Below are 278,698 nucleotides of genomic sequence, written 5' to 3' on the forward strand. Positions count from 1 at the left end.
TTCACTGTATATCTGAGAGAAAAGGCCTTTTAATGAACCAAAAGGGAGGAAATGTAGATTTGGTTTAACGCTTGTATTATGTTAAATGGTTCCCCCAAATTACAGGAGAATCCTGTATGTAAGCCACTGAGGGACTCTGCCCCTAGTTGGTTCTGATTGGTAAATAAAGTTTCCGGTAGCCAATGGGTGGGCAGGGAAACAGAGGTGGGACTTTAGAATTCACAAGCAAGGGAACCAGGAGAACAACCAGAATCACCATGCCTACAAAGGAATAAAGATGCAGGCTTGAGAGCTGCAGAAAACAGAGTACCAATCATGTAAGAGCCAGGGAAGAGCGGCTACAGGCCCCCCCCACCACCACCACCACATTAGGTCTAGGGAGCAAAGATAGAATATAGATTTTAGTAAGTAATAACTCAGGAGTATCAGAGGAGAGGTGTTAGCAACATGTAAGTTTGGGAGTGGTCCAGCCATTGGGCTGATTAAGGCATATTTAATATAAGGCTGTGTGTGTGTGTGTGTGTGTGTGTGTGTGTCTTTAATTTGGGAATCCAGAACATTGGGGGAGGGGCAGGGTGTAGTGAGGAACTCAACACTGCCAATGATGCCCAGGGAGATTTAAGCAGCGTTAATTGCCTACTTCAAGTCACTCCCTTGCCTCCTGAGCCTCTTTTCTCCACTGCCAGCCTTTTCTTCTTTCCCTCAAGCTGTGGTCTCTCCATTGTCTCTGGTCTCCACGCTTTCCCGAGCATCACCCAATCATGACTGTGGCTGTTCCCCAAGAACTGTATCCACCACTGCACATAGCTCTGCTTCTCTGGCTTCCGAATGGATATTTTCTCTGGATGTTACTCTAGCAACTCAAATCTGTCTCATTGCTACTGTCCATCATCTGGACATCTGCTTTCCATGAGGAGTAGAGGTTCTCCTCCTAGTAATGAGTCCACAGACTCAGGCAGCTCCCAGGTCTCTTTTCAGGTCCCAAGCAGTCTAGTCCTGACTAACAAGACATCTTATGTCAACTACTCCCAAGACCCCATATTTCCCATGGAAACTACCTGGTCTGTTTCCCACCTCCAGACCCATCTGACACTAGTCAATGGACTAGGTTATGAATGGTGGTTCCACATACTCTGCCTTAAAGTCTTCACCAGATACTGTGCTTCTCTGACCTCAGAGTTCTATCCCGAGGAACTGTCAACAATAGAGAACAGTTAAAAGCTGTCGATATTTTAGAACTTCATCAACAGGTGGCCATTTGAGATGGTTCATCTGCCTATAGATGGTCACTCATTAACAAGAAGAGATGAATGATTGGCATCCCACAGTCCAATGAACACCTAGGGAATTCTACAGAGAGAAAAAGCCAATCTTACAAGCCTGTATACTACCCAACTCTGGTTTCCTCCACAGCTGCACTACAATGACAAACTCAGGAGATACGGAACCTCCAGCAGTTGTCCAGGTTAAGAGTGGCAGAGATGGAGACGTTCATTCCAACATCATGTCCTTGGTTGAGTTATACACTCAATGGTCTGAGGCATCATCACTGAGGAGCCCCAGGCTGTGAGACATAGGATCTGTGTTTATCATTTCTTTCTTTTCCTTTTCTTCTTTCTTTCTTCCTTTCTTTCTTCCTTTCTTTCTTTCTTTCTTTCTTTTTTCTTTTTCTTTTCTTTTCTTTTTTTTTTTTTTTTTTTTTGAGACAGGACTTCTCTGTAAGCTTTGGTTGTCCTAGAACTCCCTCTGTAGACCAGGTTGTCCTGGAACTCAGGGATCTGCCTGCCTCTGCCTCCTGAGTGCTGGGATTAAAAGTGTGCACCACCACTGCTCACCTAGCATTTTTTTTTTTTTTTTTTTTTTTTACCAGTGGCATGTAAATCTAAAATTACCTCAAGACAAAAAAAAAAAAAAAAAAGTTAGGGCTATTATATCAGGGAGGGGCATTTTTGGCAGCAGCCAGGGCTATATCGTCAGACTTTCTCTGTAAAACAATAATAAAGGCCTTGTCTATCAAAATAATAAGTAAATAGCAAAAAGGAGACAGAAGCAGGTGGATCTCTGTAAGTTCAAGGCCAGCTTGGTCTACATATTGACTTCCAGGACAGCCAGGGCTATGTAGTGAGATCCTGTCTCAAATAAACAAACAAGCAAACAAGCAGGCTTGGGTTACATAGAGTTCAATTTACAGCTTACATTTCAATTTACATTGATTCATGAAACAGTGGGGAAAGGGTAAAAGAAACCTGTTTGGCGTGCTGCCTGCAGAACCACCTCTTGGGAGGCTAAGGCAGGAAGATCATGGGTCAAGGCTACTCCAGCTTACATACATTCTGCTTCAGAATGCAGAACACAGAAGGGCTGGAGAGATGGCTCAACAGTTAAGATCACTGACTACTCTTTCGGATATCATGAGTTCAAATCCCAGCAACCACATGGTGGCTCACAACATCCATATTGAGATCTGATGCCCTCTTATGGGGTGTCTGAAGACAACTACAGTGTACTTACAAATAATAAATAAATAAAAACCTCTGAGCCAGAGCAGGCAGGGTCAGAGGGGGAGGGAGAAGGGAAGGGGGAAAACAAACAACAAAACCACAGAATAAAAATCAAGCTAAAAGCAGACAGGACCTCAGCTTTCCCACCTTTTATCATGAGGAAGGCAGCACTCCCAGCCATTTGAGGGAGGACTGCTTGCCTTGTTCTCCTGACCCAGCTGGTCAGCCACATGGTTGAGTCCTGTGAGTTATAGGCCCCTCCTTCTAACCTCAGAGGAGGTGTGGGAAAGAACAGGGAACTCAGAAAGAGGAAGAGAAGGATGGGCCTAAGGAAGGCCTCTAAGACACAGTGTCCAAGCCTAGGGACAGAGTGACCACAAGAAGGAAGTCAAGGAGACTGACCTCTGTCCTGTGGCCATGTCCTGCTCTGCCTTCTCCTTGATGCTCTCTGCACCCCAAGCCTATAGTTATGTGAGTGTTATGGGATGTGTGTGCATGTGCGTGTGCGCTCGTATGTGTGCGTGCGTGCGTGCATGCGTGCGTGCCTGGTGTGTGTGTGTGTGTGTGTGTATGTGTGTGTGTGTGTGTGTGTGTGTGTAGGTCGTTTTTGGCTGGAGCACTACAATTTAGCCCTTAGGAAAAGGACTCTGCTCAAGATGGGGTTTAAACTTACAGGCCAAGACCATCTTCCCAGGCATCTGGCAGGATGCTAGGCACAGACCACGGTGCGTGGGTCATTGTCAGGGACTGGGGTGTGGTTCCATGGTAGAGGCTTGCCTAGCCTACTTAAAACCTGAGTTCAACCCTAACATCAGGAAAAGATGTTTTGTTGTTTTGCATAAAAGTCAAAGGAACAACAGTCAGGTAGGGGACACGCAACAGTGCCCAGCACTTGAGGCAGGAGTATCTGGAGTTCAAGGTTATCCTCAGCTTCAAAGTGAGCTCAAGGCCAGCCTGTGCTATATGAGACCATGTCCCAAAATTCAACTGCTTTTGGTGACTCACACCTTTAATCCTATGAGGCAGACAGAGGCAGGCGAATCTCTATGAATTTGAGGTCTGCCGGCTCTATGTAGTGAGTTCCAGGCCAGCCAAACTACGTAGTCAGAGCCTGTCTCAAAAAACAAAACACAAAATATCATCATCAAGAAAAAAAAAAGGAAAAAAAGGAAAGAGCCTTCTCAGTTACAGAGGCCATAAAACAAAAACAAACACCAAACAAAAAACAAAAAAAACCCAACTAACCACCTGACAGAAAAATGAATCAAAGATGCTAACTCAGCAGTTGTCACCCTCCTTAACGCTGCCACTCTTTAATACAGTTCCTCATGTTGTGGTGACCACCCCCCCAACCATAAAATTATTTTGTTGCTACTTCATAACTGTAATTTTGCTACTGTTATGAATCATAATGTAAATATCTGATATGCAGGATATTTGATATTTGGCCCCTGAAGGGGTCGTGACCCACAGTTTGAGAAACATTGACATCCCTCGTTACTGACTAACAGATCAGTCTTGGTTTCTGAATGTCAACAGACCCTAAGCATATGAAAAGTCTAGTGTTTTTTTATAATGTGAGAGATGCAAAATAAAATGGGTGGTGGGAGCCCCTGCTTCAGGGAGGAAATGCCCCCCAGTCTGTTAGCATATCAAATCCAGGAGCCTTGAATCCTATATGTTCTTGGTAGAAAGGCAAAATGATGTAACCTCTTACAATTTTGTAGACTTTTACTTTGGAGCTTTAACTTATAAAGCTTTACTTTGTGCTCTTTAACTTATAAAGGAATTTGCAATATGGTAGAAAGCCCCCTCCTGGCTCAGAACCATTGTGAATAGGAGGTCAGCCCCCTGAGATTTTAATGTACATTACTTACAGATTGTGCATTTTCTTTCATAGGTCCAATACAACCATCAAAATTAGCAAAGTAACATTGACTAATTACTACCACCCCATTCAGATTCATCCAACTGTTCTAACAATGTTGTTTGTTTATATCTTTATGTTGAGACAGGATCTGACTATGTAGCCCTGGCTGTACTGGAACTCACTATGTAAAACAGGTTGGCCTTGAATTTATAGAGATCCACTTGCCTCTGCCTCCTGAGTGCTGAGATTAAAGGTGTGTACCACCATGCCCAGCTATCATATTCTCATTCTCATTCTCTCTCTCTCTCTCTCTCTCTCTCTCTCTCTCTCTCTCTCTCTCTGTCTCTCATGTGTGTGAGTGGGTATAATACATACCATAGTGCACAAAGGGAGAGAGAACAACTTTTAGGAGTTGGTGCTCTCTTTCAACTCAGGCCATTGAACTCGTGTGACAAGTGGTTTTTCCCTGCTAAGCCATCTTGTGGGCCCTTATTTAGTTTGAGACAGGTTCTCATTCCATAGCCCAGGCTGGCTTCAACTTTGTGAAGATACTCCTGCCTCAGGTTTCCTGGCCTTGGTATTACAGGGGTAAGACACTGCTCTATTACACAAAGATCCAAAACAAACTTCATTTTTTTGTGTGTGCCTACTCTCCTTCAATATTGTAGAACTATTTTTTCTTTCTTCTTTATTTTTCTTTTTATTTTTTAAGACAGGGTTTCTCTGCGCAGACCTGGATCTCACTCTTTAGATCAGGCTGTCCTCAAACTCTCAGAGTTCTGCCTCTGCCTCCTAAGTGCCAGGATTAGTGTGAGCCACAATGGTCCAGCCTTTTACCTCTGTATTGCTGGTAATCAAAACAAAAGCTCCCTGCATGCTCAGCAAGCACTCTGCCATCAACTACCTGCTTAGTCAGCCCTTCAGTCCTTCTTTGACCTCCATGGTCTCAACTTTCTTGAAAACTTCGAGGCAGTTGGTTAATTTGTAGGATAACCCTCATTTAGGGCTTATCTGGTGTTTTCTAAAGATCTGATTCAGGGCACATACCTGTAACCCCAGTACTTTGGAGGTGGAGGCAGCAGGATCAGAAACTCAAGGCTAACCTCAGCTATGTCATAAATTCAAGGACAGCCTGGGCTATAAAAAGCAATGTTATGTCCTCTCCATAGCTTGTTAGGTACAGAGCCATTGGGTTGGAATGATTCTGCTCAGGTGACACTAGAAAGAAAATAAAAATGTACTTCAGACTTTGAAGCTCAGGGTTAGTTACTACAAGACCTGGAGGCTTGTGCCCTGATGACATCAGGAGCTTTCAGGAAGTTCTACTGGAATCCAGAGCTGGGAGAGTTCAAACCCAAGCTGGGTTTGCCTTTGGAAGCTGGATGGAGTTGCTACCAGGAGGATCTGGGGTACATGCTTGTGATACCAGTACTGAGGAGGTAGAGGCACACTCGCCTCAGCTACAGAGTGGCTCTGCTTCAAATCCATCCAAAACAAAACAAAACTGTAGGAGGGAAAGATGACTAAATAATAGGAAGGAAGGACTGTGCATGACAGTGGACTAAGGGCGAGTTCCCACCCTGGAGCTGCATTTGATCTCTGGAGTTACCTGTCCTCAAGTCCCCATCCTTGAGTTTCCTGGGTCCTATGTTTAATTTGGCTGGGATGTTCTCTCTTGCAATGGAGAGTTGGGAACAGCACAGCGACCCTCCCTGGAAGGCACATGGAAGCAGGACCATCTGGTATAGATGACGAGCCACCATCCAGAGTGGTCGAAGATCTCCTTCTTTGGCTGGTGTGACTTGAGGACAACTAAAATGGTGAGTCGATGGGGGTGGGGCGTGGTGCGGTGACTTCACCAAGCAGAGAGGCTAGTGAGTGTGGTGTGGAGGTCAGGGGGGCTAGTGGAGAGGCATGGGACATTTGAGGAGCTGACTGCAGGGACAGGCACAGGGTTGGCAGTGTGGGTATGATGAATCAGCAGATGAGGGCTGTTTTCAGCTAAGGTCCCTGTGTGGACGATGTCAGGGCATCATGTTTCCAGTGAGAGGATCCAAAAAGCCCCCTTGGTGTCTTCTGTGTCTAATGATTTCAAACAGACAGGGTTCCAGTTAGCTCAGGCTGGTCTTGAACTTGTGATGTCTTTGAACGTCTGATCCTCCTGCTTCTACCTATTATGTATTAGAATTACAGGTGTGTGTCATACCAGTTTCTGCGGCTCTGGTCCAGGCTACTTGATTGCTCCACTGACTGCCTGCATTACATCCTCAGCCTAACATGTCTGCTCTTTGAGGCCCTCTGTTACTTTTGGTCCCCAGATTTTGTAGTCGAATGGAGCTGTATGTCTGGTTTTATCCTTCAAGGGACATGCCCATAGACCAGGTGACACCCTCCGGTGTTTCCCCTTAGATGATGGCTCTTTCTGGAGAAGCTCTGGATATCCATAGGCACAGCCCTCAGTCCCAGCCTGCAAACCAACAAAGGATTCATGACACTTACAATGACTTTACACTACTTAATCGGAGTCAAAGACACATATCACGTAACACATATCACAGATGTCACTGTTTTAAACTGTTATCAGCTCATATCCCACCAACCCATCTCTAGAAAGCTTTCATTTTCAGAATAGTGCTCTAGCACTTAACCACTTTGCCGTGCTCCCCATCCAGACCCAGGTAGCCAGGATTCTATTTTGTGTTGACAGATGTGACTACTCTAGGCACCCTGTGTAAATAGAACCATGTGACCTTCGTGTCTGTGACTGGCTTATTGTACTGTATTGATGGCCCTCAAGATTCATGTTGCAGCCGACGTCACAACTTTCCTTTTCAAGCCTCCATATTACGCCACTGCATACACAACATTATGGATCCATTCATCTGTTGATGGGTGGACATTCAGGCTGCTCCCATTTTGTGGCTACTGCAAATAGTTAGGAATATTGTTGCATAAACACTACAAGCCCCTGCTTTAAATCCTGTTTGCTTGAGACAGGGTCTGCCTCCATAGTTCCAGCTACCCTAAACTTTACCACGTAGACCAGTCTGGCTTTGTCAGCCATCCTCCTCTGGCCTCTGGCCTCTGGCTCTGCCTCTTGAGAACTGGGATTATAGCTGTGTGCCTCGACACTTGGCTTGCTTTCTGTCCTTTTAGATATACAACTAACAGTGGGATTTCAGAGATACATGGTGGTACTGCATTTAGCTTTTTGGAGAGTCACCAAACCACCCTAGAACTTGATGGTTTCAAGCCACTGAGATATGGGAATGCATAGCAGTATCAGGAACACCGTTTCTATTGCAATAGATGCTGCATCTTCAGATCAAAATTTCTAGGACCAAAGTAGGGGCTGTAGGAGCCTGTACTCACTGCCTTCCGTTTTGTGACAAAATATGTCACAAAAACAGCCTAAACAGAGAAAGACATCCTTTGGTTCATAGCTTCTGAGGGCACCCGGGGCAATTGTGAGGCAGGACACTATGGTGGCAGGTGCAGATGGTGGAGGTAGTGGCTGGAGGAACAGCCAGGAAGCAGGGCAAGGGAAGAGAGGGGCAAGGGATAGCCCCCAAGGAAATGTACTCACAGTGACCTAGGTCCCTCAGCCAGGCCCCACTTCCTGCAGCTTCCAGAACCTCTCAAACAGCACCCCCACACCCAGTGTGGGGGCACACACCTTTGGTCCCAGCGCTTGGAGGCAGAGATAGGTGGATCTCTGTGAGTCTGAGACCAGCCTAGTCTCCATGATGAGTTTCAGGACAGCCAAGGCTACATAATAGAGATTCTGTCTCAAAAATAACCAAACAATAGTAACAAAACCAAATAACCAAACAATAATAACAAAACCAAACCCAACACCCACAAAACAACAACAAAACCCCACCACCTGCAGAGGGCCAGCCCTTTAAAGGGCCAGTCCTTTTAATGTGTGAGCCCGTATGGAAGGATGCTTCAGATTCAAACTATGAGAGAGCCTAAAGGCGAGCCCAGCACACTGTGAGGAGGGTCATCCGGCATTGGTGTGCTACCTCTCGGGACCAATGACTCAGTGCTGGTGTCTAGAGCCCATGGTGGAGCCCTGCAACTGCTACACACTGGTCGAAAGTCCCCTACCATGGTTACTGTGGGACTCGTTACACTAGCAGCACAGACATCCAAGGTCGCAAGCCTTCAAGGCTCCCAACGACAGCACCATCGGTACTGAATACAGGTTTACCTTTGGGCCTCTTGGTCAGTTCTGGCTTCTTCTCACTGTAATATGCTGATCTGAGTCAAATGAGCTCGGACTTAACTCTTGCTCTGCCACTTCCCAAGTCAGGGTTAAGCCTTGGCGGCTTTAGAAAATTACGTGTATAAGCATGCTTTTCTTGCACCTGTGTCTGTGTACTATGCGGTATGCACTGCCATATCTCCTGCAGCTGAAGTTAATAAACAGCTGTGCACTGAGACTTGAACCCAGGTCCTCTGGAGGAGCAGCCGATGCTTTGGACTGCTGAGCCATCTCCCCAGCCTCGTGGTGGGCTTTTTGTTTGTGGTGTTGAAGACTGAACTCAAAACTTGGAGATTACCAGACAAATGCTCTCCCACCAAGTCGTCCCTCCCCCCCAGTCCAAGCATGGGTTTCTTCACTAGGAAGTAGGGACAGTACAAGTCACTTGACAAGATGAAAGTGTCCTGTTTGTTGGCTGGTGGCTGCTCTTTGGAGGTAGTGCCATATAACTCTTGAAGTTGAGGCCTTTCTCTAAGACGGTCTTGTCCTTAGTCAAACTGGAAGCATCATCATTTGGAGCTGCGGACTTGGACACAGGAAGCCTGCAGTTCATACAGTCATTCCACCAACATTTATGAGGACATAGCACGTACAGGTGCTGAGCTGTACTGAAGGCAAACGGTGTCCTTGTCCTCACATGTCATGATGAATCTTAAGAACTGGCCAGGCGAAAGACTATGGGTGGCAGAGATGAACACCAGTGTGGGGGGGGGGAGGTATTGGGTGGGTGACACTAGAAAAGGTCAGGTCAGTTGCTTTGGGGTGGCAAAGACTGAAGGGTAAAGGTGGCCTGTAATATGAAGGGGTGGTTCTGTATTTCAACAAATTAGGCAACTGTCCCTGTGACCCTCAATGGGGGGGGAATGTGCTAGGTGGGGTGTGTTGCATGGGGACCTGCTTCAGCATTGAGGGTCTGCAAATATGTGTGACGTGGGTGTGGGAGATGCAACTCAGGACACTGGGGCACTGAAAGGCTGGATGGATGGTGCTGTCCAGTGGCAGGAGGGAGGAGCCTGACAGGGAGGCTGGGAGTCAAGGGATCCAGCGCCAAGCTCCGGTGATGGTAGCTGGAGAGGTGAGCACTACAGACCCGGAGCCCTGAGAGCACCCACACCCTGAGGGAGCCTGATCTAGTGCAGGTCTGCGGAGAATCTTGTAGCTGGAAGAGGCAGGCCTTCAATGTCATTTACTTCAACCTCCCACCTCTTCAGATTTTTCCAGAGCCCACCTGAGGGCATCTAACTCTTTTTGGACACCTCAAGGTACGAGAAGCTTACTGCCTTCTAGGGAGCCCACTCCATGGCGGTGCTCGGACCCCTAGGATGGCCTCGAGGCGCCAGGCGCTCCGACCTTGGCCGTGTGCAGCCGTCTGGCCACCGCGGCACCTGGCTGAGGGTGGCGACGCGGCTGGGCAGGCGCTGCTGTCCCCTGCCCCAGTGCTGAGGCGCGCAGAGCGCAGTGGGCTCTGGTGGAGGTCGGGAGAACTGCAGGGCGAAGGCCGCCGGGGGCTCCGCGGGCGGCGGGGGGGAGGCACTTGACACCGGCCCGGGAGAGGAGGGGCAGCTGTCCCTACGACCAGTGCTGGATGCGGGGACCCAGCGCAGAAGCCGCGCCAGGTAGAGGGGCGCCGCAAGGTGGGAAGGCTGCGGCCGGGGGACCACCCGAAGGGTACGGGGCGGCCGGGAGTGCGGCTCCGGCGGGGTGCCGGGCTCGGAGCGCTGCAGCCGGGGCGCGGCGGGGTCCCGAACCCGCTCCTCCCGCCGGGGGCGCTAGGACCGCCCGCGGCTCCGGTCGCTCCCGCCGCGGCGCCCCGGGGCTCCCGGTGTTGCCTCCCGGGCGGCTCCGCAGCGCCGGGGCCGGAGCCAGAGCGGCCACGGGGGGCGAGCGGCGGGCGGAGGCCTGGGCGGCGGGCGGCCGGAGGGAGGGAAGGAGGAAGGCGGAGAGAAGGGGCGGGCGGGGGGGACCCGGCGGAGGAGGCGGAGAGAGGGAGCGCGACAGCGACGGAGGGAGGGAGCGCGGCAGGCAGCGGGCGGGCCGGGAGGCGGCGCGGGCGGCGGCGCGAGCAGAGGACGAGCCGGGACGCGGCGCCGCGGCAGCAGGGCGAGCCGGGCCGCCCGACCCGCCGGGCCACACGGTAACCAGCACGGCCTGCGGCCCCGGAGCTGGGAGGGCGGGCGGGCGGACGGACGGGAGGGCGCAGCAAGGCGGTGGGGAGCGCGACTCGGACCCCGCAACTCGGTGCGCGGCGCGCGGGGCTGCGGGCGCGGACGGCCCGGGCCGAGGGTTTGTTTATGTCCCCGCAGCTCGCCCGCCGCATCTCTCCTGCGCGCCGCCTCCGCCGCGGACGCCCCTCGGCGCCCCCGCCCGGCCCGGGCTCAAGTTCAAGTCCGTACAATGCCGCGGGGGGGCCTCCGCCGGCCTGCGCGCCGCCCGACGCGCGCTGCCGCAGGGCCCCGCCGCCTCCGCCTTCCGGGCTCTGCCCCCGCCCGGGGGCCCGGCCCGGGCCTGCGGCCGTGCGCTGCGGGGTGCGGACCCGACCCGGAATCGGGCGGCGGGAGGGGAGAGGGAGGGGGAGGGGGCGCGGGCGGGCGGCCGGGGAGCGCCGTGGCCACGGCAGAAAATGGCAGCCTGGCACGACCCGGGCCCCGCGCCCCGCCCCGCCCCTCCCCCGGGCCTGGAGGCTCCGCGCGGCGGGGGGACCCTGGAGGCCCCCGGCAGGGCCCAGGGGCGGCCGGGGCCCGCGCCGGGTAGCGCGGCATCGCGATCTTCCCGCGGCCACCTGTGGCTTGGGGGTGCGGGGCGCCGGCGGGCCTGGGAGGGGCGCGCGCGTGGGGAGCGTGCCCGCTCGGGGGGCGCACGCTCCCGCGGAGGCCAGGCGGAACGGCGTGGGGGGCGTCGCGCCCGACTCCTCCCTGCCCCCGCTGCGGGCCGTGGGAGCGGGGCGGCGGTGGCGGCGGCGCCGCAGTGTGGGGGCGGGGCGGGAGTGGGCGAGGATCCCCGGGCCCGGCCGCGGAGGACTAGAAGGTGCGGGGGCGGGAGCAGCAAGGCTGGAAACGACTCCGGTGGGGATGCCGGGGTCGCCCCCTGCAGCAGACTCCCCCTGCACACACTCACACGCACCCCCGCCGGGCCGGTGTAGACGTGTCCTTGAAAGCTTCGCATCTGCACAGTGAAGGACGAGGCCTCGCCGAGGCTGCGGATCGGGGGTCGCAGTCCCCATGTTGCCCACACCTTAGGAGACCCCCGAGCCTCTGAGCGGCGCCGGCCGCGATCCGTGTCCCGCCCTCACCCGGCCTCCCCACTCCACGCCGTCATGCCCTCCCTCGTTGGCGCGGACCGAGCTGGCGTGCGTCCAGGGCCCGCCCCCGGCCTCCCCCAACCCCTCTTCGCGGGGCCCGCAGCCCTATGGCTGCCAAACTTCATTTTGCTTTCCTGGAGCCTGCCTTCTTGGGGGCACCCTCTCCCTTCGCTCCCCACTCAGTTGCTCTCCCCCTGTCTCTGCATCCCCTCCTCTCTTTTCCTGCAAGGCCAGCTGAATAGGTGTGGGCATCCTGGGTGGGAGTAGGTTCCCACTGGGTCTCAGAGCTCCCTTCCCGGGCTCCCAAGGGGAGCCTTCTGTGGCTGCACCTTGACCTAAGATGGCGTCTTGCACCCAGCTGGGCAGTTCTGGCCTGCGTAGGGCTGGGGAGGAAGGGCGGGCTAGGGACTGCATAACTGCCCCCTCTCAAACTAGAGGGGACAGGAGCCTTCGGGGAGGAGTATCTTCGGCCGAGTGACCCAGCTTGCCCCTCGCTGCTGTGCCCAGAGACTGCCATCAGCATCCCCGGGGACAGTTCAGTCTTCATGTTTCACCCTGAGCTGCCAGCGGCTGAACCTCCTCCTGAGCAGGCTGCGCAGGGATTCTGGGATCAGGTGCTCTCCACTGTGCCTCCTCCCTCCCAGGCAGATGTGACAGCTGCAGCCTGGGGAGCTATTCTTGCGTTGCTGGGGTGTTAGGACTGGCCTGTGGGATTTGGGAAGCCCAGCTGCCTGGCAGACCCTCTTTGGGCTATCCTGTGTGCTAGCAGGGGCCATTTGCAGGTAGAGCAGTCACTTGCTCTTGGATAGTTGGGTTGTGGAAGTTCCTGTGGGCTTTGGGGGCAAGCTGACCTGTCCCCTCTACCTCTGGGGTCCATTAAGGCCCTGGTGGAGCTTTTGACAGGTAATTCTGTCAAAGTGTATTTGTGTGTGCATGTCTGTGTGTGTGTGTGTGTGTGTGTGTGTGTGTGTGTGTGACACACACCAGGTAGGGGCCCCAGGCCAACTTGTGTTATAGGTCTGGCACCTGCCTCCTCCCTCCCTGTGGCCCCCTTCTCTAGGCCCTGCTGCCTCTCAGCCCTATCTTTGCACCCTTCCCCCATTAAATCTGCAGCTCTTGATTCCTGGGCTCATGGTGGCCCACACTTTTCCTTGTTACTTGGCCCAGGCTCTCTAGTGTTCTCTGGGAGCCTAACCTGAGGAAAGGTCTATCCCCTTTAGACTCAAGGAATGAACATCCCAAGTGCAAGGTCTGCCTTCCTCAGTGGAGGAGCCTAAGAGAGGCTGCCAATGGCCATCTGTCAGGGTGTCTGCAGGCAGGATTCCTCTGTGGGGTGGGGGTTGGATGCAGCTTGCAGGCCCATTCCAACTTTGAAATTCTACGGCTTTGATTTTCCTGGTGGAATTTCAGACCCAGAATTGGGCTAGAGTGGTCTGTTTTCCCTCCACGGTAGTGGTAATGGAGAAGGTAGGCTGACAGGGGGTGGGCTTTGGCACAGAGGGGAGGGATGATGTGTTGGTCTGTCAGGTCTGACTGCAGAGGATGTAAAACACAGCTTCCATGCGGCCTCTCCACTTAGTGCTCTCCTGAAGGTGCGTGTGAGAAAATGTGTGTGTGTAACTTGCAAGGGTCATCCCCAGTCGAATCTGTTGTAAGTCCCTCGGTCCCTAAGGGTAGCTGACCTTCACTTCCATGCCCTGTCCTCTGTTCTTCTTTCCCACAAGCCAGCAAGGAATAAGATGAGTTGAAGGATCCTTGTCCAGCCTCTCTGGGTGGGAGGAGAAGGTGATCTGCCTTCTGGGGAGTCCTGGGTGTTCTGCTCAACATTTAGTGGGCTCCCTACTCTCTTCCAGAATGTGGCTCTCTCTCTCTTATCCCCTCAGTTGGTGGTTAGTCCAGTGGTTATTGCCTGCTTATAGGTCTCCAGTGGCCACTACTGTTTACTGGGCACCCTGCCCCCTTGACCCCAGACCCAAGTTCTTTCCCAGATTCCCTCAAGATTTCCATTTCAGGGAGCCAGATAGAAAAGGGTCAGCCTTGCCTTTCACATGGGTGGACCCTCTTCTAAGATGTTTCCATGGATGTTCCAGCCCTTAGAAGGGGAGCTGGGGGCTTCTGGAGCATTAGGAGCTGGTCTGGGGGCTCTGTGTGATTGGCTCTGCCTCCCAGGGCCTGAGGCAGAAGGGTTACTGCGGTGCTTTGCCCCCCTCACCGCCCCCCCCTCCAACATTTACTGCTGCCTCCCGGCTGATGATTGAGCAGGTCTGGCTGGTAGAAGTCAGAGCTACAGTGTAGTCCTTGGGGGAGTTGGCCCTAGCTCCATTTTAGAAGCCATCAGCTATCTCAGCAAGGCTGCGTTTCTGCGGGGACTCTGCTGCTCCTGACCAGCATTTTAATAGTAAATTAAAGGTACCAGGCTCCTTCCCATTCCCCTTCTGTCCCCTCCCACCCTTGCTAGGGTCCTGCTCTGTAGTCAAGATTGGCCTTCAACTGATTTTCCAGCCTTTGCCTCCCAAGTGCTGGCATTATAAGGAAGTTTGTGGAAACGTTACGGACTTATTTAGGGTCTTTTGTCTTTTTTCTTTTCTTTTTGAAATCACGGTTACCAAACCTTCCTCAGCCGTCTTCAGCCTCTCTTGTATCTGGGGTGACATGCATCTGGCTTCCTCTGTCCTGTTGATGATAGTGTTTCTCCCTAAGAAATGAGCCAAGTGAGTGTCATTAATACAAGTCTTTCTCTGAGATCCGTGTTGTGTCCGAGCTGCCTCCATTTGGCTAATTGCGTGGGCAAGATGGGGTCCACGCTGTGTGTCTGCATACTTGCGCAGACATGTATGGACACACGGCTTGTTTTATGAGAGCCGGGTTCAGTGCGTTGTAAGCAAGGGTCCTGGAGTTACGAGGGAGCATCTGTTGACTCAGCCTAGCTGTAGAACTTAACTGCTGGCTGCCAGGACATATGGAAGAGCCGGTCACCATCTGAGCCAAGGGGCAGTGGGTGTGTGGGTTGCTGTCCCTGCTGTCTGCATTTTGAAGTTTTGAAAAGCCCCGCCCACGTTCCTGTCTCTTTTATAAAGCCTTGGTTTTATAAGGACGATGCTGACAGTGCTTGGAAATCTTGGCAGTGTGCTTCCGTTCTCACAAATGGGTTTGTCAACAGGTTGTGTGAGCACCTTCAGTCCTGAGTTTGTTCCAGCTTTTTATTCTTACTCTGCCTTGAATTCCGTAGAATTTTCCCCTCATGTTTGCTTCCGCTTGTCTTGAGATTTTATTTGCTAGGCATTTCCTGTGAGCAGGGTCCAGTGCCTGCTTTGAAGAGTACCCAACTAATTAATAATTCAGGGTGCTGGATACGGAGGTCACTGCCAATTGAAAGGTCAGGACAGGCTTCTAGGAGGAAGGGGCAGCACCGAGGGCCTCGGAGTCCAGTAGAGTGGGGGAAGGGCGTCATCTGGGGCAACTGTGGTGTGAGAATGCTCACCCCTGGTGGACGCCTGGGGAGTTGGAGGGGGTCTGGGAGGTGCTGGGGTCTTGGCTAAGGCTTCCCAGTAGTTTAGGGAGAAGGTCCCTGCACTTAGTGACTCCTGTGTGTGCCCATGGAGAAATGACTAAGCCTCCCTGCAGGGGGGTGGAGGGAAAGCGGGGCTAGGCCAGCTGAGCCCAGGTGGTGCAGGATCTTGATTCTTCACAGTCTGTAGACTGGGGCTTAAGAGCTCAGACTTGGGACAGGAAAGCATGGGTTTGGTTGTGTAGCCCCAGGGGGTCTTGGCAACTGGTGGGAGGCGGAGCCAAGGTTCTCTGGTGTTGCTACTGATAGCCACAGCAGTGTGGATTGCAAGCCAGAGAGTCTCTGTTGTTGTTCTGGTCTCTCGGGGGTTGGGGAGGGGGTCTCCACATCCTCTCTTGTCCACACTCCCAGGCAGAGACCCTCCAGCACCCAGAACAGTCTCTCTGGGAGTTAGAAGGGAAAGAGGTGGAATGACAGGTTTTTGCCTCAACAGCTCTGCCTTGCCTTCCCCTCCCTTCTCTGTGCCAGGGAGATGCCTAGATGGCTAGCCCACACCGACAGGTGACAGGTGTGGGTCCTGCTTCACAGGAAGGGGACAGCACATGGCCCTTCCAAGCCTAACTTAGGGCTTTCCTGCTGAATCCTACTATGGTGGGATTGTTTTTCAACATCAACTCTTGCTTTGCACTGCCTGCTATCCTTTTGGGGTCCCCCTCTGAGTCCTAAGGCTTCCTGATCTTATTCAGATACAGGACCAGTTTCCCATTTTCTCTTTCCTGTGGTCATTCTTATTGATCCTGTTCCAAATGTCAAGGTCATTTTAAATTCTGAGCCTGTTAACTGTCCTGTCTGGGTACACAGATGGGATGGACAGGTGGCCATCTTAACAGCAAGTGATGGGACTGAGATCGGAGTCTCCTGCTTCTAGCCCAGCGGTTTGTTTTGATTTGGAGTTTTGAGGCAGTGTCTTACTTAAGCTGAGGCTAGCCCCATATTCATGATACTCTTCCTTTAGCCTGCTGGGATTACAAATGTGAACTTCTGTACCTGGCCCCTGTGCTCTTCTTACCCTGGAGGTGGTCACTGGTGCAGAAGACACTTCCATTCTGAGAAATGACATCAGATACTTAGGCTGGTGACTGTGAAGTTGAGGAGTCACACTTGTGGGCTGAACTGTTGGCTGGATATGGGCTGCTTCATTGAGGTTGTCCGAGTGGCCATGACCCTGAAGCATGCCTTCTCTGTTTCCCAAAAGACTCTGGGAGGTGGCAGACAGTGTAACCTGCCCATGCCAGGCAGAGGCATGAGGCGGCAGAAGCTATGGAGAGGAGGCCTCGTGATGAAATGGGCCTGTGTGGTTAATATAGAGTCTAAGAAGATGAGCTTACAAATAAATGAGGTGCTGAGAGATCTATCCTGATTGGTGAGTGTCCTTGAGGTGCTGTTGGCTCACCCCAAATTGCAACGTGCTTAATGTAATCTCTTGCCTGTTATAGACTAGGCTGGCCTTGAATTCTCTGCTCTCTAAGTGCTGGAGGTATAACTCAATTTTAAAACTGTTTAAAATTACATTGTCTTTGGCGTGTGTGTGTATATTAACACAAATGCACAACAAGCATGCGGAAGTCAAAAGGACACCTGTGGGAGGAGTCTTCCACCATGTGGGTCAAATTTAATTAAAAAAATAAAAAAGTCAAGTGGTGGTGGTGCACACCTTTTATCCAAGGATTCAGGAGGCAGTGGCAGCTGGATCTCTGAATTTTGAGGCCAGCCTGGTTTACAGAATTCCAGACCAGCCAGGGCTACACAGAAAAACGTTGTCTTGGGGGAAAAAAAGAAAGAAGGAAGGAAGGGAGGGAGACAGACAGACAGGTAAGTCTCTTGTGAGTTCAAGGCCAGTCTAGTCCACACAGTGAGTTCCAGGACAGCCAGGACTACATAGTGACAGCATGTCCTAAAGAAAAAAGAATTCCATTTATAGGTTAATAAATGCATATGAAAGATTTCCTCTGAGGACACATGCCAACCTGTCATCAAGAATATAACCTTTTTTCCATGTGTTTTTGTATTCTCTTAAAAACATGACTTTGTTTGTTTGTAGTTACAACAACAACAAAAATAAAGAAATCCCTTAAAGGGGGATGAAGTAGAACCATATTCTATGCAGGAACTCTCTTGTAGTAGAGGGAGAGTCTGGGGGCTGGAGGATGAAGCTGGAGCTTCATCCTCAATAGCTGTGACCAATGGGAATCCAGGCCTCAGAGCAAGGCTGCCTGTGAGGAAAAATAACTAGCAGAAACCAGGCATGGAGCTCAAGACTACACAGCACTCATGAGCCTGACGCAGGAAAACTGCTGAGAGTCTAAGGGCCAGCCTGGGCTACAAGAGTGAGACACTATCTCAAAACAGAAAACTGGACTTTGTGGCGCACACATTCAGGAGGTAGAGGCAGGAGGGTCATGAGTTCAAGGGCACCCTCTGTCTACATAGTGAATGTGAGAGCAGCCTGGGCTGTGTTCTTTGAAAGGAAGGTCCCTAAAAGGAGACCTCAGGCATGGAACAGCTGTCGTGCAGGGTTAAAGGAATCCTAATGTAGGTGGGGCAGGGTGATGGGGGCAAGCACTGGGAACAGATGCTGGGTGAAGTTTTGGGAGAGATCTGCTACCACAGAAAAATCATACATTTGGAAAGCTTGTGGATGTAATTACAGAAACACAGCAGGACAGCCAGAGAGAGAGACTCAGTGGATGCAACACAAGTGGAGTTCAAGCTCCAGGAACTCACATAAAGGTGTGTGTGTGTGTGTGTGTGTGCACGCGAGTGTGCATGGTTGTGCATTCTAGTACTTGGGAAATGGGCAGGAGGATCTCTATGAGTTTGAGGCCAGCCATGTCTGCATAGACTGTTTCAAACAAAATTCCAAATAAATAAATGGTACGACATTAATAAATAGAAAGAAACTGGCTTAAAGACTAGGGCAAGGTGACTAAGTCTATGCAGGAAGAGATCTGGATCTGGGGAAGGGCTGAGAACAGAGGGTCTTGCTTGTACTTAGTTCCCAGGAACACTGGACAAACCTAGGACAGGGGATGGGGGAAAACTCTTTGAAAACCCCCCTGAAAGGCATGACTGCAGGGCTAGTCACCCAAATTGTCCCCTGGGTATTAAAGGTATAACTAAAGATGCAGCTGGGGGTAGAGGGCAGGTCTCTCAGCCCAAGTCTCTACAGAGCACCTAGAGAAGCCGCCCACACTCAAGGGTCAGTTTGCCATCAGAAGACCCTGCTGCAGATGCAGGAGTATCTGTAGAATTTGCCTTGGATGTGGACTCAAGTTGTGTCCAGCTCTGGTCTAGGAGCTCCTAAGGAGGTGGGTGACAACCAAGAGGGGGAATTAAGGAAAGAGATATAAAAATTCCTTTTCCTGGCCACCTTGCTGCCCTGGGAAGCTCAGGGCCAGGGCCAGTTGTTTGACAACAATACCCTGCTCACCTCACCTTCCTCAGTCTTCTCCCTGGCGTCGTCCGTAGATGCCTCTTGGATGCCTGCTGCAGATGGGACTAGAAGGGCTAAGACTGGGAGAAGACAAGAACCCAGCATGGAAGGAAGTCCAGGGCTTGTCCCTCTGCTGATCAGACCCTAGTTCCAGGCTTGTTCGGGAGTCGGACAGCCCCCTACTGGGGTTAGCATCTTCAGCTGCTGAGACTCATTTGCTGCCTGGCCCTAAGTCCTCATCTTAAAGCCACATATAGGAGGCACTCAGGAAGGAAGTGCCCCTTTTTATAAGTGGGGTTCATCATACAAGGGTCTATGAATAAGGGGACCCCTCATGAAGGCCTTGCACTGTGAGAACCTACGAAACAACTATTCTCATCACACTTAAGATGAAGGAAAGAAGGCAGAGGCAGGTGGATTTCTGAGTTCGAGGCTAGCCTGGTCTACAGAGTGAGTTCCAGGACAGCCAGGACTACACAGAGAAGCCCTGTCTCGAAAAACCAAAAAAAAAAAAAAAAAAAAAAAAAAAAAAAAAAAAAAAAAGAAGAAGAAGAAGGAAAGAGAGTCATTTTGGTAACTATATATCAATCTTTATATTGGGGAGCAGGCACACGTGTGGGGACCAGGACAACCTGTGGGATATCTGTTCTCTCTGTCCACCATATGGGTCCTGGACGTCAAACTCAAGTTGTCAGGTTTGGCAACAGAAATTGTCATTTCCTAAGCTACCTCAATGGTCTCTCTGTTATTCCCACTACAAAACCAGGAATTGCCTGTAGAGGCCCCTTCCCCCTTCCTCATTTCTTACGGGTTGTGGTCCTGCTGCCTCCACTGGCTTTGCCCGTAGTCTAGAGCATGGGAGGGTCTAGACCATAGCCACCTTGGCAAATAGCATTGCAATGGCTTCTAATGGTTTTAGCGCCATGAACAGTGTGCTTGTTGCTATCCACTCAGAGGCCTGTGGTTCTCAGCCTGGCTGGTAGTAGCCTGAGGGCCTGCCTGGTACTGGAGACTCATCTTAAAAGCCCAGTGGGGCTGGGCAGTGCCTCTCCATTTTCTCCAGTCAACATCCTCCCAACAGTTTGGCATCTTAATCCCAGGCCCTGATGTGGCAGGGCCAGCGGCTTTTCAGCTTTCTCTGGAGGTCCCTTGCTCCAGATGCATAGTGTTCCTATTCATCTCTGAAAGGCCTCCTGGGTGCCACATGTTGGTTATACAGATGAAACCCAAGGACCCTGCACCTTCAGGTGAGAGATGGGTAATGAACTGCCAGCTGTGGTCAGCTTGAAAAAAAAACAAAAAACAAACCAGGAAGGGGCTCATGTCCTTACTGAGGCTGGATAAGGGAAGCCTAGTCACAAGCAGGGAGTGTCCTGAAGTGATTTCTGACAGAGGGGACGCCTAAGCTGAGTGGAAGGGCATGGAGCAGTTAGCCAGATGGACAAGGGTATATTCAGGCTGATGAAGCTAGAGGCTGTGGAGGCTCTGATGTTACCCACAGACAAGGATGAGAGTTACACTTGGAGTCCTTGGCCCCCAGTGACATCTGAGGAAGGTCATTCTGGGGCACCCAGAAGGAGAAACTCAGAAGCCAGTGTTGAAATGTAGGGGTCAGCTAGGCAGCAGAAGAGGGTCTGCACCAAGGTCTGGGCTCCAAAGGGAGGGAAGAGAGGCAATGGTGACTGCTTCCTGCATGCTCAGGAGAGTCCCTGAGGGCTCTGGGGTGTTGCTTCCTGGGAGACATTGGAGCTGGGCCTGGGCCAGGCTTGCAGAAGGAGGCGAGAGCCTGCGTCAGAAGGCCTAAAGGGGGCGTCCGTGGGATGGGTGAGGAAGGGCTATTGCTTTCATCAGTGCTAGGCGGCCCTGCAGATGTTTCGGGAGGCGGTGACTTCACCAGGCTTGTGCCACAGGCATCAGGCAGTGTTCCTGGAGTTTGGGGATTTGAACTGAAATGTCTGCTTCTTGGTGATTTCCCCCAAAGATGAGCTTTCAGGCCTAGCCCTCTACCCCCAGGCTGCTCCATTTGGGTAAGTATTACTGTCACCTTCTGAGGATGAGAACATCCTTGGACCTGAGTAAAGCTGCTCCCCTCCATCAGGGCCAAGTCTGCCAAAGGAGGAGGGAACAATCTGGGACCGGCCAGATACAAAATTGTTGGAGAGAAAGGGGTCTTTAGTGTTCCATGAGGTAGAATCTAAAGACTACTCCCAAAGTCTTTTTGGGATAAGGACATGAGCCATGTTGGTATTGCTGAACTCAGGCGGAGGCAGTGTGGCAGTGTGCCAAAGCCACCAGATTTGGCACCGGGTAGATGGGGTTTGACCTTGGCTCTGCTACTTCCTTGGCTGGTGTCCTTGAGGGGATCACCCAGCCTCTGCCCACCTTGACGCTGCCATCTGTAGAGTGGATGTAATCTCAGAGGCTCTTATGGCTGTTTGCTTGTTTGCAGGGTGTGTGCTTCTTGCGAGAAGCCTGGCTGTTTTCTTTCACTGTCTATTGAGAGACTCCTTAGGCAGTCAGCTTCACAGGTGTTTGAGGATTTAAATCCAACCATGTGTGTTCTTGGTTTGGCACAGAGCAGGCTTGTCTGCAGATGCCTGCTTCCCCTCCCTGTCTTGTGAGCTGAATGGCATCTCCTGGTCTTTGTAGCTGTGATGGTCTCTGTCAGGTCCCAGTGACGTCCTTGTGCTCAGCTCTTTGCCACCAGCCTGGGTCACCCCAGTACACTTGAGAGGCTACTGAGGGTGAGAGCTGAGGGGATCAGAGAGGGAGTGTAGATGTGAGAGTCACGGGGCTACATGTGAACTTGGGAGTGATGAGGTCAGGACCTGGATGGGCTGCCCTTCTTGCAGAGCCAGACCTCTCGAACCAGCGGGTCCAGGTTCCCGTGGGGCCATTTAGCTGTGTTGTGACCCTTGCTATGCCTGTTGGTAGACATTTGAAGATCCTCTGTGTCCTCGAGGCTTTGGCCAAAGATGGCTTCTCATCCCGGGTGTGTATGCAGATGATGTTGCCCAGAGGGCCTGGGTAAGCCTCGAGCTGTCCCTGGGCAGTAGTGTAGCTGGGTGTGGCTTGCTATGAATCTGCTGCAGAACCTTGCAAGGGCCTTGAGCCTGGACTGGCTCTGGGGAAGCTGAATCCCTGTGAACTCAGGGTGTGGAGGTGTAATCACATGAAACATACAGCATAATTAATCCTGTATGCTCTTAATGATATGCATAATTGTTCTGCATGGTAATTAGGTGTAAATGGTAAGCAGTTCACATAAATGTTTTTGTAATTGGTATTAATTTTGCAGAGGCAAACCAAGTTTATGTGGTTTTTTCCTTCTTGCTCTGTTACTTTTCTAGTGCAGGCAATTCCCAGCTTTTGGAGGGCTCTATTGCAAATGTTTGTTTCTAGGGCAATGTTTTGTATTTTCTTGCAGAACAATGTTGTGAATGGCTATGAGCTTCCCAAGCTGGTCTCCAAATGCCTCTTTGGCCCACACAGTAGGTGAAATGTGCAAACTCCTGTCTGTTTGGAGGTGACGGTGGGTTCCTTGCTCCAGCTGTCCCCCAGGGTCTGCAGCTTCTGGAGGGCAAGTGCTCGTGGGTCACCATGTGTGCCTTCCTCTGTGTGTGTGTGTGTGTGTGTTCCTGTGTCTTTTTCTCATCTGTGACTGTGTTTGTATGACTGTGCATCCATCTGTGTCTGTGTGTGCATGTGTCTGCGCATGTGTCTATATTTGTCTTTTGTGTTTGTGTTATGATCTCTATGTCTGCTTGCCTCTGTATGTGTATCTGTGCTTATAGATATGTCTTTGTGTGTCTGTGTGTGACTCTACATGTATACATCATGTCTCTATGTGGCCCTGTACATGTTTGTCTCTCTCTCTCTCTCTCTCTCTCTCTCTCTCTCTCTCTCTCTCTCTCTCTCTCTCTCTCTCTCTGTGTGTGTGTGTGTGTGTGTGCTTGGTCTCTGTGTGCATTTGTTGATGTGCACACATCTGGGTCTGTGTGACTTACAGATGTTTTTAAGGCTACCCTAGAAGAAAAGCTGTGACCCTGAGTCAGGCTGCAGCAGACACCCAGGAGTGTGAGCTAGCTTACTACACAATCTAGGTGAGCTGGCCTTTTATCCTGAGTCACAGAATAATTTTTAAAAGGAACACCTGCTGAGCATCTACCGCATACCAAGCACTGAGCTAAACACTCAACTCCTGCTCTCATACCTGAGGCAGACTTGTAAGATGATAATTCTCATTCACCTCACTTCACAGATTAGGAAACTAAACCTCACACCTCTAAATGTCAACTCTTTACACCAGTGACTTGGTTTGGGTCATTGTGGGGAGCAGGGAGACAGACCAGGACCCATGGAGAGTTCTAAGAACTTTTCAGTGCTGCTTTGCTCTGAGGAGAAGTTGAGTTCCACCTGTATCTCCTCATCCTGAAGCCCTAGGGACTTCCCAGGTCTGACCTAGGAATGGTCAGCTCGATAGTTATTAGGATGCTTTGTGGAGAAAGAGGGTGACAGTGGGCCTGGGGGAAGCATGGCTGTGGACACTGTGGTAAAGAGGTTGCAGGCAAGCCAGCTTCCCAAGGGGTGGGAGGCTAGAGCCTTCCTGGGATCCTCATGACCCCTTCACCTGGGCATCTGGGGGCAGGAAAACCTGCAAGATCCATGGCAGATGTCAGTTTTGGCTTGCAGATGGTGGACTGGAGCCCCAGCTCCACATGGTCTTTCCATGCCTTGGAGCTTTGCCAAGCGACCCCCTGAATGAGGATTATGGGGGTGTTGCTCTTGTCACTGCAGTACTGTGCTGGGGATGTTGCAGCTGCCAGGGAGTGACTTTGCACAGTCCTCTCTGCCTCAAGGGTCAACTAGAATAGGATGGAGGTCAGCCCCCACTGTGGGCTGTGCTGCCTGGATGGGAAAGAACAAGACACGAACCTTGACCTCATATGTTTGGGAAACTAGACACATCTATATACATGTGTGGTATTGCATGACCACCCACAGATACGATCAGAGCCCCTGGGTAAGTACGTGGTCACAGAGGGATGAAGGAAGGAGATATGTCAGCCTGAAGAATGGGGCGAGAGCTCTCAGGGGGCTCCAGAGGGCACCCCTTTCAGAGAAAAATGGTGTGAACAGACTGCAGAAACAAGGGGGTCAGCTGGGAGAGGTGAGGTTAGAGCCAGCTGTCAGTATAAGATCAGTGTGTGAAAATCATTGGCACCTCACAGTTGGGGGAAGTCGGCTTTATCAAGATAAATTTGCATTTCTGTACAATTCAACCTTCTAAGTGTACAGTGTGATTGCCTTTCAAACCCTCCAGGACTGCATCCATCACCGGAGTCAGTTGTAAACTTCTCACAGACATCAGGTTTTGGTTGGGAGAATCATGTGTGGACATTCTGATGACAGGGTGGGCTGGAGGAAGAGACCAAGCAGGCCTACTGTGTAGTCACCAAGGTTATTGTCCAGTGACACAAGGTTCCTAGAGTAAATGAAAGGATAAGAGACTGGAGGATTGAGTCATGGGATAAGGGGAGACAGTCGTTTCTACATACTGAGAGAAGACAGGAAATAGAGCCAGCTCTAAGGACCTGGTTCTCAAGAGCAGAATTTGACCTGTGCATCCAGATGGGCAGGCAGAAAATGAAGACAGACAGAGCCTTGAAGGTGGGGGTCTGTCCTCCTTAAGAAAAGAACTGGGGGCAGAGTGGAGGTCAATGCAGAAGTCCAGCAGTGAAGGCAGGGCTGCCTCCTCACTGGCCCTGGCTGCAGGACAGAGCTAGGGCAGCAGAGGCCAGGGTGGCAGACCATCCTTGGGCTTGTGAGCTTCTAGAAGCAGGGGCTCTTGTACCCTGTGGCCCAGCTCAACTGTAGTGTTCCCTGCATCAGTGTAGATGCATGCTTGAAGTGGAGGGGGTTAGTTGGCAGGGTTGCCAACAAGCCAAAGACGGCATGAAGGACAAAACCCTCGAGCACATGAGTGGCTGTGTCCATCAGGAGACAAACCACTTGGTATTCTGAACAAGGAAAGTTTAACGTGAAGAACTATTAACTGTAACAGGACTGGGATAATAAGGCTTGGTCAGTCAGAGAAAATGAACTCCAGTGAATTCACAAGGAACAGCTACTACTCCTGTGGTGACTGCCAGAGTACCCAGGGAAGAGGCTGCCTGGGGCTGAGAGCCCGCCCTTGGGGGTGGGGGGTGGCCATTGCTCCCTAGATGGCAGAGGAGTCGCTAGTGTCATGTGGATGAATCTTAGTGGATGTCTGCATTCTGGGCCTTTTGGGTTTAAAGAGGGCATGTTCCTTGAGGTTCACTGCTTAGCTCCCCAAGGAGGTGCTGGGAAGCTTCTGGCTGTTGCTCTCCTGCCCTGCTGGAACAGCTGCCACAACATAAGAGCTGAGTGCCCGGAAGTTTGGTCTCCTTTGAGAGCTTAATGCTAGAAAGCATGTAGGCTGTGAGGTGTGGATGCTGTATGGTACAGGAACCTTCACGCCAGCACACAGACCAGGAAGGACAACCGCCTCCCTGAATCTCTCTAGTGCTGCTGCCTCCTCCTCCCCCTCCTCCCTCCTCTGTCTTCTGTGGTTTTTGAGACAGGATTTCTCCACGTATCCCTGGCTGTCCTACAACTCTATAGATCAGGCTGGCCTTGAACTCACAGAAATCCCACCTCTTTCTGCCTCCCGAGTGTTGGAATTGATTAAAGGTGTGCACCACCACTGCCCAGCTCTCCAGTGTCTTCTACTAAGTTTTACATTGTGCCAGCCAGCAAAGGAGAAATATTTAAAGGGGCCATGCATATTTTTCAGAGACGGTAATGAGGGATACTAGCATCTGGCACAGTTTAGTTGGTACTTTGGCTACACAGCTTTCATGTGCATCTTTCCTATCCTTCTGACCTCCCACACAACAGCAGGACAACTGGGCATCTGCCTGTCCAGAGTTCTAATCCTGGCTGGTCATGGTGGCACAGACCTGTAACCTCAGCATTTGAGAGGTAGAGGCTAGAGATCAAGAATTCAAGATCAGGCTGGAGACATGGCTCAGCAGTTGAGAGCATTTGCTGCTCTTCCCAGAAGACATGAATTCAGTTCCTAGCACCCATGATAGGTGGCTTACCATTGCCCATAACCCAAATTACAGAAAATACACAAAAGTCATGTTTTCTGTGTTTGTTTCACAGGCTACATTTGTGATCTGGTTTCCTCTCGTTCCAAATTCTGTATTAACTCCACTTGAAGCCAGGAGAAGCTCAGTGGATGCCATGTCATTAATGACCCAAGCTTCCACTGTGCCTGAAGGAGCCAGGTCCTCTACTGTCCTCATTTGGGGGCGTGGAAATTCTAGGATACACTGGACAGATTTTTCTAACTTGTAGTCTAGTCTTCCTGGACTCTGTTGTGTACCGGCAATGCTTACTAATAGGACCAGTCACTCCAGACATTGAGGTAAGCCTATGTTTTCAGACAGTTGAGTCAGTGGCCCAGGGGCCCAAAAAAGTCAGGCAGATGTCTCACTTTCTCACATACCTATTTTGAAAGTTCTCTTTCCAGGATTGAGTCTCCAGTGAGTTGAAGGGTATGGGGAGGGGGGCAGGAGCCAGATGAAGGGGTCTGGGGAGAGTGAGTGAAGAGGCTCTGCAGGTGGCAAGTGTGGCCTGTTCTTGAGAGAAACACATTGCTGTGGCCCAGGAACCACCTCCTGAAGAGAGTAGGGGCTGCCAACAAACTCCCCAGGGACCACATGCTGGCTCTCACACATGCATTCATGCTGGGATACCCTGCAGTCCTTGGGAAGCCATGGGAAGCCAGTTTCAGTTGCCATAAGGCATAGCCTGAGGCAGGAGCCTTCAGTGGCCCACACCCAGCAACAGGCATTCCTTTATGAAGTCTGTGGTGGCTCCTGTTGACTCCTGAGAACAATTCCAGCTCTTTCACAGCATCTATTTTGGGCATAAACCTTTTATTCTCTCTGCGTTAGGGGATGTGCCATGGTAACCATTAGCGCAAGCGAAGGAGTCTGTGATCCAGACTCATCCCCTCCCCCGTGGCTGCCGTAGTGGCGGGAGGTGTGGCTTGCTCATGAGTGTGTCTGATGGTGTGCTATGGCTTTCCGGGAGCGTGAGATCCTTTCGTGATGATGCCTGAGTCAGGCTCTGAAGTGGGGACAGGATGGCAGGGCTGTTGGCCTGTCACCAGAGGCTTTTGGGATTTCTGTGGGCAGCTGGTGGGCTGGGTGCAAGTGACACTTCTGAAAGTGGGAGCAAATGGGATGATGATGTCATCTCACCCAAAAATGGAAGCAAGACCTCCCCCTGTCCCTTCTACCCAGCCGCAGCCTTGTGACCCAGAGACACTCTGGTAGGAGGGGAAAACCCTGATGTGCCACGCAACTTTTTGCTTCTACCACCTTGGTGAATGGTGGGTGATGCGGGGGATAAGCCCATTACCCATAGGCGTCACTTTAACCTCTTTCCCAGCTCAAATAGGAAACTCAGCCATGCATCCATTATGCAGGACCTGGGGTCTCTCAGGGCTGCTGGCAGGGGCACGGGGCCTCTGCTGACCCTGCTCTGCTGGGTGCTGCCCTGTTTCCAGGGCTGTGGAGTGCGCCGGACCTGGATCCATGGCTCTTTCCTGAGGTGTCAGAGCTATGATCCTTAGGATCGACCCTTCTTTCTTTAAAGATATGGATGACATGCTTAAGGAGAATGTGCTTCTTAGATTTGTTATAAGGGCTGAATGCAACAGCCAACACAAAAAACATCTCAAAGCACAGTGGCAGGTGCTCAGTAAAGAGCTGAATTAATAAATGAACTCCTCCATTGGACAAACAAATCACTACATTAGAAGGCTGTGGTTAAGCCCTCAGTGGTGGTGGTGGTGGTGGTGGTGGTGACACATACCTTTAACCCCAGCACTCGGGAGGCAGAGGCAGGCGGGTCTCTGTGAGTTTGAGGCCAGCCCAATTTACAGAGCAAGTTCCAGGACAGCCAGGGCTACACAGAGAAAAACCACTCAAACTGAGCCAGGAAAGTAAGACAGGTGGAAATTTTCTGACTTGTTTATGCCCAAAGTGAACATAACTGTAAAAGTCCTGAGCTGATTACAAGAGATTGTGGTGGGGCAGGATGGCCTTTGATCCTTGCTCCTCTAATTACAATCTTGGGCAGTTTGGGAACCTCGCTTTCCTCATCTGGAAAATGGGGATAAAAATAGTACTCTAGATGGTGGGTGGGGTGTGAGCATGAATGAAATGTTGACATCATAAAGTTCTGTTCACAAGCGTGGCATGGTGTGGCGTGGCATAGGAACACACAGCTTCTGTGAGCGACGTCCACTTGTGGCACTCCAGGGATTTTGAGAGAGGAGAGAAATCTGTGGGTGGATGAGTCAGACTCTAATAATTGTGAAGATTTATCGATGTTTTCTCAGTGCCAGGCACTCTAGGAAGCATTTTTAATTCATTACTTTTTCAGTCTCTCCATGGTTCTGTGAGGCAAGTCCTGTTACCCACTCTGTTTTACAGCTGAGGAACCTGAAGCTCAGTTTTGTATCAGGCCAACATGATTCAAAGAAAAAAAGGCGGAGGTTTGAACCAGCCTGGCTCCCTGGAGGACTTCCCAGAGCTTGATACTAGCTCCTGAATCAGGCTGTCAGCCTCCTCAGACTTGCTCACAGTACAGGAAGTTCCCTCAGATCAGGTGCAGCGCCTTGCATCGACAACTGTCACCTTTGATTCCTTTGCTTCATCACTTGGCTCTTTGTCCTGGCTCTACTTGTCCCATGTGACCCCGAGACAGTGGCTGGCAGCTCCTGACTCACCTTTGGTTCCTTTCATCCTTCTGTAGCATCAGTTTTTTTTTTTTAAAAAAAAAAAGGTCCCAGGTAAGGCCTCTGATTGGCTCTGTCAGATCACATGTTCACTGTGGACCAGGGTGGGTACTAGGGCATGAATGTAAGCGCAGTCAACACCTTCAGAAATCCCCAGAATACTGGAGGTGGGAAGGAGGGGCTGCTGGGCTCTGACTTTGGTCCTGTTTGGGTGGAACAGAGATGGAGGCCTGTGGGCGCTGATGGGTTTATTTTGGTTCAGAGTGATACAGGGGCTCTAGCTGAAGTGGGCGCAAGGGAGGAGCAGAGACCTGAGGCATCAGTTCTGAGGTGTTGAGGAGGTGGAGCCTGGAGAAGAAGGTGGAGATGATGTTGGGGATAGTGTATGGTACAAATTTGAGGCCCCAGCAGGAGGCAGGATGAGGGGGGCTGTGGCTGGCATGTGTTCAGCATTGACACCCCCAGTTTGGAAGTAGTGAGAATGAGGTGCTGTCATGGCTGGACCGGGAGGAAATGCATTGGAAGGACTAGACACTCTATGAGGGACAAGGTGCATGCACACTGGGAGGAAGGTAGCTGTCGATGGAACTGTGGGTGCAAAGAGCTGGGCTTGTTTGTTCTCTGGGACTTGATATCACAGAACAGAGGGGAAGAGTAGCTGCATCTCCTCCCGTTTCTGGAGGAGAAATAGAGGCCACACACCACCAATGAATGACCACAGTGGAGTGAAGGCCTTTTCCCCAGTGCTGGTCCCTCCCTGTAAAACTGCACCTTTCCTAACCATCAGAGGGTCTAGGAAGCAGGAGCCTCAGACAGTACAGTGCTTGCTGATCCCTCTGCAGCCTCAGAGGCTGCCACTTCTAGTCCTGTCAGATGTTCCCTCCAGAAATCTTATTTTATATTCCTTCAGCCCCTGCCTCTGCACATAACATTTTTATGATGCCTCTATATAGACATTTTAATTGATTTCCTTTTTAATAGATTTTTGAAAATTCTTTACATCTTATTTGTGTGTGTGTGTGTGCGCGCGCGCGCGCGTGTGCATGTGCGCACTTACATATACCACGGCACGTGGTGTGGTAGGCTTACTAGTGACAATACCCTTCTGATATTCATTCAAAAGTGTCTCTTATGCTTCTGTCCACATATGTAAACGTCTACATCTAACAGGCATAATAAAAAAGGCCATGTTCTCCAGAGAGTGGTGCACCCCTTTAATCTCAGCCCTAGTGAAGCAGAGGCAGGCAGATCTTTGTGAGTTTGAGGCCAGCCTGGTCTATAGAGCGAGTTCTAGGACAGCCAAGACTACACAGAGAAACCTTGTCTCCAGAAAAAAAAAAAAGAAAGAAAGAAAGAAAGAAAAGAAAAGAAAAAAATGAAAAATAAAAAGGCTGTGTTCTAATTTCCTGGATCTATGTATATGTCCCCTCACATGAGCAAAGGGACTTGGCAGATGTGACTAAATGAAGACCTTGAAATGGAGAGATTATCCTGGGATTTCTGAATCCATTATTGTAATCGCAGGATCCTTGGAAATGAGAGGTGAAGGCAGGAGCAGGGTAGCAGGGAAGGGGTGAGGGCGAGACAATAGCCATTACTAGCTTTGGAGATGGAAGGAAGGGACTATGAGCCAAGGAAAGGAGTCAACCTCTAGATACCTAGACATGTGAGAAAGAGGATTCTCCCTAGCACCTGTAGGGAAAGCGTGCAGCCCTGCCAGCACTCTGACCTTACCTTAGGAGAACTGCCGTGACTTCTAATGTACAGAGAGGCCAGGTAAGAAATCTGTTCTTTTAAGCCATGAATTTTGTGTTACAGAAAACAATTGTGCTGTGTGTGTGTGTGTGTGTGTGTGTGTGTGTGTATAAGCACCTTTGTTAAACAGACAATTACATTTTTATGTCAATGTAACTGTTATTCACAGCTGAGCCTAACAAGTTTCCTTTTTGGTTTTTTTCCCTGTAGTTAGTAGTTGCCTTGTGTTTTTGTTGTTGTTGTTTTTGTTTTTTGTTTTTTTTTTTTAAACTGGTCTTCTTTGTGCCTGTTGCTAATTCCTTCTGTAACAGTGTGTTGGAAATTCTTCTGTCCACATTTGGAGGTCTTTACTCTCTTGCCCTGGGTTCACCATTCTCTAGGCACATGGTTGTGGTTGCTGACATTCGTGTGATATTCGTGATGTTCCTCAGTGATCATCCTTGGAACACTATCTATTGGCTGTGACTGTTTTTCTGCCTTCCTCTTGCTCAGTTCATCCCTGTGGTTGTCTTCTAGGACAGGTGACTGAATATCCAAATATAGTCAGTGCCTGGACTCTGGTTGTAGAGTAGGCTAGAAGATGTCCCTGCCACTGGTCTGGTTGAGTGGCGGATGTACAGAGATGGCGGTGCCTGGCAGGCTTGTATCTTGAATCACCTGTCAGGTGGTTACTGCATAGTCTCTCTTCAGCTTCACAGCAAAGAATCCTTTCCCTCTTCTCATGTGCTGGTTCTCCTGTATTGTAGGCTCTTCTCCCAGCTTCCTCTGACTAGAGTGTGAGACCATGTGTGGCTGAAAGTATCTTTATTCTGTTCTCACACTTAAGTGATGGAATGGCAGGGTAAAGAACTCTATCAGAAGAGGTCAGATTTATTTCTTTTCCTCACTCCGACCCCACTCAGTATCTAACTGTGTAGCCTTGACTAGCCTGAAACTTGCTATATAGACCAAGCTGGCCTTGAACTCAAGCAAACCTCCTGTCTCAGCCTCTCAAGAAGCTGGGATGACAGTTATGCACAATCATGTCCATATTTTTTCTTTGTAGCAACCACTTCTATTAAATGATGAATAGTAACTGGGCAGTGGTGGTACATGCCTTTAATCCCAGCACTGGGGAGGCAGAGATGGGTGGATCTCTGAGTTGAGGCCAGCCTAGTCTATAGGTCCCAGGAAAGCTAAGGCTACCCAAAGAGAAACTCTTGTCTTAAAAAACAAAACGATGAGGCAAATATTCTTGGGGCACATTGTCAGATATTTTGGCATGTGCATGTGTGTGTCTGTGCATTCATGTATAACACTGTTTGGCCCATTTGACCAGCAAACTTCTGGTGGTTCTCCTGTCTCTACTTCTGGGACAGAGGTGTGCTGGGATTACAGACATGTGTGTTACTGCCTCTGCCTGGCTTTTGCATAGATTCCTGGGATCTGAAGTCCTTGTTGTGCCTGTGTGGCAAGCACCTCACCTGCAAAGCCACCTCTCCTGCTTACATTGTGGTGTTTCAGTACATCTGTGTAATGGGCCAGTCAGGTCAGGGCATTGGCATAGCCATCACCTCAAACACTGATCAAACACCAAGATTTTTTTTTTTTTTGGGGGGGGGGGGTTAGAAACAGTCAAACTCTTATCAGCTATTTTGAAATTTACAATTAGTTGGTGTTGGCCTTGGTTGCTCTCCTGTGCCACAGAGCATTGAAAGTTATTCCTTCATGGAGCTGGAGAAATGGCTTTGTAGGCAGGGCTGCTTGTTCTTGCAGAGGGCCTGGATTCTGAGGGTGTCGGTTCCTGACACCCATGGGTGCCATGGGATCATTTCTTAGTGATACAACATCTTCCTCTGGCTTCTGAGGGCACCCATACACATGTGGATACATAGTCACCTTCATTCAAATTAAAAATAACTTTTTTTAAAGATTTATTTTATTTATATGAGTACACTATAGCTGTCTTCAAACACACCAGAAGAGGGCATTAGATCCCATTACAGATGGTTGTGAGCCACCGTGTGGTTGCTGGGAATTGAACTCAGGACCTCTGGAAGAGCAGTGAGTGCTCTTCACTGCTGAGCCATCTCTCCAGCCCTAAAAATAACTTTAAAAAAAAGTTATTACTTTATCCAGTGGTGGTGGTGGGGCATGCCTTTAATCCCAGCACTCTGTTGGGAGGCAGAAGCAGGAAGCCTGGTCTACAGAGTGAGTTCAAGGACAGCCAGAGCTACACAGAGAAACCCTTTCTTGGGGAAAAGAAAAAAATTTTTTTTACTTGTATCTAGGTGAACCCCTGTCCCCATTAACCATGTCTTCTCCATCCTTTCACCTCTTTCCTTCCCCCACCCCCATACCTGCTAGTCTGTACCTTATTTCTATGAGACCCACATGTAAAAATCTTTCTTCTCCTCCTCTTCCTCCCCAAGGCAGGGTCTCACTATGTAGCTCTGGCAAGTTTGGAACTTGCTATGTAGACCAGTCTTTAAACTCATAGAGATCCCCCTGTCTCTGCCTTTTAAGTGCCAGGATTAAAGGTGTGCATCACCATGTCTGGCCAGACTTTTACATGCAGATGATGCCATGTGGTATTTGTCCTTCCATGCCTGACTTATGTCTCAGTCTAATGTGCTCCCAGTGCTGCACGCTGCTGCAGACGAGTTTTACTATTTTGTAACTGAACAATACTCAGTTGGGCATACGTCACATCTTCCCTTTACGTGGTCATCTGTTGGCGGTGCCTAGGTTGATCCCTTCTGCAAACAGCACCTCAGGAAATACAGGGATGCAGATGTCTTTGACAGGCTTTGTCTCTTGGATTCCTATAGGTATGGCGGTGGGCTGGCGGCATCCTGGATCTTATGCTAAATCATTTTATTTCCAGTTGGCCACTGAGTTTTGTTTCTACTTCCTCAATGTTTGTATTTGTAGAAGTTCCTTTTTTAAAAAGATGCATTTATTTTTAACAATGTGTATGTGGCTGTGGCCATGGAGGTGTCTGTGTATGTGAGTGTGGATACCCAAGGAAGCCGGAGATGTCAGATGCTCGGATGCTGCGGGTGGTTGTCATCCGGTTGACATGAGTTCTGGGAGTGAACTCTGCCCTTTTTAAGGGCAGTCTGCACTCTTTAACAGCTGTGCCATCCTTCCAGCCCCTGGAAGTGCTTTTCTGTTCTCTTCTTTTTCAGCAACATCACATTCTTGTTTTGTGGCTATAGAAACCATTGACGTGTTTTGCTACAGTTGGTTTGGTTTTATTCTGGTCCCTATCTTACAAGTCAGAGGCTCTCCTAATATCTGTTGGCCCTTGGTTGACCTTTGATTAAGAATTGCAGGAGGCAGAGGCAGGCAGAGCCCTGTAAATTCTAGGCCAGCTTAGTCTATGTAGCAAGCTCCGGGCTAACCAGGGCTACAGTAGTGAGACCCTTTCTCTGAAGGAAGGAAGGATAGAAGGAAGAGAGGATGGAAGGAAGGAACAAAAGAAGGAAGGATGGAAGAAAGGATGGAAGAAAGGATGGAAGAAAGGACAGGGGAGTGGCTGGATATGACGATTCAGACCTGAAATCACTACTCAGGTGATAGAGGCAGAAAAATCTCTAGTTTAAGGCCATCCTGGGCTACACAGAGAGTTTCAGGCTAGCCTGAGCTCTATAATGATATCCTGTCTCAAAAATAAAACAAACAAAACCCCAAAACAAACAACTGAGACCAACTAACCCAGAGAAGTTTATTGTAAGCTCTGGGCCCAAAGACTTGTCAACTTACAGATCCTCACTGGTAATGAACAAGTGATTTTGGTATTAATGTTAGTCTCCTGCTTTTGCTCCAGAGAGCAGGGTCTGGCTGCCACTGTTTCCAGTCCAGAAGGGGCTAAGAACTGACATCATCATTTAAATGAACTTACTTCTGCTGGCTGGGATGTTACCTCTACCTGAACCATTTTGCCCTCTAGAGAATCTTTTGTTGCAGCTTCAGGGGGCGCAGGTGTCTTGGGATGGTTCTTGTTCCAGCCCCTCTGTTTTCACACGTGCTTCCTCTTCAGTTTAGTCCCACAGGTGCCTGGTGCTATGGCAACAAGGATCTGTTAAGAACTACGCATTGAAAATCAGCTTTTACGTGTCTGTCTCTGATTTGACTGTTAAGTTGCTTTCCCAATCTTGAAATTTTGTTGGTAATGTCTTTTCCCTTGTTAAGCCTGTTCTTGTCATTTCACATCTTAAAAAAAAAAAAAAAAAAAAAAAAAGTCTGCTAGGTTGAAGGAGTTTGTAAGGTGTGGAGTTCAGCTGGTACTGCAATCCTCTCTAGGCATGCTGGCACATGCTTGTAATCCCAGCACTTGGGTGGGGGGAGGCAGGAGGATCAGGAATTCAAGTTCTCAGCTGCATAGCAAGTTTGAGGGCAGCCTGGGCTGTGTTAGACCCTCTCAGAAAAGAAAACTATAACAAAATAGGCTGTAGGGGTGCTTCAGTGAGTGGGGCTCTTGGCACGTACAAGGCCTTGAGTTTCATCTCTATCATCACTGAAACCAGGCACATAGGACATATTGGTCAACCCTAGCTTGTGGGAGGTGGAGGCAGGAGGGTCATGAGTTCAAGGATGAGCATTTTCCCCCTGAAGATCAGTGTGTGTGTGTGTGTGTGTGTGTGTGTGTGCGCGCGTGCGCAGTGTCTGTGGAGGTCTGAAGAGGGTGTCATCTCCTGGAGCTAGAGTTAAGGCTGTTTTGAGGCACCTGCTTTGGGTGTTAGGAACCAGGGACCTCTGGAAGAGCATCAAGCACTCTTAACCACTGAGCCATCTTTCCAGCCCAAGGATAAGCACCTTTATGCTGTTGTTGTTATAAACATTATTCAGGGTCAGTATGGACATGAAGAATTATTGAGGAGATAAAAACTGCTGGTGGTGATGGCTGGGCCCATGGTGAGGACTTCTGTGGTGCAGCCTTGGCCTCGGTAAGAAGGATGCTGTAGGTGTTGTGGGCTGCAGGAGTCTGCTGCTAGCTTGGGACAGTGGGTCCCAGAGCCCACTGCTCCCTGTAGCCAGGTTAGCTTGAGAAAAGAGTGTGGCTCTCAAGTTTAAGTGGACAGTACTATGTTCAGGCATGGGGCCTTGGCCACTAAGGAGGGCACTGGTCACACTCTGATGATTTCAGATGATGCTGAGGGCTTTTGCGGTTTCTGGAGAAACACAAAGGGACCTAGGTTTGACCCAGAACCACTGTTTTCTGTGCTGACCTTTCATGAAGCTCACATGTCAGGGACGTGGGTGGCCTGAGACATTTTCTTCCTTTCCCTTCTTTCCTGGGTGACTGCCCTTGTGGTCGGTGCCCTCTGTTCTGCCTTTCCTGACTGCTCCCTCCCTTCCTTCACCAAACTCCAGTACACGTTCCCCTGTGTCTCTCTGGACCATGGAGCAAAGTAATTCCCAGCTTGCTTTGCGCCTGGTCTGTCTCCATTGTGGGGTACTTGAAGATGCCCAGTCTGTTGGCAGGTCTCCTGTTGCTTGTAAGGTTCCAATTGCCTGTCAGGTGGGAGCTGGATGACATCCTGGGGGTCCGCTGACCCTGTGATGACCTTATCTGCTAGCTCTGAGTCCAGCATTCTTTCCCACTGACTGAATCTCTGGACTGACACCCACTTGTCAAGGTTTTGATGCGGGGTGATTGGAAACAACTATGGTCACAAAGGGGAAGCTGGGATTTGGGTGAGATCACTGGCCAATAGCAGGAGAGAAGCCTCTTGGAGTACTGGGTCGGATCAGCTTTCCTCTCAGGCTGTGGGGAGCAGTTTCTGTGGGCTTGGGGATAAGGGGAAATGGCTTCCAAGAGCATTCAGCCCCTCAGAGTTCAGTCATGAGACCTGGCTCACACCTCAGACATGTCCCAACTGTTTGAGCCTTAGCCATAGCAGTAAACTAGGGAAGAGCTTGGAGCTTTCCAAATGAGGTGTGGTGGGTGTCACTGTGTGGGGCCACTCTCTTTGCTGCCGCCACCCTCTCAGGTATTTGGGCAGCCAGCCTTGAACCCAGTACCCAGACAAGATTAATGTCGTTGGGAGTAAGGCGTCTCCTTCCTGGAGCCTCTCTAGATAGAGTGCAGCCCTTAGGCATAGCCTCTCCAGCAGGGCTTGGATTTTAACTTCTCTTTCTCCCGGCTCTGCAGTGCCCCGCCCCCCTCCAGCTTTCTCCTGTCTCTGCCAGTACAGAGCCCAAACTGGGGCACCCACCTCCCAGGCTATCACATCCCTGGGGAAGGGACGGAGCCCATGGGAAACCCAAGCCTAGGCAGTTTCCCGTTCCTGGTTTTCCAGGGAGCCCTGGCAGAGGGGGCTGGGAAGAAAGGCCCAACAGGGAGGGAGCTGGGAAGCAGAACAGGGAACTGGAAGGGGAAGGGTGTGGGTGGGCTCGGATCCAGCCCACCTCCTACTCTGCCACCATTGCCAATCCCCTCCCAGGCAGGCACACACTCAAGGCAGGGGCTTGGCGCTGTCTCTTGGGGTGGTGGTGAGGGGGCAGGAACCGTTGTGTGTCTCCGGAGTGAAGGGGGTTGATTTGTGGCAGTAACACACCCACCCTGAGCTGTGGCCTGAGGCTCAGGCTTTGTTATTTCACTGGCTTGCGGCCCACACCTGGAGGAGGGAGGAAGAAAAGCCCCTAAAATACAGCTGTGTGCGTTTGGTAGTGCTCAAGCCCACCAGTTCTGACGGCATATGAGGCCACAAGAGGGGCTTGGAGAGGGTGGCTTGCATGCCTGTTCAGTGCAACTATGGCCTGGAGCTCATCCCTTGGCACCCAGAGAGTGCAGCAAACCCGGCATCCCAGAACAGCCTGGGTTCGGGCCTCAGCTTTGTCAGTGGGGTGCCGGTCCTGGGCTGGCTGAGCAAAATGACATTCATTTCACTACATCCTGTGGCTGCTGTTCACTTCCTCCTCCACTCGAGGAGCAGTGTGGGGGCGGGGGGGTCGGGTGAGGACAGATTAGAAGGAAAATGTAGCTGGTCTGGGGGCCTCTGGTGGTGGCTGGGGTTTCCCAGGGACTGGCTGGGGTAGGAGGGAGGGTTTCGGAAGTGTTCAGAGGGAAGAAAAGCTGAGAGGGGAGGAGCAGGAGGCCTCTGGAAGTCCCAACAGTGGCGTGCGCTACACCTTTGAGTTTCGGAAAGGGACTGTCATAGCCTCCAGGCTCTTAGAGGAGGTGGAGACTGCCTCAGTTTCTCACACTCTGGGGTGCTGGTGAGACTGGGAGAAGAGAGGTCAGAGGCCAGGCTGGCCCTGGGCTGGAGGGTCTGTGCTGTGCCCTGCTGACCAACTTCTCTTCCCTACAGGCAGAGCCACCTGAAGACCAGCGCTGAGGCAGCACTTTTCCGAGGGCTTAACATCAGGATCTATGTTTAAGTTTTAGCTCTTGCTTACAAAGACCACGATAATTCCTTCTGAAGCCCTCACAGTCAGTCCCGCAGCGTCCTCGAAGCCCCAGCCTGCCTCCTACTGCCCAGCTGCCAGCAATGCCCTCCAGCGGCCCCGGGGACACCAGCAGCTCCTCTCTGGAGCGGGAGGATGATCGAAAGGTGAGCAACCCTCTTGGTTCTTTAGTGGACCCTGTGGCTGGTGACAGGAAAGAAGAGGGGCCTGTCCCCACATAATGACAGCTTAGGGATGCTGACCTGATGTTGTGATGGGTCATGGGTCACATATACTGATTGTTCCTGCCAGACAGTTGCTGGGAAACAGAAGCTTAGTTAAATTCTAAGCTGAGGCAGAACCTGAACCCAGGCACTCTGGTTGCAGGATGGTAGTTACATCCACTGTGGTCTCTGAGGGTCAACTTTGAGGATCAGAAGGCCCAAACTATAGGTCTGTGCAGCTTTGAGGGGTCATCCTTGTAGGGAGGGGGTGTCCAAACGCCTGCATTTCTTTTTGGATCTGCCCTAGACTACCTGTAAGACCTCAGGGATCATTGCACTTCTGTGTTGGAGCTGCTTGGCTCTCCCCTGTATTTAGTAGCGTTCTGGGACGCTGTGGACAGGAGGTGATCAGCCCACACAGATATTCTAGCACGTGGCTTTGTTCAGGTGCTCAGGAGCAGTGACATCATCGACCTTTGGAGACAATGATGGCTCACCCACCCAGGCTCCAAGTGGGAGTCGCTAGGTAACCTTTGATGTGACTCCAGGCCATGGAACCAGTGACTTCTGTATTTTCAGAGTCCTGTGGGAGGTGACCTCTTCACCCTACTACTGACCCCAGGTTGGGATCAAGTCAGTCAAAGGGATTTCATTAGATGAATGGGAATCCCTGAAAGGACCACAAAAAGTCACCTTGTGGCTGTGGCCACAAACTCCAACACTAGACTCTATGTCTCCTCTGTTGGTCTGTCAACTCCACTGTCCTGCCTCTCTCAGTCCCTGGGAGAGGTGTGTGGAGTTTGTTCTCCTGACAAGGGATGTCCATACGGGCAAGAGCCAGCAGCTGGGAGCACTCACATTCATACCCAGTCCTTTCCTGCCTCGTTCAGCCTTAGAGTGTTTCTGTGTTCTCGGTGTCTTCCACTCATGATTCTGTGTCCCGGTGGCAACCCTTGAAACAGCTGAGGTGCAACAGGTGGCCTGCCTTACAGGAGGGGATGCTGAGCTTTGTCAGTGGCGAGCCCAGATGGGGGTCTGCCCTCTTGCCTCCTGGATCTTACCTTACTATAACCACCCACAGTCCTGATGTAGACAAGGATCCCACCCCCAGTATATACACATATACGCAGATGTGCACATGAAAGGTCCAGGAGCCCAACCTACAACCCTGCACAGTGCTGTGTGTGTGCATGTGTAGTCATGTGTACTGACAAGCTGGGAATCCTTGTGTATCCCTGGACAGGGGCCCTTGGATGTTCTTAGTTCTGCCACCCCTCCCCTTTAGACTTGGCCTCATGCAGTCCAAACTGGTCTTAAATGTTCAATGTAGAAAAGGATGACCTTAAAGTTCTGTTCCTGCCTTCCACTTCCTGAGTCCAGGCCAGGCTTGTGCCACCCCAACTGGTTTATAGAGTGTTCAAACCCAACCTAGTGTGTACAAGGCAAACATTCTACTCATGGAGCTACAGCCCCAGCCCTCCAGCCTCTCCCTTGTGATCCATGGGAAATGACTAGATAGTCTAAGTTCCCTGCAGGCCTTCTGAACTCAAAGAGTGCACCGTCCCTGGCCAGAATGGTAGCAATACTTACAGTCTCCTGAATTCTGCAGTGGCCTTGGTGGTGTAGCTAATTCCCTCCTTTCCTTGGGCCTGGCCTTGTTTCTCTGCTAGACCCTGAGTCTCTTCTGCCCTGGCTCCATGTTCTGATGAATGCTGATACACCTTCACATACTCCAGACACCCCCACAGCTGGGACAGACTCCTGTTATTGGACTGTGAACCCCACCCTGCAGAGCAGCAAGTCACGTGATCTCTGTATTGTGATAGTTCACATTGAAGCAGAGGAAGAAACACTATACAAGAAGTCAGAAGTCCCAGGCCCCAGTGCTGGGGCTGCCACTTATGGGAGATGTGACTTCAGGCCATCTGGGCTTGTGTTTGCTCAGCTGGAAAATGGGGATAGTAACTCTAGCCTTGCCTGTCTTACAGGGCGCCTGTGGAAGTCAGATGAGGTCACGGGCAGGGAAGTGCCCTGCAGACAGCAAAGTCTGGTCCAATTATGAGGGATTACGATTGCTATTATTATCTACCCATAGTAACTGCTCTGGCTCTCGTGGCAACAAACACACACCCAGCACTAGATCCTGGGACTGATAGAGTGAGCATATTCACATACTGGCAGGGGCCATTATACCAAAAGATGACAGCAGTCTGGATAGACAAAGGCTAGAGCCTGGCTGGGCCTCCTTTCAAACCATCTCCACCTACAACACATATGCTGGCTCACCTGGCTCCCATGGGCTGGCTCCAGCAGAGCCACCTGGTAAAGGCAGGTAGAAACACTGACAGTTGCCATAATGGTCCTTAAAAGCCAACCTGGGACAGGGGTATTGTGTAGTTGTATATGGGGGACATGGACTTGCTCTACAGCCCAAGAGTCTACAGAGATGACACAGACCTGGCACAATAGAGCCATCTGCTGAGCCTGAGGGAAGGGATGAGGCCCTGCTGGCCCTTTTCATTCAGCAGCCTCACCTGCCTGTCTACACTTCTCCTTGCAGCCTCCGGATACCATTTATGCCCGACCTAGATTTTCAGGCCTTTGTTTTTTGCCTTACCTCTCTTGCTAGCTACTTCCTTGGTCTGTCCCCTCTCTGGGAAAGCCCTCACTGTACTCTCTTGGGTTACAGTTTGCAGACCAGTTGTTCTCAGCTGTGACTCCCAAATCAAGCATTTCAGCATCTCCTGCAAACATACAGGAGTTGCAAGGGGCTTTGCCAGACCTACGGAGTTGAGGGCTCTAGGGTTGGGACCCTGGGTGTCTGTCACTCACAGCCCAGGATGGTGGGGTCTCCATCCCTCTCTTACATGATTCACCAGGGTCTGCAGTAGCATGAAGAAGGAGACATGCCATGGACGGGAGCCAAAGGCATCACACCCCACCAGGGAGCCCAGGGCCAGGCAGATGGGGTGCGGAGTTGGGGTGACAGACAAAAGGGCTGTGCTCGTCTCTGAGAATATACAGAGGGATTTGTGGCAGTGAGCTCTGCACCCTGCCATCCATGAGCTGTGAGGGGCTGCTGCTTGGGGAGGTGGAGAACAGAGGTGGGGGGGAGGTAGTAGTAGGGTATCTCTGTGACCGGGGCTATCTCCATGACCTCCATACTGCCCTTTTCTCTGGCTTCAGAAACTTTGTGGCCAAGGTGCGCTGAGCGTTGTCTGTTTGCTAAGACACTCTATATGAATTACATTAATTCTTAGGATTGCCCCAAAAGGCACTGATATTTTCATGATTTTCTCTTATTAAGGACTGAATGGAAGCTTGGAGATGCTAAGTCACTGGTCTGCAGTCTCCCAGTTTGCTGTTCTGGGGCCTTCAAGGCGAAGAGGGTGGAGCGAGCAGTGGCCTCCATGTCTGCTGCTCTGCAGTGTTGCATGGGTTTCTCCTGCTGCGAGTTCAAGGGTGTTTGTTTAGAATGAAAGTTGGGATCTGTGTAGCTCCTCACGTGAATGTGAAGGCACATCAAGAGAGAGAGAGAGGGAGAGGGAGGGAAGGAGGGAGAGAGAAGGAGAGGAAGGGAAGGAGGGAGAGAGAGATGTTCTTTATTGGAGACACTGCTGTGAGTATCCAACTGCTCTTCATCTCTCCCTGTTTGGATGTACTGTTTCTTCTCTTCCTCCCTCCATCCCTGTATTTCTTCAGACTTCCTTACCTGTCCATGGGCCTTGAACACAGCTTGGTTCCATAAGTCTGCAGGATGAAACATGATCCTGAACTACCAAACAACAGGGTGGGAACTACAAGATGGTAAGGCCATGTCCTGTCACTCAGGCAGGTGGCCCCTTCTGCCTTCCCTGCTGTGGGTAGAGGAGACTGCAGTGGTGCAGCTTTGTGCTGCAGAGCTCAGTGTGTGTGTGTGTGTGTGTGCATGTGCGTGTCTGCGTGCGTGTGTGTGACTGTGTGTGTGTCCATGTGTGCATGGGTCCAAGGCTCAGGCTCTGTCCTCCCTCTTTCAAGTGCAGCCCAGAGACCTAGCAAGTACAGGTTTCCCTTGACACAGAGGCTCTTCCTCTGTGTGACATGCAGCTTAAGGGCATCGTTGGTGAGGTCCCCACCAGCTCCACAGGTCTGCAGGAACACAGCATTGTGGAGGCTCTACCTTACTGCCTTCAGATTTCCTCACATCGCACTTACGGCTGGCTAGGCATCGGAGGAGCCTTTGAAAAACATCCCCCAGTAGACTTTTCCGTTTTTATTTTTAAAAAAATTAAAAAATCGTTTATTTTAAAGTGTGTGTGTGTGTGTGTATTTCTGTGTATGACTAGAGGCTTGGATCCCCTGGAGCTGGAGTTACAGCCCATTGTGAGTTGGCTGATGTGGGTGCTGGGAACAGAACTCGGGTCCTCTGAGAGAGCCAATACACACTTTAGCCACTGAGCCACCTCTCAAATAGAGAAGAGCCAATTTTTTTTTCTTTTCACATGTTAATGACATGAGCATTTCTACTTAGTGGAGTAATTGAATGCTGGGCACCTGAGTCAGGCTTGCGCTGTACACAGCCCACTAGAGCTGACCAGGGCCCGGGATTGGCTTATATCATCTAAACTTCTCTAAAGTTAGATGCTATGGACTGGCAAGTTTAGCCAAGCTCTCAGCAAGACCTCCTTGCCTTGGGGTCAACCAGGCCCTAGATACAGACCTGGATTTGCATCAGGGCTTCCTGCATGACTCAGCTGCAGAGCCAGCACCCTGCCTGCCTGCCTGCCTGCCTGCCTGCCTGCCTGCCTGCCTGCCTTCGATGTTTCGGTGAGATGGTGCATATGAGTGATTGATTAACTTAGGGACCTGCCACATAGTAATTTAGCCTAATTAGTCTAGTTCTGGGTCAGTTGTTTGTGTACCTCCTTGTCTCCATACCTACCTGTCTGCCTGCCCCTCTCTGGGCTGCGAGGGAAGGGAGCCAACGTGGGGTGTGTGGAGTATGGCCTCTATGAGCCCAGCATAGAAAAGAAGCTCCCTTCTCCAGGTCATTCATGGGACAGAAGGGAAGCCAAGCTGAGACCTACTGCGTGCTGTGGTTAGCTCCAGGAGTCTAAGCAGGGGCCACAGCCAGGCCACAGTTACATTGGTTTTTTAAGCATGAAATGATAAGGAAGGACTGGAGCCCAGCCCTAATAGGACGGCAGGTCTCCTAGGGTAAGTGTGGGGAAGCCTGGAATCAGTTGTAGAGGGGACGTGGAGAGCTGAGCTTAGCAAGTGTCCCTTCTGGCCTGGGCCCAGGAGGCCTGGTTGTGCCTGTTGTTTCCTTTGTAGAGCCACGGGACAGTTAAGGTGTCCACCATCACATCTTACTTCACTGTAAGGTATGGCAAGTTAGTCAGACATCTCCTTACACTGCAGTTATGTTCGTAGTAACCTGGGAAGCACCTGCTGCTTTTATCCCCATTCCACAGGTGGGGACCAGAGGAGGCCAGGTGGCTGCAAAGTAGTTTCAACTAAACTAGCTGCTTCTGTAACTCAGGGGACACCCAGACCCATGGTGGGCTGCTGAAGGAGCAGTCAGGAGTGTGCTTGGTGTCCATGGGGCTGGTTGCAAGCAGAACAGTGGCTATTCCACTTGAGAGCTCAAAACTGAGTTTCATTTGTATCCAGAACACAGTAGGTGTTCAGCGGATATTTTTACTGTTGCCTGGCCTAAAAGTCGGGGATGAGATCCAGCCTACTGTGTGTGTGTTTGTCCCAGAAGCTAGCAGCTTGAAAGGCAGGATGGATACACTCACTGGCAGGCAAAACTCTCGGTCTCTCTCGGTCTCTCTGTCTCTCTCTCTCTCTCTCTCTCTCTCTTTTTAATTTAATTTAATTAATTAATTAATTAATTTTTCTAGACAGGGTTTCTCTGTGTAGCCCTGGCAGTCCTGGGACTAGCTCTGTAAACCAGGCTGGCCTCGAACTCAGATCCACCTGCCTTTGTCTCCCAAGTGCTGGGATTAAAGGTGTGCACCACCACTGCCCAGCAGCAAAACTATTTCAAATCCTTTAACATTTATGAAGCGGCTGCTATATACAAGTTTCTAAGATCTGTAGGAGTCCCAAAAGAGACACTAAGGCATGGCTCCTGTCTCCAGAGAAGTGGTGGCCTTTGGCTAGAAGGGACAAATTCTTTCCATCAGTAATTATCCTATGAAACCAGTGGATCTTTGCTGACTACTGTCAATTACTGAAGTGAAGGGTTGATGAGCTTTTGAGGTGACTCTGGAAGTGTCTCTAGCAGTTCTTGATACTCACAGGTCCTCAGCCTCTGTCGTTGCTGTGGAGCAGGAACCACCTCCATAGGGGGATGAGGCGTGTCTGCATGTGAACATGTACATGTAAGAGCTGTGTGTGTTTTCTACAGGTCTGTGATGCCCTGCTAGGGCTCCTGCAGCAGGGTGCTCAGACAGCCCAGGGCAGGGCTTTGCCTCCTGCAGAAGACAATTCTTTCATCAAATTCCATGGCCACAGACAGTTCCTGGGAGGTCAGCCAGCTGGCAAGGGCTGTACTTGCTTATTGTCCTGGGAGGCCTGGGCAAGTAGCTGGCTAGATCTGGCAAGTTCATCTCCTTGACTCAAACACCAACTTGAGGCATCTGTTCAGCAGATTCTGGGTCAGTGGCTTCTGCTCTAAGCACTAGTGGAAGCATGGATGGCTCTCTGTTTCTGGGAAAGGGCTTCAGGCAAATAGCTCTTTTGGGGGGACAAGGACCTATGTCTAGGCCTGGAGAGGCTGGTGTGTGTGAATGTGTTTCTGTGCCAGTGAATGAGGTGCGCTTTCAGTGTGCACTGCTTGAATTTTCACAGTGTGTACCTGCACATGTGTGCATAGAACGTGGCATAGGTGAATATAGAGGCAGGCTACATTCGAAAGACCCACTGGCTGGAAACGAGAAGATGGAGCTGTTGGTTCTGAGGCTCCCTCTCCTGCCTCTGCCTTTTACAAATCTCATAATCTCTCTGAGCTTCAGTTTACCACCTGTGTGATGGGAGAACATGACACCCACTGTGCTTTCTGTCAATCATAAAAATAAAGTGAAAGAGAGCCAGGCATGGTAGTGCATGCCTGTAACCCCAGCACTCGGAGGCAGAGGAAAAAGGACCAGAAGTTCAAGCCTGTCTCAGCTACCTAAGTTCCAGGCCGGCTCAGGCACTTGGGAGCCTGTTTCAAAACCCAACAACAAAAATGAATATATAGAAATGTGTTGTTGATTTTGCTGTATTGTACAAATGTGAGCGATTATTGTTGGCATAGCCCAGCTTGTCAGAAGGCAAAGATGTGTGTGGCTTAAAATAATCCATCCAGTGAGCTGTGCTAAAATGTAGGTCAAATCATAGCCTGAGAATTTTTAGAGAGAGGCTGGTGGGAACCCCCTAATCTAACAGGCCACCGTAGCTGAAGGTGCCCCCAAAGCTGTAAAGACTTCCAGAAAAGGAAAGTGACAATTATGTTTAAGGTCTAGACGATTTGTTTTAGGCTGGGTGTTGCGGCAGGTCCCTGACACTTGGGAGATGCAGCCTGGAAGCTCGTGCACTCATGGATATTCTGAGTTATACAGTGAGGGTCTCCCTCAACGCACAGACGAGAAACAAAACAGGTGTGGTGGCTCATGCCAATTAGCAGCACCTGAGAGGGGAAGGCAGGAAGACTGCTGTATGTTTGAGGCCAGCTTAAGCTACACAATGAGGCTTAGACCAGGCTGGGCCAAACCCATGGTTATCCTGCTTGTGACTGTGGAGACATAGAGATTTATGTAATTCTGTGCCTTGTGCACTGACTATTTGTCCAGGTTTGTAGGTTTGTATGTGTGCCTCATTTGTGTATGTGGACTCCATCCTCTACTGAGTATTTGCTATGTGACAGTCACTCATCTAAGGGTTGTTCCATATCTGTCTCATGCTATCTGTCAGGCTAGGCTTTTTAAATATTATTATTATTGTTGTTGTTGGTTTTTAGAACAGGAACTCAAGTACTCTAGGCTGGCCTAGAACTTCTGATCCTCCTGTCTCTACCTTTCAAGAAGTCCCTATTGGCCAAGCATATTAGTGCATGCCATAATCCTAGCACTGAGAGGCAAGTCTGAGGTCAGCCTGAAGTTCATGGTGAGCCTCTGCCTCCAAAACCAAAAACAACAGCTCTGGTTACTCGATTCAAGGAGCTCATAGCATTACAGGAGTGGGCCGCTCTCAGGACCTATCCATTCAGTCTAGGTAGGGGAAGCAAGCCTTCAGGGAAGGTGGTATAGGCTGGAGGACTCCTGGGCAAACAGCTGCTTTTGCACCTGCTGCCTATGTTGGGGCCTGGAATTGAAAGGAGGAGACACAGGCCGTTCAGCAAGAGCCCAGGGACCTTTGCAAAGAGTAGGAGCTAGGCTTGATCCTGCAGGTCCCTGGGGTTCCCCTCAGAGAGGGTTAAAGCTCTGTGGAATGACATAATCCACCTTGCAATTTGGAAAAGTCGGCTGTCCCAGCATCCGCATAGCTCACCATAGCAACAGCAGCAGCCAGATGTTGGTATCTGTCTGCTTGTGAATGATGGCTGCACATGGAGGGGAGAGAGCTGGGATTTGCTGGAGGCCAGGAGGGGTCCTCTGCTGGCGGGCTGGGAATGCTAGCCCATGTGAAACATTCTAGTCAGACTGTATGGAGGCAGGAAGAAGTAAGCCGTTCCCCAGTGACTGTCACGTGCTGGGTTCCTCTATTGCCTTATTTCTTATGCTACAGCTAGGAGCAAGCATGGTTTCCATTTTATGGATAAGGAAAGCAGGCTGCAGAGAGGCTAAGTTCGAGGTGACTAGTAAACAGCACTGTGTAAGTCCCTGCTCAGCCCAGCCCAGCTCTTTGCAAACCCCCCCACCCCACCCCCACCCCCGTCTGTAATTTCTGCCCCCCTACAGTTCTTGAGGGGCTAATTGAGATTCCTACCCTGACAGATGAGGAGACCAATCTGGGCTCAAATCTGTTCCCACTAAATGTAGTACTCTTTCCAGCTGCTCAGGTTACTACAGCGTGGGTTCTTGCATTTCAGTATTAGAGATGCCCCTTCATTCGGTGCTGCTTGCAGATTTGAGAAGCATAGCCCACATTCCTTTGCTTAAGCTGTCAGCACTGACACTGCATAAAACAGGCCCCTGACAGATGCAAGAATAAACCACTTGATAGACCTTTCTGGAGTCACTGAGGGCATGGCCCAGGCCATCTGCTCACCCAGTGTATTATCCCCTTGCCCAGTAGTATGAACCACAGGTGGGCTCAGAGCAGAAAGCATACCCTCCATTTTAGAATGCTATTTAGGTTTGCTTTCCACAAACCTGTACTGAGCTGCATGGGAAGGTGGAAGCCAAAGCTGGGTATGGATCCAGAAGACTGGGAGGTCTGTTCTGTGCATACCTTGCTTCATGCTGGGTGTGGGGTTCAGGCCTGGTACACAGTTCCCTGCCTGGTACTCTCTAGGTTCTGTGAAGCTGGCTCCTTCCTAGGCTGGGTTAGCCTGAATTGAACCCAGCAGGGACAAAAGTGTGCTGACTGTGTGTAGCATGCCTGGACAGCTTGTATGAGGGAAAACATGTAAGCAGCACATGGGGGGGACCACATGGCATAGGTTTACTGTTAAAGACCCCAGAGGCCTTTCCTGTGGGGTCATGAGAATGAGGGTTTGTCTGTACCAAAAGGTCAAGTGTCTTTGGTTTGATTTGATTTCCTTTTTTTTTTTTTTTTTTTTTTTTTTTTTTGTGATAGCTGAAGATGGTTTTGAACTCTCCGTATAGCCAAGGATCACCTTAAACATATGATCTTCCAAGTGCTGGCATTGCCACACCTGGGTTATGCAGCGCTGGGGATCCAGCCCTCAGTTTCAAGCATACTAGGCAAGTGGTCTACCAATCTGGCCCAAATGGCTTTGGTTTCTGGTTATTGCTGTATGGTAGCCATGGTTAGTTTTTTTGTTTGTTTGTTTGTTTGTTTTTTCCTGATTAAAGACTCAGACTGGCTTTCACTCTTTTATTTTTCAAATGAAGTCTAGAAAGTCAAACAAATCCCCAAAACTGTGATAAATGTAGTTTGCTAAAGAAATAATAGCTCAAATCCCAGAATGTCTGGGTAGTGATGATAGCTCTAGGATCTGTCCTAGGCTCTGAGGTAGAAACAGTGAGCGGAGCAGACAAGGAACCTGGTATTTGTTCACTTGAGAAACTAAAGGCAGGCAGAGCAGCTGTATTCTTACCCTGTCCTATGAATGAGGGAGCTGAGGCTCAGAGGGGAGGATCTCAGGATGAGGACTCGGCCTGCAGACCTGCTGTAGTCATCTCTATGACTGCACACTTTCCCTGATATCTTCCATAAAGACAGTCACAAACTCTGGTAGAATCAAACCAAAAGCAATGTCCTACTCCCAAAGTTGCCATGGCAAAGTAAACACACTCTGAGCTGAATGTCAGATCTGATCTATATGTCCCCACTAGTTTCTTAAAGAGGCATCCTTAGGAGCTTGGGACACAACTCGACAGAACAACAACTAGCTTCTCATGGACATGTGTCCATGGGCTGCCTGTGCAGGGCCCTTCCATGGCCTGTCTCCCTGGAGCCTTCTAGCCTCATCTCTTTTTCAGCCTCTCCCTCCACATTGGAACCTCTGCTTGCTGGTTCCCCCTGGAGATCCTTTATGGCTAGGCTCCTTACATGGTCCTCTTTAGTGCTTCTCCAGCCCATTGTCCTCGTGCCATTGTGCCTTGCCCAGTGGCAGTGTCCTCCAAAGCCATCTGTGACCCCTGGCCAAATCTTCTTGACATCATTGTATCAGGTCTCTTGCCTACTAGCCCTTCCTTCCTCCTCCAGTGCACTGGAGACCTCTTCTGTGCAGAGCTTGGTCTCTTCTGTCTCCTTTGTAAGCTGGACAGTCCCCACCAGTAGGTGCTGAGGTATGGCTCTCTGTCACCTCCACTCACATCTCTTCAGAGGTCTGTTAGAACTTGAGCTGTGATTGTCTGCTTCCTAGACATGCCATGAGTAGAAGGATGGATGGACAGACAGACAAATAGGTCAGTATTGCTCCTACTCTGTATCAGATGCCTGTGACTGGTCACAGTAGGTCTTCATTACATGCCCTACCAATACCTGAAAATCAATGTGGTGAACCACAAACTATTTTGAAGTCACAGAAAATGAAAGTTGAGTGGGATGTGGAGGACCATTGCAAAGCTCCAGGAAACATGGGCACCCTTGCCCCTTCTGTCCATGGTACCAGTGTCTCTGTGGCTTGGCTTCTGCAGTGAGATCCGCAAAGCCATTTTCAGCTGCTAATATCATGTGGGGCTGGGGACCAGCCTGCTGCCCTTGGGCAAGGGCCCTCTCCCCTTCCCCAACATTGTTTCTGCCAGTGGTTAGTCATGTTGGAGCCTGCTGAGTCAAAAGGGACTTGTGGGTGGTTTGTGGCCAGGCTGGAGCAGCGAGGCAGGACTTTCTAGGTTCGCAGCTCTGCCCCAGAAGATAAGCCCCGAGGGCTCAGCCCTGAGCAGGTTTTAATGAGTAAGAGCAAAGCAAACAGAATTTAGTGAGAAGGATCAAGAGGTGCCATGGTCTCCAAGACAATTGTGTGGCATGGTGGCATCAGTGCCAGGGCCACATGGACCAGGCTCTGGGGCAGGAGTGTTTACAGCCTGAATGAAATTCCTGCATTCTGCACAGATACAAGTATTGCATGCATTTTAAACAATGTCACTAAATTGATCATTTTATGATATTTTGTTTTCAATAAAGATTCATTAAATAGCTTGCTGCTTGAATGTCTGTAACTATGGAAGCTTTCCCCCTCCCCCACCTTCACAGAAATAAAATCAATTGTGATCTGGGCATATGGCTCAGTGGTAGACCCTTATGTAGCAAATATGAATCCCTGGGTTCAGTACCTAGCATCCAAACCAGTCTCAGAAATAAGTCCGTTACCAGAGCCTCGTCAGGATCTTTTGTTCCTTCATTTTTTGTTTGTTTGTTTTTTGTTTTTTTGTTTTTTTGTTTTTCAAGACAGAGTTGCTCTGTGTAGCCCTGGCTGTTCTGGCCTGGAACTCACTCCGTAGACCAGGCTGGCCTGGAATTCAGAGATCTGCCTGCCTCTGCCTCCGTAGTGCTGGGCTAACAGGCGTGCGCCACCACTGCCTGGCTGTGTTATGATTTTATAGTTCAGAAAATATGGGAGTTGGAGAGACAGCTCCGTGGGTAAAGTGTTTGCTGCTTACGTATGATGATCCAAGGCCAGATCCCTGCAGCCACATAAAAACTGGGACTTGGCTCATACCTGTAACCTCAGTGCTGGGGAGACAGAAGGAAGACCTCTGGTGCTTGCCAGCCAGTTCAGTGGGAAGACCCTGTCTCAGAACATGAAGGTTAGGGTTGCTGATACAGTTCACTTGGCACAAAGCCTGACCACCTAAGCTCAATTCCCAATACCCCACAGCAGAGCGAATGAACACCTGAGAGTTCTCTGTCACATGTCCACTTGCGCTGCATGTGTGTGCATGCACACACACACACACAAATAATCTATGTAATAATTTTTAAGGGCATTATTTTTATTTGTTTATTTTTGTTTTTCTGAGATGGAGTTTCTCTGTAGCCCTGGCTGACCTGAAATTTGCTTTGTAGGCCAGCATGGCCTCAAATTCAGAGATCCACCTGCTTCTGCCTCTCCAGTGCTGGGACTAAAGGTGTGCGCCACCAGCATACTTGGCTTGAAGAAATTATATTTTTTTAAAGGTGGAGAGCAGTTGAGGAAGACACCTGAGACTGGCTTCATCTCCATATGTGCACATACATGTGCTCTTTGTGTGCTTAAAGCCAAGTGTGGTGGCATGGTCACTCAGAAATGGAAACAGTAGCTCAAGGTTGCCTATGTAGGGAGATTGAGCCTAGTTGGAGCAAAGTGAGATCCTGTCTTAGAAGCCAGGCAGTGGAGGCAGAGGCAGATGGATCTCCTCCAAGTTGAGGTCAGCAGCCTGCTCTACAGAGTGAGTTCCAGGACAGTCAGGGCTACACAGAGAAACACTATCTCAAAAAGAAAAAAAAAAAAAATAAAGAAAACAACCAATAATAATAATAATAATAATAATAATAATAATAATAATAATAATAATATTTAAAGAAGTTGTGTATGGGATGTATACTTTTTTTTTCTTTTCTTTTTTTTTTTCTTTTTTTTTTTTTTTTTTTTTTTTTTTGGTTTTTTGAGACAGAGTTTCTCTGTGTAGTCCAGGCTGTCCTGGAACTCAGAAATCCACCTGCCTCTGCCTCCCAAGTGCTGGGATTAAAGGCGTGCACCACCACTGCCCGGCGGGATTTATACTTTTAATCCTGGAACTCAGAAGGCAGAAACAGATAGTTTCTTTTGAGGCTTAGTCTACATAGCAAGATCAAGGTCATCTAGAGTTATATAGTGAGACGCTATCTTTAAAAAAAAAAAATCAAAACACAGTGAAGTCATCAGAGAGAGTAATACCCCACTCCACAGGAGGTCCTTGGGGTCCCTCTAGGATTTAGCTACCCAACTATTTCATTTGGCAGTGCTTGGGATTGAACCTAGGGTATTATGCATGCTAGGCAGACACCCTGCTACCGAATCTGCACCCTAGCCCTCTGGATGTACTGGGATGGGGTTCAACTTGACCATACAAGAGGGTTGGGGACAGCATGGCACAGCCCTGGAAATGTGAATGTTCTGGAGGTAACACAGGAGGAGGCCCATGCTAGTCCAGATAGCCTGGAACACAGTGCCTTCTCAGGTCAGCTCTGGCTTACAGGGTGTGTCTGTGTCCACAGGAAGGAGAGGAACAGGAGGAGAATCGTGGCAAGGAAGAGCGCCCGGAGCCCAGTGCCACGGCCCGGAAGGTGGGGAGGCCTGGCCGGAAGCGCAAGCACCCACCGGTAAGTGTCCTTTCTCACATGACCATCTGCTGTGCCCAGCAGCGATGTATATCTGCAAGGCCTTGGGGACATGAAGGCCAGCTGTAGGGCTTTGCTACTTCCTCTGTTCTTTGAACCTACCTTTCCTTTCCATATTTTCTCCAGTTTTGAACTAGAGGCCAGGGAACTTGTCTGTGGGTGTGGGAGCTGAAATTTCAACCAGGCTCTAACCCCTGGCTTCCCACTGGGAGGGTACCAAGAAAGCCTGCCACATTCCCCAGCTGGACTAAGAGCCTCTGAGTCTGGCCCCTGCCACAAAGCCATACACTAGCCATGGTCCTCTGCTCCCAGGAGGACCAGAGGTCAGACAGAGCCCGATTCCAGAGAAAGGAAGACATGCAGGCTAAGCTGCAAGAGAGGCCCCAGGTACTGCTGAAGGCCTGCAGGGTGGCTGGCAGTGGTGCAGCTGGCCCACAAGCTCCTGCTCCAGGGAGCCATGCTGCCAGTGCCTGGGGGAGCTCTGGGGTTGCTCAAGATGGAGGGGGGCGGGGTAAGGGTGGTGAAGCTGTGGGCTGCAAGAGCCTGCCTCCCTCGTGCCTAAGGGTGGATAATTATTTCCCAGCACAAGGCCAGCTGGTTCCTTTCTCCTGCCCCACCAGCAGAGAACGGTAAACTCGGAGCAGGAGGAGCAGGAGGAGCAGGAGGATGAAGGGGAGCAGCAGCTCCAGATTGGTAACAGTCCTTCTTCGGGGCAGTGGGACAGCTGGGAGTAGCGATTTTCACACATCCAGTTAGGGAGCTGGCTCTACAGAGGCCAGAGGCTCTGGGGACCTGTGGGGAGCTAATGGGAACCACAGCCAATTCTGCATGACGTAGAGGGAAGGGCGGAAGTTAGGTAATAGCTGGTAAGTAATTTAAGACATCTTAATAATAAAGCACACATGGATATTTTATGGCCTGTAATGAAAAATTCACCTGACAGTGGAAGAATGAAATGAGTTCAGAAGAATTTCCAGTTTGAGGCAGCTGCGCAGGCAGATTCCCCATGCTTCTGTCCCACTCACCCAAGAGCACCTTGAGGGGTGAAGGCGGGTGAGGGAGCAGCTGGCTCCATTTGACTGTAAGCATGTCCTTCCCCCTGAAGCACCTCAGCCTGTAATCTGCAGAGCAAATTTCTGCACTCTAGTCGCCGAGGACCCAGAGCCACCACCTGTAACAAATAAAGAACCAGTGACCCTTTGACTCCAATTTGTCGGTCTGGAATCAAAAGGCAGGCGCAGCACCGAGAGAGGGTGAAAGTCTGGGGTCAGAGGGTATGAGGAAATAACTCGCAGAGTGAGACTGGGCAGGAGGCATTCAATCCCTTGCCTGGATCCGGCTTCGATGCAGAAAGAAAAATACTGTCTTTGAAGACCAGTGGACCTGGTTCAAACACCCCTTTCACAATCCACCACCTCTATGAGCTTGAGTAAGTCACAGCCAGAACCGCAGGCAGGATGTACTCTTTCTTGGGTGCCTGAGCTGAAGTCAGTCCCGAGCAGAGCAAGGGCTCTGCTTGTCCCTGCCTAGCACTGTGGCAATCACAGTTTGACAGGAGAAAGAATGTCATGTTTGGTGCTTCCAAGATATGTGACCTTGTGCAGTTACTGAACCTCTCTGACCACTTCCTCCCTGGTAAAATGGGCTGCCATGAATACCTGCTCTGTATACCTCCTGGGGTGCTTGCAAGCAGCAAAGTGGAGCCCAGATGGGCAGCGCTGGCCAGATAATAAACTTGCATAATTTCAGTGTCCATGGACCAGGCACAGTAATATACTGCTTGGCAGGTCTCTAAGGAATCTTGTATTCTTGCTTTCCCCCTCTCCCCCCACTTGTGTGGTTTGATAGCCCTACTTGCCTCTTCCCTTGGAGCCATACCCCATCAAGTCTTGCTTGAAAATAAAGCCCAGGGCCAGGGGTGTGGTTCAGCAAGCAAAGGTACCTGCACTGATTCATTGCTGTAGCTGGCAGCCTGAATTCAGACCCTAGAACCAATGAAGAGGCAGACTAAGAGGACTGGCTTCACAAAGTTGGTTTGGAATTTTCACACCCCTGCTGTGGTCTGTGCACTGCCCCCATATAATACACACACACACACACACACACACACACAGAAAGAGAGAGACAGATAGACAGACACACAGACACACACATACATGGAAAAGTATATAAGAAACAACACCCAGTTTGGCCCCCTTGATGGTAAGTCCCCCTTGACCTGCTTGTGAAATCAATATGGGTGAAGTATTAAGAAACCAGACGCACATTTGGATGGCAGTGGTCTGCACGCCTCACTACCAGAGGCATGGTTGCTGCTTGTCCGAAGAGAGCTCTGAATCAGTGTCTAGGAGCTTGAGGTTTCTAAGCTGCAATCTAATTTATTTACTTATTTACATACTCACTGAGTGGTCCTCAAACCTAGTTTACCCATCTTCAAGTGCTCAGCCCCTGATCCCCACCCCTAGCCCTGGAAACTCCTCCCCTCCTCCTCCCACCCTTTCTTTTAGTAATGAACATTATTATTCATGTTCATTGTTTTTACAATGATCTGCTTTCTTAGCAAATAGAGAAGTTAGAATCCAGTCCCATAACAGCTTCCTATGCCCTTAGCCCCTACCCCCAAACCCACAACCTAAATCATGGATTTGCTTTTAACTCTGGATAAGTAGAGTTTGTTCCTTCATTGGTTGATTTTTTTGTTGAGACAGACATTTTGAAGCCCAGGCTGTCCTTGAACTCGCCAGAATCCATGCCGGCTCCTTTGCATGTCTGCCAAGTGGAACTTATTTCATTACCTACGATCGATCAAGTACCAAGACCAAGAATAAAAAGGCAAATAGCACAGCTTTTTGTCGCCTACAAAGGCAGGTTCAAAGACTTACCTCAGGCTAGTGAGATGGCTTAGTAGGTAAAAGCCTATCTGTGCGGGATGGAGACTCAGGAATTGTCTTCCAACCTTCATGCCAATGGCATGAGCACAGCACGTTTGTGTGTTACATATACACATATGCACACACAAGCGCGCATGCTCTCACACATACCCTAATAATAATAATTAATTAAAAGACTCACCTCTTGGATCCCCCGCCCCCTACTGTAAATAAAGCCCCTTGCTTTTCTTCTTTCTCCCTGGGAGCCTGGGTCCCCAGAGGTTCTTTTAAGTTAATGTATGAATGCAGGGCGTAGTGTTCCCAGAAAACCATGTGGAAAGCTGAGATCTGGGTGTAGCTCAATTGGCAGAGTGCTGGCCGTGCATGCACCAGGCCCTGGTTTTGAGTCTCAGCACCACATAAACATGCCTATAGGGCCAGGACTTGACATATGGAGGATCAGAAGTTCAGGGTCATCCTTAGCCAGCATCAAGTTCAAGGCTAGCCTTGGCCACATAAGACTCTATCTCAAAAATAAAAAATAAGAGAAAGAAAAAAAATATAACTGAGGGAGAATTTGATACAAATCCCAGAAATCCAGGTATAACTGGGGAGGCTGGAGTGGTCCAAGGACTGGGAGATGAGCCTGCTTCAGAGTACGCATCGGCCTGCATTGCTGGCAGCATTGCAGAGGTGAAAGCCAAGATACTGCCGGCAACAGGAAACAGGAAGCCAGCTGCTGGGCTAGGAGGGGCTTAGGAAAGGAGCTGGCACCTGGGCTACGGCCTGTGGGCTGGCCAGTGCCCATGCTGGGGAGGAGGAGACTGGCATGTAGTATGTGAAATCAGACCTGTGTGAGGCTCACTGGAAAGAGAGGGCCGTTTCCCTGTTCACCAGCTCCTGAAGACCCTGCACTGTGACAAGTGGAGCTGTGTAAGGCTGGTTCCTGAATGGTCACAAGCCCAGGCAGCTCTGCAAGGTCTTTGTCCTTTGTGGGTGGTTCCAGCTGAGGCAGCAGAGGGACAGTTTCTGCTTTGGCCCACAGGGCCCTGGGCTTGGGTGGTAGGGGTGACAGGTCCTGCAAGGTCCACACCCTGTTTGCTGGCTACATGTATATCAGTGGGGATTTATACCCACCAACTTCCTCCAGGGTTATTTTTGCTTGGAGGGAGCATTCTGAGGTCACTCTTGCTAAGAATAACCCAGCAAGGGCGGGAGGAGGAGTGGGTGGGAGCTGGCGCCGAGCTCAGCTGAGCCAGGCTGGGCTCCTTAGTCCATAGCAGCCTCCTGCACTCCAGGAGGGAGTGGGTTCCAGAGGGCAGTGTTGTAGGGCAGAAGGACAGAAGCCAGGGGAAGCCAGGCAGTGCTGGGCTGAGCCTCAGCTGCCTGGGCAGTTTTACGGCTCCCTGGGCTTTGCAGTGTGGCTGACTTTTCCATTCTGAGAGCCATTTGATTCTTTCCCAGCAGAACTAAATCCCCTCCTTGTTTCCAGACCAGACCTGTGCTTTGCAAGTTCTTTAAACGGAGACTTGATGGCTGATCCCCCTTGGTTTTAGGCTCTCTTAGTCTTGGGCTGCTGCTCCTGGCCACACCCCAGCAGTGGCCTTCCCAAAGGTCTGAGGGAGATAGAACAGGATGGGGTACAGGATGGGGTACATGCAGCTCCAGGAATTTAACCCTTCCTGAAGGTTTGCCCTCCTGAGCATGCAAGAAAATTCTGAGGGAGGCCAGAAAATTCTGTGGGGTGGGGGTGCGGGTGCCACCAGGTGTGCACCTTGAGGGTCAAGAAAGCCAGGGAAAATCTACTGGGAAATGTGGGGCTTGCCTGGTCCTTAAAGGAGGGCAGGAACCAAGGGGAAAGTAGTAGGTCCTGCTGAGGCCCTACTGAGGAAGGTGGAAAAGGCATGTTGCATAGGGGTTGAGAGGCCAACCCGGAACCTACCAGCCTGTCGTGTGGACCAACATTCCATTAAAAATGGGTCTTACCTGGAAAAATAATATACAAGAGACCTGAGGGGTTTTACTCTTTGTTTTATGTTATTTTATTATTTTATTTTTGGGATGGGATGTCCTGAAATTCACAATGTAGACCAGGCTAGCCTCAAACTCACAGAGATCTGCCTCCTCTTCCTTCTGAGTATAAAGATTAAAGGCATGTGTGCCACCGTAGGCAGCTTCCTGATAGGCACGCACAATCACGCCTTGTGTTCTTACTCTGTATCCTTTAAGGAATGAGAATAAAGGGAGCATGGGGCAAGAAGCAAGTCCTGGCCTGGCGGGGGCATAGAAAAACAGAGCATTGGTCACTGGTCAAATGAAGGGGTGAAAGGAGAAGCCACAGGCCCCAGCAATGGCTCAAAAGGGACAACGTCAGCTGTTGTCAGAGACCAAACCTGAGGTAGAGTTGACAGAGGGGCTGCTCCTAGCGTTGGGGGTGGAACTCAGTGGTAAAGCACTTGTAATTCACCAATGGCTTCTTTACAGTGAGCCTCCCTTCTGGACTGTGGGCACTGACTTTCCTTTCTCTACCCCAGCGTGCTAGCACTCAGCAAAGGACCTGGCACCCATAAAATCAATAAACTTAATTATCTCAAGCCTCCTGAGGCAATGTGTGGATCTCGTCTGAGGAAGATGGCTTTAAGGCTGGCCTCTGCTCACACACATTCCTCACCAAAGCTCCCAGGGTGACCCAAGTACAGGACCGCCATCTGAAGGACAGTCACCTTCCTGGCTGAGTCTCCCTCACATTACTCCAGCGCGGTGAATGCTGGAATGGGAGCGTGGTAGCTCTGTAAACAGCGTGGCCTGCTGAAGGGGGGGGGGGGGAATGCCACAGTGGACACCACCAGTCCTCCTCTGGATGAGGCTGGACCCAGCAGCTGTCCACATCTGTCATCTATATGGTGAGGGCTGTGGGAGCGAGGCATAGGCTGAGGGTTACTGTTTCAGGGGTGCAGAACTTCTGTGTGGGGTGATGGTCACAGAACATGAATGTAGTCAATGTATATATATTTCAAAATGGTTAAAATGACAAATTTTGTATATACTTTATCATGGATTTGGGGGGTTATTTTGTTTATTTTTATTTTTTGAGACAGGGTCTCCCTACATAGCCCAGACATGGCCTTGAACTTGTAGCAGTCCTCTTATGTCAGTCCGCAAGTGCTGGAATGACAGGTCTTGGTTACCACAGCCAGCTACTGCAGAATTATCTTATTTGTTAGAAGTTTTTTTTTTGTTTTTTGGGTTTTTTTTTTTTTTCTTCAAGACAGGGTTTCTCTGTGTAGCCCTGGCTGTCCTGGAACTCACTCTGTAGACCAGGCTGTTCTCGAACTCAGAAATTCGCCTGCCTCTGCCTCCCAAGTGCTGGGATTAAAGGCGTGCACCACCACTGCCTGGCAGGTTTTTTTTTTTTTTTTTTTTTTTTTTTTTTTTTTTTTTTTTTTTTTTTTGTGCTCTTTAAGGCTAGATGTGGTAGATGTTAGGGCATGTAATAGCATCCATGACCTGTGTCCACTAGCTGCCAGCATGTGACACGTGACACCACACCAATCTCCAGCGGCCATTGTCAAATGTCCTGAGGGGAGCAGTGGTGCTTCTCTGTAGGAACCACCCATGAACTCTGCTCAGAATGTGCTACATGGAGCAGAGGCTGAGGAGGGAGGATGCTGGGTAGCAGGGAAGCAGGGGAGAGTTGTCTAGAGACAGGGATAGGATTGTTCCTGGCAGGGGGCAAAGGTCAGCAAACTCTGAGAACTTCTGGGAGTGCGAGCCACTGTGGATTCTACTGGTCCTGGGGTGAGGTTGGACCCAGCAGCTGTCCACATCTGCCATCTACATGATGAGGGCTTTCAGAGCTGGGCATAGGCTGTCGGCAGAATGATGTGTGGTGGGTGGGGGAGGCAGACAGTGGCAAAGGGACCAGGTTTGACTGAATCCTGGGATGTTAGTGTCAATCTCCAAAGCATCCCTCCTCCTAGTCTTCAGAAGAAAAGGTCTTCACTGCTGCTCTTGCCTCCCTGATGCTGTCTCCTGCAGCTGTGCTCAGTGCCTCCTAAGATGGCCAGCAGTGACCCGTGGAATGTCTGTCTCAGGGCCTTGCTGTCTTCTTCAGAGGCACTGTCAAAGTAAAGCAAACAGAAACAGCTGGTGTGACACTCTGACATGGCCACAGGGCCAGAGCTCCCTCTGGGCTCATGAGCTGGGTGTTTGAACTTTGTCATTAATGGAGCCATTGGGAATATTTATGGAGGGGTGTTGTGGCCCTGCTCGGTGATAGATCCAACTGGCTTAAACCAAGTCCCTGTGTTCCCGGAGTGCAGGAGCTGCTAGGGACAAGGGAGGGGTGGGAACTCAAGGTAGATTCACAGGTCTAGCTGCTCAAAATGCCACCCCCTTCATAAAAGGGATATTTATTTACTTTATGTATATGAGTACCCTGTAGCTCTCTTCAGACACACCAGAAGAGGGCATCAGATCCCATTACAGATGGTTGTGAGCCACCATGTAGTTGCTGGGAATTGAACTCAGGACCTCTGGAAGAGCAGTCTGTGTTCCTAACTGCTGAGCCACCTCTCCAGCCCCTGCACTGCCAGCCCCTGCACTGCCCCTTTTAGTAAGTCCCCACCTCCTCCCCAGAAACTGGAAGGCTTTGGTCCATTGACTGCAGTCTGGATTCCTTCCTCTGGGTAGTTCTGTAGATGGATTTATTCTCCCAGTTGCCCAGGTCCCAAGAGCCCTAGGGAGAGGCTCTGCTTACTTAGCCCAGGGTTCTGGAGAGTAAGGAGAAGCAGGGGTCGGCTGTGGTGTAGGAGTCATGAGTTCACTTGAACCTCAGATCAGTGGCTGACTCAAAGGAAGTGGAGTGGTTCACAGTGTAGAGTGCCTGCCTAGCACAGATGAAGCCAGGGTCTACCCTCAGCATTGTATAAACCGAGTGTGGCAGTGCACACTTGTAATTCCAGCACTCAAGAGGGCAAGTGGTAAGGAGGTAAGGATCAGGAACTTAAGGCTAGCCTGGGCTGCATGAGGCTAGCCTGGATTAGGTGAGACCCAATCTCAAAAACAAAACAAAATAGGAAACAAAGAGTCAAGCAGGAGAGGATAGGGGTGTTAGGAAGAGAGCTTGGTGGGGCGGGCTGAGATATGGTAGCACTTACATAATACACGCACAAAAGGCTCTGGGTTTAATTCCCAGCACCAAAATGGGGAACAGGGGGATGGTGTGGACCAATGGGAAGGGGTGAGCCTTTCCGCCATTGAGCTGGTCCTAGGCTTACAGCTGTGTGGTAGGTTCCCATCCCTCCACCCCCACCTGTGTGTTGGCTGTCACCTCTGGATGCAGTGATGCTGCTGCTGCAGAGGGGGTCCTTCTGGCAAGGCTGGTGGGGAAGCACCTATGCAGTGTGGTGGAAAGACTGTGTGTGGCCACGCAGAGAGCCAGCACTCCTGGCTCCGAGGGCTATGGAGTTGGTATCAACAGGAATCCAGTCCTTGGGTAAGGAGGCTGTGTGATCCTCAGGCAAGAATCGAGCCTCTAGGGTGATCTCAGGCAGCTCTGTAGGAGCAGCAGGTGGCTAAGAGAGAGAGCAACCAAGAGAGATTGCTTCTGTCCAAGTGCAGCCTGCCCACCTCCCTGTTGTTCACGTTGGCTCTGTGGTACCTGGTACCACTGGTCCCTGGAAAGTGTCCACCAGGGCAGTGAGGCATGGCCTTCTCTCATGCATGACTCACCTCAACCTTGCGGAGTTGACAGACTGACACAGGAAGGTGTAAGGTGCAGTTTCTGCCCTGAGGTGGGTCAGGCACATGGCATGGGGGCCGGGGACTAAAGGAAGTGGTCGGTCATCTGTTCGCTTCTCTTTTCTGCATGCAGCTGCCCAGCAGCCTGGCATGGCCTATGGTGGCTTCCTCCGTCCCTCTGGCACTTCCTCTTTGTGCTGCAGCCTCCTGGAACCCCCAGCTGCTGAGGCGCAGCGATGCAGGTCCTCAGCATTTTCTCTTCTCAGATGAAGAGCCCAGAGCATAGACTGCTGGATCAACTAGGCCAGCTGCCGGGCTCCTCAGGAGGTGGTACAGTCAGATCCTGGCTTTGCCACTCTCAGGGGTCCTTACCAAATAGCAGTGAGCTATCTCATCCCAGACATGAAATGGAGGCTGTGAGGTGAGGGTCCAGCAGCTTGTGCCTCTCAGGCTATGTGCTGGTGCTGCAGCCTTTCTGGAGTAAGCTTGTCCCTGGGACTTAGTCCCCTGGGACTGCCCTATGGCTATACTTAGCTATAGGAAACTGGAAGTTATAGGGCTCACTACAGCAGAAAGCAGCTCAGTCCCAGTACCCACGGTTGGTGTGAGCCACAGAGAATCCACTAAGCAGGAGGGAGAGCCGTATGCGCCAGTGCTGAGAGATGCCATTGTATTTGTGAGGGGAGAAGTGAGTTCTAGAACCTTTTGGGTATCATCATAAAACACGATCTTGGATCTCGTTGTGTGTGTGACTATGTGGACAAATGTGTAACTTACATGTGACTGAGAAGTCTAAAAAGGAAACCTAGCCCTTTGATACATGCCTGCTGTCCCAGCGCTTGGCACACAGAGCAGGAAGATCAAGAGTTCAAGGCCAGCCTCAGATGCACAGTTTGTTTGAAGCCAGCCTAGACTATATGAGACCCTGTTTTATTTTGTTTGTTTATTTAATTATGTATATGAATGCTTTGCCAGCATGTATCTATGATCGCCATGTGTAAGCATGGTGCTTGTGGATGTCAGAAGAGGGCACTGGATCCCTGGGACTGGCGTTCTAGTTGTAAGCCACCATGGGGTTGCTAGGAATTGAACCTAGGTCCTCTGCAAGAGCTATTAACCACGAGCCATCTCTCTAGCTTGAGATGGAACAGAAAGTCTAAAAAGATGGAGAATGGTTCCTACTCCTTTAATTCTAGCACTCAGGAGGCAAAGGCAGACCGCCCTGAAGCTCCTGAGTTCCAGGTCAGCCAGGGTCCTATGCTGAGACCCTGCTTAGGGATGAGGGTGGAGGCCGGAAAGAATGTTTATCAAGCTGCTAATGGTTTTCAGGGAGAAGATAACTTGGGGGTATTCATATAGGAGTTTAACCTTTAAAACAAGTATTTTCCTTAAAAAATTTTGTTTACATTTATTTATTTGGTATGTGTGAGAGAGGGAGATTGAGAAAGAGACAAAGAGACTGACAGACAGACACTTTCATGGAGGAGGTCAGAGGACAACTTGCAGGAGCTGGTTGTCTCCTTCCAACCTGTGGGTCCTGGCCATCAGACTTAGGTCACCAGGCTTGGCAGCCAGTACCTTACCTGCTGAGCCGTCTTGCCAGCTTACCTTTGGTTTGTGCAATTCAAATTGTTATGGGGCTGGGGCTTTGGCTTAGTGGTCGAATACCTGCCTAGAAATACAAGGCCCTGGCTATGATTCCCAACCCCACATAAACTGGGTGTGTTGGTACATGACTATTATCCCACACTCAGGAGGTGGAGGTAGGAGATTCAGGAGTTTAAGGTGATCCTTAGCTACATAGCAAGTTTGAGGCTGGCCTGGGCTGTGACTCAGTCACACAAAAGTATATTATGTATGCCTGATTATTTTAAAAGACTTATTTCTGTATGTATATGAGCACTGTGTTTGCATGTATGCCTGCATAACAGAAGAGCGCATCAGACAGAGGAGGGCATCAGATCCCACTACAGATGGTTGTGAGCCACCATGTAGTTGCTGGGAATTGAACTCCGGACCTCTGGAAGATCAGTCAGTGCTCTTAACCACTAAGCCATCTCTCCAGCCCTGTATGTCTGTTTTTTTTTATTATTATTAATAATTAAAATTTATATATTTTTGTTGAGACAGACTCTTAGTATCTTGTCCTGGCTGGCATAGCACTCAAAGAAATCTGTTTGCCTCTGCCACTGTGCCACCACACCTGGCCCATTACTTTTATAATAGAAAAAAGCATCTGGGCAAGGTGACAACATGTCAGTTGTCTGAGGATACTCGGGAAGCAAAGACAGAGGTTCATCTTTATCTGTAAATGAGTTCAAGTCCAGGACCCTGTGAAACAAAGACCAACAAAAGACTCAGGCAAAGTATCTGTTGATTAAGCATAGTCACCTTACCTTTCCAAAAGAAGTGAGCCTTCTTTTTGTTTGTTTGATTTGGTTTTTGAGACAGGGTCTCATGTAGCTAGGTTGGCCTCAAACTCACTATATAGCTAAGAGTGACCCTGAGCTCCTGACCCTTTTGTCTCTCCCTTCCAAATGCTGGGATTCCTGGCACGTGCCACCACGCCTGGCTCAGGTCTCACCTGGGGCTTGCTGAGCTAGTTCTGCCACTTCCTACCCCTGAGCGTTCTGTGATTGTAGGATTACTGTGCTCGCCCTGGAGCCTGGGAAGCTAGCAAACCCTGAGCCAATCAATCACCTCCAGTCTTCTGAGAGGTTCTGACCACTTACTTCCAGATGAGCAAGAACAGAGCTCACTAGAACACACACACACACACACACACACACACACACACACACACACACACACACACACAGAGAGAGAGAGAGAGAGAGAGAGAGAGAGAGAGAGAGAGAGAGAGAGAGAGAGAGACAGACACACGGTGAGGGGACAGAAAGTACAAGCCTAGAGATATTGAAAGGGAACTGGGGTTTCAGGACAATGTGAGAACAACCAGAGTGATTTGGTTTCTACCAGTAGGAGCCTTAGCAAGTTCTGACCTCAGGTACCAGGGGATGAAGCAGCCTCTTGTTTTTCCAGGCAGGCCTATGCCCAGGGCTCTGCACAGGCTGGAAACTGGGGCTTTGGTTAGCCTTGGTCTGAGACCCTATGGGGTCTAAGTTGGGGGACAGAAAGCTATGTATGAGGCTAGATCAGGTCCAGAGAATGCTACTGCTGCTGCTGCTTTTCCTCTTTCTCCTCCTCTTCTTCTTCCTCCTCCTCCTCCCCTCCTCCTCCTCCCCTCCTCTTCCTCCTCCTCTTCCTCTCCCTCCTCTTCCTCTCCCTCCTCCCTTTCCTCTTCCTCTTCCTCCTCCCCTCCTCCTCCTTTTCCTCTTCTTCCTCTCCTCCTCCTCTTTCTCCTTTTCCTCTTCTTTCTCTTCTTCCTCCCCCTCTTCATCTTCCTCTTCTTCCTCCTCCTCTTCATCCTCTTCCTCCTCCTCTTCCTCTTCATCCTCCTTCTAGATCTATTTATTTACTTTATGTATGTGAGTACACTGTGGCTGTCTTCAGACACACCAAAAGAGGACATCAGATCCCATTACAGGTGGTTGTGAGCCACCATGTGATTGGTGGAAATTGAACTCAGGACCTCTGGAAGAGCAGTCAGTGCTCTTAACTGCTGAGCCATCTCTCCAGCCCCAGAGAATGCTTCTTATGGAGGACCATGTTGATGCCTCGCTCACCCATGGTAGCACAAAGGCTATGAGAGCTAAAGTCGGGCCAGCCTCAGGCAGCTGAAGTTGATTGGGTGGCATTTAAATTTCCTGAGGAAGGGTCCAGTTTCAAAGATGGAGCGTGAGGAACATTTGTTTTGTTTTAGTTTCTTGTTATGTTTTTACTTATTATGTTCATCTGTGTATAGGCACGTACACAATGAGTATGTTGGGGGTCAAGGACAGTTTTGCAGAGTGGGTTCTCTTTGGTGTGGGAATTGAACTTAGGTAACCCAGCCTGCATAGCAAGTACCTTGTCCAATGGAACCATCTTGCCAGCCTGGCTTTTAGTTTTTTAAGGCAGGGTTTCATGTAGCCCTGGCTGACCTCAACCTCAATATGTGTCTGAGGATGCCCTTGAACTTCTGATCCTCCAGCTTCTACCTGGTGAGTGCTAGGATTACAGGTGTATACCACTGTCCCTGGTTTACACAGTACTAGGTACTGAACCCAGGGCTTCATGTTTGCTAGACAAGCAGTCTACTAATTGGGCTGCATGCACAGCTGCAGGATTATTTGTTTAGAAGTGGGAAGTCCATGTTCTAGTTGGATGGAATGCAGTGGAGGGTATCCTGGGGTGGTGGGATCAGGCTGGCCCACCTGCTTGATCCCTTAAACCTTCAAAGATCTTGTCCTTATGCTTGTCCTTCATCTTTGCAGGTGGAAAGCAGTGACACCCCCAAGGACCCAGCGGTGACCACCAAGTCTCAGCCCACAGCCCAGGACTCTGGCCCCTCAGATCTGCTACCCAATGGGGACTTGGAGAAGCGGAGTGAACCCCAACCTGAAGAGGGGAGTCCAGCTGCAGGGCAGAAGGGTGGGGCCCCTGCTGAAGGAGAGGGAACTGAGACCCCACCAGAAGCCTCCAGAGCTGTGGAGAACGGCTGCTGTGTGACCAAGGAGGGCCGTGGAGCCTCTGCAGGAGAGGGTGAGTCCCTGCCTCAGGGAATCCTCTTCCTGGGGCCTCTGAGCTCCTAACAGTCACAGACTTCAGTCTATGGCAGGTTTCAGGATGATGGTCTAGAAGCTGCTAGATCAGTACAGCATGTGCACATGTTTACTTGGCCCACCTAATGTGTGAAACAGTTTTTAAAAAAAATTAGTTGCCAGTATTTAAAAATCAAAAAATTTCAAATGAAAATCTGGATTTTTGGCTCTTCATGGGAGGGGCGGGGGTGGAGAAGCTGGCTCTGGTAACAGGCAACAGTAGGTTTGTTTGCGTAATGCCAAGGGACGCTAGACTGAGACAATAGGTGCCCCCTTCTTCTTATGCTGGTTGTGTGCCTCAGTTTCCCTCTACTGCCAGCTAGCCCGCTTACTTTTATACTTGCCCTGCCTTGGCTTAGGAGGACCACAGGGGCCACGTTTACCTATCCCAGTGCAGAGGTCTTGCCTGACACACTGTAGTTTGGTTGACTCCATAGAAAACTTGGTTCTGACAGTGGACACGGAGGGGAGGGCTGGAGGAGGCCCTCTGTGCACGGCCCTGCTCAGACCTCTCCATCTGGGGACTTTATGGCCTAGCCCTGGAATTTTGGAAAGTGGCCCACTTTTCTCTTTCAGGTTAAGCCAGAGCTCTCAGGGCCAAGCAAGCTGTAAACAAGTGAGTAATGAGGACAGCTCGCATTTGTACAGGCTTCACAGTTTACTAGGCGCCTCCTCTGCCATTAGCACATTTGATCCTCCCGGGCCCTGCCAGGTTGCTTTGCATATGTGCATTTTAATTTCAAAAAGTCTTCCTTCCAAGTGTGTATGATGGGATGAGTAAATTGATTAATTGGCGTAACTTATTTTGCATGAATCCAAACCTAATATTTATGCAGAGGAGGGAACATTTCCAGAAAAGAGGTTTCCAAACTTATTTTGAAATATCTTTCACTCATTATTCAGCAAATATTTAAGCACGCTCTGAGGCACTTTGCATTTGTTGTTCTATTTACTCTTCCAAACTGACCTTGCTCAAGAGGTTTGATTGGTCCCCCTTAAGTCCAGAAGAAAGTAGAACTTAGAAAGTGACTTTTACACGGCCTCCAAACCTGGCCTCTGGTTTTCAATCCTTTAACTTTTTGTTCGTGGATTTTTTTTTTTTTAAGGGTCTCCTGGCTGACTTAGAATTCACTGTGTAGACTAGGTTTCAAGCTTAGATATTTGTCTGTCTCTGCTTCCTGGGTGCTGGGATTAAAGTCATGCACTATCAATGCCTAGCTGGGACCTTGAACTTCTGATACTTTTTCCTTAACCTCTTGAGTTCTGGGATTGCAGAACCAGGCACCACAATGCACATTTTATTATCTATGTACGTGTGTGTGGCACTTGATTGTGTGTGTGTGTATGTGTGGCACTTGAATGTGTATGTGTGTATGTGTGTATATGTGTATGTGTGTATGTGTGTGTATTGCACTTGAGTGTGTGTGGCACTTGAGTATGTGTGTGTCTGACACTTGAGTGTGTGTATGTGTGTGTGTCTGGCACTTGAGTGTATGTGTGTATTTGTGTGTCTGGCACTTGAATGTGTGTGTGTAGCACTTGTGTGTGTGCGTGTGTGTATTGCACTTGAGTGTGTGTGGCACTTGAGTATGTGTGTGTGTGGCACTTGGGTGTGTGTATGTGTGACACTTGAGTATGCCACAGCATACATGAAGAGGTTAGAGGGCAACTTAGGATGGGGTTCAAACTTAGACTGTCAGGTCTGGCAGCAAGCAACTTTATCTCCTGAGCCATCCTGTGTGCCCATCCCTGATTTTATGTGGTTCTCAGGCTTGAGCCCAGGGTATTGAACCCAGGACTTCATGTATGCTGGGCAAAGCACTGTACCAACTGAGCTACCTCTCCAACCCAGGACTGGCTAACCTTTGCTCTTGAGCCTGCTCTGGTGTTCTGTACTGTGTGGCTCTTGCTGAGCTGTCTAGGCCTCATAGGAGGTGAGAGAGCTTGAGCAGAGAGAGCAGAGGAAGAGCTAAGCAGAGATACCTCCTTGCAGCTCACAGTGACAGGTATGTGGGAGAGCTCAGTGCCCTTCCTAGCCAGATACTGTGCTCCTTTCACTCTCCTCTGGAGTGCTAGAGTCACACCAAAGCAGGTACCAGGACAGTCCCTCCCACCTGGCAGGATGGAGCCAAAGCTCCCAGGACCTTGCTCTTTGACCTTTACTTCAGGGCTTCCCTGTCTGCAGTTTAGTTCTTAGGCACTCAGTCAGCCAACAAGTGTTCATTAAACATGTTTGGTGTATGCCAGGTCCTGTGCTGGTCTGTGGAAACCATCCTGAACAGAAAACCTGGCTCTTGTCCTCAAAGACCTCACAGTTGGCTAGAGACTGTGTGCTTTCAAATGTGTCCTGAGGGTTAGACAAGTAGCCCTGGGTTAGACCTCCAGCACTGCAGTAACTGCTATGGCGCCCAAATCTCAGATTTGGGAGAAGGACAGAAAGTTGAGGAGTTCAAGGTCAAACTTTGCCTTCCAATTTTTAAGCCATCCTCCTCTCTCCAAAATAACACACACACACACACACACACACACACACACACACACGCACGCACACACGCACTCACATGCATGCGCATGCATGCGCATGCACACACACAAATGACAACAGAGCCAAATGTGCTGTTGTGTCTGAAGGACAATGTTCCTGGGGCAAGGGGACAGCCATGAGCAGCTAAGACTTCAGAACGTAAGCTGGCCCCTAGCTATCCTGTTATAATCAAGAGATGTGTTGAAACCCATCACAGGATTGGTGGAGGAAGAAGATAGTGAGAACAGACTGGTTCCAAGGTGAGAGAAAATAGTGCATCAGGGACCTGATAGAAGCCACCAGACTGGAGTGGAAAGAGCCAGGGGGAAGGATGTGGCAGGCAGTGGGTGGCAGGTAGCCAAACCAGGCTTTCCTGGCTGCCGTCACACGGCTGACCCGACAGGCTGTGATTGGAAAAGATGACTTTCCACCTAGATTCCTCAGTGGTTCAGAAGGTCTGGGAGGTGGGGTGAGAGGTTGGGAAGCTGCTGCAGATGTGGGAGGAAGAGGTCCTGCTCTGACAATTTTTAGGCCAGCAAAACAGATCTGCATAGACAGACCAAATGCCAGAGGTCTAGGAGGTAAAGAAATGTCCAGGAAGAGGTGATAACCTAGGCTGGGGTCTCAGACAAGGTCTGAGCATAGGAGGCACACTCAACTTCCATTTGACCTTGGGGAGGGAGACTCACCCCTTGGTGACCCTAGACATCCAAGAGAGGTAGACAGTAGCCTCCTGGAGGTGCTGGCCTGTGTGTTGGTGGATGGGGTCTGGCCACAGCTCCAGCAGTCAGCTGACAATGAATGCATTTCAGCTGAGGACTTCAGATGAGGAAGAGATAGTTCCCCTCATAAAGCTCTCTTTAGAGAGTCTCATCAATCCTCCCGGAGACCCACTGTGCCTGCCTCCACTGCACAGTGTGCTCTCTTCTGCTGCTCAGGGTCCTCGGCCCAGCTGTGGTCCATAGTACCTGTGACTCCAAGATGCAGAATGTGCAGCTCTTCCTCAGAGATCTTCATGCTTTCTGAGAACTCTCTTCTCTCTCACTTGAGCCTTGGGCCACGTGAGGAAGACCTGATCATCTCTGTTTTTCTTATGGGGAAGAAAGGAGGGCAGCTAGGTGTGGTAGCTCACACGTGTGGTCTCAGAACTTGTTGGATGGAGGCATCAGAAATTCAAGGTCATTCTTGGCTTTGGAGGCCAGACCAGGGTACATAAAACGTGGTAACCGACAGAGGAGTGTGGGTGAGCATCTCGGCAAAGGCTACTCTGCTCACACTGAGCACGAGGACAGATATGGACCAGTAACCATGCTTATAGCAAATCTAGTACCTGCCCTGTCTCCTGGATATTGTCTCATTGTAAAGAGAACGTGAGGTAGTCTTTACTGGATAGTCTCTGGCCAACAGGTTGAGTGATTGAAGCCCCTGATGTCCCCTGTCCCCAGGACCTGAGGTGCCTTAGAGTCTTGTTTCTATCCCCAGAGGCAGACTGGAAGGCATACTAGCCCTAGCCCAGGGACCCTGAGTCTGAGCCAGGAGCATATGGGAGTGAGAGCCCTGGCGTTTTGAGACAGCCAGTTTGTGGTCTGCTGGCAAGACTGGAGAGGGAAAAGTGTGCGTGCGTGCGTGCGTGTGTGCATGTATGTGACTGACAGTGAGAAATCTCATGTAGGCATGAGCAGTCTTTCAGGGAAAAAATTCCAGAAAGAAGCCAGTTGGAAACTTTTTCAAGAGGTCTCCATTTGGGAGACTTGGGGCTGGAAGACTGGCAAAGGAGGCAAGGAATAATGGCGGCAGTGCACTTCAGAGTCAGAAGCCCTGAAATCTAGTTTTAGCTCCGCTCACCGGCCTAGGTTGCCTCTTATAAAATATTCAGCAAACTCAACCGTGTCTTCTTTTCAGGTCAAATTTTCTTATATTCAAATGAATTAAATCACTCCTGGTAAACGCAGTGAAAAGCCACAGTCTAATAGCCTGGGCCAGCTCCTAGCTCTCACTACCCTCCGCTGACTGCTGCATGGTTGCTGCAGCAGCTGTTGCAGCCTCAGCAGGAGCCGCGATCCAGGGCAGGCGCCCCCTCCTGGCAGCCTGGGTCATGGGCTGAGCACCGAGGTCCGAGGGAGGGGCTTGCCTTAGAGTGGGAGGCCCAGGGCAGACTTGGGGGGAAACCCCATGGAAAGTGGGGAGCAGACTTGTGGGAGAGAGAACATGGAGGAAGCAGGGAGGACGTGGCGGGTGAGACGTGCCTTAAAAGGCCAATCACCTACCCTGTACTGGGAGGGCGCACACCCCCCATGGGTGACAGCCACCACGCTCCTCCCACGCACCGCCTCCACGAGGCCCACGCCTGCCTACCACGGGGTCCACAACCCACGGGGTAACCAGCAGGGGCTCTGCCCTCCTCCCTTTCTCCCTCCCCCGCTCCAGCCCCTGTAGATGGAGCTCGGCACACGTGGCTGTACAGAGCGCGCTAGGCAGGTGCAGAGAGGAACCTCAGGTCCTGGCTGGTGACAGTGGGGGAAACGTCCAGGCTAAAGATTCGGAGCCATAAATGCTGCGGGTGGTTTCCGCTCCTGAGCTGGGAGATGTAGCAGGGGCTGTTTTTTTCCGTTTGGGGCTCTTTGTTTTTTGCACCCACCCACCCACCCCAACCCCCCACCCCGTTCACACCAAGCTACATGAGCCAACCTTAGTGTCCTTCCTGCTCTGGGCCCAAGCCCTGTATTTTTCGCAGTCTCAAAGAAAAGAATTCAGGCACCTAGGTGAAGAAAGGCGGCCGAATTTTCCCTACTTTAGGAAAAGCCAAACAGCTAGCTGCCGCGGGGCTGCCTGGGAAAGGAGCCTGGCAAGCATGCAGAAATGGCAAGAAGATGTAGCTGCCCTCGTGTCCGGCCTGTACAAACACAAAGAGTCCTTCCTAAAGATGGCGCTGTGGAGACTGCTGTTCCCAGCCCAGATGTCCTTCCCAGGAACTGGAATCAGTGCCCAGTCCTGGAACTTTGAGAAAAGCCAAAAGAACAGAGAAATGTGTGCATCAGGGAGTTCCTTACAGAAGGGAGGCATGTTGGCACATACCTACTGTATGCCAAGCCCTGTTCATGCATTCATTGTTCACACCAATCCTTAGAACATGTCACTTTGGGTCAGTGAGGAAACAGGAGGGGCTAGGGGGTCACGTGAGGTGGTTAGAATCCAGACTGAGCTGGGTGGTATACACCTTTAATCCCAGCACCTGAGAGAGGCAGATTTCTGTGAGTTTGAGGCTAGCCTTGTCTACAGAGCAAATTCCAAGACAGCCAGGGCTGCATGGAAAAACCCTATCTCCCCCTTACACCCCAAATCTTTATCTTAACCTGAGAAAGAGCTAGGAGTAGAGGACAGCTTCCATGCTGATAATAGGGCCATACCATTTAAAACTGTTTGTAGTGAAGAGACAGACTCAGAGAAGATGGAGCTGGTTCCTGGGGTCTGTTCCCGCTGCCCTGTATTGTCTGTGTACCAGCCCCTTTTCCTACCCCACACAAAAAAGTGAACACACTCTGGCTTCTTCAGTCCAACCCCTGCTTTGCTCCTCCACCCTTCTGCTCCTTGCTCTGAGTGATGGCTGGGGGCAAGCAGCAGATGGTGGCTACTTTGAAGCCCCTTTTGTGTACTTGAGACCAGTGTCCATAGGCCAGAAGCCATGCCCCTGACTTTTTCCCTATTCCTGCGTCCTTGGGCCTGGACTAGGATCTCTCTCTGCTCCAGACCTTGCCTGCGACACAGTATGGCCAGCGTGGATGACATATGAACAAGCAAATACTAGGAGGACCCTGACCGCTTGGAGGCCCCCAGGCTCCTCTGAGCTACCCTTGTGACTCGGTCAACAGTCCTCTTGTTCTTCCCTTTCCACAGGCAAAGAACAGAAGCAGACCAACATCGAATCCATGAAAATGGAGGCAAGTGTTTTCCTCACCCCCAGGGGCTCTGTGGATCCTGACTCTAGAAGAAAGCCACCTCTCTGACGGACTGTGGCGAGTGTGTGTGAGGGGGGCCCGAGGGTGGGTCCCTGCCCCATCTTTGGTTGTCCCTTGTGAGAGGGAGAGGAAGTTGGGGGTGGAGGTTGGAAGTCCCCTAGTGAGGCAGCCAGCTCACCCCCCTCCAGAGATCAAGCACTTCTCACTGCCTTGTTCATGTGTCCTTACCAACTCTGAATCCCTCCTCAGTGGGGTCGACCCCTCTGGCCATATTCTGTTTGGGATGAGTGACCCCTCTCAGTCTCCCCTCCAGGAGGAGCGGACCCCGCAGGGTATCTGTGCCCACCTTAATACGTGTGTGTCTCTCTGTCTAGGGCTCCCGAGGCCGACTGCGGGGTGGCTTGGGCTGGGAGTCCAGCCTCCGTCAGCGGCCCATGCCAAGACTCACCTTCCAGGCAGGGGACCCCTACTACATCAGCAAACGGAAACGGGACGAGTGGTTGGCACGTTGGAAAAGGGAGGTGAGACACCTTCTGTCCTTGGTGCCAAGTGTGGAACTGCCAAACCAAAAGTCAATTCTAGCCACCCTCTGGGACTTTGGTTGGGCCATAGCTGAGACCATTTCCCCCTAGGGTTAACTCCTAGTGTTTCCAGGAAACCGCTACTTGGCAGTTGTCCTTTATCTTGTTTATGGGTGCTAGCATGCTCGAGGTAGTGTGTGCACATAGGTAAGCTCTGTGCATACAGCTCTCTGGCACCTGTGGAAGGAGTTGATGCTCTGATGGGTGAGAAGGATAGAACCGAGGGGAATTGGAGGCTCAGTGAGACCTGCAGTTCATGGGCAAGGTAGGTCTCTTGGAAGAGGTGGCATTTGCATTCTTTGAGTGTCTAGAGAAGCATGGACAGTGAGAGAAATGACTCAGGAGCGGGTGACAGCCGAGGCAACAGGGCGCTTCGGCTGGATTTTAGCGATAGAATCAAAGGCATGTTGATAGCAAGGTCAGAGAACTGCCACAGCCGTGGTGGACACCACCAGGAGTGACCTGGACGCAGGCGAGGATTGTGCTGTTTGCTCTGACTGGCTGGTGGGATGGAGAGGTCAGTTTGGGATGCCAAGCAGCTGGAGGCAGGGCTCAGGGTCTATGGAGCCTACTCAGTAGACGGCAGAGAGGCAGAGTCTCAGAATTTTGTGCCCAGAGATGCCAATGTTTTGGGTCAATGAGAAAGAAAGAGCTGCAGCTGTGGGGTTGAGGTGGTGCCCAGGAGGCCAGGAGAGGTGTGTCTGGGAGAGCTGCTTTCTCTATACAGTAGCCGCACTGGCTGGGGGCTCCACGTTGGTCAAGCTTGAGGGAGCTAGAAGCAACCCAGAGCTGGGAAAGGGAAAGGGAAAGCCACATAAAGGCCTAGGTGGCCATTAGTCCTCTAAGGTCAGCTGTGGGAAGGGAGGGTAGAGGGCACCACTTCTACAGGGAGAGAGAGGAAGCAGGGTCTCGACCTTAGGCTATACAACAGTTTGTGCTTGCTGGTCCTAGAGAAAGTTCCAAACAAGGGGAGGCAGCAAGGTTCTGGCTGCCTTATTTTTTCTAGTTCCTTTGAGATCCAGGAAGGCAGAAATCACCCTTCTGAATGTCAGGAGAAAGGGCAGCCTGGCCAAGGTCTGAGAGGGGCGCCTTTAGCACTGAGACCGTGTAGTACAGCTTCAGAAAGTAGGCTGTTCTATCTTCTGCTGGGACCCTGGGGATCAGAGAGGCTCTGCTTCACCCTTGGTCTATATATATAGTGCCTGTGCTCTTGAGCCCTAAGGCAGAGGTGCTGAGGTAGTGACCTGGGCCTGGTCTCTCCCAAGCATCAATCACATGGAGGCCAGAGCCACAGTAAGAAGGATTTTTCCCACTCCCAGAAAATGAAGATTTTAAAAAAATTAATTTTAGGTTTCTGCTAAAATTTTAAAAGATTTGAGTGGTCAAATTGGCCCCAGGCAGTAAGGGCACTTGTCACTGAGCCTCACACAGGAAAGAAATCTACACACACACACACACACACACAAACACACACACACAGACACACACACATGCTGCACACATATAAACAAACAAATAAGTGTAAGTAACATTTTTTAACATTTAAATTAAGAATATGTAAATGAGGGGATCTTGGGAGGCTGGAGAAGGAAGATACAAGTTTGAAGCCAGCTTGATCTGTATGACATCGCATAGTTCAAGCCCCTTTTTCACTACACAGCAAAACACCCTCCCCCTGAAACAAAAAGAATTTTTTAAAAAGTTAACAATATTGGCCAGATGTGGTGGTGAGTGTTTTTAAAGATGTATTTATTATGTATACAATGTTCTGCCTGCAGGCCAGAAGAGGGCACCAGATCTCACTACAGATGGTTGTGAGCCACCATGTGGTTCAGGGAATTGAACTCAAGACCTCTGGAAGAACAGCCAGCACTTTTAACCTCTGTGCTGTCTCTCCAGCCCTTGGTGCTGCATGTTTTTAATCTCAGAACTCAAGAGGGAAAGGCTGGTTGGTTTCTTTGAGTTCAAGGCCAACTTTATCTATTTAGGGAGTTGAGGCCAGCTAGGGCTACACAGTGAGACCCTGTTCAGAAGAAAAAACTTAGGAATATCTGTTAATATACACAAAAGTGCAATGGGAAATTTATTATATAATCTATGCATAGATCTAACCATATATGTCTATATGCATGTATCTGTCCCCTGCTTCAGCAATTATTTAAAGCTTTTCTAGTGAGTCTGTTAGATCTGGGCATTTGCTTTCCCTTCCCAACCAACACAAAGGCCTCTAGATGTTAACAGAAAAGCTGAAAAAAATGAATTCAGTTAGAGGAGCCTATGACCTATAGTGTGGAGAGCTGGAGACAAAACGTACTTCCTATCAGTAAATGAGCTCTGACTTCCAGTGCAGTTCGGGCTACAGATCCTAAATGGTGGCTACACATCCTTTGACCCTTGAACGGCTGAAAGCCTCCAGGGTGTGTGGGGAGTGGGGCTAGTACTTGATTAGAGTTTAGGTTTCCTAATCTCAAGGAGTTAAACTCTAAATGCCACACCCTGCTAGGGACAGAGAGGGACTAACTAACTGCTGGTGAAACCAGGAGGCTTTCCTGACTGCAGCGCAGAAAGCGATGGGATCAGGCCACTTCCTTTGACTTTTCTTTTTTTTCCTTTTTCTTTAATGTGTCTGACTGTTTTGTCTGCATATATGTCTGTGTATCACACATGTGCGTTGTGCCCACAGAGGTCAGAAGAGAATGTTGTATCCCTTGCAATTAGAATTATGGACAGTATAAGCACCGTGTGGGTGCTAGGAACTAAACCTGGGCCTTCTACAAGAGCAAGTGCTGGTAACTGCTGGCCGCTAGCTATTCAGCCCCAGGCCTGCTTCCCATCCCTAAGACTCACTCTGGCTCTTTAACCTTTGAGCTTTTCTTCTGATACTTCTTCCCTAGGCGGCCTGGTGCTCCTGAAGCTCACACTTCCCTCATTCTTCAACATTCCTCTGTCCCTTAACTAGGGTATCCTCACCTCCTTCTTCCTGATCAACGTAACACATACCTGCATTTTTTTGGCTTTAGGTTTTTTGTCTGTTGTTGTGGGGGTTTTTTTGTTTTGTTTTTTTGGTTTTTTTTTTCCATGTAACTAAGACTCACTTGAACTCCTAATCTTCTGGCCTCTACCTCTAAAGTAGTGAGATCACAGGCGTATGCCTTTGCAACCCACCTTCATTTCTCCAATATACAAATTTACTAGAAAAGCTTTCATAGGTCTAACTACCTGCCCTCCCCACTTCTGACTACACCTCCTGCCCTCTCCACTCCTGATAACCCCCGACCCCCACACTCTCCTGCCTCCTAGGCACCCATCAGCCAGCATCTCCTACCTAGCCTTGGAATGAGGCACCCATGCAAGCTTTAAAACTCCTCCATTCACATTGTTGGTTGTGAAGTCCCCAGGCCTTTTCTGGATGGAAGTGTGAAGCTCAAGGCTGAAGGGCTTGTGTGCCCTACAGGGAGCTTCCACTAGCCCCTACCCTGCATCTGCCTCTGGAAACCTCACCCCAAAAGCTGCTTTCCCAGGGCAAGGGATGTAGCTCAGGGAGAGCACTTGCCTAGCAAGCAAGGCCTTGGCTTCAGTCTCAGCAAATTGAAGCTCCTTTCCCAGCCTAGTTTCCCCTTCCTCCACGCCTGTCATTCACATCTTAGCTATTGGGTAAGAGCTATACTTTTCACCTGTCCTTGATTGTGAAGGTGGCACATGCCTTTAATTCCAGCATTCAGGAGGTCAAGGACGGTGGGTCTCTGAGTTCAAGGCCAGCCCTGGTCTACATAGCAAGTGAGACCTGTCTTTAAAAGTAAATGAATGGACATTTAAATCGCACAAAATGAAATAAAATAGGTGATAAGGGAAACTGGCCATTTTCTTCATCTCTGACTAGGAATTCTTGCTGGAGAGAAGAAGCTGTTGTCCTGGGTTGGCTCTGCTATAAATAAATGACCAAACCATGTTCCAGAACCCACAGCAGCTCCCTCATGCCCTAACTCCCACCCACCTCCAGTCATGTATACAGGGCTGTTTCCCAAGGTTTCAGTCCTGTGACATTCCCCCCCCCCCCCCCAACAATCAGCACAGTGTTAGGACTCCATGGTGGATGGATGGGAGGACTCACTCATTAATCCTTTCTCCCTGACCAGATTCTGAGTCTCCTTAGGGGAGGAGTCCCGCATTCCAGACAGGCTCTAGGATAACTGTTATCTTCCCTGATCCCAGCTTGAAGGATCGGCCCTAGCTCAAGAATCTCTGTACTTATCAGATAATATTGCATAGTGATAGTAACGTCACTAAGGCCTGGCCAGAGAATCCCAGTCTCCAGTCTCCCTCCTGCCCTTAAGACCCTGCCTCCACCCAAGGCTGTCCAACCTGGAATAAAACTGTCAAATTCCTGAAGGGAGTGGGCTTTGTTCCTAGACCTTAAGAGGCACTTTGCAAGTGATATTTCATGGATTACCCCCTCTGGGGTCTTAGACTAAAGCACCAAGCTGAGGCCCTTCCCTGTGGACAGGAAATGGGCTAGGTAAAGCAAGAATCCTAAGCACAGAAGTGTGTGGATTATAGAATGTGCAACCTTTACAGCTCCTTGCCACGTTGGCATGAACAGGAGCTTGGTTGTTGTCCTTATTATTTTGAGATAAGGTTTCTCTATGTAGACCAGGATAGCTTTAAACTCACAGATATCCTCCTGCTTCTGCCTCCCAAGTGCTCAGATCAAAGTTGTATGCCACCCCACCAGGCAGATTGTTAGTGTGTATGTACCTGTGTATGCCGTGGAGTGCATGCAGAGGTCAGAGGGCAGCTTGATGGAGTCTGTCTCTTTGTTTCTTCACTACCCGGGACTTGACTATATCAGGACTAGCTGGCAGATGTTCCAGCTGAGCTGTCTTGCTGGCTCCTGTTTCTCTAGTTTCTGAGTCAGCACTTTGTAAAACAGTCTAGGCTGGTCTCAAACTTTTCCAGTCTTCTTTCTATTTCCCCAGGACTGGGATTTTAGGTATGAACTAACATGTCCAGCTGATTAGATCCGCTTTAAAAGTTACTTTAAATTATGTAAGTATTACACAAACGCATTCTTATTTTAAAAGTCCCTCCCATCCGCCACCCCCACAATTTGAATTCATTATGCTTTAGAGCTGGACATAATGGTGAATGCCTGAGATCCCAGCACTCAGGAGGCAGAGGCAGGAGAAAAATCATAGGTTTGAAGCCAGAATGGGTTGCCTCGTGAGCTCCAGGCTAGCTTGGGCTACAGAATAAGATACTGTCTCAAAAATCACACACACACACACACGTAGATAACAAAATCCTTTTGGAGGCTTTTGATGCTGTCTGCTGTGTACATGTCACAGTTTTCTGTTCATCTGTGGGTCTAAGCCTGCCTCACAGATTTGTGCTTCTATGACTGGAACCATTGTGCAGTTTCATTTTACAGTTTGGTTTTTCACTTACAAAAAGGCTGGCCAGTTTAGCCGCATAATTACTAGAATATTTCCACTGTATGAGTTGCCGTGCTTTTATGTAACCAGACTCTTACTGCTGGCAGTTTATGTTGCAGTAGTTTACTCTTTAGGCATGTTGTGGCAGTACACATCCTTGGTATGTGTGACCGAGGTCGTAGGTAGCCCAGGCTAGTCCAAGCCTGGTGTGTAGTTGAAGATCATACGCTTCAGCCCTTTCTGCCTTTACTTCCTGTTGTATGCCTCCAGATCATTTTCTGTGGTGCTAGGGATTGAAGCAGGGTCTTCGTGCATACTAGGCTTAGCCTGCTTCTTTGTGCTTCTGTTTTTCCTTAAGACATACCCCTAGGAAGAGAAATTCAAGTGAAAGGAGCGTATATTTTGCATTTTACAAAATCTGTCAAATCGCTAGGAAAGAGGGACCCTGGACTCCAGCTTCAGTGCCAGTTAGCCCTGCGTTCTGCTAATGGAGTGGGTGGGACGGGGTGTCTCCTTATGATTCTAATTGTCATTTCCCAGATGATAAGCGAGGCTTGGTTATCTTTTCATGTGTATTGACCATTTGTGCAGCTGATACTGCCTCTGGGAGTTTTAACAAATGTGGTGTCCTTTTTTGCTTTACAACCTGGGGTTGTGACAGACTGCTTCCTGTCTGCCCAGGAGAAACAGCCTGTGAGTGTCCAGAGGGTCACCTCTGGCTGGGCCATACGCCATTTAATAAGCAGTCACCCTCCACGCCCTGAGCAGGGGCCCTTGTGTGAGAAGCTGTGAAAGATGAGGTGGGTAGGTGTGATCTCCTCAGCCATTTGCAGAGGAGACCAATAAAGTTAACAGCAAAGGAGCAGCTGTGGCGTGGGTGCCTCTTGACCCCATGCTCCTCACTCTTGTCTTGCCATAGCCAACCCTTGCTCTTGGGTTGTACCTGGCCACCCTGGAGAGGACAGGGACATTTGCAGCTGAGACATCAAGTAACTTTACCAAAAGGCTGAGTGCTTTTTTTTTTGGTTTTTCGAGACAGGGTTTCTCTGTGTAGCCCTGGCTGTCCTGGAACTCACTTTGTAGACCAGGCTGGCCTCGAACTCAGAAATCCGCCTGCCTCTGCCTCCCAAGTGCTGGGATTAAAGGCGTGCACCACCACCCACCACCGCCTGGCGATCAACCTACTTTTTTACTGAGAGATTTTTCTGCTGAGTGCATTTTAAAGAGGCTCCCATGGAGGCCATAATTAGAAATAACCTCCTAGGTTGGCCTTTGCACCAGGCTGTGGAAATTGTCAAAAAGACCACCATTGTGATAAGAGGATGGGCTGGGGCAGTTTCTGTTGTTTTGGGGGCAGGATTTCAGTTGATCCAGAGTGGCCTTGAAACTTGACTCTTGGAAACACCATGAACTCTAGATCTCTTAAATGCTGGGATTACAGGTGCTAAAGGCCCGGCTTTGGTCTGCATGGGTTTGTTTGTATTGAGTCAGGGTCTCCCACTGTAGCCCAAAGACTGTCCTGGAACTTAGTAGATAACCCACGCTGGTCTCTAACTTAGATCTGACACTGCACATCAGAGAGTTCATTCTTCTGGACACAGGAAGAGCAGTTCTCTGAACAGCCTCCACTTCGTCGGAGTGAGAAAATATGTGAGGGGTCGGAACCACACGTAGGGTGCAGCTGCTGAATACAGCTACGGATGGACTGAGCTTCCTCCACCACGGACCTGAGGCACATCCTGGCATTGGTTTTGTTTGGCTTGATGTGTGGGGCAGAAACCAGGGTCCTGTACCTTCCAGTTCCATAAGAAACATCTTTATCAGGAAAGCCAGATGGTTCAGGGTAAAGACCCTGCCACCATGCCTGACCTGAGTTTGGTCCCTAGAACACATGTAGGTGAAAGGAGAGAGCCAACTCCTGAGGGTATCCTCTGACCTCCACATGTGACCCTGCAGACACACACAGACAGACAGACAGACAGACAGACAGACACACACGGGCACACACCCCCAAAATGTAGAAAGTCTTTGGTCAAAACCAACTCTGTATCTCAGCTTCTTCTTGACACCCTAGCCTGGCTTTCCTTAGGTGCATTTGTCTTCAAAGCTGGTGCCCGACTCAGCAAGGAGACCCTCTAGCTTGCTGCCTTCCCAGATCCTGCTGTCTGGGCTGACCCTCCAGGCCATTCTGTGACTCAGGCTTGCTTCTCCCAGGCCTGCTTCCCTGTGCCCTTGCTCCGCCCTTGACTAGCTGTTTCCTCAGGTCTGCCTGTCTGAAGTTGTAAAATTGGATTAGGATAATGTTGGAATGGAATTCTGGAAGCCTGGTCTTAGCTTCTGCTGCAGAGAGTTGATCAATTCAGTTTCCTGATTTGTAGTGTGATAGAGATAAATTGCCTAATTCCGGAAATTCTAGACATTTATTATCTGGGGGTGGGAAGGGCTGGAATCAGGATCCACCACTCCCTCTGTCACCTATACTACTTGAAACATCAGTGCTAAATTAAATATCTGAGTGGAGCCTCAGAGCTCCCTGTCCTAGAGATGGGTCTATGAAGCATCCTTAGGAGGATCATGAAATAGTCTATAGATTGTTTTCGCTTTCCCTTCTTCATGGCTGTGCCCCTCCCTTCTCTATTGTTTGAGACAGATTCTAAAGGTCCAGAGCTGAATACAGAGGCTTATGACTACAGTCCCAGTTCTCAGGGGACAGGGACAGATGGATCTCTGTGTTCGAGGCCAACCTGGTCTATATAGTAAGTCCCAGGCCCCTCAGGGCTACATAGTCCTGTGACTACAGGGAGACCCTGTCTCAAAAAAACAGAAAGATGTGTAAACTAAAAACACCATGGCACATCAGCACATCCGAAATGTATTTAAGGGGTGGAGAGAGGCTTGGAAGTTAAGAGCCCTGACTGCTCTTGCGAGGAGCTTTCCTCCCTGGCTCCCACTTGTGTAGGTTTGCAAATTATATTCCAGCTCCGAGGGATCTGCCAGCCTCAGCCTCTTCTGGCCTTTACAGGTTCCTGCATTCACCCCAACACACAATTAAAAAATAAAAGTAACTAAACTCTTAAAAGAAGGCTAGAGGGATTGGAGAGATGCCCAGCAAGTAAGAGCACTGGCTGCTCCTTCCAGAAGACCCAGGTCCCAGCACCCGTCCAAATGCAGCTCACAATGTCTGTAACTCTAGTCCCATGGGATCTGGCTGCGGCACCCTGTCTGGCTCCCATGGACACTGCATGAGTGTGGTGCACAGACACACACACAGCAAAAACACTTAGAAGACAGAGACAGAGGGCAGGGGTTGTAGCTCGGATGGTAGAATACTTAGCCATCATGCAAGAGGCCCTGGGGTCTATTCCCAGCACCACACAAACTGAATATGCTCACTTGTAATTCCATCACATAGGAGGGAAGGCAGAGGGACCAAAAGTTCAAGGCCAGCCAGAGCTACACAAGGCTGTGTAAAACACCTGGGAATGGTGATACACATTTACCTGCAATCCCAGCACTCAGGAGACAGAGGCAAAAGAAGTATTGCAAGTTCTAGGTCAGCCTGGTCTACCTTGAGTTCTAGGCCAAGTGAGACTTTCTCAAAAAACAAAACCAAAATAAGCTACCAGGAAAACAAAACAAAGCAAACAAACCCCACATGACTTTTTTGCCCACTGATCAGGGAGGTCCCAGTGATGTCTACTCTTGGGGAGAGCAAGCCCTCCGACTCTACAGTTCCACGGAGAACTCTGTGTTTTAGTAGAAGGAATTAACAAACTTAACTCAGTATTGACTAAAGATGTAGCTTATTGTAGCTTACTTTGGCTCTAGTGGCCAAAGAGACACGTGGCACAGACTGTCCCAGAGACACACACTGTACGGTGGAGGAGGTAGAAGAAGGAGGCTTCCGGCTCTGAGCAAGGCACAGCTGATCTGAGCTATGTAGAGCAGAGAAGACCGCGGCTTGGGGGAGGGGCAGGGGTTGCTTGAGGAAGACATCCTGGAAGAGGCTTCCTTGGAAACATCACCATGCATAAGACAATTGGGAAAAGGAACCACCATGGGCAGAGAGAAGAGAGAGGGAGACCCCAAGCTGCTGACATGTTTGAGACATCGAGAGATATGGTGCAGGCTTAGGGAGGGAATGTGAGGAGAGAGAAAACTTGAGAGGAAGCTGTTGATTAGACCACAAGGATCTTCCTGCCATGGTGAGAAATTTAGGCTCAGTCTCAGCTGTGGGCAGAGAGAACCTGGCGGCAGGCATTTTAACATGATTTAACATGATGTAAGGGGATTCAGAGAGGGGTGAGCAGGAGCACAGGAAGTGAAGGGGGCTCTTCTACGTTTAATCTTTAGTGAGGGTCAGGTAGGGAGGGCAGAACTACCAGCCTGGGCTACAAAATGATACCCTGATACATCAGAATAAGGACATGGTATTTTTTGCTTGGCCTGGGGCAGGCTGTTCTCTCCAGGAGCTGTCATAGACCATGAGTGACCATGGGGAGCAACAAAGATCAATAGACAATCAGAAAAACAGACCCAAAGCAAGGAAAGCAAGACCAAGACAGGGAGAGGCTTCTGGAAGCTGATCACCAACAAGTCAGCTTTCTGAAGAACTTCTAGGCCAGCCAGAGCACTGAGAGCATTTCTTTTTTTGTTTGTTTGGTTTTGCTCATTTTGAGGAGGGTCTGTCTTATGTTGTCAGTTCAGGCCAGCCTTGAACTCATGCTATAGCAGAGGACAACATCCATCTCTTGACCTTCCTGCCCTGGGCTCTAAAGTGCTGGCATTACAGATGTGAGCACCCCCTTCTCAGCTGTCCTGAGCTCTTCGTAACTTCAGTCAGTCACCCTTGCCTTTCAGGTTTCACATCGAAGCTTCAAGGAGTACAGTTTATTGTTTGGTGTCACAGTGCTCTACCTTGCCATATAACTGTCTAGCTAGGTGTGCTGTTTGTCACAGTAGTGTGAGGTGGGACAAATCGCCTGAGCCTGGAAGTTGAGGCCAGCTTGGGCAGGAGTGAGATTCTAACAAAACAACAACATATTGGTGTTTTAAAGAGTACACGTTGCCCGACAGACATCACCTGGGCATCCAGAGACCTGTTCTGAGCCATGGAAGCCAGTCTCTGGGCAGCACCTCAGCAGGCTGAGTATTAGGTGGGACCCCAGGGACTGGGCTTACTAATGTTTGGGAACCACTAGGCCTCTGAAATGAACAGAACTGAACCTAGCTAGCCTGGAGCCCCCAAGGCTGCCTCACTTTCAGGGAGGGGCCTCACTAAGCACTAGGGTCAGCAGGAGCTATTTGTTTAATCTGCCTAGGGCAGATGAATCACTGGGGATGGAGTGACAGCTCAGGTCTTCAAGTGATTGGAAGGCGCCGCTGGGGTTGCAGCTCTCACTTTCTAAGCCTGGGGGTGAAAAGACCGGAAAGGACCCAGGCTTTGATTTAAATTTCCTCTTCCGGATGGAGATGGAGGCCACCCCATTGTTTTTCAGCAATAGCCACGCTAGCCTTCTGGGCTTCTCCCATCTTCTCTGGACCCTGAAACCCATGAGGGTCTGCATGCCTGAATCAGAATGGTGGTCCTTCTGCCTCTTCCAAGGTCCTTCTGCCTCTTCCAAGGACTCCTGGACTCTGGAGAAAGGGGGGAGGGGTAGCATACTGTGTTTGTTCCTCTTGACATACTCTCTCTGCTGGGGGTGATTAGCACCTCTGCAGACTCAGGTTTCTCCTGGGTGACAACATCCACTTGAGCAAACTTATCCTTAGGTACTTTCTGCCCAAGTGTTAGCTGCTTTAGCTTCCTTAGATCCCATCTGTATTGGCAGATAGTGTCTCTAGACTCATTAGACTGGTTAGAAAAGCTAGGTGGTCACTTAGAATCCTGTCATCGCTGTCTGGTGAGGCCTGGGTCTGTGCAGCATAGCCTCCTCCACCCCGGAAGTCTCCTCAGTGTCTCTTGCCCAGGCCCTCAGACTTAGGCATCAGAGGAACAGTGCAGACCTAGCAACCCTGGCATAGCAGCCCAAAATGAGGCTGGTTTGGGGACTGGCTCCAGAGCTGCAGGGAAGTGGGCAGATGTCTGGCCAGGGTTGCATGAGGAAGACATAGCAGGAGCCCACGAGCAGGCCTGGTGCATTGGAGCTTCAAAGTATAGGAATGACTGAGAGGACTCGGAGTTCGGTGGGGCTGGGGAGTGCTTGGGCTAGACACACAGGACGGGCAGAGTCAAGGAGTCAGCAAGAAGGAAGGACTGGCTTTTAGCTAATCCTCCAACCTTTGCATTAGATGCTGCTAATAAAAATTCTCTCAAGGTCAGCAGGCCTAGGCCACTGCCTGAGTCTCTAAGGATTAATGAATATGGCTTACCTTATGCTTCCCACACCTTTCCTTTACCCACTTCCTACCGGGAAGATAATGCCATCGCAGGTGAGCTGCAGATGTGCCCATCCTACCCTAAAGCTTGGAGGTTACATCTATTCCTGGTTTACATCCCTGGAATTCTCCTGCCTTTGCTGGCTCTGGCAGCCTCTGATTCCCCTCTGCACATGTAGGAAGCGTCACTACCACATAATTTACCATCTAATTGCATGCTGTCTTGAGTGAGGGCTGTGGTTTATGTGTGGTGGGTCCTGGACACACAGAGGCTGGGAGGGACAGGAGCACAGGAGCTCATCTCTTCCACCTTCTTTCCCACCCCTCCTCCCAGGGCTTCTCCCCCAGCCTGGCTACTGCAGGTACTCCAGACTCAGCTAGCCTGGTGTACTTTTGTGTTTCAGGCAGGCTCACAATTGACTCCGGGAAATGGATCTGGTTAGTGGGGGCAGGGTGTGTGACATTGGGCCAAATGCTACTCTTAGGAGCTGGGATCAAGGTTCTCTTGTAGGGCCCAGGTTCAGGCTGCCTAGGTAGAATCAATCAGGCTGGTACTCTACAGTTGCCATGGTGACCCTTTCACTTTACCTTTGAAGATGGATTTCTCTTTTAGCTTGAATCATCTGTGCCACCTTTCTGCACTCTCTGGGAAGTAGGCTTCCCAGCCCCCCACCCTCTGTTCTCCACCACAGGGAACAGCTTGTCCATTGCTTTGATTTCAACAGGGGCCTTATCCAAGGTAGCCAGAGGTATGGTGGCCCTCCTGGGACACCTGCATTGAGATTCGGGAGTGCCCCTCTTTTCTAGATCACTTTCTCCTCAGTGGGTGACTCTGACCCTTCTGGTGGGCTCAGTCCTCTTGAGGACTCAGTTACTCACTTGTAAGCAACCCACAGCCTGAGCTCTCTGAAGTCCCCATACTTGGCTGACGTTAGAATTACCTACCGTGGTTTAAAAAGAGCCCCGGCCTCCATCCAAGCCTACTGATCTGAGTTGGCAGGACCTGGTCATCTGTATTTTTAAATCTCCTCAGGTGATCTTGATGGGGTTAAACCCCAGTGAGTGTGGTCCTCTTCTGGCAGGGTCACCTGTGAAGGGGCTAAGGGAAAGGAAAAGATGTACTGCCCAATGTGAGTACTGGGCTCCCAGGAGCCTCTGGAGCCCCTGGCTGCTTAGTAGGTGTTTCCTGGTCCCATTGGTTAAGCCGTCTTGACCCCCACCTCATCCCTTAGGAGAAGCCAGGAGGGAAAGAATGACAGGAAAGGGGAGATGTTGCCATAACAACTAGCTCTAGGCAGAGGCCTCCCTTCCAGGGGCTGGTACTTTACCCCAGCCCCGGTGGTTGCCATGGAGATGAGGTACTGAGGGACAGGGGAATATTTACCCCACTTGAACAGTAGTCAGAAGCTGCCAGAAGGCAGACCATCTCTAGTTGGGAGTCTTGGACCCCTGTCAACTTTGAGTCCCCAGCCCAGCCTTTGCTCTCCTGGTGAATGTCTGACACTTTCTCCTGCTTGGTTGCTCTCTCTGTGGCTGTCTCCTTAGCAACAAGTCCTGCTAACTCTGCGCTGTTGGTTCTGAGGCTATTTTTAGCTTCACTGCCAGCAGCCCAGTCCTGGTCATTTGCTTGCAGCCTCCATATGGGTTGCACAGGAATAGGAAAACGAACATTTCCTGGCAGCTTTGGAGAGCCCTAAACCAGGACCTCCTGGCAACCATTAAAATGTCTGCTCTGGACAGGATCTGCCTGCAGCTGGGATGCAGGGATGGATGTAGACAGAGGAAGCTCCTGAGGCAGTGTTTCATGCAGCTGCAGTGAGGTGCTCTGTCCACAGGAAGCCAAGGAAGATTCTGTGCCTACTCTCTAGGGAGCTATACTCTCATGGAGATGAGTCCAACCCTCTTCCTAAGAGGCAAAGACAGCTGTCTTTGAGATTATACAGTGGAATGGCAGGGAGCAGAAAGGAGTGGGGGATATGGAACAGAACAGTGGGAAGGGGGTCTGAGAAGCCCTATCCAGAACTTTGTGTGATAATGGGATTTCTCTGAATTCTGTGCATGCATCCAAAATGGTGGTTCTTCAACATGTATAAGATGGCTGCAGCTGAGGAACTGCAGCTTAATTCTTTCTTAATTTTAATTAACTTACATACAGCTAGCAACTACTTCCATGGACAGCCCAGGGTTAGAGGAATTTTGTTGGTGGAGAAAGCTGGTAAGCTGACATAAAAGTTAGCCAGGTTTCAGCTGGTGGAAGCTGTAAGGGAAGAGCCCTGGGGGCGGGGCAGCAGGTGGGTTCAGTGTGGAGCTATGAGTTGTTATTGGGGAGACCTCTAAGTTGTGGGGGCCTTGAATGTCATTTGGAATGTTGGCTGCTTTACACTGAGGCTTCTGCGGACGGAGGGGCAAGCTCAGAGCAGATATCCATTCACACTGACCTCATAGCCTTTGGTATGTCTCCGAGTCTGGTGTCTACAATGAATGCAAATAGGTAGAAGGAAGAAAATGTGTGGCTGTACAGGAGCCATAGGTGGTGGTGCCTGTCCTGTGAGTGAAGGTGGCAGTAGACTCCCTCCTTCATTAGGATATTGCATGCTACAGATGCTGAGCTCAGAGCCAAGGTTTGTCACACACTGCTGTGAGTGACCATCACCCCGATCCAGGCAGTACCACTCTTTGCTTAGCCTGAAGGTTCACGTATCTCTGTGCAGCTGGAAAACCAAGTTTGCACAGTTCCTGTATGGTGCTTCAGTGTCCCAGGAAAGCGACGTACAGGAGAAAGGAAGCTTCCCGACTTGTCAGGACACACACTCTTGCCACTTGGAGCATAACGCTTGTCATGACGTTTTATGGCAGTTTACTGGTATGAGACTCACTGAAAAATGTAATAACATGAAGCTTGTCTGAAGAATACCTGAAGGCTGGGTGTAGCAGTACACACCTGCAGGAAGATGAGTTTAAGGGCTAGCCTTGGCTATGTAATGAGTTAGACACCAGTATGGCTTGCCCAAACTAGAGAGCAGGAAATGCTTTTTGAGAGATCTGAGGTGTTGATTGGGCCTGTGGAGATTACAGTGGGCAAGTCTTTTATAGTCCCTTATTTCTGAAAGGTCAGAGGGCAGCAAGAGGAGTCAGGACTTCCTTCCCTTCTCAGGGTGGGAGGGTGCTAGGGATCAAACCAGGGTTTGAGAATGTGGCCTACCATGGAGCTACACCATAGCCCCAAGCTCATGGCCTCTCCTCACAGCTTGGGCGGCCTGAATAGCTGGCCTAAACAAACACCACTATGATAGTGCTGAAAGGTGCATTGCGGCAGTAGTTTCCTGGGGGAGCAGGAAATGGCTCCTTTTTTTATTTTAGGGGAAGTTTGTACTCCTAAGGTTTTTGTTATTTCGCTTTTTGAGCCAGAGTCTCACTCTGGAGCCCAGTCTGGCCTCAAACTTGAGATGACCTACTGGAAGTGACCTCCCATTCTCTGTGCCTCCTGTGGGAGCGGGGGGGGGGGGGGGGGGGGGGGGGGGGGGGGGTTTACAAAGTGCATTATCAGTCCTGGCCGTGGACCCCGTACGTGGAGAAAGCCTTTTCAGTTCCCACCTACTCTAATGGTCTCAGGAAGAGTGAGCTGGAGGGTTCCCCTTCCTAGTTTATCCCTTCACCTTGGTGCACTGTACCTGTTCTAGCTGGTATGTGCCAGCTCACCGGCTGGGAGCCAGGCACCTGGGGTGTTACCTCATTGTCTTTAGGATGTTGGTTTTCCAGGTTGATGTCTTCACCCCTGTTTTGCAGATTAGAAAACAGACATCTTGGGGCTAAGTGGTCTGTGTCAAGGTCATGGCAGTTGATCAGGTCTTCCACAAGTGTTCCTGCCAGATAGCGGCCCCTGCTGGGGCATTCTCCTTCAGTTCTTTGTTCTCATCTTGCAAACTGAGTCCTGGCTAATCTTTGTAAAATACCATTCACCTTGTTTTTCCAGATTGGCTGCCGGGTCACACAATCACACAATCAATCACACAATCACACAATATCTCCGTTCAGTGCTGGACCCCATTCCCACTACTCAGCCATTTAGCTTTAGTCAAAATGGAGAGGGTGGGTGGAGTTCTTTCTTCCTCCCCTTCTACCTGCCTGCCCACCCCAAATCCTGTTCATCTTCTGATCTCTCTTGTCCTGTCTCTCACCCACATCCCTCATTTGATGCAGCCTTCTGCTATCTGCTTGGTGGTTTGGGTCGTTATCCACACAGGAGTTTGCTTTTCAGTGATTCCCCTCCCCCATCTACCCAAGTCTAGTGGAAGCTATCAACTTCCTGAGAGCAGGAATAAGTGTCCATTTCAATATGTGATGCTTCAGTCCTCTGATGGAAGGCCAGGAGTGGTGTGTGTGTGTGTGCCTTGGGGCACTATGCCTTTGCTTAGGAATGGCATGGAATGACCCAGGGTTCACCTGGTGATTCCAGGAGACATCAGCACGTGCCTTCGAGTATGTGTGTCTATTCCGTAATTGTTGAGACAGGGTTTCGTGACGTTCAGGCTGGCCTTGAACTTGTGTTAGTCAAGGGTGATCTTGAATTCCTGATCTCTCTCTCCCACGTTCTAGGATTACAGGTGCACTTCACCGCCACAGGTTTTAACAGAAGCCTTGGCTGTGAATGAAGGCCCTGTTCTTAATGAACAGAAAAAATGAGACAACCAAGCAAGATCCAGAGTGACCTGGGGGACTCGGGGACTGGGTGGGGAAGTTTTCAGAGTCTATTTGTCAATCACACTTTCAAAGCATCCCCCTCCATTCACCTGTAGCGTGGAGATGGGGTTTAACTCCCCCAGCAGTTAATTGTTCTGGGGCGCCCTCAACCCGTGTGGGACACCTTCTGTTCACTCACATCTGTGTTCCAACTTTCCCTAAACTGCGTCTCCGTAAACTCCGAGCCTCCTCTGTAAACTCGCTGTCGCGCTCCCGCTCTCGCTCTTTTTTTTTTTTTTTTTTTCCGCCCTCTGTTCTTGCTTCAGCGAAACTCACTTTCTACAACTTTCTCCCCGCACTCTCAGGCTGTCTGAAGCCAGCGCTCCTGTCCCACCACCGCTGCTCCGGGTCCCCCGCTGCCCGCATGCACCCTGCTTCCCCCAGGGTCCCCATCTTCCCTATACCCCCCTCCCAATCACCAGAGTTGGGGGAAGGGGGCAGAGCCGGCCGTCCGATAGAGCTGGCTGAAGGGGCGGGGCCCTGGGAACGGACTGGCCAGCCTCGCCCCCAGGCCCCCCGCGCCCCTCGGGCCGGGGTGAGGGGCTGGCCCAGCGCCAGCGTAGGAGGCCGGCCCCCTCCCCCCCCGGCCCGCGCGTAGCCAACCAGGAACTCCAGTGGGGCCCACGTGACCTGGAGTTCTAGACAAAGAAAATGTTCCCTCCCTCCCCCCCAGCGCCCCCTCCCCCTCCCTCTGGCCCCCTCCGCCCCCAGCCCCAACGCCCCCTGCCCCTCCCCCCAGACGGGCAGCTATTTACAGAGCTTCGGGCCCGGGCTCACACCTGAGCTGTACTGCAGAGGGGTTGCACCTGGCCTTATGGGTAGGTTCCTGGACAGAGTCCTGGGGATACCGGGGGCGGGGAGGTGGTAGGGGCGGTGGGAGGATCCCCGCAGCCCTCAGTGTTGCAAAAGAGTCAAGTTAAGCCTCCGGCCCAACCGAGTTCCGGGGGTGCTGATTTGGGTCACCCCACTCACTCGAGTTTAGGAGCTTCAAGGCCTCACTCGTCACTGGTCTCAATTGTCACCTGGCATGCTCAGGGGGCAGAAAGATCAGCCGGGACATCGGTTACCGCAGGCTGGGAGCAGACGTCCCGGCTGAAGACAGTAGAAGACTAGAGTTAGGTTGGAAGCAGCCTGGGTTGTCCTGGTGGCTTGATGGGTGCCTGGCAGTTCCTGGTGACCTGTGTGCATTCTTGGGGAACCATGTTGGCCTCAAGGCCCTACCAACTCTAGGCCTCTGGAGACAGTTTCCTCCCATGATACACCCCAATATTGCTGTATCACTAGGCCAGGAGCCAGAAAAGTGGTGAGCTATGGCAGGGAGTAGTGAGACTCTCAGGGTCGTGGATGGTAGCCTGATGTTTTGTGACACTGGGATAGCCCAGAGCCGCGTGGGTTTGGCGGCAGAGCCAATCAGACCTCTGACCTTTGGAATGGGAGTCGCCGAGAGAGGTGCTGCCGGTACAGATGCCTGAGGTGGAACTGGCTGTAGACCGTAGAGTTACCAGCGGCTTTCTTGGGCTGGAGGAACTCTAGGCCAAGTGGCTTCCTTGCGCTATGGGTATTGGGGGATGGTGTTGTGCCCCTCTTGGACCCTGCCCAGTTTCAGGGCTTAGAGACCAGATGCTAGAGCCCCTAGTTAACCCTTCCCTTTCCTATTGTCTGCTTGGGGAGTAGAGGTAGTGAACGTGGGAAGGAGGGTGCTTGGACTGCCAGCCTGACTATTCTAGTGAGCCCCTCCCCCACCGGCCGCGCTGCCCCTTCTTCCCCTTTCCTCTGGCCTCCTGCTGCTAACCCCCTCTGCTGTGCTGGTCCTGGGGGAGGCCCCTTTCCTCCTTTGCCAGCCCAAGCTGTGCTGGGCACATGTTCTGTGCGGGTGGGTTGGGGATGGTAAAGCAGCTATCAGCAGCGGCATCTGACAAACTGGGGAAGTTGTGGGAGAAGAATTTTTACGAACTGTGGTGAAGGGTGAGGAGAAAGACAAAGGAGCTGTGGGGGAATAATAATAAGGGTGGTGGCAGGCACGACTCCCTTAGAGACCTGGCAGCCTGGGAAGGAGCCTTTGCCTACCAGCTACTCCTTGCTGTGGAAATGGTAGCAGGCCCTTTCCTCTGCAAGCTGCATGCCTCGTGCTAGCTGAGGAGCCGCAACACAGGGTCTCTGGGTCATTGGAGGCAGCTGCCTAAGTTGGATCTGGTGTGGTTGTCAGAGAAGTTCTAGAAGGCATGATGTGAGGAGAGAGGCAACATCTGGGCAGGGGTGTATCTCTGTGTAGCATCAGCAGCTGATTCCAGAAGAGGAGGTAGCTTCCAGGAGAAAGGACTCAGAGGAGGTAGCTTCCAGGAGAAAGGACTCATTCCAAAGCCATCCTTGGTGCACCTCTTTGGGGGAGGTGATAGCTTATTGGTGCAAGGAAGGGGAAAGCAAGCCCTGGCCAGGTGAAGGTGGGGCTGGGCAAAGTTGCTGCATTCTTTCCTAGTCTTGAGCTAGCATCCCCAGCCGCATCATTTCATTTGGGATTTGTTGAACCAACAGTAAGCACTTAAAATTACCACCCTCTGTGTTGTAGGGATCACAAGAAGTTGGGTTGTTGCCTTGAGGCAAAACCATGAGGACTGGAGTAAGATGGTACTTGGTTACTCACTCACCTTAAAGTGGACCTTGTGCACAGCTTTGCACACACCTAGCCAGCGTGCATTGACAGCCCCCACCGGCATCCTTGGAATTCTTGATACATATGTTTCAGGTTCTTAATTGGGTCAAGAAAACTGACCAGAAACCTTGCAGTTTAGATATTTAGGTCTGAGCAACTCACAAAGAGACTGGGCCAGTCTGCTGCTCTTGAGTCTCCACCCACGTGAATCTGACTGGTTCTGAAGCTCCCAAATTGCTTTCTGTCTTCTTCTTCTTCTTCTTTTTTTTTTTTTTTTTTAAAGAAGTAGCCCAGGTTGGCCTCCCAATTAACAGTTCTGCCTGTGCTGAGATTATAGGTGTATATACTATACTTGGCTCCAAGTTGTTTTCTGATCACTAAATATTTTTAAAGAGTTACATTTACTTATTTGCACTCCCGGACCCCCATGACATGAATGTTTAGTCTTTAAGAGTGAATTAGCTTTCATAGCTCCAAGTTCTTGGGGAAAGATGTGTGTAGAAAATGAGGTGGAGGAGTGAGCTTTGGTCAAGCACATGTGAGGGTATGCACAAGGCTCCAGGGTCAAAGGTTGGGTCAGATGTAAAGGATACACGCCTTTAGTCCCAGCAATCCAGAGGGAGGCAGACACAGGTCTACTGAGTAAGTTCCAGAACAGCCAGGGCTGCACAGAGAAACCCTTTCCTTGTTCTCTGTCCCCTCTGATATAGTGGAGATTAGTGCAGAGCCTTGAGTTTTGGAAGACATGTGCCCTAGATGGAAGTGAACTGTCTGGTCCCCAGAGCTTGTTATCAAGTGTGTACTTTTAGGGGTCCTTGAGCAGAGACTTGTTTTATTTCTGTTTGCTTTTTTTTTTAAGTCAAGTAACTGACCATCTTGGTCCTCACTGTGTAGACCAGGCTGGCCTCAGACTCACAGAGATCCACCTGCCTTTGCCTCCCAAGTGCTGGGATTAAGGGCATGCACCAGCGTGCTTGGCTTTGAGCAGGTTTTGAGAAGGAATTCGGCTCACGGTCCTTTGTCTCAAGAGTGTGGTAGAGGGAAAGGATGGGACCTTTCAGTCAGAGGGAGATAAGTGAGAGTAGAGTGAGCTTGTTGGCAGAATGGCAGAGGTGGGAACAGCAGTCATAGAGCCTTATGTCACAGGGCCAGAGATGTACTCCAGATCACCTAGAAACTCAGTGGGAAGGATTTGATTGCCAAAAAGAAACGGGAAGGAAAGCCAGAAAAGCTTCCTTCCTTAGGTGGGAAGCAAGACGGGGAGAGTCTGCCTAGGTCCTTGCCTGGACAGTGGTGCACAATTCATGTTTGAGAAGCCAGCCCTTGTGGTATATGCCTGTAATCCTAGAGTGTAAGAAGTAGAGGCAGAGGCAAGAGAGATGGCTCAGTGGTTAGGAGCACTGACTGCTCTTCCAGAGGTCCTGAGTTAATTCCCAGCAACCACATGGTGGCTCACAACCATCTGCAATGGGTTCTGATGCCCTCTTCTGGCTGTGCCTGAAGACAGCGACAGTGTATTCTAACATATAAAATAAATAAATCTTTAAAAAGAAAAAGGAAGTAGGTGCAGGAGGACCGAGAGTTCAGGATCATCCTAAGAAACATAGCAAGTCTGAGACCAGCCTGGGTTATGTGAGATGCTGGGCCAAGAGGGCGGTTTCCTCGGAGGCGGGAAGGAGAGCTGGGTAGCCTCCCAGCTTCAGCTGTTTTTATTTACATGGTGAGCTGCTTGGGTTGATAAGAGTAAAGGTACTGTCTCCAGACACTGGTGGGTTAAGGTTCCTGAGTATCACGGAGCCTTGCTCATTCCTGGAGGAGTCAAGATGACTTCCTGTCCCCATTTCCCCAGGCTGAGAAGAAAGCCAAGGTAATTGCAGTAATGAATGCTGTGGAAGAAAACCAGGCCTCTGGAGAGTCTCAGAAGGTGGAGGAGGCCAGCCCTCCTGCTGTGCAGCAGCCCACGGACCCTGCATCTCCTACTGTGGCCACCACCCCTGAGCCAGTAGGGGCAGATGCTGGGGACAAGAATGCTACCAAAGCAGCCGATGATGAACCCGAGTATGAGGTGAGCAGTTGTTTTCTAGCTGCCTTGACGACTCTCCTGTGCTCTTTGGCTGCCAGACCCTCCTCCCTCCTCCTGCCAGCTCTTACTGGCTACTTCCAGAGTATCAGCTCCTGGCTTGGATTTGTCACCTGATGTTCGTTCTCATGGGGCTTATACTGGCCCTCAGATGCCCAAGGCTAGGGTTGAGCTCTGGTAGATTTCAGGGTGGTCGGCACTTAGGACTGCTGTGTATTAACTTTTGCTCCAGGATGGCCGGGGCTTTGGCATTGGAGAGCTGGTATGGGGGAAACTTCGGGGCTTCTCCTGGTGGCCAGGCCGAATTGTGTCTTGGTGGATGACAGGCCGGAGCCGAGCAGCTGAAGGCACTCGCTGGGTCATGTGGTTCGGAGATGGCAAGTTCTCAGTGGTAAGTTGGGTTTGGGATTAGGAGGTTGGTCAGGGAAGAGAATAAGGGGTCTTGGTCCTGTGGCCTAGATTCTGCTGGGTGCCATCTGGAATAAGGGCAGTAAAAATGCACTCCACTTGCCCCAGGTGTGGGGTCAGTGGAAGAAGCCGTAGCTAGCCATCATTGAGCTGAGCAGAAAGCCTGCTGGCCTATCAGCTGCCAGAGCCCTTCCTATGGAGGTTTCCCACTCTCGCTCCATCTGGGCCCCCAAGGGTTCAATGACTCTTAATGTCCCTCATGCATAACAGTTACAAGGCACGTGGCTTAGCTGTATAGGGGACAACTGGGTATAGTAACCCCTGCTGAAGCTGGAAGATCACAAGTTCAAGACCAACCTTAGCTACATAGTGAGTGCCAGGCCATGCAGGACTCTAGAGTCAGAATGTGTCCCATGGAAGGAACCAACTAAGGGTGGCTTGGTCCCTAGGTGTGTGTCGAGAAGCTCATGCCACTGAGCTCCTTCTGCAGTGCATTCCACCAGGCCACCTACAACAAGCAGCCCATGTACCGCAAAGCCATCTACGAAGTCCTCCAGGTGAGCATGTCCCCAGCAGCTCCAGGGAGTTTAACTGATGGCGCTACCAGGATCCCTGGACGCTGGAGCTGTGTTAGCCAAGCCTGAGGCCCTTCAGGCGCCCTCCTGCTGTTCTACCCACTGCCTGCCCACCTTTGCCACTCTGAGTCAGGCTTCCCCTCTCTTCTAACCTGTCCCTACTTTTGTTCCCTTCTAGGTGGCCAGCAGCCGTGCAGGAAAGCTGTTTCCAGCTTGCCATGACAGTGACGAAAGTGACACTGGCAAGGCTGTGGAGGTGCAGAACAAGCAGATGATTGAATGGGCCCTTGGCGGCTTCCAGCCCTCGGGTCCTAAGGGCCTGGAGCCACCAGAAGGTAAACGTGCTCTGGTCCAGTGTAGCCGGGACTGGGAAAGCCACACTTGGTGAGCCGCAGAGCCCACACAGTCAGTCGGGCGGAATAGAAATGGCATGTGAGGCTTCCTTCTGTTACCCCAAGGGTGTGTGCTACCCTGTCATCCATTGGCTCACCAGAATCTCAGAACTGGGGGGTGGGAAGCTGCTGGGGCAATGTGGTGCCCCATTGTGGGTGCTGTGCTAGTATCAGTCTGTAACTGGTGTGGTCACCTGCCTTCTTGGTGCAGAGGAGAAGAATCCTTACAAGGAAGTTTACACCGACATGTGGGTGGAGCCTGAGGCAGCTGCGTATGCTCCACCCCCACCAGCCAAGAAACCCAGAAAGAGCACAACAGAGAAACCCAAGGTCAAGGAGATCATTGATGAACGCACCAGAGGTAGGAGCCTGGCTCTGGAGAGAGTTGGGAGCTCTGAGGGGTGGGCATCATCTGGGTGCCCATGCTGGGCCATCTGGGCACCGTCCTAATGTAGGCTTGCATCCTCTGCAGAGCGGCTCGTGTATGAGGTGCGCCAGAAGTGCCGAAACATTGAGGGTAAGTGTTGCATGGGGATTGGGTGGGCTTGCTCCTCACATAGGTGTAGTGTGTAGAGTGGCATTGGTGTGGGTTCTTGATGCTGTGGGCCCAGGGGCTGATCTGCACACCCCTCCATGCTTCTGATGCTTCTAGTCCTTCTGAAGGATGGTCCTCATGCCCATGACTGAACTGAAGTTGACTTTGCCTCTTTCATCCTTCACTTTCTCAAAGGCAGTGTCTACTTCCCTTGGTGCAGTGGTAATGATCTAACTCCAGGGTCTTGAGATCTAGAATTAGGGAAGAACAGGATCAGAGGGGTGCCTGAGGAACCTTTCCAGGGCAACTTGGAGGGGCTGAGAACCCTGCTCATATGAATGGGTTTTGTCCTCATGGCACCCTATGCCTGGGTGGTGGAAGAGCTTAAAGATGACGAGCTTCAGAGATGGGGAACCAACTGCTGCCTTTAAAAGATATGTGGGGTGTCTGTGAATGAGTACTCATGCATGTGTGGGTGCCTGTGGAGGGCATAGGCTGGCATCAGGGGTCATCCTCAATTGCTCCCCACCTTATTTTGTAAGCCAGGGTCTCACTGAACCTGGAGCTCAGAAATTTCACCTAAGCTGGATGGGCAGTGAGCTCCAAGAATCCACCTATCTAACACCCTCCCCAGCACTGGTCACAGGCATACCGCCATGCCTGATGGCTTCCTCCTCCTCCTTCTCTTCCTCTTCCTCCTAACCTTGGCTGTCCTGGAACTTACTCTCCTCAAACTCACAGGGACATTTCCCTGCCTGGGATTAGATGCATGGGCAGCCACCACTTGGCATCTGTTTTTTGGTTTTTGTTTTTTTAAACTTTAAATTTTGATCATGCCTACCCCAACTTCTCCCTGTGACTTGCATTGGATTTACTTCAACATGCTTCTTTCTTACCTTCATCTGCCAACTCCCCCCCCCCCCCCCCAACCTGTTGAGTCCAGTTGGTGCAACATTCCTGGCTGTTTGACATGACTGGGGGTCTGAACTTGGACCCTCATGCTTGCTTGAGCCATCTCTCTCCACGGCTTGTTGCTGGTTTTTGCTTTGTCTTGGGGCAGAGTCTCACTGACTGAGCTTGCCCTGGACTAACTCTGTAGTCTAGGCTGATCTTTTCTTAGCTTCTCAAATGCTGAAATTATGGAAGTGAATTCTCGGGGTGGGCTGCCGTTCTGACACCCACTTTGGTAGGTCCTGTTTTAGCTGGGCTCTGGCTCCAGGTGGAACTCCAGGGAATGGATGCTCATGGCATCTTGTTACTTTACAGACATTTGTATCTCATGTGGGAGCCTCAATGTCACCCTGGAGCACCCACTCTTCATTGGTGGAATGTGCCAGAACTGTAAGGTAGGGAAACCACCCAACCAAAGAGGTGACCCCTTCCCTATTTCTTGGCATTGGGAACCATCACCTGGATGTGGTGTGGACTGTCACATGCATTTATGCTCCAAAGATTGAGGCTTGTTCTGATTTATGTCATGAAAGAACTTTTCATACTTGAGTCTTGGCCTCACATCGGTAGGAGTGGGACTTAACACATGGGTGAAGGGTGGGTGGCAGAGGCAGGTCAGGCAAGCTGACAATAGATGGGTTCCCATGTCCTTGGGTTCAGAACCTATCTTCACTTGGCTCTGCTGAACCTCCACATTGACCTTCACATTCTCCCTAGAATTGCTTCTTGGAGTGTGCTTACCAATATGATGACGATGGGTACCAGTCCTACTGCACCATCTGCTGTGGGGGGCGTGAAGTGCTCATGTGTGGAAACAACAACTGCTGCAGGTGAGACCCCACCCACAGAGCTGCATGCTAGGTCCTCACTGCCTGCTCCACCAGATGTGCTCTACAGCCTGCACTCCTACCTACTGCCTAGACTTCAGCCGTTCAGGTCCAAGAGTCAGTCTCCTCTTCACTGGGCTTTCTTCTAGGTGCTTTTGTGTCGAGTGTGTGGATCTCTTGGTGGGGCCAGGAGCTGCCCAGGCAGCCATTAAGGAAGACCCCTGGAACTGCTACATGTGTGGGCACAAGGGCACCTATGGGCTGCTGCGGAGACGGGAAGACTGGCCTTCTCGACTCCAGATGTTCTTCGCCAACAACCACGACCAGGAATTTGTGAGTGCTGGGTCTAGGCTGTCGTCTCACACCTTTCTGAGACTAGTCCTCCATGAGAGCCCTTGAGTAGGCAGTGAGGCCTGGGCAGGTTACAGAAGGGACTGAGGTGTGTGTGTGAGCTGTGTAGCTCCATCTAGGAGCCCTGTAGTCCTCAGCTGGAGGGGCCAACCCAGGATGGGGAGCTAGGGGCAGTCCCAACATGGACCTGATCAATGGTGTTCACTACTTAGGACCCCCCGAAGGTTTACCCACCTGTGCCAGCTGAGAAGAGGAAGCCCATCCGGGTGCTGTCTCTCTTTGATGGGATTGCTACAGGTGAGTGGCATGGGGCGTGAGGGGGCTGGCCTGGTTTTCTTGGGAAAGTAGAGATAGTAAGTATATAGCTGATAAAACTGAATAATTGAGAAGTAGGCATGAGCCGGGCAGTGTTGGCACATGCCTTTAATCCCAGCACTCAGAGATCCCAGTGGAGTTTGAGACCAGCCTGGTCTACAGAGCAAGTTCTAGGACAGCCAGGGGTACACAGTGAAACCCCTGTCTCCAAAAAGAAAAAAAAAAGGAAGGAAGGAAGGGAGGAAGGGAGACTGACGCATGATGACACATATTCTAGTAGTTGGACAGAAGGGCTGGAGTTCATTCCTCTTAGGCTACGGAATTCAAGGCCTCCCTGGGTTATGTCTCAAAAATAAAACAACAGATGAATGAGTATTGCCTGTTAGAGATGGACATGGTGCGCACGCCTTTAATCCCAGAGCTCAGGAGGCAGAGACAGGTGGATCTCTTGAGTTTGAGGCCAGCCTCATCAACATAATAAGATGTAGCCAGCTGAGGCTATGTAGTGAGGCCCCTGTCAATAAATAAATAAAACAGTCAATGCTGTTACGCCCAAGATTATAGAGGCTCCCTGGGGAGCTATTGAGAGCAGAATGAGAGGAATGGTATCACTGTCCCTCCCTGGGTGTGGTACTGCTTTCCTGGATCAGTAGGCGGCCTAGGTTGGTAGTTGGTAGCTAGTTGAGAGAAGTTGATGAAGGGACCCAGACTTGACATTCACAATCCAAAGCTGGAAATAAACTGGTTGAAGGATACAAAGGCCAGGTGCCTGGCCACAGAGAGCTGGTTCTAGGGGACTGCTGTGGGAGCTGGGCCAACGGTGATCCCTTAGAGCAGGCCCCATCTACTGTGTCATGTGACACATGGAGACTAAGAAAAGGCCACCTCTCTGGACCTAAACCCACCTGCTGTTTTGGTTAGTTTGTCCTGGCTTCGGCCACCTCTGGCCAAGCTGAAGCACAGTCCCAGTGCTTGTCTGTGCTGATCTGCTTTGATTTGAGAAAAGAAGCTGGGAGTATCACATGGGCAAGGTGAGACAACAGTGACCCCCTGTGTGCAGCTGGCAAGATAAGTCTTAAGACCAGGGATAAGGCTGATGGCTCTGGTGACAGTGCTTGCTCTCTGCTGGCTGGCACAGGCCTCCTGGTGCTGAAGGACCTGGGCATCCAAGTGGACCGCTACATCGCCTCCGAGGTGTGTGAGGACTCCATCACCGTGGGCATGGTGCGGCACCAGGGAAAGATCATGTACGTCGGGGACGTCCGCAGCGTCACACAGAAGCATGTATGTCCATGCGCGCAGGGATGTCTGTTCTCCCCCCCCCCCCCCCCCCCCCCCCCCCGTGTCCTCAGCTCCTGGGGACACCACACCGCCATCCACTCTTTCCATTCCACCCATTTGTTCCTTCTCACCCTCTTCTCTGGCCTTTCTTCCTCTCTTCCTTTCTTTCTCATTTTTCAGTTTACTTCTGTGGCTTCTCAGGGTGATAAGCAGATTGGAAGTGGGGATTTGACAGGTGAAGGTAGAACATAAAACACTTGCCTAGAGGGCCTGAAGGCTCCCCTGTGGTTTCAGGACTGTTTGTGGTGTGTTCTGGATTGGAGAAGGGTTCCTGTCATCTAAGTGCTTCTGGGAAGTTCTTCTGCCAGTCTCCATTTCCAGGGGTTCAGGGAGTGCTGGCAGTTTCATCTCTGCGGGACAATCACATGACACCACAATTAATTAATTCCTTCCCACCTCAGGGAAGGCTGCTTTTTTTGGGGGGGTGGTGGTGTCAGGGGCTTGGCACCTCCTAGGCGCCTTGCTGGGTCTGTTATAAGCCTAGAGGTTCTCTAGGCTTATCTTCTGACTCTTAGACTCACAGATGGTTCTTTCCCTTCGCCTCTGTCCCTGGAGAGCAGGCCCATCACATTACCTTTGTCCTCCCAGATCCAGGAGTGGGGCCCATTTGATCTGGTGATTGGAGGCAGTCCCTGCAATGACCTCTCCATCGTCAACCCTGCACGCAAGGGACTTTACGGTAGGTGCCCTCCTCGCTCCTCTGCTTTCCGAGCCTGATACCTTCTGTACTTAAGTCTTAGGAATCTGCTTTGGTTATTTTTGCCCTGGCAGCTCCTCCTGTCACCCTTTCCCTTCACCCTGCCCATGCCCAGGCCTCACCACTGTCCGAAGCAGATAGCCCTAGCTAATGGCTTTTTCTTTCTTCCAACCTCTCAGAGGGCACTGGCCGCCTCTTCTTTGAGTTCTACCGCCTCCTGCATGATGCGCGGCCCAAGGAGGGAGATGATCGCCCCTTCTTCTGGCTCTTTGAGAATGTGGTGGCCATGGGCGTTAGTGACAAGAGGGACATCTCGCGATTTCTTGAGGTATAGACTGCAACCTTGGTTTGGCCAGCTCACTAATGGCTTCTACCTGGACTGCTGCTTCATCTTGTCTGCATTGCGGAGCTAGGGGATTGGAGCTGGGGACTGGTGGCTTCTCTTTGCAAGGGGCAGCTTGAGGAAAGTCTTCCCATGTAGAGAGGAAGCAGTGCCTGAGGCCCACCTAGGAAGAAAGTGCTCCAGCTCTTCTGTGGAGAGCTCCAAAGTCAGTTTTCTCTGACCAGAATGGTCTATGCTCACTCTCTGGTACCCTCATGGGTGTTTTGTGATACCTGAGATAAAAATCATGGCTTATCTTTGCTTTCATTTCTTGTTCTGTGAGCCCTGGTTTCGCACTGAGCCAAGTACAAGCCATACACAGGGGATTGCCCAAGGCATTCTTGTGGTGGGCTGTCAGCTTATGGTCCCATCAACCCACACTTAGTAAATGACCTGAGATTGTAAATGTGATGACGTAGTACACAAGCAGGGTATCAGGCTTGCCCTGCTCAGGTCTTATACAGTCACCAGCCTTGTGGTTATTCTTACAAGAATGAACCTCATTTTAAGCATACAGGAGTCACCCATGGTGCTGCTGGAATATTAACTGCTCCTGTCATTACAGAAAATTCAGTTGGATTGTGCTGGTCTATCTAGAATGTTCTGGCAAGCACATATGGGATGTATTTAGTTTGAGTCTTTAGGTTATTCCAGTGTATGGCTTCCTAAGAAGGTAGTTCCTCTGGGGAGTTGAGGCTCTTGGCCAGCCCAGTTACCCAGCAGTATTTAGTTAATACTTCCTCTTTGGTCATCTTGAAACCATCTCCTGTTTTACAGTCTAACCCCGTGATGATTGACGCCAAAGAAGTGTCTGCTGCACACAGGGCCCGTTACTTCTGGGGTAACCTTCCTGGCATGAACAGGTTGGTGAGGTTCCTGGCATGAGGGAGGGGTATGGGAGGAGGGGTTGCATGGCTGCAGACAGGACAGACAGCCCAAGGAGGGAAACCCTAAGTGTCCAGCCAGGACTGCCTTTGCTGAAGGGCTGCCGCTCTGACACTTTCTCGGGAAAGTGGTTGCTGCAGATTTAGCCTGGTCTTTTTTGCACACAGTAGACTTGGATGCTGAGCCACGACAGCCTGCTGTCTATCGGGACAGGGTCTGACTATAAAGTTTAGTGTGGCTTCAGATATGGGAGTCCTCAGTGCTCCTTTTCCCATCTTGCGTGTTAGGATGATGCACCCCGCTATCTCTTAGCCATGGAAAGGACAGTGTCAAAAATGGGCTTCACATCCCCCAGGCTGCCCTGAGATACACAGCAACACAGGACTTTAGCTTTTGAAGCTAAACTTTTGTTTTGGGCTGGCCTCAAATTTATAACATTTTTATCTCCACCTCCCTGATGCTGGGCTTTCCTGCAGAAACAGGAGGTTTTTGATTTGTTTGTTTGTATTTTGTTTTTGTTTTCTAATAAAGGGTGCCTTTTTAAGGTTTATGTTTCAATCAGCTTCAGCCAGTATACCCACCCCTGAAACAAACCACCACTGAGACAAACCACCAGAAATCAAGATACAGGTTGCTTATGTACTTTTTGCCCCTGGGTAGGCGTTAGCTGACTGGTATGTGTTTTTGGAAACCCCTTTAAATTTGCCTGTAAGGATTAAGACTTTCTTGGTTGCTTATGGTGCTTATGGGCAGGCACGGTGTGCAGAGGGCTATGCTGCGTGTGTCTATCTAGGGTACGGGCTTTTGACCCTCCCTGAAGTTCTGTGGCTGCCAGGGGTTTCCTGCTCTGTGCTTCCACGGTGTCTCTGCTTTCTAGGCCATTGGCATCCACTGTGAACGATAAGCTGGAGCTGCAGGAGTGTCTGGAACACGGCAGAATAGCCAAGGTGAGCCTCGGCACCCGGGACAGTGGAGTGGGCGAGGATGCATGGCAGAGCCGTGCACCACTGGACCTCGTGGGATGGTGTGGGATCATAGAGCCAGTTGACCAGGGAGTGAGCTAAGCACCTCTCCTGATGTGCTTTGTTCATCCCACCTGGGGTAGGCACAGTAGGGTCTTTAACTAGGTTTTAGGAAGTACATAGGCTTTTGTTGTTGTACGTGTATGGGCATTTTGCTGCATATTCTCTGTACCATATGTATGCTTGCCTGAAGAGGCCAGAAAAGGATGTAAAATCTCCTGGGACTGGAGTTTAAGACAGTTGCAAAACTCTGTGTGGGTACTGGGAATTGGACCAGTGTCCATCTCTCCAGCCTCAGCGCTTTTAAGTTGGGTGTCCCAGGTCTCAGCTCAGTCCCTATGAGAGTTGTCTGGGTCTCCCCATGTTCTGACTTCTCTCTCTTTCCCGATTCTTTCTTTTGAATGCTGATTAGAACCTAAGTGCACATTTTCTGAAACTTTGGGCTTCTTTACCTCTAAAGCCTCCCTCTTCACGTGGTTGCTTGTCTGCCGTGTGTCTGATCTGCATGGGTTGCGTTTCCCTTTTCTCCTTCATCCTCCTCCAGGTGACTGCTGAGATTTATTTAGTTTGCCTCTTTGGGAGTTTTTCTCTTAAACTAATAAAATGGTTCTTCAAAAGGAAAGAACACTTTTGCTTTGTTCCTGTTTGGCTAGGACCTACAAGCCTGCAGCATGGAGGGAGGGCTCCTGAAGTAGTTTCTCTCTGGAGAATTCTCACCTGAGCAATCAGATGTTAGGCTTCACCTCCACAGTCTAGCTTTCTGGACTGTAGATCACTGCAGTGGGCCTTTGAGCTGCTGAGTTATTAACATCCTTCTGCCTCATAGTTCCTCTCCCTGAGAGAGTAGCAGGCTTGGAAGACTTCAGGGGCAAGCTAGCCACAGCTGCTGCCTCTAGTTCTGTTAGCCTTATTAGACCAAGAATGCCCAAGTGTCCTCAGAGTGGGAAGGGAAGCAGCAACCAGCCAGTCATTGTTAACAAGTGATGCCGCTCATTCCTCTGGCTCTTCATCTTCTAGTTCAGCAAAGTGAGGACCATTACCACCAGGTCAAACTCCATAAAGCAGGGCAAAGACCAGCACTTCCCCGTCTTCATGAACGAGAAGGAGGACATCCTCTGGTGCACGGAAATGGAAAGGTAGCATGCTGGGCTCTTGCTTCTGCTCAGGGCTGGGTTGGAAGGAAGGCTGCTTCGGCTGCCACATCCTCATTTCCCCCAAATTCACCCCCAGATGTGAGTGATTTTTTTTTGTTTTGTTTTGTTTTTTGTTGTTTTTGTTTTTTTGAGACAGGGTTTCTCTGTGTAGCCCTGGCTGTCCTGGAACTCTGTAGACCAGGCTGGCCTTGAACTCAGAAATCCTCCTGCCTCTGCCTCCCAAGTGCTGGGATTAAAGGAGTGTGCCCCCACTGCCCGGTGTGAGTGAATTTTAACAAGCATTTCCCAGCATGCCATGCTCTGGGGAGAACCTGCACATTCCATGGCTATTCAGAAGAGTCGTGGAATCACCCAGAGAGCTCACTAGAACTCCTTAACATAGCCCATGGCCTCCTGGACTTGGATAATAGGTATTTTGTATGTGTTTGGAAAGCCAGTATCGATGGATGCCTGTGGACTGCACCAGATGGCACGCAGCTGGGTGGGCTCCTCCTTGGGTCTGAGTAGATTTAGACAGACAATTGCTGTTCTCACAGACACCCTGAGCAACAGGGATCCCTGAACTCACCAAGGCAATGCACAATCCCATTCTTTGAGAGCCCCCCTCATCTCAAAGGAGGCATTTAGGGATGAATCAGATTGTATTGAGACTCAGGCTGCCTCCACCCTACAGATCTCATGTGCAGGGAACCTGTGGAGCACATCCATTTGAGAGGCATTTCAGAGGTCTGGGGGTTTTGTTTTTAAGTCCTATCTTTGTTTCTGGTGAGGGTGAACCTCAGAGCTGGGATTACACTGTCTTTAAATCCGCAGAGAGCCTGGCACATGGCTGAATTGCCATAAAGATCGGGCAGCCATGACGGGAATTAGAGTAAACTAATATCCACCATCACACCCACACTCACTCAGCCTCTCTGCCTTCCTCCCTCAGGGTGTTTGGCTTCCCCGTCCACTACACAGACGTCTCCAACATGAGCCGCTTGGCGAGGCAGAGACTGCTGGGCCGATCGTGGAGCGTGCCGGTCATCCGCCACCTCTTCGCTCCGCTGAAGGAATATTTTGCTTGTGTGTAAGGGACATGGGGGCAAACTGAAGTAGTGATGATAACAAAGTTAAACAAACAAACAAAAAAAACAAAACACAATAAAACACCAAGAACGAGAGGACGGAGAGAAGTTCAGCACCCAGAAGAGAAAAAGGAATTTAAAGCAAACCACAGAGGAGGAAATGCCGGAGGGCTTGGCCTTGCAAAGGGGTTGGACATCATCTCTTGAGTTTTCAATGTTAATCTTCAGTCCTATCTAAAGAGCAGAATAGGCCCCTCCCCCTTCCCCCCTCCAGTCCTAGGAGGCGGACCTTTTGTTTTCTACTCTTTTTCAGAGGGGTTTTCTGTTTGTTTGGGTTTTTGTTTCTTGCTGTGACTGAAACGAGAGAGTTATTGCAGCAAAATCAGTAACAACAAAAAATAGTAACGCCGTGAAGAGGAAAGGGAGAGAGGGAAAAGTCTATAAAAACTTAAAATATTGGTTTTTTTTTTTTTTTCTTTTCTATATATCTCTTTGGTTGTCTCTAGCCTGATCAGATAGGAGCACAAACAGGAACAGAACAGAGACCCTCGGAGGCAGAGTCTCCTCTCCCAGCCCCCGAGCAGTCTCAACAGCACCATTCCTGGTCATGCAAAACAGAACCCAACTAGCAGCAGGGCGCTGAGAACACCACACCAGACACTTTTCTACAGTATTTCAGGTGCCTACCACACAGGAAACCTTGAAGAAAACCAGTTTCTAGAAGCCGCTGTTACCTCTTGTTTACAGTTTATATATATATGATAGATATGAGATATATATATAAAAGGTACTGTTAACTACTGTACATCCCGACTTCATAATGGTGCTTTCAAAACAGCGAGATGAGCAAAAACATCAGCTTCCACCTGGCCCTCTGTGCAAAGGGTTTCAGCCCAGGATGGGGAGAGGGAAGCAGAGAGAGGGAGGAGAGGGAGAGGGTGTTGTCTTCCCTCTTGGTTTTTTAACAAACCAAAGGAGGAACCATATTACCCCACCCACGCCCCATGCCTAGCTTCTCCTGCCAAAAAGGGGCTTAGCTGAGGTGGTTGCAACCTGGGGAAGCCGAGTGTGGAATTTATCCAGACTCCCGTGCAATAACCTTTGAATATGAATCTAAAATGACTGCCTCAGAAAAATGGCTTGAGAAAACATTGTCCCTGAGTTTGAATCCATCAGCCACATTAAAGGCCCCTCGTGGGTTCAGAGATAATCCAGAGTGAGGGGAAGTGAGCCACCATTAACCCCACCTGGAGCAAATAAAAAAACATACAAAATGTACTGGTGCTTTCTGTCTAAGTTGCCTTTTGTGTGTTCTTTTATGAGACCCCCACCATCCCCTCTGCACATGGCAGCTCCAGTCCTGGAATGTGATGTTTTTGGTCATCTCTAAAGACTGCAGTTTCATACTTGGGAGGCTGATGACACCTTTATTATAATTATTCTTATGGTTCTGGCTATAATTGTTTGTTTTAAGATTTTCTTTGAGAAAACAAAAACCCAACACCCTTCCCTTTAGGTTTCAAACCAAGGTGCAGGGGGGTGGCAGGTGCTTTTTTAAGGACCAGTGGCTCTGGTGCCCTGGCTCTCACCCCTCAGGCCAGGTGGGCCACTGGGCAGTACAGCAACAAGCTAGGCAGCCAGGGAGTTCGAGGCCCACCCTCCGGGCCAGTCTCTCTTCTCTTCTTCTTCCCCTCCTCGTGAGTCCGGTGTGTCAGGGCTGGAGGGAGGCCGGGGCAGCCTCCCTCCTTGTGTGTGTGGTTGGAGTGGCGTGTGTTTCTTTTCTAGTGTTTGGTCTGATAGCTGTGCTCTTACCGTGAGTCAGCTTCACCTGGGGCCCCTGTGCTCGCACTTTGTTCTGCTTCCTACCCAGGGCAGGCAGCCTGGCATTGGCAGTGGGAAGGGAAGGTGTTGTTGGCCCCAGGGTGAGGGCTTGCCTGGATGGATGGAGTGTAGATATGTGGCATATAGAGATATATATTTTATAATGGGAGGGGGGACGGCACCTCCTGGGACCAGCAGAGGCTGGGAGGTGTGCTGTCAAGCACATGGTCCCAAGACCGCATCCCTAGAAAGATGGGGCCTATGATAGGCCCTGTATAAATACATAGATAGGGTCATGTATAAGAAATATACAGAGTGGGGGTTGGAGGGAGCGGGCTCTGTGTTGAGCCTGGGTCCCTCCCGCAGACAGCCCCACAAACAGTTTTATCAGTCTAACACATGCACAGGAACCTATTTCTGTCTGGATGCACACCAGGGAGCCCCCAGCACACTTCTCCCCAGGATCAGGACGCCGGAGTCGGCTGCACAGCTCTCGTACATCTGTTGCCCTGATGACAGGTAGACTCGATCCCAGAAGTTGCTAGGTGCTGAAGTCAGGAAAAGGAGGAGGTTTGATCATCAAGCAGGTGCTTCCTCTAGCAGGTCTGTGTTCTATTCCCTTTGCCCCTGGTGATGTCAAAGACTCTTCTGTTAGCAGCCTGTGGTTACCGACCTGCAACTCTAGGCACCAGTCAGCCCTCAACTCCCGCTACCTATTCTCCCCAGCCAAAGTCGAATTGAAATCTGTCTTGGCCATTGGTCTTCCATTGGGAAAATAAAATATTTAAAAAATTAAAATGGGACAGTGAACCTCACTTTTGGAGTAAAGCAAATCAGTAATCAGTGATAAAATAGAGGCTTTGGCCCCTTGCTCACTGCTCAGGACTAAGCTTAGCGGGTGGCTTGTTATGTCTCTCGGGGCTGTGTAGTCCCGCCCACCTCTGCTGGAGCCTGTTCTCTGGAGAGAGTTTTAAGATTACAGCTAGTTTTCTCTGCCGGTGACAGGTAGTGATTATGGGCCTGGAGCATCCAGGAGAGGGGGATGCTTGCCCTCTTGGGGTCCCTGTACTAAATGTGATGTCCTCCCTTGCTCCAGCAGGGCGCCATTCTGATCTGGAGTCCACCAGCACCATGCAGGAGGACTGGAGGGGAGGAAGGCTGCTTTAGGCAGTCCAAGGTGCTCCCTCCCCCTCTACAATGGCAAGGTCTTCCTGGCTCCTGTCAGGACTGTCTTCAAGGACCTTCTCCCACCTCTGCCCACTGCTTATGTGAAGAAGCTAGTCTTTCCCAGGAGCCATGTGCCACCTCAGCTGGGCCTGGTGCTCCCCAATGTCTGGGGGTTAGTGTGAGGGCTCAGGAGGAGGAGCCTCAGTGTCAAAGGATAGGCATTCTCAAGGGACTGAGTAGAGGCTTCCAGGTGGCTGACCAATCCTGACCTGATAGGTTCCCTAATGGATTGATTCCTCGTGGGGTATCTGGTGGTCTTCACTAGCTTTCCTTCCAGCCCACTCTGTGGGCTTAGTCTTACTATAGTACATAGGCACCAGTCGAGTTAGCCCCCAATATCTTCTTGAGGGGTCTTTGGGACTGTGCCAGCTTGTTCATCTTTACCCTGTGGGGCTTCTAGGGTCACCTCCAAGGAGAGCTGCTAGGATGCTGTGGTAGCTGAGGGGAGGTTGGGGGTGGGAGGTTGCAGTGCCTCTAGGAGCTAGCTCATTGTAGGTGGAGCTGAAGCTGGAGGCGGGTCATGGGAGGATCCCCAAGGTTCCCTGTGGGTTTTCCTTTCCAAAGAATAGGCTTGTTTTCCCTAGAAACTTAGGTGCTGGGGACTGAGTGACAGCCACCCCTCAGCAGGTGCCCTGTGTGTGAAGCCTCATGCAGATCTGTGGCCCTTGCCCAGGGAAGGTAGCTGGTGCTAGCCAGGGTCACTGAACCAAGACCTTCTGAGGAGGCACACATACCAGCAGGGTCCCAAGCTGGTGCTAATTCCTCTCCATAGGACCCAGTAAGCCTGGGAGCCTGCAGTTGGCTGTTGCTCTGCTGTCAATAGGCTGTTAGAAAGTGAAAGTCCCCTATAGAGTCTCCTGGACTGAGTCACTTTTGTGGCCGGGCTGGGTGTGGCAGCAGGTAGAGGGATCCACGGGCATAAAGATCCCTGTGGCTTTTGGCAAGTGACTGAAGTGTGAATGCAGAAGCAACAGGTGGAGTTAGTGGCCCTTGCAGGCCAACATCAAAAGCATCCACCCTCCCCAACAGCATCTCTGTTCTGGGAATGCTGTGGTCATCACATGCTGGTTTAGGAATTGGAGTTAGGCTGAGCCACTTGGAAGAAATGTGCTTACAGGAAGATACGGATTGTTGGTTTCTCTGTTCTTTACTATAGTGTGTCCAGAGAATAGAATCAAATTTCTGGGCCTGTCTGGTTGGTGCAGTGCTGTTATGGCACTGCATGGTCTTCAGGAACTGTCACTGGAGGAGCCCTGGCTGTGAGCTGGAACTGTGTGACCATTGCAGCTGAGTTTTCAAGCAGGCCTGTGTTTGGGTCTCAGTTTGGCACTTGCCTGCTCCCAATGCCTGTGATGAGTTGGTGGTGCTGACTTGTCCACTTGGCAGAGAACAGCTGAAGCTTGTCACCCCGTGATGAAATGGAGTCAGTGCCCTTCTGATTGATCCTGTCCCATTCAGTCAGTATCAGCACTAGGAACAGTGCTGGGTTGGAAGAACCCCCAAGGAAAGGACTCAGGGGTCATTGTGAGCTCTCCTATGTTTGTGTGGAGAAAGCAGAGGTCTTTAGGAGGAAAGGCCTTGTCCTTGCAGGCTTCCAAGATATAGCTAAGGTTGGCCTTTGGTTGGAGACAAGTCTCTAGCCCAGACACTGGAGTATTATTAGTATTGAGACCAAGAAGCAGGCCAAAATGGAGATAGATGGAAGGCCCTTTGCTGGTGGGGATTCATAGCTTCTCTAGGGGACCCCAAGAACTGGCTCCCCTATTGGAATGAGCTCCATTTGTGGGCTCATAGAGTGACCTCCTAAACTCTATCCAGCCCCAAGCCTGAGGATGTGAGCAGTGGTCTAAAGTCTCACCTAGTCCCATTTTACAGACTAATTTGATTGCCCGGCCCTAGAATTCTACAGAAACAACAATACCGAAAAGCTGAAATTCCGTAGAATATGCAGAGGGAGGGGATGACTCAACACGGTGCTAAACACATTTTATTAAAAATATATATTGTTAAATTAAGTCTGCTGTCTGGACAATGATGTTCTGTTTTGTTTTCTTGTAGTGGAGTTTAAAAGAGACTATTATTTTACTCTGATATATTATTATTAAAAAGGCATTTTAACTTTGTACTTGAAAACTAAGTGAGCGATTTCACGTGTTTTAGCTGAGGCATCGAAGTAGCGGGTGCTTACTTGTGGGAAATCATGTATTCATACTACAAAATAAACTCCGTAGCTGATTTGGTAATAACTTTTACTGTTACAGACGATTTCGCTTTGACCCCGGTGGCAGAGCGCTTTTACTCCACATTCCACGCAGCTAAGTGCAGGACCTTCCAGAACCTTCCCCTAGCCCCCCTTGGTCCTCTTTTTGTTCCTCTTCCTATCTCTCTCTTTTCCTAATTTTTTTTTTTTTTTTTAAATTGTCATTTGTTTTTCCTGGTCCCGGCTTCCTTCTACCACTGTATTTTTTGTTAGGGTTGCTTCTCTATTTATTGACAGTAATAATGTACATTTCACAGTCTGGTTCTGGGACAGCTCAGGAGGGGTGTGGGGGCTGCACACAGCTTGCTGCACCACCTGGTGTCCCGTTGTATCTCTGTGTACGTGATGCTTGTGACATAGCTGTTGAAGAAATATTAAAAAGGTCAGTGCGTACAGCAGGTGTAGAGAGTCCGTCAGTTCCACTTTCATCACTTTCTTTTTGTGCCCAGAAGAATATAATAAAGCCCCTTTCTAATGTACTTGTGCTGGAGAACACTTGAATAAATGGACTGTTTTTGTGCAAAAAGAAAAACGGAAAAAAAAAAAAGCACCGTCATAATGTCCTTTGTCCTTGCGGCTCCTTTCCCCTGATGTGACAGCTCACAGTCCTCCATTGGACTGACTGGGTGCAGATGATGTCTTTGGGGGTTCTGGGGAGTGGATTTCTAAAGTATCTCCCCTGTGGGTGTTAACGAGGGATTGGGACCCAAGGGCAGAGGGAGTTTGGCTGAAGATCAGAGATAAGTTAGACGAAAATGAAGTTGTCTAGTTGACGTCCACAAACAGATGTTTTGAGACCAGAGCAGGAAACAGATCAGCATCCTGGTTAGGTGGCAGAAGGACCAGCAGGGACTTACCAGTGCCATAGTCCAGAAGGAAGAAGTCTGGAAAGGAGGGAGACAGCTGGGGCTGGGGGAATCCTGGAAGAACCTGGGGTTTAAAGGAGATGTTTGCAAACACTTGACAGGTGACCCAAGGACTGGGACCAGTGGCCGATTGGGCTAACGCTGGTCTGAGTGTTGGCTGCCTGGCAGTGCCTTGTGGCCTGAGGAGTTGCCCACGGTGTCTCTGTCATACTTATCTAGAAGGGTCTCTGTCCTGCATATCTCCAGGAGTAGCCAGCAGGCTTGGCCTGGGTTTCCACTCCTAAGGATTGTTCAGGCCGCTTCTTCCACCAGGCTATTGGGAGGGTTGGAATAGCAGAGACTGTCTATCCTTGAGCAGATGGGAAAAGCTCGGCTAAGCGCGTTTGCTCATGGGCACTTTTTCTTGCTTTTTTTTCTTTGACAAGGTTGTAAATGTAAACTTGGCTTCTACTCTACTTTTTTCTTGATGTTTTTCAATGTTGATGTGGAATCTTACTTTCAAATGGCTGCATGGCATTTTCTTGTTGAATGTTTGTTTATATATATTTTATTTTCGCTATAAATAGAGCTTCAATAAACATCTTTATGTTTTGGCTTCCCCCTTTTTTGTATTTTTTTCCCTTGAAATAGATTCCCAGAAATGAGACTAATTGGAGAAAGTTACCGTGGACATTTTGGTTTCTGCCTGATTTCCTTCAAAGAGATCAGCAGGCAGGTTTTGGGTTTCAGCTCAGAAATTCTGTCTGGCAAAAAACAAACAGGGCCCTGAGTGAGCAATTCCCACCATGTCTCGGCCTGTTCTCTACAGCATCACAAGTTCCCCCGGGGGCTGAGTTAACTTAGAAAGGAAGCTGCCAACTTAGCTCACTGTTCTGAAGCTGGGTTCAGGATCCATGGCCTCATGCTGTCACAGACACAGGCAGATCCCCTTCATATAGAACCCCACCCTCAAAAGCCCTCCTCTCCAATGCTGCTCTCTCCAATACAGAGAAGACAAGCCACACAGAACCTGCACACATGTTAATCTCAGTGGGAAAGTGTAGGTCTCTTTAAACTAGTACTCCTCACATTCATGTATGGAAATGGAAGTCAGAGCTTGGGCGTGATAAAAGCAACTTGACTTGTCACTACCCACTAGCCCTCAGTCCCTTACCACCACCATCCTGTTCCCAGTGCCAGTATTACAGGTGTGCAACCTGGCTTCTTATATAGGTTCTTGGGATTGAACTCAGGTCTTTATACTTACACAACAAGCAGGGTTTTTTTTTTTTTTTTTTCCCAGCCCAAGACTGCTATTATTTTTGAGACTCTAGATACGAAGGAGAAGCAGGAAGGTTTGGCAAATCCTCTTTGCTGGAAGAATACAGACAGGGATGACCTAGCCTCAGCCTCCCAAGACTGGTCCCAAGGCTCCGGAAAGATGGGAAGACACAGAGAGGTGGGGGAGAAAATGATATAGACACCCTTGATTCTGAAAGCCATTTCTAAATATTTAAGGGCCATCCAAGCCAGGATTGGGAGAGTTTACTCAAGGCAAGGGGCTGCCTGCCATTTGATTAATAAAAACCTTATTGGTTCTTGGTGTCGCTTGATAATATAGGGTTTGGGGAAAAAGGATGGGGTGGGGGGACAGCACAAGAGCTGACAAGAGTTTTGTGAAAGCAAGGTATACAGTTGAGTATACATAGCTAGGTGGTGTGTGGTCTGCTACCTGGGCTGTTTTGCTAGGCTGACTGATGGGACAAAGGTGAGACAAGGGGCCGACCAGGAGGGTGGCTGAGTACACACAGCAGAGCTGGCATGGGCTCTGGTATCATCTCTGGGCATGTGCATGTTGGACCTGGGGCTGCAGTGAGGTAAGACAGTGACTGTTACAGAAGGGAGCACAAGTAAGTCACAGGCAGGCACCACCCACAAGCATCCATTTTGCCTTGGCTTCAGGGCACATTGAAAGGATAAATCCTGTCCCTTAATGACCTCTTGACTGGGACTCTGTGACAGAGGGCTGCTGGGTTGGGAGGAAAGTCAGCGTGGGGAACTATAGGTGCACCAATCTTGGCCCCTGTTGCCCTACCCCTTTCTTAGCTCCCTCATTTTTACCCCTGGTCTCCCAGCCTCAGGTTCGATGTGTAGCCCATCAGTTCCGCACTGGCTCCTCGCCAGGTTCCTGTGACCTCTGACTGCTCACAGCGGATCATACGGTCACCCTGGCTCAGTAATCTGTGACGGAGGTATATGAGTGTGTACATGGCTCTTGTAATTCAGACACCTTTCTATTCCAGTGGTAGCTGTATCTTCTTCTAGGAAGAATTGGCTTGGTCCCCCAGGAAAGGCCATTGGGAGCCATCCAACGTGGGCTCTCTGGTGAGCTATATATAGCCTGAGGAACAGCATGTCATCTCTACATAGATAGATAGACAGACAGATAGATAGATGGATGGATGGATGGATAGATAGATAGATAGATAGATAGATAGATAGTTGGATGGGTGGATAGTTGGATGGGTGGATAGATAGATAGATAGATAGATAGATAGATAGATGGATAGATAGAACACCCCCCCCAACACACACACAAAATCAACCAAAAAAAAAAAAAAAAAAAAAAAAAAAAACCCACCCTAATCTGCAAAGAAATAAACCATTGAGACACAGGAGAAGAGACCCTTAAAGTAAAATCTCTCAGGCCCACTATCTCCCTCTATATGCAACTATGTTCATTAAAAAACAGTTCCTTGCTGGGCAGTGGTGGCGCACGCCTTTAATTCCAGCACTTGGGAGGCAGAGGCAGGCGGATTTCTGAGTTCTAGGCCAGCCTGGTCTACAGAGTGAGTTCCAGGACAGCCAGGGCTACACAGAGAAACCCTGTCTCGGGGAAAAAAAAAACAAAAAACAAAACAAAACAAAAAAAAAACCAAACAAAACAAAAAACCCCCCAAAAACAGTTCCTTATGGCCTGTGAAATGGCTCTGTAGGTAAAGAAAGGCACTTGCTGCCAAGCCCAGTGACACTCTGTCACCAAAGGGAGAACTAACTCTGGCAAGGAGCCTCTGACCTTTGTCTGCAGTGGCACGTGAGTATCCAAGTGTGCATGTACACACAAACACACAATATAGAAATGATAAAAGTTGTATAGAATCACACTGGTACATGCATGGGACTGAGAAAATCTGAAGGGAGTGGGCTAAGGCTGTGGTTGTGATGTATCAGCTTTTATGCAGACATCTCCAGAGAGGCACACAGGAGGTGGTGACCTGAGGATCCATAGTTCAAGCCCTATGTATGTAGTTTGAGGCCACACTGGGCTATGTGAGACCTTGTCACAAAAATCCCCCCAGGAGACTAACAACAACAAAAACCATAAATACCCTTTCCCAGTTTAAAAAAAAAAAAAAAAAAAAAGGAAGGCTGAGAAGATCACACACACACACACACACACACACACACACACCCCTTAAAAGAGGAAGGGAGTGAAACTGCTGTTTTCTGTAGGAACACTGGTCAACTTTGTACTATTACTTTAAGCATTCACCAGGTTAGACTACAACCATGGCCAGTCCTTCTGCAGCAGCATACCAGCATACCAGATTACTTAACCTTTCCGGCCTCTAGGCTTCCAGCAAGGTCTCTGAGTGCGCATGCTCACTCCACATGCGTTCCTGCGAGTGCTTGGTTTAGGGTAAATGCCCGGATGTCGAGTAATTGGGCATAGTTTTGGGCCTTTGCGGGTTTTAGATTCTGCATTTTCAGCTGATGTCAGGGTAACCCTGCCTTTCCTGCACAGGCTGGCTTTCCTTGCAGCCACCAAAAGTTCCCTGCCAGCCTCTTAGCATCCACTTCTGTGGGGAAGAACATTGAAGCCCCCACCTGTTTCTACCCACACAGTATCACGCCTGGAACGTGAGTGGCAGAATGACAGGCAGCCCAGAGCACCTGGAGGAGCTGTCACGGTTGTCACCCTCCTCCGGGGTCTCCTGGGACACACCGGGTGAGAATAGCGCCTCTGGCTTCTCCCCTGCAAAGTCACATGGCAGGGACAGGAAGGGACTTGCAGAACAGGGCGGTGCTCTGTGTTCCTGCAGCGAACGGGGAGCATCTAAGAGGCACAGGATTGTTTGAATGAGAGGCCCTGGGGACAAGCGGGGCTTCCGGCTGGTGAAGGTTGGCTGGCTGGTGCTGGAGTGTCTGGAGCCTCCGTGGCCTCTGAGGCTGGTCCAGGGTGAGCTCTGCAAGTCTAGAGGGGGATGGGGGTTGGGGAGAGGGCAGAAGATACAATGACACCAACCCAGGACCAGCTGGAGAAACCACCCCACGTGGTCCCACTCCACCTCAGCTAGTTCACATTTTCATTTTAATCATTAAATTTTAACTTTATTTTTTAAAAAATTAGTACCAATTTTTTTAGCTACTAACTTATTTTTATTAATTTAATGCTTAGTTGTAATTGTTTTATAGTTTGCTTTTGTTTTTTTCTTAGTGAGGCACGATCTCTGAGTTGTTATATAATCCAAAATAACCCGAGAATGACCTTGAATTGCTGATTCTCCTGTCTCTGCTTCTTGAGTGAGTGCCTGCAGGTCTGAAGCACACCACTCTGTATATAGTGCCCCTAGGAACCAGGGCTTTATGGACATTAGCTAAGCACTCTGCCCAAGGCTCCACATCTGCAGCCTGTATATCTCACCTTTAGTTTCTATTACTTTATTACACTTATGTAATATGTGCACACACACGTGCTCCAGAGTGAGCACAGGTGTCAAGGACAACTTGACAACTTGCAGTGAAGACCCCCATACTCAGGAGACCCTTCCTCAAGTCTCAGGAAATCACTACCACCCAAAGATCACAAGAAACCATACCTGGATGCAATCAGCAGAGGCTTTATTAGGGAAGTAACCTGGCAGTCAGCGGTCTCACTAACCACTCACGAAGGAGTAGAGTTCAACGACTACAGCCAGTCCGAGGAGGGTTTTAAAGGGAAAAACCACAAACCAGGGTTGTGGGGAGGGGGGGGAGGGGTTGTCAAGGATACAAAGCATAAAAATAGTGGTACATTTCAGAGGTACTCACCCTAAATGATTAGAGTCATGTGAAAATCACTCTACACACTCATTCTTCTCAAAAATGTAGTCTTACCATGTCACTGTCCCCTATACCGTCATTACAAAATATTTCTCGCTTCCTCCGGTCACAGCCCCACCTAGATGGCTTGTATTTTTTTATGGTCAGGAATGTGTCTTCCTGCTTCGGGGCCCTCACCCACCCACAGGTGGGCCTGCTGCCTGAAGCTTGAGGAATGTAATTCATCCAGCAAGTGTCCTGGGGGGCCTGAAATCTTATTTTCAGTTCCGTGTTCTGGAACCTGCATTTTTCTGCCCAAGTTTAAGGGCAAAGAAATCTACACATATTTCATAAAATGGCCTTTATAATTTTTCACTCTACAGCAGGAGTCAGTTCACTCTTTCCATTATGTGGGTCCAGGACACCAAATTCAGGTCATCAGATCTGAGACAAGCACCATCTCCTGATGAACCACTGCCTTAGCCTGGTGCTTCGTTTTGAAAACTGGCTGCCCTGCTCTGAACTCACACAAGGGCGTGATTAATCTGTAGTAGCTCAGGGTGTTTGTTTCTTTTGAGACAGGCTCCCACTATACAGAACCAGGTTATCCTAGAACTCACTACATAGACAGACTCTGCTGGCCTGGAACTCAGATCTGCCTGCCTTAGCCTCCTGAGTGCTGAGATTAAAGGAGTGCACCACCAAGCCTCAACTGACCTTGATTTTTTTAAAGGTTTATATCTATTTGTGAGTGTGTGTGTGTGTGCACGCATGCACATGTGTGTGCTTGTGAGAACTCGGTCAGCAAAGGACAGCAGTGCTCTCTTCTATCACTTCTCACCTTTCTCACCTGACACCTCTCTCTCTCTCTCTGTCTCTCTCTCTCTCTCTCCTAGGCTGGAAGACAGCAAGACCCAGCAATCTTCTTGTCTTGTCTCAGAGCTAGGGTTACTGGAATGTGTGGTTCTCAGGCTTGTTAAATGGGTTCTGGGACCCAAACTGTGGTCCCTGTAATCTCGCAGAACATTCTCTTAACTGCTGAGACCTCTCTCCAGCTCCAGTGTGAACTCATGCCCCACCTGCCACCATCTCCCAAGTGTTGAGATTATGTGCCACTCTGCCTGGATTCTGGGATATCTTAAACACCGTAGCAGAAACCACAACACATTCTGCTAACACTGAGAGTGAGGCTGGCAAGATGGATCCACTGGTAAAGGTGCTTGTCACCAAGGCTGACAACCTGAACCCACATGGGAGGAGATAGCGGACTCCTGGGAGTTAGCTTTATCTCTCTGTATACATGCCATGGCTCAGGTGTTAAACCCTCTCTCATATTCAGACACTAGGTTGTTTTGTTTATTTGTTTGTTTTAAGACAGGGTCTTACTGTGTAGCCCTGGCTGATCCAGAACTCACTATGTAGAACATGCAGGCGTAGAATTCCCAGCACAGGTGTTAAACACACGCACCATCCCATCTGGATCAATAAGGAAATGTATTTTGTTTCTAAAAGGCAGGGGACATGGTGGCTCACAAACATCTGTAACTTCAATCCCTCTTTTGGCCTCTGGGGTAGCAGACATACATGCAGTAATCTTACATATGTAAGGGATATTAAATATGAGTCTTTTCTATCTATCAAATACTATAAAACTTGTGTGTAGGACTGGAAATCCAATCTTTTATCTCTCCCACCTTGTGTCTTTTCATGCAAATGTTTTAACACCACCAGCAGCAAAACCCTTATTTGCATAAGGGGCCATGGGTGCATTTCAAGAATTTGATGGCCCTGAAGTGGCCCCTCCCCTCCTCCCTTTCCTGTGCCTCAATTCTTTTAGGATTAGCCAGTCAATAAAACTGTGGGGTCAGACCCCAGCCAAAGGGGAAAAGACTCAGTCACCTCCTGAGTGAGTTAGAATAAAAAGTGCACTTCCTGTCTGTGTGTGCTTTTCTGAGCATCCTGGCTGTCCTGGAACTCCCTCTGTAGACCAGGCTGGCCTTGCACTCAGAAAACTACCTGCCTCTGCCTTCTGAGTGTTGGGATTCAAATTGTACAGCACCACCACCAGCTAAATAAAAATAACTTTAAAAAATATTTTAAAAGGAAAGAAATCCCCACAGCATATTAGGTGAAAGTCCTGCAGGGCGTCTCCCTCGCTGCCAGGCTCTGCCCTACTGCCTAGAGCCACGGACTTTCCTACCATTTCTCAAGCACATAGCTGCTTCTCTTTGTGTAACCATCGCATGTCTATGAATAGTTACACTGATCTACCTGTATGTAATCGTATAGTCCAACCTGGCTCTCAGAACCTTGTTCTCTTAAAAGCAGGTGTCAGAGCTCTTTCAAATCACACCACCACCTCCTCCCTAGCAGTTTTTTACTCTTACAGAAAATGCTGCAGAGAAATCTAGTCCTTAGACGTGGAATTGCTGGCTAGACAGCACGTGCAGTTAAAATGTTGACAGGCTTTGGTCAAATCACCACCCTTAAAGGCTCCTGCAATTTCCATTTCCGCAACTAATCTCACTCTCAAGAGCACTTTCCGGTGTCTTTGTTAGTCATTTGACACTTGCCTCTCATTCTAATTTGTATTTTAACAGTGGAGAGCTGCTGAGCTGTGCTTTCCAAACCTCTGTCCTGCATCCATCTCTTTCTCTGTGTCTGCCAGGTTCGCTCTGTCTGCTTTATGGATTTCTAACCTTTCTTTGTAGTTAAGGAAATTAGTATACTGTCTCTCATCCTGATGTAAGTATTTCCCACAACGTATCTGCCTAGCTGTGCTGTTATCACAAGGGAGCTTTACATTTTAAAGACTCAGATTAATACATGCACACCCTGCTTCCTCTCCTATATGCTCTATGTCCCCCCCCCCTTTTTTTTTTGCAGGTTCCATTTTGAACCAGCCCACTATTAAGTCTAACGTAAAGATAAAGGAAAAGTGGTTGCGTCCATATTTAATTGCTCTCTGTACAGTCACCTGTCTCCAGTGCTGGCTGTTTACTGAATAGACCATTTCCTCACTGATTTAGGGCCACTTTGAGAGTGTGAAACGTCCGCACATTGTAGATCTGTTTCCGATCCAGTGTGTCTTATTGATTTTTCTGCCTATTTTTGAGCTCGGGCCAAGCTGCCTCATTTGCCACAGGTTCACACTGTACTTTTACCACCTGGTAAGTACACTTTTTATCTCCACTTTTCACTTATCTATCTTCCAGATGACTTCCACTGTTGTTTTCTTAGTCTCGTGGGAGAACAACAGAAAACATACGGCATAATTGCACCAGCATGTGCTCTGCAGAGGGAGAGTCCTGCGTGGGAAAGGGGAAGACAGGATGGAAGGTTTTGTCTATGATAACACGTAGCTGGCAAATATATAGGTTAACTCAGGGAAACATCTCACCCCCTCCAACAAATCCAAAGAGATCTGCCTGCCTCCGTCTCCCAGATTCTGGGATTAAAATACACGTACCACTTATTTAATTAAATTTATTTATTTATTTATTTATTTATTTATTTGGGTTTCCAAGACAGGGTTCTTTGTGTAAACCATCATGTCCTTAATTTTCATTTATTTGTTTTGTTTTGTTTGTTTGTTTTTGTTTTTCATGGCTGGGTTCCTTTGTGTTAGCCCTGGCTGTCCTAGAACTTGCTCTATAGATCAGGCTGGCCTCAAACTCAGATATTCACCTCCCTATGACTCCCCAGTGCTGGGATTAAAGCTGTGCACAACCACCACTGCCAGCTCCCACGCCCACTGTTTAAGATAGAACCATGTGTAGCCTCCTAATCCTCTATGTAGGCAAGGATGACCATGCGCTCCCAATTCTTCACCTCCCTCCAAAATACTGGGATTACACACTTGGCCTACAGCATCAGGCACAGCATGGTTCTTTTGGTCAAGACAAAATGTATTTACAAAAGTATGTTTTTTTTCTATCCCCCCCCATGTTCCCTAATAATGACACAGAGACCTTTATATTTATTAATAAGCTTCTTGTATGATAGCTGGGTGGCTACTGAGCTATTTTAACCAAACTATACTGGCATGGCCTACTTCCCAGTCACGTGGCCCATTACCTGACACCTTGGCCTTGCCCTTGCCCTTGCCCCCTTCATCTGTGTCCCAGTGGGAACTCCCCAGTGTCCAGCTGAGCTCAGAAATCCCGCCTTTTCCTCTCCTTCCCAGCTATAGGCTGACTAGCTCTATACTGACTAATCAGAAGTTGATGGAGAACAATGTTTTACAAAAAATGAGTCAGGAACGCTTGCTTCACAATAATGGCAACACCAAAGTCCAGACTGCAACCAGATCTCCAGTGCAGAAATCAACATTTTAATACACCTTGCACAAAAAAACATCTCCCAACATGCATATTTGTCTTTATTCAAGTCTTTTATACACTTCAAACTCACTTCTTTCATTTAGAGAGGATTTACAGGATTCTCATTAATGAATTTCTAAACAGCTCTTCTTGTGTTGGCAGTGTGTATTCTTTTCATCCAGCGTGCTTTCTAACTGGTTATTTCAAGGGATCGTCCTAAAAGATGCTTTAAACAGGGTATCTATCATGTAGCCTAAGTTGGCTGTGGTTGCAATGTCCTGATCTTCCTGCCTTTGCCTCCTGGGTTTCTAGGAGTGCCATGGCATGAATAGTTTGGACTTTGGCTCTCTTTGTGGATTTTCCCTTCCACCCTTTACCCCTTGTGTTCCTTTTAAGCCCTGAACACTAGATAGGAGAGAAAACCGGACAGAGGGAAAGGTGGTAACAGTATTGTTAGAGTACTTTCTGTGAGTTTGATCTCAGATGTCAGAACATCTAATTCCTTCTTCTTGTTTCTTCTTTGCACATGACTTCTGAACAGCAGCCAACAGCCTCTGCCATGGGGGCTCTAGCATTTATACATTCTCTGAAAAGTCCCCAGAATTCCAAAGGTCACACAATCACAGAAACTATCTGCAGCTGGCAAATTCACGCCATTGCTAGAGCACAAGGCAAATCACAGTCAGCTGTTGTGAACGATCTTTAGCAGCCCCATATCCTAGGCCTGGGATTAAAACAAAAAACATATTTGTATCTTTTAAAGAAACCAAAATTCTCACTACAAGCTTCTCACAGAGAAGTGGACCCTGGGTTAAGTCTGGCTCCTGATGTCTTCATGCCAGTCACTGCTCTGTTCTAGTGAAGACCCCCATACTCGGGAGACCCTTCCTCAAGCCTCCGGAATCGCGACCACCCAAAGATCACAAGAAACCATACCTGGATGCAATCAGCAGAGGTTTATTAGGGAAAGAGCTGGCAGCCAGCGGTCTGACCAGGTACTCGCGCTGGAGTCAAGGTCCGACCCCCTCGGCCAGTCCTTGGAGGGTTTTAAAGGGAAAAACCACAAACCAGGGGAGTGGGATGGGGTTGTTAAAGATACAAAACATGAAAACAGTGGAACAATTCAGAGGTATTCACTCTAAATGATTAGTGTCATGTGGAAATCGCCCTGCATTCTTCTCAAAAATGTGGTTTTTACCATGCCATTGTGCCCTATCCGGCCATTTCAGATTGCTATCTTTACTTTTTCCAGCTATAGGGCTAGGGCCCCACCTAGGTGGTAGCATCTTTATCTGTAATCAGGAATGCCTTCCTGCCTTGGGCGAGGCTTGAGGAATGTAATCCAGCAAGTGTCCTTCACCTGGAATGTGAAGGCCTGAAATCTTATTTTCAGTTCTGTAAGGCAAAAAATTTACACATATTTCATAAAATGGCCTTTATAATTTTTCACTCTACATTAGCACAGACCCTGCAGGTGGCTGTTGTTGAAAGGATTCTGGGTATTGGGTGCTTTGACTGACTTTGTTGCTAGAATTCTCCAGCATGGGGCGGAGGACCTGGAGGCGGTAATGACCATCTTGAGCTCACTTCTGCAGAGTCCAAACACCCCTCATTCTGCCTCATTCTGATCTGAAGTAGCAGCCACTTATCTGGGCTGTTTACCAGACAAATGGCTGAGGGCATTCACTCCCAGGCTGCCTGTGGCCATTAGCAATGATTTCCTGCCAAGTGTGTGACAATATGGGTTGTGACACGGAGTGAAGATTTCAAGGCAGAAAAGCACAAGATGATTACACCCAGAAGAGAAAGAAGCTGCATATGGAGTTTTATCCATTCTCCTCTAACCAGTGCCAGTGATGTGGTGGGTGCTCTGTAGATACTTGACTGGGGACAAAACACAGTGGAGATTCCAGGAGAATCAGGGGTATAAAAATGATCTGAATAGGACCCACTGTGGTGGAGTGATGTAGAGAGGACTGGCTCTGGTGTGTGGTGGCAGACGACTTTAATCCTAGCACTCTGAAGTCAGGGCAGGTGCATCCTCAAGGCCAGCGTGGTCTACAGAGTGAGTTCCAGGACAGCCAGGGCTGTTACATGGAGAAACCCTGTCTTGGGGGAAAAAATGCCCTCCACCCATCAAAGTACCAGTAAGATGGCTCAGAGGATCTATATATCTGTATGAGCCTGATGATCTGAGTTCGATCCCCGCCCCTGAGCCTCATGTAAAAAGAGCTGATGTGGTGTTATTCCACTGTACTGACTGCTTTTGTGTGTCAACTTGACACAAGTTGGAGTTATCATATAGAAAGCAGCTTTCCTTGAGGAAATGCCTCCCTAAGATCCAGCTATAAGGCATTTTCTCAATTAGCGATCAAGTGGGGAGGGCCCACTGTGGGCAGTGCCATTCCTGGGCTGGTAGTCCTGGGTTCTATAAGAAAGCAAGCTGAGCAAGCCAGGGGAAGCGAGCCAGTAAGCAGCACCTCTCCATGGCCTCTGCATCAGCTCCTGCCTCCAAGTTCCTACCCTGTGTGAGTTCCAATCTTGACTTTCTTTTGTTATGAACAGCAATGTGGAAGTGTAAGCTGAATAAACCCTTTCCTCCTCAACTTGATTCTTGGTCATGATGTTTTGTACAGAAATAGAAACCCTGACTAAGACACCCATAAAGTCTATTACCCAGCTCTTACAGTGAGATGGGAGGTGGGGACTGTGGAAGTTCATGTTCTCTAACCACATGAGCACAGTGACACGTTTGTGCCTGTGTGAGTGCTTGCCCTCAAATAAACAAACCTTCAAAAAATGATTTGATTTTTGTTGTTTTTAATGTGTGTGTGTGTGTGTGTGTGTGTGTGTGTGTTTTCAGAAGGCCACAAGAAAGTGTTAGATTCCTAGGAGATGGACCCTATGGGTGTTGGAATGGAACTCAGGTCCCATGGAAGAGTAGCAAGCACTCTTAACCACTGAACCATTTCCCCAGCCCCTGTGGTGTTTCTTTGTTTCTTCATTTGTATATTGGTACTCTTGAGATAGGGTCTCTCTATTATGTAGCTCTGGCTATTCTGGAACTCACCATGTAGACCAGGCTGTCCTCAGATTCACAGAAATCCACTTGCCTCTGCCTCTCAAGTTTTGGGGTTAAAGGCGTGCGCCACAACGCCCTGCTCTTGTTTTGGGACAGGGACTTGCTCTGTAGCCTTGTATGATCTAGACTCATATGTAGACCGGGCTGGCATCCAACCTGCTGCAGACCTGCCTCTGCCTCCTGAGGATTGTGCACACCACGCCCATGCTCAGATAATGAGATTTCTATTCTTTTTTAAAGATTCATTTATTTGTTATTTATGAGTTTACTGTAGCTGTCTTCAGACATACCAAAAGAGGGCATCAGATCCCACCCCAGATGGCTGTGAGCCACCCTGTGGTTGCTGGGAATTAAACTCAGGACCTCTGGAAGAACAGTCAGTGCTCTTAACCGCTGAGCCATCTCTCCAGCACCCCCTCCTTTAAAAAAAAAAACCAAAAACTAAAAAACAAAACTTGTTTATTTATTTTACCTCTCAGATGTACCAGAAGAGGTCACCAGATCCCATTACAGGTGGTTGTGAGCCACCATGCAGTTGCTGGGATTGAACTCAGGACCTCTGGAAGAGTAGTCAGTGTCCTTAACCACTGAGCCATCTTTTCAACCCTGTTCTCTTTCTTCTTTCTTTAGGGCCAGGGTCTCATGTAGCCCAAGCTGTCCTTGAACTCACTATGTAACCCAAGCAAGCTATCTTGAACTTTTGGTTGTCCTGTTTCAGCCTCCCTAGTGTTGGATTAAAGTTGTACATTCAAAAACCTAGTTGATTTTTTTTTTCAACGTCCTATACTTTATGCCTTCTAAGATGTCTATATGGAAGCTAGGTAAAGAAGAGAGAATTTTCTCCGTTTTGGCTAAATGGTCCTGAGGTGGCTCTACCCCTGAGGTGGCCACCAGAGGGCAGAGTTGTTCTACTGTGGGGATATGACCAAGTTCCAAACAGAGCTTTGCAGTCTCTAGGAGCTACCTGCCTGGAGATCTTCATGTAATCGGCCTGTTTCTCGTTACTCACTACTCCTAGACTGAGGCCCCGAGCCGCAAGCTGTCTTTCTGCTTCTTGTGTGATGAGCACAGCCCATCAAACACCTTCTCTGAACTCACCATTCTCTGAGAGCCCTGCTTATGGGCTTTACCGGAGACCTTCAGTGGGAAAGCCCTGCCTCCTCTCCAGAATAAGCTTAAGGCTCGCTGCCTCCGCTCGGCTGCAGACAAGTTTATGTCCTCCAGGAGGCCTCGAATGCCCAATCTGGACCGACCTTGAGCAAAAGTCCTTCCTGCCCTGAAGCTCATGGTGTGTGTGTGTGTGTGTGTGTGTGTGTGTGTGTGTATGGGTGAATGAAAGATAAACGGGTCTTGTGAGGGCTGTGATAAGTACTGTGAAGAAAATAGAGGAGGCAGGGGAGAGAGAAGGGCTGGGATTGATTGAAGCTGGAACCCACCAATTGGGATTGGCTAAACTGGCTGACCAATGATCTCCAGGAATCGGCTTGTCTCTGTCTCACCAGAATGAGAGAATATAGGCACCCACTATCTGCCACATACAGCTTTTCCATGGGTGCTGGGGGTCTAACTGCACACTTGCAAGCACTCGTAGTGAGAATTTGGGTTTCTTAAAAAAGACCCAGTTATGTTCTGTGAATACGTTTTTTTGTTTTAATCCCAGGTGTGTGATACAGGGCTGCTTCAGACTGTCCACAGCAGCTGACTATGATTTGTCTCATGCTCTGGCAGGGGCATGATTCTGCCAGCTGAGGATAGTTTACTTTTGGAATTCTGGACACCCTTGAAAAGGTACAAAGATGCCAGAGCCCTGAAAGAGGTGGTGGCTGCTGCTCCCTCTGCTGCTGGTTCCTGTTACTGCATTTGCTGCTTTTGCTCTTTGCTGGATTGCTGGTCAGAGGTATCCGGATGACACCGATTGGACTTGCCCCTAGGAACTCGATACCCCCAATCAGCAGGAAGCAGTCTAAAGAGGTCTACAGCCCTGTTCCCCTCTAACCTTTCTCGTCTACCTAGTGTTGGGGGATTGATAGAGAAGTGTTGAAAGGGAGGAAAATATAAGAACCAATAAAGTTGTAGTCGTGGGGGCTGGAGAGATGGCTCAGAGGTTAAGAGCACTCACTGTTTTTTCAGAGGTCCTGAGTTCAATTCCCAGCAACTACATGGTGGCTCACAACCATCTGTGATGGGATCCAATAATCTTTTCTGGCATGTCAAAGAGTGACAGTGTACTCATATACATAAAATAAATAAATCTTAAAAAAATAAGTTGTAGTCATGGCTGAGTGGTTAAGGCAAAGGACAAGAACCAATAATGTAGCCAAAAAGTACAGTCCTGCAAGTGCTATTTTGTACAAAGGTCAGGGAAATCTCTGATGAGATTAGCTCTGAGCAAGCACCTCCAGGAAATTAACTAGGCCAGACTAAATTGAAGGCTGGAATCATGGCCACAACAATAAAATCCTTGGCTAGCAGGTACCTAGAGCCCAGGCTAGATCCCCAGAACCCTAAAGTAAAATTCAAAGCTCCTTAAAACAAACAACAGTGACAACACTTGGGGGAGAAGTTGGGCCATAATGTGCAAAGGCCTGTGTCTGCAGAGTGAGCACGAGAGTTGTGTATCTGTGGGGCTAGCGATAAAGAATCTGCAGAGATACAGGACTCCAGCGGTCTCCGCCTTAGTTCTTTTGCTCCATGAGTTGCTGTATGGAGGATTGATCACAGAAGTCAGGAGCCTGATCAGGAAGCTGCTGTAACTATCCACATGAAAGAGGATGGTGGCTTTGCACCCAGGACTCCCAGGAAGTGCTTGCTGGATTTGACTGAGCTGTTTGGTTCAAACTAGTAGATATCAGAACCTCCCAGCCCCTTCCAGAATACAAAGGAGACCCCTCCATTAGAAGCAAAAACCTCCACAGGAAAAGCCATCTGAATTGGGGAGGCTGGAATTCACAGAGTCCTGTTATCTGTCAAAAACCATGGCGTTCAAATGCCCATGGGATGTTGAATTCCAGATTGGCAGGGATGTGGTTCATCTGAGGCCACGTGGCAGCAACTCCACGGATTCTAAAATGAAGGCTTGCTCTACTAATGCACCCGACTCTGGCTGCTGTGCTTCGTCTCCAGCCTCTCACAACTCTGTTTCCATAGTCCTGATGGCATCCCCTGGGTGGCAGCAGAGGTCTGCTAGTGCCGTGCCAGTCAGCAGGCCAACTCTACCATACACACTCACAACCCCATACCCTGCCTTGCTTCCCCGGGCCTCTGAGGTGGCTCTGGTTTCTAGGTACTTGGCAGGCTCCTTGATCCTCTCACTCACCACTCAGATCAGAAATAGGCACTGGCTGAGACCGGTGCCCCCATGTGATGCTGATGAGAGGAGAAAGTCAGGATGCCTGTTGATATCCTGAGTGTCCATGTCCTGTGGCCCAACGCCTCTTGCTGTAGGATGCAGCCCACAGCAGTGCGTGATTCCTGCAGATTCATATGCAGAGATTACAATGCAGAACAGTAGGTTTATTTATGTGTGTGTTTCTGTAGGAGTTTATATACACCATGGGCAGGCATGGGCCACCCAAGGAGGCCAAAGGGTGTTGGATTACCTGGAACTGGAGTTATAGATGGTTTTTAGCCAGCTAACATTGGTGCTGGGAACGGAACCCGGGTCTTGTACAAGAGCGTTATGTGCTCTTAAGCACTGAGTCATCTTTCCAACGCTGAGCAATATGTTTTAAGGAAATTTGTTTTATTTTTCTCTATAGGGTTTCTCTGGCCAGGTACTTCTGGCTGTCCTGGAACTTTCTCTGTAGACTGGGCTGGCCTCAAACTCAGAGATCCACCTGGCTTTGTTTCCTGAGTGCTGAGATTGAAGATATGAGCCACCACTGCATGGCTACCTATAAAAAATCCTGAAGAAGAGGAAGAGGAGGAAGAACAACTAGTGTGTATGATGGTTGCATACACTCTTAGCCCTAACTTTTTAGGAGGCAGAGGGGCAGAGGGGCAGAGGGGCAGAGGGGCAGAGGGGCAGAGGGGCAGAGGGGCAGAGGGGCAGAGGGGCAGAGGGGCAGAGGGGCAGAGGGGCAGAGGGGCAGAGGGGCAGAAGCAGATGGATCTCTGTGGATTTGAGTTCAGCCTGGTTTACATAGTGAATTCTAGGTTAGCCAGGGCTACATAGTAAGATGGTGTCTCCACAAAAGAGGAGAAGGAGCTGAGGGAGCTGAAGAGAGGCCTCAGCAGTTAGGAGTGAGCAGTGTGCCTGCAGAGGACCTGAGTTCAGTTCTCAGCTCCAGGTTAGGTGGCTCACAGCTGCCTGTAATTTCTGCTCCTGGGCATCTGGTGACTTCTGATCTCCGAGGACAGTGACTCTCAGGCACGTTCATACACACATAATTAAGAATAAAATGGAAATGTTTAAAAATCTTCAGAGGGAAAAAGAAAAGCCTAGAGTCGGCATGTGAGCTATGCCACTTCTGGGCTTAAACCCAAGAGAAGCAATTAACATTTACAGAGAAAACGTAGCAGGAAGGCTCAGAGCAGCACTACTCACGACAGCTAAATGAGGAACAGCTCAGGTAGATGAATAAAATAGGCCACGCAGTGAAGTTTTATTCAGATACAAAAAAGAATGGAGGAGCTGGGGGTGTAGCTCCACTGCTAGGATGCTTGCCTAGTGTGCACCAAACCCCGGGTTCATATCCAGCTCAGTGTAAACCCCTTATGGTGAGGGCAGGCATGTAATCCTAGCATTTGGGAGATGAAGACAGGAGGATTAGAGGTTCAAGGCTAACTTTGGTTACTTCAGGAGTTCAAGGTCAGCCTGAACTGCATGAGAGTGTCTCAAAAAAAAAGATGGAACGCTGGAGCTGTGATTCTGGGGTCGACATTTGCTGCTGTCACAGAGAGAGAGGGGACAGGTTCAGTCCCCAGGACTCACATGCTAGCTCATAACTGTTTGTAATTCCAGTTCTAGGGGATCCAAACCCTCTTCTGACCTTTGAGGGCATCGGCATGCATGTGGTACTCAGACGTTCAAGCAGGCCAAACATCCAGACACACTAAATAAATCTTCAAAACAAAACAAACAAAGGAATAAAAAACAAAAATTCTTCTTCATCCTCTCTTTCAAAATCTTGCACTTCTTTTTTTTGTTTTGTTTTGTTTTGTTTGTTTGTTTTTTGTTTTTTGAGACAGGGTTTCTCTGTGTAGCCCTGGCTGTCCTGGAGCTCACTCTGTAGACCAGGCTGGCCTCGAACCCAGAAATCCACCTGCCTCTGCCTCCCAAGTGCTGGGATTAAAGGCATGCGCTACCACCGCCTGGCAAATCTTACACTTCTTTATGTATGAATATGTCTGCGCACATGCATGCTTGCTGTGGGAAAGCATGTGCCAGGGCATATGTGTTGAGCAGAGGACAGCTTACAGGCATTGGCTCTCTCCTTCAACCATGTAGGTTCCAGAGGCTGAATTCAGCTTATTGGGTTTAGTGGCAAGCACCTAACCTCTGAGCAGGTATTGGTCTCTGCTTTTTATATATTATTTACCATTTTACAACATTGTGTAGATTTTGGTATTGGTTGTTTGGGGCTGTTATTTACTTCTGAGTTTCCAGTGCCAGGAATAAGGCCTGGCAACAAAGTGGCATTAAGCCAGCAGAAGCAAGGAGTGAAAAGCAACAGTTTTCTTACTCCTCACCCAACCACGCCCCGTCCCTCCCCCACCTCAGTGCTCTTTCCTGGAGGGAATCATTTCTCATGTTTTCTCCTGGTATCTAGCTCAATTCCTCTAACTTGTTACTGTCTCAGCTTTTGTTGTTTTGTTTGATCTTGAGAAAGGATCTCACTAATTGCTATGTAGATTAGACCTGAGTACCATCTTCCCTGCCTCTGCCTCCCCAGTGCTGGGACTAAAGGCACAGATCACAACACCTGGTGCACAGTTTTTTAAAATGTATATAATGCATTTTAACTCCTCTACTGACTTTCCTGGGCTCTTCCATTAGGTAATAGGTAATCTGTTACTTCCAAACTGGCATTTTACATTTAGTTAAATCATTATGACTATGTAAATATTGTTCACAGTGAAGACAAATTCCCATACTGATTATATTTCTTTCCACACAGCTTTTGCTCTTCCCAGGGCATCTAATTGTCTGTTTCATTCCCTGAAATGCTTATTATTATTATCATAATCCTGATAATTTTCCAGTATTACATCGTGTTAGAGATTCTTGGGAGTGTTTTTTTTTTTTTTTCTCTCTTACGGTACTTATCACACATTGCAACTGTGCATTTATTTGGTTATTTATTTTCTTGTCTGTCTTGTTCACTCATTGGAACATAAGTGTCTAGAGCAAAGCCTGTTATTTCCAGAACATTCCCAGCATCTGACACCTGCTCCTTGTCTGACACATGGGACCTGGAGCTTGACAACTTGGAATAAGACTGGCCAGTGCCCACAGAGAGTGTGATGGCTATTTTTTTTTGTTGTTGTCAATTTGACTACATCTGGAATTAACTAAAACTCCCAAATGGGGCACACCTGAGAAGGATTTTTACTTAATTTGAAGTGGGAAGATCCATTTATAATCTGTGGGTTTTTTGTTTGTTTCTTTTCTTTTTTTTAATTATTTATTTTATGAATAACACACTGTAGCTATCTTTGGACATACTAGAAGAGGGCATCGGATCCCATTACAGATGGTTGTGAGACACCATGTGGTTGCTGGGAATTGAACTCAGGACCTCTGGAAGAGCAGTCAGTGCTCTTAACCGCTGAGCCATCTCTCCAGCCCCCCATTTATAATCTGAATCTTTGAGGTGGGAAGGCACACCTTTAATCTAGATCTTCTGAGATGGGAAGACGCCCCTCTCACCTGGGCCACACCTCTCTACAAAGGCAAGGAAGAAGGAAGTTCTTGCTCTTTGCTATCGAGACCATTCCTTCACTGGCATTAGAGCCTACTTCTTGTGCATTCAGGCTTATTCTGAAGGCCAGCTGAGACATCCAGCCTTGTGAATTGAGCAACTACTGGATTCTTGGATCTTTCATTCATAGGCAACCATTGGTGAGTCAGCAGGGCCACAACTTGTAAGTCATTCTAAAAATTCTAATAATTCTATAACTTCTGGTACTTGACTAATACAGGTATCCTCCTGTTTCTGCCTCCCCAGTGCTGGAGTTAAAAGCATGTGCTGCTGCGCCCAGTTTTTTACCTGGGAGCCAGGGACTGAACATATGCTTGGGTGGCAAGCACATTACTGACTGAGCTATTGTTTCAGCACCCCATTTTGTGTTTTGAGACCCCACTATGTAGCTAAGATTGGCCTGGAACCCCTGTTCTTCCTGTCTCCATTCTCCAAGATGATTTGTAGCTATCATGTGGGTACTGGGATGTGAACCTAGGGCTTCCGCAAGAGCAGTGAAGTGTTCATAACTGCTGAGCTATCTCTCCAGCCCCACCACATTTAACTTGCTGTGTGGGTTCCAGGAATCAGATTTAGGTCATCATGCTTGTGTGGGAAGCACTTTAGCCACTGAGCGACCCAGCAGGCTCTTCTTGTTTAGGAGATATGATCTGATACAGTCTGAGCGGGCTTTGGACTCTTTACGCAGCCACATCTTGAGTTCTGGGATTGTAGGTAGGCACCACCATACTCTGCTTAAATGGTGCTGGGAATGAAGTCCAAGGATGTGTGCTTGCTAGGTATGTTGGCTGGTATTAATCAACATGAGAAATCTAGAATCACCTCGGAGGTAGGGCTCTGGGTGCATGCTTAGTTCCTTTTCTTGTGCCATGATAAAACCCTGCAATCAAGGAAACCTATAAAGGAAAGCATTTAATTAGTTCAAGGTTCCAGAGGATAATAGTGTCCACGACCATCACGGTAGGGAGCATAGCAGCAGGAAGGCATAGTGCTGAAGCAGTAGAGGAGAGCTTACATCTGATCCCAAACATGAGACAGAGGAGATACAGTTGGGATATTGTGGACTTTTGAAACTTCAAAGACCACACCTAGTGACACACCTCCTCCAACCAAGTCACACCTCCCAATCCTTCTCAAATAGTTCCACTAACTGGGGACCAAGTGTTCAAATACATGAGCCTATGAGGACAATTCTCATTCAAACCACTATGGCATGCCTGTGGGGATGATCTTGGCTTCATTGACTGAGATGGAAAGATCTACCCACTGTAGGTTGGAGCACTTCCCGGGTGGGAACCTGGACTCTGTAGTGGAGAGAGGCAGCTGAGCAGCAATGTGCACTCACTGCTCTCTGCTTCCTGACTGTAGATGCAGAGTGGCAGCTACTTCAAGTTCCTGCTGCCTTTACTTCCCATCACAGGCTGTAACACAGAGCCATAATAGACGTCTTTTCCTTAAGTGACTTTAATTTTTCACATTTATTTATTTATATATTATAGTTATATACTATTTGTTTATTTATTGTGTGTGTGTGTGTGCTCGCGTGTGCATGTTTCTCATGCCTGCGGGAATGTATATGGAAACTGGTTTCTTCTTCTACCATGTGAGTCCTAGGGATTGAACTCAGGTCTGCAGGCTTCTTGGCAATCACCCTTACCTGCTGAGCCATCTTGCCAGCTCCTTACATTGATTTTGCCAGGATATTTTATTGCAGCAAAAGGAAAAGTAACAAAGGGGCTAGGCAAGTACTTTGTCAACCATCTTCCAGGAGGGGCTGTAGAGTGAAAAATTATAAAGGCCATTTTATGAAATATGTGTAGATTTTTCGCCTTACAGAATGCAGAACTGAAAATAAGATTTCAGGCCTTCACATTCCAGGTGAAGGACACTTGCTGGATTACATTCCTGCATTCCTGACTACAGATAAAGATGCTACCACCTAGGTGGGGCTATAGCTTTATAGTCGGAAAAAGTAAAGATAGTAATCTGAAATGGCCGGATAGGGCACAATGGCATGGTAAAAACCACATTTTTGAGAAGAATGCAGGGCGATTTCCACATGACACTAATCATTTAGAGTGAGTACCTCTGAATTGTTCCACTGTTTTCATCTTTGACAACCCCTCACCCCCCTTCCCACTCCCCTGGTTTGTGGTTTTTCCCTTTAAAACCCTCCAAGGACTGGCCGAGGAGGTTGGACCTTGACTCCAGCGCAAGTACCTGGTCAGACCGCTGGCTGCCAGCTCTTTCCCTAATAAACCTCTGCTGATTGCATCCAGGTATGGTTTCTTGTGATCTTTGGGTGGCCGCAATGTCCTGAGGCTTGAGGAAGGGTCTCCAGAGTTTGGAGCTCTTCAGGGCTACTATATATCTTTGGAGTCTGCCTACTTCCTGCCTCAGGCTCCCGTGTGATATGATGTTGCCTGGCATGTATTCCTAATTTAATTTCATCTTATGGTTTGTAAATCAAACCTTGGGCTGTATGTGCTGGGCAGGAATCCTTTCTCTAAGCCGGGGCCTCAGCCTTTACTTTTTTTTTTTTTTTTTTTTTTTTTGGTTTTTCGAGACAGGGTTTCTCTGTGTAGCCCTGGCTGTCCTGGAACTCACTCTGTAGACCAGGCTGGCCTCGAACTCAGAAATCCGCCTGCCTCTGCCTCCCAAGTGCTGGGATTAAAGGCATGCGCCACCACCGCCCGGCAGCCTTTACATTTTTATTATAAAAAAAAAAAAAAAGAAAAAAAGAAAGAAAAAAAAAACCAAGCACATGTGTTTATGTTAGAAAATTTGGGAAATAGAGACTAAGAAAACCACAGGAATGTCAAACAGTTCCTGGATGGGCATTATTCATACGACACACGTTTTTCAAAGTTTCTGATATTCTGATGTATGTTCTTTCAAAAGGTAAGTGTGGGAAGATGGTTTCTGTGGCTGTTTCCCACTTGTTTGGGATAACAACATACACAGTGTGAACATCTTCACCTGACATCACAGGGTTTACTGTTACCCAAAGGTGCCTAATTGTATCAGTTGGAAGACCACCCTTCGGGGGCTCCCATGGACAGCAGCTTCTCCCCACACATCCTGTCGCATTCTCCTCATGTAGATGCCACATGAGGGTGCTCCTGGGTAACTAACCTGTGTGGATGGATGTATGCTCGAGGCAGATGCAGGAGTAAGGGACCCTGTATGCCCTGTTCCTTTTCTGACTCTGCAGGACACATGTGTGTCTTGGTGCCCAAAGTTTATTCTTTCAGAGAGCCCAGTTGTGCCCTGGGTGGGCAGCATGGGAGGCTGGTTGTAGACAAGTATCTCAGATCATCTGAGACCTTCTAGAAGTGCTCCTGTCCTTGGCCTCTCCCACCCCACCCCCACCCCCAACCCCACCCCAGCCCCCAATCCCTTTCCATCTATTACCTTGCCCCAGCTGTCATTAGTGTCTAAAACACCCACGAGGCCTTGAGTCACTGGGCTCCAGGGCCTTTGTTTGCATCCACTTCCCCAGGAGTGAAGTGGGCTGAAGGTCATGGACACAATGCTAAAAGGCTCTCCTGCCTATTGAAGCTCAGGACCGGTGCTTTCCTGAGAGCGAAGGCCCTCTCCAGTTCTTGCTTCCCACAGCTCCATCGAGAAACCTGCCTTTTAGCAAACCACTTCCTGTCTCATAGCCTCAGGCTTTCTGAAAGTTGGGAGAAGCTGAAGATATGACTGCCCTACCCCCTGCACTCTCCTGCCCCCCAATCTCCAAGCAGCCAGCTTCCCTCTACTTCTTCCTCCTGGGATCCCCCTGAAGGAGGCACCCCTTGATGACATTGTTTCCCCTCTATGACTATTAAAGGCCCAGAGTATCCCCAAGGCCAAAGGGTTAGGCCACTAAGCTCCCTTGGGGACCAGTCACTGCGGACAGCGGTTAGGGTGAGCTGATAGCAGAACATGGTATCATTTATTTGCTTTCACACACATGCAGAGTGCAAGAGCAGTGGGAAGGCTTGTGGTAAGGTTGCAGGGGAGAGCCTGTGAGGCCAGGCAACACACAGCAGGAGGGAAGTCTCTTCAGTGACCTGAGGTTCATTGGAAATCCAATATGTTGAAGAAAGGTATGTGGGTCATCTACTGAGGAAAGCTACGGACACCCTGCAGAGAGGCCATATTATTCTTCAGGCTGCAGGGGTGGGGGTGGGGTGGTCTCTTCAGTCCATGGGACCCTAGATGATGTCACCAGGCCTAGACATGGAGTTATAAAACTTGTGATTCTCCCTGCTGCTGCCTGTCAATCTAGATCCCAATTCCTTTTGCAATAAGAAGGTTTATGCCACTGGATACTGAAAGTATGAACTTTATTTATTTATTTATTTTCACAGGGCCCCACAGCTAAGAGACTGCCTCAAGTCTCAGAGAAGACTGTAGGCTTCAGAAGCTGTTCGGACTGTTAGGATGATGGGAACTCTTGAAGCTGAACTGAATGCATTTCACATTAGGAGATAGCTATGAGTGAGTGGAGGCTGGGAGTCCTGAGCATCATGGTTGGAATGTAAAATGTCCCCCATAGGCTACTGTTTCAATACTGGGCTCCCAGCTGGTGGTTGAGGGTTGTAGAACCTTTGGGAATTGGGGGTGGAGTCATTATCAGAAATGGGTCATTGGGGCGGTGGCTCTCGAAGGTTATATCTGCTGCTGGTTCCAGCTTGAGCTCACGACTTCTTGGTTAGCTGCCATGAAGTGACAGCATCCCCATGCTCCTTCCAGCAAAGATTAAGCTGCCTCTGTTGCCATGGTGACTGTCAGGATGATCTGAAATCCTCCAGAACTGTGAGCCAAAGCCAATTCTTCTTTAAGTTGTTTCTATCAGATATTTTCCCTCCATGACAAAAAAAAGTAGCAGATAAAGAAAGCTGATGGCTGTTTTACCAACTAAGTATGACAGAAGAGATGCTTGGTGACTTCAGAGGCCAGGCCAACATCCCAGGCAAACATCCATGATCTTTCTGAAACTGTAACCTCTGTATCAGTGGGAAATCTTCCCTTCCCTTCCCTTCCCTTCCCTTCCCTTCCCTTCCCTTCCCTTCCCTTCCCTTCCCTTCCCTTCCCTTCCCTTCCCTTCCCTTTCCCTCCCCTCCCCTCCCCTCTCCTCCCCTCCCCTCCCTTCCCATATCTTCAACCTGGGGGTCAAACAACCCTTTTACAGTGGTCCCCTGAGACTATCAGAAAACATAGATATTTACATTATGATTCATAACAGTAGCAACATTTTACAGTTATGAAATAGCAATGAAATAATTTTATGATTTGGGCATGACCACAACATGAGGCTGTATTGATGGATTGATGCCAATAGGGAGGCTGAGGCCACTGCTCTCTACGGTGAGCACAGTTACCTGAGGCCACCGTGCCATGAAGATACCTCGGATGCTCAGGGTGTGTAAGTGAATAAACGCGGGCCAAGCTCAACCTGGTCTTTGAATCACCGAGCCCAGACATTAACAGAAGTGCACAAGTCTCAGGATTACTCCAGTCCTCACACAAATGGTTCCTTGTCATACAAGTACAGAATTCGTAGCAGAGCCCCCCCCCCCTCTGGAAACTGAGACACACAATCTCTGCTGTGTTCTGTCCAAACCCCCAATCTCCAGACACTTATGAATGTAAACAGTTGGTCATTGGATTATGCCACCGGATTTGAGTGGTTTGTGAGGTAGTGACAGACAATTGGACAATATGGCATCAATACATCTGCATGCCCATGAATACATAGCTCTGTATTTGTTTGGTTTTGTTTTGATTTTTGACTTTTTTTTTTTTTTTGAGACAGACTCTCATATAAGCCCAGGACAAAGTCAAACTTGCTATGTACCCAAGAGTGGCCTTGAACTCCTTGATCCTCCTGTCTCTACATCCCAAGGCTCCATGCTTTTCTTTGAGAAGGGGATTCTCACTGTGTTAGCCTAGGTTAAAGCCATGGTCTTCCTGTATCAGACTCTCAAGTAACTGGGATTGCAGGTGAGTGACCCTGTGCCCAGCTTGACCCAGTTACGGTCACAATCACTCACAAAGGACATTCCATGCCTTCAGTAGTCACTCCTGACTGGCCAGCAGTGCTCCCGAGCCCTCCAGTCACCCAGCTGCCCCCTCTCTGGACAATTAGCCTATTTTGAGCATGTCAAAGCAAAAACATGTGGTTGGGTATGGTGGTGCATGTCTGTCATCTTGGCACTTGGGAGGTGAATGCAGGATCAGTAATGAATTCAAAGCCACCCTCGCCTATGTATGGAACTCAAGGCCAGATGGGGCTACATGAGACGCTGTGTCAGGAAACGGCTAGAATGTGTATAGGTAGTTTGTGAATGGCCGCTTCCAGTCAGCATCGTGTTCTACATGCTCACATATGCAGTGGCTACACGGCTCATCTCCTTTTATTGCCAAATAACAGTCTATTGTATGAGAACACCATGTTATTTACCCACTCATTATCAGTACCTGACATTTTGTGTTGTTTTTACCTTTTGGTTATTATGTCCAATGTTGTTATAAATAATGTATAGTGAGAACACACATTTTATAAAATTTCCTGTACAAATATTTGAGTATGTATTCAAGAATGGAATTATTAGGTCATATGATAACTTTGTCTAATGTGTGTGTGTGTGTGTGGAGGAGGCTGTGTGTATGTGTATACATATGTGTCTGTGGAAGAGTGTGTGTGTATATGTGTGTGTGTGTGTGTGTGTGTGTGTGTGTAGGAGGCTGTGTGTATGTGTATACATATGTGTCTGTGGAAGAGTGTGTGTGTATATGTGTGTGTGTGTGTGTAGGAGGCTGTGTGTATGTGTATACATATGTGTCTGTGGAAGAGTGTGTGTGTATATGTGTGTGTGCGTGTGTGTGTGTGTGTGCCCGTCCCAGAGGTCGAGACTCAATTGCTTTCCTCAACTGTCCTCCCCTTTATTTTTTTGAGTCTCTCCCTGCACCTGAAATCCGTTGATTTGGCAGACTGTTGGCCCATGAGCTTCAGGGCTTTTCCTGTCCCCGCAGGGCTATGATAACAGATAAGTACTGCCTTGCCAGTTTATCTATACTTTTTGTAGGAATCACAAATTAGTTTGCATCATTGTATATTACCACAAGAACATTTCTACTTAAAAAAATTTTAATTATTATTGTTGCAGTCTGTATGCACAAGCATGAGTGTGACTCACAGTGTATATGTAGAGATCAAAAACCAACTTTATAGGGGGCTGGAGAGACGACTCAGTGGTTAAGAGCACTGACTACTCTTCCAGAGGCCCTGAGTTCAATTCCTAGCAACCACATGGTGGCTCACAACCACCTATAATGAGATCTGATGCCTTCTTCTGGTGTGTCTGAAGACAGCTACAGCGTACTCATATGCATAAAATAAATAAATTAATTAAAAAAACTTATAGAGTTTGCTCTCTCCTATCTTCCCTTAGGTTCTAGGGATTGAACTGCGGTCATCAGACTTGTGGGAAAAGAGCTTTTAAGCACCTAAATTATCCTGCTGGCCCTTTAACAAATATTTACTACTACTGTGTCTGATTAAAATGTCCTTCATTGACCTGGTCTACAAAGTGAGTTCTAGGACAGCCAAGGTTGTTAAAAGAGAAACCCTGTCTCAATAAATAAACATGAATGAATAAATAAATAAATATTCTTATTTTTATTTATTTATTTGAGTGTGTGTCTGCGTCATTGCATGTGTGTGTTGACTGAATGTATGCTATGTGTGAATTGGTACCTATTGGAGACCAGAAGAGAGCATCAGGTCCTTTGCAACTAGAGTTCCAGACAGGCATGAGCTAGCTACCTGACATCAGTACTGGGAATCAAACTCAGGTCCTCAGGAAGAACAGCAAATGCTCTTCCAAACCATCTCTCCAACCCTGATGATGTCCTTTAAAGAGCAAATAAACTATACAATCTTAGTTATTATTTCCCCTTTGTTTTGAGTCTCACTTAGTCTTCATTGTGTAACCCTGAATGGCATAGAACACAATTTCTGAACCAGGCTGGCCTCTAACTCAGTGATGCACCCCTGCCTCTGCCTTCTGAGTGCTGAGATTTTTTGTAGCCCTGGCTGTCCTGGAACTCACGCTGTAGACCAGGCTGGCCTCGAACTCAGAAATCCGACTGCCTCTGCCTCCCAAGCACTGGGATTAAAGGCCTGAGCCACTACTGCCTGGCTGAGTGCTGAGATTAAAGGTGTGTCTCACCATGCCTGACTGATTTAGTTTTTGAACTAGGATCACATCACACAGTCCAGGCTGTTCTGGAACTCACCATGTAGCAGAAGATGGCTTCCAAGTAGTGGCAATCTAGCAACTTCAGTTGTCCTAGACCTGGGATAACAGTTATTTGCCTCCATGCCCATCCTTACTGACTGTCTTGGAACAAAATGCATCGTACCTATAATGATAGGAGCGACTCTGTAGGGCTGGTTTATAAAATGAAGGAATAGAACTGATACTTTGCAAAACAAACAAACAAACAAACTTTGGAGTTAATTGGCCTTTTCAAGTCAAGGGGTCTGCTAAAGGACCAAGAACAGCTGCCCCTGGGCTGGCTCAGAGACTGACTTGCTTTCAATTCACAAGATTTTGGTACATACAGAGAGCAATGGACTCTTGGCTCTGTTATGGAGCAGGTCATGCTGAGCTGTCTCTACTGGGGCCCAGTGTCATTCACCGGGGACAACAGGAGAGAGGCAGCTCTGAACCTCAGTTTGGGCTGCTTGATTTGAAGTCCAGGCTGCTCCGTTCCTTTGTGCAGCAGGCATGAAAATAGCAGAGGACACTGGGGCGGCAGGGGCAGGGGCAGGGACTGAGCTGAGTGCCTGTAAAAAGGCCACTTCAAGCCCCATTGTGGGGATAGCAGCAGGTGGGCATGTCTGAGCTTTGAATGCCTCTTCCCGTGATGCACTGCGCTAATGGATGTGCATTAACAGTGTCCTTCCTGGCCACCACGATGCTCTCCTTTCCTCAGACCCAGCTGGAGAACTCTGCATTCCTGAGGAAGGGCGGCAGTCAGTGCCTGAGGGCCCCACAAAGGGGCCATTGTGGTCATCACTGAGTCACACTGGTGACTGCTGGCACCCGAGCTCAGTCTGGAGTAAGTGGTTGCAAGGACGTCATCCGGGAGAGTCTGGTGCGAGTCTAACGTCCAGGACATCTTCAGTAAAGACTGCACCTCCAGGAAGTCCATTCTGACTGCCCAGAAACAAACCCTCGTTTTGAAAAGAGGGTTGGGGCTAAGGCAAGCTTGGCAAAGGGCACAAGAGGCTCTGCGGAGGAACACACCTACGCCTTGAGCCAGAGAACAAGAGCGGGATGTTCTAACGCAGAGCCCTGCGTCAAGCCATGCCATCGTGATGGAATAGGTGCCGTGTGTAGGAGTGATGCAGAGGCTGTGACCCAGGCTGACTGGCTATTCACAAGATGCTTTTGCCAGAAGTTTTGGTACTAAGAGCTCCATCTTGCCTCTTGGTTCTAGTTTTCTCTGGGATTAGGCAGAAAGATCGGTCGTTGGCTAGCCCTTCTGAGGAGACTCTTGCAGATACAAAGAAAAACAGAGAGACAGATGGACAAGTGTCTAGCTCCTTGGCTCAGAGCTCAGAGGGCTTTGTGGTGTCCACTGGTCACACTTTGTCTTCCTTCCTTCTTTCTTGTCTCATGTAGGCCAAGCTGACCTTGAAATTACTATATAGTTAAAGATGACCCTGGACTCTTCAATCCTTCTGTCCCCATTTCAAGTTGGTCTTTGCTACTTTGTGGTTCTGTCTCCCACCTTTTATTCCCTCCCTGCCAGGTTTCACCCCCATCACTAGATAGGAGAGAAAGGATAGAGGGGGGAGAGAGAGAGATTCCCCCACCTAGTTTCTTTCCTTTTGTTTCTTCTTTGAGCATGGCTACTGACAAACCACAACCATCCTCTCTAAACAACCACCAACCACCAACCTCACCTCTCTCTCTGGGCCTGAGCACTTACATACCCTCTGAAAAGTTCCCATAATTCTAAGTGTCACACAATGGCAGAAACTCTCTGTAGCTTGCAAAAGCGCGCCTCTGCTAGAGCAGGAGGCAAATTGTAGCCAGCTGTTGTAAACAGTCCAAAGTGTCCCCATATCTCCATATCTGGGATTAAAATGAAAACACTTTCTTATAACATTTCTCTGTATGTGTGTTTTTATTTTTAAAGAAACCCAAATTCCAGAATTGCCACTACAAGAGTCCTAGAGTTTCAGGTGTAGACCACCTCACCTGGTTTTAGGCAGTGCTGAGGATTGAACCCAGAGTTCTGTGTGTGCTAGGCAAGAAATGCCAACTGGACCATACTCCCAATCTCCTCTCATCTCCTTCCCCCCCCCCCCCCCCCCCCCCATAAAGTCTTGCTATACACAGCTACAGCTAGCATTTGCCTTGAACTCACAGCAATCCTCCTACCCCGAGCCTCTCACGTGCTGGGATTATAGGCATGAGCCACCACATTCAACTCCTATCATTTCTTCAGAGTTACATTTTAGAGCTGATTTTAATCCATAGACTGTCATGCCTGGAAGGGACCGAGGGCCATGGAATCCTGTTTATTTAGATGGGCAGATAGGACAAGGTAGAGCAAGAACCCAGGTTACCTTGTTGTCCACCCCCCACCCCCTTCTCTCTCCCACACTCTGACTTCACTTGGGCTTGGGCTTCAGGGTGCTGAAAGCTAATCCCAGGGAGAGGCCGCGCCCTGGCTTTGGGCCTCTGGTCTGGATCTTTCTGTTCTATGGGGCATGCAGTCCTTGCAGGCTGTGGTGGGCTACTGTGCTAATACATGCATTAGTGGATCAAAGCCGTCTCAAGGGGCTCTTCACCGGGGCCCTTTGGCTGTAATAAAGCAAATTAAAACCCCATTCAAAGGTCAATTGAAATCTCTTTCATTCCACTTCTCCACACAGATTGATTCCTCTTTGCCCTTGAGGGTTGCACTGAATGCCATAAAGGGGCCCAGCTGCAGCTGGATGAGAACAGCCTGAAAAATTGCTTCCCCCTGAGGGACCCTCCCCTCCCCCTTCCCTCCCCCTCCCCTCCCTCTTCCCCCTCCCCCGCCTATCTGGGGCACCAGGGACACTCCTTCAGCACACTCTCGGTTTCCGAGTCTATCTATGGATTCTTCCCAGTCCACCAGGCTGTCTTCAGAGGAGACAGGATTCCCTTTTACTAAATTGTCCAGCCTGATCTCAACCTTGTGAGGCCCCTGTCTCAGCATCCCTGGGTGCTGGGATGGCAGACATGAACTGTGCATAGCAAATGGACCCAGTGTTTGCACTGAGAATCTTTTTGTGTAGCCCTGGGTGTTCTAGAATTTGCATTATAGAATTCAGAGATCCACCTGCCTCTGCCTCCAGAATTCTGGGATTAAAGACGTGCAGTGACAATCTCAACAGCAATTAGAATGTCTACAATCTGCTTGGACCCTCACAAGTCAGGTGGTGTAAGCCTGTGAGAGGCTCAGAGAGGCTAAGTAACTACTCATGGTCACAGAGCTCATGATTTCCTCCCTTAGACTGTTCTCTCCTCAGTGTTCCCACATCCTAGTGTGGTACAGCGAGCTGCTGGCCATTCTGAGAAAATTCAGAACCTCTAGTTCTCCGAGTGGCTTTGCAGAAATGGCCAGAGGCACTATGTAAGGCTGCCTTCTGGATCTTGTCTTGGTTTGGACCCAGCATGGCTCCTTGACATGTAAGGAAAGAGGACTCGTTATGATCAACTCTGACAGGTTCATTTGAGACAGATCCTTGTAAATACACATAGACCAGGCTGGCCTCCAACTCACAGATCTGCCTCTGCCTCTCAGGTACTGTGACTAAGGTGCATGGCACCCCATCTGGTGTTCCAACTCTACTCGTAAATGCTGACCAAGCTCCTTTCCCCCACACCCAGAATCCAGCTTACTGCAAGGTCAAGTTCAGGCCCTTTTCAGACCTTTCCTATCCAGGGCCCCAGAGTGTATCTGGGCCTGAGGCTGCTTTGGTAGCATACGTCTTGCTTTCCCGTGACACATACCTTATACCTCACATCTTGTGCCCGCTCATGGGCTTCTCCCTTCCCCTTTCCCAACATCGGCATACTCAACAGGTGAAGGAGCAGGTGCTAGGTTAATTCCTGAATAGACCTGAAGTAGGTAAGAAAGGCTACCCTCTGCTCCAGGCTCTTCCGTCCCCAAGGGCAGCATAGAAAGGATTTATCAGGCTAAGACAAAAGCGGGCTCCTTGTCTCTTAGTCTCCTCTTTCTTCTCTCACAAATAACCAGGAATTTTCCCCCTTGCTGTGTCCTTGCCAACAGTGGCACCAGTCTAGCCTTTGGAGGTCTTTCTTCAAACAGCAATGGAAGCTGCCTTTCTGTCAGGGGGCCTTGGGAAGGCACAGTGTGCTTCTGCCTCAGGACAGCTACTCCAGCACTTCCATAGAGACCAAGGGTCAGGGCTAAACTGAGCTTGCTTGCTCCCACCTTCAGGACTCAGGGAGCCCAGTCTCCCAAATGGAGTTGGGCCGCAGTCTCATTCCCATGACCTTTCTCCCGGTGAGGTCACCCCTAGTGCTTAGCCCCAGTGGGGAGGCTAAGAGGAGGCCACCTTCATGTGTCCGGTGTTGGGCTCTCTGCCATCTGGTCCTCTTTCTAGTCCCCCTCCCCACCCCTGCTAGCCCTTTCCTCCCATAAGGAGGTCACCTCTGCACCTGCCTTTGTAACGCACTCACACCCTGGTGACATCTCTTTTCCAATTAAACCCTCCCAGGTGAAAAGCTGGGATGACGGGAGTGGCTCAGCCCTGTGCCACCTGGCATGACAGCAGCCAGGTGCAGAACTCCCAGGAGCCTTTCCCATGCAGGCATCACAAGACTCGGTCAGAAGCCCCTCCGGGACTCTATCTCTCTCCCCTTCCCTCCCTCCATCTCTCTTTTCTTCCTTCTGCCCTCTGTCCCCATCAGCATTTTGGTGGCATCGAGAACAGAGTTTCCCACTTGGTTCCAGGCCCTGCTCTGAGAACTTCTTGAGTTCTAACACATGGCAGGCAGCAGCTGAGCCAGACAAACTGGTAAAGAACTTTGTGAACCTCAGAAACACCATATGCAGCAGGCAAGGAAAGTGGTCGGCTATCCTCCGAGTTGTTTAGGGAAATGAAAGCTGATACAGAGAAGGCCCTGGAGTCCCCAGAATGGGAGTGGGGGGAATCACACCAGGCAGCAGAGTTGTATCCTGAAGATTCCAGAACAGAGGCCAGGCTGTACCCCAACAACATTTCCTCTGACTGGAACTGTTTATCCCTCACCTGTGCAGGGATTGTGTGCAGGGTGTTGGATAAAGGGAAACTGTCTCTTCAGTGTTATAGTTCTCTAGTTTCAGAAACACATACTGAGAATCCCTGTCAAAGTTCTGTAGAGATGGAAAGAGGGGATCCCAGGAGTCTTAACACCCACTGTCTCTTACAATTCAAGCATTCTCAGTCCAGAATCCATAACTGTGAACAAATAGCTTCAGGAGCTATAGACCTCAGGCTCCGAGCTGCCCGTGGTGGAGCAGGGGCTTGATGGCTGAACCCTACTCACAGTGCAGATCACAAGCAAATTAAACACTGTTGCTGCAGACCTCTGGGGTGGGCTGTGACTCACCTAGGTGACCAGAGCAGTGGTCATTTAACACTTGCGTACACTTTCATCTTTGTTTCTGCTTCTGTCCACATCTTCATCTCTATAATATATATACCTACATCTTTTATGTCCCCCACGTAAGTAACAGTACACAGTGGCTGTTGTTGAAGAATAAATAGGCACATTATCTTTTAAAGAAGATTTAGTCTTATAATGTTTAATTATGTGTATGTGTGTGTATCTGCATGAATATGTGCACATGAGTGCAGGTGTCTATGGAGGCCAGCAGCTTTGGATACCTTGGAGCTGGAGTTGTGAACGGCCTGACATGGTGCTGCCTAACTCGGGTCCCAGCAAGAACAGTACATGCTCTAATCTGCAAAGCCATCTTTCCAGCTCCTGTTGTTATTTTAAATAGCCACTGAATATTCCACTGTATGACTTCACTATAATTCTCATAACTGTACCTAGCATTGCCTTTATTTTATTGTTGCTATAACTGATACATGAAGTCTTGAAGAAAATTTAGTGCTAGATAGTTTTCTTGAGATAAGTCTTAGGAAATGCTGGGTCAGAAGTTAAGAGACTTGATGTAGAGAAAACCCACCCATCCTCCTCTGGTTTATTCTACCAGCCTATTTAAATCTTATATCTTCTTCTTTTCTTTATGCTTCACCCTTAGCCTGTTATAGCAGAAGCCCCCCACCCCACTGCAGCTGTGTTCAAGGATCATCTTCATTTTTGGATCCCATTTCTGGTCTGCTTAAGACTTAGAGTATTTGGCTGGGCATGGTGGCACACACCTTTAATCCCAGCACTTGGAAGGCAGAGGCAGGTGTAGATCTCTTTGAGTTTGTAGGCCAGCCTGGTCTACAAAGCAAGTTCCAGAACAGCTAGGGCTGTTACACAGAGAAACCCTGTCAAAAAACCCCAACAAAACAAAACAAAACAAAACAAAACAAAACAAAGGTTTAGAGTATTTGTTTTTCTCATTAGCAACAATGAGTTTTGCCTTGCTCCTGAGTTTCTTGTATCAGTAAGTATGTTCTAACCTCTGTTATCTTTTGTTTTGAGACAGGGTCTTATGTATTTCCCAGGCTGGCCTGGAACTCTTGATTCCCCTGCCTTAGCTTCCTAGATGCTGGGATTACAGGTATGCACCACTGTGCCTGTCAATGAATGTCATTATCCCTGATCCTGACTTACCTTGTTGTGCCAGGAAGTGTTTGTGAACCCCAAATGACCACCAAGGAACCATTTCTGGTGTAATAGCATTAGGGTCTCTTTCTTACAAGCTTGTGCTTAGGTTCTCCTCCAACCCAACCTCCTCTTCCAACTGGGAAGGTAGAGTAGCCCCGACCCTCAGCAGGACAAGGTTTTATAGGAATTGGAAGTAAGTGACTGGGGGAGGTGGTGTCTATACTGTCAAGTATCTAACTGAATGTCTATTGTAAGCTGATAGGTGGGTGCTCGGAAGCAAGACCGGATATTAGACTAATCTCTGATTAACTGTTGCCAGGAAGTAGCTAGAGAGTAACTCTGGCCAAGGACAAGCCATGGGGGTCCTTCCTGATGCACTGGTGCAGCTTGGTTCTGCTGTTGGTCAAGTTCTCAAGGTTTTTTCTTTTCTTTTCTTTTCTTTTCTTTTCTTTTCTTTTCTTTTCTTTTCTTTTCTTTAAGATGGAGGCCCATCCCAAGATGGAGTAGGTTTGGCCTCTCTCCTTCAATCCCTTAACTCACTTCCATTCACCATTAGATTTCTGGAATTGTTTTGTTTTTATGCTAGGACCAAAGGGAGGAAGTGATAAGTCTATAAAAGGAGTACATTTAAGGAATGTACTTCTCTTGATAATCTAAATGTCAAATAACAAGAACAGATCCAGATAATAGAAGTATTGAGTATCTGAGCAACCACTGGATATATTCTTTTGGAACACACATGAAATACTGTTCCAAATGGGCTATTAAGTCACCCATTAAGTCATGAAAAATTTCTCAGAACTGAAATCAAACAGAGCATGCTCTCTGACTATAGGGAAATTAAACTAAAAACCAGTTCCAAGGTGGGCAGTGGTGGTGCACGCCTTTAATCCCAGCACTTGGGAGGCAGAGGCAGGTGGATTTCTGAGTTCGAGGCCAGCCTGGTCTACAAAGTGAGTTCCAGGACAGCCAGGACTACACAGAGAAACCCTGTCTTGAAAAATCAAAAAAAAAAAAAAAAAAAAAAAAAAATCCCCAAGGCTTGGAAGATAAACAGAACACTTCGCAACAATCCATAGGTCAAAGATGAAAATAAGATATATATTTTGAGACAGGGTTTCACTGTATAGCCCTGTCTGTTCTGGAACTTACTCTGTAGACCAGGCTGGCCTTAAACTCTTAGAGATCTATCTGCCTTTGCTTCCGAGTGCTGGGATTAAAGGTGCTCATCACCACTGCCCAGCTGAAAATAAGATATTTCGAACTAAATGGTAATTTTAAAAATTACATAACTAAGAATTGCAAGATAAAATAAAAACCATTCTTAGAAAGACATTTATGGTTAAATCTATACAAGCAAAAACAGTAGAGGTTGAATGTCAGTGATAAAAGTAAAAGCAACTGCTTACTATCTAACTTGAGTAGAGAAAGGATAGCTAACTAAGCATGTAGGAAGTAGAAGGTAATAATCAGTAGAAATTTCAAAAATACTTCTGAACACACACATGCAATAGAGAGAATTAACAATACCAAAGATGACTATTGTAAAAAAAAAAAAAAAACCTTATAAAATTGATAAACTGAGAGAGAGAGACACAGAGAGAGAGAGAGAGAGAGAGAGAGAGAGAGACAGACAGAGAGAGAATATAAATTACTAATACCAATCAAGGAAGAGATGCATAACCAGAGTCTACAGATGCTAAGGGCATGATAAGAAGCTATACTTAGACTAGGGATATAGGTCAGTGATTGCCTTAAATGTGGGAAGCCCTGAGTTCAAATCCCCAGTTTCACAAAACCCCAAAGAACCACAAACAAACAGAACAGAAAAGGAAGCTATAATATGCTATTTTAAGCCAAAAGCTTAAAGAGTTTTGTGAGGTGGATAAATTCCTGAAAAATCACATCTTATTAAAATTGACAGAAGAAGAAATAGACAATGGGAATAGTATTAATTAAGTAAATGAACCTGTAAATATCTGTTCAGCAAGCCAAGTGGTGGTGGCACACACCTTTAATCCTAGCTCTAGGGGTTAGAGGCAGGCAGATCTCTCTGAGTTCAAGGACAGCCTGCTCTACAGAATGAGTTTCAGGACAACCAGGGCTACACAGAGAAACCCTGTCTCAGAACACCCCTTCTCCCCCCAAAAATCCTGTTCAACAAACAAAGCAGACATCTTAAAAACCTGGAAGGCATCATGAATATATCACTTCTAACCCTGAAGGAAGACATCATAGCACTGTCCTTGGCTGAGTTAAAACAAGAAGATTTCAAGCTGTCTTGTGAGAACAGTGCAATTTTGATACCAAATTTGACAAGAACAACAACAAAGGGGCTGGAGACATGGCTCAGTGGTTAAGAGCGCTGACTGCTCTTCCAGAGGTCCTGAGTTCAATTCCCAGCAACCACATGGTGGCTCACAACCATCTGTAATGGGATCCGATGCCCTCTTCTGGTGTGTCCAATGACAGCTACAGTGTACTCACATACATAAAATAAATAAATAAATCTTAAAAAAAAAAAAGAACAACAACAAAAGGAAAATTAGAGGTCACATTCATGAAAGTGGATGTAACAGTCTTAATTAAATGCTAGCCATAGAAGAGACACTCATCACCATTAAACTGGGCTTCTGTGAATGCACAGTCTGTTAAACATTGGGAAAGCAATCAACAATGTGCTAAGAACCCACTATAGTATTACACTAAATGAGCAAACTTGTTTGATTTGAGACCTTCAGAGGCACCTGCTCCAGGTTAGCAAAGAGGAACTATTGATCATCGTTAAGATGCAAAGACAATGTAGACTTTTTCCTGGTGGCACCCATGTCCTTTTGACCCTGGTTCTGAGCTAGTGTTATTTTCTTTTTTAAAAAAATCTTTTTTTAATCTTTATTTTTATGTCCATTGATGTTTTGCCTACATGTGTGAATGTGTGGGAGTGTTGAATCCCTTGGAGCTGGAGTTTACAGACAGGCCTGAGCTGCCATGTAGGTGTTGAGAATTGAACCCAGGTCCTCTGGAAGAAGAGCCAGTGCTATTAACCACTGAGACATCTCTCTAGGCTCTGGTTCTCTTTTCTTCTTTACTGATTTTGGCCATGGGTACAGCCACCCTTGTCTCCTGCCCTCCCTGCTTTACATCCTATAGCCCAACCTGTGTTTCCTAATGTGGTTTAACAACTTTTCAAACTTTCAGTTTGTATTGGCCAAAGCAAGTTCTTCTATATATAATCAGGAGCCCAGAAGATGGGCCAACTCAAATTTGCCTGGGTTTGACTTTGATGCCGCCAGCAGCAAGCAGCCTCCTAAAGTCCCAGCAATAAAGCAAAGGAAAACAAGACAAAATCGCCACCTGGTTAGAGAGGGCTGGCAAGCCTGGTGTTGGTGAGGGCGGAGCTGGATGGGAGGTCAGAGACAGAAGCGAATTAGTTCAAGTATAATAGGCTACATTCACAGATGAGACAGGAATGGGGTCCCTGCAGAGCAGAGATTATTTCTCAGGCTTCTGATAGGAATAATGGCCAAAGGGGACTTAATAGGAATAGGGAGATGATGATGGAGAGTTATCTCACTGGAGGGACAGAGGGTGCTTAGCTTCCAGGGAACACTCAGGGAAGTAGGGGCAGAAAGTAGCACTCACGGAGTATGATGTTGGGGTATGTGACATCCAGGATACAAGATGGACAGCAGGTAATCACCCCAGAAAGAGGCCAAAGCCAGTGAACACTCCTTGTTCACTGTTAGGGAGCTTGGTGTATTCTCTCGTGGCACAAAAGGAAAAGATTTTTGGATGCCAATCAGAAAAGCTGAACTCTTGAGCCCTGGAGTCCCCAAAACAAAACAAAGCAAACAAACAAACACCTAACTGTGGGGTGAAGTTCCTTCAACTAGTAGATTAACCAGGCACCCTGACTGGTCTGATCCAGTCCTAGTCCTCCTGCTGGCCACAACTCTCTTCACAGGGTTTGCTCTTTGTGCAGGCTCAGGTAGATGCCCCCCAGGTCTGTTCTTCTGTTTTGGCCTGTGAGTTTACAGCCAAGCCAGAATGCCTGGGCCTAGCCACATGGTGAAGGCTGTCAGACAATCCTCAGACCATTCTGCCAGCTCAGCCTCAGAATGGCTTCTACTTCCATTGCCCACCACAAAGTGCTACACCTCCTGGTTAATAGTCTGAGGCTGGCAGGGCCTTTCCCTTGGATTTTGGGCACAGAAGGGCACTTGCCTTGGAATAAGTATTGGGGATCGAGGCAGACTGTACAAGTCAGTTGCACACACTACAAAAGGTAGCCTGCCTTGGGCAGCCGCGACTCTTGACAGCCTCTGTTGTCTCCCTTCTCAAACTGGAACAGAGATTTTGATTTCACAAGACATCACACTTTCCCAACATTGGGGAAATCTGAGGCATAACAGACCCCTTCCTCATTAGTGATATTTGCCTCCAAATGCCAGGAAGGCAGATGAACGCAAACAGGTAATTCCACTCCAATCTGCAAGACCTCAGAACTAGGCCTGCCTCGCACCAGGATGCTAAGCTTCTGTCCAGTCCTAAGTGGAGATCCAACACCTTCTTTAATTAAGTTCTTCCTGACAACGGGTGCCAGGTGTGCGCTTCAGCGGGTCTGTGCTAACGCCAGCCTCCGCGCTTTTCCACATCTGCTCAGCCCGGACCGGGAAGCCCCCCTTCCGCGGCTCGCCACCCCCCTTCGCGTGGCCAGAGATTCGCTTGTTGCGCTGAGAAGCGCTGCCAGGAAGGTCACGTCCAAGGCTCACCCACCCAACCCTGCAAGTATAAAAGAAGAGAGAAGAGCGACAGGGACCAAACGGGAGGCGACGTTGGAGAAAAGAGGTTAAGAGCAGTGACTAAGAGAGGCCACTGAACATCTTCGTCCCCGAGAGCTGCCTTTCTGCGACAGGTAAGGGTGTCTCAGCTCCGGACAGCTCTCCTACACTGAGCTCTGCCCCCGGACCTTGGGATCCTCAGCAGGCGGGAATGTAGACTGGCGTTCTGGTTTGTAGCCGATCTGACCTCTTCGCAAACTTTCTGAGAGAGCTGAGCCCAGACGATGGGTTGACAGACTGCGATGCTCCAGAGAGCGGGTGGTCTGGCGATTCCAAAGATCGCCGCCGTCGGGGGAGGGGTGGTCCCAGAGTCTGCATGAACAAATGAAGCATTGGGGTGCTTGGGATTGTTTTAGACTCCGACTGCCCCTGGGGAGATCTTGGGAGAGTTCCGCGTTAGGTTTCTCCTACAGAGACTTTGGACTTGCATATCTTCTTTAAGGCAAGAGACCATATATACTGAGTATGAGTACACGTTAGAAAGATAGCGGAGAGAAGGCCGAGTCACAATAAACTCCTAATAGTGGAGTTCATTTGCTGTTGCTGCAGATATCAAAACCCTCGTTTCCCTGAGCATCCTAGCAGACCCGAGGTGGCTGCATTGTGATAATTATGTGGGTATAGGGCAGGACGGTAAGTAGGCTCTTCTCTCCAAGATCCAGCTCAGATTAAAAACAGGGCGTGGGGAGGGAACTGTCCAAGGTTCTGAACCACTCCATTTGTTTCGGAAGCCTTTAAAAAACTGGGGGGTGGTGCAGCAGTTTGTAAGGACCCATACTCAGGCAAAGCGCATTTCAAGTGGAGAGAGAGATTCTCCCAAGTTCTCCATGTATAGATCAGGGGGAAGCTTCCACAGAATGGCTGGAAGGAGTCGAGTAAAATGAAAGGGAGCTTGTCAATTTACGAAGTGTGTGCAGATGAATGGCTTGTTTCCTGTATTAAGAAGTTGAAGCATATGCACTGTGTATGGATGAAGCCGCATCTCTGTGCCTCTCGGCTTTATAGACAGCTTGTCGGTGTCACTTTGAGAGCAGAAAATATAAGGCTTTTCTGAGTTCAGAGAATTTTCTGGGGCCCTAATAAGTGTAGTTCTGTCAAAATGAATAAATCTCAACCTTCTGTCTTTCAGAGCTGTTAATGTCTGGAACCTGACACTTTCCTACCTATGACAAGCACAGTATTTGACATTTCTCCCAGTACGTTTGATTTTTCAAAAAAAGAGACACAAATAAGACATTTGTTTCATTGTAAGAAAAGGGAGAAATACAAATAAAAAGCTCTGGGAATGGGGGGATGAGAATTTCAGCACACAGTGGGTGGGCTAGGAAGAGAGGGCACGATTTTGAAGGCCTGAAGTCTCGACTGCAGCTCCTTCAAAGACAAACCTCATTCCAGGGTCACCCAACACTCAGGACAATGGAAACTTAGTTGAGAGGAATTTTTCTTTACTAATGTGTTTTCATGTTATTTACCATTTTTATGCCTTCCTATCTGGGGGTACTTTGTGATCTCAGCATTTTGAGCTAATTTGCTGCCTGTCTGAACCTGAGCCCCAGCAAGGGTGAAGGAGGTTGCTTTTGGGTTGAGGTGCGGCCTGCACAGCTCAATGACTACTAGCGCCTACTAATGGTTGTTCTGAAAAAAAAAACAAAACAAAACACTCTAGAGCTTGCAGGAGAACCCAGCTCTTGAAGAATGAATGGCACAGAGGTGGAGCAAACACAGGAAAGAGATTCTTGAAGGAAGACTTTCACTTCGAAATCCTCCCTTTCAAAAATAAAGGCTTGGCTCCCATCTCTCCAAATGAGAGATTTATTTTCTGCCATATTCATTTTAAAACGTAAATGTTCATCAGGGGTAACAGATACTTAAATCATTCACATTTAAAAAAAAATTCTTAAATCTTACATTGTTCTGATTTTGTCAGGATAGGGTATTTCTGTGTAACCCTAGCTATTCCGGAATTTTCTCTGTAGACCAGGCTGGCCTCGAACTCAGAGATCCTCCTGTCTCTGCCTCCCAAGTGCTGGGATTAAAGGTATGAGCCACCACGGCCTGGGTATTTACATCTTACCATGAACTAACTTTTCTAATTAAACGTCGTCTTACTGGCTGGTAATCTGAAATGAAGAATGAGTGGGGAGTCGGTGGGGAAGTCATCACAGACTAGGGTCACTTTAGGGATCTTCGGATGATGGAGAACAGGTATAATAGCCTAAGAACCTAGCAGTGCTAGGGAAGAGCTGGGCGCTCTTCTGCTTATTGGTCTCTTTCCCTCCACATCTGCCCAGAGGTGTTCTGCCTTCCTCGACAGTATCTTAGTGGCTCTTCACTGTGGAGGCAGCTTCCTTTCCAGTCTTCTGCCCATCTCTCTGTTCTCAATATTGACATCTTCTTCAAGGTCACACATTTCAGACTACAAGACTCATGATGTACCATGTGTATGCTTAGAAAACAGGACGGTTTTAAGGGAAGTGAAATCTGTCTTAGAGAGAAATCTTCCCAAAGTTACTAGGGTCTGGGAAATGACAATCACCAGATGACTTGTGTATAGGATATCAAACCTTAATTAAGTGGACTGCTTTTATTTGCCTGCATTCAAACCTACCTTTCGTGGAAAGTGGTCAAATTTTAGGTGAGAGGAACAAAGGCTTTCCTATCCTTTGTCTTAGTTACTCCTGTCCCTTGGATATGGAATGTTGAACTATAGCTTTCTCAACTTAGAAGCTATCTGGGAATTCGGGAAAACTTACTTTTGCTTCATCATGAACACAAAAGGAATGATCTTTTGGGGGCATCAGCTTTCCCACCCCCCAAATGAGGAGTTGGACCAAGTGATATCCCAAATAGCCTCACCTCTAATTTTTTTTAAGGGTCTAATTTTAACAGGAAACAGAGAGGGAAACTGCCCATAGCTCGTGTTGAGCTCTTCCCCTATCCCTCCCTGACACCCACACACATCTTCCATCTTCTGAGCCCTGCTCCTGACCTCAGAAAACCTTGGGCTGTAAAGGTGAGAGCTGTTAGTGTTGGCTCAAAGTCCTTCCTGGTGACTGGCCAACATTGTTCTGCTCCTTGCAGGGGTCCTTCCAATCTTGTTTGCCTCTGCAGAGCCTCGGCCTGCCACCTGGAAGATGCCGAGATTCTGCTACAGTCGCTCGGGGGCCCTGCTGCTGGCCCTCCTGCTTCAGACTTCCATAGACGTGTGGAGCTGGTGCCTGGAGAGCAGCCAGTGTCAGGACCTCACCACGGAAAGCAACCTGCTGGTATGTGGGCACGGACATCATCTTGGTTTGGGTGGAAGATGGCACTAGGGTTAGTACAGATAAAAAGGAAGAGGGCTGTGGGAAGGGGTGATGGAAATTCATCTTTGTTCATTGGAGTGACCTAGAGCAGCAATAGAACTTTTCCTATAAGGATGGAATTAGGCAAAAGTGAGGAGGGAGTGGCTTCAGAGAAGAGAGTCTGGTTTATAATTTCTGCTTGATTATTCTCACTTCCCACTCTGTTTTCTGTGAGGACTCCTCACCATATACTCAGTTTAAACAATGTCATATTAGTCACAATTGCTCCCTAAGTTGATCCTATAATTAAACCCTTTAGCTCCCAAATCAACCTCTCTTTAAATAGTGAAAACATACAAGTTCACTTCATATTTCTTCTCTCTTTATTGTCTCTCAGTTACAAAGCTAGTTACTAGTCAGGGATTTCCATACAACATCTCCTGAGGGAGACAGAAAGACCTAAGCACCTTTTTTTTTTTCTTTCTTCAAATTGGTGCCAAATATCCCATGCAGCTTCTAGAAGGCAGGAGTCCAGTCAAGTCCCTTTCCAGTCTTCCTTACAGAAGCATGTAAAAGCTCTCTGGGACAGGCTGGGATCCCTTTCAGGTCACCATGTGCATGCACATGTGTGCACACAAGTGTCAGGTACTTGCCAGTGTCTGCTACCACATCCTGATTGTTTTATCAATGGACAATTGAGACTAGGTGATGGAAGAGACCTTCTCAAGACATAAAAACAAGGTTCATACAGTGTGTTTTAGACTCAGAAGCCCCAAGGAACCCAAAGAGATCACGTTCAGAAAAAAATCCAAGACTCTTGACATGCATAGCGTTTCCTGAGATCTCACCAAGAAAGGGGTTAGGGTGGGGTTGGTAAACAAGGTCAGAGCCCATGGGTTCTGTTCCCCTGATACCTCGTACTTCTGACACTAATGAGCCGGGGAACTTTGACCAGAACCTTCTTCTCTTCCTGAGCCTCCTGTTTGATTTACATTACTTTTAAATTATTCTGCTTTTACCATCCACTGTTAACATTCTGTAGCATTATAATTCCAAATCTCTAGTGTTGAAAACCTTCAACTGAAGAGTGGGTGGGATCTTTCTACTTTGTCCTCCGCAACTTCCCAGGATCTAGAAAAACGTAAGGATGCGTTTATGTGAAAGTAACCACAACCGCAGTTGTGAGTCTTCTAGGTGTAGACGCACCGCACCAGCAGACCATCGCGGTGGACTTATCCTTTGCCTTTCACCCTTTCTTCCAGTTAGAATGAGATGGCAGGGAAACAAACCAGTTTGTCTCAAAATTCTGATCGAGACGATACAAGATCAACGCATACAGTAAAAGACCTAGTGGGTGCAGGAAAGTTTTGCGACAAGAGACCTAGGGGTAGAGGACTGGAGTAGGCACAAAACTTTGTAGATTACTGGTGTAAGATTGAATTATTGTTAAAGTCCAGGCCCCCAGAAGCCAGAAACCTATTACCAGGAATATTCTTTCCCAAATTCCAGACCCATTCCCCTCCTGGACTTAAATAGAACCACACTTTGCCCCCACTGACAACACCCTTTTTTGGTGCATATGATAGCAAGGCTTTGTTAGTAAAAGCTAAGAAATACACATAAGCAAGGAGTAGATTGGGATGCTTACTGCCATCCAGGCAGAATCACGCATGGGCAATAGCAGCTTGGTGCAGGGTGCTGGTGGGACCTCGGGGGTCCACATTACTGGGTGCGATGGCCTTGAGACCAAACTGGAACCCGAACTAGGGTGCAAGGGTGGTGGCCACAGGGCCTGGCTTGGCTCACGCGCCTGACCTCCCTACAGGCTTGCATCCGGGCCTGCAAACTCGACCTCTCAGCGGAGACGCCCGTGTTTCCAGGCAACGGGGAAGAACAGCCCTTGACTGAAAACCCACGGAAGTACGTCATGGGTCACTTCCGCTGGGACCGCTTCGGCCCGAGGAACAGCAGCAGTGCTAGTGGCGCGGCGCAGAGGCGTGCGGACGAAGAGGCAGCGGGGGGAGATGGCCGTCCGGAGCCGAGTCCACGCGAGGGCAAGCGCTCCTACTCCATGGAGCACTTCCGCTGGGGCAAGCCGGTGGGCAAGAAGCGGCGCCCGGTGAAGGTGTACCCTAACGTCGCCGAGAACGAGTCGGCAGAGGCCTTTCCCCTAGAGTTCAAGAGGGAGATAGAAGGCGAGCAGCCTGATGGCTTGGAGCACGTCCTGGAGTCCGACACCGAGAAAGACGACGGGCCCTACCGGGTGGAGCACTTCCGCTGGGGCAACCCGCCCAAGGACAAGCGTTACGGCGGCTTCATGACCTCCGAGAAGAGCCAGACGCCCCTGATGACGCTCTTCAAGAACGCCATCATCAAGAACGCGCACAAGAAGGGCCAGTGAGGGCGCAGGGGTCTTCTCTCTCCAAGGCCCCCTCCCTGCATGGGCGAGCTATTGACCTCTAGCCTTTTAGAGTTACCTGTAGTTAGGGAATAAAACCTTTCAGATTTCACAGCCGGCTTTGATCTTCAATATAGACTGTGTGAATAAAGTCAAACACACAACCGTCCAATTACACTATCATGTAACCAGAGGGTAGAGTGTAAAAAAAAAAACATTTCTCAACCTCCTTGCCCCAGCAAATACTCTTGGTGGGGGCCTAGATAGTTTGGATGGTTCTCTTTCCAACACTTCTAGGATGGCTGCTTAGCTTGAGCCTGGCCCCAAAGCCAAGTCCTACAAGAGTTACTGACCTTAGGGACTCAAAGCCAGGTGGCAGTATCAAGGACTATTCCCCACTGGGAATGTTTCTAGGATGTCACTCAGGAAGCTACAGAGACACAAAGGCACTCCTAGCTACATTGACTCCTTATCTGAGACCTCAGGCAGGTACCTGAACCCTCCCAGGATTTAGTAATCTGTCTCTCCTTCTTGGTATAAGAGCTTCGGGGAGGATGAAAGGAAGAAAGAGATTCCATTCCTTTATTTTATCAGGAAAATGTGAGGATTAAGAGTTGGTAGCAGTTCCGATTGGGTTCTTTACATATATTCTCAAGACACACACAGTCTCACTCTTTACACACCGTGGAGATAGATGCACCGGCCCTCAGGCCCAAGCCTTGAGGGCATTGGTTTCCCACCTTGCTGTCTCCCCAGCCCCATCCCTGAGATGTCCAATTCCAGCCCTTCATTCTTACTATTCTGGTGCCTTAACCAACCTGCCTCCAGTAGCTTTCCTGGCCATGCAAATTATTCACATCAATGCCTATCTTTAAAAAGAGCTCAGCAAGCCAGCGGTGCGCACGCCTTAAGCGTTCGCCCGCCAGAGGGCCTCCTTGCCCTCTTTTGCGAGTTCGAATCTACATCCCGTGTGACTCTTTCGCTGAGTCTCATGGGGGGTGGGGTGGGGGGGAGGAGTTTAGCCGGACGGTGGTGGCGCACGCCTTTAATCCCAGCACTTGGGAGAGGGAACTCGTTGGTCCCATGGTCTTTGGTCCACCAGCCAGCAGTGTTCCCTACATCTCAATTTCCCACCAGTTGCAAGCTTTGAGGGCAAAGTATATAGAGCATGAACATGTATAGAGAAAGTATGTATGTAACTCTACATACATGTATGTGTAGAGATGAACATGTCAATCATGTTCCTTCTCCTACCAAACCATTAGCTCACGTTTTCTGGTCATGTCTGTTGGTCTCATTGTTACTCCTCAGTTCTTCATGCCTGGACCCCATCCCCCATGTTACCTTCACCTACCTTCAGAATCTGTCTTTTTTTTTTTCAATGCAAGCCTAGGTTCAAGACCACCTACCTCTACTAGGCCAGTCATACTCTCGTCCAGTGGCCCTGTTTATCTTCAGGGCTCTTGCAGTCAGCTTTCTCTGTGTTGGAAGGCATGCTGTCTGGCCAGGATGGCAAGTGATTTGCTGTGTGTCTGTTTTGTCTCCTTGTCTAAGAGAAACTCCAGGCTCTGCAGGCCTGTGTTGTGTTGCTTCTGTCTCCTTGTGGTGTCTCCACAGTGCTGGGGTCACACTTCTGCAGCATGTGTACAGGGGATGCACACACACCCGTCACTTTGATTAGACCTCAGTGGGCCACACACGTTTCGGTATTGCATTTTTGTTCATAGCCCTTATATCTGATAGGAATTCAGGAGGACATGGTGAGCCCTGGAAGTCCTGGTGTGAAGGGGAGTCAGAAACCCTAAGTTCTCACTAATGTGGGTTGTGGAGAATGAGCTGGAATGAGGAATGGCCTGGGCCCTCCTGAGGATGCTCCCTTGCTGGGAATCCTCCTTTCAGGTTTCCAAATGGGTAACGTCCCTCATTAGAGCAGATGGAAAGCCAGGGTCAGTGGGGGTGGCAAAATGCCAGTGGTATACTGCTGATATTTTTCAGATTCTGTTTTTATCCAAAAAACAAATAAATAAGAAGCTATTTTAAGAATTCAAATAGACAGCCATATGGTGACAACATTAACATTTATTTGAAAAGGGCATCAACCATGGCAAATAGTTCTAGAGAATGACTTTAGAAGACTCCCTCCAATTACCTGCTTCCCTGGAAGGAAAACTAACTTGATACAACAAGTTTAAAATACAGAAAACTGCCACAGGTGCCAATTCTGTGCTTACATACAAATATGTTGGCTATTATATACACAACGTTGGCAACTACAAACTATATTCACACATGCACAGACATAGACACAAACATACACTCAGCCAGGTCATGAAGGTCTAAAACACCTCAGACACACTGAAATAGATGGGATGCAGCATCTATGGGTGTGCGCTTTTATGCTCCATGTGCCAGACTCCAGTCATTAAGAGTTCAGAAAGGGCAAGTGCTGAGCTCGGGAAATTCCCATGCTCCCCGAAGGAGCACGGCTGATGCCAAAGGGCAGTCAACCGAGCTACGTTGCAATCTCTTTGCCAGAGAAGGTCAAAGAAAGCAGACACAGCCTGCCTGATATGCCCCTCCCCGACCTCCAAGTCTGCTTTAAACACAAAGTTCAGACCCACAGCTCAGGCCTTGCCTTCCCCCCAGGCCTCAAACACAGCTAAGCCACTGGGCTTAGCAGCTTTCTCTGTAGCAGGATGGTAGGCCTGTGACAGCAAAAGGACAACTGGAAGGTACCGTGACCCAGGGACCCTCAGGAAGCCTGGAGCGTTTTTTTCAAGAAGTCAAGAGTCTTAGGGCTTTTCCAGTTGAAGTGCATTGTATGGACCAGGCACACCCTGTGCACAGGCAGCATACAGGATATGGCTGCTCTGACCAGGGTCCTCAGTCCCAGGCCCATGTTTTCTAGCTTTGTGTGCAGGTGGAACATGTCTAGGTTTTCGATGAGGCTATTTAGGAGTCATGAAACCATTTATTTTAGTCTTCAAAGTAAAGAGAAAACAAGAAACAGGCTCAGTACAGGGGAAACAGCAGCTGTTTCTGGATCAGGTATTTTCTCTTAATCCACTTCTTATACTTTTGATGATCAACCATGTTAACTTCTAAACCTCAAACACATCATGCCTAACTAGATTCTGTCAGCAGTATGCCACTCTTGCCTAAGAAGCCAGAGTCCTGGGTGCTTTGATTGTGGGGGTGGGGACCAGTTGGCCTTAATAGGTTTGTTGGTTCCTTTTGATTCTGGTTTACAACAGGGAAGGAAAACAGAACAAGGCTTGAGACAGTGATGTCAGACACCAGGGACTAGGAAGGCAAGAATGGGCACTGGGCTCCTCTCCTAGCTCCCACCCCATGTTCTTTTGCCTCTCTTCCCAGCCTTGTGATGGAGGGACAGATCCTCCTGCATCACCATCTGGACTTCCCCGTCTCTGAGGCATACTTGGCCAGGATCAGATCCCATTTCCTGTCAACAGGCAACCCAGTATCCTACTGAATGTAAATTTAAATCAGTTCTACCAAGAGAAGGGCACACAAGTGGCCAGCTCTCTAAAAGCAGCATGTCCCTGCCACACCGCCATGGTATGAAGAGACAGGAATACGGAGAAGACAACTGAACAGCAGTTGAGTCTGTTGACCAGAACTCTGCCTTTTCCTCAGTTCCTGGGGCGGGGTGAGAGACACAAGTTTCTGAGTGGGCCTGGAGGCATCTGGTTCTGAGGCTGGCTCTTGAAAGATTAGAAAGTGTCTCTCCTAATCCACAACTAGGGTTAAGATACCTCAGAGGCAGACAATGATGTCAGTTGGGGACAATAAAGAGATTAAGGGACTCTTATTCAAGTCAAGCATGGAATAAAAGATAATGGCCGGCAAGTGAAGAAAGATGGGTTTTAGCCCAAGGCTTAGATTTTCCTAGTTTCTAAAAGGTTACCTGCCTTCGTGTTTAAACTTGCCTTCTTAGTAAAGTGGTATTGAGGAGAAGCCTAAGGCCATGCTTATAAAGTTGGGTTGAGCAGAAGCTACACAGCTCCAAAGCCATGTGGGTGGTATTGGGGTGTTGTCCTCAGGGATCTGAGACCATGCAGGCCATGCTGGAGTCGTGAGCCCTTAGCTCAGTGCAGGGACCATGGGAAAGAGTTGTATTACAAATGGGAAAGTCTGGGGAAAGGGTCAGGAGGGCCCCGTCTGTGATTCTTAACACATGTGCAATGGGAAGCATGTGAGTTCCAGGTCTCCTAATTCTGTCCTAGTGAGCAGGCTGTCACCAGGCAGGGTCCCGAGAAGCCTATTTTCTTAGCAGAAATGGTTCCTTTATGACTCCAGGCCACACCGCCTAAAACCATACCCTAGAAATGATTCTTGCAGGTCAACAGAACCACTCCCCCTTTCTAAGAATCAAAATTTCTGGAGCAATGTTGGGTCTGAGAAGAAAACAGCTCAGAAAACTTATGGGGAGTTTGAAAGGGAAAGAAAGGACTATGCTGGACTGTGGAGTACTCCCAGTGCTAGGCATTCTGGGAGGCATGGAGATACGAAGAGGGGCAACAGGAAAGGATCAAAATCAAACTAAGAAGACAGCAAATAGGCTTTTTTTGTACCCGCCGAGTCCTGGGTCAGCTGCTCCCAGCACACACGAGTCACACAGGGACAGGCAGCTGGCACATAGAGGAAACGGAAGACAAAGTGATTCCTACTACCTCTCACCTGGCTACAAGTAAGGCCAGTTGTCCCCAGTGTCTCAGACTTTACCCAGAGAGGGAAAATATTGTTTCAGTTCTATTTTTAAAATTTTCTTTCCCCAAATTCTAAAGTGTCGCTTGCACAACTGCTCCCTCCTCTGCCTCTCCCAACCCCTAACTACTGCTGGGAGCATCTTCCATGGGAAGTGATGCGGACAGGCCTCAGGGCCCGGGCACTTCCTCCCCTCTCTCTAGCCATCTAGAACCAGCTAGCTTTCTCTCATCACAGAAGCTGTGGAAAGAGACATCAGGGACCAAACTTTACAACCCAGGAAACATCCAGAGGAGAGAGAACCAGAGAAGATCCACCACAGGCTGGACAGAGAATGTGAGAGAATTGTGCAGCCAGGACACACACTGCCACACCTGGCCCTTACTGACACTGCCACACAGTCTGGGAGGCCCAGCCACTCTCCATCCCCAGCTCCTGCTATGAGCGCTTAGCATTCATTAACAGTAGAAAAAGAAACACAGACAACTAGAGAGTAAACAGGACGCTGGGTAAGATACCCAAGACTTAAGAGGTGAGAGCAGACATCACCTCTGAGCTCTCACACTGTCAATTCTTTATGTGGGGAGTGGGGGGTAAGGGGGGATTTCCTCAGTTTCCCCAAGTGCCATCTATGCCTTCCTTAGACCAACCATGCGGATATCAGGCTCCTTTCTTTGGGAGTGGCTGACACTCCCTCATAGACACATCCTCAATGGAGGCTTCCCAGGCCCTTCTGCTTCTCAATGGAGACACTCTCTGTCCTTGGCTGATACAAAAGAGAAGACAGGTGAGATGCTTTTTAGCCCAGAGGGCTGATTGCTGGTTCCTCCTCACAGAAGACAAGGAGGAGGCAGGAGGACCACAGAGGGCCAGAGGCTCCACCTTAGCTCACTGTCCAAGGTGACTAGTTCTTAGTTATCCCAGCTAGATTTCCACACGGTGAGAGCGAGCAGGAAGGTGGTCCTCCCGCAGACTGTGTCCTCTAAGGAGTTCTGTCTCCTGGAATTCAGTATACGCACAGATCGGGAAACTTCATCTCATAGACAGGGATGGAGTGATTCTGTGGCTGGCCGTAGGCTGCACTGATGGTTCCTGAAGGGCTTGGAGGGGGCCTGGAGACACACGGAAGAGAGAAGTATGAACCAGGACCTAGGGTCCTACCCTGTGCAATTGACACAACAGTCGGTTTTGGTCTCTCTCTCTCTCTCTCTGTCTTTTGAGACAGGGTTTCTCTGTGTAGTCCTGGCTGTCCTGGAACTCACTCTGTAGACCAGGCTGGCCTCGAACTCAGAAATCCGCCTGCCTCTGCCTCCCAAGTGCTGGGATTAAAGGCGTGCACCACCATTGCCTGGCTTGGTTTCTCTTTAAAACACAGGCTGCCGGGCAGTGGCGCATGCCTTTAGTCCCAGCACTTGGGAGGCAGAGGCAGGTGGATATTTGAGTTCAAGGCCAGCCTGATCTACAGAGTGAGTTCCAGGACTGCCAGGGCTACATAGAGAAACCCTGTTTTGGAGAGAGAGAGAGAAAGAGAGAAAGAGAGAGAAAGAGAGAGAGAGAGAGAGAGAGAGAGAGAGAGAGAGAGAGAATGAATAGATCTAAAAAAACAAACAGAAGAAAACAAACAAAAACCAAAACCACATGCCACTCCATAGGTTCCCAGATTTTCAAGATGTTCTATAACCTTCAGCTCAGTCAAGACTCCCGGTGGGCTCTATGGCACTGGTTCTCAACCTTCCTAGTACTGCAACAGTTCCTCATGTTGTGGCGACCCCCAGCCATAAAATTATTTTTGTTGCTGCTTCATAACTGTAATTTTGCTATTCAATTATAATTAATTATAATTATAATGAATTATGAATTACATTATGAATTATAGTGTAAGTATCTGACATGCAACCCCCCGAAGGGGTCAAGATCCCCAGGTTGAGAACCACTGCTCTCTGATGTCACAGGTACTTTAAAGATCAAGTACTTGCCCAGGACACTAAGACTCCTGGCTGTTTCTAGGCCTCACTAAGCCAGTCTCTTGCCTGAACAGTCTACTTCTCAAAGTGGGCAAGTCTCCATGGTGGCCGAGTCTAGGGCTGGCTGGCAATAGAGGTTGAGGATAGAGGGAGGGCTGGCTGCAAGCGGGTGCGAAGAGAGCGCTTAGGACAATGGCCCTGACCCTTGATGCTGGACACAGAGTTAGGGTCCCCTGCCTACGCTATCACTTACCGGATGGTGATTTCAAAGATCTGGTTGAGTTTGCTCTGCAGCAGTGATGCCTAGACACAAACAGAAGGAAAGTGAACTCGGGTTCCAAGAATGTCAGCTGCCACCTCTCTGGCTACCGAACCAAAGGACACCTGGGAGTTTCTGGCAGTAACAACTGCAGGAGGTCACCCGATGGGTATGCTCTTATCCTTGGTACCTGTGTCTGTTGGACTTGTACATTCAGCTCAGGGACAACCACCCAGCAAAGTCTAGGGACCTGACAGAGGGCCAGGAATATCAGGGAGAGATTTTGGCAGGCTTCTGCTTTTCAATATGGGGTAACAGGGTCTGTTGGACATGGGGTCAGGAGACTGGAGCTGAGTTACTCTTTCTTGACGTGTGTCTAGGACTTGGGTCTCCTCCTAGACAATGAACAGTCTACTTCTCAAAGTGGGATGTAAATAACTTACAGTAGGTAGCACAGGCTTGGAAGCTATGGGCTTTTATATAGATAACAAAATATATAGATCTTATATAAATATGAAGTCTAAGCCACATGCCTGTAATCTCAGCACTAAGAAGGCTGAGGCAGGATGGTTGAAAGCGTGATGCAAGCCCAGGCTACAGAGTTCAAAGCCAGACAAGGACGGACAGCAAGACCTTCATTTAAAAGAACCTGGCTGGTGAGATGGGGCCATGAACTGGCTTTGAACTCTGTAGTCTGTAGTCTGGCCTTGAATTCACAGACATCTACTGCTTTTGCCTTCTTAGTGCTGGATTAAAGGTGTGAGGCACACACCCATCTGGTACCGCCTATGTGCCCGCCCCCCTCTCCCCTGAACTTTTTGGGGTTCTATGTAGCTCTGGCTGGCCTGGAATTATCTATGACATCAAATTCACAGAGATCTGCCTGCTGTTGCTTCCCAAGTGCTAGGATTAAAGGTCCAAGACAGAGAGTGTTAAATGCTTAGTCAGTGGGCTCAGGGGAAGCAGTGGAGGGGAAGGTATTGTGGTAAACACCAGCATTCTGTATGCTGGAACCAAACCAATAATTTCTGCAGTACAAAGAGCCAAGGTTTGAACTCAGTCCTGCCCGCAACCCAAATCTGGTTTCTGATTGGTCAGGAAGGCACCCTGTGGTGTGTCACTCACTCGGGCCCCACAGTGGGCTGCAATCTCCTCGAAGGGTGCCTTCTGGAATTTCTCTACCACCTGTCGCCGCCGTTCACGCTCCTGTTCCTCAACTGCCACACTGTCCACTGTGACACAGAGAACTGGATTAGTGTTCAGGTCATCCCCAGGGATGAGAAGAGGAAGGAGATTGAGGAGATGGACAGAGTGGACTCTTGGGATGAAAAAAGGGGCGGAGACATGAAAGGGGCAGAGACCTCACGTGTTCTCATAGACTTTTCCTGGTCCTGCCCATGGCCCCACCCTCTGAGAATCAGTTAAATAAACCTGCAGCTGGGCTTTTAAAGACCCAAGCAGCTGCACCCCTACTGGGACTCTCAAGCTAGCATCTCAGATAGCTGTCCCTTTTAGTACTGTCAGGGCAGTTTTAAAAAGGACCTGAACAATGGAAAAGGCTAGACCACGTGAGTCACCACACAGCATCACAACACGGCAGTCTGAGAACATTTCACTGAACACTTTACACACCCTACTCACTATCCCTGGTGACTTAGCACCAAATAAAGACTAGGGAGTGGGTTTGGAGGGCAAATAACGACCATTGTGAGTGGTTAGGGAGGACGGTGGTGTGCTCATTCATTCACTTCTTAATTTATTTTCAGACAGGCTCTCACTAGATAGCCTTGGCAGGTCTGGAGCTCACTATGTAGACCAGGATGGCCCAGCCAGGCAAGTATGAGATCTATCTTGCCTCTGCCTTGCAAAATCAAAATCAAAGGCATGTACCACCACTGCCCGGCTGAGTGCATTTATAACAAAATACTGAAGTTTCATGGAAAACACATTTAGTGGCTTAATTTGTCATCAGTTAGAAATGACCTCTTCATAGGAACACCTCATGGGGCAATCCTGCAGATCCTTTATTAAATGAACACAGATATGATTTCTTCTCAGTGCCCTTCTCTGGATATCTTGTTCTTTTATGTCATCTTCCACACACAAGCAGTTTCCACTTATTTGCACAAGCCGTCACCTGGCTGTAACCCACAAGCAGTAGCTGTCAGAGGCAACTGCCATTTGCAAGCAGGAGAGGGCTTGCCTGATATGCAGCTACCCACCTCGCTGGGGACTGGGGACTTCCAGCTGCAGCTTTGGTGGCTGGTGAGTTTACAAGAGGCCACCAGCCTCTACCACCAGGTCCATGTCATGCCTGACCTCCCCTTCTCACCAGACTTTCTTGGGGCCCCATCTTACCAATGGCCTTCTTCAGTGTCTCGTAGGTGATCTCTTCTGCAGGAACTCGCTGAAGAAGAAAGGGTAAAATCGGTCAGAAAAGTGCACGTTGCTTCACAGGGGAATGCCCCTAAAACACCTCAGAGGTGTCCAAGCATGTATGGAGAAATGCAAACAAGGCCAATTCCTCGTCAGATTCCCTCAGAATAGAATTCTATTCTCTTTTCCCTACCTCAGCCTGTCCATCAAGCTCTATGGGAGGAAACCACCATATAATTAAAAAAAATACTCAGAGAAATAATAGGATGTAAAGAGGCACTTGAGAAACTTGATCTCCAGTATAAACTCCAAAAACTTCATAACATTTTGAAGGCTTATGATATTAAATTATATCCTAAAGTGGTGAATTTTAATATAGTAAGTCAATGGAGGTTTAAAACAATGGACCCTCTGCTGACTTGATTGGTCCCAAGACCAGAGGCAAAGAATCCCAACTTCTACAAAGACTATGAAGAGAGGCAGGAAATAATAAAACCCAAAGAAGGGGATTCCATGGATGCACAGCCTCAGGGAAGATGCTGAAGATAATGCAGAAGATGGTACAGCAGGGTCAGCTAGCACAGGGGCCCGAACAGAGCAGGGTAGATGGGGAGGACATAGCCCTGCATCAGTTACCAGAACACCCCCGGACTAATCTGACCCAGGGAAAGAACCAACGTGAGTATCCCAGGAGGTCACCAGAGAGTCAGGGGCACAGGCTAGGTGAGCATTTCTCCTCCTCCACCTAACTATTGAAGGCCTCTGAACCCAGGACAGGAGAATCCCCTCTGCAGTGTGGGGAAGCAGTCAGCTCACACCAAGGCTGTGACACAGGAGGGGTCTCGCCTTTCTTAGCCACAGGGCTCTCTGAGGATTCTTCTACTCATTTTTTGTTTTGTTTTTGGTTTATTTATTTATGTGAGTACACTGTAGCACCAGAAGGGGGCATCAGATCCCATTACAGATGGTTGTGAACCACCATGTGGTTGCTGGGAATTGAACTCAGGACCTCTGGAAGAACAGTCAGTGCTTTTAACCGCTGAGCCATCTTTCCAGCCTCCCTACTTCCTTACTTTGCTTACCCAATTAGCCAGGGTCAGAGCATCATGCCTTCCATGGAAATGTCCCAGATGAGCCCTGTAGAACTTGGCCCTAGGTAGAGGGGTGCTTAATCCCAACCTTCAGGTACTTTTCTATGCTCTGATCACACTTGGGGAAAGACTCAGTGTCTTCCATGGCAGTCCTCACAATCCCCATGAATCTTCGTGTCCCCGTCCCACTCAGATGTGGGGTCTCCCTACTCTGTACTATGCTGTGCTCGTCAATCCCCCAATTTGTATAAGTAGGACAGAGACCATAAAGCCTTTCTACAGTGATTTTTTTTTAAATGATAGTCTCATGATAGAAGAAAAGTAATAAATCTTCTAGCTGGCAATATCAAAGATGTCCACATGATGAGAGTCAGTAAGAAAATGAATTCCCACAGATCCTTTAATGCACTGTAAAGGGCAGACAGCGCTTAGCACCTAGAGTACTGACAAGAACACTCACCTCCTCTTTCTCTGGGCTGTTCCTGGACTCCACCTCTACTTGAAGGGAAATGGTCTCCCCAATGCTCTTCCTCTTGGACAATCGATCTTCATCTGGAAAAGAGGGTCCCAGAAGCTGGGGTTCCCAGTCCTTGCAAAGCCAGAGCTAAGCCACTGGTCCTACCCACTATGCCTGGATCCACAGTCTTCGATGGCTCAGGACACACTTAGGCTACACCTGGAACTTCCAGAAGCTTCTAGCTGCTGTGGGCCTTCTTCCACCCATCGTAGGGTGGTCAGGTTGCTTCTTAGGGCTAAGATTCTTTGCAACCATTTATGAAGCACATCTTAACTAGCACAAACTTGTTGCATCTGCTCCCAGCAGCTGTAACAGTCATGCATTCCATGTTCCCTAAATGCCTGCTCCACACACCTCCACATCAACCCTCTAATGAGGAAAGTTTGTAGTCATGTAACCAGGGGTTTCCAGACTTGCCAAAGGTGTTTTTAAAGAGGAAATAGCACAGATACCTTGAAATGGATCTCTGGTTCTGTAAGCCCATGTGTGCTCTTTCCAATACTATGAACCAGACCCTCACAAATCAGGTTATCTCATGGGCCAGCTGCTTTCTGAGACCCCAAACTGAAGAGGAGGGGCATCGGAGACAGGATCTCACCATAGATTCTGCTACATCTTTCAGCCCTATGCAACCTAAGTTGCCATCACAAGTGGTTCAGGAGGCCACACCCCCTTACCCTAGGGCTCTTGCCTGGCAGGAAAGGCAGAGGTAGACTGGAAGCCTTGTCTAGAGCTCTTACCTGTCAGCTGAGGGATGTAGGGCAGGCAAAGCCTGTCTGAATTGTAGCCGCTGCCTCCCAGAACCTCACTGATTTTGCTCTGGCGGAAGAGAAACTCGATCAGCACACCATCTAGATTCTGAGACAGCCTGGAAGACAAAGACAAGGCAGAGTAAAACCGTGGGCAGCTAGAACAATCTCTGGATGACTTTATCACAATAGCGACAGATTCAGTATGCAAAACGACAGCAAAATAGAAGAAAACGCCCCTGGTCCTTTTCCCAGGGACATCTACTGTTATTTTATGCAGAATCCTTCAGGTGAATGTTTATGCCCACACATAAATGGTCCCTTCCCTGGCACACTGTTCTGTGATTAATTTTGGTGTGCGTGTGTGTGGACAGGTGGGCATGCATACGTGTGTACTCAGATATGTAGAGACCAGAGGTCAATGCTGGGTTGTGTTACTTAGGCAATATTTACCTTTTGTTTGAGACCGTTTCTCACTGGCCTTGAGTTCACCAAGTAAGCTAGGCTGGGTAGCCAGTGAGCTCAGATACCTGACGGTCTGCCTGTCCCCAGAACTGGATGACAAACACATGCTACCACACTTGGCTTTTTTTTTTTTTTTTTTTTTTTTTTTCTTCTTCTTCTTCTTAACAACATGGTTCCAGGGGATCAAACTTCATATGTATGATATGAAACAAGCGATTTATCAACTGATCTATCTCAGCCTGTGACTGACTCTATTCATCTATTATTTAATAACCATTTCACACTAAATACTCTTTCAAAATACCACAGACTGTCTGAATCGTTTTCTTTTGAGATGCTGTGTGAGAGTCACCACAGGATGCATGCACACTCCGCAAGTACTCTAGTACTCCAGTACTCTCACTGAACTACATACCCCTCCCCCAGCATCGCTGAGGTTAGTGTGTGGAGAGGCCACAGTTTAGAAGGCTAAGACTTGTGGTTAGACATCTTTTGTTCCAAGCTAGCTTTCCTGACATCATTGTCATGTCGGAGTGACACTGGTCCACATCACCATCTGAAGGCAGGGTCCTGTCAGAGATGGCTCCTCTAGAATGCACTCCCCTACATTTGCCCAAAGCTCCTGGAGGTTGCCTTACTTCCTATGCTGTATGATACCCTGAGCTGGCTCATTATGGCTTGCCTGAGGTTTGTCAGCACGGCAGCCATGGAAGGATTACAGTGATGGGATGAAGCCGAACTCTGCCGAGGACATTGCTTAAGCCCCCTCATGCGTGTCCTTGCCTGGCCTCATAACGCCATACCTGGTGCCGTCCTTACCTGGGCCTTTCCACAAACACATCCTCAGGAAGCATGTATGGTGCCTCTTTCTTCCTGGTCTCTATAACCTGGAGTTTAGAAGGAAATGAACGATGAGAGCCAGGTCCAGCTGGGCGAGGTGGCTCAGCAGGTGACAGGAAGAGCTGCAAGCTCACTATCAGAGCTCCCCGCCCCTTCAGCCTCCTCAGAGAGTCAGTGTAGAGAGCTTCTCCAGGGAGAACCCAGATCCCCAGTCATCGTCAGAGCTGCTTGGGAAGCAGTGCCTGCTCAGGCTGTCGCCAGCCATTGATGACGCACAGGTGTCAAGGGTCCTCCAAGTACAGGGTATCATCCTTAAGAGACCGAGGTTCTGTCTCTATGCCTTATGCCCGTGCTTTCGATTTACACAAGTGAAGAGATTGCAGGTGGCACGTCTGCGTCTGAAGGACAGGGACAGCTTGAGATTTCCTCAATAGCCCTTGTAAGTGTTGGGGGAAGAGACATGAACATTACCGAAGTAGTGAGAAGCCAGGGAAAGATGGTGTGCAGGTGTGTGAGGTGACCTGGAAACAGCCCCACGATTTCCAGCGAAGAGGGCTTTTTTTACTATAATATCAGCCCAGAGTCTGGGAAAGTCCAATGTTCTTGGGAAGTCTCTGGTACACTGACACAGCACCTTCCCTCATGCCTGAGCCAGCTTAGGTCAGCAGAGGCCTGGAATTTTAAACTTAATCCTAGACATCATATGACTCTACCCAAAATACTTCAGAATTTATTTTCTTAAATTTTTTTATGTGTATGAGCATTTTGCCTAGATGCATGTATATGTACTATACTCATGTGTCTGGTGTCTGTGAAGGCCAGAAGAGGGTGTCACATCCTCTGGAACTGGAGTTATAGACAGTTGTGAGCTACTACATGGGTGCTGGGAACTGAACCCAGGTCCTCTGCAAGAGCAGCCAGTGCTCTTAGCCACTTGAGCCATCTTTCCAGCCCCTTTCAGAGAGTTTTAAAAGACTTTTATGCAACAACCGAAGAGGGAAATGCACATGACACAGTTATCTGTGGAGGTTTGGGGAATTGTTTCTTGCCTTCCTCTCTTGCTTTTATCACTGTACTATATACTGGCCCATGAGCTTATGTCTCCAATTCCCATTTTGCCATAGGAATACTGAGATTTAGGTGTGTACCATGTGTTTTGAGTTCCAGGGTTGAACTCAAGTCAGTAGGGCCTACGTGGCAAGGGCTTTCATCCTAAGACAGCTTCAGTGTTTCCCAGACTGGTCTTGAACTGGAGATCCTTCACCATTAGCCTCCTGAATGGCCGGGATTACAGGTCTATTTTTATTTTATTTATTATTATTATTATTATTATTATTATGATGTTTGTTTTTTCGAGACAGGGTTTCTCTGTGTAGCCCTGGCTGTCCTGGAACTCACTTTGTAGACCAGGCTGGCCTCGAACTCAGAAATCCTCCTGCCTCTGCCTCCCAAGTGCTGGGATTAAAGGCGTGTGCCACCACCGCCCGGCTGGGATTACAGGTCTATATCGCCACATTCAACTTCCTAAAACTTTATTTATTAGCCCAGGCTGGCCCTAACCTTGCTATGCCGAGATCTTCCTACTCCTGAGACTTCTTGAGGGCTGAGGATTAGAGGCATATGTCACCATACCCAGTTTCATTGGTGCTGGGAATCGAACTCAGGGATTTATGCATGCTAAGTGGGTGCTCTACCATCTGAATCACATCCCCATTCCTCCCCTAAACTCCTATGAAGTCGCTTTCTTCTGAGTGGTTGGAGAAGTGTGCACTTCCATGAGGACAGAGGGTGGGGAGCAGGTAGGAGACGGAGGATCTTTGACTCTTTCACATTTCCTCCAAAGCCTACGCTCAAGGGCTCACTGGGCTCTTGGGTCCCTGACGTCACCAACCTCATGGATGTGCTGGCAGAAGGCAGGCACTGTTGTGAGCTGGCTGATGAGGTTCAGGTAGGCTGCACCCAGAGCGTAGAGTGCACAGCGGTTATAGATAGGCAGATTCTCTTCGTTGACCTGGGCCACATCCTGTGGTAATATAGATAGGCTTTCAGAGTTTTCCTCTGACAATTTAAAGTCTACATGCTCCCACCTGACCTCTCCCCAGTCTTCTTAGAGATGTCTCATTTCTCTAGACTAAATCTTTGTCTCACAACCTGGGGAGGCAGAAGCCTTCCTTATAAAGCTAGAGAAAATGGTTCATGGAATAATCCATGAGCTGGAGGAGTCCCGAATCCCTAAGCACAGAGTCAATGGCCTCATCTCTCTACTCTGTGGTTCCAGCAGTAGTGAGCGCCAATGTCCAAATCCTCATTACCATTAACCATACCACAGCTGATCTTGGTTGGTTGGCTTGGGTTGTTAAACCAGGTCCATATACTAAAAGCAGGAGATTGGGACACAAGAGAATTGCAAATTCCATCTCTTGGAGTAAATAAAGGAAATTGCAACATCTAGGCTTGCCTGCAAGATTTAGCACGGTCACAAAGATAACCTAAGATACCTGTCAATAAGTTCAAGAATGTGATGCTTACTTGGCTTCAGGACCCAGATGTCTTGCAATCTTTGAGGTTGGAAGGACCCACCTTGAAGGCAACGCACTTCTACCAGGGCAGACCTTGAAGGTCTTAGGTCCTGTTGAGTTACCACACTGGCTGCCCATGAATCACAATGCAGGTTTGTTAAAGACATGGGTCCCAGGCTTGACACACTGTGGCTTTCCAGTTTGGGCAATGTTTGTTTTGTTTTGTTTTTGTTTGTTTGTTTCAAGACAGGGTTTCTCTGTGTAGCCTAGCTGTCCTGGAACTAGTTCTGTAGACCAGGCTTGGTTTAAACCCACAGAGATGTGCCTGCCTCTGGGATAAAGGTGTGTGCCATCATATGTTTAAACAATCACCAGAGGCAATTCTGAATAAGTAAATCCAAGAGTGAGAGGATTTTAAAATGAACACATTTGTTTCAGGATCGCTCAGGGCTTTTAAATGCTCTCTCAGGAATTTTTGGGGTAGCCCTCAGACCCCATGAGGGACTTGAAATGTTAGAGACACAGTGATGATTCTGGATGACCTTGTGCCTTCTTTATTTTAAAGATGACCAAGAACCATGAATTAGTTTCTGGGGCTTCCTAGACAAGACCATAGTTCGAGGTCTTCATGGAGTAACCAACCAGAGTCCCTGGACACCAAAACTGTTTTGGTACTCCTATCTGTACCTGGCTTGACAGGCCCCTCCCCATGATCCTTATCCAGTCCGGCCCACATCCAGCCCCACCTGAACAGCCAGCACCAGTCGGATGAGGTCCACCACCACCTCCTCATTGGCCAGCTCAATGCTGATGAGCGCCAGCAGGCCATAGAGGGCCTCGTAGTGCTTCTGGATGTTCGTCTCCTCCTTACAGCTCAGGTAGATGTGCCGGTACAGCTGCTGGGAGTGCTGGGGACAGAACAGCCATGGTCAGTCGGTGGGTGCAGAGTGGATGGAGAGGGAGGCCCATCTGAAGGGGAGGTAATAGCTGTGTGTAGTGTCCTATCTCCATTCTCAGCAACTGGTTAACCTGGCCAGCCAACTGAAGGAGGGAGGAGGCAGGCTCCGGAACCAGAGGTCAAGCAGTGACTTAGAGACTAGAAGGTTGAGACCAATAAACCTGGCCTCTTCTGGGGCTTCTGTGTTTTGTGGTGACACTCACCTTCTTCATGAAGACAGTGTCCTGCCGGGAGCACTTGTCCACTTTCAACTTCAGGACTGAGATGTCACCAAGGGTGCTAAGAAGGGAGGGAGGAGCCTGTTAGCCACTGCGTGAGGTCAGCCTGAGTTCACACAGTGTCACTGAGTTTTATCCCTAGCGCTGTGGGTTGCTCTCCATTCTTAGCTCAATCTCCATTTCCTCTGAAATTGTCACATTTCTGTTTCTCTTAAACTTTATGCTGACTATTCTCTTCTGTAGAGAGAATCTCCTGTGTACTGTGTGGAAGCATCACCTGTCAGTAAAAAGCTGATGGCCTATTAGCAAAAGGCAGCAGATAAGAGGTGGGGGTTCCAGGAGAAAGATAGAAACTCTGAGAGAGAGGGGTGTGGGAAGATTCACCTCCTGGACCCTGAGGAGACAGACATGAAACTGAGGAAAGGTAGCCAGCTACATAGCACACATAGAATGGAATAAACCAGTTATACACATTATGAACTAGTCAGGGACCAAGCCCAAGCTTATGGCCTAGACATTTATTAATAAATAAGTCCCAGAGTTGTTATTTGGGAACTGCAGCACAGGTAGAAAAGACTCTGGTCACATCCTTTTCCCCCTTACCCCTTCCAAATCCTCAGTGCCAATGGCCCTGTGTCCTCCTCTTCTCTAGACCTGAAATATCCCTTAGTACCTGCAATTCCACCTTCAAATGCCCACAGTACTCTCTCCAGCCCTCAGCCCAGGCACAAGCACACTCTGGCTCCCCACTCTCCTTGGCCAAAGTCAAGGATGAATTCTAGTGGGTTTCACTGCACCCAAATTGTCCTCCACCTGGGTGTGAGGTGACTGACCAAGAAGACAGGTCTCATTGCCCTCCCTCCCCCCACCCCCCATCACACATCAACTGAAGGAGAGACTTCAGGCTCACCTGATGGTAGAGAATTTGTGGCGGTTGCCATGACGATCAATAAAGCTGATGAGAATCTCTAGGACAAAGAGGCGGATTTCTGCATCCTCCATGAGGGCAGTGGAGAGAAGGCGGTCCAGGAAGTTGCTGGGCAGGGCTGACATCATGTTGTTGCACTGGAAACCCGTGGATACCTGTGAGGAAGCCCGGGGCAGGTGTACTTAGAATCTTATCTTGGTGTATCAATAACTTGGAGGAGCAGCCATAAGAATTCTGGTGTAAAGTGTCCATCCTCTGTAGAGAGTCACCACCCCATTCTCTCACGGGCCCTGAGGGTCCCCTGGAAAGCCTACTTAGTACAGTTCAGTTGACATGTATGGGGACAGCACACAGGGGCAGTAAGTGTTAAGAGTGAGTAAAGGACGAGAACAGAAAAGGGCAAGAGTCAGGGAACAACTGAACACCCACAATGTGTGCAATGCTTTGTGAAGACCAGGATTCACAAGAACTAGAGGGCAGAGGAAGTCACAGCTGCCTGGCAGACTCCACTCACAGACCGACACAGCCCTGCAATAATGGGGGCCTTCTGACCCAAACCAGCCGACATAAATAGATACATCACACATGATGCCAAATGCTCAGGTCACAAGGAATAGTTCCTGTTAAGTCCACTTTGCAGACTGGTACCTCTGATGATTCTGAAGGCTTCCATGGTGCCAGCCCAGCCCAGCCCAGCCCCAAAACACCAAGTGTTCTCTGAAGGGGGACATGGGCATCCCCCAGACTGTCAATGTATGACACTGGGTACAAATTAACAAGGGTCAACTCGGCACAGCTGCAGGATCACAGAGACCGAGGAGAGGTCAGACAATTAGATTTGGGAAGTGTGAGGACAAAGGGACTTGACGAAGGGCACTGAGTGGGGCTGGAGGTACACTCAGTGGTGGGGCATTTGCTGATCATGCATGAGGACCTGGCTTCAATCCCCAAAGCAAAGCAGCCAACAAGCAAACACAATAGATGGCCTAGGGTGGGAGTTGAGGGGAGGGAGGGCTTGTGTGGAGTGAGGGGCTCTGTACACACTGGCATGCTGGGCAGAGATGGGAGCTGGGTGGTGCAATAAACAGAATAAGATCATCGGTTCTCAACCTTCCTGATGCTGCGACCCTGATGCACAGGCCCTCGTGTGGTGGTGACTTCCGACCATAAAATCATTTTTGTTGCTATTTCATAACTCTACTGTTATGAATAATGTAAATATGTGTTTTCGGATGGTCTTAGGCAACTCCTGTGACAGGGTCATTCAATGACCCCATGGAGTCAGGACCCACAGATTGAGAACCGCTGGTCTACGGAGAGAAAGATCTTGGGAATTTTGCTTTAAAAAGTCTGAACTTTAGATGTTCATATTAGAAACTAAGATTTTTCTCTGAAGTAAGAAGCAAAATAGAACACAGCATTCCCAGAAAGTTCTGGTGTTTATGATGGTTGAAGGTGGACACAGAAACATTGAAGACTATAACCTAGTGTGAGGTGTCCAACGTCTAGGCCGGGGCAGGAAGCTTGTTACAGAAGCAAATTTCAAAGCTGAGTGTGACAGTGCGTGTATGCCCATAATGCTGGTACTTGGTAGATTAAGGCAGGAAATAGGGTCGTGAATTTGATGCCAGCATAGGCTATATAAGATCCAAGGCCAGCCAGGGCTGCAAAGGGGGCTCGGGGGTGTCTCCTAAATAAATCACATACACACAAATACAGATTTAAGAACCTCGCCGTGGCTGACTATTCACGCTCCCTAGGGAAACTGCAAATTTAAGCAGGCTAGCATGGGAATGGTGCCTGGGAACAACAGAACTAGACCCCAGTAATGAAAGCTGAGGTGCATTAGAGCATACAGGAACCATGGAAGAAGGAGGTGCTGGTGGCTGGAAGGTGGGAGAAATGGGGAAACAGAGGCACAGGACCTGGAGAAAGGCAGCAGGTAGGCGCGGGGGTGGGGGTGGGGGGGGGAATTATCTCAAGAGCCACAAGATTTTATCGGCACACAGAATCACCATTAACAAAGAGAAGGATTAAGTTCCCACCTTGCTCTGAACAACTAAACGGGGCTCAGGTTGGGTTTCAGCCTTTCACTTACCCCTTTAATAGCTGGGCATATCTGTGCAGCATTGGAACATAACTGCCTTGGTTCTCTGTGTCCCACAGAGGCAGAGCAGGGGCAGGTTAGGGGGACTTACCTGAAGGAGGGACTTCAGCAACATGACCTGAGTCAGTCGGTTCCTATTCTCCCTGTGGGCCAGAGACATGGTCTCAACAGGATGGCAACAGAACGCCCCCCACCCCTGCCTTCCTCATCAGTTTTCTCACCAGGAGGCTTGTTGGGGAACCCATGACTTCCCTAACATGAGGGGGCGTTGTGGGAGAGGGAGCCTGAAAAATTGGCGTGGGACCTATGATCCCTCCGCTGAGGGGGGTTTTTTGGGCCACGAGAAAAGAGAGCAGAGCTACAGAAGTCAGGTTGGATAACCAGAGCCAGAGAGGGTAGGCTGGGAGAAAGCAGAGGACTAACCCTGTCCGGCCGGTCTCTACCGGGTGATGCAGGGAAGGCAGCGGGACTTTGCTCATGATGAAGAGAATCACCTCTGAGCGCTGGTAGGTCGGCAGTGTGCTGGCGAAGGAGCCTGTGAGGAAGAGGACAGGGAGCATGAGACGTCCCCCAGGCTCAGCATCAGTTGAATGGATGGAGTGAGGCTCCCTAGTGCCCAGGGGCGGGTAGGCCCAGAGAGATCTGCCCAGGCAGGCTGCTGTGGCTGCTGTGACTTTGCCTCCTGGGGAGGGAGCATGAAGGACTCCAGAGGGCTCTTCCCTTGTTACTGGGCTCCTTTACTGGAGGATAGAGCCCAGGGCAGGGCGGCTCAATGGTTTCAGTGTTCCTGTCCTGACTCTCGGGTGATGAGCCCCTGGCATAGGCACAAGGACCTCTGAGAGGGAGGAGTCCCTGATACTTGGGCTTCCCTAGTTGTCCACATCCAGGGCACAGGCAGTCTCCATTGCTTTCTTTCTTTCCTCTTTTCCCCTCTTAATCCCCACCTCCCCTCCAGTGGCCCCACCGTGGAAGCACTAGGCATGCCTAATGAGTACGAGGACACAGGAAGTCTGCCTTTGCAGGACAGCCTGGCTGAGAAACCCAGACTGACCTGGTACCTTTGCACAGGGCCAGCCAGGCGTATGTGTCATAAGCTGGCCTCCATTTTCCCCAGTGTCCTTAAATAACACAGCACTAGGTAATCATACCGCAGATGCTATGGCAGAGGCCTGGTCCTCCCACAAGGGTCATCTCTATCTTGTCCTGGTTCCACCCCACCTTCCAAAGATTCCTTCCTTTCCTACCTCCTTTTCCTAGCCCCCAGCCTAACTTGTCCCCTAGAGCTCTTCCTCTCTCCAAGCTTTGCCGGGGTCCTTCCTTTCAGCACAGCCCCAGCCTTATCCCATAGGCCCTGCGGTCTCAGGCCAGCGCCCTAGGTCCCTGGCAACCTCTCCCACAGCCTCATTTCTCTTCCAGTCTTATCAGGCCCCTTCCCCTGAGCCCCTCCCCGCCCCATCTCCAAGCCTCACAGGGTCCCTTCCCTTACTAAGTTCCTTCCCCAGACTCCTGCCCCTTTCCAAGCCTCACCCAGATCTATCTCCACTACCCTGTCCTAGGCCTTGGTTCATAGGCTCTGCTTCCTTAGCCCGGACTCCAGTCGTTGCCAACTCCTCTCTTGGAGCCCGCCCCCAAGCCTCAGTGGCCCCTCCCAGCCCCACCCCCTTCCTCACCGATGGTTTTGATGACCGCCTCCTGGAACATGCGCTCCTCATGCTCCTTGATGATCTTGGCGCCCAGGCTTACAGCGCCGTCGTAGCTCCCGGTTAGCGCGTAGTCGATGCTGAGCCGCAGCTGCCGCAGCAGGGTGTTGAACATCTCCAGTACCGTGGGCCCTGGGCGCCAAGGGGGAGGGACCCGCAAATCATGACAGGAATCCATCCCTCCTGCTCTCCCGTAAGCCCAGCCCGGAGCAGTCAATCGGTGTTGAATCCAACGCCGGCACACACCCCCACCCCGCGCCCCTTGCCTTTTGCTCCTGATCTCCTTACCGACAGAGCCTGTAGCCGCGATAACTGCAGCTTCCGATAGGACTTCCACGATGCCGGCGCGCACAGTCGCCGCGCTGCGGCTGTTGGCGTCCAGGTGGCCCAGGAGCTGCTGGATAACCAGGTGGGAGTGCTGCGGCTGTGGGGGAGGAAGACGTGCTGGTCCCCAAACAATCACCCCAAAGGCCCGGTAGCCCTCTGCTGGAACCCAGAGGCTGAGGGTGAACCAAAATGACATCCCACAGCCGGTGGACACGGCAGGTGGCACCCAGACCTCGCTCCCTTTCTTGTAGCACCCGCCCCCCTCAAACCCCAGCCCAGCCCACAAACACGGAGCCAAATCCCGGGGAATCTGCGTTTGCACATTTTTCCTGATTCTGTTTACTTCAAAGGTGGCCAGCAATCCGTTTCAAAATATTGTCTTTCATTTCTCCCTGTCCCCAGGTCTTACTGGCAAGGCCCACGAGAGGCCACGTGGTTCATCTCAGTGCCGCTCAAAGTGTACCTGGGAGCCCAGTGCCAATTCAAGATCTCTCTGCTGAGATGAGGCCAGAAGGAAAGAAAGCCCGCAGTAATCGGAACTGCTCAGGGAATGCAGGCTGCTTGTCTTTTTCGAGATTTAATTTTCTCTAAGAATTATTTTCCATTGTATTTCATTAAAAATAAAATATTGGCCTAGGATGTAGGAAACATTAAACAGAGAGCCCCTTGCAATTCCTTCCCAGCGAGATGATACAGCACGATCTTTGACAGCTGGCGGGGAAGTCATAGGACGCTTGGCTTTCTGCTTTGTGCATTGTCTAGCACCAGGAAGTGCCCTTGCGCAGGGTAGGGGACGGGACAAGCTGGAGCAGGGACAAAGCATACCTGAATTGAGTACATGATGATTTTAAAACAACGGGTGGCAAACACTTTGGGTTCCCAGAGAGAATGGTTATCCAGGTGGCTGTGAGGGAGAGAACATGGGGGGAGGGGTGACTAGGAAACTCAGAGGGAGGTAGGGAGTAGAGATGAACTTGGAGGGACAGTGACACTTGAGAGCCCCTGGCAGTTCCCAATCAAGGAGGGGTTTACAATACAGGCTCTATAGCTTGACACAAGCGATGAAGTTGGCACCTTTGTTCAGGTTTTGGTACCCTCTTCTTTACCAGCACAAACTACAGGTGGCCACTCTGTGGTAGCCTTGCTGTATGAACCAAAAAGGGATTGGCTTGGCCATAGCATGGCGGCAAGGCCATCTCCTTTCTTCTCACATCGGCAGATACAGGGGACTGGGGCAGTCGGCAAGGAGAGACTTGAAACCATCATCAGGGAGTAGAGAATTTCCTGGGTGGAGAGGAACACCCAACTCACATAAGAACAGGCTTGATGGCGTTCTTGATATTGCCGAAGGCTGCCCGGCCCAGCAGCTCTCTCAGACACCTCTCAGCCAGCTCTGCTGGGTTCTCCTTTTCCTTCTCTGGTGCTTGGAGGGGCGAGGGAGACCGGCTGTGGATACAGACCCGTGTGGATAAAGGACGGGGTTCAAAGCTGGGAGCCAGGATTGTATAATCCTAGATTTCTGTTCAGGACAAGCAGGAATTGGAAATAAGCTACACTAGGTCATAGAGTAGTCTTGGCTGTCAGCGGTTAACCAGGGTAAGGGATCTGGGAGTAGAAGATTGGGAGAGACGATAGAGTTGGTTTTGGAGAAACACTTCAGGGTGGGCTGGATTGCCTCTGGGAGGCCAGCAGACCTGAGGGGTCTAGATATATCTAAGGGTTCAGGAAGAAGGGGGTGAGAGCTGAAAAGAGGAAAGAGACATAAAGGTATGGTGTTCGGCTAGGGCATGACTTAATGGTATGCAAATCACAGAGTGAACCTTCTCAGAACAGAACTCCCCTTCTAAGAGCAAAGCAGCAGATCAGCGAGCTGTTATATCGGAAACAGCCACCAGGGGGCACACTTACTTTCCTCTGCTAGTTTAACAGCCCAGACCCAACTGAGTGCATTTTTACTGAGCGTCTAAGCGCAAAACCAAGGTAGGACAGCAACAGGAACCTTTCTCTCTATCCCATTCTAAGGGGAAAAATAAGGGTCAGGGGACTGAATGAGTCTGATGTTTTGGAGGCTCTAAGATTAAAATCCAGCGTCTGCAATTCTTGAGTGGCTGGTCAAACAGTCATGTTTTAAGGTCTGAAATGGCATCATGAATAGAGACTGGGAAGTTCCAAGGGAAAGTCTTTAGCATTTAGAATCACAAAAGGCATTTTTTAAAAAAAAGACATCTCCTTAGCTGGTGTGATCTGTTTGTCTGCCCCGTGTGTCTTGACCAGTTTACCGGTATACTCAGGCAGCACTGAATCATACGGCTCCTGCTTTCTTGTTTGAGAACTGAAAGGCCTCAGAGGCTGTCAGAAGACAGACCAAAGTACCCAAGCACCCAGCCTTGCACTCACTGGGGAACAAGCCACAAAGCCAAGAGTCCTGGCCTCATAGCTGCCTTTTACCTTCCTGTCCAAGCTAGGTGTGTTCCAGGAGCCTGTGTGCTAGGGGGGTGCTCTGAGAGTTGAACCCCACCCCCACTCACCTCTCTGCCTCTTCCACGTGCTGCAGATTGAAGAGCAGAGACGGGACAATCTTGTCCATGTGCTGTGGGTCCCAGATGTTAGCCTGCAGCTCATCATTCACCGTCTTCCTCACTACCCCTTGCAGGCCTTTGATGCCTGACATCCGGATCCTGTAAGGAAAAAGGTGGAGGCACATCCACACCCTGAGCATCTCTCCAGCCAGGAGAGGAGCTCGGTTCAAGATCTAGAGGCTTGAGTGCTCACAAAGGCTCCTCCTCATGGGTTTCGACCTGGTTGGGATACATTAACAGACAACATGATCCTTACCCTTGTGTAGCATATAAGCTATGGGTGGAGACAGACAGAGGTCAGAGATATAAGAAGGGGAATGAAGAAAATCACGGCATGTGGAGGGGCACAGAAGGAAAGGAGTGTGTGTGGGGACAGCCAGGCAGGCCCCATGGATGGGACCAAAGAGAGCAAAGCCATGGCAGAGGGGAAGCAGCGAGCTATGAGATCTACGGAGGAAGGACTGTGTGTCCTTGGAAGCAGGGCTGAAGGAGAGTGAGTGGGAGGACCCAGAGGATGGAGTGGGGGAGAGCCACTGTGAGGACTCGGGCTGTGTTGATGGGTATAGGTATTAGGGAGCAGGTTGCTTCTGAGGTATTCAAATGCATGTTTTAAACCGAGGAGTAAGTGGTGGGTTTGCGTGTGCACACACACTTCTGGAGGGTTGGTGTGTGCACACACACTTGTGAGTTTTGTTTCTGGCCCTCAAATTCAGCTCAGGAGACTATTATCTTATATTTTGCCCTGTTTTCTGGCCCCTCAATTTTTTTTCCTTCAGAACTGTCTTCTGGGAGCCCCATTTTGATTGACACCCACCCACCCTGGCAGCACAGACCTGAAGGAGAGTTGGGGAAGGCAGATTGGTCATCCAGTGTTGGCCCCTGGACTCCTGGTACTCACTTAGTCTTGATTTCCAAGTCATCGTGGCTTGAGTGGCACATTTCACTGAATCGGGACACAAAGAAGTCATAGCTTCGATGATAGGAGGGGGTGTCCTCTTCAATGTTGGCAAACTTCACAAACTGTCAGGCAGAGGGAGAGAATGTGCGTGAGAGGCAGTCGTGCTGCCCCTTGGTTCTGAGCATCCCAAGCACCTGCTACAAAAAAGCCACAGATCCAGGCATCTGGGGAGCAGCTGGCACATGCTGGGACTTGAAGGGGAACTGGGTCAAAGCCAGGGCACCTCCTTGACTGGGTTCTGAAACAGGAGAGCAAATCTGAACATTTGACTTCAAAACTGGAATCACATTTTACCACTGGACTTTTGAGTGTTTAAAGTTCGCCATGTTGGTAGTCTTGCTTCCTCTCCATATTCTTCTGTGAGACAGGGTTTCCCTGGCAGATGCTGGCCTTGAACTTGATCCTCCTCCTCTCCCCTCCCAACTGTTAGGATTGCAGGTGTTTGCCTCTGTGCCTGGCTTTAGCTCCCTTCTTTAAGCAGCATTTGCAGCTGCTGGATTCTACTGCACTGTGTTTCCTGCTCTAAAGAGGGAATTCATTTCAATCAAGTCTCCCAGAGAGGCAAGCATCACGGACAAAATAAACTGCTAAAAACTAATACAATTTATTTTGCTTGATGATATAAATGCTAGCATCCCCCCAAACAACTCTAGGGAGATTAGATTAATGGATTGGAGATATAGCTCAGAGGACAGAGTGCTTACTTAGCATGCATAAGCCCTGGGCTCCACCAACAGAACCGGATAAACTGAGTGTGGCAGCACAGGGCTGTAATCCCAGCACTCAAGAGGTGGAGGCAGGAGGATCAGAAGTTTGTAGAACAAGTTTGATACGACATCAGACCCCACCTCAAAAAGAGGGCTTAGATTTACAATACTTTTTATAATTTTTTAAATATTGGTTTAAAAAAATATACACATTCAAGTCAGGCAGTGGTGGAACACACCGTTAACCCCAGTGTTCAGGAGGCAGAGGCAGGTGGATCTCTGAGTATGAGGCCAGCCTGGTCTACAGAGTTAGTTCCAGGACTACATACAGAAAAACCTTGTCCCAAAACAAAACAAAATCTCACATTCTTTCTCAAAGTATCTAGTTGATACACTTTCATCATATTTGGTATTAATTTCCAATCTGTGTCTATTTAACTACTTAAAAGTTAACTTTACCCTAAGTGCAAATTAACAGCATCCTTTAACCTCATCATTTATTATAGTTTTAAATGTTTTATTAAATCTTTGAGACTTTTATACATGCCAACAGTATTTTACTCCGCCCTGGCTCCTTCCCTGATTCTTCCCAGGTCTGCCTTTCAGGCCTCTTACTCTGTCCCAGGCGTCTCCTCTTTTTTTACAGCCTCACTGAGTTGGGATTGTGCTGCTCAAACACTCACGGGTGTGGGGCCACCCACTGGATCATGGCCAACCTACCAGGGCCCACACCATTAAAAAGCAAAGAAAGAAAGAAACCCCAACCCCACTCTTTCTCTCCCAGAAGCCACCAACTAACAGTAGTTCTTTATCGACGGTTGGGGCCCTTTAGGCCTCTCCCTCCTCTCTGCTGGACTGGTTTGCTCTTGCACAGGTCTGGAGTAGACTGCTATAGCTGCTGGGAGTGGATGAGCCCTTCTGTCCTGGTTAGCTCTGCTCCTCCCTGTCTATGTCTCTTACACTCCTTCTGCCCCCTCTTCTGAGGTGGTTCCTGAGCCTTGGTGGAAGAGGAGGGATAATACTGACTCCATTTTGTGGTTGGGCACATCTGACTCTCCACTCCGGCAGTTGTGAGTTTCCATCTTAACCACCGTCCACCACACAGAGAAGCCCCTCTGCCAAGGACTGAGAGCTGCGCTAATCTATGGGTGAAGAGATAAGAATTTAGAGGGTAGTTTGATCTTACGTCTGGTTAGCAAAAGAGTGGGTTTTTCCCTGGGGGCTGTGCCCTCTCCAGCCATAGGTTTCTGAGCAGATTTATAGTACCAGCTGTTGGTTTCTTCCCAAGGAGTGGACTTAAATACAATAAGAAGGCAGTGGGTTATTCTTACAGCATTTGTTCCTCTGTTGTACTCATGGGCATGTCCAGAGAATGACATTACCATGCCATGCCCACCGGCACGCACAAAACCTCTGAAACCACACAGACCCCCTCCCTTAAACTCTTCATGACAGATATTTTGTCACAGTGACACAGAAGTAATTAATACAAACCATTAATAGGCAGCTGTTTTCTGCTGACTTATAGTTGTTTAACACATGAAGTAGGTAAGAAGATCTATCTTTCCAAGGTAAAGCTAAGACTCATACATAGGAACATTTGAGAGAACGTTCTAGTGCTAGCACAGAGTGAAAATGGCATTGCTTGCATTATTAGTGCGGTGTTGTAGTGAGGTATGGTAAGAAGCCATATCATCCCAAGATAACGATTCACCCAGGCTCAGGAGTTCCAGAGGCAAGGGCGAAGCAGGGCCTTGCTATGTGGCCTTCCTAAGCGCCCAAGGTGGGAGCACTGTCTTGGCTGGAGCGCGGTGCAGGTAAAGCTCAGGTTTGGAGAAGGCTGCAAAGGATGCTCACGTTCTTAAGCACCAACGGGATGTTCCCAGGCTACCTCCTCACAATCCAAGGCCGCTGCAACCTCTCCTACCCCTTCTTCTTTGAGACAAGGTCTCACATGTAGCCCTGGCTGGCCTGGAACTCATTATGTAGATCAAGTTGGCCTGCCTCTGCCTTCCAAGTGCTGGGATTAAGGAGAGTACCTTTTAAAACACTGGCTTGACCTAGAGTTTAGAAGAGCAGACAGAGCTCTGCCTCGCATGTAGCCCATCTCATTCCTGTTTTTGTCACGGAGCACAGAAGAAGCTGTATAACTTTGGAGTCTTTACTGTCTTGAGGCAGGCATAGGGAATATCTTAGCAACCTGGGACTCCCCTTGGCTTGGGCTATACACACGATCTCTTTAAAAAATGTACCTAGCAACTGGGACCTGTATCTAGCTGTATGTATACCTGCTTTAAACAATGAAAATAATGATTCCTTTTAGCATCTTCCTGATAATGCCCCATTTTTATGGAACTAGGGCCGATGGCCCCATCTGATCTAGATTAGTTTTGGGTAAATGTGCAATAAAGCTTATGTATATTGGAGCAAGCATATCACTGAGCTCACATGCATTATGGGAAAGAACATGTACAAGTGAGCCTACCCAATCCAAGCCTGTCAATCAAAATAGAGAACATATACTTCATTCAAACCACAGAACTTTATAGTTGGTCTTTCCCCCCACTCCTTCTTCCTCCTATGTTTCTGCAGTGCTGGAAACAAACTGGTCCTTATACACACCAAACAAGCACTCTAAGGCTGACCTACATACCTAGTTTTTTTTTTGTGTCCTGTGTGTGTGTGTGTGTGTGTGTGTGCGCGCATTTGCCTTAAAAACCAAAACCAAAAAAACCAAGGTCTTGGTTTGCAGCTCAAGATGGCTTGAAATGAATGAATTTCCTTCCTTCAACTCCCAAGTGCTGGGAGTACAAGCGTGCACCATCATACCTGCTACCGCCTGTATCTCTTACATTAGCATTTTGAGGGCTGGTTTGGAGCCCACCTATACATTTGAATTCCAACTTCTCTGATTATCAATAGGGTGACCCGGGACAAGTTACTCAAGCTCCCTTGGCCTCAATTGTTCCACTTATAAAATGGGGTTAATGAGTACTTGCCTTGTGTGCATGCTATGACCAGAATGATCAACAGCTTTGCCTGTCACTTTAAAAAAAAAAAAAAAAGATTTATTTTTATTATGTGTATGCATATATCTGAGTATGGAGTATTCACATGGATGCAGATGCCTGAGGAGGCCAGGAGGGGGCATCAGATTCCCTGGAGCTGAAGTTATAAGTGGTTGTGAGTATCCTAACGTGGGTTCTGGGAATTCAAGCCAGATCCTTGGGAAGAACATCTCTCCAGCCCCAGTCCTGATTTTTGTTTAAATGCTAGTTACTTAATATATGAAGTTATGAAAGAAAATAAGTTGAAATTCTGTTTCTTCTCCCTCTCCCTCACCCCTCCCCTGTCTCTCTCTCTCTCTCTCTCTCTCTCTCTCTCTCTCTCTCTCTGATAAAGCAATGGTAAAGAAGGTTTCCATGACAACAAACTGACAACTTTAAACACAGGACATTTCAAAGGCTAGGAGCACCGCTAGGTTCACTCTTTCAAGTTCAAAGTCCCAGCTCTTTCTCTGAAACACAGGGCACCAAGCTTGCTGGAGCGGATCACCAGCCCCTCAATGCCTCTCACAGATGCACAGAAAACTGGGGGTGATTAAGAGCTTGGTAAACAAACAGGAATCCTGTCCCAAATAGTGACTGTGCACAAACAGCTCTCCCGGGGCCTGACAGAACCCAGCTGCACTCACTCGGGCACCAACAACGTGTCTCCAGGCAGAGTCAGCTTTTCCCTCTTCTACAGATGGCTTTGGCCCTGAGTGACTTTCCATGGTCAAGAAAGGACAGTAGAACTTGGGAGCAGAGGCAGGACCTCACTTCTCTTGCAGCCTCGGGGCTACAGGCCTTTTTGCTGCCTCTACCCACAGAGGGGAAACAGGAAGTACCTCTGCCCTCTGAGATCATCCAAGCCACAGGAAGGATCTTGAGGCCATTGCTGTTTTGACTTTTATACTGTCTGCTCCCTTCTCCTTACTTTTTTTTTCCCTTTTGGCTGTTGTTCCATTTTGTCTTGGGATGAGGTCTTAACTATGTAGCCTACGCTGGCCTCAAACTCGACATCCTCTTCCCAATGACCCACTGAATGCTGTGATGACTACGGGTGTATCCTACCACATCTGGTTTCTCTTTTCTTCTTCTGCCATGCTGGAGAAGTTATCTAAGTTAAAAGTGAGTTAGTGCCTATAACACATAGTTAAAAGGAGTTGGATGCCGGAGAAAGAGGAAAGGATCCAGAACTTCTCCCTTCGCTCCCTCAGAATCCCTCCAGGATCCCACAAAGCCTCAGATCCTTGTGAAGACCATGGTGACACTTCTGGGCTAACCGTCCCAAGGCAGAGCAAGGTGAGCACCAGGGTCCCAGCAAATCTAAAATGATGTGAAGCAAGGCTCCTCTGAGGGTCCTGGCATAGGCAGCTGGCCAAAGCGTCCCAATGAAGGACAACGCTAGGAAAGGCTGCCCCCAGATAGGAACCCCAGCCCACTGCACTTTCAACTGAACTCACTTAGGGTTGCCAGCCCTGCTAATGTTCATGGTCATAGCACAGCCATTCAGCAGATGTGACGAATCGCTGGGACATGGAATTCAGAGGAATACCTGTCCTAAGCTAGGATTGCGTTGAGAAAAAACAAGAGTGGCCTGACACCCGCCTCTGTGGCTGTGGTCTCCATGGATCCAGGGTGCCTAGTTTATTCTCCATGCAGATGCTCTTTCCCAGACTATAGTTATCTTAAACAGGACAACTAAAGCAGTTCGTGAAGCTGTTGCCGGGGCAACATGACAAAGGGCTTCGCCCTTTGCTGCAGTGTACGTAATTTGTCAAAAGCAGCTGGTGCAAAGGGAAAAGGAAGGGTAGGGCTGTCACACCGGGTTCTGCAAAGGAGACTTAGAGAACTTTCTTCTGTTAAAGCAACTCTTCCGCCGGGCAGTGGTGGCATACACCTTTAATCCCAGCACTTGGGAGGCAGAGGCAGGTGGATTTCTGAGTTCAGGCCAGCCTGGTCTACAGGGTGAGTTCCAGGACAGCCAGGGCTATACAGAGAAACCCTGTCTCGAAAAACAAAAACAAAAACAAAACAAAAACAAAACAAAAACAAAGCAACTCTTCCGTAGAGTAGGAGAAAAGAAAAAATTCATGACCTGTGTGAAAAAATTCAGAAGTAGAGCTAGCAAGATGGTTCAGTAAGGTCAAGCCTGGTGACCCACATTCAATCCCCAGGACTAACAAGGTGTTAAGAAGAGAACTAACGTGTGAGTTGTCCTCTGACTATAGATGTTCACTATAGAATGTCCACGCCCACACACACACACACACACACACACACACACACACTTACTAAAGCTATCGGATTACAGCTGCATATAAGCTTCTTAAAGACTTGGAGCTTAGAGTATGCTCTAAGGGGAGGGACTAAGACAAAAGGCAAGAGATTAAAGAAGGCACCTAGAACATTTGAGAACATTTAGATAAACACATAATAGTGGGACTTCTGATCAAGCCTACTATATCTTCTCTCATAAATCATAGCATGTCATGGTCTATTTACTTATACTGTAACCAGCAACAGAGCCCAGACGACCCACAGAGACCAAGTTCAACCCACTCGAGATTTTTGGTAGACACATCAGAGCCCATGATAATCAGCCAGCCAGGAAAAGACAGAACTAGGCCCATGGCCATTGCTGCTTCCCCACAGTCTTCCCACTCCTCTGTGGCCTTCATCCCTGTGTTCTTATCTTTCTCTGAAGGATGTGACTGAGACCAGCTTTCAAAGGGTGCCCCATGGAGAGATGAGTCACAAGTGCCGTGGGCACCCCTATTCACCACAGAAAGACCCAAGTTCAGTCCTGTTTTCTATTTCTTTGTCCCTCAATGAAAATTATTTATGAGGACAATTCGTCAGGGAAAAAAAAAAAAATCAGAGGTCATCAGTTTAAAGAGCAGAACCTTATTTCTTTGTTTATTTGTTTATAGATGTAGGCTTCATTATGCATCCTTGGCTGGCCTTGAACTCACAAAGGTCAACTTGCCTTGGCCTCCCGAGTGCTAGGATTAAAGATGTGTGCCACCACAGGGGGCCCATGAATTTTATTTTTGAAAAGACTCATTGTATTATATTTAAGTATGCGTGTACACATGTAGGTCTGTGCATATCAGTGCCTGAGGAATGTAGAGATGCCGGATCTCCCGAGAGTGAGAGTTCTAGGTGTCTGTGAGCAGCCCAAGACTGAAAATCCAACCCAAGTCATCTGTAAGAGCACTACGTACTCTGAACGACTGAGATATTCCTCCAGCTCCGATAAATTTTCCTTTTAGGACATATTTTTTATATGCTTCTATAAATAGGATATTTGCTGAAATTCAAGACACAAAACACCTCTTTGCTCACACAAAGAGAGACAGTAAGACAAGAAAGAGGTATAGAGTTTAGGGCAGCAGCTCTCAACCTGTGGGTCTCCACCCTCACAGGGGTTGCACATCAGATATCCTGCATATCAGATCTTTCCATTATGATTCAAAACAGTAGCAATATTACAGTTATGAAGTAGCAACAAAATAATTTTATGGTTGGGGGTCACCAAGACATGAGGAACTGGATTAAAGGGTCACAGCGTTAGGAAAGTTGAGAACCATTGGCTTAGGGTGGTCAGACAACAAGTGAGGATGGAACAGCCCAACCCAGAGGTCCTCCAGCCTATCCCACCCTGCATGCCGAGGCCCCTTACCGAGTTGGTGCCGAGGATCTGCAGGTTTGGCTTCTCTGACTCCAGCAGCTTGGCCACCATTTTAAGGAAGCTTTCCACGAAGAGGTTGATGCTCTGGCAGTGGCAGGCCATGAGCAGCTGGTCCAGCGCCTCCATGGCAATACACACGTACCTAAGGACAGAGGCATTATGGCTTCACATGGTCTTCCTCTCTCCCACAACAAACCTGGCTGGGGCAGAATCTGGGGACGGAGCTATGTCTATGGGCTCTCAGTGTCAGAGCCATGTTTCTAACAAAGGTTCACTCCAGTCCAGAACAGAGAATTAGGATGACATAGAGTTGTAAGGGGAACCTTGTAAGTGTCAAGCCTCCCCAGTCCAATTCATGTGCTATATACACATCAAAGGATGAGCTCAAGATATATATTTATAAACTCTTGACTTTTGGGGGGGGGTCTTTAAAAAAGTTTGGATTAATAAAAATATTTCCTGGGAGAGATTGCCTGGCCCCATACAGGCCTTAACTGTATTTCTTGTGGCAGCTGTCCAGCTATAGAAACTGTGTCGTCAAACCACTTGAGCCCCAAGCTACCTTTGTACATCTATACACAAATTAGCAGAATCCATGGTGTCTGGGTTTTTTTTAAAACTTTTAATTAATTAATTAATTAATTTTTAAAGCTTTATTTGATGTCTATGAGTGTTTGCCTGTGTGCACATCTGCACCATGTGCGTCTATCCTTGAAGGCTAGACAAGGGCATTGGATCCTCATGGAACCGCAATTACAAATGACTGTGAGCATCCCTGTGGGTGACAAAGATCAAACTGGGGTTCTTTGGAAGAACATCTACTGTTTTTATCTATTAAGCCATTTCTCCAGCCCCCAAATCTGTTTTTAAAAATTGCCATCAGACACCAGTTCTTCAACACCCTTGCATTAACTTTTGTATAAAATAGCAAAAAAAAAAAAAAAAAAAAAAAAAAAAAAAAAAGCAAAGCCTTGGACTGGAGAGTTGGCTTGTCAGTTAAGAGCACTTGACTGTTCTTCCAGAGGTCCTGAGTTCAATTCCCAGTAACCACATGGTGGCTCACAACCATCTGTAATGAAATCTGATTCGTTCTGGCGTGTCTGAGGACAGAGCATTCATATCAAATACATGAATACATATATCTTTAAAAAACCCTCTATACTTCGGAATCTTTTCTAGTTTTATAAAATTTATTTCTTTAATCTCTCTGAGTTGAGCCAGCTACTATTAAATTCTTGGATTTCACTAAATCCAATTATTATTAAGGATTATTAAGGAAACAGTGGTCTCTGTGTATACTCAAAAATAGATCATGCCATGTTTTTAATCTATAATATCCTTATTTCTTTTTTCTTGAGGGACTAGGGTGGAACCCAGGGCTCAGCACACACTGTTGAGCGCTGAGCTACAGCCCTAGCTCTCTGTGGTGGCTTTGGAACACAGAGGTAGTACTGGCTCGGAGAACTCATTGGGTGAGTGGGAGCCCTGACTTGGCATCCCTCCTACACAGGACAAACACGCCTGACTCTCCGTAACTTTGTCCTCCACAGACCAGCAATGCGGCAGTGAGGACAAGACTCCTTCTACAGTCCTGGCATCCTGCAGAGTTCAAATCATCCAAGCTGGAAAAGAAAACTGGCTGGGATCCCTGCCAGAGAGGACAATCCAGAGGGAGACAGGTCTTCCATGTAGGGACACCTGGACATGGTCAAGTCACCAAACATGGTAATAAAATAAGGGCAGGCAAAGAGAAATTCCAGTTTTTCTATGGGTCACGCCACCATTTTTCTACTGACATCATACTTTTAATAGAGTTGAAATGACATAAAGGAGGAGGCGTGGTGGCCAACGCTAGGCAAGAGGAGACACCAGAAGTCCTCCCAAACCCTGGAGCAGAGACGACAGCCTTTCCAGTGGTGGGAAGGAGAAATCTAGAATACCCTGATAAGAAAAAACAAGCAAACAAACAAACGAACAGAAAACACCAAACTATTCTTTCCCAGAAAAAAAAAAAAAAAAAGAGAGAGACTATTGACCAAGACTAGAGATTTTGGTATAAGGTGAAAATCACAGTAGAATTGACATGGAAATGGAAAGAAAGAAAGAAGCATCATGCCTAGTTCCCTGCGCATGTACCTTGATGCTACATTCCTGATTCCAGTGCTGAGTGTCATGGTTTTAATTATGAACTTGAACTCAGACCCAAGTGATGAGCTCAGTGTTTGTCCTGTGTTATCACCAGCTTCCCTATGTGCACCACTAGTCAGACCTCGCTCTTAGACAGAGCATGGGATTTTGGGGACACTGACCATCAACAGGATTCCCATGACAAGGTTACCATCATCAGGGAGGGATTAGATCTGAGTTCTGCCAGGGGTCCAAGGTAATACTGAGTCTGAGAGTCCAAACTGGCCGGCCTGAAGCCAGAGGTACTTGGAGCAGAGTGGGTTAGGATGGAGCTGGGCCACGGGGTTAGTACCGGCCGCTGCAGCAAACATCAGCTCCAAACATACCATTCGAGCTTTCCAAAGATGAAGAGGACAGAATGCAAGTGAGCTGGAACAGACCAGGAATTGTGAGCAGCAGGGGAGGACACTGGGCAGATTACAAATGGAAGAGCTTAGTCTCAGTCACATGAACGACAACCACAGAGCAAAATGCCCAGGGTGCCTGGTGCCAGGTGAAAAGTCCCTCTGTGGAGTCCTTGAAGTGGCTGGCTCTGCTTGGACACCTTGTTTTAGGTCAGAAGCAGCCAGAGAAACCAGGAAAGGCCTGCAGTGCCAGGGGAAGAGTGAGAGGAGTAGCCTGGGAGCCTCACCCAGTTGGAGAGGAAATATGGAGCTGGAGTCAGGGACTTGGATCATCCCTCAAAGGATAGCCAGAACCCTGGACAAAGGGCCTCTTATCCTGGGCATTCTGGGTATATTTGGTCAGCCCATTCCGGAACTGAACTTTCTGAGTTTTCTAAGAACCCAGGAGCAGGGAGAAGGTTGGGCCACAGCTAAGGGAGAGCAGACTGAGAAAAGTTCACTTTTCTGAAGGGTCAACCTACTCTTCCACCAGCCGTAGGCCCTTCTAGGAAACAATGCTGGGTTAGCTTGGGTCAGGGTCCTCAGGTTGGAGCAGCCCACAACCCTCATCTCCATCCTCACTGCTCATCCCTGGGCTGGGGCAAAACTCCAGGCACCGGGGATTGGGGAAGCACCCCTGATCCTGTCTAATGTGATATCCTGCACACGGTGATCCATGCTCGATGCTCACTGTGGACTGACGCCTGTCCTCAGCACTCACCCCTCCCCTGCTGCCCAGTGCTCAGAGGAGTTGGGCTGATCTGGAGCGGGAAGGAGAGAAGCATAGAAATGCCAGGGTTCTACTTCTTTGCACATCACTACCTATTCTAGCCTTGAAATCCCCCCCACTCCCTGCTCACAGCTGGCATCCTTGTGGGGACAGACACTCATGAATCAGGACCCCCAGAAGGCTGTGGCCAAGTGGCAATGCAGGAAGGCAGTGGTCATGCAAGAGTGGCTCTGCCTCCGGGACTATATCCAAGGTTCACACTGATAGGACCAAACCATAGAGACACCCGCACCACGCACAGCTCCTCTTACTGTGTGATGTGAAAATGTTGCTCTTCCAGGGCCTCCATCAAGGACAAGGACAAGGCCAGCCATGTTGGGTAGGGAGACACAGGAGGGCAAGGAGAGAAGAGTCTAACAGACGTTTCTCCAAATGTTTATGATCAAAGCCCTCCCTCGGGCTTTAAATACCTAGATGCTGCAAGGGCTATTTTTAACAGGATGATGCCACTTTTGAATTGTCATTCCACAGGGGGAGGAAGGATTCCAAGGGACTCTGTCAGCTGTGGACATTTTTAATCACAAGACACATCACTGCAGAGATCGAGGGCAGAATCAGTATTAAATGTTTAATGCCATCACTGGCACATTAGCTTTTGGTTCAGTCAAGGATAAAGCCATTTTTACTTGCCTGAATACGTTTTACAGTACGTCAAGACTCTTTATATAACCGCTGTGCTCAAAGCATTCGTGCTCCTCCTCTTAATGAGTGGCAACCTAATTTTACTGTACAGAGAATGATCACGGAAACACCAGTTTGCATTTGTTTTCACATTGGGGGTAGCCTGGTTTAAGAGTTGCCAGATCCGGGCTAAAGCACATCCCTAGTATGTACAAAGCCACGATTTGATCCTAACCCTTCTCCCCCACCCCAACATTACTGATGGTCCTTGATTTCTCAACCTTAGGACTGCTCAGCCAGTCTGCCTGTATTGGCTATATAATAGGTATGGTGGGTGGAGGACATGGGGGTGGTAGACCCTGGAAGTTGAGGAGCCTGGAGACGACTCTATAAGAGCATCTAGTCTTGGGGTTGAAGAGCATGTCTAACGGCATTAGCCTGGGAAAACCAAACAGAAGATAAACAGTGGGAAGACAAGTCTCTATTGTCATCTGATCTAACAGTTAAAAGGCTGAACCAAAAGAAAGGCAGGAACAGGCCTGGGGATGTAGCTCCCATTGGCCTAGCACGTATGATGCCCTGGGTTTGGTCTCCAAAACCACAAAATCCTGGGATGGTGGGGCATCCCTGCAACCCCAACATGGGAGAAGTGAGAGCAGAGGAGGGTTTAGAAGTTCAAGCTCACTCTTCGCTGTAGTGAGTTGGAAGCTAGCCTTGGATACATGAAATTCTGTTCCCCTTCTCACCCCACCCCCAATAAAATAAAAATAAAAAATGCAAAAAGCAGAGGAGAGTGGAGAATGGAAAGACTCGGGTCGAGTAGGGTCCACAGGATTAGGGATGGCGGCTGTCCATCTTGTACTCCGCCCTCTGCCCCATTAGAACACTACGCGAGCTTCTCAGAGTTAGAGAGCTATTTAGCCTATGGATTGTGTGGTGATGGCAAGGCAGCAGCAAGCACAGTATGCACTGAAGTCCACGGAGGTAACACATGCTCAAAAGTCAGTGTTTAGGGAACAGAGACAACACAATGAAACACACAACTCCCCCACTCCCACCCCCCGCTGTGCTAGTCACAGAGCAAACACTCTGAATGCATCAGCATTTGGCACTTCTAGCCACTGAGATTTGTTGTTTCTTATTCAAAGATGACCTTTAATACTTCATATGTGCACATATTTCCCATTTTTCCTATTTTTAATATCATTGGATAGGGATCTTATAAACACCATTTCTGTTGTGTCCTATCATTTTATCAAATGATACAAATCATAACTTACTGGGTTTTTCTCTTGCCAGATGCTTAAGCCACGTGTAGTGTGTCATTGTTATAAGAAGTGCTACACACTAGGCATGGTGCCCCACACTGTGTTCCAGTACCTGTGAGGTGGGGGCAAGAGGATCAAGAGTTCGAGGCCATCCTCAGCCACATCACAGGTTTGAAGACAGCTGGGGCAACCTGAGCAAAACCAGGGCGGCCTCTTCCTGCATTCTCACAGTTGTTTCTGTCTGTGAGACCTGTGGCTTGACCCTGCTGAGAGCAAGATGTCTTCAGGAAATGCAAACATTGGATATCCTGCTCCCAACTTCAAAGCCATAGCTGTTATGCCAGATGGACAATTCAAAGATATCAGCCTAAGCGAATACAGAGGAAAACATGTTGTGTTCTTCTTTTACCCTCTTGACTTTACTTGTGTGTGTGTCCCACAGAGAACGTTGCTTTCAGTGATAGAGCAGAAGAATTTAAGAAACACAACTGCCAAGTGATTGGAGCTTCTGTGGATTCTCGCTTCTGTCATCTGGCATGGATTAACACACCCAAGAAACAAGGAGGAGTGGGACCCATGAACAGGCCCTTGATATCAGATCCCAAGCGCACCATAGCTCAGGATTATGGAGTCTTAAAGGCTGATGGAGGTATTTCTTTTAGGGGCCTCTTTATTATTGATGGTAAAGGTACCCTTCGCCAGATAACAATAAATGATCTTCCTGTTGGCCGCTCTGTGGATGAGATTCTGAGACTAGTCCAGGCCTTCCAGTTCACTGACAAACATGGTGAAGTGTGCCCAGCTGCCTGGAAATCTGGCAGTGGTACCATCAAGCCTGATGTTCATAAGAGCAAAGAGTAGTTCTCTATGCAGAAGTGAGCACTGGACTTTCAGCATTGAGCAGAAAGAAGAAAATCTCTTGTACAGTACTCATGCTTAAACACTTGCTGTGGTGTGGTTCCAGATAAGACTTTCCACAGGGCCGGGCGTGGTCGGCCTTTCTTCCACTATTGGTAGAGCTGTGCTTTGGGCAGATCATCTTTCATCAGTCACAGAAGCCTGTTAATTCATTCATTCATTCATTCTTTCTTTCTTTCTTTCTTTCTTCCTTCCTTCCTTCCTTCCTTCCTTCCTTCCTTCCTTCCTTCCTTTTTTGTTTTGTTTTTTGTTTTTTTTGAGACAGGGTTTCTCTGTGTAGCCTTGGCTGTCCTGGAACTCACTCTGTAGACCAGGCTGGCCTCGAACTCAGAAATCCACCTGCCTCTGCCTCCCAAGTGCTGGGATTAAAGGCGTGCGCCACCACTTTTTTAAAGTATTTATTAAATGTGAATTCTGAGGGGGGGGGGAAGCAAAACAAAACCAACAAACAGAAAACACTGCAAAAAAGTCTCTGTAAACAAGGTAGAGGAATAAGATGGGTTCCTTGAGAAGTGATGGTCAGAAAGGACAAAGAGCAGATGTGGTTTTGAAGATCTAGACACATACTTCATGACTGGGAAAATTTCAACTAATTTGTTCTTTTTCCAGGAAAGCCTGAAAATGCCTCTTTTTTGACACCATTTCCTGGTTAATACTTGAATATTTACTTTTAGAGAAAAGTCAATGTGATAGGCTTGTCCAGTGGTTTAGGCATGAGCTGTAAGTCTGGTGAATGCCATACAGGTGACCCCCGCTCTCAGAGTGGACTCTTTGTAATCTTTCCCCCAGCTGCCCCTCTCCTGACTCCCCCAGACGATTTATTCGATATTACTAACCTGTGATCTTGAACCCTTTGCCTTATTTGTTGATGATATTATATTTATCTTTGATTTTCAGGTTTTAAAATTCTGATGGTTTCTCTTTCAACAGCAAGATATTTAAAATTTTAAAGTGAATGTTTGTCTCGTTTTGAGATGGGCCCTCAGCTTTCCTAGGCTAGCCTTGTTATAATACCAAGGATGATCTCAAACATTCGATCTTCCCGCCTCTACCTCCTGGTGCTAGGATCACAGGTATGCTCCACTGTGGCAGTTTATGGGGGGCTTTAGAGATTCAACCCAAGGGTTCTAGCATGCTGGACCTTTTAGCAACTGTGCCAAATTCTCAGCCTCTCTGAAGTGTGTTTTTAGTGGAGTGACTACTCCAACCTTTCCTTCTCAGAACGCAGATGGCTCTATCTCACTTTTTCAGTCAGTAAGGGGAGAGAATAACTACACATTTTGAGTCAGACTGGCTGTCTAAGTTTTTCTGTGTGGACACACAGCAACTCTATGGATGCCAAACGGCTACTCCTACTGGGCTGGCATACCTTCTTCCCAAACCTGCATAGAGCAATCCAAGTTTACCTGCCTCAGGAGAGTGAACCCTGCCCTGCTTGGTCCCAATCTCATTTTACTCAGTCTAACATACCCAATACCTTTTTTTTCTTTTTTGAAATATTGTTACACTGTCTTACCCTAAAAATATAATGTAATTTCTAAAAAGCCATCTTGTTCCTCCCGATATGACTTACCCATATCGATGGCGACCCACGTCTCTGATGAGCCTCTCTGAGAGGTAGGCACCAATTCGATCCAGCTTTTCTGGTGCTGAGAGGGCATAGAAGGTTAGTTTCTCCATGTTGGTCTTCACCAGACCATCCTGTAGAAGACAGACAGCTCAATATCACCATGGCTCCACTCTAATGGAAAGGCTCAAGTCTGGAACAAAGATCAATTCAACTGGTCCCTCAAAGCCTAGCTTGAGAGACCATGGTTTAACCACTGCTCCAGGGCTAGGTGGGTCACATAGTCACCAAGCTAGGAAAACTCAAACATATATGAGGTTTACTGTCCCTAGTTTAACCACAACAGCAAGCTCTAGGATCCTTGAGAGACTTGTCTCAAAAATAACAGTTAAGTGTGACAGAGAGAGGTACTAAAAGTAGTCAGTTTCTGGCCTCCACACATGCATGTGCCGACAAGAGCAGCTGCACACATGCATGCACACACATACACCACATACACATAGATAGGTTTTTATGTGTGTGTGTGTGTGTGTGTATGCATTCATGCATATGCCTGTGTGGGTGTAGAGACATACATGAGTGTGTGGATGAAGGATGAGGCATCATTAAAAGTAATTCAGAGGGGGCTGGAGAGATGGCTCAGTGGTTAAGAGCACTGACTGCTCTTTCAGAGGTCCTGAGTTCAATTCCCAGCAACCACATAGTGGCTCATAATCATCTGTAATGAGATCTGACGCCCTCTTCTGGTGTGTCTGAAAACAGCTTGTAGCATATTCATATACAGAAAATAAATAAATAAGTATTTTTAAAAAGGAATTCAGAATTAAGGTATATATGGATAGTTACCACCAAGACATAAAGAAGGTGATTCTTCAGCTTCTAGGAAATTCTCCAGAGGATAATAGAAATGGGATCCTCCAGATGCCCATCCAGAAGAAGTTAGTAATTCTCAAACAGCAAGGCAACTGCATCAAATCCTGACATCGTCAGACCTCAATGCATAAGACAGTGTGACACAGAGAGAAGCAGAGCCAGACACCTGACAGATGCCAGGGAGAGCCAGAGCCAAAGGCTAGACAGGGGCACGCTTTCACTAATCGGTAGGAAAACATTTCCCTCAGGAGAGTGAGCGGCTGAGACAGGAGTGAGAAAGATGTCTCATTCACATTCCTAACAGCCTCCTGCACACCTAGCCTTCAGAGGGGTCAAATTTCAGAAGGGCCAACTGACAGAGCCTCTCACCATTCCCAGGGACATGAAGAGTCAGTGCCCAAAGACCTTCCCCAGTCAGCAGCCCACGTAGCTCTTAATGTGACCCACCTCAGGATCTTCAGGGAAGATATTGTCCACCAGCCTCTTGTACCTGGGACGAAGGGCGCCGCAGCAGCCGCATACACCTAGAATGGGAAAAGAAAGACCTAGGTGTGAAGCCTTGCTATAAGGCCGCAAAGACCAGGGATCCAGGACCTATGAGGAGAGAAACTGGTGAAGGGCCAGGGCCTTGTTCTTCCCAGGGTAGAGGTCTCCTGATAATTCCCATGTGCCAAGACAGTGGCCTAGTTCAGAGATTGGGCAGAGTGGGACATTCAGAGGAAGAAGCCAGGCCTCAGAAGAACACCTGGAGGGTTAGACCTCACGGGAGAGGCCAGGCACTGCTACCACCCTACCATTTATACACCTACCCCCAACCCCATAATTTTCCGAGATCAGACTATAAAGCCTTCCTGATGTTGTGACCCTTTAGTACAGTCCTTCGTGTTGTGGTGACCCCCAACCATAAAATTATTGTCATTGCTACTTCACAACTGTAATTTTGCCACTGTTATGAATCGTAATACAAATTTCTGATATGTAGGATGTCTGACGTGTGACCCTTATGAGAGGGTCATTTGACCCCTAAAGGGGTCATGACCCACAGAGTGAGAACTGTTGGTCTAGAATGTCCTGGGAAGACGAAGGCCATGTTCAGGATGAGGGCTCTGCCTGCCCTCCCAAATCCCTATTTCCCGAGCCTCAGTTTCCTCTAGGGTCCTTTCCCGTGCCACTCCCACTTCAGAATGGTCCCAACGCTATGACAGAAGGACAGGATCATTAACTATGGACAGAAAATGCTTCTTTAAGTTCCTTGTCTGAGGTATTTGAAGCTGCATTGGAGAGCTGGGCTGGTTCTTCCTCCCAGCCCTTTCCTGGTCAAGGGCTTTGTCAGTCAGGGGGGAATGGAAAAACTAAAAACAATGTAGCAGGGTTTTACAAAGCTACCTTTATTTCATCAAGAAGCCCCAAATGACTCTCTTCAGGATCTCTGAGGCTGAGAAATGATGGTGTTTGGAAATCAACAATAAAACTGGTTTAAAAAAAAAATCCTTCTAGGTCCAGCATTAGAAACGTAATGAATCAAGGAAATAGAAACTTCTGGAAACTGTCCTCTTTAGCCTTCTTCCCGGGCTGCCCTTCCCCTGCCACATCCCAGCTCCTTTGTGCTGGGAGTGGGGGGTGGGCAGAAAGTGGACGGGAAGATCTTTCACAGAGGGGCCCCATCCGAGCCTGGGAAAGTCCGTCCCCAAAAGAAAACCAAGTGTGCCCCCTCCATTTGCCAATTATAGATGAGTGCTGTTTGTACATGCTCTTTTCTTGAAATGCAAATGTTCGCTGGGAAGATGAGGGGTCACTGAGAAAAGAATGAACTGCTTTAGTGGGAATTCCATCACCACACAAAGAACTCTAAATGGGGCCAGTGGTGAAGATGGGAGGGAGCTTGGTCTGGAGTTGGTGGCACCCAGCCAAGAGGAGGAGACAGCCATGGTTTCGGAGCCCGGGCTGATGTGGGTATGTGGGAATAGATGAGGACATGAAGAAGTGCAGGGCAGCCAGGGGCAGGGTACCGGGGAACTGGTCTGCTAGTCCCACCCTGCCCCACAAGGAAGCCTTGTGGCCTCAGCTCCCTCCACCTCAGGCTCCTCTGGCCACCAGACATTTCCTGGGTTTGTCCTGGCTTCCCCTGGCTCCTCCGAGCTTCTTTCTGTGAGAAAGCATTTAGGGCATCTCATTGGCACCCAGAATTATTTCTTACAATTGAATAAATCCCAAAGAGATACATTTCCTCTCTTGGCCCTCAAAGCCCAGGGTTCAAGGCTATAGGCTACACTGTTATCCGTCTGGCTCAGCTTTTTGGACACTTTCTCCAGGTGCCCATGTAGGACATATATCAACTTGTTAGATTCCTGGAACAACTCCATGGAGTAAATGGGCACTAAATTTATTCCTATTTTACAGATAAGTAAACCGAGGCATGAAGAAGTTAAATGACCTGCCTAGAGATGCACAGTGATAACATATGGCCAACCAGGATTTGGACCCTCGAAATCTAGCTTCAAAGACCATAGCTTAACCACTGTACTAGGGCTGGGTGGGTCACATAGTTACCAAGCTAGGAAAACTAAAAGCACACTTGGGGATGGAGGGTGCGAAGAGATGGGGTCCCGATGCATCGGGAGAGAGTACATGAGCATGGTGTGGAGCCGGAGACACTGCATGTCTGCCCATCATCTGGCAACGCTGATGCTCCTGTTGTTAGCTGCTCTGCAAAGTGTCAGAGCATGGTGGTTAGTGATTTAGACTCAGTCAGAGAGGCCTGGGTTGAAAGCCCAGCTCTTCTGGTTTCTTGGTGTATGACCTTGTGTAACTAATTTATCCACAATACTTCATAGATATATGGTAATGATTCCCACTTAGGGGACCCCAAGAGACACCTCATCTTTTTCCTTCAACCTCCTAGAAGAAAAGACACAAAGACCAGGCAGAGGGCTGTTGTACACAGGCGTTGAGAGTCACTTGAGTCATCTGAGTGGCAGGTGAGAGTTAGGACCCACCCTGGTGAGATATGCAGGATGGCAGGGGGATGTCTGGCAGGGAGCTGCTGTGTGGGTGAGCCACGCAAGACTGTGAGGACAAAGGTCTGAGCTGAGTCACTTGTCAAGACAGAACAGGGAGGGCAGACCCAGCAAGACGTGGGTACCTCATAGAAGCAAGAGGGTACGGGGTAAGAATGTGGGGTTCTTATACAAACAAAACCCCAAACACTGTAGTACCTCACAGAACTGGAGAAAACAGAGGTGGTTAGTGGGTGGCATCTAGAATGGGCTATAGTCCTGGGGCATCACTGAAGCCATACTACAGCACAGCAGGAGGTGGTCCTGCTGCTGGGGGTGGAGCTGGGGAGGGAGAAACAAAGAACAGAGCCTGTGACCTCCACCACATTTCCATAAAGCATATCACCTTTCTTTCCTTCCTTATTTCTTGCCCTCTTTCCTCAGGCCTTCCAAACCCAGACACTGGAGCCTTGTTTGGCAGAAGCTAACACGGGTCTCCGGTCAATCTCATTGACAACCCTTGAAAACTAAAATCTCATCTAAGGGATCTAATGAAGCTTTTGAATTCAAAAGCTGTTGGTCTCTAAGAAGCAGTCTTCTGCAATGTGCAGGTTTTCGTTTTGTTTTAAAGACTGAAAGGCAAGACATAATCCCATACTGTAGAACCTTCTAGACATTTGGGTGTTAGGGTGTTTATGAAGAAACCAGCTCACAGGTGTCTGAAGCCCATTCTGTTCTGTTGGGTGCTGCAGTTTTGTTTGTTTTTTAAATCTTTGCAGGGTTTAAAATAAGGTGGGGATGTGAAAAGAACAACCTGGTTTAGGAGGGAGGAAAAGCTCAGAAAAAAGTCAAAGTTTTGTCCGCTGTAAGTTGTTCACCATATTGATAACTACAGAGCTGTGTGGCTCAGTGCAGCCCAACACCAGGATACGCAGTCCAGGATGCATCATCATCTTATTATCTGTTTCCTTTTAGAAAGCAAACAATCATAACCAGAAGCTAGAGAGATTTTTCTGGAATCTCAGCCATAGAGCAGATATATAGATCCATACTTCCTGGGCAATCCAGAGATACGGCGAAGAGCTGGGGATTCTGGGATAAGGCCTGGCTTCTGGAAGCCAAAGCACGTACAGGAAGTGCTGGGAAGCCTACACTGAGTTTTCTACCAGATTCAGAGCAGGTAAATTTAAAGGAGACATAACCCTGCCAGGAAAAACCAAGGAACGCATTAAGAAGCAACTGAAAACAGTCATCAGAAGGAGAATTCAATAGGCTTGTCTATGTTCCTTTAATCTTGCTCTTGAGAGCATTGATTCTTAATGTTTGCACATAGGAGCACGTGGAGATTAACTGTCAGCCACTTGCCTGTAATGTACCTTTTAATTCTGAGCCATTTTATTTCTGGGAGAGAATTGCTCTCTACCAGGGTCATCTCTCACTCTCTGGAGATTGTATCTGGCAGACGCAGTCTCCATTCACCAGAGGCAACTTCCTAAAAGATGCTCTTCAGGTACCAAGATCTCAATCACCTAAAATTCTTTTCATACCTATATTAAGGAAAATGAAGAAAAAGTGGCCTGGCCAACTTCCTGTTCTATCACCAGATAATCAAAACTCAAATGATTAACAAAAAGTTAACAGAATATCCAGTTAAAAAAGGCTTCAGTAGCACCTGACAACTTGAAAACTAAACATGACCAGACTGTCCTGGCCCCCTCTCATCCCTCCTCCCCTAGGACTCATCAGGCCAGATGCAAGGGCTCCTCACAGGACATGCACATAGACGATTCCCTGACAGAAATGTTTTTCCCACCCATGGTGTGTGGTGGGGTTGAGGGGGGGGCACTGAGCTCCTTTCTCAAGGGCATGAAGCAGACATGCTGGAGATGGGGAGCCAGAGGTCTGGATTCTCCTGCCAGCCCATGTCACACACCCTGGCCTTCTCCCTGCCTTGCTGGCCTCTGCATGGCCTGAGCTATCTCACCAGATGATCCTTTCCTGTTGAGGAGGGCCTGGTGTGCAGCTACGGTGAGAGCACGAGCCCGGCTCTGGCTGTTCTGGATCTGATGGTGAACAGCCCAGGTTGCTGGCAACATCATCTGCTCTGCTGGCATTGCCAGCCTTGCCAGCTTCTGTCCACTGTAGCCTTTTCTCCTGGCTGCCCCCACCCTGCATTCCTGACCAACCTGTCCTTTTGGCCAGAGCCGCCTATGGCAAGTGCAAGATGAAAACAAAAGTCCCAACTCTAAACACTGCACACTTTTCAAAATCTAGGCCTCCTCTGGTGACACCTTCTTCCCAGTCCATACGACCTGCAGGTCTTCCAAGATGCAAGAGAGTCAGTCAGTCTCCTTTGGATTTCTTGTCTTCTTGCCTCACTGCCTCTGATTCTCTTAGGCTTATCTTTAATACCCAACAAACCTCAGGGCTTACCAACTACTCTGGGCTAAACACTAGGCCATGTATTTTATAAGTATTTCATACAGAACCTGTTATGACCGGGTAAGATAGAGAGGCAGGACCTGAGCATATGGATGTCTTTGCCAGGAGGATCCCTACTCCTCTCATTATTACAACTGAAATGCATGTTCAACTAATCCCCAGGCTCACTCTGTATTGTTCTTTGACGCTGGGTTCGAAGCCTGGATGCTTGGCTCTATCCTGTCAGTCCAGCCATTGGCCAGTCATCTTCTTTTCGTCTATTTCTGATGGAGCATTGAGGTTACTCTGGTTTAGTTTATTTTCCAGTTGAAGAGTTAGTGTGGCTCCATTTCTGCATCAAAATCTCAACCCTTGCACTTAGCATTTGACCAGGGAAGCCCATTCACGGCGGGGGTCACCCCGTCCTTCAGCCATCCTCCACTGTAGGTGCTTCTTTAATTCTCTGTCTCAGAAGACTCAGGCCCATGGCAGAGAACAGGCTTCCTATTATAATAGGAAGTCCTAAAAGGAACAGAGGGTGGAACATGCAGCAAATGAGGTGACAGGGATCCAGGGTACAAGCTAGTGTGGGTGGTGACCAGCAGCAATACGCACCCTGACTCAGGGCCTGGCACAGGCTGGACCTCCATCCCTAACGCCTCTCTCTGCCAGCTGGAGCCTGTGCGAATGCATACTTTGCACTGAGCCTCCCAGGCAGAGTTCAGGCTGTTATTTCAGTGATTCATCTTTTCTTCCTCTAAAGAAACTGTAAATTGCCCAGGTCTTGTGTCCTGCAACCTTGACCTCTGTACAGTATCCTGAGCACAGCAGCCCCAGAGGGGCAACTAACATGAGTGTGTCTTCTTTGCCTGCCTTTGATCAGCATGAGACCCAAGGAAGTCCCCTCCTCTCGGCTCTCATTTTCTGTCTTAAAAACATCAGCACCATTATCCCCATTCACACACACACACACACACACACACACACACACACACAGTAAAACCTTTTTACTCAAAATAGCCCATATTTATTTTCTTCTATAATCTCCCTGTAAAAACAAGGGCTAGACTTGGTTGTCCCTACCAAAGCAAAGGGAATTTAAAAAACAACAAAACAATTCACAATAAAGTCTAACCCAGGGCTAAATGGCACAGACGGCCTTTTTAGATGAATTGGAGGAAATGGGACAAAGTTCACAGAGAAAGGCGGGTCACCCCATGCAGTCCGTCCCATGAGTACCCAGCTGCCTGCTCAAAGGACACTGCTTAAAGTCCAGCCCCTGTACAGTGCTGGCTGGACCATGTGGCCAGGAGGAGGAAGTTAAATATAAACACGGGCTCCCATCAAGGATCGTGCCCTTTAGTTGGGTTAGAGAAGAACCCCCTCCCATAGTTGCTGGTGCGTCCCAGTGAGTCCAAGGGGGTCCATCAAACTGAAGATATCAGATTTGGATCAACTCAGAAAAGCACCTAAAGAGGCAGGACTTGAACTGGCTCCTTAGAGGTAGAACACGCAATGGAACTCAAGCCGCTAACCAGGGAGGAGAAACTTGGTTAAGTTCCCTTATCCATAATCTCTCTGTCCCTTGTTTCTATTTTAAAAAGACACCAAGCTCTTGGAGACACTGTAATCACATTGCTCAGAGATCATGATGGACATTGTGGGCGTTTGCTCTCTGTCTGTTTCTATGTTTTCACACGTGTTTAAAATACATACATGAAAGTCGGGTCCTGCGGGGCACTGTCAAAGCTTACTCTCTTCTTGTGTCAGAAATGCCTAGACCTTCGCACTACATATTCTTTCCGGGAACTTTAATGGCTGCTTATTATTCAGTCTTTTGACCAGATGCCGATTTATTTAATCATTCCTCTTGCTCCTGATTTCTCACTGCTCAGAGCGAGGCAGCCATTTGCCCCGGGTAATTAAAGCCAGGGAGCCACAGGGGCACAACCTGGATCTGCTCAGTTGGCGATTAGGACATTGATGGTATCGTGTGGCTGCTGGTGTACAGTTGTGGGGGGCGGGGCACAACGGCGGGCGCCAGCATCTTTCTCTCACCCTGGAAGATTCTAGATGGAGAAGGATAAGAGAAGATTCAGGTGAAAATGAACCTGGGGAAGGAGTCAGGAAATGATTTTTAGACAGTCCCCACTGAAAAAAGAATTCTGTGGCAGCTGAATTCTCTCCGGGGAGGCAGATGATCCAGGAGCTGGCAGTAGCAGGCTGACCTTTCACGCTCCAGAGCCTCCAAGATGCTCACCACTTTCCAGCCGACTCTCTCAGCTAATCTGATTGCCACCTTAATTGAGAACAGGAGTTTGAAAAGAAACGTGTCTGATTGATTTAATGTCGGGACTTCAATTCTTTACTACCTGTGGGCTTCCCCCGAGGATTTTAGTACCGCGCTCCAAACAGATAACAAATAAAACCAAACAGAATCTCTTCCGATTGGCTGACTCATGGGACCACAGACAGTAGGAAATATTTATCTCACCATGTCCAGGGACCTGATAGCTTGGTTTTTGAACCTCAGTCTCAGCTCTAACAGGTATATAGCCTGAGGCAAGATATCTAAGCCAAGTGTGCCTTGGTCTATGCAGCAGTGAAATGGGACTGAGGAAATCTGTTTCTTGGGGTTTTAGCATAGACTATCCTGAAACAAGCAAAACTCTTAATTGTTCCTGCCACAAAATAAACACTCAGTTTACCACAGCCTTCATCACCGGTACCACCAACCATGCGGCACTGTGACAACCGATTATTATTTAGATTTATTTTTGTGTATGAGTGTTTTGCCTGCATGCACACATGTGTACCTGGTGCTTACAGAGGCCAGAATCCCAGGAACTGGAATTACAGAAGGTCACGAGGCCACTGTGTGGGTGCTGGGAACCAAACCTGGGTCCTCTGTAAGTACAAGTACCCTTGGTCACTGAGTCATTTTTCTGTCACCATCACCACCACCATCCGCAGCAGCATCTTTAGCCCAGGCTGGGCTCATGTAGCTAAGGATGGCTCTGAATTTCTGGTCCTCTTCCTTCTACCTCCCAAATGCTTGGATTATAGGCACGCAGTATCCTAAGCAAGGTTTATGCAGTACTGGATGGGTGGGCCATGGGTATATATGATAGGGGCTCCAAGCATGCCAGTCAAGCATTCTATCAACTTGGTTACACCCCCAGTTTCAAGTGTTAGGGGACACTGGATGCCTGCATCCAGCCACCGCAGGAACAAGCTCCATCTTGCTGAGACGGTCAAAACGGAGTTCATGTTTCTCAGGTCTTGGAACCAATTTCTATCCTGCTTCTCAGATGTTTCGTGTTTGTGTGTTAATCAGGGAAGGGTGTAAAGAGGAAAGATGCTGTCATCCAGTTATGTAAATGAGGGCACTCATATAATAAATGTATTGTTTGTCTTAATTAACTACCTGCAGCCTGCCCAGTCCTTTGTTCCCTTATCATTCTAAATTCTGGGCCAGAGTCCAGGAAGGGACCTGACTGCAAAAGCCGACTCAAACCCTGAAACCAGGTGACCCAGATGATGTCAAGTCATGAATGTCAACTTCCTTGCTCTTGTGTCAAAATATGATTGGTCAATGTAACAGCCCACCCTGCTCCCCTTGCTTTGTGTTCCTGTCCTATAAAGATGTTGTATAATCTCCCTTTGGGGACTCAGACCAGATCCCGAACTGGCTGCCTCCCTGTTCGAGCAGGAAATAAAGCTTTCATTTTTAGGCTTTTGTCTCTGAAGTAAGTTTTCTCAGCTTCCGTCCAGAGCCCAACACAAGCAATTATTATTAACATTTCTAGGGTGGGGGAGAAGTCACAGTCAACAGAGTGCTTGCCACGCGCTGAATTAGGATCCCCTGCAACAACTCAAAAGCTGAGAGTTGTATCCTATGTCTGTAACCCCAGAGTAGAAGGGGCAGATTCCTGGAGCTTGCTATCCAGCCAGTACAGCCAACTGGACTCCAGGTTCAGTGAGAGAACCGGTTCTGAGACTCTGCCTCAGAATAAACCCAGTAGCAACCTCTGGCCTCCAGCTGCACATGCACACACATGCACACACGTGCACACACATGCACATACATGCACACACAGTTTTTTTCCCCCAGTTTGGAAGATGTCAGGATAGAGGCAAATGAAATAGCAGAACATAACTGGCCACTACAGATTTTGTCTTTAATTTTGTTTTATTTATTTATTTGTTTATTTGTTTATTTATTTATATTCAGCCAGGCAGTGGTGGCCCATGACTTGAATCCCAGCACCTAGCAGGCAGATCTCTGAGTTTGAGGTCAGCCTGGTCTACAGAGTGAGTTTCTGACAGGACAGCCAGAGCTACACAGAGAAACCCTGTCTCAACAACAACAGCAACAACAACAAGAAGATGTATTAATTCTATGTGTATGGGTGTTTTGCTTGCATGTATGTATGTGCACCAAAAGTTTGCCTGGTGCTTATGAAGTTCAGAAGAGGGCACAGAGTCCCTTGAAACTGAAATTAGAATCACTGTGAGCTACCTTACCATGTGGATGCTGGGAACCAAACCCAGGTCCTCTGAAAGAGCAACAAGTGCTCTTAGCTACTGAGCCATCTCTCTAGCCACTCTATATTTTATGCTTGGAGTGTGTCTTAATTATGGTTACTGTGATGAAACACCATGACCAAAAAGCAACTTGGGGAGAAAAGGGTCTTAACTGGCTTACACTTCCACATCACTGCTCATCATCAAAGGAAGTCAGGGCAGGAACTCAAACAGGGCTGGGGAATCTGAAGGCAGGAGCTGATGCAGGCGCTATGGAGGGGTGCAGCTTACTGGCTTGCTACTTGTGGTTTGCTCACCCTACTTTCTCATAGAACACCACCCACAATGGGCTGGGCCCTCCCCCATCAATCACTAATTAAGAGAATGCCCTACAGGCTTGCCTACAACCCGATCTATTTTCTTAATTGAAGTTCCCTTTTCTCAGATGACTTCAACCTGTGTCAAGTTGACATAAAACCAGCCGGCACAGTATGTGAAGCACACAGAGCTGTTAAGAAAGCCTATCTCAGACCCAGACACCCATCCCCTCTCAGATGTCCAAGGGCAAAGCTCTGTGGGGAAACACCAGTGGAAGGTGGTGACCATGGCCAGCAGCCACCGCCGGCGTGTTTCGAACTCATCCGTGCTGGACACTCTGCTTTCTTTCAGTGAATCTTTACAGTTTCTGAGGTTGGTAAAATTATCTTTGTATTCCAGATGGTGGCAAAGCCGGGCTCTCCTCCAATATGCTGACTTGTAGAAATGAAAGATTGGAGGTCTCTCCTGCAAATACCTCATATTGTTGCTAGGTAAAAAATAGAAATATGAATATATTCAAAAGGAGTATGAAACACAGGCAGGTTCATACACATTAAATGTTATGCACACATAGATGGGGTTGCTGAGGAGACTGGAGCGGGTAGAGTAATTTTGAATGTTACTTAAGAGAAGAATTTCCACTGTATTGTGAGAAAAAGAGCAGCATTCACGGGAGGAGAGGGTAGAAGAAAATCACATTTCCTGAATGTTTCATTTTTTTAATTCTGTGTATGCATGTGTGTTTATGTCTCCACACACATGCAGGTACACATGAATACAAGTGTCCATAGAGGCCAGAAATGGAAATCAGATCTTTCAGAGCTGGAGTTACAGGCTGTGTGAGCCACCCACCATAAGTGCTAGGAACTGAACTTGGGTCCTCTGCAAGAGTAGTATGTACATTTAACCACTAAGTCCTCTCTTCAGCCCCTAAGTGTGTATTACTTTATGTGTTTAACTTGAGCATTTTGCGTTAAAAACTAAAAATCCCATGAGACTGTTATTACCACTCTTCAGATGCGAAACCAAAGCCCAGAAGGGTTAATTCATTGGCCCAAGATCCCACAAGCAAGGAATTGGGTGTGTGTGTGGGGGGGGGGTGCAATTGTGCATATAAAGACCCAAAGGGAGAAAGAGTATATCAGGCAAGTATGGAGAAAGTGGGTAAGTAGAAATGGCCAAATTCTGGGATGGAATGTTTTTTTTAAAAAGTTGCCCATAAGACCAGTGAGATGGCTCAGTGGGTAAAGGTGCTTGCCATTGAGTCTGATGCCCTGATTTGATTCCCACAACCCACATGGTGGAAGGAGAAAACCAATTCTCATCAGTTGTCCTCTGATTACACTGCATTTTGTAGCATGTTTCCACGCACCCACAGACTCCCATACACACAATAAATAGATGTACGAAGTAAAACAAGCTGGGTGTTGTGGTGCACGCTTGGGAGGCAGGGACAGAGGGATCTCTGTGAGTTTGAGGCCAGCCCAGTCTACAGAGTGAGTTCCAGTCAGGCTGGGCTACACAGAGAAACCCTGTCTTGTACCCACTCCAAAAGTGAAACAAAATATCAAGTTATCTATAACGGATGAAACTGCAATCAGCTTTGTGGATAGGACCAATGTCCTTCGTATTGATACTGAACCATAGCATCACATCATGTCACCATCAGAAGATGCTGTGTGAAGGATACATGGGACTTTCCTATGTGTTTCTTTGCAACAACTTGGTAACCTATATTTCTAAATAATTTTTTAAATTTAACGTAATAATTAAGGCAAAGACGTTTCCCCTGGTAGAGATGGGAGCCGTCAAGAAGACTGGATATGGATAGAAGCCTCAAGCACACACAGGGGTCCAAGAGCACAACCTCACATCACACTGCACCTGCCTTCCCCTCTGAGTGACAACCAGCCTCCCACTAGGTTAGCCACTAGTGGAGGGAGGAAGACGATTTGCCAGTATACTGAGGGAACCAAGATCCCCACAGTGACAGGGGCAACTTGGGGGGTATAAAGCAGTAATGACACATGAATGGCCTTTGTGCTCCCCTCCCCCCCCCCCCGTGACTATTAGATCCAATCAGAAATAAAACGTAGTGGTGGGCGTGCTAATGCTGTCTGGGAAAGTGCCCTGTGTTATAGTGTCCTCGGAGGGTGTGAGCTCCTCTGGCTGGGTGGCTTTCAGGGGAAGCAGAAGTCAGTCACAGCCTTGAACGGTATGGGCCTAGCAGTGAAGAGGAGGAAGGGCTCATCCAGGCAAGAAAGGCTGCTGTGCAAAGGTCACATGGGCAAATGTCCCAGGAAAAGAAGCTTGCTTGGGAATCCTTGCAGACTCACAATCCTAAGGTCTTAATGCAGAGTGAACACTCACTAAAACGTCCGAAAATCTTAAATGATATTCATAGAAGGCCATTTCTAAAGAATTATCTTCAATCCAGGCATGGTGATGCAATTTGGTCCCCGTACACTGGAGACAGAGGCAGGGGATATTGAATTCAAGGCAGCCTAGACCATATAGTGAGAAGTTGTTAGGTTATATGGCAAGATCTGTCTTTCAGAAAGAAAGAGAAGGAGGGAGGGAAGAACTAAGGAAAGAATACTTTCTTCAAGGTTTTTCACTACATATAAGAAGAGTTTACAGGCTGAGAGGTGGCTCAGAAGTTAGGAGTCCCAATTGCTCCTGCAGAGGATCCAGGTTCAATTCCTAGCACCCACATGGTGGTTTACAAGCATCTCTAACTCCGGTTCCAGGGCATCATATACTCTTGTCTGGCCTTTGCAGGCATCAGGCATACACTCAGTACACATACATACATGCAGGCAAAACACTCATATGAATCAAATAGACAGACAGACAGACAAATGTGCATGCCTTTAATCTCAGCACTCAGGAGGCAGAGGTAAACAGATCTCTGAGTTCGAGCCAAGGCTGCATAGTAAGACCTTGTCTGAAACAAAAGCAAGACCACAATCTAAGAATGGTGTGTACTACATTGGAAATGCATGCACTGGAATTCACCAAACCAGGATGAATTCATGTGCCATCAGCTGTATCACTCAACCTCTCTGTTAGCTTCCTTGTCTGCAGGAGGCGCTCAGAGTAACTCCTACAGTTCAGTTCCAGACATAGGCTTCATCCCACATTTTCCTGTTGTCAAGGTAGCATTTTGAATGAGTGCTTCAAACTCCAGGGAGACCCACAAGAATTACTGCTTCTTTTCCAAATTCTTTGACATGCATCTTGTTTATATTTCCATGCGAGGTTGAAAAAGTAATGTTGGAAAGAATCTATGCATGTTACAGCTGTTCTCATTTTTTCTAGATCATTTCCTGAGGTTGGATTTTCAGAGACCATGGGTTTAAGCAGGAATAAGACTCAAGCATCTGAATTGGGTCTTCAGGTGCAGGACAGGCCCCCACTGTAGCAGGAGAGGATCTGGGGGCAGGAGGCACTTCACTTGTTGGGGTAAGGAGGGAGGAGCAGAAGATAACCTCGAGCCTGAGGGATACTGAGGGAAGTAACTCATGGGCTCTCAGAAGAGAAACCCAGCTGGACGGATTTGAAGTTTAGAAGCGTGTTACAGATGGGAGTCAGAGCCTGGGTGGGAACAGGACGGAAAGCCCAGAGGGCCAAACCCTGCAGACAGCACAGAGAGAGAAAAGATGAAATCTTGAGGCTACTGAGAAAAATGGTTGACTCTCCATTTCTAAGGGTGTGTTAGCCACACTCACTGGTCCTGAGGGTTGGATTAGAACTCATCCCACTCCTGACGAATGGCTGTGTGTATGTATTAAAAGATCCAGTAGGTTAAATTCTTTTTAATTTATTGTATTTATTTCTATTGTGCATGTGAGCAGGGACACACAAGTGGAGGTCAGTTCTCTCCTTCACCATGTGAGCCCCAGGAGTTGAACTAAAGTCTCCAAGCTTTGCATACATAGCAAGTGCCTTTACTCACTGGGCCATCTCACCAGCCCAGAACGGCAATATTGATACTCTCATATCAACAGAGTGCCACATGAGGTTTGAAAAACAGGCATGAGACACAAAGTGATTTGTGGCCAGAGTCTGGAAACTACCTAGTAATCTTCAGGGAGAACAATGGAGAGGCTTCCAGCATCAGTAATCTATTTTGCAGGTTCCCACTAAACATAGGCACAGGACATACTTTCACTGTGATGTCTGCCAACAAAGGCATTCCCAATGAAACTTGGCCAGATGGCTGAAATGTGTTTGAATAAATAATTTAAGAGCAAACTTCACTGGCATCATTTTGAAGACAAGGGGACACCATGGGGAAATTCCTAGGGGAGACGTTTAATAAGAAAGGACTGCATAGAACAGTCCCTGGCTGTCTATGGTTTCTTCTTCTGAAGTCTGTTATCCAAGGCCCAACTTGGTACAAAGAGATTAAATGGAAAACGTCAGAAATAAAAGCTTCTAAGTTCTGAATTGCATGCTATTCCAAGTAGCATAATGAAATCTCATGGCGTCTCAGTCCACCCAGGCAAGAATGTGAATGTCCTCTTTGCCCAGCATATCCAAATTGTATACGCTATCATCCAGATACTCACAGGGTAGACATCCTGGTTATCAGACTGACTGCTACAATATTGCAACGCTTGTGTTCCACTAAACCGTATTTTATTTGAAAATGGACCCAAAGTGCAAAGGTAGCAGTGCTGGCAACGTCCACAGTACGTGATTATTATAACTTTAATTTTTTCAAATCCCATTCTTAATGATGGTTCTTAAAGGCTTTAAGCCCACCAATTAGAGTTGTTTTAGTTTCTTGTTGTCATTAATCTGTCAATAAATTTATAAGTTTATAAATTACTGTGAATAATTTGTAAACTGAACCTATCATATTATAAAACTAAACATATTACAGGAATAAGACACAGGCTATTTAAAATTCAGTACCATCCATAGATTCAGATATCTGGTAGGGGTGAGGCTTGGGATAAGGAGGAGTATTAGACTTTTTCATTGCTGTGGTAAAAAATCTGACAAAAACTACCTGGGGGTGCTGGAAAGATGGCTTAGCAGTTAGGAACACTGACTATTCTTCCAGAGGTCCTGAGTTCAATTCCCAGCACCTACATGGTGGCTTACAACCATCTTGTAAAGTAATCAGATGCCCTCGTCTGGTGTGAAGACAGCTACAATGTACTTGTATACATAAAATAAAATTTTTTTTTTTTTTTTTGGTTTTTCGAGACAGGGTTTCTCTGTGTAGTCCTGGCTGTCCTGGAACTTACTCTGTAGACCAGGCTGGCCTTGAACTCAGAAATATGCCTGCCTCTGCTGCCTCCCAAGTGCTGGGATTAAAGACATGCGCCACCACTGCCCGGCAAAAAGTTCTTAAAAAACAAAACAAACAAACCAACAACAACAAAAAACAAAAACAAAACAAAACAAAAAAAACCCCTACCTGGGGAAGGGATGGTTTATTTTGGCTCACAATTTCAGAGGGGCCAATCCATAGTTCCAGGCTCTGTGGATTCTGGGCCTATGATGTAGCAGAGCATTATGGTGGCAGAACAGTGTAGCAGAGTCTCCTTACTTCTCAGCAGCCAGGAAGGAGGTGGGGAGGAGACTGGGATAACTTCCTCCAACTAGACCCAACCTCCTAAGTTTCTAGAACCTCTCAAAAGAGCAACAGCTACTAGGGATTCAGCCTTTAATACACAAGTCTTCTGAAAGGGACATTTCATATCTAAACCATTATCACACTTAACTGTATCTACAGTAGGGCCGGACTATTATTGAATTAGGACAGAGGATGTTCAAAGGGGAAGTAGGCCAACTGCTAGAGTATCATACTATGATGAAATTTAAAACAGGATCCTGGTACACAATATATAATGGATCTGTGTTTTATTCACAGGTCAACACTCGATACGCAAATGTTTGCACTATGTGAGCCTCTAACCCCAATTTTTATGCCTGTGCCCCCAGAATACTGAGTTAACTGGACAAATCTAACTTTAAAACAAGACCCTTGACAGTCAGGCAAGGTGGTACACAAGGTGGAATACATCTGCAATCCCAGCATGCAGGTAGCTGAGGCAGGAGGACCGCCATGAGTTTGAGCCAGCCTGGGTTACATAAGAAGACCCAGTCTCAAAAACAAAACAAAACAAGGTATTCATAAGCATTCTGGATATTCCTGGAGTCTGTGATTGGCTCAGCCGTCAGCAGTACTGTCTGTGCCCGCCATCTTTGTTTTTAGTGTCTCCATATTTTCAGGCCTCATCACCATCCATTTGATAGAATCTAGATTTTATCTTCTTAGCATGAAGAGTGACAAGAGATCAGAATAGGGTACAGCTGCCAGCTTCCTACCACCAAGGCAATGCTGGCTCTGTGGAAGTGTCTCAGACTCAGGGCTAACCCTATGTAGTCTCTGGGACTCTGCCTGGGCCAGAACTCGGAACAGGAGAACCAAAGGCAGTATGGATACCTAGACAACCCCATGTCTTCATACCAGTCTCTGCTCACCTGCCAAAGTAGCAGGTCAGGAGTGGCCTTGGTGGCTTTATCTGGAAACAATAGAATGCTCCCTAGGAGGGGACTAGGCTGTCTAACCAGGGGACATCCATGTAGCGGCTGAAACAAATGACATCGAACTGCAGGTACTGCTTCTTACAGCTCTGTAAACATCCTGGTAATTCAAAGGAAAGCTGTAGGATATGCTTGACATGATATCACTGGTGTGTGTGCAACAAACCTGGCACGTATGTAAATGTGTGGGTAAAATACACTACAAGTATAGAAAGATCCATAAGGACCCAAGCACAGTGACAATGTTGGCTACGGCTGGAGCTAGGTGGCCGACTGATGAAGGGGACAAGAGGAGGGTCTTAGAGTGGGCCATACAGTGTGGCAGTCTCTTGGGTTTTTAAGTTTTATTTTACTATTATTTATTTATTTATTTATTTATTTATTTTTCTTGCTAAGTTTCGCAGTCTGGCCTCAAACTTTCAATCTTTTTAACTCAATCCCCCAGTAGATGGTCGTACAGGAAGATAGTAGCATCTTGTCAAGGTTTGTGGCTTCTTAAACTGAAGTAAAGACTCTGCCCCTTAAGTACATAAGTTTGTGTTCAATAGCCAGAGACAAGAAAGGAAGACCACTTGGTACTAAGCTACAGTTAGACCAGAGGAAGAGGTCCTGGTGTGGTGCTGTAACAGGGTAGTAACAGTGAAATATGTGTATATGTTATCAACCTAAGGGATGAGGCAAAGGCAGGCCTCTCTGTGACACTCTCTGTGAGTGTGAGGCCAGCCTCATCTATATAGTAAGTTCCAGGCTACCAGAGTTACACAGTGAGATTAGTTTTGGTTTTGTTTCCTAATTTCTCCATAAAGAAATGACAAATACTTGGGGGGCGGGGGGTTGAGGAGATGGCTCTGTGGTTAAGAACACTTGCTGCTCTTGAACAGGAACAAACCAAGTTCAGTTCCAAGTACCCCTACTGAGCAGCTTAAAACCAACTGTAACTCCAGTTCCAAGGCACCCAAAGCCCTCTTTTGGCTTCTGAGGGTACTGCATGCTTGTGGTGTACATATAAACAAGAAGACACAGGCACACACATAGACATACAGTTTAACAAAGGATGATAAATATTTTAACTGGTAGTTTAACCCGATTTAAACATTGTACATTGAAAACATTACATGGTACTCCCATTTATATGTACTATCCTATGCCTTTATGTGTCAATTAAAGACTAAATTTAAAAAGGATATTTTGAACTAAAAAAAAAAAAGTCATACATAACCAATGGCTACTGTATTAAACAGCAGACATGTGACATTTGGGTCTTTCTGGTAAGTCTCCTCAGACATCTCTGATTTGGAGCATTAGTTTTGGTTGTATTTCTTCCCCCAATGGAAATGCTCTATAAAGCCAGGCGGTGGTGGCGCACGCCTTTAATCCCAGCACTTGGGAGGCAGAGGCAGGCGGATTTCTGAGTTCGAGGCCAGCCTGGTCTTCAGAGTGAGTTCCAGGACAGCCAAAGGCTATACAGAGAAACCCTGTCTCGAAAAACAAAAAACAAAAAACAAAAAAACAAAAACAAAAACAAAAACAAAAAAAAAAAAGAAATGTTCTATAGCTCATCCACCATTGAAAATTTGATAATGTGTTTTTCTGTTCAAAGATTTGGACTCCTAAAGTTACACACACACACACACACACACACAGTCAAAAACACAAGACTCTTTTCTTTAGCCATTCAGCTCTGTTCTTACTGGAGTTTTGATTGGAAGAAGCTGACGTGTGACACAAAAGCTATTCTGTGTATTCCTGTGCTCATGCACACCACCCAAGAGGCATTAAGTACATAGATGCTGATGAGGTGAAAAGAAATAGGAGACACTCTTCTGTCGCCTTGGAGCTGTGTCCGGGAGCCAGCGAACAGCAGGACTTCAGAAGGCAGAGGTGCTTTAGCTTAAACATTCCCTGAGGAGACTGGGGGTGGGACATTAGTAATGTGCAAGCCAAAGGGGTAAAGGGAGCATCATATGGAGAGAAGTGAGCAAAGCTTCTAGGGGAGGCATTTAAGGGCAGAGGAGGGCAGGAAACTGCAAGAAGACCCTCAAAGCATTGCACTGGTCTCTTCTGGATGATCTGGACCAAGCAAGAAGCAGAGGCCTACAATCACACAGCTGAGGAGAGGACACCATGTCCTAGTTGAGAGGGGAAAGTATATATATTTCTTTTCTTTTCCTTTTTTCCTTTCTTCCCCTTCCTTCCTTCCTTCCTTCCTTTCTTTCTTTCTTTCTTTCTTTCTTTCTTTCTTTCTTTCTTTCTTTCTTTCTTTTTTGAGATAAGGTTTTTCTCTGTGTAGCTCTGACTGCCCTGGAACTCTCTCTGTAGACCAGGCTGGCCTTGAATTCAGAGATCCACTTGCCCCTGCCTCCTAATCCCTGGAATTAAAGGTGTGCTCAACCACTGCCTGGTGAAACCATTCTTTAAATTATTTGTTTATTATTGTAAATTCTGTGTTAATATCTGTGTGCATATGTGCACTTACCTGAATGTAAGCACCAGCAGAGACCAGAGGTATTGGACCTCTCCCCCTCCCCCCAGGAGCTGGAGTTTTCAGGTAACTGTGAGTCACTGGCTGTGAGAGCCAGGAATTGAACTTGGGTCCTCAGGAAGAGAAGTCCACACTCTTATTTGAGACATCTCAGGAAACCATAGTGGAAGAGACAGTGGGAATAGGGAAGGAAGAGACGACTCTGCAGGGCCTGGCTATCAAACAGTCTCTGGCGACCTCTCAGAAGTTCTTAGGAAGGAGTGACATTGGAATTTCAAAGAGACAAAGTAAAGAACAACCAGAAAATGAGAAGAAAAGTCATCTCAGCTGTGGTGACTGGTGGCTCGAGGAGCTCCCTAAAAAGTCACACAAATCCCAGATGTAACGACAGCTCTGAAGACCAGGGAGGCCATGTTTCTCCAAGCTGCACACCGATCACTGGCCAGCTGTGAGTCCCCAGGACTGCAGGTTGTCTCCAGAAGCAACCATGAAGGCTCCTGGGAGTTGACAAGGCAGGGTGGACTTGAGAGGTCCCAACATCTTCTGGCTTCAACCTTTGTGGCCTTGTGACCCGAGCTTCTCTTGTAGCCTTGTGTATCAGATGATCACAGGAGAGCTGGGTTTTTACTCTATAATTGCACTGGTAATAGGCACTCACTTCATAAGCAGTATTTACCAGGACAGGCAATCTGTTACATTTATGAAAGTGTTTTGTGAGCTTCTTAAGCCCCAGGAATGCCAATAAATGAGAGATCAGGTTTAAGAAAGTCCATACTTGTGTGTCTAGCTAGCTCTTTGTGAGATGGCCCAAGCGTCTTGTGGGGAGTCACTCATCCCGATACCTTGCTACACAGCCATGCTCTGTCCGTTTCCCCCAGTTCACATGAGCTATGAGGGAAAGAGTACCAGTGAATAACTCTACTCTTAAAGAGCTCGAAGCACCAAAAGCCTGCCACAGGCAAACACTAGAGGTTAGTGACGTCACTGGTGACTTGGTTTAAAGTCGGGAGCTAAGAGCCAGAAATCAGGATTCAGAATGCACAACACATTTCTGCTTTCCTCTTTCCTAAAAATACATCCAGTTTCCTATTGTGGTCAACAGGCAGCCTATAAAAAGCAGGGTTACTCACCTCCAGTTTCCAAGTGAACACACGTTGATAAATATAGAAACCTGAGGAAGCCTCATTGTCACGGCGCCAAGTCGATTGGGGGCAAGTATAAGTGCTTTAACTCTACGGACAGACGGTTAACAGACTTGAGGCACGTACTCTTACAGGCTAAGAATCCGAGATCAATTATTCAGCTGTCCAAATATATAACCAGAGAGTCTGTTGCATCATGTGTGGGTTGCCAGAACATAAAAACAGGCATCTTGCCCAGGGCAGATAAAATGTAAGAATTCAGGGCTCAGGGTGGTCCCGGTGCCAAAGGGAAATCTCAGAAGCGACACGTTTAAAATGCAAAATTGAATGAGAATTCTGGGGGGAGAAATGCAGAATACTAGGTTGAGTCCTACTAAAAGTAAGCAGAAGCCCTTGTAGTGCCAAGACCCATTTTCAATGAAGCTCTGGTGCACATGGCATTCTGTTGCACCTGGCTGAGGAACAAAGTCCCTCAACGGACATTGCCCACTCCAAGTAGTGAAGGGCAGACAGGGGGGCCCTGTTACTGCAACGTTGTCATCATAACAGAGTGGCTGATGGGAAAATGTGCTGCGGCTTCTCTATTACCATCAGCGCCGTGTACCATTCATCATTGCAGTGAGTAAGTACCTATGTCAGGAACTGTTGTGCCATTTGAATGCCTTCTTCTTTACCCCTCCCAATGCCATTGAGGGGAGTTCGTTGTCCCATTTAACAGATGAGGAAAATAAGACATGAAGCAGATAACATTTTCAAAGGCACCCAGATGCAAGAGAGGCAGATGAATTCAATCCCAAAACTTTATGTCTCTCTGTGGGGTCTTTATACTTATATACGGTCTGAAAGAGAGACAGGGACATTTATTCATTCTGATGTATCATTAGAGAAAACTTCATCTTTTAGCCATGGAGACGTAGGTCTTTGTGCAGAGATGTCACCAACCAGCACATTATTAAGACATTAGATGAACAGCAAACCCATTAACGGCTGTGCAATCTTAGAATGGCATTACCATAGGCTGAACCCATCACAAAAGCCCCAAGGACAAAATGGAAAAATCAATCCTTCTCACAAACTGGCCCTGCTCAGCCATGCCTGTGCTAGGCTGACACATTGCTGAAGGCATGTTAGAGCCTTGTCATTTCTGGTCCCCTGAGAGGCAGCAATGTCAACCTCGGTTCTCCCAAGGCAGACCCTCTGCCCAGATGGTTCTGCTTGTGGGCTCTCTGCCCATGTACCCTGCCGGTACCATCAGTGTTCCAGCTGCCAGCGAGCTGGATTTGTACGGCTCAGCTTCCTCTGCTTGCTTCTCGGTATGGAAGTTGCCTTGTATCAAGGGCTCTGCCCAACAGCTCTCAATGAGCCCTTTGACCAGGGTGCCAGGGATCATCTTGGGCTACGGGTAAAAGTCATGGTACAGCCTGGCACAGACTCTTGGCTATTTCCTAGCACACCCACTGCCTGGACCACAGAACAGCCTTATAATTGTCTGCATGCCTGCTTTCTGCTTTTCCTGGGTTTTCTACACATTTATTGTGATATAATTAACATTCAAAAGATACAGAGATTTTTAAGAGTTCAATATCTTGCATTTGACAAGCATTTTTATAACTGTGTAACCAATGACCCAACATTTCCAAGCCCCTAAAAAGTTCACCTTTCCAACCAATGTCTACATCCAACTGAGGTTTAAATCCTATCAACATAGATTTGTTCTTGCACAAATCCTTGTGTAATTACTTCTTAAGCATAATAAGTTAGAAGACTCTAGATAACTACCCATAAGGCTGTTGGTGATGAAAAATACTTTTAATTATATTTATGCTCTGACATTAAAATGCTCATTATACAAAGTATGGGAAAAAAAGCATTTAAGTAAATGAAAACCATCCATGATCGGCTTGGCCATTGCTGAAGCTCCCATGTGTTTCCATCAAGCCTAGGACCTATGCATGCATTTATCACAGTTCCTGGGTGTGGCATTAGCTTCACCATCTTTTCTCTCCTTACTCCCTCCTCCTTGTCCTGCTACTCTCCCCCCTCCTTCAAGCTTGCTGCTTACTTCGGAGCAGGCATCTAGAGTTGCCCTTGCAAGGTAGCTTAACCAAAAAACAACCCATAATTCAAGGACCAACCCTTGTGGCTCAGTTGAAGCTGAGGTCCTCCTTCATACTGATCTTCTCTAGAGAAGGCCTGGCTCACCTCGTGCCCCAGTAGCAGCCATGTGGGGCTCTCAGCACCCCAGCTTCACTACTCAGGAAAATGGCTGGCTCCTAGAATCAGCCCCTGGTGAAGAGTGCATCTGGTGTTAAGGCAGTCCATCCCTGACCACAGGCCTCAGGTCTAACAATCATTCCTCTAGCCTCTTGCAGAAAAAGCAGCAGTAGACATAGTGCTAATCTGATTCAGGTAAAAATTTTATTTCTTTAAAAATGGCCCTTTAATGCCATTCTTAATTAGAGATGGGCTTTTCCAGAAATTCAAAGAATATGAGGGTGTCTGTTTCTGAGCCTCCATTTATAGGCGATATCCCAAAATAATAGGTATTGCTAGGTCCTCAGCAGGGACAGTGGTAAGGGTACAAGCAGATTTCATACACACACACACACACACACACACACACACACATACACACACAATTCTGGTAAAATTTATATAAGCTGAGTACAAAAGTTACTGCCCCTCCCAACCCCCAAGTAGCCACTGATATAAGTATAAACCTGGACAACTAGCATGACCCTGCCTCAAAATAGGGGTGTGGTGGGGAGGATGGAGAGATGGCCCAGTGGTTGTTAAGAGCACTGGCTGCCCTTCCAAAGGACCCAAGTTCAATTCCCAGCACCCACATAGTGTCTCTCAATCATCATAATGCCAGTTCAAGAAAATCCGATGTCCTCTTCTGTCCTCTGAAGGCCCTGTACGCACAGGGTGCAGGGACATATGTGCTGTAGGCACAGCACTGATACATATGAAAAACATTAAATCGAAATTAGGAAACAATACAAAAATGTCCCATTTTAACTCTTTTAAAGTGTAGGCCAGTCAGCGGTACTAAGTCCATTCATGCGGCTTTACAGCTGTCTTGAGTACTTTTCATTTAAAAATACACACTTTGCCCACGAAACACTTTCCCATGCTTGCTACCCATGAAACGGCCCCTGCTCTCCCCTCATACTGTCCGCCTGGTTTTTGAAACAAGATTTCTCACTTTGGAGCTGCAGGGAACCGCCAGCCTCCACTTCTCAGCAACAGAATTACCAGTGTGCACCACTGCGTTGACCTTTTGTATGTGGTCTCCGGGAGCCAACCTCAGGTCTTCCTTCACGTTTGCATGGAAAGAGCTTTAATGACTGAGCTGTCTCCCCAGCCCCTGATTCATTCTGTTTTCTGTCTCTAGGGATTAAACAACTCCAGTAGTTCACTGAGGGTTTACTAGAGGAAACACTTGTCTCTGAAAATGTCCTCAGGGTTCATCCATGTTGTAGAATGTGAGGGTTCCCTTCTTTTAAAAAAACAATTTTTTTTTTTAAATGTGTTTTGGGAATTGAACCCAGGTCCTCTAGAAGAGCAGCCAGTGCTCTTAACTGCTGCATTTCTCTAGTCCCACCCCCTTCTTTTTTAATTTGTTTGTTTGTTTGTTGGTTGGTTGGTTGTTTTGGTTTTGTTTTTTTTCTTTCTTTCTTTTTCTTTTTTTTTTTTTTTTTTTTTTTTTTTTTTTTTTTTTTGAGACAGGGTTTCTCTGTGTAGCCCTGGCTGTCCTGGAATTCACTCTGTAGACCAGATTGGCCTCGAACTCAGAAATCCATCTGCCTCTGCCTCTGCCTCTGCCTCTGCCTCTGCCTCTGCCTCCCAAGTGCTGGGATTAAAGGTGTGCGCCACCACTGCCCGGCCGTTTTTGTTTTTTTTTCAACACTGGGGATTGAACCCAGGGCCTTATGAATGTTAGGCATAAACTCCCTCTACCACTGAGCTATAGCCCCAGTCCTTCTTTTTCAGAACTAAGTAACATTCTGTTATATGCAAATATCACATTTTGACCAGCCACTCATCTGGCTATAGAAGCAAAAATTCAAAACTAAAAACAATATTCCCATGCTTCACCAATCAGACCATGACCACCTGGAGCCTGGCCCTAGCACCTAAGATGTCTTACAAACACCTAAAGCCAAACCTCTAATGGCCCATGGCACATTCCAGAAATAGCCAGTCTCACAACAAACAACAGATGCTATCAAAGTGACTATTTAGCAAGAAAGTGAGGAGTCCACCATCCATCCAGGTATGGATTCTACATAAATGACTTGCAGGAAAACACCAAATCTCTTCCCCTTGGATGAATAGCTCCCCTCTTCTTTCAGTAGCAAGATCCTCATTCTGGGAAATCTTCAGAAGCCATCTACCTTGTTTTTTAAGATATGGTCTCTGGCCGGGCGGTGGTGGCACACGCCTTTAATCCCAGCACTTGGGAGGCAGAGGCAGGTGGATTTCTGAGTTTGAGGCCAGCCTGGTCTACAGAGTGAGTTCCAGGACAGCCCGGGCTATACAGAGAAACCCTGTCTCGAAAAACCAAAAAAAAAAAAAAAAAAAAAAGATATGGTCTCTATCCAGGGCTTGGAGCTTGCTTATTGGCCTACCCATCACCCAGCCTGGCTTTTTATATGAGGATCAGGCAAGCACTTTACCCACTGAGATATACCCCCAACCTCCAGCCACTTTTCTTTTCTTTCTTCCTTTTTTTTTTTTTTTTTTTTTTTTTTTTTTTGAGACAGGGTTTCTCTACATAGCCCTGGCTGTCCTAGAACTAGCTCTGTAGACCAGGCTGGCCTCAAACTCAGGGATTTGCCTGCCTGTCTCCCAAGACCTGGGATTTAAGGTGTGTGCCACCACTGCCTTGCAAGGCTTAACTGAGAAGCCATGTGGGTTTTTTGTTATTGTTGCTTGTTTGTTGTTTGTTTTGTAGCATAAGGGATCAAACACAGGCTCTCATTCATTCTAGGCAAGCCCTGTACCAGCCCACCCTAGTCAAGTCTCTTGTACATCTTAAAATGAAGGCTCTTCCATTTTGTTGAGCTTCCTCCGTTCCTTATAAAGTCTGCACCTTGCCCTTCGTCTAATACCTCACCGACTAATGTCTTCTTCTATTGTTATTTTCTCCTGTCTTACTGTTAGTCATGTCCTCAGAGGCACAGCCTTTCCAATTTTGATGTAGACCAGTTGGAAATGGTGATTTCAAGCACTCATATGGAGGATGGATCAACAGGAGATCAAAGCTGCTTTTTTTTTTTTTTTTTTTTTAACTGAGCTGTGCCACCAAGGTAAGCTGGGTGACTGCATAAGACATCTAACTTCTGAGACCTTATTATCCTTGAGAGTGGGGATAAGAAATGGAGAAAGGCCTGCCTATCAAGCAGAATCTTCAGTGAAACTTGAATGCATGCAAAACAAAAATGGTGGCCCCAGGTGCCTTGGCCTAGCACAGTTGTCAGCACGATCGCCCATTGGTCAGGACCCAGGACAGATGCTGAGTACAAAAGATAGTTATTCCTATTCCTGACTTACTGTTGAGGAAGCTGATTCCTAGCCAGGCTATAGAAAGAACCCGAGCTGGCTGGTTCCCACAGGATGATTTGCTCCTCCCCACCCCCATATCACCATCCATTCCCACCACCCACCCTGGCTTTGGTTGCCCACTGGCCTCAGAAGCCTGGGTCAGGGGATAAACTAGCCCTGCCAATCACTTCATAAGCTGTAGGAGCTTGGAAACCCTTGGAGACCATCCAGTCCAGCTCTTCCTATTTACAGATGGCAAAAGCTAAAGCCGAGGGAGGCAGAGAATCCTGCCCAAATTCACACAGCAACAGAGCAGGAACCGGTTCTGATGGCCAACTCCCCACCCCCACACACTCCAGAAACGTCCTTGATGAAGCAGAAGGACAGTGTGGCCGATGCCCGGCACCACCCACGCTTTTCCAGAACACTCAGCTCTGTTCTCCAAGAGTGCTGTCTGGAGAAGACATTAGAAGGAGTCCTAATGAGTAACTTCCAAACGGTCAGATGGGTTTCCTGTCTATACCAGCTGCTGGGCTCAGGCCTGCTAGCCTAGATACACACTCAGGGGTTCAATGTCAAAAAAAGACCTAGGTAATAGACATGGTACACTCCCCGAACCTCCCCCGCACCTCCCAGACTTGAAGGTGCATAGGCTTGTTGTTTGTCAGAAACACTCACTCTGGCCAGCGCTTCCAGAAACACATTTTCTGCCTTTGCCTCAAAGGGCCTTTCCATCTTGTCTTGTGACAGGAACGAAAACCAAAATAAAGATTTGCCGGTACTTAGACCACTAGACGACCCTCCTTTTTGAAAAGGAAGACTGTAGCATTAATGTTGAGCTCCACGAACTAGGAGGAAGTCCTTGCAAATGTCGGGCCTCCTTGGCCATCTCTCACAGCTAACCAAGGGCTGCTTCCCAAGACTGAAACTTCAAACCAGAAGAGGAAGCCAGATGATTATACTGTTCTTATATGAGTTATCACCAGCGTGGGAAAGCAAGCACAATCAGGACGACAATAAACTGCTGCTATCATTTCAGGAACGTTCCAGACCTCAGTGAGACTCCTAGCCCATCACTATTCCCTGAAAGCATAGACTCGTGGGCTGCTAGGCATATCTGTGTGTATGAAGGATACACGTAACGGCTTTCAAGTTCAGTGCAAACCTGGGAGATCTCACTGTGTGCCAAAGTTCTCCACTTGGGAAAATGAAACTGAATAAGATAGAAACCGTGTGTGCCAGGGGCTGGAGAGATGGCTCAGTGGTTAAGAGCACTGACTGCTCTTCTAGAGGGCCCGAGTTCGATTCCCAGCACTCACAGGACAGCTCACAGCTGTCTGTAACTCCAGTTCCCTCAAACAGACATACATGCAAGCAAAATACCCGTGCACATAAAAAATAAAAAGGAATTATTGAGACTGTGTGCTCCATAGAGACTGTGCTCAAGGGGCTCAGAGATCTGTTGGGTAAGGAAATAACTGGCATCCACTGGGATGAATACTTAACAAAAAATAACAATAAAGGACAGAGCATCCGGGAGGCGTGAGAAAACGTGTGATAGAGCTCTTGATTTTCCCAGTATCATCTTCTATGCTTCCATTCTAGAAGTTTCTTTCATGCATGGGTTGTGAGAAGCTAGGAGGTGCTGGCAGGAATGATGCCATTTTGAGAGATCTTAAGGCAAAGTCTGTACAAGTGTTCTTATAATTTAGGGATAATCTTTTACACAAGTTATAAATGAAGAAAGCTGGGCCAGGAATGGTGGTGCCTGTCTGAAATCTTAGTACCCAGGAAGCTAAGGGTCAGCTTGGCAGTAGATCTGTCTAGGCTACATCACAAGACTCTGTCTCAAAAACACATATAAACAACAGAAACTTAGAAGCCTGAATTAAGTGTCCAGAGTTCTGTGACTTGACAAGCCTATTCGGTTGTCTCTTCCCTGGTCCCAGCCAGGCCCACATAGGATGTAGGTACACTTTCTTTTTTTGTTGTTTTATTTTTGTTTTCCGAGACAGGGTTTCTCTGTATAACCTTGGCTGTCCTGGAAATTACTCTGTAGACCAGGCTGGCCTCGAACTCAGAAATCTGCCTGCCTCTGCCTTCCAAGTGCTGGGATTAAAGGCGTGCGCCACCACTGCCCGGCTGTAGGTACACTTTCTATGCATGAGATCCACATAGGATTCAGGTTTGCTCTACACAGCCTACTCTAAACTTACCTCTGAGGCAGTAACAATCAAATCCAGTCTGCTTAGGCCTGAGGTGGAAGGGCAAGTTCTAGTTCATAGGCAAACTCTCAGGGAAACAGGAAGCACGTCTTGTTCCAGAAGGTTCCAGTCCCACTGCTTTGCCTGCCTGCCTGCCTGCCTGCCTCCTGCCTGCCTGACTGTGAAACACATGTGACATCACTAGCCTGTGCTCTCCACCACTGCACATTGGTTTTTGTGCTTTCTTTCTTTCTTTCTTTCTTTCTTTCTTTTTTTTTTTTTTGAGACAGGGTTTCTCTGTGTAGCCCTGTCCTGGAACTCACTCTGTAGACCAGGCTGGCCTCAAACTCAGAAATCCGCCTGCCTCTGCCTCCCAAGTGCTGGGATTAAAGGCGTGCGCCACCACTGCCCAGCGGTTTTTGTGCTTTCTTACTTACTCTTATTTAGTCCTTCAGGGTTCTCTCTGGAGCCTTTCTCTGACAAAGCAAAACAAGATAAGAGGGTAGATTATGACCAGACCCCATTCATAAGTGGGTGTCTGGAGCCATAGAACAGTGGTGTGTCACTTTCAGAAACTCTGTCACCTTTGACTGCTGGAATTTTCCCTGAAACTGTAGTCCAGGAATCAGTGTTTCTGTCACCTTATTCTCCTGCTCTTCCCAGCTCATCATGTGCATGTCTAAAGGTGTACGGTACAGTGAGCACCACAGAGGAAGACCTGGATCCTCTGGAAAGTTTGAATGGTCTAGAGTGATGGCATTTGGAGTTGGAAAGTCCAAGTTCAAATCTCAGCCTTATCCCGAAAATAGGTGGCTGTAGGCAAGTTTATTCGACTATCTATGCCTCCGTTTTCTTACTGAAAATAGAAATGATAACCCCAATTTATAGAACTCAGGCAATGTTAAGTCAGCACATAGTGTCTCCCACCTTACAAGTCTCTCCCACATCAAGAGATTGCTGTCAGACCGCTGGATGAAGTTAAATAAACTGTGTGCCACGTACTAAGCACATCCTTGTAAAACATGCAATAAAATAAAATGGTATCTGTTACACTTATTTAGTGTATGTGAAGTTAGAAGACAAATAGTGGAGGTTGGTCCTCTCCTTCCACCATGTGGGTCGTGGGAATTGAATTTTCAGTCTTGGTGGCATGCATGTTTACCTACTAAGCCATCTCCCTGGCTTTTTAAGACACAATCTCCATAAAAAGACTTTTATATATTTTTGTGTCTTCTAGGATGCCCTATGTTATGTCATACATAGCTGCTATACCACAAATAACTGGCAGTTTTTGTCTATTTCCACTCAGAATAAAACCAAGCAAACGAGAATCAAATGGCTAATATACCCTTAATAAATATAACACCCATATTCTTACAATTCACTGAAATGTAGATGTTTAAAGATATGGACATGTTAGTAATCAAATACAAGTTAGGGGTTAGGGAGATGGTTCAATTGGTGAAGTGCTTGCTTTGGAAGCATGAGGACCCAAGTTAGGGTTCCCAGAACCTACACAAAAAGCTGGGTGTGGTAGAGCCCATCTGTAACCCCATCTCTAGGGTGGCAGAGACAGGAGGGGATCCCTTGAGGTCAATGGCAGGCAGCCTAGCCAAAGCAGTGAACTTCTGAATCTGTGAGACCCTGTCTCAACAAACAAACAACAAACCAAGACAGACAGAAATAAGGCAGGGAGTGATAAAGGCGGACACTGTCAACACCTGGCTTCTGCACGCTGTGAGCACATGTGTACATACCAACTACATAGACTGCATACCCAGAATGCAAACTGGAAAGATATAAACGACTTGACCAGATTAACAGAGATAAGAAATCAAGCCTTAGGGATGCTAAGTGCTCCATCAACCAAACCCTTAGCCCCAAGCATTAACTGGAGCCTTAACACTGAGGAGTAACTGAAGCTAGACTGCTAATCCCTAGTGTTTACTGCCTTTGAAGGTACCACAAGGTAGGCATTCTGAGAATTGCTCATAGGAGTGTTACTTACAAAAACTGAAGAACTACAATTCTGACACTAGTAACAAGACTCTAAAACGTGTTTATGCACTTACACTGATTCCTGGACTACAGTTTCAGGGAAAATTCCAGCAGTCAAAAAAAAACTTTGCTCACGGGTATCTCTTTATTCAGTGCATCCTACCATAGCCTTTAAAAATCACTGTAGGGACAGGTGGCAGTAGCCTTTAATCTCAGCAGGAGGACCTCTGAGGCCCAGGTCAGCCTAGTGAGTTCCTGTTTTTTCGGTTTGTTTTTTGTTTTTTGTTTTTTTTAAAAAAAAAAGCCTAGGGCAGCAGGGCAGTGGTGGCGCATGCCTTTAATCCCAGCACTTGGGAGACAGAGGCAGTCGGATTTCTGAGTTCAAGCCCAGCCTGGTCTATAGAATGAATTCCAGGACAGCCAGGGCTACACAAGGAAATCTTGTCTCAAAAACAAAACAAAACAAAAACCCCAAAACGAAAAACCTAGGACTGCCAGAGTTTGATCCCCAGAAGCCATGCAAAGGTGAAAAGGGGAAACCAAATTCCACAGAAATTGTCCTCTGACCTTCGCAAGTGTGCCATGGTATGTGTCCCCTCCCCCACACCGTGCACGTACAGTCAACAGCAATGTACAAAAAAAAAAAAAAATCAAATTGTAGCTATCTGGTGTAGAGTGACTACAGACAATTACAATGCACGAATTACTATTTTTTAAGATTATTTCTATTATTTTCACTTATGTGTATGAATGTGCATATTTGTGGAGGCCAGAAAAGGGTGGTGGGTCCTCGAAAGCTGGGGTTATAGGCCAGTGGTTCTTAACCTTCCTCATGCCGTGCTGACCCCAACCATAACATCATTTTCATTGCTACTTCATAACTGCTATTTTGCTTCTGTTATGAAACCTGAAGTAAATATCTGATAAGCTACCCCTGTGAAAGGGTCGTTCAACCCCCAAAGGGGTCGAGACTCACAGGTTGAGAATCACGGTTATAGACAGTTGTGTGCCACCTGATGTAAGTGCTAGGATTCGAACTCAGGTCCTCTGGAAGTAGAGCAAGCACTCTTAAACTCTGAGCCATTTCTCTAGCCCCTGTACATACATTTTAGCTAGATGACAAGAGTTTTGAACATTTTCATCACAGAGGAATGATAAATGTTAGAGCAGCTAGATGGGCTTAGCCTGATTCTAACATTATAATACACATATATATGAATATATATGTAAATATCATATGAGTCCCCTAAATATGGCCATGTGTGTGCATGGGCACATGGTTCTGGGATCTACTATAATTTAGATCTGGAATGTTCTTCAAAGCCCCATAAACTGAAGGCCTAGTTGTGAGCTTGGTATTGGGAAGTGGTGCAAGACCTGAGGCTAACCGAAGGGTCAGGTCACTGGGGCATGATTTCCCCTGAAGACACTGAGACTCTGGCCCTCCTCCGATCTCTCTTAGCTTCCTGGCCACTATGAAGTTAGCAGCTTCCTTACCACTTCCCACTACAGTGCAGCCAAAACAATGGGGCCCACTGACCATAGACAGAAACTGCTAAACTTGTGAGTCAATAAATCTTTTCTCTTTTAACTTAATTTTTATTTTTATTAAAAAATTTTTATTAAAAAAAGATTTTTTTTTTTAGAATTTATTTATTTATTTTATGTAAGTACACTGTAGCTGTCTTCAGACACCCATATGAGGGCATCGGATCTCATTATGGATGGTTGTGAGCCACCATGTGGTTGCTGGGATTTGAACTCATGACCTCTGGAAGAGCAGTCAGTGCTCTTAACCACTGAGCCATCTCACCAGCCCTAAAAAAAGATTTTTAATGTAGCAATAGAGAACTAAGTGACATACAGACTGATGTAGGGCATCAGGTGTGTCAAGAATAGATTTGACCACTGTGCTATAACAACCCAGCCTCAAATATCTATTTTAACTAACAAGTGGCAACTTTTCATTAACTTGAGGTTAGGAGGATGTGTGTATGTATAATGTATATGTATAATGTATATGTATAATGGCTATGTCTATGCCATGTAGGAAAGAAAAGAACATGACCTTGTATAAAAGGAGTAATTCCAACCATGTAAATAAGTGCATAGAACAGGTATTAAGACAGTATTTGTTATAGCTAGCTATATTTTCAGATTCCCTAGAAGGATCATTACTCTCGGCAACAGTAAAGGAAAATAAAGGTCATTTAAAAAAAATTAAGCTTTCTTTGAATTAACAAGCACCGTTCTTAAGCCATGAGGTGTATGTTTTTGTTTATTTGATATATATATATATATTTTTTTGCCTCTTTTCATAAATCAAGAGGCAAAGGGGGTAGGGAAATGGCTCAGAGGGCAAAATGCATCTTGCCATGCAAAGGGGAAGACTTGAGTTCAAGTCTCCCAAACCTATCACATACAGCTAGACATGGCGGTATACAACTGTAACCCCCACATTCTTAAGGTGAGATGGGAGTCAGAGATAAGATGACCCTGGAAGCTCCCAGGCCAGTTGGCCTGGCACACACAGGGCTGTGGTAGACAAGATGAGGTGGGTGGGAGGTGAGGGCTCTCACCTGAAGCAATCCTCTGACCACCACACACGCTCCATGGCATGTGTGGGTGCCCTAACACACCCCACACACCATAAACACATATATCATACATATACACGCAAACAAAATAAAGAAGCAGTGAAGAACCGAGGAAAGGAGAAAAATGGGGCAACTCTCATTCAAATTAATTTCGATGGTGAGGTGGGCGTTCTTTTCCGAGCATATATGTGTGCATGCACGCTAAGAAAAGCTCAAGTTCAAGGTTACCTGAGGGGAAGAGCTGGGGTCAGAACTGGGCTAGGGCATTGCTCCAGTCAGTGCTCAGTGCTCAGTGCTCTTTCGTGGTCACTGACCAAGAGTGACAAACACAGCAGAGATCCAGAAAGAATGTGAAGGGAAAGGACCAAGGATTTGACCAAATGGCAAAATCATAGTATCCTGGTAAACTGTAACACAGAAAACAGGAGCATTGGTGGGTTTTATTCAGTCGTTTGTTCTTTTGTTTGATTTTTGTTTTTGGAGACATGGTTTCTCTACATAGCCCTGGCTGTCCTGGAACTCACATTGCAGACCAGGCTGGCCTCAAATTCAGAGATCCACCTGCTCCTGCCTCCTGAGTGCTGGGATTAAAGGCGTGGACCACTGTCCAGCTCAAGAGTTTGTTCTTTAGGGTTTTTTGTTGTTGTTGGTTTTTGTTTTTTTGTTTTTTGTTTTCCGAGACAGGGTTTCTCTGTGTAGTCCTGGCTGTTCTGGACTCACACTGTAGACCAGGCTGGCCTCAAACTCAGAAATCCACCTGCCTCTGCCTCCCAAGTGCTGGGATTAAAGGCGTGTGCCGCCACTGCCCGGCATGTTCTTTAGGGTTTTGTTTGCTTGTTTTGTTTTGTAGTACTGGGGATCAAGCCTTGGTTCTACCACTGAGATAATTCCAAGCCCCAAAGATGGGTGTGAAAGGGAAGCAGGGAAGGGATGACCCCCCACCCCACCCCATCCCTGCCTCTCCCCTTCTCTCCAGATCTTCTGTGAAGTAATGTTAACTTCTTGTTTTTAATTGATATGAAAGAACAACACTGAGACAGCCTGAATCATTGAACTGTGGGCAACAAGAGACAGAAAACAAGTTCTGCCCATGGGGCCTCTTCCAGAGGAGAATAAAGAACAGGGGTATAAGGAAGGAAAGGCGGGCTATGTAGCTGAGGCCAAGCATGATGGGTACCAGGAACTGCAGGAGGCTCAAGACTTGCAGGGAGAGGCCACTATGACTGAGTGTGTGTGTGTGTGTGTGTGTGTGTGTGTGTGTGTGTGTGTGTGTGTGTGTGTGACAGAGACAGAGACACACACAGAGAGACAAGACAGATGAAACCAGAGAGACAAATAGGCAAACAGGCAGATTTCTGCAAAGGTGAGTCTTTGCATCTCAAGGAGAGTCATCCTGGCAACACAATTCCTCTGCTCCATTTATAACAGTTGTGCAGAATATATTGGATGCACTGAGCAGAGTTTCAAAAGCTGGACACCACTGCTCTCCCTACAGGGAACAACCTCCGTCACAAAGCAGGGAGGGGAGCACAAGCTGAGGATACAGAGGAATTAGAGCAGCTTTGGCTTCAGTGGGACCAGCAAGCCCAGACCACGGTGTGGTGGGGAAATCCTCTCTAGTCTCTGTATGTTTCCTGGCCAGCTGCCCTCAGTCTCTGGAGGCACCCTTCTCAGGAAGCTCCATCTGACCTCAGTGGGGAAGTGGGACATTCTCATGCCTCTGGCCCTGGTGAGAGGAATAGGTTAAATCCTGATTATATAATCTCAACCAAAAGACAGTGGGATCCACCTTGGTAGAAAACTTGTCTGGTGACTGTCCTTCTCCAGGACAAAGTAATTTTCACCATGACTCTTGTCACTCCACATTTGGAGATATAATCAAGACTATAGAGCAGGGCAGTGGTGGTGCACACCTTCAGTCTCAGCGGGAGGCAGAGGCAGGCAGATCTCTGAGTTCAAGGCCAGCCTGGTCTACAGAGTGAGTTCCAGGACAGCCAGGGCTACATAGAAAAGCCTTGTCTCAAAAAAAAAAAAAAAAAAAAAAAAAAAAAAAAAAATCAGACAAACAAGCAAAATATATGAAGTAATTGTGTCCCTTTGGAGAACCATTTAAAAAGGTGACTGTGGTTTAGAGCTGAGTGAATGGTAGTAATAGCTTGGGTGGGTCAGAAAACAGCTCAGGCTGAGTATGCCCCCCCCCCCCCATAAGCCCATCACTCCAGAGGCAAAGGCGGGAGTATGAAGAAGCTTCAAGGCTAACTCGGGATGCATAGTGTGACCCTTGTCTCAAAACCAGAAGTACAGGAAGAGAAGAGCTGTTTAGTGGGTCACAGTCAGCAAGGTCAAGGTAACACGTCTGTTTAGGCTGTGGTGAGAGGAGATGCAAATAGGCAGAGAACAAGCTCCATGAAGGCCTGAGATGGACAGGCTGCTCTGTGCACTACTGTGCAAGCATAGAACCTCTTATGAAGCTCTTGACCCTGTTGCTTGGCGTTTGAAGGGCACACAGACCTGGGAGGTGGGCGGGCATCTCACCACTTTCTAGAGAATAGAACTTAGAGACATAAGCCCACTTGTTTAAGGCCACAAAGCCTTAGACAACATGGCTCTTGGGTTGGTGTCCACAGATCCCAGGGCTAGGATCCCACTGTGCTCTCCAGAAAAGACAAAAGGCCTTTGGTCTCTTACAGGGCAAAGGAAGGAGCCAAGCAAGATAACCGAGTTGTGGAGGACAAAGGTAAAGTAGAGTTTGACAAGAGGAAAAATGAAGATCTCTGTGGAGCTGGCAAGGGGTGAGGACACAGTCTGAGGATAGGGCACAGTTCAAGCATCTGAGTTCATAATAGATTGCATCACCAAGGTAGGTGATCAAAGGTCACCTTTATCTACACCTCTTAGGCAGCTTCTGGTTCTATACGTCCTTACTATCCATCAGTTCATAAAATGATGGCATCTAATGATAAGCATTCTCCTGAGACATTTGGGGAAGGGAGACAGGGGGCCAACTGAGCCAAGAGGCCCCGTGTCACCTTGTCTTATTCTTCCTGTCACCCTGGACAGGCCACTTAGAAAATTAGGTGAAAGAAAACCAATCTATAGTAAGTCTCTCTCTTTCTCTCTCTCTCTAGATATCCTCTCCCTATGGAGATAGCCTCTTCCTATGCAGCACTGGCTAACCAGGAACTCACTATGTAGCCCAGGCTGTCCTCTTCTCCCATCTCCTTCCATCACTGATGTCTAGGGAGAGAATGCTAACAGCTTTGCAGCCTCTTACTCTTCACTAAGGCAAGACCACACTATAACACAGGCAGGCAAGCGAGGCTCCCTTGGAGGGCAGAGACAACTCCAGAGACCAGTCTCTGCAAGGGGCCAGCTCCCACCCAGCAGTAATGTGCCTTTCCTGGGCTGTAGGCAACTACCCAGAGGAGCCCTTCATCACAATCTTTCTATGAACCATTCAGGATTAGTCCCTGCTCTGTTTGCATCTGGGGAAATAAAAACATTATTAAAGAGAATTGGAATTTCGTGGTGCATCTGAAAATAGCCCGCAGATAGACTGACTTCACATCCTTTTAGCCTGCTCTTCTAACAGGAGCAGACCAGGACACACACCCCCCCCAACTCCCCCTGCCAACCCTAAATCTCAGACATCCTAAGTAAGTTACCACATTATCTACTAGCTGTAATATGGTGACCCAGAGCTGTTAATTCTGGCCCATACTGACGGGCCTGTCCTAACTGCTTCCTGGCTGCAGGTGCCCCTGCAGTCACATGCTTTTGTCAAGTGATCTGCAGTTTCAGCCTGTTCCCTCTGCAGAAAGGGGGGGGGGGGACAGACAGAATAACAGAATAAAAAGAGGTATATGGCTCTTTTTACTTCACAAAAGGCAAAGCACAAGTCCAGTCACCTTTTTTTCAGCGTCCCCACTGGTTAGGGGTCCAGCCTCTGAGGACATCTCCCCTCCCCCCATTCCCTCCACCCAAGAGAATTAATACTCGCTGTGAGGACCTGCTGACACCTCTATAGGAATCAGTGTGGCTGTGTAATCAACTGGCCTGGGAAGAAGGCAAAAGTTAAGTCTTTGTCTTCTAAATAAGGGGGCCCACCAACTGCTGAGCCTTTTCAGCAAGCTCTCTGTGCTAACAAACTTTGTGACTCATGGTCTGTTCACAGAGGCAGCCAGCAGACTCAGAGACGGGTTAAATTGGGAACATGCTCCTCTAGATCACTCACCCCTCAGGTGCAGCCCGAGCCCCTACCCTGCAGTAGGGGAGGGAGAACACGGCTCCAAATCTTCTGCTGGCCCCAGAATAAACTACCAGAGACCTGGTCTCTAATAATCGGTGTCCATAGGAATACACTCACACACATGTACCTTGGTAGGCTCTGCAAGACAGCTCATTCCTAGACTGGTCCACTCTTATGAGCTGCAAAGTGGGACCCAAGGAGCGCTTTCCTCATCCACACTGCCTGCAGAACCAGAGGAATCTTGGCAAATGAGCAAGCAGAGCCGTGCACCATGAGGGTCTTGGAGCCGCCACACACCCGTGGGGGCGGTGGCTGCGTAATTGGGAGAGACCCTCGAAGCAGCATCTCTTCCCATCAGCCCTCCGTAGGGCCAATCTGGAAGTTCGAGAGCCTGCATACCACTAGCAGCAGTGTTAGGTAGAGGCCAAGTCCACCCAGCTCAGAGAGATGAACCTCCAGCGCCTGCACTGCCGGCGCCGCCTCCCACATCCAAGGAGCCCGGCAGCCGACTAGCAGTGAGCAGCTCTCCTCTACCCTGGACCACTTTCGCGCATCAAACTCGCAAGCACGAGCCTCTTTGTTAATTCTGCAATACTGTCACACAATCACCTCCACCAACACTCCGTTGGCTCAGCTCCGGAGACACTCGCTTTTCCCAAAGCCGGGTGCCTCTCGACCATCAGAGTCCCTAACAGGCTATGGACCACCGCCCCTAGCGCCTGCACACGCCTGCCGGAGGGACCTCGGGGACCAGACAGTCCCCCGGCCTGAGGCATCTTTGTCCTCTCGGCACAGACGCACGCTCACAGGCGACTGAAACAGCCCAGCCTGGCACCAAATCCACGTTCTCGCTTTTGCACCAGGGGCCACTCTGGGGGACAAAGGTCCGCGTCTGGAAGTTTGCGGCCCGAGCCGGGGCGCCAAGCCCTCCTTACCGTACATCTCGGCGGGGAGCGCGCCTCCCGGGAGGCCGGCGTCGCCGCGTCGCTGGCAGCTAGTCCCGGCCGCGCCTGCCTTTCATTCACAGCCCGCCGGGCTCAGGCGGCAGCGGGCGGAGACCCGGGCGCGGCAGGAGCAGCCGATGGGGGGCTGGCGGCGGGCGGGACAGAGCGGGACGCCACCCGCCCATTCAGTGTCGAGGTTGGCTGCCGCCTCCTGCTCCGGTCCGCAAGCTAGGTGGCGCGCAGGGGGCGGAGCTGTGTTCTGCCACGCCCCTCCCCCTTGGCCACTGGCGGGCTGCTCGAGAGCCCCGCCTCCATCCCAGCCCCTCTCCCCTCCTCAGTGTGGGTTGAGCCTTTTGCTTACCTGACGTCCCAGGGAGCCCAGGTTCTTTGGGCACTCGGTGGATCATCCGTCGGAATTCCAGCTCAGCCCTTAAGCGGGACGGTGACGTGTCCTTCAAACTGATGACACCCCCCCCCCCCCATGCCAGGTCAGCCGGGCGCTGGAAGCTGCAGGTGTGCCTCTCCTTCAGCTCCATCCAGGCTGCTCAGACTAAGCCAGGGAAGCTAAGGAGCAGAAATTGAGGCATAACCCTCTTCTTTCTTTGGGTCCCCAAACTCTAGGTGTTTGTTACCTGGTATGCAGGAAATACAGTACACTCCCAACCACCAAAGCTTCAGGAAGTCCGCTTGATTTTTTTCTCCCCAGGTTTATTCTTGTAATCTGCAAGCTTTGCAACCAGCATTCCCTCCAGCGATGTCCCAGAGCGGATTTGAATTTGGTCTCTTCCACCTGACCTGATAGAATGAGAAGCAGACACAAAGGGACAGAAACCACAGGCCAACGCCCCAAGCCCTGGAGATCTCTGCCTTCTGTTTCCCGGGCCTTTCTATCTCTATTTCTATTTCTTAATTTATCATCTTGCCTATTGATGGAGGCTTTTTGTTGTCTTCCCAACCATAGAAGTTAGAGAAGGACCTGAGAGATAATGCAATGACCTTCATTTTATTTTATTTAGTTTCGTTTTGTTTTTTTGAGACAGGGTTTCTCTGTCAGCACATTAACCTCTTTGAGCCTTGCTTCATGTTGAGAAATTCCCTGAAACCTACAGTATATAGTGGGCACCACATACTGTTTTACATCCTATTTTCTTTCTTTCTTTCTTCTTCTTTTTTTTCCCATAGCAAAAATAAAACCAGAAAGATCCAGTCCCTGGATCTGGAGGCAGTGCTCACTGCACCCCAAACCAGCATTTTCTATTTTTCTTTGGCTTCATTCCCCCAGACACACCCACCAACCCACCTGCACACCCCCTAATCTGATGCTTCCTGTTGCTGTGATAAACAGAATGACCAAAAACCACTTGGTTAGGGGTTTATGTCATATTGAACTTTACAGTCCATCACTGGAGGAAGTTGTCGTGGTATGAATAGATTATAGTGGAATGGATGAATCCCCATAGGCTCATATATTTGAATGTGGGTCCCTAGTTGGTAGAACTGTTTGGGGGGATTAGGAAGTATGTTCTTGTTGGGGGATATGTGTCAATAGGGATGGCCTTTGAGGTTTCAAAAGCCCACACTAGTTCAGTTGGCTTTCTCTCTGCCTCATGCTTGTTGACGGGATGTAAGCTCTGATCCACAGCCCTGCCTGCCTGCCTGCCTGCCTGCCTGCCTGCCTGCCTGCTGCCTGCCTGCCTGCCTGCCTGCCTGCCTGCCTGCCTGCCTGCTGCCATGCTCCCCACCATGATGGCTGTGGTCTCTGCTACCTTCTGGAAATGTGAGACCCAAATTGAATGTTTTCTTTTTAATTAAATAGAATGTCACCTTGGTTATGGTGTCTTATCCTAGCAATAAAAAAGGAACTAAGACAGGATTTGTCCCTAAAGTTACATGGCCAGTAAGCAATTGCTGGAGTGGTGTAGCCGCCTGAACGCTGCACCAGGGCACCAGTGGTGAAGCTTTTAGAGTTATTCCCACGCTGGGCAAGCTTTCCAATGGTAAAACTGCCTGGTTTCTCGTGTATGCCCCTATACGTGATCCCAGCAAACTCCTCTGTCCATCAAGATAGACGTGGATGGGATCGTTTCTTTGGTCTGTTGATATCCTCTTTATCTGGATTTAATAGATATGAACTCTCAGGAAAAATAACACAACAGAGACAGTGTGAAACCAAAGAGCTGAATTCGAGAGTCCCATCCTCGAGAGCAGGTGACTGTGAGGTGACAGAACAAAAATCAGCTCCTTAGGGGAACGCTGGGGTGGAGGGAAGCCAGACTTGGGACTTCTACCTTAAATAGGTTCCTCTTTGCTTGCAGAAATCCCAAGTAAGGACAGAACAAAAAGGGAAAGAAATTGCATTTACTGAATGGTCCCATTACAATGGGTCTGTGCCAGGCTCTTACAGATCTCAGTACAGATCGTCTGTGACTTATGATGGCCAGTCTTTATGTTGTGTGAAGGTAATACGCCTTCAGTAGAAACTGTACTTGAAATTTTTATCTTTTCCCTGCCTAGCAATATATACACTGTATTTTTTCTTGCTACTGGGCAGCAACAATGAGCCACCAGCTGTGTCGGCCTTTGGCTTACTACGGGAGGCAAGCAGTAGCCTACATTGCACTGCATTCTAAGTTCTGATGTAGGTTGGCAGAAGTAAGTAAACTTTCTGTTCACATGCACATGCATGATGTGTGTGTGTGTGTGTGTGTGTCTGTGTGTCTCTCTGTGTGTGAGTGTGTGCATAAGCATGTGCACAAATGCATTTGAGGGCCAGAGGTTGATGTCATGTTTCTTTTTCTGTTGCTCTTCATCTTATTCATTGAGTCAGGGTCTCTCTCTTGATCCCAGAATTTGTTCATTAGACAGCCAGCTTGTTCCAAGGATGTCCTGGCTTCTCTTCTCATGAGCTGGAATTACAAGTTTCCACCCAGCATTTACATGGGTGCTGTGATCCAAACTCTGGTCCCCACACGAATGCGGCAAGTGCTTGGCCAGCTGAGCCATATCCCCAGCAGCTCCTACAGTGATTTTATCAGGAACATCATTTTGGCAAACAGCATCTATACTGCTATTTCTAACTTACAGTAAGATCAAGGTGCAGAGAGATTAGACGGCTTTGCAGCAAGAAACTGGGTAGGGGGTTCAAGCTCAGAACACTGCCCAAGATGATTCCTTATCAGCTAGCATGAAGCTTTGCAGTACATACTGAGACACATGACTGCACTGTAAGTGGGGCAGTTCTTCCCAACAGGTTGAATAGGCTGCCACCTTTACCCATATCTGCTTGAGCACACCATAGTAGAGCCTTTCATATGTACTCTGTTCGAGGACTGCCAGTTCTGGCTCCCTGTGGTGTTGGCTGGAGGCTAACTGCCTCTTAAGACTGGTTTGCTCAAGCCAAGACAAGATTAATATTCTTTAGCCAAACTCTACCTTGCTCCCTGTGCTTTCTCTGTAAACAGTATCCTTTGGATGGCTCCAATAGTCTCCTCTGTCAGAGTTTCTGTACGAACCAGGCTTTCTCTGTGTTCCACAGAAGGAAGACTTAGAAATAGAAGGCAAGCTACAGCCATCGTGCATAGCCCAGGAACCTCCCCTCACATCCAGGATGTCAGCATCCATGCAATATCCCCAAGGCCTGTCCTTCAACATTCTGACAGCTTCACCAGGCCCCATCACTCCTCTTTGTCCACCCAAAGCCTTTAATCTCTCTGTGAGCTGCAGTTCTCAGCCCTGCGCTTGCTCCAGACACAGGCAGTGAGCAGGGGACAGCTCTAAAGAGCTATCTTCCAGATGAAGGGAAGGGAGAAGGAAATGACAGCCCCTGGGGATGCAGCTTCAGGGGGGAAAAAATCCTGAGACCTAAAGCCAGGCTCAGAAAGACCCAGAAGGGAGAATGCTCTTGGAAGAGTTGCCTCGCAGCTGTTATCTGTGAGGCTGAAAATAGAATTCAAGAGTCCTGACACCAGGCTGGATGTCTTGAACCCTGGCACTTCTCCCTAAAGCAGGTTAACTACCTTGACCTACTTTTCTGAGGCCACTGGGAAAGAGCAGTCTATAAAAACAATGCCCAAGAACAGAGGTCTCCAAGGGCTAAACAATGATCTCCAGAACACACAAATAGCTCAGCAGCCAGGTGGGCAGGGCGTGCTTTGGTCACCGAGGAGGTGCTATCAGCTACCTTGGGCTGCAGGAAGGAAGCAGGAGGCAGAGCTGCCTACAGTGAAGTGGGTAGGCAGGCCTAAGCATCTGTCACGGACCAGATTTTAGAACCAGATTTGACCATGGTGGAGGAGAGTCTGAGATTAATGACTGCACTGCCTCAGGCTTCTCTGGGTTCCCCCTTCCAATTCTCCTCTGCTGTTTGTTTTTGGTTTGTTGTTGTTTTTGGTTTGTTTGAGACTGCCTGGCTGTCTGTACAGAAAGATCTGTAGACTAGGCTGACCTCAAACTCACGATACAGCTGTCTTTGCCTCCCCAGTGCTGGGATTAAAGGTGTGTGCTACTACACCTGGCTCTGTCCCCTTTCTCTAACTACAACTCCCTCTGGTCCCTGGAGACCCATACCCCACCTAAAGTTCAAACCTATAACCACTTGCTTTTGGCAATGCACAGGCATTGCAAAACCCATTGCCCAGCTCAGACGAAGACCAGGGAAATCCCATTTCCTTGCTTCCAGCTGCCAGGAGGCACCTTCTCTCCACACACAGTTCCCTCCCTCTAGCCTATGTATTATCTGATCCCACTGGGAAACCCAAGACTACCAAAGAACCGGAAGCCTATGACGTCATGTTTATCTTACTGTTAATAGACATGGCTTGCAATTGAAAAAAGAATGGGAAGGGAACAGCTGCTGCTCAGAAAGTCGGCTGTGGTTCTCTAAGCTGAGGAAACCTGCATCTTTCCATAGTTGGAGCGCTGGGCCGAGCTGAAGGGTGGCTATCCATACAGAAGGATGGCTCAAACACAAGGGGCCTATCAACCAGAAATGTGGTTCTAAGAATATGGAGGGGTTGCCTGAGCCACTTTGAGCCTAACATGCTTCCCAGGCCCTGGGTGTTTGCTGCCTCATGTTAGTTAGGCTTGCACCCAGAAATCACCCTTCTTCCGTACTACAGCACACTGATGTTTACACCCACACACTCAGTCTTTGGTAATGGCAGTTACACAGCCCTGGCCATGTGCACTGTCTCTCCCCCTGACTCTAGCTGGCCACAGGTCTGACTCAGCTTTGAGACTGAACTCCACTTATCAGCTTCTAAATCTTTAGCCTAAAGCTCACTTTTCTGGTTTGTAGGTAACAGCTCACTTCAGTCATACAACCTAGTCCAAAGAAGAGGATGCGGTAACATTTTTTAAGCAGTGCTAGAGAGATGGCTCAAGCAGGTAAGAATACTGGCCACTCTTCCAGAGGACCTGGGTTCAATTCCCAACTATCACACATCAATTCACAACCATCTGAAACTCCAGTTCCAAAAAAGCATTACCTATCAATATAAATCTGATGGCTAATATGTTGGTTTGAATATGCTTGGCTCAGGGAGTGGCACTATTAGAAGGTGTGGCCTTGTTGCAGTAGAGTGTGGCCTTGTTGGAGGAAGTGTGTCACTCTGGGAGTAGGCTTATAAGACCTTCTTCCTAGCTTCCTAAAATCCACTCTTCTCCTATTGGCCTTCAGATGAAGATGTAGAATTTTCAACTCTGCTTACATCATGCCTGCCTGGATGCTGCCATGCTCCCACCTTGATCATAATGGACTGAACATCTGAACCTGTAAGCCAGCCCCAATTAAATGTCCTTGTGTTGCCTTGGTCATGGTGTCTGAACATAGCAATAGAAACTGTGACTAATACAACCAATAAGCTGAGGCAGGATCAGGAGGTGGGACATCTGGCAGAGAGAGAAAGGAACTCTGGGAAACAGATGTGGTAAGATTCACTGCCAAGACTCAGAGGAAATCAGACATATGAAACTGAGGAGAGATAGCCAGTCACGTGACAGACAGAATAGTACAAACAGATTAATTGAGTTACAGATTAGTTGGGGAACAAGCCTGTCTTACAACCCAGGCATTTATAAATAAATAAATAAATAAATAAATAAATAAATAAATAAATATCTTCATGTGATTATTTGGGAATCTGGAGAACATAAGAAAGACCAAACAGTTCCAGTTCCAGGAGATCTGATGTCCTCTTTCGGACTCCGCAGGCTCTGCGTGTTTGTGTGCACGCACATACATGCAGGCAGAACAACTATACACATAAAATAAATATAAGTGAATTTTTAAAAATTCCAACTCCTTGTCCCCCAAATACTAAGTCATCTCTGTAGCAGCATGCAGGTAACAGAATCAGTCTGAAGCCTGGTAGCATCTGATGTCTGTAAGGTAGGACTTACTTTTATTATAGAATGTGCCTCTACTGAGAGTACTTTGTATTCCTGGTGGACATAGTACACAGAAAGAAATAAGAGATTCCTTGATGTCCTGAAAGATTATAGTCTATTAGAGCAGGCAAGTCAACACAGAACAATAAATGTGTCAGAAGAGAGTTGAAAATGGAGTCCTAATAAGAGCAGGGGACGCAGCTCAGTTATAGAGTACTGGCCTGGTATGGTGGTCACTCCTTTTTGTCAGTTGTCATTCCAATGATCAACTTGACAGTCTAGACTCACTTGGGTAGAGAGCCTCAAAGAGGGATTGTCTATATCAGGTGGCCTGTAGGCATGTCTGTGAGGAATCACCTTTATAAATGAAACAAAGGCACCTAGTATCTACAAAGCCCTGGGTTTGATCTCTAACACTGCATAAATCAGGAATGGTGGTACACACCTTTAATCTCAGCACTCCTGGAGGATCAGGAGTTCAGGGTCATCCTTAGCTACATGATTTTGGGGCCAGCCTAAGATAAATGAGATCCCGTATAAAAAATAAAAAATGTATAAAAAAATAGGGAGAGTGGTAGGAGAAGCCAAGAAAGAGAGACTCTACCTGGGTGGAGTGGTAAGGAGTGAAGGAGATTTCTGAAGGCATGAGCTATGGAGAGGTAGGACTGTGGGTTCCAGGAAATGCAAGGAGCAAAGGCAGGTGCTGGGAAGTCACCATTACTTTTGCAGAAAGGCAGCAAAGGCAGGTGCTGGGAAGTCACCATTACTTTTGCAGAAAGGCAGGTGGTTCATTTGGTTAGAACATATGCCAACCAAAGGGACATGGTAAGAGATACAGGAAGAAAGGTGGGTTCTGACCCAGTCATGGGGGTCTGGGTATAGAAAGAGGAGTACGACCTTCACTCATCAAGGAGGGGTCTTCCAGCAGCTATAAACAGAACGAAGCGTCAACAGTGTGAACTGCTGGACCCAGATAAGAGGAGAGCCAGGAGGAGAAGGCGGGGCGGTGCTTATACAGCTGTGAGGTCATGGAGATGGGAAGATCATGAGTTTAAGGTCAGCCTGAGCTACAAAGCAAAACCTTGTCACACACACACACACACACACACACACACACACAGAGAGAGAGAGAGAGACAGAGAGAGAGAGAGAGAGAGAGAGAGAGAGAGAGAGAGAGAGAGAGGCATAATAAGGTTGTACAGAACCTTTTCTTCCTTCCTAATCTTTTCAGAAAAGAGTAGGAAGGGATTATAAAACTCCTCCTCACTCCTATGCATTCTCCCCAACTTCGGAGGAGGTTCTTAGCAGGGCAAGACATGGACCATAGTGTCTACCTGGGAGGCTACTTGGATTTTAGAGGCCTCAGTCAGGCTCTGGAGATGGGAAATGACACACTATTCAGAGCTGCTTCTGGCTCCCAGGTTCTTGGGGAAGACAGAAAGTCTGCTCTGACTTCTACACTGACTAGCTCGACAGACAGGTTTCTTACCCAGAGACTGGAAGTAGAAACCTTAATCACTGATGAAGAGGAGGGATTCATCTGCAATGTGTTTTGTAGTTCTTAGATCTCAGGGATCAGAATGGCAGGAGAGAACTGGGCTGGGCACAGAGCCAGCCATGCAGATAGAGAGAGCTCAGCTGGACACCTTTGTGTGTAAGGACCATGGGAAGGCACAGGCAGGAGAAGGGACTGACGTGCTATTTTCTACTAGATGTCAGGCCTAGCACATAGCAGGTGCAGAAGACAAGTCTCCTTTTCTGCTCACACCAGTACATGTTATGGTTTGAATTTAAAATGTCTCCCACAACCTCAGATATTTGAAGGCACGGTCCCTAATTGGTTCCAGATGATGATGCTGTTGTAGAGGTTATCAGGTCTGGGTGATGGGAATGGGTCACTGGGGAATAAGCCCTTGGTGATTATAGCCTGGCCCATCTCTATTGATCTTGCTCTCTGCTTCCAGCTCTAGCCAGGTGGGAGCTGTCTCCATAATGTCCCCTTGCCAAGGATGGAGCCAGGCCCACCATCCTTACCTCCCTGCCTGCCATGATGAACTGTAATTTTCTAAGACCAGGAATCTAAAATAAACCCTCCTTCTGTATGGGGTCTACTTAGATCCAACACAACTCAAACACCAGGTTGATGCAGATGACAAAAATGTATTGTAATCAAGCTGCTACTGATCGATCAGGGTCACAGAACAGACTCAGAAGCTGAACTGTAACCCTGATGGAGCAGTAGCGGCTTGATTACAATAAATTCTTGTCATCTGCATGGACCTGCTGTTTGAGTTGTGTTGGATCTAAGCAGACCCCATAACACTCTGTTAAACTGTTCTGTCAGAGATAAAAACAGATAATAATTGGCACCCACAGGGACTTGTTGAAAAGCAAGCTCTTGAGGACACCCCAACCCACAGAAGGGAAGAAGGAAGAGGAGAGAAGAAGGTGGTGGCAGTTGCAGCTGTGGGCACATGGGAGTAGAGGGTAGGGCCAGCTGTCAGGGATCAGTGTGGAGAGCTTTGATTAGTGATGGTGGTGATGGAGCACTGTTGGGAAGAGACAAACTTGTGTGCACTGGAAGAGAGGCAAGGGTGTGGCAGATGTTTTTCTAATGAAAAGCTGAGAATATGCAGCATATATGAATAAGATAGCTTATGTATATGACCTAAAGCAAAGCTGTTGACAACTTCAGCTTCCACAGAAGAACTCTGAGAACCATCCATTTCTTTAGAATGTATTTCTGAGTGCTAAGGAAGACCAGGGAGAGGGGTTTGAAGGGGACCATCTGGCTCAGGAGATATAAAATGATAGATGATGGGGAGGTGTCTCTGGCTCCCAGCTTCCTGGGCAGGAGCCTTTCTGGCTTCTATATTGCCTAGCTCAGCAGAGAGGTTTCTTACCCAGAGACTGGAAGTCTCTACCCTCAGCCATCTTCTATGTAGATCTTTTCCAAGATCTTTCCAAGATCTTGGGCATAGAATATCATATATAGTTAGACTGTGTGGTGGTTTGAATAGGTTTGCACCCCGCCCCCAGACTCATGTATTTGAATGTTTGGCCCACAGGGAGGGCACTATTAGGAGGTGTGGCCTTGTTGGAATAGGTATGGCCTTGTAGGAGGAAGTGTGTCACTGTGGGGGCGGGCTTGAGATTTTCTAGTGCTCAAGCTCAACCCTGGTGTGGAATCCGTCCCCTCCTGGCTGCTTGCAGAAGACAGTCCCTTCTTGGCTCCTTTCAGATCAAGATCTAGAACTCTCTGCTTCTCCAGTACTATGTCTACTGCATGCTACCACGCTTCCCTCCATGACAATAATGAACTGAGCTTCTGAAACTGTAAGTTAGCCCCAATTACATGTTTTCCTTTTTAAGAGTTGCCTTGGTCATGGTGTCTCTTCACAGAAATGAAACCCTAACTTTCACAATAGACTCCAAACAACTCTCCAAGAGCTGTTCATTCCTGACCAGCAGGCCTAGGGATTTCAGTTCAACTAGCAAGTGAAAGAATAGAGTGCATGAGACCATCATTGGCCAAACACCATTAGATAAGCTCGCCCATGTCTCTTGTTACTTCTGGGTAAGTTTTATCATTACCCAAATGTTATCCCAGTCCTCTCCCCCTGTTTCTGACTCTTACAATCTTTCTGCCCCCTCTTCTATGATGTTCCCTGAACCTTAGAGTAAAGCAGCATGATACAGATGTCCCATTGATGGTTGAGAATACTATAGACACTTATCCCCTGCACTTTGACCAGCTGTGAGTTTTTGCATTACCCACAGTTTGTTGTCCAGAGAGTTTCTTTGATGAGAACCGAGAGCTGCCCTAATCTATAGGTAGAGAGACAGGAGCTTAGAGGGCAGTTTGATATTGTGTCCATTTTGCAAAATACTAATAGTAGGTTTATCCCTGGGACCTATGAGCCCTCAGCCATAGGTGCTTGATCAGATTTACAGTACCAGGCATGAATGTGCTCTTATGGAGTGGGACTTGAAGCCAATAATAAAGCAGTTGGTTATTCCCTTAACATTTGTGCCACTATAGGCATATCTTGCTGGGCTGGCTGGTTATTATTGTAGCTTGCAGGGTTCATATATCTGCCTGCATTGGTCCCTGTGTGTGTCTGCATATCTGGCTGGATGTATTTATAAATGTTTGCTGCTTAATTTTTTTTTCTTAACTTGAACAAACTAGAGTCATTTTGGAAGAGGGACTCTTGAATAAGAAGATGCCTCCATCTGATTGCCCGTAAGCAAGTCTATGGGACTTTTTTTTTTTTTTTTTTTATTAGTGGTTGATATGGAGTTCAGTGCCACCCCTGGGCTGGCAGTCCTGAGTCATATGAGAAACAAGCTAAACGCCATGGAGAGAGAGACCGTAAGCAACATTCTTCCAGAGTCTCTGCTTCAGTCCCTGTCTTCAGGTTCCTGCCCTGCTTGAGTTCCTGTTTTGTCTTCCCTCAGTGATGGACTGTGATTGGGATCCGTAAGACAAATAAACTCTTTCCTCCCTAAGTTATTAGTCAATGTTTTATCACACAATAGAAAACCAACTAGAATAATGTTTGTCTGTGTGTAGATGTCTGTATCTATGTGGGAAAGTCTATGTGGTGGTCTGAATGAGAACAGCCCCCATAGCCTTGTATATTTGAACGCTTGCCCTTAGTTGGTGGAACTGTTTGGGAAGTATTGGGAGGTGTGACTTTGTTGGAGGAGGTGTGTCACTGGGGGTGGGCTTTGAGGTTTCAAAAGCTCATACCATTCCCAGTTAGTTCTTCTGTCTCTGTGTGTCTCTGTCTCGTCCTAGCTCTCTTTCTCTCTCTGCTTTGTGGTTGTCTCAACATGTAAGCTCCCAGCTACCGCTCCCGAGCCTGCCTGCTGCCATGCTTTCTGCTATGATGGTCATGGACTCACCCTCTGAAGCTGTCAGCAACTCCTCAATTTAATGCTTTCTTTCATAATTTGCCTTGAGTATGATGTTGTCACTGCATCAGAAAAGATGCTATGTGTCATGTGTTTATGTGCCTGCGTCTGTGTGTCTGTGTTGGTCTCTTTCTCTCTTTGCTTCTCTTTCTTTTAGTGTGTCCTTTGTCCACCATGTGTGCTAGCCATTACTTCTTGGGTTATGCTTGATAATTGGCCCCCTGGGCATGCTGGGCCCTAATTCTAGTTACACACTTGGAGATAATGAGGATTGGAGGATACAGATAATTGGCTTCCTCCTGCCAGGGAGCTAGATGAGGTCTCTTAGGTTCATCTTCATGGACAACAACAGAAGCCTGATTAGACATCAGACAAGGCTTTGTTTTGGCTGCTGGAGACGGTGTGGCTGGGTCAGGGCTTCCCAGGTTCTTCAAATCCTTGTGTGTTATCATCCCAGCCCTCGAGAGACAAAGCTTTCCTGGCCAGTGTCCTAATTTTTGCAAAGAGGCCTGGTGAGCCCTGGACTTGGCTGACTTTATAACTTGACAACTCACAGAAATAGCCTTCTGTTCATCTCTATCTCATCTCTCTAAGAAATTAGATTTTTTTTTTTTTTTTTTTTTTGTAATTTTGAGACAAGGACTCTCTTTGTAGCCCTGGCTTTTCTGGAATTCACTCCATAGACTAGGCTAGCCTCTGCCTCAGGGATCCACCTGCTGTGACCTCTCCAGTGCTAGGTTTATAAGTGTGCACCACTGTGCTCAGGTGAAACTAGATTCCTTTAAGAATTGTTTTTGAAAGTGACTTAGAGGCTGGAGGTGTGGGTCAGTGAGAGGGTGCTTGTATAGTATGCACAAGATCCTGGGCTCCATCACCAATGCTGCAAACTAAGACCAAAGAGAATGATTAGTGAGTGTGGTGGCTTTTACCTATAGTGCCAGTATTCAGAGGCAGAGGCAGGAGATTGGAAGTTGGGTCATCTTTTACATAGATAGTTCAGGTCAGTGTGGTCTACATAGGAAGTGCCAGACCAGCTAGGGCTACATAGTGAATGAAACTTTGTCTCAAAAGAAAAGGGAGAAGGAGAGGGAGAGGGAGAGGGAGAGGGAGAGGGAGAGGGAGAGGGAGAGGGAGAGGGAGAGGGAGAGGGAGAGGGAGAGGGAGAGGGAGAGGGAGAGAGATTAAAAAGAAAAGAAGCAAGCAAGTGGCCCTTGATCTAAGGCTCTAAGGACCTGAGCTGGTTTCTTCTTGTGTCAATAGATCACAGCCAATAAAGGAACTCTTTGAAAGTCTTCGATTTTCCTACAGTTCAAGGACAAACAATTGCCTTTCATGAGCAGGGATCACAGGTAGTTATTATCTGTTATTTTTTACTATCAAATAGCATGAAGGGTATCATCCTATATGTGAACAGAAACGTACTCTTCATGGTTCCTAAGTGACCAGCCGATTTCAGATCCCCTCTCTAAGATTCTCCTCATGACTGACTCTCTTCATCAGTCAAGGTGCTCAGTCTAGATAACACAAACCAGCTAGCTAATTCCATGCACAGTTGTTCATTCTCTCTCTCCCTCTCTCTGTCTCTCTCTATCTCTCTGTCTCTCTCTCTGTCTCTCTCTCTCTCTGTGTCAGTCTTCTGTCTGTCTCTCTGTCTCTCTTCCTCAGACACACATACATAATAAACCCACCCACCAAAATCAAAATAAACAAATAAAACAACAACAGCAAAACCCAAAATATACCATCACCCCCCCCCCAAAAAAAAAACCCACTTGAATATTTTTAGGGCTGATCTCAGAATCAGTGGAAAACCCAAAATTTCAAAATCAGATCCCAGCTAGGGAGCTGGTAAGAGGACACATCAAGTAAAACGGCTTGTCTCCAAGCCTGATGATCCATACAATCCCCAGGAACCACATGGTTAAAGAAAATAACTAACTCTTGCAAGCTGTCCTCTGACCTCTGCATTATGTTACTGGAGATGCTGAGAGTTCTGCATCATGTTCTGAAGACTGGCTTCCTGGCAGCTAAAAGCCCATTCCCAAAGTGACACACTTCCTCTAACAAGGTCACACATCCTAATCCACCAAGGCCACACATCCTAAGAGTGCCACTCCCTGGGCTAAACATATTCAAACCACCATACATAAATACAAGAACAAAACCCTGACAGTTGGCGCTGTAGCTCAGTGTTTGCCTGGTATCTCCAAGACCCCGGTTCACTCCTCAGTACCATGCGGTGGGGAGAGGCAGCCAACACAATGACAGATAGTGATTTCTAGTGAAATAAGCCCAAATGTTTAGCTCCACTCCCTTTTTACTGAAAACAACAACAAAATTATATAATAATAATAATAAATTATAAAAATCTACAGGGAGAAAGCGAGTGGGTGAGAAGACAGGACCAGAAGTGACAACACAGTTTAAAAAGATTAGAAAAAAAAATGAACGAGGAATAACAGAGTTGGGAGAACAAAGAAACCGGAAACATGCTAAGGAGAGCAGGAAGATACTGGTTCCGGAACCCCAGGAAGGTCCAAGAACTGAGGACCAAGAAGCACAGAAGCAAGAGGAGGGGCTACAGACAGGAGAATTAAGCAGGAACTGTTCACCACCTGCCTGAACATCACTGTGCTGAACTTCTTTATTTTGTGGTTTTGAGGCAGGATCTCTATGTGTAGCACAGGCTGGCCTGGAGCTTGTTATGCAGACCAGGCTGGCCCCAACTCACAGAGATCCTCCTGCCTGAGTGATGGAACTGAAGGTATGTGCTGCCACACCTGGGTCATTAAACTGTTGTATTTGTGTGTTTCTGACTGTCACATGTGCACATGTGCTCGAGGAGACCAGAAGAGGGACTGCATTTTGCCCCTCACTCCCAACCGCATCTCCACCCCTAATCCCGGATCTGGAGATAATATGCCACCAGATGTGGTTGCCGGGAAGAGCAGCCTCTGAATTGTTTTGGGATATAATCTGATAGTCAAAACTCATCCATCAGACATGAGAAAGGCCTGACCTGGAAGGCAGACAAAATCTGAAGCAAAGAATGAGACTGGGAGGAAGTGGAGAAGGAGTTTGTTTCAAGAACTTCTCAGATACACAGGTAGATAGACCTAGATCTTTGCAGTGGCTAATTTCCTATTTATCTTCATTTGTTTGTTTGTTTGTTTGTTTGTTTGTTTTTCGAGACAAAGTTTCTCTGTGTAACCCTGTCTGTCTAGGAATTTGCTCTCTAGACCAGGCTGGTCTCAAACTCAGAGATCCACCTGCCTCTGCTGGAAATAAAGACGTGCATCAGGTCTGCTCAGCTCCTGTTTATCTTAATGTGTGTTACAAAAACATGTATCATATTAGACTCTTGATTTCCCAGGTGGCATTGTTTCAGATGCCTCCAGATACTTGAGTTTTTAAAAGAAAGTCAAGTAAAAATATTAAGATGCTGGTGTTCTTTCTGGTGGTGGTGTTCTGAGATTGGCTGGTGGGAAGCTGGATTAGTCTCCTCCCCAGCCTGCAGGCAACTTCTCCCTGCTCTCCAGCCACTTCTGACTGTTTCTCTGCAGTGTTTGCCCCAATCCTGTCCTCTTCTGTCTTTTTCTTGCAGTTTCTCCTCTGCCTATGTGTGAGCGCTTTCTCTCCTCACCTCAATCCCAGTTTTTGTGTTTTTTTTTTTTTTTTTTCCCTCATATGAATCTCAGAGGTCCTAGTGACAGCAATTTGTTTTTTTTGTTTTTATTTTTAAAAAAATTATACTTGCAAGTTAGGCATGATGGCTCATGCCTGGAGTCCCAGCAATCTGGAGTCTGAAGAAGGATTGTGCCTGGTAGGGGTGAAGCACACCAGTAATCCTAGCACTCAGGAGGCAGAGGCAGGCAGATCTTTGGGGAGGCCAGCCTGGTCTACAGAGTGAGTTCCAGGACAGCCAGGGATACAGAGAACCCCTGTTTCAAAAAACAAAAATAACAAACAAAACCACAAACAAATAAGGATTGTTTTAGTTTGAGGCCAGCCTGGGCTAAAGAGTGAGACGATGCCTTTAAAAAAAATAGATCCTTCTCCTTACACCATCCATCCTTTAAAAGCTTTCCTGAGTCCCTTCTGTGAAGCCTAGCAGCAGGCAGCAGAGAATCACCTGATGCTGCCTCACTTTCTCCTCCTCCCCTCCAGCACTCCCGTGCTCAGGCCCACAGGATCTCACAGCTGTCAGCTCTCACCCCAGGTCACATGTTCCATAGCTTCTGTAGAACCCAAGCGAAGAACTCAGTTCCAGGAGCAGTCACTCGGCTCGGCAGAGTGACCACAGCCTCAGTCCTCCCCATCACAGCTGCTAGGACAAACCATTCAACCAGATCTCAGATTCCAGCAAGCATTGTGGAAGGATCAACAGAAGACAGAGAGACAGAAAGACAGACAGACAGACCCACACACATCACACACACTCACACACACATAAACCACAACATACACATACACACACACACACCACACACATACTACATACACCCCCAACACACCACACCCCCCATACACATACACTCACCACACACATACCACACACACACACACCACACACACCACCAAACACACCACACCCCCATACACACACACCACACACATACCACACACACCCACACACACCACACACACACATACCACACACACACACACACCACATACACACCACATACACACCACACACACCACACCCCCCACACCACACACATACCACTTACACACCACACACACACACACCACACACACCACACACACACAGTCAGAAACACTTTACTACAAGCCATAAAGATAACCTGTTTGGAAGCAAGATTTATCTCTAGCCAGGGAACTGTGTAGTGCTGGTGTCTGGCCCAGGACAGTGAAAGAAAGAGCAAGTGTCTGAGGCAAGGAAGCCTTGTGTGCTTGCCTCTTTCTCCCTGAGACCCACAGGAAGCTCTGCTCTCCAACCACATGGCCTAAGGAACAACCCAAGGCTTAAACCTGAGATACTACGGTATCTCAGGTTTAAATAATGATTATTTTAAAGCAAACAGTGAAGGAGAAAACCAGTGTGCTCCCAAAGGGCTATCTCAGGTGCCACCTTGACCATAAGCCATGGGTTTTCTTCTCACCCTGAAAATAAAACCTCAGGTGGCAGGGATTGTGGAGCTGAGGTGGAAGTTTCCAGAGGCCATGGAACCCATTGGGAAGAGTTCACAAGGTGAATTCTGCTACTTTCCTTCTGAACGTTTAAAGATACAATAACAGAATTGAATAATTCCAAGAATAAAGACCACAGAAAGTGAAGGTGATTTATTCATGACAGAGGTAGCCTATGATGAATGTAGCCTTATATTCCTTAAAATAGAGCTCACCACATTTTATGGGGGCAAGCCTTGGCTATTTGTCAAATGACCAGGAACGAGGATAGTTTCATGTTAGAAAATGTGAAATATGACTAAATACAAATCAATGAAAACAGATGAAGGCAAATTCAAACATCTTAGGGGCTCCATTGTCTACCTAGAAGATGAACAAAAGTTGAAATATTTGCAACTGAAAGCCAGCATCAATGGGTTGAAAATGGATTTCAAGAGGAAAAAAAAAAATCCTTATTTGCACAATAACGAATTCGTGGTATTACTTACAATATTTGAATACCTTAGACGCAATGCCCAGAGCTCTCAAATAAAGAGAAATGATTAAATAAATTATAGCATAATAATAGAATGACTACTGTATAGCCATATATACATATGCTTAAAAAAGAATTAAGTGTGATGGTTGTTGGAATATGTATATCTGGAAAAATGTAGAAAAACAAGGAGTATATAAGCAGAAAGTTCAAGCAAAGATAGACCCAGTAATAAAGGTTAAAATCAAGTTCATAGAGGTTGGTTAGCTAATAAGCAGATTCATTTTCTGTCAAGTGGAGTTCATTAATAACTGGACATACATACAGGAGGAAGTCATGGTGGGGGGAGGGGTACTTTCTCTTAGCTTCCCAGGGAGCTATGCCGGTGAATTAAGTGGTTTGAACTTTTTTGGATCAAATTATTAGAAGCTGGAATAAGTGGATGGTGAGATTCATCTTGGAAGTATTTAAAAATACCCGTCTGTCAAGTGTTAACTATGCTTTTGCATTAATTTAATGACACTGGAAAATGATTATAATTAGTGCTGGGTTTTGTTTTTAAAGGTTCTAGAATGCTCCTTCCTGAGTGATTGTCTTTGCTGTGTGCCCCCTCCTTTGTGTGCTTTCTTTCTTTCTCTCTTTCTCCTCCACTAGAACAAAACATTAAAATCAGACTTACTTATTTAGCTTTAGCAAAAAGAAGAAGACAAAGAAGAGGAGAAGGAGGAGGAGGAAGAGGAAGATGAGGAAGAAGAGGAGAAGGCTCTAAAGGAGTTGCCACATGTGGCCAAGTCTCCATTAGTTTTGGTTCATTTTTCTCCACTTAGCTCTCTCTTTTTTTTTCTTTTTTTCCTTTTTTTTTTATTGGCTGTTTTATTTACATTTCAGATGCCATCCCCTTTCCCCATTTCCCCTCCCTATCCCATACCCCCTCTCCTTTTTGCTTTTATACAATTTTTTTTTATTTTTTTATTTTGTATTTCTTCTTCTTCTTCTTCTTCTTCTTCTTCTTCTTCTTCTTCTTCTTCTTCTTCTTCTTCTTCTTCTTCTTCTTCTTCTTTTTTTTGAGACAGGGTTTCTCTGTGTAGCCCTGGCTGTCCTGGAACTCACTCTGTAGACCAGGCTGGCCTCGAACTCAGAAATTCGCCTGCCTCTGCCTCCCAAGTGCTGGGATTAAAGGCGTGCGCCACCACCACCCGGCCATACAATTTTTTTAATGTTAACCAATGGCTTTATAAATTTGGTAATGCTCAATATCAATCAGAAGTGTAACCTAATACCCAATCTAGATATATCAACTATCTTTGACTGGACAGAGACATGTGAACATCTGCCTCCATGTCTGACCCCCCTCTCTCTTTCTCTCATCACCTAGCTCCTCCTCTCCTTCTCCTCCTCCTCTCCTTACTCCTCCCACCTTAGCTCCTCCTACATATCACCCTTCCTGTTAAAATAAAACTTTTCTCTCAAAATACAGTGAGAGCATAACTATTCCAATTTATGTCAGTAAGGTGCAAGATAGACCTAATACCCAGTTCATCATTTTGTTGTCTAAGCAGAACCTCTGTCATCTGTCCTAAATAAAATACTTAGTTCTGAACCTGGCTTTTTTTTTTCTTGGCTTTAGAATGAATGTCAGCTGAAAACCATCCTCTCAAATCTTTTCTCTCAAAGTAAATAGCAAGGATTGTCTATGAGACTATAAGTTTTCAACCCCATCAGAAATCCAGAATGACTGAGTTGACTGACATTATGGGAAGCACAAAGCATAGCTTCTAAAACTTAGCCAATTTATAGAGACCGCTGAACACCTGGACAGTCCCTATACAACAGAACGTTGGAGCATCAAATCTTCAGCCTTCTGGCCCACTTGGCTCTCTCTTATGGTCCTCTTACTCATACACACTCTGAGTCCCACCAGCACCACAAAGTGGACCTGGTCAGCCTTCCATCAAAATATGACAGTGTAGGCAAAGTATTACTGGTTATTTGGGAAAATTCTTTTACAAAAATTTTGATTTTTTTTCAATTATAAAGGCCCACAAATGATGATAAACACATTTGTGTATTTCAATTTCAACTTGGGTTTATTTTTATGTGCATGTGTGTGGGCTAGCATGACTTTATGTGCACCGCATACATGCAGGAGCCCTCAAAGGCCAGAAGAGGGTGCAAGATCTCCCAGAACTGGAGTTACACATGGTGTTAAGTCACCACATGGATGCTAGGAACCCAACCCAGGTCCACCAGAAGAAGAACCATTGCTCTCAATTGTTGAGCCATTTCTCCAGTCTCCCCTATATTTCATTTTAATACTATGTTTATCCAATATTTAATACATTTAAAATATCAAAGGCTGTTTAAACATGAATATCATAATGACATCCAAATCTTGTAAAATTCTGTGAAAAAAAAATTATCAGTTGGAGTCATGGCTCAGGAGTAAGGTATTTACCCCTTATGTGTGAGGGCCTAGGTTCAATCCTCAGAATCAAAAATACCAAAACACACACACACACACACACACACACACATTCAATCAAAAAAATGACAGAAAGGCAGCAATCTGTCCCATTCCTCCATAAAAGAGTGCTTAAGCTATGTTATTGAGTAAAAACAATCACAGTACTCTCGTCATGTGTGTGTGTGACGAGAGTCCACTGGTCAGCACACACAGAGCTCTGTACCCATTCAAAGAAATGTTAATGGTGGCTGCTAATAAAATAATGGAATTGTGAATATGATTAAGATTTTTTCTTCCACAGAGTTTCCAAGTTTTTCTACCATAAAAAAATGTGCTAGCTTTATAACATAAAACTCAGAAGAGTTATTAATAGAAAGCAATATCCAAGAGTCTGGGAAGAAGCTCTCGGGAAGTCAAGGGCAGACAGGTCAGGAACTGGCAGGGCCAACGACAGCTGCAGTGTCTAAAGTGAGTGTTCAGTGAAGGCCTTGTCGGGCCAAGAATGGCCTCTCAAGAGAGACTGTCCAGGAAGAGATGGAAAATGAAATTGAGCCCGAGAGACTGGAAAGGCAGCCGTGACAAATCTCATTATCACTTAGCTCAGGTGACTGTCAGTGACATTAGTAAAGAGAGATGACCAGGACCACAAGCCTAGAAAAGGTTCCTCAGAGCATGCCTGCTCCAGCATTTTGTTTCCAAGGAAGAGCCCCAGGGGTGCTAAATCCTTTCCCTCCTGGCTGCTCCATGTGGAGCCAGGAGCAAACTCTAAGCACTTTAGGTTCTGATTTGGCAGGTAAGTTCCTGGCCTCTCAGAGGGGTCAATTAAGCCTTGTGAAGATTTCTGCTACAGGGCTGAAGAGAAGATGGCTCAGCAGTTAAGAGCACTGGCTGTTCTTTCAGAGATTTTGAGTCCAATACACGGCAACCACATGATGGCTCATAACCATCTGTAATGGTTATGAGATGGGATCTGATGCCCTTTTCTGAAATGTATAGAGTACTCACATATATAAAATAAATAAATTAAAAAAAAAAAAAAACTTTTTTTTTCTGCTACATTGGATGTGCCAGCCAGGACAGGGCAAGAAAGCTTGCTCTGGTACAGGAGAGCCAGCAGGCTGACCAGCTCAGATACCTCTTAGGCCCAGTCAGGGCTTTGAGTTGGTGCACCCCAACGTCTATCCCATCCATGTTGCTGTAGTGTATAAGGCATGGTCCTGCAGATCCAAAGCTGCAGGATGTCCATGACACAGGGTAACAACCGGACATCCCAGAGGAGTCCCAGTGAGGTTCCAGTACTGATGGTGTAGCAGAAGCCAAAGGCCTTGTGACGGACAAAGACTCATTGCAAGAAACATTTGCAAACACAGAAGTGTGGACAAAAGGGTAGACTGTGGGACACACTTTGACACACTACAGCTTCCACAATGAGATTTTTTTTCTCTGTTGGGGGGAGGTTGCAAGGGTGATGGACAGGTGAAGGAGGCAGGAGATGAATGGGATTGGGGCACATGATGTGAAGTTCACAAAGAACCAACAAAAAGTAAAAATAAAAAGATTTCCGCCACTATGAGCCACTATAATCTTTACTAACTTCACTTCAGCTGGGTCCTGGTGTGTTGGGCTTGGTTTGGTGCTGTTATGTACTCAACTGCTAAATTCTGTACCCCTAGATCTGGTTGACCCAAGAGTAAATTCTCACATATACCAGCTTTTGTTGTGCAAACCTTGCTCCCAAGTTAATTGGTCAATAAAAGGCATTCTCCTGCAGCAGGCTTCTGGCTTCTTCCTACCTCCACTTGAGTTCCCCACAGTCAGTTTGCTGCCAGAGTGAGCGTGTGCAAGTGCAGATCTGGACATGTTCACACTCTGCTCAAACCCTTCAGGAACACACTGGGATCACAAGCCTGTCACTGGACTCTGCAGTTGGGTTCCTTCCTACCAATTCAGGCTCATCTCTGTGTACACCCCTTAAAGTCTCCAACCCCCTTATGCACACCTTCCAACCTCATCTGACTCTCTCCTGGCCTTAAGCTTCGGTTCACACATCACCTTTTCTGAGGCCTAGTGAGAACTTGTCTGCAATGAAGACCATTTAAGGGCAGAGTAACCCATAGAACTAATGACATTATTTAAACATCCAAACCCAAACGCCTGGGAAATACCTTAAGTCAACAAATCCCATCCTTCTTACTTTTAAAGCAGACAGAATCTTAATAAAGGTAAGCATTCTAGAACATTCTGTACTTGGTTAAGCAAGCAAACAGAATTGGGTAAAAATTTTATTTTCATTTGATCTTTTGTTTAAAAGATAGATAGATAGATAGATAGATAGATAGATAGATAGATAGATAGATAGATTGATTGATTTAGGCCAGCAAGAGGCTCTTGCTGCTAAGCCTGACAACCTGAGTTCAATATCTGGGACCCACATTGCGGAAGAAGAGAACTGAACTTGCTCTTTCAATTTGTCTACATGCCCACTAGAGTATGCTTGTGTGCTCACATACATCCACATACGTATGTATATACATACATACATACATATATACATACATACATGTAATAAAAAAAAGTTTAAGCTTTTGAGACAGTTTTGCCTTCTATCTCAGGCTGACCTCCATCTGGAGATCCTCCTGCCTCAGCCTCCCAAATTCTAGGACTAAGGATGTGCACCATCACGTCTTTACCTGGCTTCTTTCTTGCTCCTTGAGAAACATGTAGAGGCTTGCACCCACACCATCTCTGGAGCCTTCAAGTTCATCTCCAGCATTCCCCACCTCTACCCAGAACTCTGGTGCTAGCCAGGAAGACAGAGTCTAGCTAGGCTGTCTCTTAACTTGCCTCAGAGGAGAGAGTATATTTGGGGCTCCATGTTTCTTTCATGACTCCTGAGTCTCTTCCAAAGGAACAAAACAGACTCAGGTAGCACGCTGAGAATGGTAAATAGCCAGGATTGTCGCTTGTTCCCACGGTCCACTAAACCCCTTCTCACCACACATAGCCATCATGTCTGCTTTCTTCTGAGGTTCACAGCAATCGACTTCTGGCCCTGGATATTCAGACTCATGAGGAGAGGGAGGGGTAGTGGTTACCTATGGACATCTGTTCAACACGCCCTAAGTTTACAGTGTCAAGTGACCTTATGAGCACCTTCTCCTAAAGTTTTATACCATGTCTTATTAATGTATGGTTTAAAAAATATTTTTGGTGGGCTGTGATGGTATACGCCTTTAGCGCCCCCCTGCACTCTGGAGGCAAAGGTAGGAAGATATTTCAAGAGCTAAGAAAAAGTCTGGACTGTGTGCTACAAGCAAGTTCCAGAGTAAATCAGACTAGAGTGATGTCCCGGACCGATCTGCCCCACGCTTGGGGGCCAAAATGTCCCGGCCTGAGCTGTTGCTCTGGTCTGCAGGTCAGGGTCTAGCAAGAGAAAGAGTGGGGATAAAGGGGAAGAGACACAAAGAATGGAGACAAGACAGAGGTTCTGATCAAGTCTCAAGTGTCATTTATTGTCTCTCTCATTGAAGGGAAGTCCAGGGTATTTATACACTTTTGCCACGTGCCTTGTAGGCATGGATACCACGTGAGCCTTGCAGCTGGGGGCACTAAACAGCAAAACAAGCTATGTGGGATAAACAAGATGTTTATCAGAGTGTGCTCAGCTGTTGTAGGCTGTTGAAAAACAAGTCTCTTGTCAGGGTATATGGCTCGAGATGGCTGCAAAGCTGATAGCCACTTTCTGCTAGAAGTTGGCTCCCAACAGAGCGAGACCCTGTCAGAGAGAGAAGTGGGGCAGACATGATTCTGCCCTGCTATCCCAGCTGAGAATCCTGCATGGGGATTTTTTAGGAGGGGAAATAGCCAAGCTCTTTAAGGAGAGTGGTTTTCATGGCTGTAATTTGAATTAGCTTAATTAGACGCCTTTCTCCTAACCACTAGCTGAGAGGAACCGTCCCATGAGAACCAAAGTTGGGAAGTATGGAAGGACAAAGAAGACGTTTGACAATATGAGCTCATGCTCTCAAGGTCTGGTGCTGGAGCTGCTGTCTCTGGACTCGAGTACCTAGAGCACAGACTTCCCTGGGCAGAAGTAAATTTGATGAGAAAAGCAGTGCAAAAAGATGGGGGCCAGGCATGGAAAATGGGGGGACACCTCGATAAACCACAGTTACTATGCAATTTCACCGACTGTTGTAAGAGTCCAGCCTTTAGGTCTCTGTGTTTGGATGGAGAGATGGTCACATTCACCTTCCTCCTCTAGGTCCTAAAAGCTTGGACTTCCATTTTTCAAACACTTGCCACAGGTTTCCATCCCTAGGGAAGAGACAGAACTCTGCCTCTGAATGATGGAGACATATGGAAGGAAATAAGGAGCATTTATTTCCTCAGACTATTTCTAGAATTCATCCTGTAACCTGGAGTTACAGCTCTACCCTGCAACTGTAAGAGGCCACACCTTTCCAGGTCTTGCAGACACCAGTACCACCACAAGGATCATCACTACCACCACCACAACAACCACCACAACCACCACAACCACCACAACCACCACACTTTTTTTTTTTAAAAGATAGTATTTCATTGGGCATAGTGGTTCACACCTTTAATCCCAGCACTCTGAAGTCAGAGGCAGGTAGATATATCTCTGTGAGTTCGAGGACAACCGGGTCTATAAAATGAGTCCCAGGACAGTCAGAGCCACATGGTGAGACTCTGCCTCAAAACAATAAGAAGCTTGGGGTGGAAGGGGGACATGCCTTTAATCTCAGCACTCTGGAGGCAGAGACAGGAGGATCCCTGAATTCAAGAGCAGCCTGGTCTACAGTTCAAGTTCTAGGACAGCCAAGGCTATATAGAACAACCTTGTCTCAAGAAACCAAAACCAAAACAACAACAACACCCCCAATAATAACAAAAAGATAAGGATTCTTGTAGCCCACACAGACTAGCCTCAAACCTGCTGTCCTGCTGGGAATGGCCACATATCCTCTACTTCCTCAGTGCTGGAACTGCAGACACCACACCCAGCATAGGCAGGATCCAATCCAGAACTTCTTATGTACTAGACAAACACTTTATCAACTGAGCCCCAATCCCAGCCCTGTGTCCACTTTACTCCCAGTTCTGACGTGGACTATTTGTTGAAGAAGATGCAAAAGGCAACAGACCTAATTTTCAAAACTCTGATTCAAGGGGACCAGAAGTGAATTGGGGATCCCAGGAGAAACCAAAGCCTCCCCATCGCCTCTGTGCTGCAGGATTCGGAGCAGTCCTGAGGTCTCCTCGGAGCCCTTCCTTGATACAATGTGAGCAAAGGGATTCGAGAGTACTCCCTCACTTGGAAAGTTAAGAAGGGCCAGAGAGCTCCCTAACCAGGGGTGGCGGGGGCACAGAGAACTGAGACAACAGAGATGAGGGGAGATGAAGGTTGGTATGAGTGCTGCAGGTGGTGAATTGGCCCTTTATGTCCTGACTGTCCCTGGTGACACCCTGAGAATGTCATTAGCCTCACAGCTGTTCCATTCATCCCCTTGCTTAGTGCAGGCACATTCTGAGTCTCCGGATGGCTGCTACTCCTCCCTTCTTGCATAACCAGCAGCAGCAGCAGCAGCAGCAGCAGCAGCAGCAGCAGCAGCAGCAGCAGCGGCATCGGCATCTACATCAGCTTTTGCATCAGCATCTACATCACATCACATCAGCATCAGCATCAGCATCAGCATCTACATCAGTAGCCAGCTCCGATTCTGGCTTGGTCACTGCTGCCACTTGCGTCACTTGCCTTTGGTCTCCGCAACTCTGAAACACACAGGTTGTGACAGCTGCTTGAGCTCTTTCCCTGTGAGCTTCCCAGATGTCCCCAGCCAGCCAGAGGAAGGCTGTGCCCACATCCCTGACTAATGATCACGCCTTCAAGACTGGAGGCAGCCTGTGACTCAAACTGTGGAGGCACACGCAGCAAAGGGAAGAAAGAGTGGGAGGGAGAGGAGTGGAGCAGGAGAGTGAAGCCTGGGAAGGAAGGGAGAGACAGCAAGGGAACCAGAGTGTGTGCTTCACCTCTGTAAAGACCTCTTTCCTACGGCCTCTGCTCCACAGCCTTTCTCCATCAGCCCAGCAGTTCGTTTGATATTACTTTGAAAGGAAGCATGGACCACGACTATAAAGGATGTTGTAATTACAGGTCCTGTAATTGGTAACATGGTATCATGCATACCATACATCCAAATTCATATTTCTGTTAGATGGGAATGCCCATGGAATAAGAGGCATGGATCATTTTACCACAGAAGTGATTGTATGTCCCAGCTGTCCTTGTTCAGTCCCAGTCAGAAATCTGAGTCTGTCTGGAAAGGATATTTTGAGAATTAAATTCTGTCTTAGCACAGGACGGCATCATGTTGTAGGAGCTATCATTGGACATCTGTTATATTTGATAACTGTTTATTGTAGCTGTGTTAGAAGAGGGAATTTGCTCTAGATGCAGTATATGTAGACACACGCACATATAGGTATATGTATAAATATATGTATATATATATGTATGTGTTTATATACATCTATGTATACATAGACATGTATACACATATTTCTTTCTCATATACATACATGTATATGATATATATACATATGTATATATATGTGTGTGTTATATATATGTATATGAGGGAGAGAGAAATAGAGAACTAAGAATGGTGTGGGTTTTGAAACCTCAAAGCCCTCCTCCATCGACCTACCTCCTCCAGCCAAGCCACACCTCCTAATCCTTCCCAAACAGAGAGCGTGATGACTCTAGGTCTACAGCTTTATTTAAAGTATTGCTTAATCTGAGCAAGGTGGCACAAGTCTATATTCGTGGTCCTCAGAAGGTCAAGGTAAGATGGTGACACATTTAAGGCCAGCCTAGATTTTACAGTTTTTGCCTTTGGTTCTCTGACACATCTTGAATTAATCGTTGTATGTGATGTTAGCTAACAGTCTAGGCTCATTCTTTTGCATGCAGATAGCCATCTTCCAAGTATCATTGGTCACAAAGACTGCTCTCCACTGAAGAGTCTTGGTACTCCCATTGAAGGTTATTTGACAATATATGTGACAATTTATTTCTGGGCTCTCTGTTCCTCTTCTGTATCTATATATCTGTCCTTTTGCTGATAGCACACTCTTTTATTACTGTAGCTTTCGATAAAATTTCACTTAAAAATGTGACTCCCAACTTTGCTCTTTTAAGATCTCTCTCTCTCTCTCTCTCTCTCTCTCTCTCTCTCTCTCTCTCTCTCTCTCACACACACACACACACACACACACACTTCTTCAGACTTTGTTGGAATTAGATTGAATCTGTCAATCATTTTGGATGGTAATGATGCCTTAACGATTTTTCCGTCTTACAACTCAGAAACACAGAGATGTTTTTCCTTTTATTTATCATATCTTCCTTTTGAATTTTTAACCGTCATATCAAACTTTTATTTTATTTTATAGAACTAGCTTTCTAAACTCTAAGGGATTGTTCTATGCCCCTGCAGTGGTCTGAATGAAACTGTCCCTCCCCCACAGGCTCACACATTTGAACACTTGGTTCCTGGTTGGTGGTACTGTTTGAGGGAGGTTAAGGTGGTACAGCCTTTCTGAAGGAAGTACATCATGGGGGCGGGACATTGAGCTTAAAAGCCTCACATAACTAGTAGATCACACTCTCTGCTTTGTGCTTTTGGTTAAAGATGGGAGCTCTTGGTTTTCTGTTCTTGTGGCTGTGCCCACCCCTTGCTGCTATGCAGCCTGTCATGAGGGACTCTCTGTCCTTTGGAACTGTAAGCTCAAATAAACTCTTCCTTCTCTATGTTGCCTTGGGCACAGGGCTTTATCACGGCAACAGAAGACTAACTAATAAACCCCCAATCCTACCCTTTCTCTCTGCTGTCTCTACATGTCTGCATCAGGAATGTGTCCTTTCTTGGTGTTTTCTGAGAGGTTAGATAGTCTTCTCTCAGCAGGAGAAAACTCCAGCAGGAAAGCTAAGGGGGTGATTCCAGGATTAAGGGAGATAGAGAACTTGCTGATCTACAAACTCTTCTCCAATTCAAGGCCCTAAAATGTCCTTTATTTTCTCTTTAGACTGTGGAGCACAAAGCATTTAAAAATAACACTCATTATATATTTTAGTCGCTACAATCCAATTGCAATATACTGTAGAAGAGGACCTAGAACCACGACAAGAAGCACTGATGAGTGCGGCACAGAAGATGGACCTTGAAGACCATAGGCTAAGTGAAAAGGGCTGACATCAAAAGTGCACAGCCTAGGTTCTGCTCCTGTGAAACATCCAGCATAGCTGAATCTGCACACACAGGAGGCCCATCAGTGCTTCCCATGGGCTGGGAAACTGTAGAAGAAAATGGGAGTGACTGTTAGTGGGTGTTAACCACTCCTGAGGAGGTAGAGAATGAGGCAGACTAAAGTCTCGTTCAGTAGCCAACTTTATTCTGAGCATCAGCCAGTTTATACTCTGAGGGTTAAGACAAGTCACATGAGTAAAGCGTAGAATCATAAGGGCAAGCTGGACATGGCAAAATATGCTTTTCCACAGAGGCATATAAATAACTAATACCCAGTTGTAATGAATAATCTGCAGTAAACTCACTCCTATCTGCTACTCCTGGGAAAGGAGCACAAAAACACAATCCAGGAACAATTCTATGTTCTGAAGAAGCTGGGGTCACAAGACTCTTGTCCTGTTTTCTTGGAGGTTTTGTTTGTTTGTTTGTTTGTTTGTTTTTCTCACAACACTCAGAATTCTCCTCACCCAGCTCCATTCCTGGACCATGTTCTGACAAATGGGTACAGGGTTTCTTTGAGAAATAACGACCATGTTAGAATGTCAGATGTGGCCGGGCAGTGGTGGTGCACGCCTTTAATCTTAGCACTTGGGAGGCAGAGGCAGGCAGATTTCTGAGTTCAAGGCCAGCCTGGTCTACAGAGTGAGTTCCAGGACAGCCAGAGCTACACAGAGAAACCCTGTCTCGAAAGAAAAAAAAAAAAAGAAAAGAAAATAAAAAAGAAAAAAATAGAATGTCAGATGTGAATGATGGCTACAGAACTCTGCCTACACTGAAAACCTCAAAGTGCAAGCTTTAATGAGTGAATCCATGGCATGTGAATTATACCCCAATCAATTAAAATTTTAAAATCATAGACATGTATACATGAATGGTTATGTTTGTGTTTCAATAAAGTTTTATTTATAAAAACAGTAGCTTTGGCCAGCAAATCATGTTTTGTTGTGCCTTAGCATTCATATCATCACAGATTGTACATTATTTACAACTGATTTCTAGCACCCAATATAGTTCCTCCCAAGTAAACTGATATTGACTTTTGTATTTGCTGAGTGAAAACCGAAGGCTCTGTTTGGTCGACATGAGTTAAGCGTTCAGAGAGTAGCGCACTAACATGCTTGCTGGCCTATGCATAAAGTTACTTCTTACTTTTCCTCAGCTGTTCTTGTTGATCTCAGTCCTTTTCCAGTCTCTCCTCTTCCCAGGTGACTTCACTTGCCCACTTGGTACTATACTGCTATAAAACCGTAATTATTCTTTCAATACATTCACTGCCTGTTTCTCATCTGTTTTCCTCTCCCCGCTTGGTTCTCAGTAATATTTCACTTATGCTTTACTCATTCAATGAGTATTTTTAAAATGTGAAATATTGCTTTTAACTTATAAAGAATCTCCGTGAAGGTACATGTATGATGTGTGTTGTACGTCTGTGTGTGTTATGTGTTTGCAGGCATATGAGCATGCAAGAGCTGTGTGTGTTTATCAGTGAGAGTGCTTGTGTGTCATGAGGAGGTCAGGGGACATTTCCATGTTGGTCCCCACTCTCCACATTGTTTGAGGAGGGGTCTCTCCTTGCTGTTGCATGCACCAGGCCAGCTGGCCCATGAATTGCGAGAGATTCTCTTGTCTTCAACTCCCATATTCCTGAGAGTATAGTCTCCAGGCTACTGAGTCTGACTTTGGGTTCTAGGGATCCAGACTCAGGACCTTAGACTTGTATGTTTCCTACTGAATCTTCTCCCTAGCCCTGCCTCTGGATTTTAATCCCCACTGCATCCAAGGATCTGATATAGCTAGGTGAACTTTGAGTTCCATGGTCCCCAGTCTTTGTGTGGAGTCACATTCTATTAAATAAAGTCGGGAAAACAAACATTTTAAAGAAATGCAAATTTCATCACATTTAACCCTTCCTCTTGATTCTTTGCCACCTCCCTGTTCTTACTCTTTCCCTCCCCAACCCTGTCAAATATTTGTGGTGCTTTACAAAAAGTAAAACATATCAATGTAGGCCGTCCCCTGTCCTTCCACAGTTACACAACATATTTATACAACCTGGAGAGTACAATTGTCTTTGCAAGACTCTAGGGCTGATACCAGATTTTAGTTATTTATAGTGTGTGTTTGAAACCCTTAACACTGAGCAATGGGGGACTCTATAGAGGTTGCTTTGTCATATACAAGAGAGAGTATATCCACTGGGTGACGTCCTCAAGTCTGCAGGCTCTGATTAGATAGGCTCTGACTAGCTGGCTCTCTGCCATGGCTAAAGCAAATGTGAAGCCACCTGCCAGTTTCCCGATGTCCAGACAGGGCTGATAAATGGGGACCAGAAAAGTGCCAAGGTATGTGTGGCCACATCGTCACAGAAAGCAAGTCACACTGCAGCGTCTCTAATGGGAACTTCCTTGTCCCCGGGGCTCCTGGACAATGGCTGGTGTGCTGGAAACTGTTGCTCTGAGATCCAGCTTCAGAGGCAGAGATGTGTTTATGCCACTTTTTATTGCTGCTTGAGCTATATTTTCTCCACCTGTCCTTTTTTTCCCCTTCTAAGGGCCATCTTGTTTCTTTGTTATTTTTATAGCCCTGAAAAAAATCACCAGTTATGAGAGTTCAATGGGGCTCTTGAGATTGTGATGCTTTTATTAAAAACTTCTAGTCAAAAATTTTACTCTTCTTACATTACTTTCACCAAAGTTCCCCTGGTCTCTCAGGCCTGTCCCCTAAATGCCTTAAAATAGCCCACCCCACACATGACTGAATCTATTTTCCTCTTCTTGACAACACATGGTTATGAATTTGAACATTCCCCCGAGAGTCAGGAAGCTTCATACCAACCTAATATGCTTTCTGTTGTGAAGCCCGACTTCCCTGCAGGGGAACGCTGGGGTCGATGCCTGGCTTGAGAATATTTCTCAGCCTCTGAGACAGTGGTTCTCAACTTTCCTAAGCTATGACTTTTTCATACAATGCCTCATGTTGTAGTGACCCTAAGCCTAAAGTTATTTTTGTTTCTACTCATAACTGTATTTCACTACTGGTATAAACTGTAACATAAATATCATCTATACAACCCCAAAGGGGTAGTGACCCACAGGTTGAGAACCATTGCCCTAAGACTTTCTGTTCTTATGGCAGTATCTTGGCATGTGTTGACCAGAATTCGAGCACTTTTCTAAAATCCCTGCCCTTGTTCTTTTGGAGCACCCCTCTAGTTTCTGGTGCCCAGTAGTCTGAAGCAGCAGTTCAGTGCCCCCTTGATGTGGTCTCCACACGAAGCCAGCAGAGGTCCCAGACTTCCTCTCCCTTCTGGCAGAAGCAGGGAAAAAACTACTGTCTGGTTTGCAACTGCACAAGGAAATGGTTTTGCTTCCCTGGTTTCATGAGTTTATTAGGTTGGTTCTCCTTCTGTAATAGCCAGCACTGAGCAATCTGTTCTCTCAAGTGCAAGCTGGACATGGGCATCTTTTCCAGAGGCTTTTGCTTTGCAATGGTGGTTTGGTCTTATGCCTCCTCTGCTTCACACGCTGAAGTCCAAAGTCTTCCTGGTCAGGTTAGAAGGTCTGAACTGAATTGCATTTCACTGTTGCCTGAATGAGGAGTAGTCTGTTGCCTGCTGCTGTTCCTTTTGATCTCTTAAGATATAGCACAAAAATCAAAAGTCTGCTCTTTGCCATCCTGACTTACTGTTTGTTTAAAATATCTTTATTTCTCATTATTTTCTCTTAAACACTAGGGTTTTTTTTTTTTCTTTAAACAATCGCTGTGCAAGATGCCTTAAATCTCAGCACTCGGGAATAGAAGTTGGTGTATCTCTGTGAGTCTGAGGCCAGCTTGGTCTACAGAGGGAGTTCCAGGACAGCCAAAGCTGTTGCACAGAGAAACCCTGTCTCAAAAAACAAACAAACAAAATGAAACAAAACAAAAAAAACCCAAAATTATGTTCAGTGAAAAGCATATCCCCAATGCTTTGTCATTGTTTGTTTTGTTGAGATAGGGCTACTGTAGCCCAGGCTGGCCTGAACTTACTATATAGCTAAGGATCACCTTGAACTTCTACTCATCTTGCCTTCCTCCACCTCTTGAATGCTGGGATTACAGGCAAGACCAGATTTTTTTGGGAGGGGGGACTGGGCCTCAATGTGTAGCCCAGGTTGGCCTTGAACTTGTGGCAATCCTGACTCAATCTCCCAAGGGTTGATTACAGGTATCTGATACCATTATCTCCAAATTCTAGTCATTCTCTTCAGAGATCCTACAACTCAGAGTCTCTGTTTGATCAGAACCACAATATACATATTCTTAGATTAAAGAAGGAAAACCACACATGCTGTTCCAAACCTTGCCTTTTTCCTTTGTCCATCCCAAAGCTGATGGATAGCTCCTTATCCATGACATGGAGTGGCTTCCTTTTCTTTTACCAGCTATTTGAGGTGGTATCCTAATGCCTCCGAACCTCTTCTGACAGCCATGGTGGTTTCCTGATTGGCCAGTCTTTTGTTTGCAGGGACAAGTGATTAAGCAGGACAAGAGAAGCAAAACAGCCTGCACACCAGTAACTTCAAGGCCATTACTGAACCCATTGAGTTTCCTCAGGGCCTCTCAAAGGCTGGGTGAGCGTCAAGTGGCTCTGGCAGGCTTCCTGTTAGATCTTCAAAGAACACTCAAGAGAACTGCAGCATCTGAAGAGACTTGGGAGGCTTCCCTGTGGCTGATGCTGACCACTCCTGTCTACCTCCCCTTATCTAGGCTATAGGTGACAACATATGGTACAAATCTAGGCTGGCACAGGCCTGACATCGCAGCACTGGGCAGGCTGGGCCAAGAATATTCTGAGTTCAAGGCCAGCCTGGGTTACACAGCAAGAAAAAGTGGCATAAACGTTTTGAGGAAGGTAGGAAGATTTCAATTATATGTTGGCAGTGACATTAAGTGGCTGGTGTAAAGACTGGAGTTGGTGAATTAAAGGCAAGGAAACTAGAAAGAGCCAAGGCAGCGGAGGCGACATCTGGAACTCTGGGAGGAGATGCGGTAGATGGGGCAGAGCCTCGTGCTCAGGAGCAGCAGTACTTGAGAGAGGACAGACACGGAGGAGCGTGACCATGCAGGTGCTGAATACACAGATGATGAATCCTCACCCACCCTTGGAGGGGTTAAAATGTGTCTTGATATCTTGATGTGCTTCCCCAACATGTCCCTTTTCAGACATATTCTAACCATTATCGAAAGTTTGTTCTTCATGCAAAACGTAGAATCATCTTGTCAGTGTCCTTTTGGGATTGTGCTTATAATAGCATCGACTTTGTAGATGAAGAGGAAGTGATGTTTGTTTACTTATCCATTGAGGATTTGTGTGCTAGGAATTGAATCCATAACCCCACACACTGACATTTCTGCAAATTCTTTTTTTTTTTTTTTTCTTTTTGACAACGAACAGAGTTTCTCTCTTCACTCAGGCATTCTTTAATGTCCCTCAGTGAAATTTATCTTCTCTTACAGGTTCGACTCAGCAACTACAAGCTGAGTTTGTGACCTGCAGCAAGGCTTGTGCCTGGAATACGAATGAACAGGAGAGGAGCAGGGCGCTTGCTCTCCAGGAGTTTGCTGCCTAGGGAAGGAGACAGCCTAATGAAATAACAATTACACTCCATTGTGACCAGGACCATTGGAGAGGAAGTTCCCAGGGGTCACAGAAGCAATCTTGGAACCCATGGATGCAAACAGGGGTCAGAAATGGTTTCCCGGAGGAAGGGACTTGGAACCTCATTGCCCACTACTCCCCTGTTTCGACTTCCTGTTGCAGTCTGTCGATCTTTCTACAGCTTCTCTTTCCTTCAAGACTCCCATTAAGCTGCTTCCTAGGTCTACCATGTGATGCTCATCTCCTTCTCAGTTCTGATACTGAGGATGCTGACGTGGTACAGGAGCCACGCTAACTCACACTCGGGTATGCGTGTGTGCACATACTGATGAGGTCGATTCTGACGTAAATCACTGAATAGTTAACCAGTTTTTAGCCCACAGAAAGGCAATTCCATATGGCTCAGCCATATGACTTGAAAACTTTGCTCGCAGCTTTCCCTCTATAAATCCACGTGGAAGTTTACAGTTTAGCGCAAATAAATAATGGCAGAAGTGGCCACAAATGCTCTCTCGTTTCCCCCAGAGTCACAAACATGTACGTTCTCATTTGCATATTTTGCATCCCATTTCACACACTTACATAAACTCACAAAGTGACAAACTCATTCACAAATGTCCTTACATACCACCCAGACAGTCCACACACACAAAACCGACAGATGCACAAGACGCAAATGTGCACAGTTCTTTTACACACGTTCGTTATAACCAACACAATGGCATACATGGGCGCCAAGTGTGTGCTTGCCTACACGGATTCACACGCACATACATCCAGGACATGTCTCAAACATAGCATGGTGAACACGCACCCTCAGGAGAGAATTTTACCCACCCACTTCTAACGTGTCTTTTGGTAGACCCAGAAAAATCGAATAGCAAGGTGCTATAAGTATGTTTAAAACAGGAATTAATAAGCTCTAAGGTATTCTCCTGAGGAAAGAGTGTGTGCTTAACGCATGGCCCTGAGCGTTCACTATGGCGATTCTAAGGCCTTTAGCTTCTCCTTTAGAGCTGAGGTTTCAACATAGCACATCCGGCTAATGAGGTGTGAAGAATCCTTCATGTAGAGCAGACCTCTTTAATTTCAGATTTCTATCGGGATGGTGTTTGACTGGGTGAAAGGGAAGGCAGTAACAGAGCGGGCTGGAATTGGTCTAGGGGCATAAACATTGACAGGTGGAAGTGACCCAAGCGTGATGAGTCCCATTGGCAGGGATCTGGCTGAGGCTGAGTGGAAACAGAACCCAGGGGGAAGTCTTGTCGAGAGTCTGTTTTTGTTATATAGGCTGTACTTCCCAGGCTCTGATCCTTTCTTATTTCCACACCGTCTCTGTCTGGTTTCCATGGACACCAAGATCTGTTACAAGAACAGCATGAGAAACTCTGAGCAGGGACAAACATCAGGCCCAGTCTTCTTTCAAAATGTTACGAAAATTAGGTAGAAATTGTTTCTGTAAATGGTTTTGAATTGGATCGTGATACACTAAAGTGTCAAACTACGAGTTCTCAGAAGGTGAATACATCCGTGTAACCACACCCAGATTAAGATATAAATCATGCCAGGCTTGGTGGTACACGTCTGCAATGGCAGCATGGGGGACACTGAGGCAGGAGCATCAAAAGAAGTTTAAGATTGGCTTCAACTACACAATGAAAAGCTGTCAAAGTAAAAGAGAGAAAAGGGAGAAAGGGAGAAAGGAAGAAAGGGAGGGAGGGAGGGAGAGAGGGAGGGAAGGCAGGCAGGCAACAACACTGACAACACAAATTGAACATGGCCAGCAATCATAAACTCTTGTCACCTGCTGTCCCCAGAGAGACATACCCATATTCCTCACATGTGAGTGAGTTTAGTGTGTCTTAAACTTTACATGCCAAAACAGATTCATTTGTGTTTACCTTTTTTAAAATTTGACATTATACGTATGAGACTCCTAACAGTGGAGGTAGTAATAAGTAGCAACAGTATAGAATTGCAAGCTTGGGTCGTGGTCACATCTGTAATCTCAGCGCTCAGAAGACGGAGGCAGGAAAGTTAATGAGAGTTCGAGGCTAGCCTGGGGTTATATAACAAGTTCCAGGCTATCCTCTATGGAGTGAGACCCTCTCTAAAACAAACAAACAAACAAGAAACTGAAAACAAAAAGAGCAATTGTATTGTAAATATATAGGTTGAGCATCTGTACTTCAAATATTCCCAAACCTAAAATTCTCTGAAATCCCAAACCTGTTGAGCACTGATATGAAACCACAAGTGGAAAGCTTCATACTATGAGCTTACTCTCTGGCATATGATTATTAGTTAGACTAGTGTATAAAATTATCTTTGGGGACCAAGAGACGATTCACTTGGTCATGTGTTTGCAGCAGAAGTACAAGAACCTGAGTTTTAAAACTTTTTTTTAGATTTATTGATTTTATGTGGATGGGTGTTTACCTGCATGTAAGTGTAGGCTCTGTGTGCACGCCTGTACACACCTGTGCACGCCTGGTGCCTGTGAGGTCAGAAGAGGGTGTTGCATCTCTTAGAACTAGAGTTACAGATGGTTATAGAGCCACTATGGATGCTGTGAACTGAACCTGGGTCCTCTTAACCACTGAGCCGGTTCTCTGGACCCAGGACTTGAATTTCTGTTCCCAGCATCCATGACAAAGCTGTGCTCAGAGTGAGAGCCTGCAAATCCAGCAGTGAAGGGAGGGGCAGGTAGACTCCTGGAGGAACCTGGCCTGTCAGCCTAGCTGAATCTATGAGTTCCAGACTCTGTGAGAGGCACTGTCCCCAATAAGGTGGAGAGCAACTGAGGAGGACAGTTAGTGTGGACCGCTGGCCTTCACAAGCACGTGCACACATACAGACAGATTTGCACACACATGAACAAATATTCATACAGCACACACACATACCTTCAGGCTGTGTGTACAATATATATATGAAATATAAATGAATTTCATGCTTAGGCTTGGGTCCCACCCACAAGAATTGTCATATATTATACATAATAATATATTATTTAAAAAAATTTTAAAAGACTCACAAATAAGCCCAGACAAAATAAAAAACCTGGGGCTGGAGAGATGGCTCCGTAGTTAAGAGCATGTACTGCTCTTGCAGGGGACCCAAGTTTGATTCCCTGCATTCACGTCAGGTGGCTCACAACTACCTGTAACTCCATCTCCAGGGTTACCCAATGCCTATGGCTTCTTAGGGTACCTTGTATTGACATGCATGCAAACACACACACACACACACACACACACACACACACACACACACACACACAATGCTCCTGCCTCAGTGTCCCCCATGCTGCAATTGCAGACGTGTACCACCAAGCCTGGCATGATTTATATCTTAATCTGGGCGTGGTTACACAGATGTATTCACCTTGTGAAAACACATAGTTTGACACTTTGACACACACACACACACACATACACACACACGTACCACGTACATATACTCATAATTTTAAAAATATGTTTAATGAAAAATCCAAACTCTAAAACACTTCTGTTCTCAAGCATTTCCAGTGAGAGACCCAATCTGTATATGACATACCCATTCTGCCAATGCTAGAAAAAGGATGGCCTCTAGTTTTTTCCTTTTTGTATGTGTGTATGCATACTGACATATGTGTAGGTCCACGTGTGCACATGCATGTGGAGACTGACCTCAAGTGTGTTCCTCACTCTCTTATATACTGAGGCAGGCTCTCACTGGGCTGTAGCACCCCAGGATGCCTCCCAGGACCTGGTGCCTTGTCCTGGGCTCCAGTTCCTTGGTGGGTTAGTGGCAATTTTTTGTCAGTGTTACAGTCACTTGTCATGCTTGTCTGCTTGCTATATCTCACTACTTATTGGCATCAGACTTTCATTGCCTGGCACTTTCAAGATGGCTCAATCCCAGGGCTGACAAGGAAGGCTGCTTGTCATATGTGAGCTCAGCTGTGGGTGATGGGTGTGGGAGTTTCAGCTCCTGCCTCCTTGGTCCTCTCCATGATGGTCGAGGACTTCTTGTCTGGTGGCCGGATCCCAAGGGTGGGCATTACAAGAAGCCTAAAGGGTCGTGCATTGCCTTTCATGACCAAGTTTAAGAGGTGATGTAATGTCAGCAATACCAAGACTTTCCAGATCCACAGGAGAGGAATCATACGGTCTCTCTGCCTCTCAAAGACTACAGTCCTGCTGTGAGACTACCAAAGGAGGACTTTCAAGATATGTCACTGAGGGGAATAGGCTGGCCACAGAAGGATTGCTACTATGTGATTCCATTTATATAGATCGCTGGATCTATGTTAAGAGCTTGTCTCAATAATTTGAAAAGGTCCTGTTAGAGCAGCACCTAAACTGGTGTTGATGAGTGAACCGGAGGAGGTGAGGACATCCCTTAGAAACCATCTCTGAGTTCTGTCTTCCATAATCTCCATAATGGACCAATGATGCTGTGCTTGTGTTGTTCAGGAGCTCTGCATTTTAAACATATATAACGAACGATTTAGGGCCGTGAATTGTTGTCTCGAAATAACCTAGGAGCGAGAGGATGAAACAAAAATGGCTGCATGTTAGTACTGCTGAGGCTGGGAAATGGGTACATGGAATGCTCACATGTTAGTACTGCTGAGGCTGGGAAATGGGTACATGGAATGCTCACATGTTAGCACTGCTGAGGCTGGGAAATGGGTACATGGAATGCTCACACGTTAGTACTGCTGAGGCTGGGAAATGGGTACATGGAATGCTCACATGTTAGTACTGCTGAGGCTGGGAAATGGGTACACAGAATACTCACATGTTAGTACTGCTGAGGCTGGGAAATGGGTACATGGAATACTCACATGTTAGCACTGCTGAGGCTGGGAAATGGGTACATGGAATGCTCACATGTTAGTACTTCTGAGGCTGGGAAATGGGTACATGGAATGCTCACACGTTAGTACTGCTGAGGCTGGGAAATGGGTACATGGAATGCTCACACATTGGCACTGCTGAGGCTGGGAAATAGGTACACGGAATGTTCATTCCATTACTTCTGCAGATGTACGGATTTTGTCACAGACCTGACTCCAAAATGCAGAAAGCAAAACAAAATTTCAAAATGATTTTCACGAACTCAGTGTAACAATATTTAAACCAGGAAAAAAAGAACATAAAGTCATATAATTTAGTGCTATGTCACTTAAGAAAATGAATCCTAGGATGTAGTTCAGGGGCAGAGCATTGAGGTTCCAGACAGCTGTGAGCTGCTGTGGGAACTGAACCCTGGCCCTCTGCAGAGCAGCCAGTGCTTGTAACTGCTGAGCTGTCTCTCCAGGCCTTACCCAACTCTATTTAAAAAGCCTTAAGTCACATTGAAGGAGACATAAAAAAAAAAAAAAACAAACTAACTCAACTACCCTGAGAACCTATATGATAATGGTATCTGTCAGTTTAGGACAAGAAGAGTTGTAAATAAATTCTAAAAACTGAATTCTAGTGCAAAGAATTCCCCTTTTGAAATGATGGGTTAGCAATTCTGAAAAAACTTTCTATGTATTGCAAATGACCAAATATACTGGGGAAGCCAGGTTCTCCCTGTAAGGAGAACATAGCTGTGAGAGGGAGACCACCAGAATGCATTCTGTTATACCAAAATGATGCATGGCATGTTTAAAATACAGATTCAGGTGTGTGTGTGTGTGTGTGTGTGTGTGTGTGTGTGTTGTAGGTCCTAACAATGAATTTTCACATATAAGTTGGATTTTAATTCTATTTTTTTTAGTAATAGTTACCACGTTTTACGCCGAGAATAATTAGTTTGGGTTAATCATATGACCGCGGTGGCTGGCACGAAATTTATCAACCCTAAGAGGTATAGCTTAGTGTGTTGTGTGTGTGTGTGTCTGTTTTTTTTTTTTAACCCCAGTCAGCTGGAGGAGCCAAAAGCAAAGGCATGTTGGTGTGGACGAGCACACCTAAGACTTGGCTGTAGATGCCACATTGTGCTTGAAAAGAAGACAAGGAATTGGGAAAGGTTTCTTATGCCAAAAAGCAAGAAAATGCTCAAAACTGGTGAAAACAAACAAACAAACAAACCCAAACAAACAGAGGAGACCTGGGGTGCTGCCTAGAATAGGGCTCTGTCCAGCACCCAGGGTGTGGAGTCCCCAGAATTCTTCGGCCAGCAAGTCTGGCCAGTCAGTGAGCGAGTTCAGTGAAAGATCCTGTCTCAAAGGGAAGATGGAGGGCTGGAAGTATTTCTTAGGAATACATATTGAAGTATTTAGGGATTTAGAAAGTTCGTAAATTAATTTCAAATGACTAAGAAAATGTGTGTGCATATGTGTACAAATAGTGAACACAACCTCTATAGCAAATTCCACCCCCACCCCCAGGGTGCGCATACATGTAGACATGCACACACACGAAATTTGAGTATGAACTATGTATTAAGCCAAGCTTTCCTAGTTTTCTTTGTTCATGGTTCTTTTAATCTCACTCTCTCTCTCTCTCTCTCTCTCTCTCTCTCTCTCTCTCTCTCTCTCTCTCTCTCTCTCTCTCTCACACACACACACACACACACACACACACACACACACACACACATTGTGTACTGGCTCAAAGAAATACCTAGGTACAAACAACTCACTCACTAAATACCTATACCCTAATAATTTAGTAGCCATTCAAATACAAATGCGCCTCTCAAGCAAACTCTATCAAGCAAACTCTATCAGATTGACTTCCTGTTCCTCTTTAAAAAAACAAAAACCAAACAAACAAAAAACAAAAACAAAAAAAACCCCACAGCTTCCTAAAACTCAACTCCAATATGGCATAGACAAAGGATGTGGCGCCATCTGCTGTTAGAATTTCAAACAGCACCAAGCTGTACTTTTTGTGGTCATGATTCATTTTGTTTGCCTTGAACCCTGCAGAAATCTGCCTGTGAACTCGCTGAGGGACTGTGGAGATCTCAGTATAGTTTGAAAATCATGGAGCCATAGAACAGTACTGTTTAAATGTTTTATTTCTCCCCCCCTTTTTTTGGTTTTTCGAGACAGGGTTTCTCTGTGTAGCCCTGGCTGTCCTGGAACTCACTCTGTAGACCAGGCTGGCCTTGAACTCAGAAATCTGCCTGCCTCTGCCTCCCAAGCACTGGGATTAAAGGTGTGTGCCATCACTGCCTGGCAGTATTTCCTGATTTTAAAAAGTTCTTTTACATTTAATTTGTGTGCACGTGTGTCATGTGTGTGCCTATGGCACAGAGTCTGTGTGGAGGTCAGAGGATAACTGGTGGGGTTGGTTCTCTCCTTCTACCACATGGGGTCTGAGCATCATCAAGCTTAGCAGTGGGCACCTTAGCCCACTTTGGCATCTTGCTGGTTCCATAGTTCCTTTTGATACATGTAATATTGCTATGTAAGACTCAGTTCCTGTTCTTAGAAATACATTTTGAAGTATTTATGGATTTGAAAAGTTTGGAAACTAATTTCAAATGACTGAGGAAACGTGTGTGCATATCTGTGCAAATAGTGAACACTACCTATCTAGCAAATGATGGCTCTGGAAAGATTTGTAAATTTTATTTTTTGTGTTGTTCCTAAACTTTTCTTCATTGAGCTATTTTAAAATAATTTTAAAGATGAAATGTAATACTAAATCTTTAGCTACATAAAATGCGTATTTAAACATTTTTTAAATGTCTGGAATTGCAGATAGCTACAAGCTTTTGTAAAGAAGGAGATGACCATGCAGCTCTGGCTATCCTGGAGATCACTATGTAGACCAAGCTGGCCCTGAACTCACAGAGATCCACTTACCTCTGCCTTCTAAATGCTACCATTAAAGACCTGTGCCACCACGTCCAGTACCATTCATTCTTTTATTGAGTCAAGGTCTCATTCTGTATCCCTGACTGGCCAAGAACTTGACAGAGACCAAGCCAGCCTCAAACCTATAGACCTCTGTCTGCCTCGGGTGTGTACCACCAGGCCTGATCATTATTATTTATTACCTGTTTGGTCAGAGTACAAGGGACTGAGGTGCATATTTTACAGATCAAAGCAGACCTGGCCTCCAGGTTTTCCCAGCATCCCTCAGTCCCTAACTGGCATATCCTGCCCCCAACCCTGAACTTTCCATCCCAAGGGCTGGGCTGCCCTTCCCCTAGAGGCTCTTCCCTGTATCATCCAGACATTTTGTGTTGGCGCACTCTCTCCTCCTTCTCTTTCTCCTCTTCTTCCTCTTCTCCCCCTCCTCCTTTTCTCACCCTGCCCTTCCTCTCTTTCTCTTACACCTCCCCCCTTCTCTTCCCATGGTGGCTTCCCTGGCTTCCTTTCTTGGGGCCAGTGAACTCACCTGCCTGAGAGCAGCTTCCCAATGAACCTACCTTTAATATATTCTAGTCTGGCTTGAATTTGGCTCATTTCACCAGCAGCTGAATAATTACCTCAGATGGGGCCAGAAACCCACAGCTGGTCCTCTCCCACAGTACTTCCCATGGTCACATATTACATTGTATGTCAATTATCAGAATAGGGTCTATCTCATTTTTCCAGAAAAAAAGTATTTAATATTTTAAACTAAATATGCCTAAAACTGACTTACAGTAACAGCTGAGGACTCCAGCCTTCACTGTGTCTTCCCAGACTTGGTTTAAGATGTTTAAAGCACTGTGTGTGGGAGGAGACACCTTCACCTTGTGACTACTGAGAAATTGTCAGCCTTCTTTCTCCAGGGCACTAGAAAATCATTTGTCAAGCTCTGTTTACATCTGTAGCTGAAATTATTGACTAACAGAATAGTGTGTCTGTCAGACTGATCTTCATTCAAACAGTTGCTTTCTGTAATAAGTTATTGTAAAATTTATGATTCTACCCTATCTTGTCAGGTAAGGGGAAAGAGAACAAGATTCTGGGCTAAGCCTGGATGTTGGCAGCTGTTGGAATCTCACACCTTCACAGAGCTGGACCAACCTTAAGAACTATCCAGCCTGAGCTTTCCTCCTGAGGATGGGGGCCATTGGACCTAGGCTAGAGAGGGGAAAACTAACGTCCCACCCCCAGCTCCCTGCTGCCTCTGCTCCAAAAGGCAACTCTGGTTTTCAACAGAAAAGAGTCCTTTTCCAGAACCAGGGTCGGACTCCCTCTTTTCATCTGATGTCACCTTCTTAGATGAACAAAAGAAATCTTGCAGGTGGCCCCCTGCTTTTGCAGGCTGTCTGCAGATTGAAGCAAGAGTCCATTAAGAATACAGGGTGGTGGTGATTGTGTACTACACAGGTACCTTTTTGTGTGTGATTATTCCCTAAAGGGCAACAATAGAATAACAAACTATTTACATAGTAATGACATTTGCATTGTAATAGTGTTTACCTTGTATTTAGTCGTCATGCTGGCTATATTGGGTTTGGGGTGGGAGAGGGGTAAGCCATTAAGAAGTACTCTTCCATACTGCCTGCATTAGTTCCTGTCTCCAGGTTCCTTTCCTATCTGAGTTCCTGTCCTAATTTCTTTTGATGATGAACAGTGATGTGTAAGCCTGTGGGGAGCCGACAGAGGGCGGCTTTCACCCATGCAGCCATCTTGAGCCATATACCCTGACAAGAGACTTGTTTTCAACAGCCTACAACAGCTGAGCACACTCTGATAACATCTTGTTTTAGATACCCAGGATTTTCCCTTGGGTGTGTGTGACTTAAAGGTGTGACTTGGAGAGGAGACTTAAAGGCATGACTTAAAGACGTGGCTTCAGAAGTGAGACTTATAAAAGGCAAGAGGCAGACAGAAGACAGGACTGGAAACTTGGAACTTGGAGGCACCAGGGACTAGGAACTAGGGACTTGGACTAGGAATGAGGGACTTGGAAAGAGAGAAAAAGAGAGACTTGAGAACAAACGGGACTGAATCACACTGTCTGATCGCCATTCTTCGAGTCCGCCCTCACTCTCTCTCTTGCTGAACCCTGACCTGCAGACCGGAGCAGCAGTAAGAGCCGGGACAATTTAGCCCCCAAAGCTTGGGCCAGTGCGGGCTCTAACAATTTTGGCTCCAAGCTTTTGGCAGTGCAGGTTCCAACATTTGGCAGAGTGGTCCCCAGCACTTTGGCGCCCAACTTTAAACACTTTCCTCCCCAAGTTGCTTTGCTTATGGTGTTTCTTTATATCAATAGCAACCCTAAGACAGTGGACAAATAATGTAGAGAGGACATAAATAGGTTGAGGATGTGCATAAGTTACATAAAGATTTTTATACATATAAAATTTACACATAAAGGTTTTTATATATTTATTTGAAACAGGATTGCACAATATAGCCCCACCTGGCCTTGAACTCAGAGATCCGCCTGCCTCTGCCTCCTGAGTGCTAGGCTTAAAGCGTTTGCCTGGACACCATCTTTAGGTGTCTGGGACATCCGCAGAATCTACTGTGATCCTGG

The 278,698-nt window shown here is 47.8% G+C and overlaps 3 protein-coding genes, 2 long non-coding RNA genes and 1 pseudogene across 15 annotated transcripts; 4 read left to right on the top strand and 2 right to left on the bottom strand.

Moving 5' to 3' along the window:
• Window positions 1-9,883: 9,883 nt before the first annotated feature.
• On the top strand, window positions 9,884-111,425 carry Dnmt3a (DNA methyltransferase 3 alpha). Of its 6 annotated transcripts, none has more exons than XM_076942221.1 (23): window positions 9,884-9,903; window positions 37,835-38,077; window positions 51,971-52,075; window positions 65,082-65,349; window positions 71,827-71,870; window positions 72,263-72,409; window positions 93,519-93,734; window positions 93,982-94,140; window positions 94,607-94,714; window positions 94,911-95,067; window positions 95,336-95,485; window positions 95,597-95,641; window positions 96,926-97,005; window positions 97,328-97,440; window positions 97,587-97,770; window positions 98,001-98,085; window positions 99,242-99,387; window positions 100,033-100,123; window positions 100,321-100,469; window positions 101,301-101,386; window positions 102,286-102,355; window positions 103,448-103,566; window positions 104,516-111,425. In XM_076942221.1, the coding sequence occupies exons 2-23, from the start codon at window positions 38,015-38,017 to the stop codon at window positions 104,655-104,657; spliced, it is 2,727 nt and encodes a 908-aa protein (XP_076798336.1). In that variant the 5' UTR covers window positions 9,884-9,903; window positions 37,835-38,014; the 3' UTR covers window positions 104,658-111,425. The 6 variants fall into 6 exon arrangements, with proteins under 6 accessions (XP_076798336.1, XP_076798334.1, XP_076798335.1 ...); XM_076942219.1 differs by lacking the exon at window positions 9,884-9,903 and adding an exon at window positions 10,120-10,257; XM_076942220.1 differs by lacking the exon at window positions 9,884-9,903 and adding an exon at window positions 10,157-10,275.
• On the bottom strand, window positions 76,586-85,966 carry LOC143443976 (uncharacterized). Its single transcript, XR_013113434.1, has 3 exons — window positions 85,664-85,966; window positions 85,225-85,378; window positions 76,586-78,267 (listed from the first exon to the last, which is right to left on the bottom strand). It is a non-coding gene; the product is annotated as an uncharacterized LOC143443976 (long non-coding RNA).
• Window positions 111,426-149,866: 38,441 nt separating the features above from the next.
• Window positions 149,867-155,688, top strand: Pomc (proopiomelanocortin). Of its 2 annotated transcripts, none has more exons than XM_034514266.2 (3): window positions 149,867-149,968; window positions 152,976-153,160; window positions 155,004-155,688. In XM_034514266.2, exons 2-3 carry the CDS (start codon window positions 153,029-153,031, stop codon window positions 155,577-155,579), a joined length of 708 nt encoding a protein of 235 aa, XP_034370157.1. In that variant the 5' UTR covers window positions 149,867-149,968; window positions 152,976-153,028; the 3' UTR covers window positions 155,580-155,688. The 2 variants fall into 2 exon arrangements, with proteins under 2 accessions (XP_034370157.1, XP_034370158.1); XM_034514267.2 differs by having other exon boundaries at window positions 149,868-149,968; window positions 153,006-153,160.
• A 1,947-nt stretch (window positions 155,689-157,635) lies between these two features.
• On the bottom strand, window positions 157,636-235,124 carry Efr3b (EFR3 homolog B). 3 transcript variants are annotated; one of them, XM_076942224.1, is made up of 23 exons: window positions 234,898-235,124; window positions 197,359-197,435; window positions 196,045-196,172; window positions 188,296-188,446; window positions 180,800-180,921; window positions 179,851-180,000; window positions 178,634-178,768; window positions 178,148-178,226; window positions 177,284-177,419; window positions 176,966-177,127; window positions 175,719-175,830; window positions 175,387-175,438; window positions 173,171-173,343; window positions 172,246-172,321; window positions 171,831-171,992; window positions 170,457-170,588; window positions 168,545-168,612; window positions 167,252-167,379; window positions 166,455-166,546; window positions 164,886-164,934; window positions 163,653-163,759; window positions 162,522-162,571; window positions 157,636-161,416 (listed from the first exon to the last, which is right to left on the bottom strand). In XM_076942224.1, the coding sequence occupies exons 1-23, from the start codon at window positions 234,902-234,904 to the stop codon at window positions 161,311-161,313; spliced, it is 2,454 nt and encodes an 817-aa protein (XP_076798339.1). In that variant the 5' UTR covers window positions 234,905-235,124; the 3' UTR covers window positions 157,636-161,310. The 3 variants fall into 3 exon arrangements, with proteins under 3 accessions (XP_076798339.1, XP_076798340.1, XP_034370109.1); XM_076942225.1 differs by having other exon boundaries at window positions 177,284-177,392; window positions 234,898-235,111; XM_034514218.2 differs by lacking the exon at window positions 234,898-235,124 and adding an exon at window positions 216,217-216,235.
• Window positions 193,831-194,432, top strand: LOC117717015 (peroxiredoxin-1 pseudogene; annotated as a pseudogene).
• Window positions 235,125-235,260: 136 nt separating the features above from the next.
• On the top strand, window positions 235,261-245,792 carry LOC143443977 (uncharacterized). Of its 3 annotated transcripts, none has more exons than XR_013113437.1 (5): window positions 235,261-235,419; window positions 240,203-240,291; window positions 240,584-240,678; window positions 244,535-244,629; window positions 245,583-245,792. It is a non-coding gene; the product is annotated as an uncharacterized LOC143443977 (long non-coding RNA). The 3 variants fall into 3 exon arrangements; XR_013113435.1 differs by lacking the exon at window positions 244,535-244,629 and adding an exon at window positions 244,696-244,870; XR_013113436.1 differs by lacking the exon at window positions 244,535-244,629 and adding an exon at window positions 244,696-244,870 and having other exon boundaries at window positions 235,261-235,394.
• The last annotated feature ends 32,906 nt before the right edge of the window (window positions 245,793-278,698 follow it).

The sequence above is a fragment of the Arvicanthis niloticus genome, chromosome 11, assembly GCF_011762505.2.
Source record: "Arvicanthis niloticus isolate mArvNil1 chromosome 11, mArvNil1.pat.X, whole genome shotgun sequence".
Lineage (NCBI taxonomy): Eukaryota > Metazoa > Chordata > Mammalia > Rodentia > Muridae > Arvicanthis > Arvicanthis niloticus.

Bases quoted from the DNA above. Each gene is read 5' to 3' on its own strand.
- Dnmt3a (XM_076942221.1), top strand. From the start codon at position 38,015: ATGCCCTCCAGCGGCCCCGGGGACACCAGCAGCTCCTCTCTGGAGCGG. The intron at 72,410-93,518 runs GTGAGACACCTT...CCATTTCCCCAG, and splicing joins TGGCACGTTGGAAAAGGGAG to GCTGAGAAGAAAGCCAAGGT. The intron at 95,068-95,335 runs GTAAACGTGCTC...TTCTTGGTGCAG, and splicing joins GGGCCTGGAGCCACCAGAAG to AGGAGAAGAATCCTTACAAG.
- Pomc (XM_034514266.2), top strand. From the start codon at position 153,029: ATGCCGAGATTCTGCTACAGTCGCTCGGGGGCCCTGCTGCTGGCCCTC. The intron at 153,161-155,003 runs GTATGTGGGCAC...ACCTCCCTACAG, and splicing joins CCACGGAAAGCAACCTGCTG to GCTTGCATCCGGGCCTGCAA.
- Efr3b (XM_076942224.1), bottom strand. The intron at 170,589-171,830 runs GTGGGGCTGGAT...ATATTACCACAG, and splicing joins GACTGGTGCTGGCTGTTCAG to GATGTGGCCCAGGTCAACGA. The intron at 168,613-170,456 runs GTTGGTGACGTC...TCTAAACTCCAG, and splicing joins TCTGCCAGCACATCCATGAG to GTTATAGAGACCAGGAAGAA.